Genomic DNA, 288,358 nt, shown 5'->3' with positions numbered 1-288,358 from the left:
TGGCTTGTCTGCAGGGTCTGGGTATTGGCGGCCATGTTTTAGACTGATTTAGATCGTAGATTACTGAGAGGAAACAATGAGCCTGTATTAATGAAACTTGTTCAAGACAGTTTCCTATACTCTTGGGAGTCCCACAGGGGTTAGCCTTATCGGCTTTATTATTCAACATCTACCTAGCCCCCATCTGTTCAATTTTAGCAGACCTGTGTGAGGGCTTCCAAATTTATGCAGATGAGTTATAATATTATGTGCCAGTGAATGGGACATGGGGAGAAATGCAGGCTAAGATTTTGTATATTTTGGCCATAATTTGCTCTTGGCTAACTTTAAATAGATCCTCTTTAAACCTATCAGAAACAGGGATTGTGTTTTCACATTATCATCCATCTGTTCCCTCTCCACTATCAATGTCCATTGATGAAAACATGATAAAGATTGTTTATTAGGCAAAAGGTCTAGGAGTTATTATTGACTCCAAATTGTCATTCATCCTGCAAACTAGAGCAGTAGTTAAAGCAGGCTTTTATAAATTAAAACTGCTGCAGCCTCTGAAGGTCCTGTTGCAATCTACGGATTTTCAATTAGTGGTTCAGGCGTTAATAACACCTTTGATTGACTACTGTATCAGTTAGGCCTCCCATCTTATGCCATAAGTCCTTGCAGCTTCTGCAGAATGCTGCTGCTGCCCTTATTTCTGGCCTTTCAGTTAAGGATCATATTATTCCTGTTCTGGTAAGCCTACACTGGCTTCCGGTTGCTTTTGGAATCACATTTAAGATGGCCTGTTTGGTCCACAATCTGAAAGCTCGTACAGCAACATCTTGGGTTCCCACCGTGATTAAGCTTTACTGTCCATCTAGATCTTTGTGTTCATCAGAAAGAGTGTTCCTTGATGTACCTTCTCTTAAGGAGGTTCATCTACATGAAATTCGAAAGATTGCATTTTCAGTTGCAGGTCCAGTTAGTGTAACTGGGTTTAAAAAAGGTTTGGTAAGTTCCTAGAGGAAAAATCCATAAACGGCTAGTAATTAATAAGCAATAGTAGCTTGAGATTTATTTAATGTTTGGGTACTTGCCAGGTACTTGTGACTTGGATTGGCCACTGTTGGAAACAGAATACAGGGCTTGATGGACATTTGGTCTGACCCAGTATGGCATATCTTATGTTCTTATATTCTTATGTAGACCTCTGGAATAGTTTACCAGACGGGGTGAAAGTGTTTAAGAAATTACTAAAAACCTTACTTTTTGAGCAAGACTACTGTTGATACGTTTTATTTTGCTCTGACTAGCCATGCCAGCGACTGTGGATATCTTTTTTCCTTTTATTGTGCTGCTTGGTTCTTACCTGTTGTCCAGATGTTGTTATGAGATGGGATTGATTTGATGTTAGTTTTATTGAGAGTTATCACCTTATGGCTAGTGATGCTTATTTTATGTTGTTTTATTAAATGTATTTACCTATGTTAGTGATGCTTATTTTATGTTGTATTTATTTACCTGTGTTTTATTGTGTATGTTTTGTTGTGAGCTGCCCCGGATAGGGGGGGGCATATAAATACATTTTAACCATAAACCATATCCATAATAAAAAAAAGTACAAAAATGTGCACAATGAAAATGAATGTGATAAAAAAAGATGGAGACCTAGGAATAAGAACAAAGGAAGAGGTAATGTTGATAAAAAAGAAGAACATTGATATTTTCAAGAACTTAGTTCTAGGCCAGGCAACTCCCTTTCTGAAGTGTCACATACAAGACTGGTTTTCAGGTTATTCACAATGAATATGTATGTGTTATTGTTTGTAAGGATTTGGGTGGACTCCTGGACTCTGTGGCTGCTGACCACACCCACGGGGGGAAGTCCCATGAAGGGCCACAGGTCAGGCTCAGCTTTAGGACACACACACAGTTAGATCTTTTATTAAACAGTATTGAGGAGCCAGCAGAGGTGGCGGTAGTGAGAAGGAATGTAGCCCGACTGGGCTTGTAGTCCTTCAGGCTCTGGAACAGCGATCCCACAATGGCTGTGCTGTAGGGGAGAGAAACTGAGATTGTGAGTACAAGCAATATATGCAGGGTTCAGGAACAGAGCCTCGTTGGTATAGTACTCACACAGCGGTCTCTCGGTATGGAACATAGGAGCTGAAGTAAAGACAGGCTCTCGAGGAGCGAGTACCTGGTTCCAGGGAACAGCTCTGAGAGAAGTAGATGGTAACTCACTGATGGTATAGGCAGCAGTGTCCTCCAGGCAAAAGAGAAGTCCAGGTTGCGAGTCCAGGAACATGGGTCCTCGAGGAGCGAGTACCGGTTCCAGAGAGCGACCTGAAAGAGAAGAGAGAGACCCCCGAGGAGCGGGTACCCCAAATAGAGTAGTCCAATAGTGGAGGCAGAGTAGCTAGGTACGGAGAGCGAATCCCATCCATTAGGAAACCTTTGCTAACTCGACGGCTAGCAATCGCATAGGCTATTTGTATCCGGGATGCGTGACGTCATCACAGGGGGACGCCCCTGAGGTTCGCGCCAAAGAAGGTACTTGAAGAAGCGCCGCGCGGCGTGCACGCCCTAAGGCAACTGGACAGCATGGCGGGAGGCAGCGCCCAAGCCGGACCGGGGATGCCGGAGAGGACGGCAGGCAGGCGCCGTGGCAGCCAAACATCCGTCAACCGTAGGAGTCGCCAAAGAGGTAAGGAGGGCGGAGTGGAGACGTCAGGCAGCGACAGTCGTAACAGTATGTGGTATATTTCCGTTCATTTTATGTGAACATATCCCATGCATATTTATTATGGATATCCTGAAAACCAGATTAGTTTGTGGCACTCCGGAACCAGAACTGCCTACCACTGACCTGGTTAGTACTGCTGGTTTAACAGTGTTTGCTCTTTTCTCCTCCCCACATGCTTGAACTAAAGAGTGGAGGAAAGGGGAAGGGGAAGTGACAGAGCATAACCTGTCCCATCTCATGACTGAGAGCCATCCTGCTTCCTAAACTAGAGGATGAAGGGAACAGCTGTGACCCAAAATACTTGAGAGCAACTCCAGAATCTCTTGGATCCTTCTGTGAAATGATGCAGTTTCTAAATACCATTGTCCACTGTTTCTTGCCCCTGTCCCGGAGGCACTTCTAACCAGTCGAGTTTGCGAGATATCCATTGTGGATAGGCATGAAAAATATTTGCATACTTTGGAGACCCAGTGTACGTAAATCTATCTCATGCATATTTATTCTGCATATCCTGGAAACCAGACTGATTAGGTGTACCTCCAGGACTGGGTTGGGAACACTGCCACAGTTGGGTACCATATGTCTGTTTTATTTATAATTACATGGAAAAGTACCATTCTGTGGCTCTTTTGTCTAATTTACCAGAAACTGATACTCTGCCACCTGTTCATTTTGGTTTAATTGCTGCATACTGGGTTACTTCTCCAGTTGCCTAGCATATAATGTGTTTTAAAAAAAAGTCACTAAGCAAGCACTCTTTTTTTTGGGCCAATGCAAAATATTTTAGAGTAGACTATCATCTGAAAAAAAGAATTATGTCAAGCTAGTCTGATGAAAAGACATTACCTGTAACTTGCTTGCCCACTTTTCTTTCTGTATTTTTGATGGAACTAATGTGGTTATCACATTTCTGTACTGCTGTGGTATCTATTAATGATGAGGCATGCACAGAAATAAGAACAGGTAAAACAACAAACGCAAATGTGCAAGTTTATTATTTCTATTGTTCTTTCCTTTGAACCAGTGTTTCTCGAGGGTCCTTGAGTACCACCCAGTCAGTCAGATTTTAAGGATACCCACAATGAATATGCATCAGATAATTCTTCATGCATTTTATTCATTGTATGCAAATATATCTGATGCATATTCATTATGGAGATCCTGAAAAAACAACTGGACGAGTCCAGGGCTGGCACATCCCAATAGGTGAACTAAGTGGTCGCCTAGGTGCCAGCCATTAGGGGTCGGCAAAGAGCAGCCTATCTCGCTCGTGGCTGAGAGAAGTAGAGACTCGGTGGGCCGCAAGCAGCCGAGATTCACCCACGAATGGTGCCTCTGTGTGTGTGTGTGTGTGAGAGAGAGGGTTTGTGTGTGTACGAGAGAGCAATGGTGTTAGTGAGAGAGAAGGAGGTAGCCTGTGTAAGAGTGCATGTGTGTGAATGAGACAAGGGACCTAAGTGTGTGTAAGAGAGGGAATCTGTCTGAGTGAATGAGTTTGAGGCCTGGACTGGTGGGGTGATGGAGGGTACAAAGCAGAAGGTTCGCTTAAGGCACCTAATACCCTTGCACCAGCCCTGGCCGAGTTCTTCTCAAGGACTGATTGAGAGCCACTGGACTAGATCAGTGGTTCTCAATCTGGTCCTTGAGTAATTCTAGCAAAACTAGTCTTTAGGATATCCATAATGAATATGCATGGGATATATTTACATGCACTGCCTCTACTGTATGTAAATCTATCTCATGCATGTTCATTGTGGTTATCCTGAAAAACAGCCTGCCTGGGAGGTCCAAGATGACTGAGTTGAAAAGCACTGCTCTCAACTAACTCCCATCCATCCAGGATACTTAAAGCCAGTCCTGTTTTTCAAAGTCTCATCTCTTAGCATTCTGGGACTTGTTCTCCTTCTTTGTCAATGCAAAAGGGCAAGACTGCAAATCCCAGAATGCTTAGCAGTGGCAGCTGCAAAAGAAAGACATCAATATAGCTCTCCTAAAATCAAGTTAATTAAGGGGTACGGTTTGAGCAAACTTTTTTTTATTCATAATCAGCATTCATGGATAAAACAGCATATCTGGCAGAAGAAAGAATGTAAGTTTTCATCAGCATTAGCAAGAAGATGACATAATTGATGACCTTTATCAATTTTCCCTATTTTGAAGGCACATAGCAGTAGTTTAGACATCAAGTAGAACCAACAGGCTTCTCTCTAAAGCACGAAGGTATCTGACAGATGAGCATGTGCAGAAATGTCAGGAGGATTGTATATGTTAAGAAGGGGAATAGAAAGGATAAAAATGATTATCATGCAGTGCACACTTGGAAAATTAATTATGGAAAGATTTTTTTTTAGATTAAATACAGCTGCAGGAAACTTAATGCTAGAAAAATCTTTTTATCTCAAAGCAAGAGCCCACACTGTCTGAGTGATAACAATATCATTGCCAAAGATATAAATGCCACAATCAGAAGGCCTCATTTTATGGGAAAGGATGAGAGGAAGCTGTCCAGAGAGAAAGAGATAGGAGAGCTATATTAATAAAAATGCACCGACTTAAGATCCACTTACCTCTATCTAGAAACCTTTGATTTCAGTGTTTATTTTGGTTTTCCCATGAATATAGCCATGCTTATTGCAACAAGAACAAAAATATTTACCCAGAAAAGTGACATAATTATTTTTCCTCTCATCTCATTTCTTCTGTTTTTGTTCTTGTTGTAATAAACACAGATAAGTTCCCAGGAAAAATAAAATAAACACTGAAAACTCTACTGAATCTGGCTGCTAGACACACAGCCCCTCGCCAGCAGGGGCCCTCACTGGGCCTCACGTGGACCCGCTCTAGCACCCGCTGTGAAGGGTGCATGACACAGCAAGGCCAGCCCTATATGAATCTCCCTCACAGGATACTCCCCACCTCGTTGTGGAGTCTCCTTTCTGCCTTTGGCCCCCTTGTCCTTGTTCTCCTGCCTGTGTAACCTTGTCCTTGCACTATGCCTAGCAACTTCTCTGTTTTGGCCCCCTCGGTGTCTTTTCTAGCCTGTCTGCCCTGACTTTGTCTTGCTTAGGTCTCCCAGTGGTCTAATCTTTGTGCTTGATTCTTGCCTGCACTCCTAGTCCTGTTCTTGTCTTGTTCTGTCTTGTTTCTGTTTGTTCCCTGTGGGCCTCCTAGTGGCCCTCCTGTTCCCCATAGGCCTCCCAGTGGCCCTCCTGTTCCCCATAGGCCTCCCAGTGGCCCTCCTGTTTCCTGTGGGCCTCCCAGTGGCCCTCCTGTGTCTTGTCCAGGCCTTTCAGTGGTCTATCTTGTCTGCATATATTCCTTATCTTGTCTTTGCTTTGGCCAGGCCTCCCAGTGCTTTATTCTGTTTGCATGTATTCCTTGCCCTGCCCTTGCCTTGTCCAGGCCTTCCCGTGGCCTATCCTGTCTCTGTGTTCCAGTTTTGCCCTTGTTTTACCATGTTCCTGCCTGTGTGTTTTCTGCCTTGTCTTTGTCCTGTCTAGTTTCCAGGCAAACATAGCTTGTCTATATTTTCCTTGACTTCTTCCCTGTTCCTTTCTTCCCTGGTTTCTGCCAATCTTGCCTGTAGCCTGCCTTGTATCTTCTTGTCCTCCCTGTCTTGCCAGTGTGCTCTCTATTCCAGTGAGTACCCTATTTCTGACCCAGTGCATCACCCTCCATAGACCTGCAGGAGAAGTCCTGTCGGCCACCAGAACCTGTGGGTCCAACCCAAGGGGGAGGTGGCCAGACCAGGCAGAAGGCCGCACATCTGACCTGCCTGCTCCCTGCCTCCTGCTTACCCCTGCCTCAGGTATATCACCAAAATGGCCAGCATAGCCGAGACGGAAAACAAAGGTCATAAGAACTTAAGAATTGCAATACTGGATTAGACCGGGGTCCATCAAGCCCAGTATCCTGTTTCCAACAGTGGACAATCCAAGTCACAAGATCCTGGCAGGTTCTCAAAGCCTCTACTTATCCCTGCTAATGCCTAGGGATAAATAGTGGCTTTCCACAAGGCTACCGCATAGCTCCCTGCTTCAACGGCAGGGGAGAAGATAAACAACCAATAAGGGCTGTATAACATAATCTGGGTAAAAACAAATAAGCATGGGTGTAGCTTGCTTATTGCGGCGGTTACTGCCCCTACTACCTCTAACTAATCAAGCTAGATATTTCACTTGGATGCAGCTCCATCACCGCTCTCTACATTAATGGCGGGGGAGAAAGGGAATTAGAACCAAGAGCTAAGAGAAACAGATAAGTATGGGAGAAGAAATGAGGGAAGCTTGCTGGGCAGACTGGATGGGCCATTTGGTCTTCTTCTGCTGTCATTTCTATGTTTCTATGGTTCATGGACTTTTCCTGTAAGAACTTGCTCAAACCTTTTTAAACCCAGCTATACTAACTGCCTTTACCACATTCTTTGGCAATGAATTCCAGAGCTTAATTCTGCATTGTGTGAAAAAATATTTTCTCTGATTTGTTGTAAACATGCTATTTACTAACTTTATGGAGTGTTCTAGAGTCTCTGTATTAATTGATTTGCATTTACCCTTTGTATTCCACTCATGATTTTATACACCTTTGTCATATCCCAATTCAGCTGTCTCTTCTCCAAACAGAACAGCCCTAACCTCTTTAGCCTTTCCTCAGAGGGGAACCGTTCCATCTCTTTTATCATTTTGGTTGCCCTTCTCTGTATCTTATCTAGTTCATCTGTATCTTTTTTGAGATGCTGTGACCAGAATGGTACACAGTACTCCAGGCACAGTATCTCTTATGTACAGTATCCACACATCCTGTCCATGAATAGCTCTCTCCATCCATATATATCCAAACTTGCACAGCTAGTGTTTCGCAGACACTGCTTCTTCAGGAGCCAAAATGTCAGTATTGAGAGACATACATACATACACATATATATATATATATATATATATATACACACACACACACACAAAACAATAAAAATATTTTCAAACAATTATCATTTTTTAAATGTTATTATTATTACTACTACAATAATTTAACTAAAAGGGTGACAAAAGCCAATTCATTACTTACTGAAAAGACAGCAAGCAAACTTGCAAGCTTGTGCTGGCAGGCTACAACAATTTTTAATCAGCACCCCACTAAAGTCTTGAAATTGTCTAATGACTTGTTGCCTAACTAAAGGTAGTCAATATCATGTTAGAGAGTTTAAGATCCAAAAGGTGTTGCTATAGTAAATCAGAACCTTAAAGAAAGTCCATAAACCTTTCCATGCAGAATACTTAAAATCTTGTATTATCATATCTTGTATCTGAAAGATATCTGAAATGAGACAAAGTGATCATATCCTCATAATACCCCAACTTGATGGCTTCTTCAGGGGGTTACCAATGTGACAGCCACATTCTGTAGTAAACGTAAACAAAACTGCATGTGGACATTTTATTTGGGTCATATCTTCTGTTGGTGTATTTAGCAAAAAAAAAGGCCCAACTCCTTTATTTGGAATCTTCTAAGTAGGCAATGTGTACTTGAACCAGCATCTAAAAAACTTTGTCAGCAATTCACAAAAACATATTCATAACTTTGTCTCTTATACTCGCTTATCAAATGTTCTTGGAGCCAACCTTCTGATGTTGCATATATTATATCTGCTCTGAAGCTGTTGCTGAGCGAACGAACAATAGCCTGCCATGTTTTATATTAGTAACATAATGTCAATGCATCAGAAGAGCATATAAGGAAATTTTCCTATTGACCAATCAAAAGTGCTGGATTTCAAAACTCTGCTGCAGCTATATATTATACTAGCAACTGTACCCGTTCTACGCCCGGGCGGAGAGCCTTTTTATTGGCAGATATGCTCTTGTATGGAAGCGTTAGCTGAAAAGGAAAAACTAAATTGTTTTCACCCAGGACATGGGAATTGGAGGCACATTTGCTAAAGCCAGGGATGGCAAAGTTTATTTACCAAGCTGTCTCTTGCACTCCCCCCACAGCTCCTCTCCTCTCTCACACACACACACATTCTCTGTCACCGGCATCCCCCTCCCCTCATATAGGCTTCCTCTCTCTGAAACCCACACTCAAGCATCCCCCCACCCACCCTCTCTTACCTCCCATGCTCTCTGTCACCCCCCCTCTCTCACACACACAGTCTCTCTCACCGGCATCCCCCCCCATGCTCTCTCTCACACCCTCCTGCTCTCACCCTTCCCTCCCCGACACACATTCTCTCTCACCGGCATGCCGCGGGACCCACGCCGTTCGTGGCGAAGATGAAGGCCCGGCGCGCCGTTCGTGGCACACGGGGGCCTTCCATTTTCGCCTTGAGCAGAAAATATCGGCAGAGACCCCGGCATGCCACGAACGGAGCGCGTCCCGCGGCACACGCTCCGTTCGCGGTGAAGATGAAGGCCCGGGTGTGCCAATCGCAGCACACGGGGGCCTTCCCTTTTCGCCACGAACGGCGTGCCGGACCTTCATCTTCGCCACGAATGGAGCGTGTGCCGTGGGATGCGCTCTGTTCGCGGCATGCCAGGGTCTCCTCTGCTATTTTCTGCCTGTCCCGCGATGGTCGCTGTCCTTCCGGTTTTGAATAGTCTTCCAGCGAGGGAGGAAATCGGCGAGGTGAGGGAGGTAATCTGCGGGAAGGAGGAATTCTGTGCAAAATCTGCATTCCGCAGTAGCACTGAATTCCCCCAGGAGTACCTCTTGTAGCTGGTGTTGTGACATGGCCGCTGTAGGGCGTGTTTGAGCCTCCAAAGCGGCCAGGGAGCTGCCTGCGCCATCTATCGGCGGGCTGGGGAACATGCGCGAGCACCGACGGACACACTACCAAGCCTGATATATTATGGATAGTTAGCCAGATAGATGGATATGTTAATATAATTATACTTTAAGTAAGAAAAATGAATATTCAGAGTTATTTAAAGGAAAGATTAAAGAAACCCTTTATGCAAAAAACTGACTTGTCAGAGGGCTTTCTTTTAAGGATCTGGGTGAGCACTTGTAAACTGGAAAAGCGTATTGGAGTTAACTGGTTTCCGATATAGGGAATTAGCTCCAATACGCTTTTACAGTTTACAAGTGCTCACCCACAATCCTTAAAAGAAAGCCTTCCGACAAGTCAGTTTTTGTGACTCCGTCAGCTGTATTCCTCTCTAACTGATTTTCAAGTCTAGGCACACCCCCATGCCAGATTCCTGGCATGGGTGTGTTCCTCTCTAACTGATTTTCAAGTCTAGGCACACCCCCATGCCAGATTCCTGGCATGGGGGTTACCCTAAGTCTTGTGTTTGCAAAGCTTTTCTGTGAGCTAAATTAATTTAGTCACCGGGAATGGCTCTTCCTTCCCCAGTCAAGAGACAATGTACCTTCGAGTACCTGTATGCTATCTTTTTCCCCAGAGGCACGTCAGATTCAAGGATTGATCCTAAAAAATTGGTGGGTCCTACAAATTCATGACATGTTTAAGGAGCCACCACAGATCACTTATATCCATGGGACCAACTTACGTGATCACCTCGTACACTCCGATTTTTATAATTGGGACTAATAATTCCCTCAATCAAGGTTCACATTGCTCATGTGGCAATTGCTCAGTTTGCCAAGTTTCTGTGGACATTTACACATCATTAACCACTCCATCTGATTTTAAGATTTTATTAAAATCTACCACATCTTGTACGTCAAAGATGGTTATTTACCTTATGAGTGCCCGTTTCATTTGTTATACATTGGGAAGACCATGAGAATGATCAAAACAAGGTCGATCAAACATCATTCTAACATTCTGCATTACCGTCAGAGCGCACCTTTAGTAACTCATTGTGTTAAGTCCAAACACTCTTTTGATGATTTACACTACTGCATGATTGATCAGTTTGCTGACAGCGGGCATGGTGGTGACCATAATCTGGATTTGCTAAGATTAGAGCAATACTGGATTTATGGACTTCATATTGTGACTCCAAATGGATTACATGCTGAACTCGACTTAGGTGTTTTTCTGAGATAATATGTATTTTTATTATATCTTGGATGATCTTACATTTTTTACTCTTTTTGTTTTCACAGCTGTAGTCCTCATGATGTCATGTCCGTTGATGTGATCTGACATTTCAAAAAGTTATAATGACTGTTGTTTATTTCAAATAATTTTTATTTGCATTAACAAATTTTTTCTAAAAAAAATGTTTTCAAGCAAGGTGAATGATTGATAACTCAACACAGACCGTGCGGACCTATGAGACTCACCAACTGGCTTGCTGACACCTTCTATATATTTTGATAAATTTTGGTGAATGCTAGCTTTGATTTAACATGTCCTAGTATCGTGTTCCCCTTTATTTTTGGAGGACTTAAAGCTGCCATGTGGTCAAATCTTCATGGCCCCTACATTAGAAGAAGTGGAGATCCTCTCTACAGCTAGAGCAATAGGCTGGGCTGGAATAAAAGGGCGAGTGACATCTGATTGGCTTTATCTGTTGGTTACAAGGAACTTGTTTGTCAAGTTTGTATAGCCTGTTCAGAATAATTTTGTGAATTCTACACCTCAGTAAGGAAATGCAAACATATAAAACTATTTCTAGCACATTCTAGTTCCAATGTGTATGTCCATCAGCTGCTCTTTGAGCCCCACCATGGTGCAATCAGAGAGCAGCTCACAAGAGAGAATGGGGGAGATAGAATTGTTACAAAGATCTTCCCCAAAAGGTGTGCAGTGCTAATTAGTTATTATTTCCAATGTGCTTTTCTAACCAAATATGTCCGTCCTCCCCTTGTTGATGATGATTTAAGAAACAAAAAAAGATCCTTCTACTGGTACCTTTTACTAGCTCCTCATTAAAACGTTTAATTGACCAGATCTTTATGAGCTGTGAAAATGAAGAGGTGAATAAAAGGCATATGCAGTGTTTAACTGTAAAATGAACAACAAAAAAAAGCAAAGAATGCCCTCTGAAGCTGTGCTAATTGACTTCTGGAGGTATTTCCCTTTTAATTTTCAATAAAGTACTCAACTGAGGGTAATTCCAGTGAAGCCCCACGTTACTGAGAGGTATCCAGGAGGTGCTGCCTAACAGTACTACAGAGACAATCATTTATTTAAAGCGCGAGCAGTGTTGTTGCTGTGCTAGTTCACTTGAATGCCAGGAAATAAAGGTGAACAAACCAAAAAAAAAAAATAATAATCATAAAATGATACTTTTTTATTGAACTAATTTAATAAATTTCAGGAACTACACTCCCTTCATCAGATCCGTTTTCAGAATGTAGCACCAGAAAGCTAGCCAAGATAGGTATTAAGTTAGTCCAGTAAAAAGGTATCACCTTTTTTTTTTTGGTTTGTAAACCTTTATTTCCATGTATAGAGAGAATTCATATAAGCTCAGTTTGGGAGCTACTGCTGATACTCAGTGGTACTGTCCTCGATATGAAGCCAGGAGGCTGGAGTTCAAAATCTACAATCCCTTTTAGGAAACAGGCTGTTATAGATTGACTCTTTGGGCAGTGGGGGGATGCCAGCCGGACCATGAATGGAGAGAAGATGGCTAAATTCAGAGGATGCGTTTCTCTTTTGAGTAGCAGGATATGTAATGGGATGCACTAACAGAAAAGAAATGAGCAATCAGATTAAGGCATATGCCTCAGGCAAACTCAGTGCAGCTTGCTGCTTTCAGTTGGAAAGCCCCAGTTTGGACCCAGAAGGGGGGCAAATTCAGCTCCTGCTCAGTCTCATCATTTCCCCGGAGCAGTGACATACGCTTGGATGTCAGGGCTGGTGCAAGTGTATTAGGGGCCCAAAGTGAACTTTTTGTCCCCGCAGCATAATTATCTCCATACTCTCCCCCCTCCCTCGCAACATAATTCTAACCATTCCTCTCCTCCATTAGGATAATTATCGCCACGTCTCTTCCACCCCTCCCTCCCCCCTCAGATTGCTTCTGGCTAGCAGGAAGAATCTCAGGAAGAGTAGTGTTTCTTACCTGCTGCTGCCTCCTTCTCCTCTGCCGGCTGCCACTTCCCTGTAAAACTCAGAACCACGCAGGGCCCCCTGTAGTCTCACCAGACCCACTGGCCCCGCACATTCTGACCAGACGAAAGTGGCAGCTGGCAGACTCATGGAGAGCAGCAGTAGGTATGAAAGTGCTGCTGGCCGACTCCTCCTGCCTGCTGGAGGGGATTGCACAGGGCGGAGAGGAGACGCTTTGCTGCAGGTGGCAGTGGTGGCGGTGGTTTACTCTCCCTGCTCTTTTCTCTGTTTCATCGGCTATTCTGGAAGACAGCTGCCCCTCTCCACATTCTGGCCACAGCCAACCAACTCTCTTCATCTTTCTTGCAGCAGTGGAGTGGGCTATGAGAGGCCTGGTCTTTTCATGCTTCTCCTTCTTGAGGTAGCTTTTCTACCATGGCTGTTGCCATCCAAATTCTGGTGCTCTAGGCCAGGGGCCAGGTGCGAGCAAACTTTTTGAGCCACCGTTCCTCTTCCATTCATGCAATATATATATATATACACACGCACACACACACACACACACACACACACACACACACACACACACACACACACATATGAAGTGTATTCACCAGGCAGTCATACTGCCAACCAGTGACTTAACCCCCCCCCCCTTTCCTTCTCTTCAGTTTCGAAAACGCGCGTCCAACCCCCCCCCCCCCCCCCCCCCCCCCCGAAACTAATAGCGCCCGCAACATGCAAATGCATGTTGATGGCCCTATTAGTTATTCCCGCGCGATTCAGAAAGTAAAATGTGCAGCCAAGCCGCACATTTTACTTTCAGAAATTAGCGCCTACCCAAAGGTAGGCGTTAATTTCTGCCGGCACTGGGAAAGTGCACAGAAAAGCAGTAATAACTGCTTTTCTGTACACCCTCTGACTTAATATCATGGCGATATTAAGTCGGAGGTCCCAAAAGTAAAAAAGGAATTAAAATTAAAAATCAGCCCGCAGCTCGCGGGTTGAAAACTGGATGCTCAATTTTGCCGGCGTCCGGTTTCCAAACCCGTGGCTGTCAGCGGGTCCGAGAACCGACGCCAGCAAAATTGAGCGTCGGCTGTCAAACCCGCTGACAGCCGCCGCTCCTATCAAAAAGGAGGCGCTAGGGCTGCGCTAGTGTCCCTGGCACCTCCTTTTACCGCGGGCCCTAATTAGCATAATTTTATTTACTGTATCACGCGCACAAGGAAACTGGCCTGGGCGCTCACCCGCTCTCCCGCGTTTCTTTCTGTATCGGCCTGCTAGACACAAAAACACCCTCAGACAGAAGAAAGACACAGACAGGCACAGAGAGAGGGATAGGCACAACACATCCAGACCAATACAGACAGACCAGATCACACACAGAGACATAGATCACACCCATAGATCACACCAGACAAACACATATACACACACACTATATCACATCCAGACACACATGCCGAATGCCACAATAGTAAAGGATGAAATTTTTTTTAAAAAGCTTAGATGCTAGCCAAAATATTTTAGGAACTGTGAAAAGCTCTATCCCACCCTGCCCAACTTTTTTTTTTTTTTGCTTTTTTCTCATTAACTTTTCCTAATTTTTTCTATTTTTGTATTTTTCTTAGTTTGCTCATCTTTTTTATTATATCATGCTTTGATTTGTTTAAGGTTTTTGTTTTTTTTAACACTTTTTGCCTTTATTTTCTCTTCCCATCTCCTCCATCTCTTCCCTCCACTTCCTCATTCTCTCTGGCCTTTTTTTTTTACCCATTCCCCTCCCGAACCTCACTGCTTCGTTTCCTCCAGCAAGCACCGACTGCAATCTCTCTCCCTGGGTAAGGACTTGGCAATAGCAGGAACGCCTCCCGGGTTGGGGCCTGAGGTGGTAACTCTTCCTGGGAAGTGGAACACCACAATGGCTGGTCCCATATCCAATTCTGCCATAGAGTAAGCAGCTCCCTCCCCACCTGGGCCCACCACAGCAGAAGTAGCTCCTCTCCCTGACCCATCAATAGAGACACAAGGCTGAGTTTGCAGTGCCTCCACAGTACTGAGACTCAACGGCATAGCCATATTTTTATTTCCTGATTGTGCAGCCAGTGTGTCCCCCTTCAGGATTGTTCAAGACCCTCCCTGGGGACCCACCTCCCAGTTTGCTCACCCCTGCTCTAAGCAGTTGTCTAGTTTACTTAGTGCTTGGGCCAACCCTATAAGGCATATAGTTGATCTCATATTAATGTAACAGAGAATACACAACAGAAAAAAACAATTGCAGTCTATTCATTTATCTTAATGCAAAGTACTTATGATACGTCTCATCTCATATGGCTTTTGATGCAGACCTAGCACCATTTTGCTTGTCTTTCTCTGCACCATTTCAAGCCTATCTCTATACCTTTTTTTTTTTAGATATGATCTCCAGAGCTGTACACAATACTCCTGGAGAGGCCTCACTAATGACCTGTACAGGGGCATTATTACCTCCTTTTTCCTGCTGGTTATGTCTCTCTCTCTCTCTATGCAGCTCAGCATCCCTTTATCCTTATTCACTGTCTTGTCACATTGCTTTGCTACCTACAGATCATCAGACACTATTATCCCATCACCCCCATCACATAGAACTCCTTTGGATTTCTGCGCCCCAAATACATGATTCTATACTTTTTGGCAAAGAATCTTTACTGCCAAGCATTCAAACACTCCTCAGGCTTTCAGAGATCATTTCTCATTCTCTACACTCCTTTAGGGGTGTCCACTCTTTTGCAGATCTTTGTGTCATCTACAAAAAGACAAATGTTTCCTTCTAACCCCTCTGCAATATTGCTGACAAAGATATTGAAAAGAAATGACCTCGGAAACAATCCCTGAGGCACTCCATTATCACCCTTTCTCTTCAGAGTGGATGCCATTCACCACCACCTTCTGTTGTCTATCAGTCAACCAGTTTCTAATCCATTCCATCAGCTTGGGACCCACTCCCAGGCTGCTCATTTTATTCATGAGCCTCCTATGTGGGACAGTAGCAAAAGGTTTACTGTAATCCAGATGAACCACATCCAGGGTGCGCCCTTGGTCTAATGCTCTGGTCAACCAATCAAAAAAAAACCTGATCCAATTTGTTTGACACAGTCTTCCTCTGGAAAGCCTTGCTTCCTCAGATCCTGCAACACACTGCAGGGGTGGTTCTATAATGAGGTAGGATGAGGCGGCTGAATTTTGAGGTGGTAAAAAATACCTCTTTTAGAACGCCACTATGGTGTCCACCTCACACTGCCTACCAATGTTCCCTCTAGCAGCGAGTGCGCAAAACTTTTCTGGAGGCTACGTACAACTTTTCTACCCCCACACGGTTAATACTGGCAGGGCCTTGGTCAGTGGCGGATTCCCGATGAAGACCGGCCCGGGGATTCGCTGTCCAGGCCGGCCCAGCATTTCCACGTGGTCTGCGAAGTGTGGCTCTGGCTGTGGTGGAACTCATCCCTCGAAGGCCCAAAGCACAGACAAGTCCCCCAAAGCTTTGGGTGCCCCGCAATATTAAAAACTGCGACTTTTTCTACGATGATCTTTTGCATTAAATTCCCCCATGAAAAGTTTGGGTGTTTTCTTGCATGCAACACAGTCATTCCAACCTCAAATTAAATCAATCATCAAAGCCGGTTTTTATAAACTACGTTTATTGGTCGGTTTATGTCACTTGTTACATAATCCTGATTTTCATACTATTGTACGTGCAATTATTTTCTAGAGATGTGAATCGTGTGCCAGATCGTCTTAACGATCAGATTCGGCTGGGGGGGGGGGGGGGGAATCTGATCGTTAAGATATGTGAATTGGAATCGTTTCCGATTCCAATTCACATCGCTAATTTTTTTTTTAGGGAGGTCCGCACCGCTAAAAAAAAACCAAACCACCCGACCCTTTAAATCGACCCCCCCTCCCGACCCCCCCAAAACCTTTTAAAATTACCTGGTGGTCCAGGGGGGCCTCGGGGGGGTCTCGGGGAGAGATCCAGGGGGGCCTCGGGGAGAGGAGAGATCCAGGGGGGCCTCGGGGAGAGATTTCCCATTCCCAGGCATCAGCTGTTCTAAAAAAAAAATGGCACTGATGCCCCTTTGCCCTTACCATGTGACAGGGTATCCGTGCCATTGGCCGGCCCCTGTCACATGGTAGGAGCACTGGATGGCCGGCGCCAACTTTAAAGATGGCGCCGGCCATCTTTACTCATCAGCCCCTATTATAGAGTATAGTATAATAGGGGCTGATGAGTAAAGATGGCCGGCGCCATCTTTAAAGATGGCACCGGCCATCCAGTGCTCCTACCATGTGACAGGGGCCGGCCAATGGCACGGATACCCTGTCACATGGTAAGGGCAAAGGGGCATCGGCGCCATTTTTTTTTTTAGAACAGCTGATGCCTGGGAACGGGAAATCTCTCCCCGAGACCCCCCGAGGCCCCCCTGGACCACCAGGTAATTTTAAAAGGTTTTGGGGGGGTCGATTTAAAGGGTCGGTTGGGTTGTTTTTTTTAGCGGCGCGGGCCTCCCTAAAAAAAAAGGGTCGGGAGGGTGGGGGAGGCTAAGGGGGGTCGATTTAAAGGGTCGGGTGGGGTTTTTTTTATCGTGCCATTGGCGCCATTTTAATTAGTGGCAGCCAAAATGGCGCCGATGGCCCGAGAGCGGGAGATCGCGCCGGGACCCCCCCCCCCACGGACCACCAGGTAACTTAACATTTTGGGAGGGTTCGGGAGGGTGGGGGAGGGTAAGGAATTGGTTTTAAAGGGTCGGGGTGGGTTTAGGGGTTGTTTTGGTGTGCCGGTTTTCCCGCTCTCCCCCAAATAATTCCCATGCCCTATTTAACGATACAATACAAATGCCCCTGACGATAAATCGAGGGCATTTGTATTGTATCGTGCACTCTAACGATTTAGGACGATTTTAAAATTATCTGACGATAATTTTAATTGTTCAAAAACGATTCACATCCCTAATTATTTTCCCCCATCTTGACTATTGCAATAGTCTATTGTTAGGTCTTCCTAACAGTTCTCTTCACCCTTTACATCTTCTTCTCAATTCTGCTGTAAGAATCATTTCCAGTTCTAGTTGATTTGATCACGTTACACCAATTCTGGCTAAAATGAAGTGGCTGCCGATTCGAGAGCGTATCTGGGTTAAAATCACAATGACTACCTTTAAACTATTAGGCACAGACTCTTGCTCTTGATTGAATGCCCTTTTAAGGATCTATAAGCCCTCTCGTGAATTAAGATCTTCACAACGTGGTTTACTAGATGTTCCTTCCATACGTCATGCCCGCCTTACCACGACCAGAGAAACAGCATTCTCCATAGCAGCGCCTACCTTGTGGAACTCACTGCCTTTAGATCTTCACCTCCAAGATAATGTAAAAAAAATTCAGACTCCTGTTGAAGTACTTTTTATTACAGCAGGCCTTTTGTTGATTTTTTTGTTGATTTTATGTTCTGATCGTCTAATTTATGTTTTTTTTATTGTTATTGCTGAGCCAATAATTTTTTATGTATGTTTTTTTATTGTAAATTGCTTAGGCCTTCATGTGTTAGGTGATTAATAAATAAAAAAAAAATACAAATACAAATGAATAAGTGCCTTCCTGCGGGTCTGTATGTGTGTGAGAATGGGTGCCTGCCTGGGGGTCTCTCAATCTATCTGTGTGTGTGAGAACAAATGGGTGGGGGTCTGTGGGAGCTTGTCTGGGTGTATGTGTGAGAGAATGAATGGGAGTTTGCCTGGATGTGTGTTTGTGTGTGTGAGGAAGCCAGTGAGAGTGAGAGCCTGCATATGTGAGACATGTGAGATTGAGAGCCTGTGTGTGAGAGAGTGAGACAGCAAGTGAGAGAACCGGTGTTATGTATATGAGAGAGAGATAGCATGTGAAAGTGAGAGCCATGTGTAAGCTACAGCTTGTGAGAGTGGGAGCCTGTTCGTATGAGAAAGCATTTGAGAGATACAGAGTCACAGCGTGTGAGAATGAGCGCCTGAGTGTATGCTTGAGGGAGGAAGGGAAGAAGACAGGTAGAGAGAGAAGAAAAGAGAGAAAAAAAAAAGATCCTTTAAAAGGAATTGGGAAAAGACCCAGAAAGGAAACGTGGAAAAAAAAAAGCTTGGGACCAACCGATTAGAGAAATAAGATTAGACAACAAAGGTAATAAAAAAAAAATATTTTGAATTTTTAGTGATTGGTATATGTTATCTTTGGAAATGTCCATTACATATTTATATTTTATTCTTTCAGTATTCCATTGTTCAGAGTCTGGCTTCTCGGGCTTTCCATTTTATTTTTGCCTGTCTTTTTCTGATTTGTAGTCCCTTATTCTGTATTGGGTAAGGTTCTATCTGTGTTCTGCATGTGTGACTGAGGTGCAGTATGGCTACTGGCATGTAGTTTTTCTGTGGGGCTTTGGAGCACTAGGTGGTGTATTAGGATTCTAGGGCATGGTATAATATTTGCATTGCTGCCATGTCATAGATAAGGCTGAGTCCTGAGATAGTGCTGGTATGGTATGGTATGACAAGATTCTAGGTTTCTTTTTTTTTTTTTTTTTTGCAGGGGTTTGTGTTACTTCTCAAAGTGTTTGGCAGTGAAGGGTTTGCAGTTACTGAGATGAGTGTGTGTGTGTGTGGAAGAGGAGGAGAACTGAGTGAGTGTGTGTGAGAGTCTGGGGAGTGAATGAGAGGCAAAAGAGTGAGTGTGCGTGTATTCATGAGAATGAGCGTGTATATGTGAGAGAGTTTGAGAGTGAATGTGCAAGTGAGCATATGTAAGAAAGTTTGTGTGCATAATTCTCCAATATTCTCTCTAAGGATTAGGTTGCTGTGAGCATAAAATTGATAGCACTTTTGGCAACACAGGAGAATGAAACAAAAAATGTTTTCTCACAAGCAAAGGTTTTTACACACAGCAATCCAATCCTTAGAGGGAATATTGCTGCCTGCCCCTGCCACGGCTGCCAATTGCCTCACACTCAGCTTCCCTCTGTGTTCACAAACTGGCACACATCTAATGATCTAAAAAAAGAAGAAAGGTGCGGTGTCCCACGTCACGTGGCGCAGGCTCAGCATTTTCTGCTGCCTCCCTTGTGCTTTGGTGCCTGCTTGAGCAAGGTCCTACTCTTCGGCGGTGCATATGCACAGCTCAGCTGCTTTGTCTTGTGGCATTTCGTTCCCCCTTGCCTTGACGCCTGTCTCCAAAATAAAGTATGTAAAAAAAAGAAAAATGGCGGCAATGCCAGCAAACAATACTGAGCCTCTATTCCTGTACCTGGGTCCCCTTTGCTGCTGCCTGCTTGGCCACTCGTCTCAGCGGTCCGCGGGAGGGGAAGCGGCCAGGCGGGGACTCATGCTGTGGGGGGAAAAAAAAAAGCTGAGCCTGCCGAGAGTCTGGGATGTCAGTGAGGGAGCCTCGAGGTAGAACGGGACAGCTGCAGCCTGCAGCAGAGACGATTTTAAGGCAGCAGCAGGGTGGCAGCTCACACACACTATGAAGTTTGACTGGGACAGGGCAGGGCGGCTGCTGGGGTGAGGAGCAGAGCAGAAGACCTAGAGGGCATTGCCTGCAGTGATATTCCTGCTGGAGCATACTGAATATGCAGCGGCTCCTCCCCCTCCTGGAGAGGAAGAGACACTGGTCTTGGGGTGGGTGGGGTAAGACCGTAAATGAAAGAGACCGGTCGTGGGGGGAGTTCATAGTGACTGCTGAGAGAGAGATTGCTTTAGGGGAAAGGGGTGACAGTGATTGGAGAGAGACAGAGACTGCTCTGGGGGCGACGTCTCATGAGAGAGAGACTGGTTTTGGCGGGGGATGACAGTGACAAGAGAGGTACTGGTCTGGGGGAGATGATAGTGATGAGAGAGACTGGTCTTGGGGAGGTATGACATTGATGAAAGAGACTGGTATGGGGGAGGGGTGACAGTTGCGAGACAAAGACTGGTCTGGGGAGAGAGGTAACAATGACTGGTGAGAGAAAATGAAGATTGAGCAGTGCTGGGTGGTCACCCTGGGCACCACCAGCATTACCTATCCTGTCGTGACCCAAAGAAAGACCTGATGGGGGTCACAGCAGACCACATGCCAATGTGGTCGGAAGAAACAGAGATGCCCTGAGAGTGTGAGTGTGTGCAAGAGAGTGTGAGCTTGTGTGTGTGTGTGTGTATATGCGTTCGAGAGAGTGAGTGAGCCTGTGTGTATGTGTGTGTGCTGGAGAATGAGACCTTGTATATATGTGTATGTGTGTACGAGAGAGTGAGAGGCAGTGTGTGTGCACAAGACAGCCTGTTGCATGTGTATGAGAGAGCATGTGCGTATCTGGGTGTGTGAGAGAGAGAGCTCATATGCATGTATACATGGTAGTGTGCCTGAGAGCCTGAGTGCATATGTGTGTTAACGCTCACCCTGCCAGGAGGGCAGAGATAGCAATCTGTTAAAGACCTGGTCCCCAGAGGGGAGGAGTTAGCAATCTGTTATAGATCTGCTCCCCCAGAGGGGAGGAGTTAGTAGTCTGTTATGAATCTAGCTGCTGGATACTCCCGTTGAAGGAGGAGTTAACAATCTGTTAGCGATCACCCCGCCAGGGGACGGCGTAGCTAAGATCTTGCTAAGAAGTAGCAATCTGTTAGTGCTCTGCTCTTCCAGAGGGAAGGAGTAGCAACTGTTATGCTTTGTTCCTGTAGAAAGATGAACCAGCAACCTGTATGATTCCCACAGGGAGATAGCTATCTGATATGGATCAGCTTCCGCAGAGAGAGGAGTAATGGTCTGATGTGGGTTGGCTCCCACAGAGTGGCAAATGATAATACCGCTCTTATTAGTGTAGGAAAAACACTTAGTAGAAATAGTGAATCCCTGGGCCGATGGCAGATGACAGCGCCCTCAAGTGGAGATCCTGAGAGGGACCACCGGCTAGGCTGGAGTACTGAGACAAACACAGACAGTTCTTTATTAGACTGGAAGTAGAACCACCAGATGTGGCAGTAGTGAGTTGATATGCCCGGCAGGGCTGAAGTCCCTCTGATACTGGAACTACGATCTCTGAGTTGCTGAGCTGTAAGGAGAGACCATAGGTAGTGAGTAGACAGGGTATGCTGGGCATAAATAGTGGTAGATGATACACTCACAATTGTAGATCTCTGTAGTGTCTTCTATATGCAACAGAGAGTCTTCAGTATTCAGGAACAGGAGCCGCAGGCGAGTACAGGTTTCTATAGACAGTCTGAAATAGAACTCACAATAACTGTGTATAGGATGGCTTCTGGAATAGAAGAGAGGCTAGAAGAGATTTAGGAACGTAGGCAGTCGTGGAGCGAGTACCGGTTCCTATCTGTTAATCTGTAATAGTAATCTGAGGAAGAAGAGAGTATGAGAAAGGAATTAGGAAAGGAATTAGGAACATAGGCCCTCGTGGAGAGAGTACCGATTGCAATCTGCAATGGTAACTCACGATCTCCTTACCTGCGATAACGTCTTAGACTGAAGAGAGCCTTAGCAATTAGGAACAATGGTCCTCGTGGAGTGAGTACCGGTTCCTGTCCGTAATAGGACTCACTGTGTTCACGTCTGCGATCGCCTCCAGGCAATAGGAGTCTTCTGAGTCTTCGGGAACGTAGGCCCTTGAGGAGCAAGTACCGGATCCCGTCGAACAATCTGAAATCAAGAATAGAGAGAGCGGAGACCCTGAGGAGCGGGTACTCCTGGTAAGTTTGAAAAGGCCGAGCAGTGGGGAAAAATTCCCCTTGCTGACTCAGAACGTGGTTGCAAGTAGCGTGGACTGCCGAAGCAAGTCCCGTTGGAGTTCCTTGCTAACTTGCTTGTAGTTAGCAAACAAAGACCTTTTAAATTGAAAATGGATGACGTCATTATGGGGGGATGCCCCCGAGGTTCGCGTCCTTGCTGGTACAAAGTCTGGAGCGCACACGCTCGCCCATACGTCATCAGTAACATGGCGGATCCATAGCGTCAAGCCAGCCCGGGGATCCCGGGACCAAGAGGCGGGGAGAAGCCGCGACTGCATCTGTCTGTCTGAGCCAAAGGGAGTCGCCACAAAGGTAGAGAGGGTTGAGCGAGGGCGAGAATAGGCACGAACGCAACAATGTGTGTGTGTGTGATGTGGTGTGCAAGAGAACCTGAATGCATGTGTGAGCATGGTGTGCGTGAGAACATGTGTATGTGAGAGGAGGGAGAGAAAGCCTCTGTATGTGAGTGGGCGTGTGTATGTTTATGTGGTTCCCCTCCCCCAATCCACAACAAATTTAGGATGACTGGAAATCAAAAGATATCAGGTATGGAGAGTGGGGAATTTTTTAAAAAATTCTTATTAGATTTAACTGATGAATGTTATTTGATGTGTCTGTTGTTTTGAAATATTTAATTGTTTTTTTTAAAACATTAAAAAAAATTTTGATGTCCTGTTCATCAGCCATCTTGAAATATTTATTCTGTTAGTATAGTTTTACTATTTTGATTAATGTTATATTTCTTGATTTTATTATTGTTTTATGAAGAATGCTGGTGTTTCTGTTTCTCCATTGTTGCACTGCATACAGGTCTGGCTTCATGCAGTTTCCAGTTCAGTTTTTGTCTGCACAGTTCTGTTTATATTTTATTCCATATTTGGTGTTGATCTATCTGGGTTCTACATGTGTGATCAAAGTGACATAGTCTGTTGGTATGTAGTTTCTGTGTAGAGATCTAGCAGCCTGGCTTATTCCTAATAGGAGGTGTATTGGTGTTTTAGAACCTGGTGTAATATTTATAGGGTTGTCTTTTCAAAGGTAGGGGTGTTACTGCTTGAATGCTGGCATTTAGTGCTGTTTTAGTATGGGAGGCTTATTTATTTAAAATATTTCTAGGCCGCTTATAGCAAATATATTACATAAGAACATAAGAAATTGCCATGCTGGGTCAGACCAAGGGTCCATCAAGCCCAGCATCCTGTTTCCAACAGAGGCCAAACCAGGCCACAAGAACCTGGCAATTTCCCAAACAAATTGTATTGTATTAAGCAGATTACAATACAATCATAAAATCCCTCATAATAGCCTTACTATATTATCATTGTTATTTAATTTTCTCATGGATTTCTGAGGGCCAAGCCCACATCAAATGTACTTTACAATAGGCCTAATACCAAATGTCTTTTTTTGCAGGGTTTTCTGGTTGGCACCAATGCAGTGCATATAAAAATAATATACATGTTGCTGTGGTATTTCTACCTCTGAAGGCTATGAATATCTTTTTTTCATGTACAATCTGTTATTATAAATGTACAGTTTTTAACTGTGTGTGGTGAGGTTAGTGTGTAAAGTTTGCCTAGTGCACCTGATATCCTTGCACCGACCTGGAGAGAGTGTGCCCTCCCCTACACATACACACCATGCACCCATTTTCCACTTCTCCAGGGGGCAAGTGCTGCGGAAATGTGGCAGGCAGGTTGTAGTGTTTCTGGGACTGTAGCAGGGTTGCCAGCTTCCGAGAAATATTATCGGTGATGCACTGTCTGCCACTTCTTTGGGAACAATTTCTGACCCTTGCTTCCCCCCTTCTGTTACATTTGAAATCACCGGAAGGGCCAGCCTCCAAGGGGACCCTCTGCCGCCCATGATCTCTTCTTGATGATTTGATGATTTGACCTGTGCTGTGCCTTTGAGGGGGTGGGGGAGGCATCATCTCATCCCTCGCCTCAGGCAGCAGATTGCCTTGAGCCGCCCCTGAGACACTGGACCGATACAGTGAGAAACGGAAGTGATATACCAGCGGCAGCCCACTTTTACATGCTCCCCAAACATCAGGATTGATGGAGAGAGTTGGTTCCTGCTAGGTTTAGGCCACAAGTTTTGACTGTCAGGGGGAGGGGAGAAAAATGTATTGCTTGGAGGAGAAAGGGCTATTTGTTTACAAGTGGAGTCCTGTGGAGACTCTGTCAATGAGAAGCCACAGGTCAACCACAGGTCAACGTGCTTCTTCCAGGGGTATCCAACTCACAGAGTGCGAAGACAGAAATAAAGAATAACAGCTTAATCTAACATTCTGTTCTTCGGTGCTACCCATGGTCCAGGGAAACTGCAAGGAAGCCTCTTAAAGAATTCCAGAAATAACAACTCGACTGTAATATGTATCACGAAAGGAAAACAGTACTATTTTGCCACATGCATGTTTGAAATATTGCACTATGCTTGGTTGGAGGTATATTTTTCTCTTAACAAAAGAGACACACCAAGTTTGCTTTCCTAGCAAGATTTTTCCCACCTGACAGAACCTGATCCGTGTACTACTTCAGTTTACAATTCCCTGGCTTCTCTCCTGCATATTTGTCTTGGTAAACTTGCTGCCAGAAGAAACTGGAACTGATTTCTTTGCTGCACCTTTCCTGGGAAGGGACAATGCCAATGTTTGGAGGCGGGCAGAACACGGGCGAGCGTTTTGCCTTTGGGCAAGTGTAACCCCCTTCTCACTTCTCACTTAAAGCTCTCCAGGTGCAAAGAGGTAGTTACAAGGAGGAGGGGAAAAAAACATGACATCAAACAGCAACCTTCTCACTTTTACCAGGGTTCTTCAAGATGGAATTTGACTGCAGATTTCTGCACTTTGAACAGGGAAATACAAATCCAGTCTATTTCCCATGTGCTTGCTATTTCTGAGCATGCAATAAATAGGGAAGCAGTAGCAATAAACAATTCAACACAGTAAAGTTATGGCAAAGGATGAGTTAGTACTGAGACAATCAGTAGCAATAAACAATTCAACACAGTAAAGTACTGAGACAATCAGATAAAAAACAGAAACCTTCACATACATTTGAATATGCATGAATGAACACAACTATTTTCACAAAATGTTAAGTAGAACACTCTGCTAGCATTAGATTATTTAAACTTGCAAGCCTAAAATGTTGCTGAGCTCAGTTCCTTTGCTCTATAGATGAATACCAGTTCAATTTGCTGTGTGTATATGTGCACAAGTTTTTTCAAATTCAGTCCTACTGTCTCCACTTGGAATTGTTTCCTGCAACCTTAAAACAGTGGGGGCAATGGGCACTTGCTCCTCTTGCAGCTTGCTTGCTTTTCAGCAACTCCAGGATACCCATTTTTTCAAGCAAATAAGATTAGGGTCCCTCCATGGTCTTTATTCAGAGCTTAGTTAACTATGGAAATGACTTCTAGTGCAGTCCTTTTGCTTGTCTGCTATGCAACTAACTCTCTAGACATTCAAGTTAAACTATTGCACCTTGTAATGTAACACTATGCATTTCAACCCATATTTTTCTTACAAAGAGCAATGCAAGGCAATATCAATAAAAATTTGACAAAGTTTCAAACTACAGTTTAACAATAGAGTAATATTACTTCAATGAAAACATAGCAATAGAAAGAAACTCTTTACCACTGGAACCTTGTCACAAAAAATGCATTTATGTCACTTGTTGAACAAGTACCATCAACTCTTTAATCTGAAATACAACGTAAAGATAAACTGCTCACATTTTTTCAAGCAAAAAATTATAAGGGGGCCAATGCAATAAGGTGCATGCAGCAGAGCGCATAGCTTTACCCACAGTTGTGCGCACGTTCGGCCAAATTTTCAAAGCGCCACGCACATAAAATCCGGGAGATATGTGCGTAACTGGGCCGTGAGCATGCCAAGAGCATTTTAGAAATGGACTGGCCACTTGCTTATTTCCCAGTACGCGCAGAAGTGCTGAGCCATCCAAAAGGGGTGGGCTGGGGGGGCAGGGTCTGGGCGGTGTGGGGGCCAACTGGGACAGCGGCCATTAGGCCCTGTCCCAGGGAAGCGCATGCCAGCACCCAGCTGGCGTGTGGAAGTTACTTCTGCTCAGAAGGAGCAGTAAGTTATAAAACAAAACATTTTGGCTAGCTAGGTAGGGGTTAGGGGTCGGGGAAGAGAGGAGAGGAGAGGGGAAATGGTAGGAAGGGTAGTTAGAGGGGTAGGGAAGTTCCCTCTCAGTCCGCTCCTTAATTGGAGCGGACTGGGAGGGAACTGGGAAAGGCCTACTCGCGTCGCTGCGCGTATTTTTAAAAAATCCTCCCGTTGCACACGTGACACGACACCCGCCCGCACTTGTGTGTTACGATATTAAAATCGGCTGCACATATGCACACAGGAATTGTATTTTATAACATGCGAGCTGCAACATGTGCATGTTATGAAATCGGTGCTTCCATGTGTGCGCGCTGGGAACCGCACGCATATGGACGCACGCGAGTGTTTTGAAAATCGACTTTGTTATTTTGTGAGCAAATGTTATTCCCGATGCAGCAAGGAGTTTTGGCACAAAAAATGTGCATGTAAAACTGTGTACCTTGCTTAGTGCCTTCACGTGGAAATACTATGCAAATTACAGCATTAACCATCACCCCCTAATTGCAGAGAGGTGCCCTGGCTTAACTCAGGTTTTCTTAGGGCTGGAAATGTTTCTCATGGTCAGAGGTGGAGTAAAGTTTGCAGGGCTAGTGCAGATATATAGCAAAAACTGAAATTCCAGCACTGGGACCTGTAATCAGGATTTCTGGCAGAAAACATGCTTTGCCCACACAAAGTATATTTTTCAAACATAAATATGCTTTGCGCATAAATCATATTTTATGTTTTGAGTTATCAGTTTTGTTTGCATAAATCACATCTTAGAGACTCTCCCATTCCCACGAGTTTAATATGTGAATTCATCCTGTGCTGAACACAAAGCTTGTTCTGAGTCCGTAGGAGGGAGCACTAAGGGGTGCTCCCGATTCCGGAGAGAAGTGTGCCCTTGGACCTCTGCGAACCAGGAGAGGAGTTCCAAGGAAGCGCCGAGGCAGGTGAGACGAAGTCCTGTCTGGGCTAGAACCGGAAGCCCAGGTCCCCACCGACCTGCACAGCCTCAGAGAGGCCAACCACGCAAGGTTGGTCTCTGAGTAGTCCTCTGACCACTCCAAGCCCTTTTGGACCTGCCACTGGGTAACGGCAGAGGTGGCAAGCCGGACAGGAGGCAGAGGTGGATGAGGACATCTGGCAAGCATGGACACTGGAGACAAGGGTGCTGGAGAAGACAAAGACTCTGGAGTTGATGAAGATGAAGGCTCTGGAGCTGACGAAGACGAGTTAAAACTCAGAGCAGAGGTATCTGGGCAAGGCTCAAAGCAGCACCACCTTGGACTGAGCTTCGGAGACCTAGCGTGATCGACGCACCTGACAGGTCATTCAAAGGAAGGCAAAACTTCTGACCTGGAGTGGAAGACGCACCTGAAGGTCATTCCGAAGTTGGTCTGAGGATGGCCCGCTCGGAGAACACATCTGGAACCAAGACATCTGAGGATGACGGAAGACAAGGAACTCTGGAGCAGACGAAGACAAAGACACAGGAAGCAATACAAGCTAAAACTCAGGATGGAGTGGAATCTGGATAGCAAGTTAACTCAGACAGCCAGAAAGGAGGCTTCAGTGGCCAGAACGGCCCTCAGGCTATCTACTGAAGCACAGTCCGCCAGAGGCTAGACGAAGCCGGAGTCCAAGGCATTAGAGGCCTCAAGCTGGACATTGCGAGGGTTAAAATGTCAGGCCTCCATGGTGAAGGCTCGGGACATCTTCTTCGGACTTCCAGGACACTCAATGAAGGGCAGCGAGGAAGGGCGAGACAAGGACATCGGCGGACTCTGGACCATGGAAGGACACTGACAAAGGATCATGGAGAGCCTCGGCCCCGACGGATGAAGATATCCCACCGAGCGCCCTACAACCCCAGCGGGGGTGGTCGCGGACCACTGGACCATTGCGCACCCTACACAACCCAGCCGGGCTGGTCACAGACCACGCAGGGAAGGGACAGCGTGGAGCTATGGCAGACGTCTGGACAACAGGAACATCAGGAACATGGACAAGACAGGAACATCTGGAAGAACTGGAACAGGAGAGACATCAGGAACATCTGGCGGATGCTGGGACAAGACGAAGGATATCCAGTGAAGAGCCCAGGAACAACAACGACAAGGGATCCCACAAAGAAAGGAAAGCCAAGCAGGAGCAGAGATGAGAAGTCATAGGGAGGACTAGCTCCTTGCAAAGGCAAGGAAGGAATGACGCCAGGACCTTTTTATAGGCAGGAGACGAGGTTCCAGCTATGAAGTCATCAGGTGGGGCCAGGGGGACCACTCCCTTGCTGGCCCTTTAAACGGCTGAAGGAGGCACGGCTCCACACCTAAGGAACAGGAAACAGGAAGAGGTGCAGGACCTTGGACAGTGGCATCCTCGCCACTGAGAAGAGAAGGAGCAGGAGCAGGCCGCGACCAGGCCCAATGTCGGAGCGGCGACGTCCGCGCTGTGAGGAAGAGCTGGGAGGGACTCCTGCCACGGAGGTGGGGCTTCAGAGCGGCCTCCAGGCCACATGGGACCGGCGACAGCGGTGGGCCCGCTGCGGACCACGGCGGAGGCTCCATGCAGCAAGGAAGGCTCGAGTCTGCGGCTTCCTGCTGCGATGAGGAGTCAGACTGCGGCTTCTAGCCAGCCGCGGGAGCGGCGAAGACGGCGGCCTCCGGACCACGAGGTAAGCGCCTACTTGCGGCTAGGCCCATGAGCAGGAGTGCAACATGTGGGACCATTAAGCAGACTAGGTGGCTACCTAGGACGCCAGAAATGGGTGGGGCACCATAGCGCGATGGCATTTTTGAAATGGTAGGAAGTGGGCACGGCAACATGAATGAGATCATGTGTAGAGCTAGAGTTGTGCAGGTGCATTGTGTGGTGATTCGTGGGGGTGGTGGTGGTGCTCAGGTCTGAGGAGAGAGAGAGATCATGTGACGTGGCAGTAACATCACTGTCTAGGGCGGCTGGATACTCTTCCATTGCCACTGGCTGAGCGCGCATTTTAACTTGGGTTTGTGTGCACATTTTCCAGTCAGCGCACTTTTAGAATTCCTGATGCATCAGCATACCATTAGCTTACTGCAGTGGGAGTTTAAAAACATTTTAACCTGTGCATTATGAAACTGTGCGCTGAATTTCAGCACACAATCTTAACCCACACATTATTGCATTGGCCCCAAGATTTGGGTCCTTCTACAGTCTTTATTCAGAGCTTAGTTAACTCTGGAAATGACTTCCACTGCTTGTCTGCTATGCATCTAATTCACGGGCAGACAAGAGAATCTTAGTGATGATTTGCAAGATTTGTGAAGGTCTTAAAGCAACTGTCTGAGTGTGGAATGCACAGTAACACAAATACCTTTATCAGTCCTGGTAAAGTAGAAAGGTGGCAGTTTTCACTTGCAGACTTTGCACCAGTTCTCAAAGGGAAAGTCCATGTGTACTTTTTTTTTTTAAATTGCCCAGGGTAAAGGTACTCACAGAGTTCTGCACTTCCTTCTACTACAGATACCTTTTCTTTGAAAAACAATGCACATACTTTTGAAATTGGAAAACTATGTGTGTTGAAGCCTTCCCTGACCTAACCACACCTCTGATCCTACCCAGTTTTCCTTGGGTACAACCATGTGCCTTGTTGATCCCTGTGCATACTTTTACCTGTATACCAGGTAAGCAATTCACAAGGGTAAATGACTTTTTAAAATTGACCGTATCAAATTCCTTTACCTATATCTGTATTTTGTGCACACACCTGATTCTCTGGGCCGTTAACCCCTTTATCCATCATCTCTAGCTGAAGCTACAGAATTGTTAAATGCAAAATGATTTTTAATTAGGCAGATGTAAACACAGCAACATCTTACAAGAGCCTGAATTAAAATAAGTGTTTACTTAGTTCCATATTTATTAAAAAAACAAAAGGGGTGGGGGGATATGTTGGGACACTCCAGTTACAGAACCTTTTCAGCTTGGTCCCTGTGTATACTGCTGCTAGGGTTACCACCTTGCCTCAGATTGATCAAATAGGCTGATTCAGTCCCAGTTTGACCCCATAGCATACATGGAGTTGTTCTGATATTTCCATTGATTTCCTTAAGAAAATCAGAGCTACAAATCCATGCATGTGGTTGGGCAAAACCAAGACTTGGATCACCCTGTTTGGCCAACCTAGGATGAGGTAGCAATTCTAAGGGAACTCCAATCTTCCCAAATGGCCTCTTGTAGATTTTCTCCCTCTCTGGTAGAGTACTTCTGTCACGGAGTGTGAGCCCTTGGCTATGGTGTGGTTGATGCAGCTTGGAAAGTGAACTTACTAGGCCCACACTGACAGCAGGTGGACACCCTGTACTGAGACAAAGACTGGCTTCACCTATACCAGCCCTGTTCCCTGCAGGTTGAGCCCTTGGGTTCCAGAGGCTGGTAAGGCTTAGGCGATGATCCCATAGATAAAGCAGTCAGGTGGAGACCATGAGTAGGCTGGGGTCTGGCCAGGATGATAGCAAGTGGTGTTGAGGTCCAGACAGTGGTTGGGGCAGGCAAATGGCAAACAAGCTTGAGGTCCAGGCTGTGGTCAGGTCAGGCGGTGGAGAAGAAGCGTAGTCAAGGGCAAGGTAGAGGTCAGAACTGGGAATCAGGCAGAGATGAAAAAGACAGTGATAGACAGGGGTGGAGAGACACGGACAGGGTCAAGGAAAGAACTGGAACAGGCAGGAACAGTAGCAACATGCACTGCACGGCAAGGCAAGGCAGGAGACCCATTGCTGAGGTATCCATTGCACTGTGAGGCAGGTTTAAGTAAGCTGATCCCGCTGACATCATCGGATGGTGCTACGGCCAGGTTCCCACCATGGAACCTTTAACTATTGGTGCGCTGTGCATGCATGTGTCTATGAGGGGTCCCAGGAAGGGGCACCATGGTGCCGAACTGGCTGCATTGAAGGCGTGTAATGGTGGCATTGGTGAATGTGGCTGGTCGCGGGGGTGTCCTAGAGCCAGCTAAACATTACAACCTCCAATCTGTCATATTGATTCTTGACCAGCCAACTTGACTTCTGGGGCAAGTTAGGGTCTTCCAGGTGGTCCATTCGTCTTCTGTCCCTGCAGAAAGTTGCTCAACCACGTTGATACCCATGTTAACTGCTGTGGCAAGATCTCCAAGTTGCATCTGCCAATTTCCTCGCATGCATTCTCAGATGTAGTGTTAATTAAATGGGACAAGAAAAAAGATGCTACAGTAAATGAGGTTTTGAGACCCGAAGAAGGCACTCAGATGATCTTGAAAACTTACATCTTGTAACATTTTGGGGGGTAAATAAAAGATGGTGCAACTTGCAAAGAATCTAGAATGCCCTCTTTAATTCTATGTAATGCAACCTTTGCAGCCTCACATAAGAATGTAACAGATAATGCCCATGTATGGAGATATATCTCCCTAATATCTTTTTCATGAAGCACATGATAAAGGTGTATATGTGAAGCCTACTTCAGAATTGGTTGTAGTGGACAGTGAAGGTGCAATACCTAATCTTCACTTAATAGTCCACCTGGCTTTTTATTTGGAAGTGATCCTTTTGGCCTTAGTGCTGCAGCTTTCTCATCATGTTTGAGGCTCTACCTGACTTTGTCTAACAGCAAAGCCACTTAATTAGACAATTAATCTAATTATCTAATTTTGTAAAATTGCTAACAGCAATTTCACTTAATTGGACATAGCTTGTTACCAAATCCAGTTAGGCAAGGTGACTTCTTCTTTGTTTAACCTTTCCCCTCTTCTCATAAATTAAGATGTAGATGGCTATAATTTATTTTTCTGTTATTTGAATACAAAAAACTCTGATAAATATTCTTGGCCATAGGTCCTATTGATTCTTAGATGCATTGTCTAGAACAAAAGGCCACTGGTTGAAGGCTACTGTAATACTAGAATAAGCATTATAGGTAATCAATTTATTGTGAACTACCCCTCCCTCCACACTTTTCTCCACCCCAGATGGCATGTCCAGTTAGCATTAGGAACCCTCACTGACCCCCAAAACCTGAAGGGTTGTCTCCTGCAAGATGATCCTTTGGTGTCACTCTCTGTGTGAAACAGGGGATGCCATAATAGTGGCAGCTGCCTTCCTGTCCTCTCTGGGGTTGAGTATTTATTTATTTATTTATTTGTTAAAATTTATATACCGGTATTTGGTGGGGACCGTCATATCGGTTTACAAAATTAAATAAAAATGTTTAAACTAAAAATAAAAAAATTTACAAATAATAAAACGACAATTCTAATAAGTTAAAACTTCATTCAATTTTCATAATAATGGGTGCTTCTGTGCTGTGCACAACCCCAGCCAAACTCAGACGCCAATCTGCTAAACCACAGTGCACAGCACTTTGACCTGAATTATTCAGCAGGCTCACAAATGGTAGTCTTTCAAAGTTCTACTCCAGTGCAAAGATTGTTGCAGTTTCACACCAGTAATTTTCCTACTGACAATACTGGGGTTGTTTTCACTGATAAATTTTAAGTGTATATTATTTTTAAAACATTTTTAGCCTGTTATATCAATAATTCATAATGGCTTACAAAATCTAAACATTCATAATTATACAAAACTTAAAAAGGAATTAAACATAGTCAAATAAAACATCTGCTTAAAACAAAACAGAGAAAATAAAAATAAAAGTAATAAGCATTAAGCAATGACTTACTGGATTTCTAAAACTGTTCACCTCCACAAGGCAGCTCTGTGAACAATCATAGTAACCAACCTAATGATCATTGTTATTACAATGTCTCTATAGCGTAGCCAATTGGCTCCAGATTTTCAGGACAGGTTGACCCAGTCCTGGTTTTACTCCATTGCAAGCTAGGACTTATTCTGATTTTCCTATTACATTCCCTAAGAAAAACAAGACTATAAGTAAGTACCTGCATGCAGGGGAGTCCTGCCCTGAAAATCTGGAACCAGCTGGCAATCCTATGTCTCTATCATATGCTTAAGACAGCCAGCACTGAACTTTCCACTACAGTTTTTGTACTGTCATCATACCATCATCTTAAAAGCCCCTGTAAATAAGAAGATTTTCAGTTGTTTCCTGAAAGCTTTTATGCAATTCAGTTTCCTAATTTCTTATGGCAATGTATTCCATATAACACTGGTGCCATTCTTGCCCAAAACAGACAAGGGTTAGGGATTTCAAGGAGGGCATTTATCAGTTGAGCGCAGTTTTCTAGAAGAAAGAGAAATCTTTAAAAGGGAGCCGATTGCCAGTGGAGCTTCATTGTGCAGAACCTTCAAGTTCATCATTAAAATCTTAAAATGGATCCTCCATGCTACTGGCAGCCAGTGTAAAGTGAATAAAATTGGTGTCATATGATCAAACTGCGACGTTCCGGATAGTACCCTGGCTGCGGAATTTTGAACTGCCTGAAGAGCTTTGATAAAGTAGCGGGATAGGCCTGGATAATTGGCATTGCAATAATCCATGCCTACCAAAACCGGGCGCTTGCAGGATAGTTCTAAATTCTCCTACATGAAGGTAAGGTTTTACTTTTATTAAAATGTGTAATTTAAAAAAAAATAATTTTTTTTTAGACCACAGCTTTAATATGTGGTTTGAATGACAAGTCAGTATCCCAAATCATGCCCAAATTTTTTACTTCATCACTAAATGGTATACAAATTCCATCAACTGAAACTGTTTGAGGGAAGTCCAGGGTAGTACGACGACTCAATCTAATAATCCCGGCTTTTGAAACATTCAATGACAGTTACAAAAAAGCCACATTTTGAATGTGGAAACATAAAGAGAGATTAAACCCAGAGTCATAACTTTTGGTCTGAAACAATTTTCAGAGCGAAGTACCTGGGAGCTCTCTCTGGGTATAGATTGTCCCCTCCATGCCACTGGAAGTACATCCGGGCTTTCACAATGTGCTTGCTTTGAGCTAGATTTTAAAATATCATTCCCAAGGGGCAGGTTTAGGTCAGGGGGACTAAACAGCACATCTCCATTTGGATTTTCAAAGGTATGGGTGCTGTCATATCCCAGATCCACCACCTGCACTAATAACAGGTGCAAATGTACTTGGCACTTTATACACATACACACAGACCTCATAGCCAATTTTTAAAGGGAAACTATGTACTACCAAGTATTTTCCCTTTGAAAAAATTAGAGACAGGAATGCCTGCACTAAGGGGTAGATTTTATAAAACAGCGCGAGCGCGTACTTTTGTTGGCGCACCAGGCGCAAACAAAAGTACGCTGGATTTTAGCAGATACGCAAGTAGCCGCGCGTATCTGCTAAAATCCTGGATCGGCGCGCGCAAGGCTGCCGATTTTGGGCAGCCGGCGCGCGCCGAGCCGCGCAGCCTGTCTCCGTTCCCTCCGAGGCCGCTCCGAAATCGGAGCGGCCTCGGAGGGAACTCCCTTTCGCCCTCCCCTCACCTTCCCCTCCCTTCCTCTACCTAACCCACCCCCCCGGCCCTATCTAAACCCCCCCCTACCTTTATCCCTGGATTTACGCCTCCCGGAGGGAGGCGTAAATCCACGCGCGCCAGCAGGCTGCTGGCGCGCGGAGACGCGATCCGGGGGCGGTTCCGGAGGGCGCGGCCATGCCCCCGGATCGCCCTGGCCCGAAACCACGCCCCCGGCCCGCCCCCAAAACGCCGCGCCCCGCCCCCAAAATGCCGCGCCAATCGACCCCACCCCCGACACGCCCCCTCGAAAAACCCAGGGACTTACGCAAGTCCTGGGGCTCTGTGCGCGCCGGCGGGCCTATGGAAAATAGGCCCGCCGGCGCGCAATCATCAAGCCCAGTATCCTGTTTCCAATAGTGGCCAATCCAAGTCACAAGTACCTGGCAACTACCCAAACATTATTTATGTATTTATTTATTTATTTTAACATGTTTTGTATACCATATATTCGGTTTTGCAATCATAAAGGTTTACATTAGGAAAATGACATTAGAGTTTTAATAAATACAATTTTAAGATAAAGTTGGGTAGCAATGGGGTAAAAGAGGGTTAGATTATATAGGGAAAAATTTTTAGATTTCTGTTATAGAGTTCTTGGATTGATTAGTCTGTCGTAAGTTGATAGGATGGTGTCTTTGTTTTCTTTGGAGTTGTCTGGTTGGGAGTTTGTTGGTGTTGATAGTTGAGATCTTCTGAAAAAGCTCCGGTAAAAAGCCAGGTTTTTAATTCTTTTTTGAAAGTTTTGGTGTCAACTTGGGTTCTTAGATTTAGGGGTAAGGCATTCCATAGCAATGGGCTGGCGATGGATATAGCTCTCTCTCGGGTTGATACTAGGTGCGTGATTTTAGCATGAGGAATTTTGAGGAGGCCTTTACTCATAGCTTTATTGTTTATCTTCTCTGTGTTTTGCTCTTTTTGGTACTACTGTATAAATGCAATTATTTATACTCCCCCCCCCCCCTGTTCATTGTATTTTCAATCTTTCAGTTGCAATGTAAACCGGCATGATGTTTGCACACTAATGCCGGTATATAAAAATTTTTAAATAAATAAATAAATGTGTTCAGTTAGCCAATGGTTTTGTTGTCCTGTGATTAATTTATGGAAGATTGATAAAACTTTGTGTTCTATTCTGTATTTAATTGGGAGCCAGTCAAGGATATGAGAGTAGGTGTAATGTGATCTTGTTTCTTGGTTCCTGATAGAATCCTGGCGGCTGCGTTCTGAAGAATTTGTAGTGGAGGAATGGTGGTAAAAAGGAGGCTGAGGAGTAGGGCGATGCAGTAGCCTAGGTTTGCACAGAGTAGTAGTTGCAGAACTGTTCTAAAGTCATTTTGAGTGAGAAAGGGTTTGAGATGTCTGAGTGTCAATAATTTGTGGTAACCTTCTTTGATTTTATTTGTTATATGGGTTTTGTAGGATAATTCATTGTCGATTGTAATTCCGAGGTTTCTGGCATGGTCAACAGGAGAGATTATTGTTTTGGGGGTTTCTATTTTGAGTGATTGTCTGGGTGAGTCATTGATTTTTTTGTCGAGAATGATTAATTCAGTTTTATCAATGTTGATTATGAGTTTTAGGTTGGAGAGAGGTTATTTTCTTGTAGGTTTCTTCTAGCGTATTTTGGATTGGGACTAATATTTGATGTCGTCAGCATAAAGGAAATGGGTCAAACCTAGACTGATCAGTGTGTGACAAATAGGTAGGAGATAGATGTTAAAAAGTGTTGCTGACAGTGCAGATCCTTGTGGTACTCCTGTATTTAGATTTACTTTATTTGATAGGTTGTTAAATATTACTTGAAAATTTCTTTGGGATAAATATGAGTTGAACCATTTTAAAATAGTGCCTGATATTCCTATTTCAGAAGGTCTGTCAAGTAAAATGGCATGGTTGACTGTGTCAAAGGCGGCTGACAAATCCAAGAGTATTAAAATATAACTTTGTCCTTTGTTGAATCCTCGAAGAACTGTGTCATTAAGAGAAAGCAGTAATGTTTCTGTGCTTAAGTTAAATAAATTAAATAAATCCCAAGCTACTATTCCTTATTGATGAATAGCAGTTTATGGACTTCTCCTCTAGGAACTTATCCAAACCTTTTTTAAACCCAGATACACTAACTTCCTTAACCACATCCTCCGGCAATGAATTCCAGAGCTTAATTGTGCATTCAGTGAACAAGAATTTTCTCCGATTTGTTTTAAAAATGCTACTTGCTAACTTTATGGTGTGCCCTGAAGTCCTTGTCTTATCAGAAAGAGTAAATAACTGATTCACATTTACCCGTTCAAGTCCTTTCATGATTTTGTAGACCTATATCATATTCCCTCTTAGCGGTCTCTTCTCCAAGCTGAACAGCCCTAACCTTTTTAGCCTTTCCTCATAGGAGAACCGTTCCATGCCCTTTATCATTTTTGTTGCCCTTTTTTGCTCTTTCTCCAGTGCAACTATTTCTTTTATTAGATGCGGCAACCAGAATTGCATATAGTATTCAAGGTGCGGTCATACCATGGAGCAATACAGAAGCATTATGAGATTCTCTGTTTTATTTGTCATTCTCTTCCTAATAATTCCTAACATTCTGTTTGCTTTTTTGATCGCCACAGCACACTGAGCTGAAGAAATCGGAGTGGCCTCGGAGGGAACTTTCCTTCCGCCTCCCCTCACCTTCCTCTCCCTTCCCCTAACTAACCACCCCCCCCCCCGGCCCTATCTAAACCCCCCCTACCTTTGTTGGCAGATTTACGCCTGCAGAAAGCAGGCGTAAATCTGCACGTGCCAGCGGGCTGCTGGCGCGCCATCACCCGACCCAGGGGCTGGTCCGGAGACCTTGACCACGCCCCGGGCTGGCGCCTCGCCCCCGGGCCCACCCCTGAAACGTCATGTCACTCGCGGCCCGCCCCCGAAACGCTGCGTCACTCGCAGCACGCCCCCCCGACACGCCCCTCCATGCAAGCCCCGGGACTTACGCGTGTCCCGGGGCTTGCGCGCGCCGCTGAGCCTATGCAAAATAGGCTCGGCGCGCGCAGGGGGGGTTTAGGGTAGGTTTTCGGGGGGTACGCGTGTATCGTACGCGCGTACCCCTTTGAAAATCTACCCCACCGTGAGTAGAGAGAGTACGCTATGTGAAGACAGTCTACTTTTGTGTATATGACTGAAGCTGTGAATAAAGATTAATTTTTATTAAATGATGGAGTCAGAATGAATTTCTGCCTCCAGGCTCGTGAGAATCACCGCTTGTTCCCACATATGGTGAAGAGAGCCTATGGTTCCAAACGTAGTACAGAACACAGGGGGCCTGTGGCTCTAAAACAAAGTTCAGAGCGCAGGGATGCACACAGGGATGTAGCTTGTGAGAAAGGGTGTGGCTCAGAAGCTGCATTGAAGAAAAAAAAACCCCCAAAGTTTAAAAGTTTCAGGTAGAGAGGAAACTGTGAGTGGGCCTGGTTGCAGGGACAGCCAGGAAGTGGTAGGTTTGTATCGGCTAACAGGAGAAGCCCAGCTGGAGGTAGATTAAAAGTGATTTAGTTAATGGTGTTTATGCAGGTTTGTTTGTTTTTTTTAACCTTTTTTTGCCTGGAAGAAGAAAAGAGGAAGGAACACTGGTGCAGCAAGGCTGTGTTGAACAGGGTATGGCCCTGGAAAAGCTGCCAGAGTGGGCTGTGACTGCGATGATTGGAAACAGGGAAGGGTCCTCTTCCAACAAGCAAGCTACTCTGCAGGGAAGGAGTGTAGCCATGTAGGTCTGGTTGGTAGGAGTTCCCAGTACTACAGAGTCAGAGGGAAGAGAAAACCTGAGGCTGGAGGCACGGGTGCTTGAGAGAAAAGCAGAGGCAGGGAAGCCAGAAAGCCCGCTTCCAGGTGCTCTGGCCGGGCAGGGAGAAGAATGGGTACAGACGGTAGCAGAGATAAAGATGATTATAGCAGAGATTGACCAGGTGCTCATTGAGCTCTTGCAATGTGCCCTAGGAGGAGAGGCTGCAGTGAGCCCAGAATGGGGCAGCATTGAGAAGCCAGAGGTTGGTGCTACAGGTGGTCCGGAGGAAGAGCCTGTAGGGTGCCCAAACACTGCTTGGAGCCAAGAGCAAACTCCTGCAAGAAGCCCAGAGAGAGAGGGCACGGAAAGGCAAGCAAGAGATGCCATGGAGAGCCCAGAGGGTGGTGCTGAGGAAATCCCAGTGAGAGAGGCTGCAGAGAAGTCAGCAACCAGTGTGGGCAAATGACCAGAAATGACCGATTTTGGAGCGGCCTCGGAGGGAACAGGCAGCGCGTGCTGGGCTCGGTGCGTGCAAGTTGCACAAATGTGCACCCCCTTGCGCACGCCGACCCCGGATTTTATAAGATACACGCGGCTACGCGCGTATCTTATAAAATCCAGCGTACTTTTGTTCGCGCCTGGTGCACGAACAAAAGTACGCCCGTGCGTACATTTATAAAATCTACCCCAGTGTTTGGACAGTGTTACTTTACAGGAGCAGCCTTCCTCCCAGAGACCTGGGCCTGGTCTGGTTATCCCCACCTGGATCCCAGCTCTTATTCCCCAGTCTCTGGTTATGCCCTCTGAGCCCCACCTGCCCCGCAGGATCCCACCCATAGATCATACTCCATTTAAGGCATTTAAGGTGGACCAGGCATCTAGCCAGGTCCAGCACGGGAAAATAAGGGAACAATAGGTGCACTACCTCACAGGAGCATTTGGGAATCACTGCATGTCTTTTCATTGAATAACATTTTACAGTTTTTGAGGATTCTTGCGATTTTACCATGTTGGACTTATCGGGCCAGTGTATCTGTTTCAAGCAATATTGCTGTTTTGAATTGTGACATTTCTAAGTGTTCAATTTTTAATTTTCATTGTGTGGACATTAGTTGCAATAGTAAAATATAAAAAAAAAAATTGGACTTTTTTAGGGTACCCAAGGCCTACTTATTCCAACAAGCTTATAAGTAGTTTTTAATTAGGCCACTCTACTGTTTTGGAGAGGAATAATGTATGACTTTGGAATTGTTGAAAGAGTTTTAATGGTCTTTGTAATGGTTTTCATAATAAAGAGAATATGATTTCTTCAGAAGCTAGGTGACATGCTTGTTGTTTTATTTCATTATTTCATTTGATTTTAATTGTATAATGTGGACTGTTAATTGTGGTTTCTTATTTTTATATTCCAATGATATGTGTTTTTTCCCCTTTATGTTAAGTTTTCAAGTGTACAAAGAATAAACTTTGTACAGAAACATGAGAATAGTGAAAATCAAGAAAACAAATTGTATAGGAAAACAGATTAACTCATTAGACCACAAATAAAAGAAGAAATAAGAAGCGTAGTGTTACATTTGGCAGTCCACGGTCTGCCCCTGCAAACCGCTGCATTCACCTCCCCAGCCAGGCACTTGCTGCTGGCTTCCAACGCAGTCAAGTGCTACTGGTTCTCCACATAGTGGAATACCACACTCCAAAATGGCAGGATGCTGTCAACTCCTCACGCAGCAGGATGCCGCCGGCCCAATCCTGCCACGCTCCTCCTTAATTGCACGCGCACCTGACCTTTCTTCATTTAAAGGGCCAGTGGCAGGTAAAGCTCTGCTGCACCTGTTGATGACATCACACATCACTATAAAAGACTGACTTTCTCCTTCCTTCACTGTTTCGGCAACAGGTCCAGCTACTTCCATGTAGTGTGTGTTTCTTCCCTGCATTCCAGTCTTCATTCTTCATCCAGCTTGTCTTCAGTCTTCATTCCAGTCTGTCCCATCCTAGCTGCCCGCTTGTTCTTGTCCTTGCCTTCTTGCCCTGCCTATCCATCCCTCTTCACTCCCTCAGATGAATACCTGGCTCTGACCTCAGCTCGGAGTTTGGATACGCCTGACCACCGCCTGCCTCTGGACCCTGGATACACCTAACTGCTGCTTGCCTCTGACCATTGCCTGAGCCTCAGATACGCCTAACTGCCACTTGCCTAGGACTCTAATTACTACGGATCTACTTTTCTGCTACCAGCAGAGACCCCCACCTAAATCCTGCTGGCCCTGGCACCCAAAGGCTCAACCCAAGGGGAACATGGGCTGATATGGGTGAAGGTCCCGACTGGTCTCTGCTTTGCCTTGGTCCGCCTGCCGACTGTAGGAACCTCAGATACAAGTTGCCAAGGCCATGGGCTTGGCGGACTTGACCACTTCAGGCCATCCCAGTATAGCCTGCAGGCTGCAAGACCAACAATGTGGTCTGGAGCTCCTGGCCACCACGATGGACTGGCTCTCTACTTGCCTGGACACACTAACCATGCATGCGGTGCCACCTCCACCCACACCAACACACTACTCCTGCCGCACCCAGTTGACCAGTTCCTCAGCTGCCAGATCCACCCCAGTATGCCGGGAACCCCAAGCAATGTCAGGGATTCCTGAACCAGTGCAAAATGCATTTCCAGTTACAAGCTCCTCTATTCCATGATGATCAGGCCCAAACCATGTATATCCTCTCCCTGTTCAATGGAACTCACAGCACTGGTCTGGGCTTCTCCCCTCTGGGAGCGAGGGAATTCCCCTCTTGCTCCATCTGCATCAGTTCATGGAGAATTCCGCATTGTCTTAGAGGAGCCAGATCATGAAGCAGTGATGTACTCTGAGCTGCTCCACCTCTGTCAAGGCTCCCAAACTTTAGCTGGAAATGCGGTGGAATTCCAGACATTGGCTTCCGAACTGAACTGGTGAGAGGATACTTTAGTTGTCAAATTCTTAGAAGGCCTCTCCAGAAAAATCAAAGATGAGCTCGCTGCCCGGGATCTTCCCATTTCGCTTGAGGCTCTCATTGCCCTAACTGGAAAAATAGATCATCGTTTGTAGCAAAGGGTTCAAGAGACTCATCCTGTACGAAGGAATGTCTTGCTGGTATCCCGATTTCAATATCCACTCTCACCCCCCGGCTGCCACACCCTTGACCTCTCCTCTTCCAGAAGAGGCAATGCAGTTGGGATGCTGTCACTTGGCTCCAGAAGAGAGGCTTCCAGTGCAGACAGCAGGGCCTCTGTCTGTACTGCGCCGCCCGAAACCATCTCTTGGCCCAATGTCCACAGAGGTCGGGAAACCTTGATGCCTAGGGTCTGTCAGGGAGATGACCCTAGGCCTTACCATTCCAGCTCCCCAACTTCACACAGATTGGGTTCCACTCGTTTCTCAACTCAGGGCTTTGTAGATTCTGGCTCCAGAGGAGAATTAGTCAACCAACTCCAGATTCCCACAGTCCAGATGACTTATCCTTTGGTGATCTCCTCTGTCTATGGAGACCCGTTTCCAGGCCAGGTTACTATGACCATGGTGCCTGTGGCCTTACTCAACAGCCTCCTGCATGTGGAAAAAATCAGCTTTCACATGATCTCCAAAGCTACCCATCCCATCATCCTAGGTCTGCCGTGGCTTTAGCAACATCAACCACACTTTGACCGATCTGCCTTACAGCTTGCCCAAAGGGGCCATGGGTGTACAGATTCCTGCTTGATACTAGTAGATCCTCCTCGTCTAGTGACTGTGGCTTTTTTACTTCTGGGACTTCTTCCTTAGTGTGCAAATTACAAGGATGTCTTCTCAAAAAAGAGTGCTGAAATTTTCCTCCTTATCACACATACAACTGCCACAATGAAATCATCCCAGGAGCCATGCCTCCATGTCGATGGGTTTACCCCGTCTCTCCCAGAGATTCAGGCCATATCCGCCTATAATCAGGAGTATCTAGAGTATGGATTTATCCATTCTTCCTCTTTCCCGGCAGGGACTGGTTTCTTCTTCATTACAAAGAAAGACAGATCTCTCAGACTGTGCATAGACCACCTTGACCTGAACACCATCACTAAGAAGGACCATTATCCATTAACTCTAATAGCAGAGCTTTTCAACTGTCTATAGAGTGCCAAGATATTCATAGATCTCAGGGGTGCATATAACCTCATCCGCATCAAGGCTGGTGATGAATGAAAAAACGCATTTAACACTCGCAACGGACATTATGAGTATTTGGTCATGCCCTTTGGACTTTTCAATTCCCCGGCAGCTTCCTATAAAATGGTCAATGAGATCTTTCGCGATCTGCGATACATCTGTGTGGTTGTATACTTGGACGACATATTGAGTTCCCACCGAACAGACATTCACATTGTCCTGCAAAACCTGTGAGAGAATTATCTCTATGCCAAACTGGAAAAATGTCTCTTGGAACAAGAAGAGCTCCCTTTCCTTGGGTACATAATCTCACGAGATGGATTCCAGATGGATCCTACCAAGATAAAAGCCACCTTGGACTGGCCCTGTGGGGCTCCGGGCCTTAATAAGATTCCTGGGGTTTGCTAATTATTACCGTCAGTTTATCCAGAATTACTTGTCCATGGCAGATCCCCTTACTGCCCTTACCCACAAGGGCGCCAACATCAAAGATTGGCCACCCAAGGCTATTGAAGCATTCCAAAAGTTAAATAATGCCCTTGCTGATGAGTCTTGCCTGTATCACCTGGATTCTACATGACCCTTCATCTTAGAGACAGATACCTCTAACTGAAGGTAGAAGCTGTCCTTAGCCAACACACTCCAGAAAGAGTATTTCATCCATGTTCCTTCTTTTCTAAGAAGTTCTCCCCAGCAGAATTCAATTACAGTATTGGAGATTGAGAGCTCGTACTCGAATGGCGCTATCTACTCGAAGGAACTCAACACCATGTTACAATATACATGGACCACAAGGACCTTTAACATCTACAACAAGCTCAGCAGCTTAATGCAGACAGGTTCATTGGTCTTTGTTCTGTACTTGCTTCGATTTTAAATTATGGTATCACCTAGAGTTCAAGAACCAATGGGCAGATGCTCCTTCCAGACCAAAGATATTCCAGAACCTCCCAGGCACATCATCAATCCTACTAAGATACTCCTGACCACTATGGTACCTGTTCCTCCAGGAAGATGGTTGTACCTTCCAGATTGCATTAGAAAGTATTGAAATGGGCCCATGATTCCCATGTCACAGGTCACCCTAGTTGGGTGCGAACCCTTGAATTGCTTCAATGACACTACTGGTATCTTCAAATGAAGCAAGATGTCAAGGCCTATGTTGACTTGTGCCCCACTTGTGCACAGCAAAAAGTGCTGCATGGCCAACCCTGGAGGCTGTTACAGCCATTGCCAGCTCTCAGAGAACCCTGGACCCACCTGTCCATGAACTTTATCGTGGACCTCCCTATCTCTAATGGCGCTACCATGGTTTGAGTGGTGATTGATCGATCTCGAAGGTGGCACACTTTGTCCCATTACCTAGCCTTCCTTCCACGTCTCTTCACTCTCCACATCTTCTTTCTACATGGCCTATCAAAGCATACACTATCAGATAGAGGAGTTCAGTTCACCATGAGGTACTGGAGCTCCCTTTGCAAAACATTTGGTATAACACTCGACTACACTACAGCTTACCACCTGCATAAGCATACCTTAAAACCTTCCTTTGCTTCTATGTCAATCAGCGTCAGCAAAACTGGGCTACCCTCTTACCATGGCCGAATTCTCCCATAATAATCACATCAATGCCGCCACCGGCTCTTCGTCCGTCCAGCTGATCTATGGAAAACAACCTCTGCTTCCTCTGCCACTGCCTGTGATAGGGCCCTCTCCAGCATCTCAATTCTCCCCCTAGGAATTGCACGAACTATGGGAATGGACCAATCAGTTGATTGAGAAAGCCGCCACCCAAGCCAAGAAGACAGCAGATGCCCAAAGAAGGCCAGCTTCTCAGTTCAAAGTGGGAGAAAAGGTTTGACTGAGTACTTGGCACTTACACCTACGACTTCCTTCTATGTGTCTGGCTCATGTTTTATTGGACCATACCCTGTGCTTCGAAAAGTGGGCCCTGTCATGTACCAGCTAAGGCTACCATCCACGCTAAAGGTCCATAACCTGTTCCACATTTCCTTGTTAAGCTAGTGATCTTTCCTGGCCCTCCAGAGTCCTGCCTGAACCTCAGGAAGCCGCTGCTGATGGAGACAATATATACAAAGTCCAAGAGATTCTGGACTCCTGCCAGAGGGAAAAAAATTTAGAGTATTTAATCTCCTGGAACAACTGTGGCCCAGAAGAAAACTCATGGGAGCCATCCGCCAACATATTGGACACCAGTCTCTTGAAGGGCTTTCACCAACAGTACCCCAGAAAACCCAGGGCCTCAGAGAGGGGGCTTAAGTGGGGAGTACTGTTATGTTTGGTGTTCCATGGGCTGCCGCCATAAACCTCTGCACTCACGTCCCTGGCTAGACCCTCGCTACTGGGCTCCTGATGTGGCCAAGTGTCACTGGTTCTCCGCGTGGCGGAACACTGCACTCCAACACAACAAGATGCCATCAGCTTCTCATGTGGCAGGACGTCACTGGCCCCATCTTATCACGCTCCTCCTTAGGTGTACATGTGCCCAACTTCTTTTCATTTTAAGGGCCTGCGATAGAAAAAGCACCACGGCACCTGCTGATGACATCACATTCCAAGCCCTATAAAGGGCTTACTCTCTCCTTCCGTTATTGCCTCGATAACAGGACCAGCTACTTCCTAGCAGTATGTGTTACATCCCTGAGTTTCAGTCTTCAGTCTTCATCCAGCTTGTATTCAGTCTTCATCCAGCTTGTCTTCAGTCTTTGTTCCAGTCTATCCCAGCCTCGCTGCTCGCTTGTTCTTGTTCTTGCCTTCTCGCTCTTCCTATCCGTCCCTCTTCACCTCCCTTGAATGAATACCTGGTTTTGACCTCAGCCTGGATCTTGGATATACCTGACCACTGCCTTCCTCTGAACATAGCCTGGACTCTGGATATGCCTGACCACTGCTTGCTTCTGACCATTGCCTGGACCTTAGATATGCCTGACTGCCGCCTCCATTCAACCCTAGTTACTACAGACCAACTCTTCTGCCATCAGCAAAGATCACACCTAAGTCTTTCCGGCCCCGACCCCCAAAGGCTCAACCCGAGGGGCATGTGGGCTGGTATAAGGTGAAGGTCCAGACTGGTCTCTGCTTTGCTTAGTCCATCTGCCAACAGTGGGAACATGCAAGGCTCCTCCCTACAGGTAGAGTCAATCCTGCCTCGGCCTAAGGGTCCACAGATACAACAAGCAGCAAGTAGAGGAGAAAACAGAGGAAATACAAATAAAAATAGGAACTGCTTTAACATGATATATCCTGCAGACTTACATTTAACTTCTAATTAGCTGACATTGGTAAGGGACTTGAAGTCATAGTAGCTTTCCTAGAATTAACAAACACTTGCAATTTTTCTGGAGCAAAAAAAATAAAACTCTCACCATACAGTTTAGCATAGCATTTACATGGGTATCTTAGTATAAAAATTGCTCCTATTGCCAAGATCTCCTGGTGTAATGTCAGAAAGCCCTTTCTTCTCTCTTGAGTAGCTTGAGAGAGATCAGGAAAAATCCTAACACTAGAACCCATAAACAGAACATTGTTATTTTTAAAGAAACTCTTCATGACAAAACTAAAACCAGATTCTGAGAAAAAATATATTAGTAAGGTAGCTCTTTCAGATACTTCATAATTAGAAGTTTGTAGGAAAGCTGAAAAGTCTAGAGACTCCACTTGAATCTGCCGATTCCTTGAAGGCAAGAAATAAACTTTATTCAAAGTAGGAACAGTTTCTGGAGCGATCTTTAATACCATAAGGAAGTATCTCCTTAAGGTAACTCTAGGAGGTTCACCAACCACCCTAGGAAAGATAAGAAATCTTAAATTGAGATAGCATAGTCTTTTCTCACAAATTCTACCCTTCTCTGATGAATGCCTCGCTCTTTGATGACCATTGTTTGAACAAATTTAATTGAAGAAATATCTTGTTCCAAAGGAATTGATTATGTTTGATTTTACGGGCAGAAATATGAGTTTCTAGATGATTTAAGACTGCATCTATTACGAGAGTGGATCCTTGGGCCGGCAGAGTAGGGAACCAATGGGGAGAAGCCCCAGAGGGCCCTTTCGACGGCAGGCGAGGTTATAAGAGACCCGAGACCCCTCGGGACCTTCACCACTACCAGCCCTTGTTCCCTGCAGGTTGAGCCCTTGGGTGCCAGGGCCGACTTGACTTACGTGGGGTCTCAGGCCAGTGGTAAACTAGAGTTTGCAGGCAAGGACGTAGGCAGAGGGCGTACCTCGTAGCGAAGCTGGCCGTGGTCCTGGCAGGCAGCAAATCTTGTAGTCAGGCAGGCAAGGGTCTTGGCAGGCAGAGTATCTCGTAGTCAGGCAGGCAAGGGTCTTGGCAGGCAGGGTATCTCGTAGTTGGGTAGGCAAGGGTCTAGGCAGGCAGAGTATCTCATAGTCAGGTAGACAAGGGTCTTGGCATAGAGAAGCAGAAGACAGGAAACAGGTAACAGATGACAGCAGATCCAAACAGGAACTGAAGCCAGGAGTAGTCAAGGCAAGGCCTGAGAAGCAGGCCCTGCCTTAAATACCTGCAGGTTAGGAAGGAGGAGTCCGGGCCCCTCCCGCAGTGACCCCTGAAAAGGGGTCAGGTGGCGTGCGCGCGCGCCTGGGAAGTCAGGGGTCAGGAGGGAGGCCAGAGCAGGAGCTGCTGGCGTGCTGTCCTGCACGCGGCGTCAGCATGGCGGTCTGGAGGGAGGGCTGTGGCGCAGCTCACCAGCTGCGACCGCCGGCTGAAGAGAGGTTCCCGGGTCCAAGGAGGCGGAGTCGGCTGAGCCGGTAGGTGGGGAAGTCTGGCTGTGGTCCCGTTTGGCCGACTTTCGCAACACATCAACTTTGGCCAAGCAATTAACACAAGCAAAGCTAATAGAGGCCACCGGAGGCACTTAACTTTTGCCTTCTGTGATGGTTTTGCAGACCCCAGGTTTGGAACCAATGCCCTAAAACCCATGCTTGCACTCAGATTCTTAGAGGGGTCTTTCATTAACAAAAAGTACTGACACTGTTAGATACCCAAAATAATACTATAGGTCAATATTCAAAAGCCATTTAGATGCATAACTCACAAGTTAACCATCTAAATGGCTAATGTAGCATATTCAGCCACCTATGTGGCTAAATTATAGCTGGATAAATAATTATCCGGCCATAATTTAGCCATATAGAAAAGGGGCATTCCAGGGATGGCTGAGATATCCAGCTAACCTAGCTGAATATTGGGTTAGCCGGATATACCTGATATTCAACTAGGTTAGCTGAATACCTTCAAAAGATATCCAGGTAAATAGCGCTGTGAATGTAAGATTTAAGAAGCCCCTTCCCTGAAGCAATCAAAAAAGAAAATGTTTTGCCTCTTGTCCCTCCCCTCTTCTCTCCCCGCCACTTGTAAGATATGGTTGCGTCATATCTAACCCTCCCCCAAGAACTTCCTTCCACCCCTTCCGAGAGAGAGCTAGGCATTTACCCACTCCCAATGCACTCCAGTGTAGCCTCTGTCAAAACTACGCTGGAAGCATAAACTACACACGTTTTATGCTTTCAGCACTAGAAGTGTGTAGTTTATGCTTCTAGTGTAGCTTTGACAGAGGCTATGCCGGAGTGCACTGGGAGCGGGTAAGTGCCTATCTTGTTCCCAGCAGGGATTTCCCTGTCTCATGGGGGTGGAAGGAGGTTCTGGGGAGGTTAGACATGATGCAGCCATATCTTATAAGTGGCAAGGAGAGAAGAGGATAGGGAGAAGAAGCAGCTGGAGGGGAAGGAGCTGGGGGGAGGGGGTACCACCCTCTGGATAACTTTAAGCAAGTATATTTAGTGGGACATTCCTCCCACTGAATATATGTGACAAGTTATCCAGCTAACCTTAGCTGGATAACTTGTCTACTAAGTGCCATACTGAATATGGACCTCCAAATTTTTAATGGTAAAATATGAAAACTACAGACTTCTTTTGCGTATCTCCCAATTCATAATGCTGTCAAAACAAGACAAAATCTAAATGTTAGAACTCAGGGTCATGACTCAGTGTGCAGGAGTTCAATCAGAACTCCTTGAATCTGATCTATCAAAGGCTTTCTCCCCATTCAATAGCTAATGGAATAAATCAGACACAGTAATAAACATGGTAGATGATGGAAAACAAAGACTAATTGGCCCATCCACTCTGCCTAAATAAATCCATTCCACTCTGTCAAAGAAATATCTTACCTACTAGCTATAGAAACTTGACTGCTTGTAGGATATCACTCCTTATCCATCAGTTTTTTTTCTTCCTCTTTGGTTCTCAACCATTCAAGGCAGATGAACATAAAATATTCTATACTTAATCGAATATCCAACCCCTTCCTCCCATGTCTTACCACCAAACTACTACAATTAGTGAGGCCGTTTCTTTTCCTTAGCTCCCAAAGAAGAGCCCTGAACCGATATGGACTTCATCCCATGATGGAGAAGAGGCCTGGGTTGCTGCGGACCCGATCCTGCAGTGGCAAAGCAAGAGGCCTGGGCTGCCGCAAACGCCATCCTGCGCCAGTGCAGAAGAGGTCTGGGCTGCTACTGACCCTATCCTACAGTGGCGAAGAAGAGGGCCTGAGAGAATGTGAATGCATTTGGCAGCCAGAGCCTGTGTGGGTTTTTGTATGTGTGAACCAGACCCTGTATATGTGTGTGTGTGTGTTTTTTGGGAATCAGAAACCTATATGTGTGTGTGTTTGTGTGTGTGTGAGCCACATCCTGTGTGCTTATGTGTGAGCCACAGCCTCTCTGTATGTATGCGTGTGTGTGGGAGTGTTTGTGTGTGAGCCACAGCCTAAGTGCTTGTTTGTGTGTGTGTGTATGTGTGGGTGGGAGCATTTGTGTGTGATCCACAACTTATATGCTTGTATGTGAGCCAGAGCCTGGGTGTGTGTGAGTGTATGTGTGAGTGTGTGTGTGTGTGTGATGAGGTGGGACGCCAGAGCTTGTGTAAGTGTGTGTGAGTGGGAGTCAGAGCCTGTGGTTGTGTGGGAGTGTTTGTGTGGAGCCTATAAAACTGAGTGCTTGAGTATTTGTGTGTGAGAGAGCCTGTGAATGGAAGAAAGCCTGTGGGTATGTGTTTCTGAGTGATTGAGGGAGGAGGGGAAGAAGAGAGAAGAAACAGAAAGAGAAGAGACCTAGAAAAAGGAATTAGAAAAAGACCAATAAGGAGAAAGTGGAAAAAAGAGACCAGGATCAACACATTAGAAAAATAAAAAGATCAAACAACAAAGATAAAAATAAAAATTAATTTGAGTTTTTAGCAATTGGAATATGCTATCTTTGGGAATGTGTGGCTTCTTTTTTAGAGTTCCAGTATTCAGAATCTGGTTTCTCAGGCTTTCCATTTCAGTTTTGTCTGCATGTTTCTGTTTCTGATTTGTAGTCCCATATTTCTGTATTAGGTAAGGGTCAGTCTGTGTTCTGCATGTTTGACAGAGGTACATAATGACTGCTAGCGTGTAGTTTCTTTGTAGGGATTTGTAGTAGTCCGGCATGTTCTCTTACCCCTGTAAGTGGTGTATTAGTGTTCTAGGGCCTGGAGTAATATTTTTATTGTTCCCTTTCATTGATAAGGTTGCTGCTGTTTGAGTCCTGAGAGTTAGTGCTGTTATTGTATGGTATAGCAATGTTCTAGGTCCCTCTCTTTTTTTTTTTTTTTTTTGCAGGGTTTGTGTTACTTCACAAAATGTTTGGCAGTGGAGGGAGTTTGTTTTGCTGTTACATAGGTGACATCAAAATTTTAATATATTTTTTTGCATATTGGGTTGTAATGTGAAATATTCTAGTTCTACTCTGCACCTGTTGCAAATCTTAAGTTCTTATGATTATTGCTATTTTATTGTAATTTTGATATTCTCTGCCTTTCTGGAAAAAAGGATTCATAAAAGAATACATTGATATTTGTTTTATTACATGATTGATTGGATCTGATGTTTTTGTTATGCATGCTTTGTTTGTTTTTTTACATGATATTCTTTTTGTGTATTTATAAACTGTGATAAATATAAAATAAATTAATATAGATTAATAAGGTATTTTTAATATTGTGTTTGAAATAATTGAGTTAAAATATTTAAATGTGTCCATCATTGTGCATGATGGCTGTTACATACTACTTAGACATCCATTTACTCTAAGGCATTATTTATTGAAAAGAGTATAACTAGTAAGGATCAGACCTGTATTCCTACTGCCCACACATGTAACCTTGTTGCCCCCCCCCCCCCCCAATTCAGTTCTGGCTATACCACTTGCCATGAGAGAGAGTATGCATAAGTGTGAGCATGAGAGAGTATGTGCATGTGTGTCAGTGAGCATTTGTAAGTGAGCATATGAGTATGTGCATAAGAGAGAGAGGAGAGGTTTGTACAAACAAAGGGGGTTATTTTTCAACTCATGTTATGGTGCTTTTCACACAACAATGAAATTTGTACAATGTTCTCTCAACCTAGCTTGATGGACTAACATTTTTGTGTGAGTTTCCTAACTCTGAAGGACATCAAATCTTCACAAGAGTGTACTGTTCTGTTTGTACGTCTCACTTTGCATGTCAAAGTGGCCCCTAACCCCTACACTACTACCTAAACCTCACCTCGAGTTACTAGGTGGGCCTCCTTTAATAGCATAAATAGCTGCTTACTATGGTGTCCCCCTAATCTCTCTCTCTCACATGTAATAGCACTGTCCCATTTGTTATCTTCCTTCTACCAGGACTCTGAGATGCCAATTAAGTCTATATCATCATTCACTACTATACATTCTGACTTCTATCATAAACAAACATCTCAAAGTATGTTTATATTTTCATTTTGCTTTTTAATTGGAATCTTTTAGATCAGGTGAGTTTTTAATTACAGGCATTTGGACTACTTTTCTTATTATTGGAACCTCACTGTTGGATGCCCTACTTCTAATGCGTCATTAATATCCTTGGAAGATACCTCCCTCCGAACTATTGAGCGACTGTAGGCTTTCCCCTTTGTTCTAGTTTAAAAGCTGCTCTATCTCCTTTTCAAAGGTTAGTGCCAGCAGCCTGGTTTCACCCTGGTTAAGATGGAGCCCATCCCTTCCCCAAAAGGTTCCCCAGTTCCTTACAAAACCAAATCCCTCTTCCTTGCACCATTGTCTCATCCACGCATTGAGACTCCGGAGCTCTGCCTCTGACTACAGATAAGTATCAATTGGCCTATTCAATTTGTCCAGTTTTCTGGTCTATATTGCATATGTCCCAGTTGCCAGTCACAGAAGGTTGACAGTTTGTAGGATATTGTTTCTTATCCAATAGAATTTTTGTTTGCTTCCTTTTTGGTTCTCTTTCATACAAGTTCCCATACTTAATCCAACAACCAGACTCTCCTGCTCTCATGTTTTACTATCAAACTTTGCAATAAATTATCTAAACATCTATCAACATTAATGAGGCTCTTGCCCAAAAACTAGTAAGGCTGCTTCCTTATTATCTGTCTGCTTTATCTCCTGGCTTGTTAGATGTTATCTGGCTAGCACCAATCTACCAGCATTAACGTGGCTGTTTCTGGCTTGTTGTAATCTTCTAGTTTCCACCCAACTACCCTATGAAGTAGTATCACAATCTTGTGTTTCTTTATTGGTGTCTTATTTTCTTCTTTTGAAGAAGTGAAGGGTGAGTTGTTTGCAATACCGCAGTCTCCTAACCTTCAGGCCGATGCAATAAAGTCTGCATAAAAAAGGTGCAACCAAACTGGTGCCCATTTTTTAACGTGCACATATCCATGTCTCCTGCGTGCCCGTTGCAATATGTAAATGAGCTTTCATTCTAAAATGGACGCGCTAGGGATAAATTGTGCATCCTTGGCATTGGGTGCCCAGGAGACATGGCTGTGTGCAGATTACCAAAATGGATGCTCATTTTTTGAGTGTCCATTTTATTGCATGGCAACAAATTTACCTGTACAATATACATGCACAATATACACAGCCTGGAGCATTTATATTGTGTGCCCAGAAATATTTTTTTCCCTCAAGCCTTTTTTCTTCAGGATGTTGATTTCTGTGGTTCCTCCTACTTGTATCGTGATGATCCTAGGTAGGAGGAACCACGGAAAAGCAGTATTCTATGTTTTTGAGTAGACCCCTTGATGCATATCAAGACTTTACACCTGCTCCGGGGCAGGCAGAAAATTTGAGAATTAAAGAGTGCTCCTTGGCTGCTCAGCGATTTTTGGCATCCTGGGGTAATAGCTAATAGCCTCATCTACATGGCATTTATATATGATGAATGCTATTAACTATGCCTTTGCTTGGATGCGTGTTTTGGAGGTGTTGATCCCCTTATTGTATCGGGGGTTATGGATGCATGTCCATAACGTGCGTCCAACCGCTTGTTAACCTGTGCGCTAGTCTGGGCACACTTTATTGCATTGACCTCGTGTCTTGTATATCTGTTCCAAGCTTTAATTCTGTCAGGTCTGTGGTTGTCACTACATCCCGTTACTTTTTCGAACTTATAGCCTTTCATTTCCTTTTCACTTCTTGGGGCTTCATGCAATTTACTGAACCTAAATCATTGGATTAGTTTGTCCCTTTCACTTTGCATCCTTAGCTTTTCTTCAATCCATCTTTTTCTTCACAATTGTCTTACTGTTCTCTTCTATCTCTCTCTCTCTCCCCCTCAACCCATTTCTCCCATTCCCTTTTCTTAGCTGTCACGGTTTAAGACTAACAACTCTCTAAAACTTGAGTTTATCATTCAGTTTTGTAATTGGCATAGGCAATCATTCTCCGGGCAGCAGCTTTTCCTTTTTCTGTGTGGTTTGCGCTCATCGTCATTCCCTTGCCCCCGGGCTCCTCTCCGGCTTTGCCTATTCCATGCCAGACTCCGTCTCCACATCCCTCATTAACTCAGAGCATGTTGTCTAGAGTAGACATACACACATGTAGCCATGCAGCTGGCACACACCTTTCTCTCCTCCTCCCATACCCTCTCCTTGTAATTTTCCCCGCCTCCCTCCTGTTTTCTTCCTTCATCACTTTCTTCCCTGTCCGAGACTTTTAAAGCCCCCGCGCGCCTCCATTGGCGGGTGCCAGGGGTGACGTGTCACGTGGCCCCGCCTCCTCGCTCGGAGCTTCGGTAGCTGGGGTTGAGTGGAGACAGTTAGTGGCGGCGACGTCGGCGCTGGGGTTGGAAGGAGCGGGGAGACGCGCGCGGAGGAACTGAGAAATAAGGATTTTCGGTGTTCTTTTTTTTTTTTTATTATTATTATTTTTTTTGGGGGGGGGTTTGTTTCCAGCCATCTCTCGTTTTTCAGTCGGTGCTGCGATCTACCTTTTTTGTGTATTTTTTTTTCCTTGTGGGAATTTTTAAAAAAATTGTTATTATTTTATTTTTTTTATTGTGTGTGTGTGTGCGCACTGTTGTGCGGTGAGGTGGTGGTGGATTAAATTCATGACCATGGGCGACAAGAAGAGCCCGACCAGGTACTGGCTGAGCGCGAGGCCTACATTTTTGCCATCGAGAGACAAGGTGGTGGGGTGGTGTGTGACCGCGTCCGGCGGTACGAACAGGAGGAAGAGGGGGGAGAGGACCCCAAGATGGAGATGTCTGAGCTGGGGAGGGCGGCTTTCTTCTCCTCTGTTTGTTTATTTATTTATTTTTTTGTTCTTCTTTCACACAGACTGTGTCTCCTCTCCCGTGTGCCAGGGCAGTGCAGCTATGGCGGCTCGGGCTTCTCTCCTCACATACACTCTCTCTCTTTCTCTCTAGTCACTTTCAGACAAAGGGAAAATTTACAAGGGGCACGCCTACACTGTTTAAAGTAAAAAGAAAAAGAAAAGAGAAAAGCTCATTGTACTTTATTATTTATTTCAGCGCGCGCCATGTACCAGGGAATAACGAGCCTTCTGCGGGGTTTGCGTTTAGGGGACGATTTGGCTGCTGGGGGAGGAGGTGTTAAAATGAAAAACAAAATCTGCACCTTTCCTTATGTTTCAGTGATGGTTTCCAGGAATTAGGTGGCCGTCGGATTAAAAAAACGGGAAGAAGAAACGCTCTTTTGAGGGACGTGGGGCATTGATTTTAATCGTTTATTTTTGCTTTTTTTTCCTTCCTCCTCCTGTCTCCCTCCCCCCCCCCCCTTTTTTCCTCAAGGCCAAAAAGGCAAGCTAAACCTGCCGCAGACGAAGGCTTTTGGGATTGTAGTGTCTGCACCTTTAGAAACAGCGCTGAAGCCTTCAAATGCAGCATCTGTGATGTGAGGAAAGGGACGTCTACAAGGTATATAGAATGTATATCTTAAAAATTAAGTGTTTAATCCTCGTTTCTGGATATGTGTGTATGTACGTGTCTGTGTGTATATGTATATATATAATGTACACATGTCGACTTGTTGATTGCAGCTGTCTGACTTTTTTTTTTTTGGAGGGGGGTGTTTGGTTTGCACAAGGCAGCAACAATATAATTTTTCTAAGTTAACTTGTTTTATCTTCTAGTAGCAGAGAATACTCTGGAAGGAATCATATTGTTGGCTTGGCAGTAATGATCTAGGTTTATTTTTTTTTTGTGTGTTCTATGAGCAGTAGCTTGGATCTGGATCTAGAATTCTTATTTTAGGCGGAGAACATGCTCTCTTATTATTCACTGATTGTTTACATTTCTGTCTTGGAGATGTCAAAAACTGTATGAAATTTTGATGGTATAGAAACAAGTTTTGCTGGTCTGAGAATGTGGGTAGCATTTCATTTTAGAAAGGCATCTGGTTTTGCATAGTATATACTGGAAGAATTTGGCATTTCTGATATTTTAACTGAGTTTTGTTAAAACTGTGCATAGCTATGATTATACAGGTTGCAAATGATCTAGATTCTTTACATTTGCAGAAGTAAATATTTGGCTTATTTTTTTTTATCGGAGTGGATTGGAGAGAGCCTGGACTATTGCTGTTGCCTTCTGTTCATTTACATAAATCATTTGAACTTGACTTTTTTTCAAATATGACAGTTTGGTTTTCATAGCATTCTTTTAACTTGTCTTGCATACCCTGTTGGGCATTTTTGAAATTTGAAGGAACATGTGAATGAAAAAAATCTTCCATGGAAAACTTATTCAGTGGAAAAGTAAGAATATATTTTCACCCCTTGACTTCATGCAGTGAGTGCTTGTCACCAAGAGATTATAAGGGCAACTTTGTAAGGCATATTCTGTTGGAGTCACTGGGCTGCCTGCTGACAGGACTACATTTGTGTATAGTATAGTATTCCACTAGGCCCTTAGTTTCCAAGCTTGAGTTTGTAACTCATGTTTGTTACAAAAATACAATTATGGTACCCGCCATTAATCAAAAACACTTTACATCAACAAAATACTATGTGCTGTTCTTATTTTGATTTACTTAATGGGGATTTTCTTTGACCCACTCACAAGGCTTCTACCACTACCACTTGGATCTTGATCCACTGCTGTTAAATGTAGGTCAATGTCAGAAAAGTCTACCAGTTCTGCTCACAATATTTTTTTCAATTCTTTGGTTAAGCCTTGACCTTGGATAAAGTGTATCATCTATTATTTGATTACTTCATTTGTTTTGTGCAGTACTGTACAACCTTCAATTTAACTATTTCACTGTAACATTATGAAATGTGTATCAACATTAGTGATGGTTAGTCTCATACAGCAGAGTGTATTGTAAAATTCTATTTAATGCCACAAAATCAGGGGCAGGAAGGGAATGGTCCTGGTATAGTTACTACTTATACCAAGTCAATGCACAAACTTTGCTATGAGCATATTGCTTGTGTGTATGTATATATAATATGGTAATCTGGTGCACTTTCTGCTGGTCATGTTTGTGTGTTTTTCCCTGGTTGCTGGTCCGTGTTTATGCATTTTTTTAATATTCAGCATCTTCCAGAAATATGTTTAGTATGGATTACAAGTTAAAAATATTCAGAATTGCAATAAAACACATGCACTAGAGGGCAATAGAATGCCCTGTGATTGAATAGCACATTCTTAAGTAGCAAATGTGCATGCTGTTTTCTTCCAGCGCAGCGAATAGCAGCTGCTGGAATATAGTGGGCCGGGGCTCAAATGGCACACTTGAATGCAGCAGCCGGTGGGGCAGGAGCAATTTGGTATCTCACCTGCCCTTGAAGACCCATGCTTGCCATGAGGTAAAGGGAGGGGTCGGGATGACTGGGAGTGGTGGGAAAAGGAACATAGGGGACCCGAGTTGTTTTAAAGTTTGAGGGGAAGAAGGTGGTTCCTGATGCAGGGAATGTGGTGGTTCTTTGTTTTTGTGGTGAGGGGGAAGTTGAAGATTGGGGGGGGGGGGGGAAAAGGGTTGTGTCAGGGGGAATAGGAGTCATGTCATTGTACCCTGTCATTTTATTTACATTTTCCTGATACTAAAATGGTGGTAAACAGTGATGGTCCATGGGACTACATTACTGTTTTGATATTTGGGTCATTTATGAGTAAATATGACAGAAAGCAGTAGTGATTGACTGACTGACTATTCAGTGAGTAATATACATACCTGAAATCTTTCAGAAGAGAGATTTTTTTTCTTTTATTGTGGTTTTGCTGATGACGTGCAACTTGATGACTGGGAAACTTTGTAAAGGCTGATTTTTCTTTCCACATCTGTGTCATAATCAAGGCAGTTTAAGTGGAATCATTTGTTTTTGACAAATAAGTATTCTCTGTATTATGTTATCCAGTAACAAACCTTGTAAAATTGAGTTTTGGTGATGTAAGATCTTGAGTTTTGATGTATTAAAGTTGTAAAGATATCTGAATTGATTTTTACCATTTGTGATTCATGTTTGAAACACAACTAAGTTCTTGATGTGTTTTCTATTAATAGGCAGAAAGGATTTTAGCATGTATGTATTTTACTAACATTTGAAATGCTAAATTGTATGCATGTCACATTTGTCAGTATCAGGTACTTGCCACACATTTAGTTTTAGGACTCATGCAGCAATTAAGAGCTGTAATTGTCAGGTGCTATTGCAAAAATCTAATTATCAGAGTTTTGTTTTTTTTTACATAAAATTTCAAGCACATCAAATAATTTAGTTTGTCATTTAATAATTATCAATTCATATCCATACCCTAATGATTACCAGCATTTCAGTTCCTAAAGAATTTTCCTCAGGGTTTCAGTATTTTTTCCCAGGGTGGATTCTTGTTCAGGAGAATCAAGTAATTTTGATTAACATAAACAATATCTTAGGTGCTGCACGCTAGAGGTGGAGCATGATTTCACTATGGCTTTCTTGCACACACAAAAAAATGTTCAATTTTTTTTTTTTTAATTGAGAGAAGAAGCAAAAACAGCATTCAACAAACAACTAAAAAAAATATAACGCTTGACAAGACAGTGCAAGGACATACCAAAATCTAATCATGATAAAGAAAATTTGAGTAGCGGTTCCCACATAGACTTAATTAACAAATCAGACCTGTAGCTTTTGGCAGCAATTTTTTCATATTTAGAGCAAAGGCATATGCCATTCCATTACTATTAACATCTAAAAATGTTATCTTTCCCGTGAATAATAATTAGCTTCAACACAATTGAAAGCAGAAAATCAGGAAGTTTTTCTTGTACTTTTGGTGGTGGCGATTTGTAAAACCTCCAGAATATAATTCTATAAGATAAGGTAGTATCAAACATACCTTGTCCTGCATGTCTCTTCAAAAAACATGCAAATTAGGGCAAATGCATAACACATGGGATAGGGTTCCCACAGTCATAGCATAGGACAAATATTTATTGTTCATAGTCTCACCTTATCTATCTTAGAGGGTGTCCAAACTGCTCTATGAGCAATAAAACTTGTAGATTGAGTAACTGAGGGTGATAATGGTACTCAAAGGGATTTCTCCAAAAAGTAAATCCAAGACGATTGGTCCAGAAAAAAAACTCGACTCCTCCATGTCCCCCTAACCCCCAATGCCCATTTACCTCCTCCCTCTATAGCCCAGATTGCTTACATTTAAGCCTCCCATCCTAAGTCCCCATTACTTACCAGTTCCTGTATCTTGGAATCATGGGTGCTTCCCTGGTGGATCGTGCTCATGCTGCAGGAAGTTCTTGTACTCTGACAATGTTATTGAAGCAATAGGAATAATATTGGGGTGCAGGTAGGAAGAATCAAGATAGGATCGAAGAGCTCTGAACTCACATCAGACATTTATTTATTTATTTATTTAGACATTTTATGTACTGTTGTTCCATGTATAGACATCCACCAGCAAGAGCAGTGGGATTTGTAGCTGTGTGGAGGCCAGAGTCCACTGTGAAACTCAGCAGAAAGCTGCAACAGGGCCATGACCCTGAGTTTGAAAACCACTGGTAGAGGTCCCAGTATAAGGAGTGCTCAATAGAGCACATATTTTCCTGCAATGGTGCGCACACTTTTTTGTGTGAAACTACTGATGCAGCAAATCTTCATATTGTTTTGTGCCTTTGCATAGAAATCCCATGCTAACGAAGGCACCCCTGTAAGTTATTTACCCTCAATACAGAGAAATTCACTCTCTTTACTCCATCTCTGTCCAGGAGTAAAATTTCCATCTCTGAGAAAACATGTTAAGTTTCTAGTGCTAATGTTAGTCTGTGGGCAGAAGCAGTTCTGGTGCTGGGACCAATTTTATGTGCATAAAATTCTCTCCTGCCAACAGAGTTAAAATGTGCGGTCAGTCTGTGTTGGATGCGTATTTTCAACTATTAATGCATTAGCATATTATTTCTTACCATTTTTAAAACCTGTGTTAACCTGTATACTGCATTTCAGTGCACAGTCTACTCTAGGGCATATTACACCTGCCTCTTGAGTTTTAAGATTAAATGTGTTTTAGATCATAGAAGTAACTGGCTAGTTGACTACAACTTAATCCTCGGTGGGTGTGTATCATTAACATAAATTAATTTTTTATAATTAATGTTTCTAATGTTTGCTTAGACGAAGCCTGGTACTAGAATAGCACAGTTACCATGGGTCAGCAATTTTAGTGCATTTGCTGATCTATGCATTGATAGTACTGTATACTTTCTTCTGATCATTGTCTTTAGTCTCTGTTAGCACACTAGTACATTGGTCCCTAACACTGGCCGAGAACATAGTATTTATCACATATATTAATGGCTGATAATGAGTTGGAAATGAGGCACATGTTAACGTAAACTGTAAAGTATGTTTATGCAGACATGCATGCTTATAGAAACGTAAAATGTACTCTTCACTGAGATACTTTTTCTTTGTTAATGCAACTGTGGTACATTTTGCTGCATTAATAAGTAGTGAGCAAATTTGCATAGTTATACATCTCATTACCTCATTAGCATAGATTTGTTAGCAATCACAAGCTGTTAACACACACATTTGTGATAATGCAAGCATTTATTTTATTTAAAATATTTTACCTGCCCTTAGGGCAGGGTACAAAATACATCCATATTAATTTAAACACAAAATATTACAAGACAAGTACAGGTTTCAGAGTGCCGCAAAAGAATCTTATAGAAGGATCAATTATTTGCACATCTATGCCTTCTGGAACAGATAGATAATTTGATATTGATCTTACTTCTGAGGAGGAGGGAATTCCAGAGCAGTGGTTCAGCCATTGAGAAGGGGCGTTCATGGATCTCAAGATGGACTAGCTTCAATGAGGGTACTTCCAGTAATCCCTGATTAGAGGATCTCAGGGAGCGGAAGAGAGTATCTAGTTTTAATGTCAGTGGTCCAAGGAGAAGAATCATTGTTGAGCAAATTATGGTTAGTGATTGCAAGCTTGTATTGGATGCAATATGTTATTGCAAGCCAGTGAAGGGATTGAAGAACTAGGGAAATATAATTATGTGCAGGAGTATCTGTGAGGAGGCTTGCTGCGGAATTTTGTATGATTTGTAATGGATGGATAATGTATGCAGGGAGACCAATAAACAGAGAGTTGCAGTAATCCAGTCCAGAATAAAGAGGACTGAAGTACAGTTCGAAAATCTGAGAAGTCTAACAGGTTTCAAATGTCTGAGTAGGAGTAGTTTAAAGAATGACGATTGAGTTAGAGCCCTAATGTGTGTGTGCATGGATAATGATGAGTCTATTATGATGCCAAGGTTGCGAACAGTGTCAGAGATGGTGATTTGTTGACCCTTAAACTATTTTGTCAGGAATGTTTGTGGTTGAGGTTGAAAGGATGATTTCAGTTTTGTTGACATTTAGGGCAAGTTTATTCTGCTTTAACTAGTTATGGATTGCAGAGAGGCATAGTAAGATGAACTTTTCAGTAAGCAAGCAAGATCATTTTAGGGGAAAGAAAAATTGTATGTCATCTGCATATAACTTGTACCCCAAGGCTAGCGAGCTACCGGCATAGATGTTAAAAAGGACAGCCGATAGTGTGAAGCCTTGGAGTGCACCATAGCAGAGTGTGATCCAAGAGGATACATCAGAGGAACCTAGTTGAGAGAGAATTGTGTAATCAATAGTATCAAAAGCCGAGGAAATATCTAGGAGAAGTGCTGATGTTGAACCTACATTGAATTGTATCAAAATTGGAAAGGGGAAGCATTTCATTGTTTATGAATCTGAACTGGTATCAGTCAAGGGTACAATATGAATTGAAGAAATCTATAAGCAGCTGTAAAGCTATACTTGGCTAAAAATGATAGAGATGATATGGTATGGTAATTTGTAAGCAGTCTCAGGTCGGCTGTGGATTTGTTTTCAATATTGGGTGGACAGATGCTCTTTTTAGGCTAGGAGGGAAGTCACGAGACAGATGAATTAACAAATCTGGTTATAAAAGGGGGCAATATCTGTTTGCAAAAATTTCATGAGGGTAGTAGAGCCAAGGGTTAAGAGAAGCCTCTCTAGACGACCCAGAATCCTGATCGGAGAGGAGCTCTACTTCTACTTCGGAGTTTGTACTTGGCCGTTTTGATGTGATAGAATGACCAGAGAGCTCTGAGTGTGTAGAAGGAGCTTTATGTATGTTTTGTCTTCTCTGTTTTCTTGAGGTAGTGTTTCTGCCCCTGAAGCAGTGACTGTGTCGCAAAAAGCATCGCATGCTTCAGGGTTTGCGGCTGGCACGCGGAATGCGCTGTGTGCTTTGTAGGCGTTGAGTGCTTCATGATGCCTGAGTAGGAAGAGCTGGGTTTGGAAACTGAACATGGGATCTCCCACATATACAGGGTGGCCCATGGAAAAGTAGCCTGCCTCCAATGCACTGTATTGGAGGTGGGCTACATTTCCATGGGCCACCCTGTAGTATATAGCAATACCGTAGGGCCATCTAGCCTACTCTAACATTGCGTTTTAGATTTAGAGAACATAAAAATACAAATTCCTCTCATCCCTTGTATCTCTTTTTAATTTTAGTCTATAGAGTCAGTGGTTTGTGGCAGAATTTATTTTGGCAGATTATTGTGATAATGTAGACTTGAGTTTGTTTTATAATTTCCCCCCCCCCCTCATTTAAATTGGGTACTGTTTCATTTTTGGGAAAAGTAAGTGTTACATTTTTACTGGAAAAGATTTAGAATATCTGTTTTATGTAATTTAAATTTTCTTTGTGGTATGTTGGGTTTGACCTTATTGGAACCTTATGGAGAAAGTCAGTTCTTTAAATATCATTTACAAAAGAGTGATTTATTATTTTAATATGGAGAAAACAAACTCCAGCCTGTAGTTTACTACCCAGTAGCCTCTACCTGATTAGATGTCATGGTTACCCAAAAATATTGACATGCAGTTTTCAGAAAAATGGTCATTAGTTCAAATTGTCATAATCGTAACCAAATTAAAAAGTACTTCTCATACTTAATTTTCTTTTGTTCTGTTTGTTTTTAGTTTAATTTGGGTGGTTTAGTTGGACATTTTTGAAAGAAATGTATGGCATCTGAACTAGGCTAGTCTGTCACTTTGATTTACACACACATGCATTTGTAGAACATGGTTTGCTTGAGGTAAAATTTAGCTTAATTTTTGCTGGAAACATGAGTCTAGTAGTTTAAAATGGCAGCACCTCTTATTTAATGCAGGGTGGAATTTTGCAGCGAGTTAAAAGGAAGGCTTACCAGGCTCGTGGATTTGGTTTTTTTTTTTTTAAGTTGTTTGGATATGAAATGGTCAGGGATACTACAACTTGCTACTTAAGACATTTTTTGAATTCCCAGACTGCTCTAAAATTTTGTGTGTGAAGTTTGGGTGCAGGCTTAACATACGAAACAATTTTTTCCATTGCTCTTTAAGTCTCCTATTCACTGTAAATTTCAATTTTGTAGTGAATAGGATGTGCATTGCTGCTTCCATGCACTTTAGATAAAGATAACTTATTGCACTAACAAATTAACCTGACATCTGTGGTTATGGCAAGGCAGTAAACATGATCTACAGTGAAGATTTTCTTAGCAACAAGACTTATTTTTCCTCTATTTTTCTTTATCTGAGCAACTTTTAATAGCAAAAAGGAGTTTGATCTTGATTTAAATGGCATTTCTTGTAAGTGGATTCTAAAAACTGTGTGTGTGTTTCTGACCTAAGGGGTTAATTCACTTATTTTTGAATTGGAAAGGAGACTGATGTGCATAAAAATATTTGCTATTCAAAGTTGAAGTAGAAGCTGCACAGGAGGCTGAATAAGAGTGACTAGGACAATGGTACATAATGAAGCATTTCTTTTGCACGTTCTCTGAGACATGGAATGCGCCATTTTCCTTCTTGGGAACCTAATTATCCCCTCTTAGACATAGTGTCATTTGAATGACATGGGTTCTCTATAGAAAAAGGCAGGAAAACCATATGGGGCATACTCAGACCTTGATGTCAGCACAGTCTTAAGAGCAAGAAGACACAAATTATCCCATATCTGGAGGCCAATGAGTGATGTTGATGATAATTTATTAATTTGACTTGATTAACATCCATTCAGTTTATAAACTATCATAGCACCATTTGCACTTCTTACCCCTTCTCAAGTCTATTCTTCAGAATCACCAAAGAGCATAGGATGTCTTTCAGCTGTAACTAGGCCAGTGCTTCCCAAACTTTTATTCAGTATGACACTTGAACATTTAATTGACCACAGATATTAGTTAAATTTATATTTGACTGCCTTGCTTGTACCAGAGTACAACCCAAAGTGGGTTACAAAGAAAAAAAGTACATAAACCTTTCAACACATTAACTTTTTAATACATCAGTAAAATACATCAATATATCAAACTGGAATGTAAGAAAACTTTACTAGTATAAGCAATACGCAAAGGAAATCTGAAGTAATCTGGGCTTATATGTATGGACATCTTAATTCTTGAGAAAACAGAGTGCAAAATTTACTATAACATAAGATAATCCCTTCAAGCCCAATATTCTGTTTCCAACAGTGGTCATAATTCATCACTTGCAGAACTGCAAATTACAAGGGTGAGCTGAAAGATGTTACTACTTTTAAGGATTCTTACAACAGAATTACTTCTTATTTCACTTGTTGACTCTCTTAAAAGGAATCTTGATAGAGGTGATCAGTTCTTGTTGGTGTCTCTCGATATTACTTCTGCATTTGACTCTCTTGACCATCAGATTTTGTTGTCTCGTTTGCAGGAATGTGGTATTTCTGGGACAGTACTTACTTGGTTTTAAAGTTATCTTTCAGATCGGTCTCAAACAGTTAGATTTAATTTTCAATCGTCATCCTCTCAATTGTTAAAAGCCGGGGTCCCACAAGGCTCTGCCTTGTCGGCTATGTTGTTTAATATCTATTTGGCCTCTATTGCAAAATTGTTGACCATTATTACTGATGGATTTAAAATTTATGCGGACGATATTCAGTTTTATATTAAGGTACAACAGTCATTGCAGGTTACTTCTGATACATTGCATTTGTGTATAGACTCCATTAAGCGTTGGTTAAAACAAAATAAACTTATGCTGAATACCAACAAGACTAATATCTTATTGATTCACCGTCCTCATTGTACACCTTCTCATGATTCAATTTGTATTGATGACATCTCATTTCCTATAGATAAACCCATTAGGAGTTTACTTGATTCTACTCTGTCTTTTCGTCCTCATATCAGATCTCTTATTAAAAATGGATTTTTCAAACTCCGCCTTATTGCAGGGTTAAGGCAATTACTGTATGATCGCGATTTCCTGTTTGTAACTCATGCTATCATTTTTCCACACGTAGACTATTGTAATAGTCTGTTCATTGGTCTTCCTAAAGTTACATTACAGTCGATACAATTATTACTCAATTCGGCTGCGCGTCTTGTATCCCACTATAAACGTCGTGATCATATCTCTCCAGTCCTGTGTAGTCTTAATTGGTTACCAGTAACTGAACGCATTATATATAAAATAGTCATGGTTGTCTTTAAGCTTTTAGCTTCAGATTCCTCTTACTGGCTAAATGCCCTTTTACGCATTTATAAACATGTAAGATGCTTAAGATTATCCCAATTGAATCTTTTAGAAATTCCATCTGTTCAACAAGCACACTTATATAGTACTCGGGAGACCTCCTTTTTCATTGCCGCACCTACACAATGGAATCTCATTCCATTTGAACTCAGGTCTTTGGATGATGTGAAAAAATTTAGACAGTTATTGAAAGAGTATTTACTCAGACGTGCATACAATATATTTTAGAGTGGGGTTAGCAGAATAAACCCTCTCAAAGATGTGAGTATAATGATATATATTTTGAGTGACTGATTATTCATTCCATTTATGATATTGAGCATTATTGTTTCTGTGAAACATATGAAAATTGTTATTGTTCATGTCAATTTCATGTTTTTATTATGTATGTTGATGATGTAAATCGCCTAGGCCTCCTTGTGGTAGGTGATTAATAAATTTTAATAAATGAAAATGAAGTGAAATAATGGTGAGCAAAATGAGCATTCGACATGGTAATTTTATTTCTTTTAATTGCTATTTATATAAAGAAGTCACCAGGGATTTCCTAGGTGAACACTTAAACATCTACAAATACTGAAAGGTGTGATAGGAGATGAAATCAGTTGAGTGGGGGAAGGACATAAGGAATTTGTTTCATACCTAAAACAGCCAGAAACAGATGACACTCAAAATAAAACACCTCTGAGTGGTGGCAATATATCATTAGATGGTACTGGTATATAGATGATATATTTATTATCTGGGTGGCCACATATTGAACCACAGGCATTTATACAATGGATTAACTCATTAGGCAGTAATTTACAATTCACCTTTCATTATAATAAAACATCTGTAGCATACTTGGACATGTTGGTTTGAGTACAAGGAGGACAGTTTTCCACCACTGTTCATCGGAAACCAAAGGATATGAATAATCTGTTGTGATTTCATAGCCATCATTTTAGATCTTTCAGATTAGGGCTACCGGCATCCATTGTATTTGTTCAAATTTGGATGAATTTTGAGTTGCAGGCTGCCATTCTCACAGCAAGATTTAGAGTAAGAGATTACCCCTATAAGGTGATAAGATGGGCATATAAGCAGCAAAATATTTGGAGCAGCAAGTGATGTTGCAGTATAAACCACATAAGGATAATACCAGATTGGTTTGTATACTTAAACACACTGCTGCGGCAACTATGATAGCTGCATCTGTTAGAAAACATTGGCTTATACTGGCTTTACATGACGTCGTTAAGGATCCACCCTTAATAGTTTGGTCATGAGGGTCCAATATACATGACTGAATTGTTCATTCTTAATTTATGGATACCACAACATAGAAGGTGAACATTGGAGATGTAATAAGTGCAGTTTTTGCATCAATACGATAGGCATTGATTGGGTAGATCTGGTCACTGGATATAGCGTTAAGAGAAGATCGGTGACCTATTGTGGATCAGCCAATGTAGTTTGTGTATATATGCCCTTGCCCTAAATTTTATATTGGCTGCATGACATGTTCGGTCAAATTGAAATTGATAGAACATTGCTTGAGTTTAAATACAGGCACGTTGAGTGCACCGATGGTGCAACACTGCATCGATCATTAACATGCTTTTGACCAGCTGCAATGAACAATAGAAAAAGTACAGTTGCTGTTGAAGGGAGGGGATTTAACAGCACGGTTGAACCGTAGGGAATATTGACTGTCGATAGGGCTGAATTAGCCATGCTGTCTGGGAGTGTGCACGCGACCAGAGTAGGCGGAGTTTTTCTTAGTGACAGTTTTAACTCTGTGTGGCTGCGTGGTCGTCTTCCCGTGTGATTCTGTCATTTTCTCCTCAGTCTCTCATTTTTTCCGTGAGCTGTTCGCATGCGGGATTTTTTTCTCTCCTCCTTGTCTCAACTTTTCAAAATTATTTTGGGCACCGCATTGGCTCCTAAACCATCAGGTTTCAAGTATTGCCAATGTGGCAAGATTATGTCCATCACAGTTGGACATAACTATTGTTACATTTGCCTGGGGCCGGACCACGACCAAGCCTCATGCCGAGACTGTGGTCATATGTCCCCCCGGGCCCAAAGGCAATGCGCAGAGAAAATGGTGCGTTTGAGGGCACCTTCCACTCAATCTTCGCCGGGACCGGCGAAGAAACCTAAGAAGACGCAGTGGAAGAGAGCATCTTCTTTGGAGCCGGGGGATCATCTTAGTGCAGATCCGGGCGCCACGGCCAGGTTTGACATACCGTCGGGGCTGGGGAAAAGAGTTGAGGCCTTGACTCCTCTTCCGCTAAGATCCCCACATGAGCCGGTCGGAACACAGGGACCTGTTCTCGTTCAACCGTGCTCCTCTGCGCCGAAGCCATCGGAACAGCCGAAACCATCGAAGCACGACGCATCCGGAGTGCCGGAAAATTACAGCGCATTTTTGCACGGCGCATCGTCAACGCACACGAAGCACTCGACGCCTGCAAAGCACACGTCAGCCACAAACCCTGACACACGCGACGCTTTTTTCGATGCAGTCGCTGCTTCAGGGGCAGAAACAACACCTGAAGAAAACAGAGAAGACAAAACATATACATAAAGCTCCTTCTACACACTCAGAGCTCTTTGGTTATTTTATCACATCAAAACGGCCAAGTACAAACTCCGATGTAGAAGTAGAACTCCTCTCTGATCAGGATTCTGGAGTCGTCTAGAGAGGCTTCTCTTAGTGGAGGTTCTATTTCGGGATGGTCATCAGCATCCCGTAGTAAAACGACATTTCCCTCAACTGCAGGCACCTCCTTCGTAAACGGCACAAACCATTGCAGACGCCTCAAGACCTTCTTTTGGCAGCACTTCCTCCCAGACCAATTCCATTACTAGGCATCATAGTGGATAATACTTTAAAATTGTCGACTCAGTGTGATGCAGCAGTCAAAAAAGCAAACAATTTTAGGAATTATTGGGAAGGGAATGGTTAATAAAACAGAAAATGTCATAATTCCTCTATATTGCTCCATGGTGAAACCACACCTTGAATACTGGGTATTATTCTGGTTGCCGCATCTCAAAGATATAGTTACGATGGAGAAGGTACAGAGAAGGGCAACTAAAATGATAAAGGGGATGGAACAGCTCCCCTGTGAGGAAAGGCTGAAGAGGTTAAGGCTGTTCAGCTTGGAGAAGAGACAGTTTAGGTGGGATATGATAGAGGTCTTTAAGATCATAAGAGGTCTTGAACAAGTAGATGTGAATCGGTTATTTACACTTTCGAATAATAGAAGCACTAGGGGGCATTCCATGAAGTTAGCAAGTAGCACATTTAAGACTAATCGGAGAAAATTCTTTTTCACTCAACGCACAATAAAGCTCTGGAATTTGTTGCCGGAGGATGTGGTTAGTGCAGTTGGTGTAGCTGGGTTCAAAAAAGGTTTGGATAAGTTCTTGGAGGAGAAGTCCATTAATGGCTATTAATCAAGTTTACTTATGGAATAGCCACTGCTATTAATTGCATCAGTAGCATGGGTTCTTCTTAGTGTTTGGGTAATTGCCAGGTTCTTGTTGCCTGGTTTGGCCTCTGTTGGAAACAGGATGCTGGGCTTGATGGACCCTTGGTCTGACCCAGCATGGCAATTTCTTATGTTCTTATGTATTGAGCTAGGCTTTCCCTGGACGTTTTATGTGAGGCTGCAGTGTTCTTTGAGATATTAGGATTATAGCCTTTGTGAAGATTGATTTATTTTTTTGAGTGTTTATCCTTGTCTTTTTAGGTCAGACATACGGTGAAAGCTGTGTATAATGGATTTGTCTGTGAAGCATGGAAACTATTTGTGAAGATAGCTGCATCTGTCCATTGGTGTTCTGTATGCAAATGTTTGTGAGTCTGTCTATTCTTTGAGATGGTAGTATCAAAAAATCACTTTCTGTGTAAGTAGTCTATTTTAAATTTGATTGAAGTATGGTATGTATATTAATCATCATATGTTTGTTTACATTTCTTTTTTCCTTTAGTTCAAAATATAAACATGTCAGTGTACTAGTAATATCTGAAAGATCTGTGGCATCTGTTCAGGATACCGTCGTCCAGTTCCGCCATAAAAATGTTGGTATTTAGTCTGCCCATTTGTTCTTGTAATTCAGCAGGCCTTATTTGATCTCTGGTTTTAATTTTTACTTCCTAAAAAACTAGGGTTCCGCTGTATTAGCCCTTTTTGTTTTCCTCAACCAAATAGGATGGTATGTATATGAAATAGCTTTCTCTGAATAAATAGTTCTTTACTACTTGGTCCTCCCCCCTTTGAGCTTCATATTATGACCATTTGTTCTGGAATTTCATTTCTACTGAAAAAAACTTGCCTCATGTGCGTTATTTATACCTTTTGGGGGTTGCTGTGTGGATTAGTGCTAGGCCCAGTCATTTTCAATGTATTTATAAGTAACATTGGGGAAGGGTTAAAAATGAAAGTCTGCACATGACATGAAAAACTGTAACAGAGTAGATATGCCAGAAAAGGCATGTAAGATGAAAGGTGATTTTAAAAACTTGGAAAGATGATCAAAGCTACTGTAACTATTATTTAATCCTTAAAATGGTGGCCAAACAGGATCCTTGGGTGCATAAGGAGAGAAATAGCCTACAGGAAAAAACAGCTGGTGATGTCTTTCTTATAAGTCTCTGAAACCTCATATGGAATATTGTGTACTATGCTGGACATCACACCTTCAAAATGATATAAACTGAGTAGAGTCGATCCAGAGAGAAGCTACTGAAAAGGTCAGAAACATATAGAGACAGATGTAAAGATGTGTACCTTAGAGGAAAGGAGGGAAAGGAAATATGAGATTTAAATATATCCAGTGAAAAGGAGGCTCTGAATCAAGAAGTCATGGGATGAGGGTGAATCAGTGAAGTAATTTAAGGAAATATTTCTTCACAGAAAGGGTGATGGACAAATGGAGGATCCTTTATGGAGGTGGAGAAGAGGACCATAACAAATTTTAAGAAAATATAGTGCAAGCACAAAGGACCTTTTAAGAGAGAGGAATGGACTATAAAGCTGACTAGATGTGGATGAACAAGCTGGATCTTTTATCTGACGTCATGTTCTATATTTGGGGTGGTTTTTTTTTTTTTTTGTTAATATTTACCAGTTGAGCATCTGGCAAGGGAGGGTGAGGTTTATTTGAAAGTTATGGATTGGGTTCAGTTTTAGTATAGTGGTTAGGATGTTAAGGAATGGTATGTTTAATATCTGATTAAACGCATTGGGGTTTGTGTTATGTATATGGGAAATGTTGTAAGGATGTACCTTGCGTTGATAGCTTTTGTTGAAACTGCAAGTAATTAAGTGTAGATAAATATATTTTTTAAAACCTTTAAGTTGTAGAGCAGGTCTCTTGTTACTACAATTATAGTTTTAAGTGTTACTTTTATTTTTGGTAGTTATTGGAATCTGTGGTTTATAAAAAAAAAAAAAAAAAAGACATTGACAAGGTAGAAGCAATTGGAAAAAAGCCACCAAAATGGCAACAAGGGGTGCAATACAACTTCAGATTTTTATTTTATTGTATATACTCATCCAGTACAGTCTCCAGGCAGGTTTACTAAAACACAAAATATACAGTTTACATCATTAAAACAACCAACAAACAAAACAGCATAAAATTACCAAATTCCTTGGCTATGTATAGAGAGACCAAAGGAGCTAAAGAGGTATTGTCTGAAAATTAAAAGAGAGATCATACAAATATTCAAGTATTCATACTTACCAGAGGTAGCATTTTCCATACAGTGAGAAGTTTGAGGGTAAGGTGTGGTCATATGACAGCAAAGGAAAGGAATCTCAAAAAGAGTGTGAGAACACTTTTTCACCGTGAAGGGCGGTGGACACCTGGTACAGACTTCCAGCAGAGATAATAGCCAAACAGTGGGAGAATTCATTAATGTATGGGACAGACAAAGAGACTTGATGGTGGGGTGAGGGAGAGAGAAGATCCCAGATTGGACTAGAGCTGTGATAAATAGCAGGAGGGCACAAATCGGCAGACTGAGTGCCACCAGTGGTCCTTTTTCTTCTGATATCTTTAATATTTCTATATAAATGCCTTATTTCTTTAAAAAAAGTTTATAAATTTCTGCTTAACTCCTCTGGAATATACATATGTAGGTCCTTCATAGAACTTATGATACAAACTTTGATTGGAATGAATTTCTAGCATCATGTTTAAAAAAAAAAAAAAGTGTGTGTATATAGATGTATATGTATGTGTGTGTATATATATGTATATAATTATCCCCTCTAAATCCAGGGACGACTGAGGGTAGCAATTCAGTCAGGTTCTCAGGATATCCCTAATGATGTAAAAGATAGAAGCACTCTATCTCCACTATATGTAAATTCTCTTATACATATTCACTAGTGAGATCCTCAAAATCAGACTCTTAAAGAATGTGATTCTCAATGATTGTGGTTGTACACCCCTGTTTTAATAAAATAAATTTAAAAAATTGGATTGTGCTCCTTACTACAGTAGTGTATTGCCATAGTCCTTTCAGAACATTCAGACAATGCCCTGCTAGTTTCAAACTTTTGTTATCACAGTTAGTCAGAAACACAGTTCACATGGTTTCTGTTCTATCTGTTGGCATTTTGCAAACCAAGAATACAGGTAAAAACAGATGGCTAAAATAAAATAATACTTTACCATAAAGGGTACTATATGATTGTATTGCAAAATGCTTACGATCATAGGATCCCCTTAAGTACAATATAACTATTAAGTAGTTTGAGATCAGAATTAACACTTGGTCACTAGCAAAGGGAGCGTTAGGGCTTGAATAGAAGGAGAGCTGTTAGGAGAAATTAGTAGGACATTTGAAATAGAAGCTACAATGAAACATGTGCCCCAAATGGAAAAATAATCCAATGTGGTGAAAGATTTGTCAATTATTTTTCTTGAACCAGACAGAGGAGTGAATTTCATAAAAATTTTTAAAGTTAAAAGTTAGTGTAAACCACCATTCAGAGAAATATCTCTGGTATTCAGATAGCTGTTATGTTCATCAGTTTTGACTACCAGTTTTAACACCACATTTGGTGTTTAATAGGTATTTTGTGGTAAGATTTTTAATCATCATGCAACTAACTATTTAAATCCCATGTAGTGACACATCTGAGCAATAAAAATTAATACAAAGATTTGTTACCAAGTAGATTGAATGTGTTTTAGGAGAGGAAATGGAAAAAGAAGGATGATGAATAAAAACAAGATCAGAGAGATGTGCCAGAGCAAGTCCATAAAGGAGTTTAATAAATGGGAGGGTGGTTTTGAAGCAATTGTAAGAGATGGGGAACCATTGATGTTCTGAGGGCCGGCCTGGTATGGTTATACTTTTATGGTTGGGTATGGGGGTGAGCAGAAACACTTCAGATATGCTAAAGAAAATAGTTAAAAGTAGTCAAGAAAGGAATATGGCAAAAACATGCTTATAGATGAAGAAAATGAGATGGTAAAGAGAGAGTATTTCCATGCTGCCTCTTCTGCCTATCTACCATTACTATGATTTGCATTTTCCATTAATAAGCAGGCTGAATTAGCCATTACATGTTGGTAACATTATCCAGTGGCACCGAACAAGCTTGAGCTCCACTGAGCATGTGTGGGAGTTGCTGTGCGACATTGCCTTGTGAGGCCCCCCAGTCATTTTTGTCCAAGCTAAAGCATGACTGTGTACATAATTTCTCCTAGGACAAGCAGGATGGTAGTCTTCATGTGGGTAACATCATCTGATGGAGGCTGGCATGGAAAACCTTTGTCAAAGTTCCTAGAAGCATTGACCAGCAGACTTGAGCATGCCCAGCCTGCTACTATCCGCACGCCCATGCGAGGTCCCCCTTCAGTCTCTTCTTTTCTGCAGTGCAGTTGCCTCATGGTCCATGGAGCTTTTCTTTTTCCACTTTTTTCCTATATATCCTTGAGCTTTTTTTAGGTCCTCATCAGGCCCCCCTTCATGGTCAGTGCCTCCTCACTATGGTTGGTCCTTTTTTGGCCATTTTTTCCAGCTTTGCGGTTAATTCCTGACTCTTTGCCTCACGCTGTCCATCAGTCATCAATCACACGCCGGGTGTTTTTTTCATAACGTTGACCGGTTTTCGTCGGTGACCCCAGTGCCTGCAGACCATGTCCATCACGGATCCGCACGAGGTTTGCATCTTCTGCCTGGGGACCTCGCACGACATTCGGGGGTGCCTTCTGTGCGACCAGATGACACCCAAAGGGCATCAGGTGCGCCTTGATAAAATGGAGAAACCTTTGGGTTCCTTTGATGCCTAAAGATCACAGGGAGCTGTACGACCCGCTTCCCCTCGTTGTCCTTCTAGCTAGTACCTCTGAGGATCGGGGGGAGAGGGATCGGTCCTCTATCTCCCTGCTCTCCCAGACATCTGGATCATCAACTTCATTGGCACCAGGGAAAGAATGGGCCGAGCACCGGAAATGATCCCGCAAGCATTGACGTTGGTCACTGTTGATGCGTGGCTCCGGTTCCGGAGTGTCATGGGCGGCTGCCGAGCCGCCATCAAATCGGCATCGGCCATCGGAGGCCTCTGGTGCTCTTGGTAGCCCGAGGCATTCCCCTCAGTCACCGGTGCAGGGCACCGTGCCACCTCAGAGACCCAAGGAAGAGCTGGTGATGCCTCATCCCCCTCTCAGTCCTGGCCACCCCAGACTTCCAGGAAGAGTTGGACTGCAGGGTGCAGTCAGTGATGCTCAAAGCGCTGCAAAGCATTGAGCTGCTGGTGCCACTGGCCCCATACTGGTGCCCGATCCTCTGCCATTGATGTTGGCACCACTGCTGGAGCGTCTGGACTTCCTTCTGGGTGCCCTACCGACGCAGTCTGTGCCCGAGGGGCTCTTGATGCCCTATTGGCCACCGATGCCCTCCACCAGAGCGATCCCGATTCTCAGGTCCTCTGAGGTGGAAGATACGGCCGGTACCATGTTCCCTCGCCCACAGTTCTCCCTCACCTTTGCCGGATCCCTCCGGCTACCGTGGCGTATGATCCTCTCCATGCCGGGGCAGCCATCGATGCCGCCGGTCCTCTCCATTGTTTGCCAGGGGTACCGTCTGCACTTCAGCCAGCTCCTAGGACCTCTCCCCCATGTCCATCATGGATTTAATCCGCCCATTTGGTCATCTTTCAATCAGAGCTCTCCGCCCTCCTTGCAGCAGGCATGGTGGAACCAGTCCCTCACCATCAGCAGGGCCAAGGGTTCTATTTGAGGTATTTCTTCATTCCGAAAAGGAATGGCGACTTGCGCCCCATTCTCGACCTCAGGGCGTTGAACAAGTTTCTCGTAAGAGAAAATTCAAGATGGTCTCTCTGGGCACGCTGATCCCGCTCCTCCGAAGAGGAGACTGGCTTTGCTCCCTCGATCTTAAGGAGGCATATGCACACATTGAGATTGTCCCCAACCACTGGAAGTACCTCCATTTCGTGGTGGGGAGTGCACGCTACCAATATAAAGTGCTGCCCTTTGGGCTGGCATTGGTCCCCCGAGTCTTTACCAAATGCTTAGCGGTGGTGGCTGCCTACCTCAGGCAGTGCTTGGTCCATGTGTTTCCATTCCTGGACGACTGGCTGGTCAGGAGCGACTCTCGCTCCGGAGCCCTGCAAGCTCTGGCCTTGACGGTGCAGACTCTGCAAACGGTGGTGTTTGTTATAAAGTTTCCCAAGTCGTACCTCTGTCCATCTCCTCAGCTGGGCTTCATCAGTGCAAGGCAAAGAGAAGCAGCAGGACCACGTGATGAGTGATACTGCTCCCATCCCCAACCCAGCCGGTCTAGCCCAGCACTGTTTTCAGGCCCTTAAATTGCAGACGCTCCCTGGGGCGTCGCACACCCTAAGGGGCCTGCCCCTTAGTGCGCCCCTTTGTGAGCCTTTGTGAGGATTCAGACGAAAGGCCCTCCTTTTGCTACACTACCCCACCTCAGCAGTGCTACTCGCAACCAACATACTTGTACTCCTCCCGCCTCGGCCTGCTTTTGTCCAGCTTACATCCTTCTACATCCTCTAACTCCCGGCTCTCCTTTTCGCCGCTCACCGCCTGGAAGCTCGCTTCGGGACCCCCAGCCTCACCCAGTCGGCGCTGCCCCGTCTTGGGATTCAAGCCCCGCCGACCACCGAACCAGATTCAGCGCTCCTCCGGCCCTCCTTTCGCCGCTCCCGACAATCGCCACCACGTGGGTACCAGCCGGCCTATCAGAAGCCAGATGCCAGAAACCCCAAACCATGCCAAATTTGAAAGTGCAGAATAAAGAAGTGATGACCAGCGAGGCAGAGGAAGCCAGGTGAGAGCCCTTTATATCTCAGGCTCTAACTCCCGGCGTCGCGCCTTTGTACGCCCCTTCATACAGCCCCTGAAGCAAGACACTGCTTACACTCAGACTCAACTATTACCGGAGACCCCTCTCCTTTACTCGCTGTCCGCAACCACAGTTCAACTATCTCACTCGGAGCGCCTGGAATCTCCACTGTCCAATTATCCCCGCACCTCAAATAGGCAGCTGCACAGGCATGCTCTTCTCGGCCATTCCAATCATCCACAACTACAGGAGAAACGCCGCCACTACACTTGGTCAAACACCTCGCCACCAGCAGCAACAACAACAAAAAAGACTCATTCCCATTATGCTTTCTCCTCTAAACCAACTACTGGGTCTCGCCCTATTCTCCTTAACCCTTTTGAATGCCCAATCACTCTAAAAAAAAAAAAAAAACAAAAAAACAAAAAACACACCTCTTATATGACTACCTCACTGATGAGCAGCCAGATCTGTGCGCCATCACAGAAACTTGGCTAAAACCAGAGGATACGGCTCTCCTGAATCAACTCCCCCATCAATCCTTCGACTTTTTCTCCATCCCTAGAGTGAAGAAAAGAGGAGGAGGATTGCTTCTTGCAGCTAAAAAGGTTTTTCGATTGTCGCTCCATGTGGCGACCTCACAACAGGCTCTTGAATTCTCAGTCTTCAAATCTCCCCATCTACAAATTGGACTTACTTACGCCCCCCCAGGACTCCTTGATTCTGACCCATCTCCTTTAATTGAAATGATAGCTAAACATATCAACACCGATTCGCCAGCCATTCTTCTAGGAGACTTTAACCTTCATGTAGATGCCAACCCTCTGTCCCCTAACTGCGAATCCTTCCTTAACACCCTCCTCTACATGGGCTTCAATCAACTCATTCATGAACCCACTCATAAAGCAGGACATACCCTGGATCTTATTTTCATCAACCAAGGCTTAACCCAATCTTCACACATTGTCTGCCAACCAATCCCTTGGTCGGACCACAAGCTAATCTCCACCACCTTACTATACTAAAACCTACTAAAACCGAACTGATTTGTAAACCCTTACAAGAATTTCGGTATATAAAACTGTTAAATAAATATACCAACATCCAAACCACTCAGCAACACAGAAAACCACAGTCCAATTCAGAAAACTCTGTAACCAGGAAACACTAATCTCCCAACTCCCACCGGAATTAAACCAACTTGACCTTACGGAAGCTAACTCAGCTTTAGCCTCTTGGATCAAAATCTCAAACATAGTGGCGGACAAGACCTGCCCCCTCACAACCAAAATTATCAACTCCAACAAAGCCAACAAAAAACCTTGGTTCACTCCTGAATTAAAAACCAAGAAGTTCGATCTTAGAAAAATGGAACTGACCTGGCGCAAAAATCCTTCGCCTTCAAACTTGCAAACCTTTAAATCTCTCATGCACCAATACAGAATTGTCATTCTGCAAGCTAAAAGAGACTTCTATTCTCAGAAAAATCACCATTTCATCTTTGACCCTAAAGGCCTTTTCTCCTTGGTATCATCCCTTACCAAACCACCGACATCAGAAATTCCAGATGACAAAGCATCTTACAAAGCCACGGAGCTGGCTACTTTTTTCATGAACAAAATACCTAACTTACTTGCCTCCCACATAGATAACAATGTTACAAGCCAACCACATCCGGTCTCCACCTCTCAGCCTCCCACACACAACTATCCGGTGTCCTACCTCCACGGGCAGACATCTTAGAGAATTTTGAATCCACATCAGCCTTAGAAATCAAATCCATATTAAAAAAACTAAAGCCATCCGCTCACCCACTGGACTCGATTCCAGTCAACCTACTGATAGCTTCTGCCAAAAACTTCGCTAAGCCCTTCGCCCAGATCATTAATGCCTCCTTATCCCAGGGTCACGTCCCTGACCCTCTCAAACTTGCCATCTTGAAACCTGTACTAAAAAAACCCAACCTCTCCACAGACAACTCAGCTAATTTTCGCCTCATTGCAAATCTCCCTATCATTGCGAAGATCCTCGAAAGAATAGTCAACAAACAGCTCTCAGAATTCCTTGAAATCAACAACATCCTCTCCCTAGCACAACTTGGTTTCCGTAAATCCCGAAACACAGAATCTCTTCTATTATCACTGTCAGACAACATCCTCATGAACCTTGAAAAAAAAACATCCCTGCCTGCTCATCCTTCTGGACTTAACCGCTGCATTCGACACAGTTAACCACGACTGTCTCATTGACAGATTAACCGACATCGGCATCAAAAACACAGCCTTAAACTGGTTTAAAACCTTCCTCCAGAAGATCAACAGCAAAGAATCTTTTCCATTCAGTTCCACCCTCTGAGTCCCTCAAGGCTCGTCGTTATCACCAACATTATTTAACATCTATCTACTCCCGCTTTGTAAACTCCTCTCCGAGCTCAAATTAACACATTACGTGTATGCATACGACGTCCAAATCCTCCTACCGATAATAGAATCTCTGGACAGTACTTTACGTCGTTGGAACACCTATCTATGCTCCATTAATAACCTCCTTTCAAATCTTAACCTGATTCTCAACACAAACAGACCGAATTCCTCTTAATCACACAGGATGGTAACTTTTCTCTAAACAACCTACCCCCTACAACGCTCCCAACCATCTCTCCCAAAGTCAGAAACCTAGGGGTAATCATGGACACTCAATTGAGCTTCACAGGCTTCATTAACAACACAATAAAGGAGTGCTACTTCAAACTTCAAGTATTAAAAAGACTAAGACCCCTCCTTCATTTTCAAGATTTCAGGTCTGTCTTACAAGCGATCATTTTTTCAAAAATCGATTACTGCAATGCTCTTCTTCAAGGCCTTCCAGACAACTCCATTAAACCTCTCCAGTTGCTTCAGAATGCAACTGCAAGGGTACTCACAAAGTCTAAGAAAAGGGACCACATAACACCGATCCTTAAGAAGCTCCATTCGCTTAGCCTCAGCAGGTCTGGGTCCCACTTCTACAGGACTTGTTGGTGTAGACGTCCATCCGGTTGGGGACAGCGCCCGTATATCGCAGAGTCGGGGCACCCTACGCCACCCGAACCTCCGGGCACTGGCCCTCACGGCTTGGATATTGAGCACGTAGTCCTCCAGACTTTACAGCTCTTGGACTGTTTCCCAGGTCCTGGTAGAGTCCTGGGAACCTTCGACCAGGAAGTCCTACAGCTCAAATTGGAAACGTTTTTCCATCTGGTACGGGGGTCATGGATTAGACCCTTTCTCATGCCCCCTCCCCCAGCTGCTGGACTACCTATGGCAACTGTCTGAGTCTGGGCTTCAGACCAGTTCTGTCAGGGTGCACCTCAGCACAGTCAGCGCCTATCATCGAAGTGTTCGTGGCACGCCCGTTTCAGTCTAACCCTTAGTGGACCGCTTAATGCGGGGTCTCCTCCAGCTGAAGCCCCCTCTTTGACCTCTGCCAAAGTGGTGGGATCTAAGGGTGTTGAATACTTGCTATGAAGTTTGCAATGGTTATTTACATATTTGTTCTGAAAAATGACAAAATGAGGGATGCGGTATGGGAAATGGTTTATAATTTTTGTATTTTATATAGATTTATTTATTTTTTATCTAAACATTTTTATAGACAGACATTCGTTGGGAACATCACATCAGTTTACATTGAACAAAATGCAGCAAACAGGCTTTACAGTAAACTAGAATCTGGAATTTAAATAACTTAGAACTATCAATTCAAAATATATAGCCATGTATAGTGATAAAAATTTTACAGTCAAAAGGATGTGGTGATGACGTATTTACAGTCAAAAGGATGTGGTGACAAAGTATTAACGTTCTAAAGGGGATAGATTAAGTGGAGCGGTGAGTTAATAGGGTAGGGGCTTTATGCAGGTCTGCAGGATTACAGGTGCGGCATGAAGATAGTGAGGAAGGGGTGATATGTCGGAAATAAAGGGTGGGGGGGAAGAAGAGAGAGGGTATATTGCTAGAGGAAGTTGGATCAGGTGGTTTAAGTGTAAGCCTGCTTGAATAGCCAGGTCTTTAGGTTCTGTTTAAAACTTAGCTGGATAAACCCTCTAGAATATGAACCGCTATGTTCTTGACAGAAACACACTAGAAGAGACTATTTCTGTTGCTTATGCCTTCAGTAGTTCAAGTAGAAATCCATAATATAATAGCAACTGGCCATTCTGGAATCCCTAAACTGGCTGTGTATGTCTTCCAAGTCTGATTTGGTACTTTAACTCTAGGCTTTGGGAGGATCCAGGTTTGGAAGATCAAGTTAACAAGGAAATTGTGGAATATTTTTAATTTAATGATTCATGTGTGCATAGCCTGTCAGGGAGGAGAGAGTTGATCTCTTATGGCAATACTTGGGTTCCACATTTACCAGGCTCTAGAGTGAGATGTAGTCTTGCCCTTTGCCCAGGATTGCTGTGATGGCTGAGCTAAACTGAAGGAGATTTAAAGATAGAGAGGGATGCCACAGGTGGTTGCACATAGGGCTTCATGATACTGTAGCCCAATAAAATAGGCCTTCCAGGGCCTGTCGTCTTCAGTCCATTCATTACCAGTCATGTTTTCAGCATAACCACAAGAATATTTGGCTGGGAAGTTTTTAGAATCAGGAGGCTGATGGTTTATGTGGTGGTCTTTGTTATATTAGTTGGATTGGATGGGTATATGTTAATTTTTCAGTTTGTTTCGGTAATACTATTTATTTAGTATCATTTTTATTTGTATCATCTTCTTTATACTTTATTAAATGTTCATAGTATATTACCCATAAAACATGATATAAAAAGGAACACTTGCATCCAGAAATAAAAAGTATAAACCCTTAAGTAAAGAAAAATTAAATGCAAGAAAAGAACTGACACAGAATGAAACCCACTACATACAGTTGCAAATCATACCCAATACCACTGGTTTCCTGCAGCAAACTTTTCAAGATTCTGCAGCAAGAGCGTTTAAAACATTATGGCAAATTTGCATAATTGCATATATTTGTATATTTGGTGTTCAGTTAATTTTGATTTTTTTAGGTGAAAGGGATAATAGAGATGGTACTGGGAAGGGAGGAAAGCAATAGAGAAAGGGGGATCTGGGGAATGGGAAGAGGGGATCTCAGAAGGACAGTATTGGTAGAATCTCAGGAAAGAAGGCTAGAAGGTGGAAGTGTAGAGGTGCAGGAGGAAGAGAGGATAGGGAGAATCAGGGAGGCAAGATGCAAAAGGGAGGGAGGAGAAATAGAGGATCCAAGATTAGGAGAGGGAGGGATGATTCACACAAGCCCCTCCTCAACACCGATTCTTCTTTCACACCCATTTCCTTCATTCACAGACTCTCTGATCACTCCTCACACCCTCTTCTGATCCTCTTATTCATACCCTGCAGCGCCGTTGATCTTTTCACTCACATTCCTCAGTACCTGCATACTCTTTAGCCTCCCCCTACCTCCCTCTCTGCCCCTTACATCCTCTGATTACCTCATTCACTCACTCTCCCTCCACAGCCTCTGATCCCCTCACTCCTGTCCCCTGCACCTTCTCTGATCTCCTCATTCTCTTTCCTCTTGCATCCTCTGATCTCCTAATTCAGGGGCAGCCAACTGGTCCTTAAGAGCAACAAACAGGCCAGATTTTCAGTTTAGCCACAATAAATATGCATATGAGAGATCTGCATACTTCCTCCATTGTATGCACTGTCCCTCCCCCACATTCCCTCTGATTCCCTTATTCACTTTTAACACCTACCACCCATCCCTTCATTTACTTCTGTTCAATCATTCCCCCATCCCGGCTGAGCAGGAAGAGGAGGATTGAAAGCTTTAAGTTGGGCCTGGGCGACAAGAGGAGAAAGCAGCCTTAATTGCTGCCACTGCTCTTTCTCTTCCTGCAGCCCAATCAGCACTTCTGGGGCTTAAACAAGTCAGAGTAAATTGGGTCTCCTAGGATGGCTGCAGGACAAATGGTGATGGAATTTTAGCTCCTGGCTAAATTCTATTACCTTGCATAAATAGAGAAATAGCCAGCAGGCAAAAGGAGGTGATACTGCCTCTCTAGAATTCGCTGGTGAGATCTTGTTTGAAGTACTATATATACCAGGCCCAGAAGTTGTTTATGTGCCTCATCTAGTTGCTGGCATTTTCCCATGGTCATGGTGTCCCGATTTATGACTTTATAGGTTACACAGTAATTTTTAAGGCCCTTGAGGGAAAGCATCTACTGCAAGCTGATCCTGCATCTCGAGGTCTATGCCAGGGTTCACTCTGGTGATTAGGTGGTGTACCGTGGCAAATTCTGCTGTAGTCTTGATGGGACTGACAGTAACTGGAGAGGACTCTGATGAAAGTGTCCAGGTTTCATTCTTCCTCTTAACCATAACGAAGGAGGAGTCAATCCAAGTTATGAGTACTCAAGGTCCTTATATCCATCTTATTCTCCTACAACTGTATCATCTCCATTGATTTAGCTGGCTTTTTCCCTAGTTGTGAGAATAGGGATAGGACCTAGCTGGGCAGTAGGAGTTTATTACTTTGTTTTATTTTTAATATACTATATTTTTATTGTATGAATTATATTTTTGAATCTTGTATTTATGAACTGTATTTTATGAAATGTATGTAAAATTTATTGTATGCTGTATTGGGAAACGTTTGGTTTGATAAGGTGGTCTATAAGTGTAAAGATGTGCAGTTTCACCTGTTTTTACTGTTGGGGAGCAATTATAAACTTTAGTGCTGAAAAGAATAAGCTAAGAAAGCAGAAACTGCACAATTTAGAAACACAAGTCTAATAGAGCCAACATATCAACAAAACATAACACTAATGTTGCAACTTCAGAAGTTAAAATCCAAATCAAGAAGTTGGCAAATCAGCTTATTTACAGAAAGCTAGGTATTACTCAGATAGTAATAAAAGTAGTTACTTATTAGCACAATATTTAAAAGGCAAGAAGAAATAAAACAATTCAAGCTATAGAAACCACATAAGTAATTATCTTGATTTAAAATTCTTGTGAATTCAATGAAAATTATATGAAAACGGCCTCAATTCTGAAAAACTCCTGAATCATGTAAATAACTCAGTATTTAGAAATATTTAAACCATGGTATTCTTCTCTTGCTGCAAATAGGATCTTTGGAATGGTTCAGTTCTGTCCTGTAGAGATGTACTCCTGAAAAAAACATTTTGGCACACTTCCAAATTTCTCAGAATAAAGGTCTTTGTGACCTGTGTGCAACTGTAGTTATACAGTTGCACAATGTCTGTGCTTAACTGCAAAGCTTTACCGTAGAAACTGTAGACAGTTGTGAAACTTAGGGAATGTTTTGATACTACGTATCAATTTTTTTTTTTAATGGCACAGTTGTAATGTAATTAAAAATGTTTCTTTCATAGTAACTACCAATACTATTAGTCATATTTCCAAAGTTCTCATGGTCTTAGTGGGTGGTACCCTACCACCACTAACCTGTTACAGTGATCCAGACTACACAAAAAGTTCAAACCTGCTAATTAAATCCAGCTATGTAAGTGCCTGCATTTTATGAAAGGCAGAATATAAATTAAATTAAAATTTTGCTAGGATTTCTAATTATTATTAAACCTGCAGCCTAGCAGACTTTTCCAACTACCAGTTAATTTGAGTCATCACAGCCTATCAGAAAGACCTGGCTGAAGGATTACCTGTGTTTTCAGCTATATCTAATATTTCAATATTACCCACTCTATCATTTAGTCTGGCAGCACTCATTGTTGAATGGTTTTAGTAGAAGAATGTTAAACGTGCAATTCATAGGTTGTGTTGCTTCTTTGTCTCTACTTTTTTTTTTTTTTTTTTGCAGTTGAGGATCCTCTGGGCTTACTCTCTGTCTTGTTGAAGTCTGTTATTGTTGCCTCCACCATACACTCCAGGAGGGTGTACAATGTGTTCATCTCTCTTTTGGTGGAAAATTATTTCCTGGTGTTGCATTTGTTTCTAATTTTAACTTTTATGAATGTATGTGCTTACTGAAATATAATCTTTTTTTAACTGAATGAGAACTAAATATCTACACACAAACTTTACCTGAAAATTCTATTTTAAGATGTAAGGAGAAATTTGGATTGCTGGGATATATTGTAGAGTTTCAATCCAAGAACCAATAGCCATGGGACTGAACACATTTACAGTTATAACCAAACTGGTTTACACAAAAAGCAACTTTGTTTACCATAAACTGTGTTCTCTGTAGACAGCAGTATGAATTAACCATGACACATGGGTAACATTATCCAACAGCACTAAATGGACCTTCCTGTCTAAGTCATAAAGCTTCTGCTCTAGTGAGCTTGTGTGAGAATTCCCATGCAGGCATTACCTTGTGAACCTCCTCAGGCAATATTAGAGCTAAGACTAGATAAGTAGTATACTTTCCAGGGAGGTGAGTGCTTATTTAGCCAGGCTCCAGGGGTGATCCGGGTAACTATAGACCAGTGAGCCTGACTTCAGTGCCGGGAAAATAGTAGAAACTATTCTCAAGATCAAAATCATAGAGCATATAGAAAGACATGGTTTAATGGAACACAGTCAACATGGATTTACCCAAAGGAAGTCCTGCCTAACATCTGCTTCATTTTTTTTAAAGGGGTTAATAAACGTGTGGATAAAGGTGAACCGGTAGATGTAGTGTATTTGGATTTTCAGAAGGCATTTCACAAAGTCCCTCATGAGAGGCTTCTAAGAAAACTAAAAAGTCATGGGATAGGAGGCGATGTCCTTTCGTGGATTACAAACTGGTTAAAGGACAGGAAACAGAGTAGGATTAAATGATCAGTTTTCTCAGTGGAAAAGGGTAAACAATGGAGTGCCTCAGGAATTTGTACTTGGACCGGTGCTTTTCAATATATATATATAAATGATCTGGAAAGGAATATGACAAGTGAGGTTATCAAATTTGTGGATGATGCAAAATTATTCAGAGTAGTTAAATCACAAGCGGATTGTGATACATTACAGGAGGACCCTGCAAGACTGGAAGATTGGGCATCCAAATGGCAGATGAAATTTAATGTGGACAAGTGCAAGGTGTTGCATATAGGAAAAAATAACCCTTGCTGTAGTTACACGATGTTAGGTTCCATATTAGGAGCTACCACCCAGGAAAAAGATCTAGGCATCATAGTGGATAATACTTTAAAATTGTCGGCTCAGTGTGATACAGCAGTCAAAAAAGCAAACAATGTTAGGAATTATTGGGAAGGGAATGGTTAATAAAACAGAAAATGTCATAATGACTCTATATCGCTCCATGGTGAGACCGCACCTTGAATACTGTGTATAATTCTGGTCGCCGCATCTCAAAAAAGATATAGTTGTGATGGAGAAGGTTCAGAGAAGGGCAACTAAAATGATAAAGGGGATGGAACAGCTCCCCTATGAGGAAAGGCTGAAGAGGTTAGGGCTGTTCAGCTTGGAGAAGAGACGGCTGAGGGGGGATATGATAGAGGTCTTTAAGATCATGAGAGGTCTTGAACAAGTAGATGTGAATCGGCTATTTACACTTTCGAATAATAGAAGGACTAGGGGGCATTCCATGAAGTTAGCAAGTAGCACATTTAAGACTAATCGGAGAAAATTCTTTTTCACTCAATGCACAATAAAGCTCTAGAATTTGTTGCCAGAGGATATGGTTAGTGTAGCTGGGCTAAAAAAAGGTTTGGATAAGTTCTTGGAGGAGATGTCCATTAATGGCCATTAATCAAGTTTACTTATGGAATAGCCACTGCTATTAATTGCATCAGTAGCATGGGATTTTCTTAGTGTTTGGGTAATTGCCTGGTTTGGCCTCTGTTGGAAACAGGATGCTGGGCTTGATGGACCCTTGGTCTGACCCAGCATGGCAATTTCTTATGTTCTTATCATGCTGTCTACGGAGAATACCATTTACAGCAAGCAAACTTGCTTCTCTGTCAACAAACTGGGCTGAATTAGCCTTAACACACGGGGACTCCCAAGTTAAGGGTTGCAGCAGAATGTTCACTGAATAATCGGTCTGGACCTCCTCATGGAGAGTGACCTACTGGGTGAACAGGCTATGCAAAATTGCTTGACACTTTTTGCTGTCACTTTTCGATAAATTGTCCAAACAATGGGATGTGAAGGTGTACACTGGTGACCATGTTTCAGCTTTTCAGATATATTCAATAGGTACTGCTCTCTGATGAGCCACTGATGCAGCAAATGGCTCTCACTTGGTGAACCTGGATAGTCTGATCTGAATGCTTGCTAAAGCATAAGTGTGCATTTCATAGCGTGTAGCAGATGAACTCAGGACCAGTGGGAGCAGTTGGAGATGGATCAGATTTCAATCTGACATCAGCCCCTAGTATATACTCCTGCAGGAAGTGTAGCTCTTCAGTATTTTCCGTCTCCATAGGAGTTAGGGACTATCTGCACGCTCTCACAGCGTTAGAACCAAATTCTAAGAAGAAACCCAAAATTTAAAGGAAAAACCTACCTGAAGACGAGCCCCGCTGTCCTGCGGTGATACCCTCGGGTCCCTCCCCCAGTTGAGATTCTCGAGGTGATTTCTGTGGTCCCTCGGAGGTGAGCCTCGGTCCGGCAGCCGAATCGCGGCGAGGACCTAGCCCCTGATCCTCTGGCACGGTTGAGAGGCAGCGGGTGCACCCTCGAGCGCAGCGGTGAAGGTATTTGCCCTCTTCCCCCCGCAGCTGGAGACCACCCGGGACGAAACCGGGAAGCGGTGAAGACAAGGTAAGGTAGAAATCTTCTGCTTGAATCTGGTCTCAGAGGATCGAGGAGGAGCACAGGTCACCGTCCGGGACCAGTGCCACCGAGTTGATCCGCCCTAGCTGGGCCAGACCCCGGCTATTTCCAAGGGTCTACCCACGTGGAGACCCTCCAAGGGCAGTCGCCATATTGCTCGCCGACGCCATCTTGGCCCTATTCGCTGCTCCGTTCGCCATTCGGCCGAGTGCACAAAACCTAGCTAGGCGCACAAAGCACATGTGCGCATAGACTTACACGCACATAGCTCTTGTTGCGCATAAGTTGCACGCACAAGGGCCGGGCGCACAAGGATATGCGCGCCCTGCACGCCTACCGAGCTGGGCGCATATCTACGGCAGTTGCTCGCACAACTCAAATGCACATCTTAGGCGCACCAGAGTGTATAAGAGTTTATGCGCCGACATCCATGGTACCACCAGAAACAGGCTTCTGCCCAGCATGCCACATCAGAGCCGCACAAAGTGAGGAGGCTGACGCCTTGTGCGCTCAGTGTGAGGAGGTCCTGGAAGATCCAGTTCAGGGCCAGTCCCACCCAGGACCCAGTACTAGCTCCTCAGGGGGCACCCCGGTCCTAGCAAATCCTAGTGGGACATCCCCACAGACGGGGACACCCAGGGACCCAGCACCCCTCAGCTTGGATCCAGCGTCTATCTCATGGGTGGAGTTCTTCAAAGGGGTTCACACCTTTGTTCAAATGCAAACTGAACTTCTGACTGATCAGCCACATGCTCCACCGGAGGACTCTTATGCCCCAGGCCCTTCAAGACCTAGGCATAAGCTTCCACTACCCAGAAGCCCCACCTATGGGGACACGGACATCTCTGAAGAGGAAACCGACCCCCTGGAAGTGGGGGAGCTCCCCCCGGGGACAGAGCCTCACTGAACCATGAGATGCTTCTTCACAAGGGACGAGCTCCCGGACCTGGTCAACCAATGCCTGAAGGAGCTTGCTATCCCAGGCCCAGGTACTTCGGGGGAACCTAAGCCCGAACCCCTTGCTGGAGGGCCTCCGCCAGACCTCCCGCCATTTCCCCCTGTTATAAGCTGCACAACAGCTAATTGACCTGGAATGGAGCGCTCCAGAGTTCACATTCAAAGGGGGACGCGCTTTGGCAGCCATGTACCCCCTGGACCCGGCAACCAAAGATCTTTTTGCATGCCTAAGAGTTGATGCCATGATCTGCGTGGTCTCTAAGTGCACCACTATCCCAGTGGAGGGAGGAGCAGCGCTCAAGGATGCGCATGACCGACGTCTGGAATCCATACTCAGTCATTTGACATAGCCACTATGTCTCTACAAATTGCGGCCTGCTGCACCGTGGTGACATGTGCCTGCTTATCTCAAACCAGGAACACCCCCCCAGGAGAAGTCATGGAACCAGCAGTATCATTCCTCGCGGACGCTGCCTCCCACCTAGTGCGCATAGCGGCCAGAGGAGTGTCATCGGCGGTTGCGGCCAGGAGGAAACTGGCTCCGAAGCTGGTTGGCCAACACGTCTTCCAAAATGCGCCTCACAAGGATGCCCTTCAAAGGATCCCTCCTGTTCGGCAGCGAACTAGAGAAACTGGCCGACAAATGGGGTGACTCCCCATTACCACGCCTGCCGGAGGATAAGACGAAGAGAAACCAGCGAACCTTGCACAGGTCCTCCAGGGGCAGAAGTTCACAGCGCTTCAATCCTTACAGGGGCAACTATCAAGCGCCCCGCCCTATGGGCAGGAACCAGTCCTTTCGGCACAAGCACACCAAGAGAGGAGCCAGCTCTGGTACAGGCCCCAGCCGCACCCCACAATGAGATTCAGCTGACCCATCCAAGGGAAGAAGCCATAGGGGGCAGACTAGCCCTTTTCTACCGCAGATGGGTCGAGAACTTCGGACAAGTGGGTCCTAGCCATCATTCAGGAGGGGTACTACCTGGACTTTCTACGAACCCCTCTGGACAAGTTTGTGGAGTCTCCCTGCCACGACCTCTCCAAGAGGGCGGCTGTGGAAGCTACACTGTCCAGACTACTGGCCCTCTAGGCCATAACTCCAGTACCTTAACAGGAAATAAATACTGGACATTATTCCATTTATTTTATCGTCCCCAAGAAAGAGGGAACATTCATGCCCATCCTGGACCTCGTCGGTCAACCGCCACCTGAGGATTCCCCACTTCCGCATGGAAACCCTACGATCCATAATAAGAATGTTACAACTGGGAGAGTTCCTCACATCCCTGGATCTTTCGGAGGCCTACCTACACATCCCAATTCATCAGGAAGACCAGCGCTACCTACGCTTCAAAGTCCTGGACCGTCACTACCAGTTCCAGGCACTACTCTTCGGGTTAGCCACCAAGGGTAGTTCACTAAGAACATAAGAAAATACCATACTGGGTCAGACCAAGGGTACATCAAGCCCAGCATCCTGTTTCCAACAGTGGCCAATCCAGGCCATAAGAACCTGGCAAGTACCCAAAAACTAAGTCTATTCCATGTTACCATTGCTAATGGCAGTGGCTATTCTCTAAGTGAACTTAATAGCAGGTAATGGACTTCTCCTCCAAGAACTTATCCAATCCTTTTTTAAACACAGCTATACTATACAAGGTAATAGTAGTGGTGGTGGCAACACTGAGGAAGGAAGGAATCCTCATACACCCTTACCTAGATGATTGGCTGATCAGGGCAAAGCAACCAGCAGAGTCATAACTCTACTGGAGAGCCTAGGATGAGTGGTCAACACAAACAAAAGTTTCCTATAGCCCTCACAGTCATTGGAATATCTAGGAGTCCGATTCAACACCAATGACAAGGTCAGCCTGACCCCCACAAGGAGATCAAAACTGTGGAACTGGTTGCAAACTTTACTGAACGACCCTCGTCCCACAGCATGGGATTACCTTCAAATCCTTGGGCTGATGGCGTCCACACTGGACGTGGTTCCATGGTGCAAGCCCACATGAGGCCCCTACAGCGCTCACTTCTATCACGGTGGAACCCACGGTCCCAGAACTATACCGTACATCTATCACTCCTGGGCAGAGTTCGGACCCAACTACGGTGGTGGCTGCAGGCCAGCCACATGAGTTGGGGATCAAGACTATCCTCCCCAACCTGGACCCTACTCACCACAGATGCCAGTCTACGAGGATGGGGAGCACACTGCAAGGAGGTAACCGCCCAAGGGCAGTGGAATGCAGAAGAGGCGGGATGGAACATCAATCACCTAGAAGCGTGGGCAGTCAGACTAGCCTGTCTGAGGTTCGCTCACAGACTTTGAGACAAAGCGGTCAGAGTAATGTCGGACAATGCCACAACAGTAGCTTACATCAACCGTCTCTGGAAATAGACACCCTAATGACGTGGGCGGAAGTAAACCTCCAAGAGATCTCTGCCGTCCACATCGCCGGGAAAGACAACATCACGGCGGACTACCTCAGCAGGGAAAGTCTAGACCCAGGAGAATGGAAGCTGTCATCCGCAGCGTTCCAAATGATAGTGAACTGGTGGTGGACACCAGACATGGACCTTCTGGCAAACCGGTCCAACGCCCAAGTACCCAGGTACTTCAGCCACAGGCGGGAACCTCCGCCACAGGCCATACAACTACGCACGGTTCCTTTTTTTTTTTTTTTTGTTATTTACATTTTTATTGAGTTTTGAAATAAACTTACAACATAATGCACAGAGTTATAACCACTTAAACAACAGTAGCAATCGTACATGAGTCATCTAATCCAGTTCAGGTGAACAAACAAAAACAATTAGCTTAACTCCACAAATAATAGCAGTATAAAACATAAGTAGATGTAAGTTTAAGAAATAAGTAGGTCCCCATCCCACCCCCCTCCTTCTCCCCTCTAGGATCCGACCTCTGCAGTGCTGATATTCTAGGCCTCGAGTATTTAAATTGTGATAACAAGTGTGTGCAGTCAAATCATAGTGTAAAACTCCACATATCAAGGAACAGGGTCGGCAAAAGGCCCGAGCCAGAATCCTGCTATTATCGTCCACGTATGTGGACGATAATAGCAGGAAAACATAACGTGCAGGCTGTGCGCTATGAAGGAATATTGTGCATATAGTGGGGGCGTATCACATGTGGAAAGGTAGTATTAAGAGATACTGAAACTCAGACCCAGGTTACGTAGAGGTGGTAGGACACCATAAGTCTGTGACCGTCAATCACTGAAGAAGAGGTGATTATAAGGACTCAACACCCCATTATGGATCCCAAGCCAAAAATGGTTGCCACACTTTATAAAATTTCGGCATTCTGTTGTATTTGAGTGCCGTTAAATGATCTAACCGCCTATATCCTTGGACTTTAGATAAGATTTCTAAAAGCTGTGGCAATTTAGTAGTTTTCCAATGTTGAGCAATAGAGGTACGAGTAGCTATTAACAAGAAGACACAGAGCTTCTGTTGGTATTGGTCTAGGCCATCGATAGGAGCGTTTAATAAAGTGTTTGCAGGGCCCCACTGTATGGTAAGATTTAACAATTTGCCCAACCACTGCGCTACAGAGGTCCACACAGGGGCAACCTTCGGGCACGTCCACCACACATGGAGATAGGAGCCTATTTCCCCACACTCCCGCCAACAATCCGGAGAGGTGGAAGGATATATCTTATGTAAGCATTCTGGATCAAAGTGCCAGCGGTATAACATTTTATAACTATGTTCTTGTAATCTAGCAGAGATGGCACAAGTGGTGGCCCTCTTAAAAATTGTACCCCAAACTTTTTCTGTTAGGGAACCCCCCAGTCCCCTTCCCATTTCCGAATATGGGCAGGGAGCAGTTGATCAGAGTCATTTAAGATTTGATATAGTTTTGAAATGCCCTTAGTTAAGCAATCAGCATGGAGATAATTCTCAAACAATGATCTATTCATTCTAAGTTTGCCGGCATTAAGAATCACCTTGAGGAAATGGTGGAGTTGGGCATAAGCCAGGAATTGGCTAGATGGTAAGCTATGTTTGGTTAATAATTGATCCCAAGTTAGTAGTTCACCTCCCTGAAAGAAGTGACCAATTGTACTGACACCCCCAGCCTGCCACAACTGAAAGTCTTTAGACTGATAGCCGGCTGCGAATTCCTTATTATAAAAAAGCGAGGTAGAATAATAGAAAGCATAATCCCCTACCAATTTGTGTTTCCATTGGTCCCAAATCTTTAAGGTTGTAACTAGTGTCCATGGAAAGCAGGCAGGAAATCTCCAAGTAGCACGTGGCTGCCAGAGGAGTGCTCCCAGGGGCATGGAGCCTAGCATAAACTGTTCAATACCAACCCATTGTTTAGGTGTACGCACCCTTGCGATGTCTAGAATAGCTCGTAGTTGCGATGCAACATAATAAGCAAGGAAGTTTGGGACTCCCAGACCGCCGTGTATTTTGTTCTGATATAAGGTTCGGTGTGCCACCCGAGGCGGCCGCCGCCTCCCAGATAAAATCAAAAATTTTTTTCTGAATTCTGCGCAACAAGTGTGATGAGAGAAAAAGTGGTAATGTGGAAAACAGATATAGGTACCGTGGAAGGACATTCATTTTTATAATTGCTATGCGTCCTAGCCACGTAAAACTCCCTCTATATCATTTATCTAGATCTCTGTCAACGCGCTGCATCAAAGGGACATAGTTTAGCGAGTATAAATCTGCAACCTCAGCATTGAGAAACTCCCAGGTATTTCAGGTATTTTTTGGCCCATCTAAATGGAAAGTGGGTGGAAATATGTTGAAGTTCTGTGGGGGCAGATTGATATTTAATAACTCCGACTTTTCAAAATTTACTTTGAACCCAGACACCTTGCTGAAAGACATCAATTCTTTTTCTACTCCCTGTAAAGATAAACTAGGCTCTGCCAGGGTGAACATGTCGTCGGCGAATAGAGAAAGTTTGTCCTGATTATTGCCCAACTGTATTCCTTTTACTGCTGGGGATGCACGAATACGAATCGCTAAGGGTTCAAGGAATAGGGCAAAAAGTAAGGGGGATAGCGGGCACCCCTGTCTTGTACCCCACCCTATGAGAAACGCCCCCCCCCATACTCTCCATTTACTTTTACCATGGCTTTAGGATCATTGTATAGTTGAGTGATCCATCTGAGAAAATAAGGGCCCCAAAGTGCATTCGGGACAAAGTTTGGAATAAATAAGGCCATTGCACTAAGTCAAATGCTTTCTCTGCATCTATTGCCAAAAGGACTGCGGGGATATTCTCTTTCTTTGACCACCATATGAGATCTTTAATTTTTCTCACATTATCTGCTGCCATTCTTTGAGGTACAAATCCTACTTGGTCAGAATGAATCATAGAGGGGAGAAACAAATTCAGTCGTATAGCAAGGATTCTGGCTAATAGCTTCAGATCCTGATTAATCAAAGAGATGGGACGATATGACCCACAGAGAGAGTTGGGTCTCTACCAGGCTTAGGCAAGACTGTTATTCCTGCAACATTAGACTGGGATGGGATAGTGCCCCCTTCCCGAATATAGTTGAAAAAGGCAATGAGTTGGGGTGCTAGAGTATCACTTAACGCTTTATAATATTCACCCGACAGACCATCCAGTCCTGGAGACTTGTTGGTTTTAAGGGATTTAATGACAGCTTTCACTTCCATCTCTGTAATGGGCCTGTCCAAAATAGTTTGTTTGTTCCTCAGTTAAGGAGGGAATATCCATAGTGTTCAAGTAATCTTCTATATCAGTCTGAAATGTCCTTTTGAGAGGTATAGAGGTCAGAGAGGTATAGAAGTCAGAGAAGCATTGCCTTATTGCCATTGGGTCGGTGACTAAAGAGCCATGGGTGGTTTTTATTTTAGTGATGCTGCTCTGGGAGACTCTAGCTTTTAATTGTTTAGCCAGAAATCTCCCAGCCTTATCACTTCCCTCATAGTATGCTTGTTTGTTCAATTCTAACTGATGAATGATTTGGCCATCATCAATCGCATTTAAACTTAGTCGGGCTTCATTTAGTTTTTTATAAATAGCTGGGGATTGGCACTGATAGTGCTGCTTAGCTAGTGCAGCGATCGTCTGCAGCAGTACCATTCTATTCTGCTCCCTTTCCCTCTTAATAGCGGAGGCTTTAGCAATGCAGTGACCACGCGCTACGGCCTTCGAGCATTCCCACAAAGAACTCAAGGATGCAGCAGAATGGGAGTTGATATCAAAGTACTCCTGCATAGTGCTCGATAAAGTTTGTACAAACTGGCGATCCTTGAGCAGAGAAGTATTTAAGCGCCAAAAGATCTGACCACCTTGAGACCTTTGAGTTGAAATATCTACATGAACTAATCCGTGATCAGACCATGTAATGGGTTCGATTTCAGTACTCCGAATTTTCAGTAACAAACTGCTATCTGCTAAGAAAAAACAATGCGCGAATAGGAATTGTGGAGAGCAGAATAAAAGGTGTAAGCTCTGGAGTTGGGATTGCAATGTCTCCAAACTTCAGTCAGATGCCAATCCCTCATGATGGAGATTAATACTGATTTTGACCTCTGGTTGAGCAAAGTCTGATTCTGAGATCCCTGATAAGAATTATCCAGAGTACGGTTCAATGTTAGGTTAAAGTCTCCCCCCCCCCCATAGCAACATCCCCTCGCCATGTTCATCCAGAAGGAGTTTGATCTTCTGAAAAAAAGGCACCTGGTTAGAGGTTGGAGCGTATATGGAGACAAGGGTGTAAAGTTGTTGGTCCATTTTAATTTTTAGAAAAACAAACCTACCCTCTGTATCCACCACGCTCATTACCAAATCAAAAAGAGTTCCAGAAGAAATGAAGATACCTGTACCCGCATATTTGGAATGTTTATGGGCTGCAGCATGAAAGACATGTGGGAAGTCACGATTGCAGAGTAATCCTTCATATCTTTTTTGGATATGTGTTTCCTGCACTAGTGCCACAGAAATTTTTAATTGTTGTAAATCTCTGTAGAGTAAGTAACGTTTCCTAAACATGTTGAGACCCTTTATTTATTTATTTATTTTATTTATTTATTTATTTAATGGTTTTTCTATACCGCCGCTCATCAAAGATATCACGTCGGTGTACAAGGAACAAAAATACGCAATTGCTTGTACATATAACAGGATAATAATAGATGAATTCTAAATTACATTAAGCAATATAAAACAGTAACAAGAACAAATTATTTAGCTAATAAAAAGATAATGTAAAACAATATAATATAGATAACTATAGCAGCATAACTAAATCTAAAATCAAAAAGTAATCTAAGGGGGAAAGTGGGGAGGGGAGATAAATGAAATGGGGAGGGAAAAGGAAGGGTCAGAAAAAAGGAGGGTCAGGAAGGAGTGGGTTATATACAAATATATAGAGGGCAAAATCAGAGGTTATAAACAGATAAACAGGTAAAAGGAATGCGTAGAGAGGGGCAAAGAAAGTAAGGGTTGAAGGTAAAAGATTAGTAAAAAGACAGAGTGATATATAAAGTAGAGAGGAATAATAGAATGCGGTAGAGAATATTTAAGGGAAGGGTATTAGTTGAGAGAGTAGATAGATAAGTTGACAGACTAAAATGGGAGGGGAAAGAGATAAAGGTTAAGAATGATCAGATGCGATAAAATGAGTTAGCAGGAAAAGAATCAAGTATAGGCTTTAGTAAAAAGCCATGTCTTAAGCTTATGTTTGAAAGTCTTAGCGGACAGTTCAAGGCGCAAGTCAGTGGGCATAGTGTTCCATAGCTTAGGGCCAGCTATGGAAATGGCACGAGCTTTGGTGGAAACATATTTAAATTGTTTAGGTGGGGGAGTTTGAAGAGTAGCAATATAGGGATTTCTAGTTGGCCTATTAGAATTGTTGAATTGAAAGGTATTGGCGGGCCAGTTCATTTCTGGATTGTGGAGGGATTTGTGAATGAGTGATAATATTTTGTATTGAATACGGTAGTGGACAGGAAGCCAATGTAATTTCTTAAGTATAGGGGTAATGTGTTCCCTTGTAGGTGTGTTAGTGAGAATGCGAGCTGCCGTATTTTGCAGAATTTGTAGTGGGTTTATGGAGTTTTTAGGTAGACCTAGTAGAAGCGCGTTACAATAGTCAATTTTTGAAAAGACCAAGGATTGTAACACAGTACGAAAATCAGTAAAATGAAGTAATGGTTTAAGTTTCTTCAGGGTATGGATCTTAAAGAAACACTCCTTAAGGGTTGCATTAATAAATTTTTTGAGGGACATTTGATCATCTAGTAGAACTCCAAGATCTCGGACTTGTTGAGAAAAGTGTGTGTGTGGCGGATTAATATTAGTTGAGGGAGTAGCATGTAGGGGGGTAGGAGGTGAAATAACCATAAGTTCTGTTTTTGTGGAGTTAAGGGCAAGCTGGATTGTATTAAGGAGGTTGTTAATTGAAATGAGTGTGGATTGCCAGATTTCAAGAGTTTTTGGAAGGGATTCAGTAATGGGAATAAGAATTTGTACATCATCGGCGTACAAAAAGTGAGGTAATTTAAGGTTTGAGAGAAGATGGCAGAGGGGTAGGAGGTAGACATTAAACAAGGTGGATGATAGTGAGGAGCCTTGTGGGACTCCCTGCGCAATGAGGATTTCTTTAGATTCATGGTTACCAACTTTGACTCTGTAATGTCTGTCGCTAAGATAGGACTTAAACCATTTGTGGGCATGTTCAGTTATACCAATATCTGAGAGGCGCTCGAGGAGGATCTGATGATTTACCGTATCAAATGCAGCAGAAATATCCAATAATATTAGGAGGTGGGATTGCCCTTTATCTAAGCTTTTGATTAGGTAATCAGAGAGAGAGAGGAGAAGGGTTTCTGTACTGTGTAATTTACGAAAACCATATTGTGACAGAGAAAGGATTTCTTGTTCATCTAGGTAGTTGGTAAGTTGGCAGTTAATAGTTTTTTCTAAAATTTTTGCAATGAACGGGAGATTAGAAATAGGACGGTAATTGGTGAGATCTGCTGGGTCAAGCTTGGGTTTTTTTAGTGTGGGCTTAAGGATGGCTTGTTTTAATGGGAAAGGTACTATGCCAGATTCAATAGATGCGTTGATGATCTTTGAAATAGAGGGGGCAATTATATCAGGTATGGTGAGTAAATGCTTTGTCGGGATGGTGTCAGAGGGATGAGAAGATGGTCGAGCTTTTTTGAGAATGGATTCTATTTCTTTGGTAGATGTATGCTCAAACATTGTAAGTTTGGTCGAGAGTTTGCTAAGTTGCACAGTGCAACTATTTTGCAGGGTACAGGGGGTGGAATGAAATCGCGACATGATTTTGTTAACTTTATCATGGAAGTATTCAGCCAATTGTTCACATTTATTTTTTGCTTCTTCATCTGGAATTAGATTAGAGGTGAGGTTGGTGAGTGAAGTGACGTAATTAAATAGGGCTTTTGGGTTGAATTGGTATTGGTGTATTTTAGAGGCATAGAAATTCTTTTTGGCTAAATTGATTTCATTATTGTAGTTGTATAAGGATGTCTTGTATCGCGCCAGTAGAGTAGGAGAGGGGTCTTTACGCCAGTTTTTTTCACTTTTTCTAAGGGCTTGTTTCCGTTCTTTTAGTATGGCATTGTACCATGGTTTTTTTGCATTTTTTTGAGAGGATAGTTGTTTAGTAATAAAGGGGCAGATATTGTCAGCGACTGATTGTGTATGCTCATTCCATGACGCAAGGGCTGTATCGGCATTACTATAATTAAGGTTGTTAAGGGCATAAGACAGTGCGGTCGTGAGCTCATCTTTGTTACATGATTTACAAATTTATAAATTTGTGGATATAATAGGTGAGGGAGGGGGCCTATTTAGTGTGTTAGTAGTTCTTATAATGTAATGGTCAGACCAGGGAATAGGTAAGCATGTAAGGGCTTCTGTGGATATATATTGGTTGGTGAAAATAAGGTCGAGAGAGTGACCCGCTTTGTGGGTAGGGGAATTTATAGTTTGCTTGAATCCTAGTGATTTCATGGCTTCAAGGTGGCAAACCGAATCATGGTTCCTTGGGTCTAATCTGCCCAGAGACCCCGCTTGACCGCTGGACCAATAGCCTCACTATCATGTATAGGGCACACATACATAATGTCCTTGAAATATCAGCTAGCCAACCCAAAAGGGAGTTGAATGCAAAGTAAGATCCCATATCAAAAAAGAAGTAGTCCCCCCCCCCCCCCCCCCGTATGATCCACCCAATAAACTTTGTGGATCTCCACCTTTGGACCCTGTTCACCCCCTCGGAAAAACACCCATCCATCCACCCCACCCCCACCTCTTTTTCATAGTAAACACAGACAGTCGAAGAGAACACAAGTAACCTCAAAACACAACCATCAAAAACAGCAGTCACAGTTATTGCAAACTAATATGTCCCAGATGTGCAGAAGACAATACTTAACGAGTCTGATCAGCCCTGATCAGAAAGGGTTTCTTGCTGCTGTTGCAAGCGCATGGCGGGGCGCCGCTTGTTTCACTCAACTCTGCACCATTTTAGGCCCAGGTCTCTTCTAGGCAAAGGATCCACTGAAGAAGATGGCGACGAAATGCGGATATCCAGTCCCGCTTGTTGAAAAACAGAATTAGCTTCGCCCAGTGTCTTAAGCCAGTAAGTAGTGCCCTCGCTTTGAAAGGAAAGTGCGAAGGGATAGTTCCAACGATACCTAATTCCAGCCCGGCACAGTTCCTCTGTTACAGGCCGAAGTTCGAATATTTTCTTAATTGTGCTAGCTGCCAAGTCTTGGTAGACTGCAATATTTTGATTGCGCCAGGACCATTGTTGCTTCTGCCGAGCCACCGCAAGGATTTTTTCTTTTTGGCGAAAACTAAGAAAGTTTACCAGGATATCTCTCGGTTTGCCTTCGCGGCGCTTCCCCAATGCTCGATGGGCCCGCTCGATCCGCACCTCACTGATTTCCAAATCGTGGTCGCGGTCTTGTTCAGGTGGTGCCTGTGCTAAGAGGAATGCACAGAAGTCGGCTGCTAGAGAAGTGCAATTGGCGAACTCGGCGGTTTCCAAGACTCCTCTAAGCCGAATGTTTTGCCTTCGCGATCTGTTCTCCATGTCCTCGATCTTGTCCAATAAAGAATTTATTTCTGATTGATGTGTTTTAGTCACTTGCGTTAGGTCGGTGATATCTATGGCATGTTGTTCCACCCTTATATCAATTTCATCCACTTTCTGGCCCAACGCTTGGAATTCTCCCCGGAGCTCAGCAAAGGAGTTTAAAAGCTTCTCTTTGTTATTCTTCATGTGAGCGCGAAGCTCTATAAACCACTCCCGCAGCATAGTCTTTGTCGGGAGATCAGACAGACTTAGTGGTGACTCAGTCGGAGCTTGCGGGGAAAGTATTGGGGCGTCAGTATTGGTTTCCTCCATGTCTCCAGCCACGCGGTCAGAGATGTCGGACCCAGTCTTCCGCAGATCTGCCGCCGCTTTGGTGAAGGAGAATTTCTGTAAATCGGGTGCCTCTTCTTTTCAGCGACATCAGCTTGACCACTTATGGCTGTGCTGGGAAATATTCACAAGCACGTATACGGTGTGATTCTCTCAAAAAATGGGTTTGCGAGGTGGAGGGTGTCAGGAGCTTTAGGCAAAGGCCGTCCATCTTGGAGCTCGGCGAACAGCGCCCCCCCCGCACGGTCCCTTTTGTTTCTTCCCAAGTGGTATCTCACTTCCACCTGAACCAAACCATCTCGCTACCACCACTGGATGACTTGAAAAATCCAGAAGAAGCTCGAAGTCTACATCATCTCAACATCGGCAGACTTCTATCCAGATACCTGGAATCTCGGAAACTGTACGAAAAACGGACCACCTTGTCATCCTGCACAGTGGGAAGAGACCAGGAGAAGTGGCCTTGCGGGCAACCATAGCCCGCTGGATCAAGGAAGTCATCAAGGTGGCCTACGTAGCAGCAGGAAAACCACAGCCTCTACAGGTTAAGGCCCATTCTACCAGAGCCCAGGCAGTATCCTGGGCAGAAACCAGAATGCTGTCACCCGCCGAGATTTGCAAGGCGGCGACATGGTCCTCCCTCCATACCTTTTCCAGATTTTACCGCCTAGATGTTCAGGCTCGGGAGGACACGGCATTTGCAAGGGCAATACTAAGTGGGTCACGGGCAGCCTCCCACCCGGTTCGGGAGTAGCTTTTATACATTGGTCCTGAGTCCATCTGCTACACGCTAGAAATGGAGGAATTACTTACCTGATAATTTCGTTTTCCTTAGTGTAGACAGATGGACTCAGCATCCCACCCTTGGCTGCAGTTACGCATGGAATTTCGAATGATTCAAGGGTAAGCCATGCTTTCATTCACCCAGGACACCCACCCTACCGGGGGTCGATGCTTTCCGGTTGAGGACACTAGCAGTCTCCAGCTATAGTCAATTTAACCAGATCAAGTTAATCAAGTTAATCAAGTTATAATGTTTAACCAAGTTATGAGGTTATTCAAGTTAATCCAATTAGTCACACACATATCCACAGTGTTTTTCGAGGAGAATACTGAAGAGCTGCACTTCCTGCAGGGGTATATGTACTAGGGGCTGACGTCCGATTGAAATCTGATCCGTCTCCAACTGCTAACAGGAGTACACTATACCCATTGGTCCTGAGTCCATCTGTCTACACTAAGGAAAACGAAATTATCAGGTAAGTAATTTCTCCAATATAATCTGTTAGCCAATTGGACAATATTCGTTTGGCTACTGCTATACCCTTTCAGTTAGGAGTGTAAGAGACAAAAAGCTGTGAGGCTTGACGTGGCTGGATTCTTTTCCAGTAGTAAGCCCAAGGGTATTTTACAATCTGAGGATTGAAGGGCCTTTTCACCTTCATGTGCATAGAGCTTTGGAAAGAAAGATGATGATATGATATGGCTTGATTAATATGAAAAGCCAATACTCCGGGTGCATGCAGAACAACCAACCAGTTGTGAAAGAATTGCATGTAAAGAGAGTAATGAACTGAAACCTGAAGATCACGGACTCTTCTGGCTGATGTGATTGTGTCTAAGAATAATACTTTCCATGTGAGAAATTTGAGAGAAACAGACTCCCATGGTTCAAACCAGAACCTCATTCAGGTCCCATGGAACTGGAAGTTTAGTGTGCCATTAAACCTTTCATGAACTTAGATACTAATGGATGAATTGAGAGAGCCTACCATTTTAAATTGAGGATAGGCCAATGGCATAGAAATGAACTTTCACTGATGAAGTACTGAGACCCAAGAAAGACAGAGTAAGTACTTCCATTTTTGTTCATATGTGAATGGGTCCAAGGAGGTCTGTAGACACTAAAATGAGATCCTTTCCATTTGAATTTGTAAGATTTTTCTATTAGCTTTCAGGCAGACATTTTACCATTGCCTCAGATGCAACTTAGATTGTACCTGCTTTAACAAGAGTTCAAATCCTACTGCCGCGCCTTGTAACCTTAGACAAGTCACTTTACCCTCAGTTGCCTCAGGTACAAACTTAGATTGTAAGCCCCTCTGGGGATATGGTGATACCTACAGTACCTGAATGTAATCTGCTTTAAAAAATAAACGACTATATCTTTAACTCATCTGGGTACAAAAAAGTGTGCAGTCAGTGAGTGCTCAACATCAATACTGTCAGGTTGAGGGAGAGAAACTTTGGATGATATAGATGGGGGTATACTACTGTCCACCTGGCCAAAATAAACAGACAGATGATGCAATGCTAACAGATTATGGAAGCTAACTTAGCAGTATATTAGTAATGGGAGCTTTCAATTACCTCAATATTGACAGGGTAAACGTCACATCAGGACCTGCTAGGGAGGTAAAGTTTCTAGATGAAATAAATGATTTCTTCATGGAGCAATTAGTCTGGGAACCAATGAGAAGGGGAGCAATTTTAGACCTAATTCTTAGTGGATCGTAGGATTTGGTGCAAGAATGTTAGTGGGGTGGTTCGGCAATAGTGATCATTGTGCAATCAAATATGACTTTAATGATTGGAGGGAGGACAATAAGTAAATCTACAGCTCTGGCATTAAACTTTCAAAGGGCAGTTTATGATATAATAAAAAAAACCCCCCAAAAACTAAAAGGTACATCTACAAAGGTTAAGAATTTATATCAGGCATGGTCATTATTTAAAAATACTATCTTGGAAGCTCAGGCAAAGATGTATGCCACATTAAAAGTGTAAGAACATAAGAAAATGCCATACTGGGTCAGACCAAGGGTCCATCAAGCCCAGCATCCTGCTTCCAACAGTGGCCAATCCAGGCCTCAAGAACCTGGCAAGTACCCAAAAAAAGGAAGGAAGGCCAAACAACTGCTGGCATGGTTAAAAGGTGAGGTGAAAGAGGCTATTTTAGTCAAAAGAACTTCTTTCAAAAATTGGAAAAAGGATCCATTTGAAGAAAATAGAAAAAAGCATAAGTATTGGAAAGTTATATGTAAAACATTGATAAGGCGGGCTAAAAAAGAATTTGAAAAGGTGGCCATATAGGCAAAAACTCATATTAAAAAAACCTTTTAAAATATTTATTTATTTTGGACTTTTATATACCGACATTCATGTAGAAAAGTTACATATGATATTGGTTTACAGTGAAAACACAAAAGTTGCAAATAGCATTACATAGAACAGGGTGACATGGAACTGGGAATAAGGGATCAAAAACAAAGGTAAATAATGACAACTGAAAGTGTGAGCCACGTGAAGATTAGAATGACTCTTAAACAATATCAAATCAAGAGAAAACATATGATAATAAAGGCGCAATGATAAAAAGCCTATAAGATAAACAAATAGATCAAATTATATACTAAAGCAATGAGAATAAATATACGATGATAATAAGGCATTAAGGAAGTCAGAAAGTATGTTCAGTCTAGACCAAGCCAGATGGCAGAGTCCATTCCGGGCGAGAATGGAGCACGAATGACCTAGAAGAGAGGGAGCACGTACTTCCTTGTGAGTGTGAAGCAGTATCAATTAGTGTTCCGGGATAGATCTTCCTGATTTCCGGGGGGGGGGGAATCATCTGGATGAGGAAAGGCTTGTTTGAAAAGCCAAGTTTTAAGTTGGTTGGTTTTTTTTTTTTTTTTTTTTTTTAAAGTTAGTGGGCATGATTCTATCCGGAGGAAGAGTGTTCCATTGAGAGGGACCAGCAGTGGATAGGGCACGTTTCCTTAGGGTGGTCTTAATTGGTGGGGCATAGAGAGAGCCTTTGTAGGCAGATCTTACAGGTCTGGAGGATTTGTGGAAATGAAGAGGTAAGATAAGATCAAGAAGTATTAGATTGTGCGTGGCTTTGTGAATTATCATAAGGACTTTGTAAGGAATTCTAAATTTAATTGGTAGCCAATGTAAGTCGCGAAGTATGGGCGTGATGTGCTATCTTCTGTTGGTGATGGTCAGGATCCCCGCGGTGGAGTTCTGTACCATCTGCAGAGGTCTGATTGTATTTGCTGGGAGACCTAGGAGGAGAGAGTTACAGTAGTCGAGTTTTGAAAAAATATATCTGAAGGTTGCTGGTTGGACCTGTTAGAAGGCATGGAGATTACTACCTTTAACCAATATGCCTTGATGCTTTTAATGCAACTGCAACATTGCTCCCTACTTTGCTGGCAGGGGGAAAAGGGGAATTGGATTCAGACAGCAACCAAGAGGGTTCCAACTTCTGTGGTTTGGGGTATTGATACGCAGACATAAGGGAAACAGGACCGCTTCAGTGGCCAAGTCCATAAGCAAGGTATGTCATGCAACACACTGAATTCTCAAGAAAGCTCATCACCCAGTAAAAAATATTGCCAACTGCAATTTTTATGGGTTATCGTAAGGCTTGGGAATAACTGCATGAAGCAGCAGTTATGACTCTTAAGAGAAATATGGGAATAACCTGCACAGATTGAGCTACTACCTTGAGCTTTTTGGGCAGACTAGATGAACCATTTAATCCTTTTCTGCCTTCATTTGTATGTTTCTATGTTAGATGATCGAGATGGTAAAGGGGCAATTAGGGAAAATAAGGCCATAGCAGAAAGCCTAAATAAATGATTTGCTTTGGTGTTTACTGAAGAGTATGTTGGGGAGATACCCATGTTGGACACTGTATTCAGTGGTGATAATTCATTTGAACTGAAACCATCACTGTGAACCTGGATGATGTAATAGGGCAGATTGACAAACTAAAGTATAGGAAAGTGCCTGGATCAGATGGTAACATCCCAGAGTTCTGAAAGAAGTAAAAAATGAAATTGCAGCTCTAATATTAGTAATTTGTAACCTATCACTAAAATTGTCCATTGTACCTGAAGATGCAGTTACTACCTTAAGCTTGCTGGGCAGACTGGATGGACCATTTGGTCCTTGTCTGCCATTTCTATGTTTATATTAGAGAGTGAGCAATGCAACCCCAATCTTTATAAAGGGCTCCTGGGGTGATCTGGGAAACTATAGATTGGTGAGTCAGACTTCAGGGCTGGGAAAAATCTTGAAAACTATCCTAAAGAACAAAAGCACATAACATATAGAAAGATATGGTTAAATGGGACACAGCTAGCATGAATTTACACATAGGAAATCTTACCTCACCAATCTGTCACATTTTTCTTTGAAGGGGATAATACATATGGATAATGGTGAACTGGTGGATGTCATGTATATGAATTTTCAGAAGGCATTTGACAAAGTGCCCATGAGAGACTACAGAGAAAATTAAAGTCATGGGACAGGAGGCCATGTCTTATTGTAGACTGCAAACTGGTTAAAAGATAGGAAATGGAGAATCGGACTTAATGGTCAGTTTTTTCAGTGGAGAAGGGTAAATGGTGAAGTGCCTCAGGGATCTGTACTGGGACTGGTGCTTTTTAATATTTATAAATGATATGAAAGGGGACAGACAAGTGAGGTAATCAAATTTGCAAATGACAGTTATTCTGAGGAGTTAAACACAAGTACATTGTGAAAAATTGCAGGCGTACCATGTGAGTCTGGAAGATTAGGCATTCAAAACGTAGATGAAATTTAATATGGATAAGTGCAAAGTGAGGCACATGGGAAAAAAATCCCACATTGTAGTTACATGATGTTATATTCCATATTAGGAGTCACCATCCAGGAAAAGCATCTGGGTGTCATAGTAGACAATATTTAAAATCCTTGGCTCAGTGTGCGGCGGCTTTCGAAGAAGCAAACAAAATATTATGAATTATTAGGAAAGGAATGGAGAATGTCATAATGCCTCAACCTTGCTACATGGTGAGGCTGCATCTGGAGTACTGTGTGTAGATCTGGTCACCATATTTCAAAAAAGATATAATTGCATTGCAAAAGGTTCAGCAAAGGGTGACCAAAATGATAAAGGGGATAGAATGGCTCCTGTATGAGGAAAGGCCAAAAATGGTAGGACTTTTCATCCTGGTGAAGAGATGACTGAGAGGGATATAATAGAAGTTATAAAATCATGAGTGGAATAGAACAGGTAAATGTAAATCAGTTATTTACTTTTTCAAAATATACGAAAACTAGGGGGAGCTCCATGAAGTTAGCAAGTAGTACAATTAAAACAAATTGAAGAACATTTTTTTTCACTCTGTGCACAATTAAGCTCTGGAATTCATTGCTGGAGGATGTGGTTAAGACAGCGTAGCTGGGTTTTAAAAAGGTTTTGACAAGTTCTTTGAGGAGAAATCCATAAATTATTAACCATGTAGACTTAGGGATAGATTTTCAAACTTGGGCGAGTGCGTCCATGTGTGCATGCTATCCGGTGCTCACACATGGACACGATTTTACAACATGCGCGCGAATGTTATAAAATCGGGGATCGGCGCGCGCAAAGGAGTGCACAATTGTGCCCCTTGCGTGCGCCGAGCCCATGCTGAGCCGCGCTGCCTTCCCTCATTCCCTACCTCCCCCGCCCTTCCCCCCCTACCTTTTTCTTTGTTTTTCTTCTGTTTTAAAAGTTACTTCAGCCCGGGGCACCTCTTTTTGCAAGCCTGGGACTTACATGCATCTCGGGGGCTTTACGTGCATCGCCGGGCCTTTTGAAAATAGGCCCGGCGTGCGTAACCTTTTGAAAATCTGCCCTTTAGGGAATAGCTGCTACTTGTGTGCAGTATCAGCATGGGATCGATTTACTATTTGGGAACTTGTAATGGATTTATGACCTGGATTGCCATTGTTGGAAATAGATACTGGGCTTGATGGACCCTCTGTCTGACTCAGTATGGCAATTCTTATTTTAGTTTGGGACTGGCAATAGCAAAGAAAACGATATCTAATCAATTAGCAGACTATATTGCACTCTGGCTTACAGATTAACCTTTGTCAAGGCTCATCAGGTGACAGCCATGACTGCTTCAGTGGCACACCTTAGGGCTGCTTCCATTGTGGACATTTGAAAAACCTGTCTCTATACACTCTTCCATATCCCACTACTGTCTGGATAGCATATCAAGAAGTGACAGTAGCTTTGGGTAAGCAGTTTTATGCATTCTGTTCTCCCAGTAGTCCACTCTTTGCTGGTGGAGCTGGATTGCCTTTTTCAGTAACTAGTTGTGCATCTCTCAGGTTGGGATGCTTCCTTGTTGACAGAGAAAGCAAGTTTGTTTACTTGTAAACAAGATTTACTGTGGACAACCAGATGAATTTGTCATGCTTATTACTTGTCCGCTTTCCTGCAGAGTGGAATACCTTGCTAAAGCCTAAACTCTGTAAAAGACTGAGGGAATCTCAAAATAGTTCATGTATGGGAACTCCTGCACATGCTGAATAGTTGTTTTTTTTTTGAAATATATACTGAGCTATGAGAGATGTTTATTCAGTGCCGTCAGATCACGTTATTCACTATACATGGCTAACTTATTCTGCTGCCTTCAGAGAACCCTGCTTACAGGTAAGCAAATTTGCTTTTGTCTTGGTTCCTGACAGATTCTCACTGTATCTGTCAGTAATTTTGACTGCCTCCTTTTCTTATGTATGTAAAATACTGAGCCTCCATAATGGTTAGCCCTCATTAAGTTTGTCAGTGCACATTTTCTCAGACTCCTGATAATGCAAAAATATACTGCATAGACTCTTTAAATTTTATTGTTCTTATAGCTTCTAAAAAACAATACAAAAAATATATATCCATTTGGGTTTATAGGTCTTTAATAGCATATTAACATAAGTGTATTAACATTTTACATACAACTGCTATTTAACTTAATACATACTATCGCATTTTTTATTTTTATTTGTTTATACAGACATTTGATATGACACTTTTTGCCAGGTTTGGTCTCAAAGTGAGTTACAGAATGAAGTGGATGAGGAAAAGAAAGCTACAGTTTATGTGGGGGGGAGGGGAAGTATCAATTGGAATATATATATGTATATGAGTCTGTCAACATTTTTCTCTTATGTAAAACAGTGGGTCCAGTTTACGAAAGTGCATTAGTTATAAATGTGCATTGATGGCTGACTTCTACACAAGCATTGTTGGGGGATTTAACACTAGTTGAATGGGCATAAAGTTCTTTAGTAAATTGGGGGAAAACAGCATGTTTTACCACAGAGAGGAATGCATCTGCATAATTACTGCCTGGAATATATCTGTGATGTTGACCATGGTAATGTCTGTTCCAATGGGAGCTCCATCTCCTCCCTCCCCTGAGATGCCAAAGAAGTGTCCCCACAATCTGATTCTTTTCATATACAGGGCAGAGGAGTGCATCCAGCTCTATTTTGCCCATTGGAACAGTGGAGCATGAGGGAGTCCTCTCTTAAACCCCATCTTTGTTTGAAGATCGTCCACTGGAGTATAGGCATTTAGGAGAGGGGGGTGGCCAGTACTTGGAGGGAGGAGATGGGGGATGATTGACTTACAGAGACCTTAGGTTCATCACTTAGTTCTGAATTGGCTAATGGGGGCTCTATATGGTCACTTGAGGTTGCGGAGGTAAATCCGTCTGCAGGAGCCCTTCTCTTTGATCTTGGGTGGGAGGGGTGGGGCAGCCATCTTGGCATGTTTGCTAGTCTACTCAAGTGACCCAAAAAATCTAACTACATTTCCCAAGGTACAGTTAAGATTTGGCACTCTGGATGGGTTAATGCAATTTGCACTAACCTTATATGAACCGTAATGAGATGTTTCTGTATTTGCAGGCTGTGCAGCTCTTTAATTTTCTTTGTGTTATGCCATGAATTTTTGCATTAACGGTAACAAATCTGTTAATGCAAACACTAACACAAAAGCAGTGTTAATCATCTGCACTACTTAACAAAGGCATTTAATTAGGCTGATTGCAATATGGGCGCACATAAAACAGGTTCTCGTGATTGAGCGCCCGCTCTCCTTATGCTCGCCGATCCATCTTTCTCGGGCGCCTGATTTAATATTTAAATAGCCTACTCTGGTAAAAAGGAGATGCTAGGGGAAATTGTGCATCCCTAGCACCTTCTTGGCATCAGGCGCTAGGAGGGTTAGGAAATGGACGCTGGTTAATTGAGCATCTGTTTTCCTAACCTGATTGCTGGTGACTTTAAAAAAAAAAAAAAAAATGTTCCCGTTCTCCCTTTTTCAGTTCCTCCGACTTAATATCACCACTTTAGGGGCTCCTCAAGAATTAATGCCTGCTCCAGGGCAGGCGTTAATTTTTGAGAGTAAAAGTGTGCGCGTCAGGCACACTTTTTTTTTTTATTTTTAGGATCGGGAATAATAGCTAATAGCCTCATCAACATGAATTTACATGGGATAAGCGCTATTAACTGCATGCTGGTTTGGTCCATGTTTTGGATATGCTAATCCCCTTATCACATGAGTTTTGGACGTGTCCAAAATGCATGTCCAAGCATGTGTAAAGCTGTGTGCTCGGCCGAACATACTATATTGCATTGGCCTGTACATGCACTAATGCACTTCTGTGAATATCCTTAGTGGGCTTGATGTATTGAGAAGGAAGTAAAAAATGTCACTTTTTTCCAACTCACATTTTATTAACGCACTCACTAAAGTTAACTCCTGATGCAGTAAGCTCATAGTATGCAGATGCAATGGGAGTTTAAAGAAAGAAAAAAGCATAAACCTAAAATGTGTGCAAAAAAAAAAATAGCGTGCATAAATAGTTTATTGCACACAAACCATAGTTTATGCTTATAAAACAGTCTGTGTACAAATGGTTTTACATGCATATATCATGGTTAATACTTACAAAACATGCTTTATGAACTGTGTGCAGAAATATGATTTGTGCACACAGGTTTTGTGCACAACCCATGAGTTAAGAGCACAACTTTTATGTTCCTAGATCAGTGTTTCTCATAGGACAAGCAGGATGGTAGTTCTCACATCTGGTATGACAGGATGGAGCCCAATCATGGAACACTTTTGTCAAAGTTTCCAGAACTTTGACTGGCCCCTACTGGGCATGCCCAGCATGGCACTAACCCTGCAGCCAGTAGGGGTCCCCCTTCAGTCTTCTTTTTTTCCGTGCAGCAGTAGCCATGTGGTTAAGGAGCTCTGCAGAGATCCCTGACAGGAATTTTCTTCACAGAATTACTAAAAATTAATTTACCCCACAGGGGTCCTTCCTTCAACTTTTTCAAGCTGCGGTACTCCGGCAAGTTTTTTTACCCGTTTCCGTCGATTACCATCGAGTTTGGTCCTCGCGGCCTACTGGCCATCGGCCGTACTCCGGCTCAATTTTTTCATGGCCATGGCGTCGGGGTTCTGCCAGTGCCCGGACTGTAATCGCACCATGTCCATCACAGACCCTCACAAACTCTGTGTAATGTGTCTCGGAAGTGAGCACGATGTCCTAACTTGTACCAAATGTGTCCTTATGACACCAAAAGGTTGCAAGGCTAGAAGGGAGAAGATGGAGCTTCTCTTCCGTGCTCAAACCCCGACGCCATCCATTGCATCGACGTCATCAGAACTAGCACTGTCAACTTCGCGCCAGCATCGACCTCCGGCCGGTGACCGTCCGGCATCGACGACTTCTAGGCCTTTGTCACCCTCTAGTCCCACTCAGGACCGAGGGGATCGTAGAGATAAACATCGCCACCGGCATCGAAAGTCTCGGACCATCAAGATAGCAAAATCATCGACCTCTCCATCCGGGCTGCCGTTGAAGAAACCCCGCCCAGAAAAGGCACTGACCTTTTCGGCGACCGGGTCACTGAGGTAACCCTCACCCAACAGGGTATTGGGAGCCGCGACTCCGCCTTTAACGGTGATCTCTCCGGCTATGCCTCTGCCTCCTTCTTCTGTTCCGGAGCCAGGGCTGCTTGCTCCAGGTCTCCGAGAAGAACTGGACTGGATGGTTCAGGAGGCCATCGACAAGGCGATGCATCGACTCCAGGTTCCTCCGGCATCGACACCGGTACCAATTGCGGAACCGACCACTGACCCGATTCCAGCAGTGTTGGCACCGCTGCTCTCGAGGATGGAAGCACTTATGGCCGCTTTTCCACCGATGGACCCCGGGTCACCGATGGCTCCAGTGCCCTCCCCGCTTGTGTTTTCATCGGGAGGAGAAACACAGTTCCGCATCCCTCCTTCGGGAGTTCTGCCGATGCCTCAGCCGTCTATGCTGATAAGTCCGGTGCCACCGATCCACCCATCTGTGCCGACGCGTCCATCGGCACCACCGAGCCATTCATCAATGCCTTCATCGGTGCCTCCAGTTATTCCTTCCAGTCCTTCAGAGCCTCGATCAGGACCTTCAGGGATCCCACAGCCCCGTCTTCCTTTAGTCCCTAGAGGAGCAGGTGCTGATCCCTACGACAACTGGACTGATGATTCTTCACCAGACACCGATGATTTGCCTTCACCACCTTCATCTACTGAAAGTAGAAAGCGTTCTCCTCCAGAGGACCTTTCCTTCATAAATTTTGTGAAGGAGATGTCTGAATTGGTACTCTTCCAATTGCAGACCGAGCAAGATGACAGGCATCAAATGATGGAGCTGTTACAATTCCTGGATGCTCCCAAGGAAGTAACCTCCATCTCTATCCACCAGGTTCTTCTAGATCTCCTCAAAAAGAACTGGGAACATCCTGGCTCTGTGGCTCCAGTCCACAGGAAAGCTGACACAACCTATCTCGTTCAGTCAGCTCCAGGGTTTTGCAAATCTCAACTGGATCACCAATCTGTGGTTGTCGAATCTGCCCAGAAAAGAGCAAGGAGAGGAAAAACCTCGCACTTCCTTTCCCTCAGGCAAGGAACAGAAATTTCTAGATGCCATTGGTCGCCGTGGCAGATACCACCGCGGTATACCGCAGCACCGGGAGGTACAGCTCCCCCGATTGATAACATCACAGTAACGGAGGGACTGGGCAGTCGGAGGATGTGCAAGTCCGGAAAAGCTGACAACCCAGCAGTCGGGCCTCTGCGAAGGCGAACGGCAGTACCAAACCGGCGCAGGAGATGGAGACCTGTAAAGAGGATGTAATCACGGAGGAGGTCAGCGAAACGGGAACATCCGGAGGTTCAGCCGGGGTAGTGGCCGGGCCAGCGGCGGCAGCAGGAACGAGTGGAAGCGAGCAGAGAACAGATGGAGAGACAAAAGCAAGGTCGCTAAAAGGACAAGGAAGTCAAGTGAATCCACCGATGACTCGTCAGAGGAAGACTCGGACGGGAGCGAGGCAACCGGGGGGACCTCGCTGCAGCCCGAGAGGAGAACAGGGAGTGCGACGGTGGCAGCAGCACTGCCCACCTTGGTGGATTTATGGGAGAGTGTTCCGAGGGCATTGTGTTGCAAAATAAGGAACATAAGAACATAAGAAAATGCCATACTGGGTCAGACCAAGGGTCCATCAAGCCCAGCATCCTGTTTCCAACAGTGGCCAATCCAGGCCATAAGAACCTGGCAAGTACCCAAAAACTAAGTCTATTCCATGTAACCATTGCTAATGGCAGTGGCTATTCTCTAAGTGAACTTAATAGCAGGTAATGGACTTCTCCTCCAAGAACTTATCCAATCCTTTTTTAAACACAGCTATACTAACTGCACGAACCACATTCTCTGGCAACAAATTCCAGAGTTTAATTGTGCGTTGAGTAAAAAAGAACTTTCTCCGATTAGTTTTAAATGTGCCCCATGCTAACTTCATGGAGTGTCCCCTAGTCTTTCTACTATCCGAAAGAGTAAATAACAGATTCACATCTACCCGTTCTAGACCTCTCATGATTTTTTTTTTTTTTCAGAATAATTTTTTTATTGGCAAAACACAACCAACCAGCCAAGGAAAAACATAAAGTAGTAACAATCAACCCCTCACAAGGAGGGAAATACAGCAAAGAGGCAAGACAAACCTTAATAACAGTAGCCGTCCAGGCCAGTAGATGCGCTCTGCCCTTTTCTTAGGTCTAAATATACCACCTCCCCCTTCCACCCACCCACGTACCCCCCACCCACCCCATTCACACTACAGTCATACCGGGCCACCCCTCCCCCTTCCCAACCCCGTCCCCCCAGAGACCATAGTATCAATCCAATCATTAGTATACCCACTCTCCCGCAGGCCAACCTGGACTGAGGTCGGCAACAATGAAACACACTGAGTCCAACAAGCCCCATACAGTTTATCAGTCTTACGGTGGCCTTTCAAAAAATCCAAACATTCCATCTGCAAAACCAAGGCCATGCGCTGAAACCACTCTGCTGAAGTGGGGGCCATCACAGGTGTCGCCCATCCAGACAATATGGTGCGGCATGCCAGCATAGCCGCAATACGTCCAAAGCGGTCCTTGGATCGGCTGACGACAGCAGTACAGGCTTGAGGACTGGAAAGAAGAAACTTCCCCGTTATGGGCGGCGGTGCTCCAGTGCACTGGGAAATCACGCTCATCACCGTGGCCCAGAAAGAGTGAAGAGTGGGACAAGAATACAGTCTATGCACCAAAGTGCCCTCCTCTTGGCCACATTTAATACAGAGAGGAGAGTCAGTACTCCCCATCCTAAAGCGTCGCACATCGTCACAGTAGATCCGCTGAAGGATGCGAAACTGCACGTCCCGCATTCCAATGTCAGGTAGCTGGCGATGCACCGCTTCAAAACATTTCGCCAAGTATTGCGCAGTAATGGGTTCTCCAAAAGTAGCAGTCCATTTGTCCGCCAACACAGCAAGGCGTGGGTTTGAGCGCCACGATCTGCCAAGCGTAGCCCACTTCGCGATAGTATTGGTTAGGTAGGCCGTATCAAAGACCTTGTTAGCATAGGAGCACTCTAGGCCCACCCTGTCCGACGTCCAGTGAAAAGAGGTTAAATAGTGCCTGGTTTGCAGATACGCAAAAAACTGATGAGTCTGTAATCGATAAGTGCGAGCCAAGGTAGCAAAGTCCAGCAGTGTATGAGTGTCAGTGTCATAAAAGTGAAAGGCAAACATCGCCCCTTTAGACGCCCACTTATGAAACAGAGCCCCACAGTCCCGTCCCGGCAAAAAGCCCACATTACCAGTCAGGGGCACTAGGAGGGAAACCACCCCATCTAATCCCCGCTGCCCCCGTAACCATCGCCAAGCCGCAATGCACGGAGATAGCAGAACCCTAGGGTATGCAAGCCCACGCCGCTCCCCAGCACTAGATTGGATAAGACTCAGGGGTGACCAAGGGGCAGCCATGCCGGAGATCAGCCCCCGCACGCAGAATTTATAGTCCCCCGTAAGCCACTCCCCTATGAAGCGCAGCTGGCATGCCACGTTGTACAAGCGGAAGTCAGGCAGGCCACATCCCCCCCTGATCCCGAGAGTAAGTCATAGTCTGGTAACTAAGACGGGCTTTCCGTCCCCGCCATATAAAGTGCTGGAGGGCCGCGTACAACCTTTTTAAGTCCCTATCCCGTAGCCAACAAGGAACCATGGACAAGACATACAAGATCTTGGGAGCAATGATCATTTTGATAAGAGCGCAGCGACCAAAATGGGACAAGGGAAGCGAGGCCCAAGCCTCCAGCTGTGAGCGGATCCGCTCCAATAGGCTAGTAACATTCAATTCATATAAGAGCCGTAGAACCCTCGGAATCCAAATACCTAAGTATTTCAGCTTAGCTGGCGCCCATCTAAGTGGAAAAGTGCCCACCCATGAAGATTGCAGCTGAGGATTCAAGGCCAACGCCTCCGACTTCCCAAAGTTAATACATAGACCCGCCACCTCCCTAAATTGGTCAAAAAGATTAATAATAACGGGAACGCTTGCTTGCGGTTTGCCAACAAAAAGCAAAATATCGTCCGCAAAAAGAGCAGTACAAAGGGACTGTTGGCCCACCCGCAATCCCCATATCTGTGGCTCCTCCCTCAACCGAATAGCCAGTGGTTCCAGCGCTAAAACAAAAAGTAAGGGAGAAAGGGGGCAACCCTGACGGACTCCACAATGTAAGTCAAACGGCGGGGTCACTGTCCCATTCAATAAAATACTAGCACTAGGGTTGCTATATAGAACCTCCGCCCACTTCACAAAAGCCCCCTCAAAGCCATATTGCCGTAACACCCAAAAGAGAAAATCCCAAGACAATGAGTCGAAGGCCTTCTCTGCGTCAAGACTCAGAACAGCCGCGTCCCGCACCAGCAGAATAACTAAGAGAGGCCATCAGGCGGCGCACATTCCGAACCCCATGTCTGCCCCGTACAAAACCAGTTTGATCGTCGTGAACGAGTGTGGGAAGAAGACCACTAAGTCTAGCAGCCAAAATAGCCGCGAATAACTTAACATCAACATTTATCAGGGAGATAGGTCTGTAAGCCCCCACCTCCTCCGGGTCCTTTCCCGGCTTGGGAAGAACCACAATAACCGAGTGATTAAGCGCAGGGGAGAGGCCCCCCCTCCACCAACAATGTATTATAGAAAGCCACAAGTGGGGAAAGCAAATGAAATTTTAAAATTTTATAGAACTCGGAGCCGAGTCCGTCCGACCCCGCAGCCTTGCCCAACTGGAGAGCATGAATAGCCCGATGCACCTCCTGATCAGTAATGGGAGTGTTAAGAGCTGCCAACTGAGCTGGAGTCACCCTCGGCCATTCAGTCGATTGGAATAAAGCCTCCCGAACCAGCGGATCACTACGACGTTCCGCATACAGTTGGCGATAATATTCAAGAAACCTAGCCTCAATATCTCCAGGGGACGTTCGACGTTCGCCCCGACTGTCTTTAATACTAACTATGACCTGCCTCGGACCCCGAGGGCGAACCAAGTGGGCCAAGAGTCGACCGGCCCGATTACCATATTTATAAAGTTGGTATTGAAAATATTTGAGTGATTTGGATGCCCGTTGATGGAGCAAAGAATTCAGCGTAGCTCGCGCCTGGTCAACCTGTCCCTTAACCTCCGGGGTCATATCAACCACTTGTCTCTGTTGGGCACTTTTAAGGACCTGCGTAAGGCGGATTATTTCTGCATTCCGTTGACGGTTCGTCTTAACCACATACGCAATGATTTCCCCGCGCATCACCGCTTTCCCGGCCTCCCACAAGGTCGCCGCGGAAATATCTGGGGTAGAATTATGCTTGACATACTCCTTCCAGCACCTTTGTAAGTACTCACGAAACTGCTCATCGTGGTACAAGTCCGGGCGCATACGCCACGAAAACGGGGACCGCTCTCCCATACCACTCCGCAACAAGACGGACACCGGGGCATGATCGGAGACCGATCAGACGCCTCCTCCACCCTGGCAAACCACTTCTCAGACACCAGCAGGTAGTCCAAACGGGAGTAGACCTGATGGGGATGAGAATAGAATGTAAAATCAAGTTCACCAGGGTGAAGAACCCTCCACACATCTAACAGTTGAAGTTCATCACATAAAAAGTGAACTCCCAAAGAACGGCCCCGGGCAGCGTCTGGCCTGGGCGGTTTTCGATCCAGAAGGTTATCCGCTACTACATTGAGGTCTCCCCCCAACCACCAACACATAATCCAGAAACTCTGTGAGCAAGCCCGCCAGGGACGAAAAAAAGTCCTGAGAAAAAACATATCGGCCCGTAAACATTACAAAAAGCTATCTTTTGGTGACCTAGGACCCCAGCTGCAATCACATACCGACCCTCTATATCATGACAAGTTCTAATGAGGCGGAAGGGCAGGTTTTTATGAAAGAGGATAGCCACTCCCCTCTTGCGAGAGGTGTAAGAAGAATATATGCATTGACCCACCCACTCCCGCTTAAGTTTACGATGTTCCGCATCGTTCAAGTGTGTCTCCTGGAGAAAAACAACTTGGGAATGCATGCGACTAAACATAGTTAAAAGTTTTTTCCGCTTAACTGGGGAGTGTATCCCATCTACATTCATGGTAGTTACTCTAACCTTCGCCATGGCGCATGGTGCCCCGCACAAAATGTATGGGAGCCCAACCAGTGGGCTCTAGGAGCGTACGCACCTCCCCCCATGGCCCCCCAGCCTAGACCACAAGGAGATATGAAAAACAGGAGAGTTATAGCACCACGGTCCCTGGACCCAACCCCCCCATCTCCCAACTGTCCCAGCCCTCCCAGCCTTCCCCCCACACAATGCCTCCCCCTGGCCCCACAAGCCACACCCACACACACACCCCCACACATACCCAAAACCGCTCAAGGAGGTACAGAGGCATCTCACCCACCGATCGTTCCAGTAGGACAAGCATACCCCCCTCCGTCCCGCTCCCACCCCGCGAACCCCCAGCCAACATAGTTAGTGAAACATGGTCAGTGCAACAGAACACACACCCTAACATCAAATCAATGTAACCAAATACAAGAATCAAATAACATCCATGGGCACTCAGGCCTTATTAGCAAAAAGAAAGGGAGAAAAATAAGGTTGCTTTAAGTCCTTCGTAAGAAAACACCAGACTGTCAGCCGGCAAAGTAGAGCCAATGATAAAAGTCACACCATCTTGAAGAAGCAACCAAAGAATCTTCAACCCCCCCCCCCCCCTCCATGGAGAGGGGTCGGCCAGCTCACAAAACCACAGCGGTGGGAAAAAAAAAGGAGGAGGCGAGAATCCTATGGGCGCCCTAGCTTGTTCAATCCCCGGCTGCCCCAGGTAGACTAGCAAGGAATCCATCAGCTTCCTCCTTAGTATTAAAAAAGAGGACTTTGTTATTATGATACACACGGAGTTTAGCAGGGTACAGCAAACCAAATTTGATATCCCTCCTGTAGAGCTCCGAGCAAGCTGGCGTCATCAGTTTCCTTTTTGCAGCAGTAGAGGCGGAAAAATCATTAAATAATAAAATCTTGTGATTGTTGTATTCCACAAGATCCTTTTGCTTAAAGGCTGTGGCTCGCAAGAGTTTAGTCTTGTGCTCCCAATTCAAGATCCGCGCCATCACCGGTCGGGGTCTGGGCGCCCCGTCTCGCACGGGCCCAACCCGGTGGACCCTCTCACATTTTAGCTCCCCGGGGGTAAGGCCAAACCTAGGTGGGCAGGGAGCCAATTCTCAATCCAGTCCAGAAGCTCAGTGTCTTTTACTGCCTCAGGAAGCCCCACTATCTTGAGATTATTTCGGCGCCCACGATCCTCCAGATCTTCTACCTTGTCTAACAGCTCTTTTTGCTGTGATTGCAGCTCAGCCACGTGGCGCTCGGCCGCCGCCATCCGATCCCCATGATCGGAGATAACTTGTTCCGCCTCATCTAGGCGCTTAGACTGGCCCTCCACATCCGCCTTAAGATCCTCCATCGTAGATTGTATGCGGATAAGCCGGGCATCCAGAGCCGCAGTCACACTCTGGGAAATCTGCAACAGCGCGTCCTCCGACACCGCTTCCAAAACTTTCGCGCCCGCTGGGGAAGATGGGGCCGCCGCCATCTTGGAGCAGCAAGGTCATCGCACCGCAGTCTTGCGAAGATTCCTCTGCCGCATCCCCCACACCTCCCACGCAGATCGAAACCGCTGTAGCCCGTCCCCAGAAAGTTGGCAAGTAAATTTGGGAGCGTTTCGCCGAGATTTTATGGGGTTTTTCCGCAGAGGCAGGCAGGGAGCGGGACTCCGGAGCTCAAAAGCCGTGCTGCCGGCGCCTCTACGTCATCGCCGGAAGCCCGACCTCTCATGATTTTAAACACCTCTATCATATCCCCCCTCATTCGTCTCTTCTCCAAGCTGAAAAGTCCTAACCTCTTTAGTCTTTCCTCATAGGGAGTTGTTCCATTCCCCTTATCATCTTGGTAGCCCTTCTCTGTACCTTCTCCATCGCAATTATATCTTTTTTGAGATGCGGCGACCAGAATTGTACACAGTATTCAAGGTGCGGTCTCACCATGGAGCGATACAGAGGCATTATGACATTTTCCGTTTTATTCATCATTCCTTTTCTAATAATTCCCAACATTCTGTTTGCTTTTTTGACTGCCGCAGCACACTGAACCGACAATTTCAATGTGTTATCCACTATGACACCTAGATCTCTTTCTTGGGTTGTAGCACCTAATATGGAACCCAACATTGTGTAATTATAGCATGGGTTATTTTTCCCTATATGCATCACCTTGCACTTATCCACATTAAATTTCATCTGCCATTTGGATGCCCAATTTTCCAGTCTCACAAGGTCTTCCTGCAATTTATCACAATCTGCTTGTGATTTAACTACTCTGAACAATTTTGTGTCATCTGCAAATTTGATTATCTCACTCGTCGTATTTCTTTCCAGATCATTTATAAATATATTGAACAGTAAGGGTCCCAATACAGATCCCTGAGGCACTCCACTGTCCACTCCCTTCCACTGAGAAAATTGCCCATTTAATCCTACTCTCTGTTTCCTGTCTTTTAGCCAGTTTGCAATCCACGAAAGGACATCACCACCTATCCCATGACTTTTTACTTTTCCTAGAAGCCTCTCATGAGGAACTTTGTCAAACGCCTTCTGAAAATCCAAGTATACTATATCTACCGGTTCACCTTTATCCACATGTTTATTAACTCCTTCAAAAAAGTGAAGCAGATTTGTGAGGCAAGACTTGCCCTGGGTAAAGCCATGCTGACTTTGTTCCATTAAACCATGTCTTTCTATATGTTCTGTGATTTTGATGTTTAGAACACTTTCCACTATTTTTCCTGGCACTGAAGTCTTAGAAGGCAGGAAAGGTGCAACAGAGAAAAAGAGGAAAGGAAAAAAGGAAGAGCAACAAGGGGGGGGAAGTAAAGATGCCCAAAACTATCATTAACTGGACCAGGTCCTTTTTAAGAATGATCAGTGTTATAGGAAAGGAAGACCCGTCCCAGTATGCACCTATGCTTAGCTATGCCGACACGATATTAGAAGCATATAAAGAATATCAAGGATAGTGCTGGCTAAACTACGATGAGAAGTTTAGAGATAAGATGGAGGAAAACAAAAACATGTCATGGGGGATGCAGGATGTGGGCTTATGGTTGCGGCAGATGACCAGTAAGGCCATGGAAATAGGCGTGACACACAGAACAGGGAAGGATGGTAATGGGCAGTCAGCACCGGGGAGTAGTCAGCGGGGTGAGAGCGGTAACAATAAGGTGTGCTGGAGATTCAACAAGGCCGGTTGCACTTTCCAGGAGTGCAAATTCAAACATATTTGTTCCGTGTGTGCCGCAGCCCACCTGGCGAGTAAGTGTACAAGGAAAGGCACGGGGCCCACCGGGAATTTTGGCGGAAGAGAAAAGCAGTAGTGCTAAGCCACCGTCACCGGTGCAATTGGCAAATATCTCCAAATGGCTGGCAGAATACCCTAGACGAGCCGATGCTGCCAAGCTTAGGGAGGGTTTCCAAAATGGTTTCATCATACCTTTCCAGGGTAAAATTAAGAACCCAAGCTTAGGAAATTCCTTTTCCGTAGTTAGGCACGCGGATGTAGTTTGGCAGAAGGTCAATAAAGAAATCGAGATGGGTAGAATGGTGGGTCCTTTCGTGGACCCACCGTTTCGCGACATGATGCTGTCACCATTAGCGGTAGTGCCAAAGAAGGAACAAGGGGAGTTTAGCTTGATACAAAACCTGTCGTACCAACCGGGAGAGTCTGTGAATGACCACCTGCCGGAGGAGGCACGTACGGTACAATACGCGTCCTTTGCGGCGATCGCCCTGGTACGGAAATGTGGGAAGGGGGCATTAATGGCGAAGGCTGACACAAAGTCCGCCTTCCGACTGCTACTAGTGCATCCCAACAGTTTCCCCCTGCTAGGTTTTCAATTCGAAGGTAGATACTACTTTGACAAATGTATGCCAATGGGATGTTCCGTATCGTGTGCATACTTCGAAATGTTTAGCACATTCTTACATTGGGCACTCCAAAAACGCACGGGGCACGGCAACATGGTCCATTACCTAGATGATTTTCTGTTCGTGGGACCGGCCAATAGGAATACATGTGCGCTAATGCTATCGGCATTTCAGGAGATGGCGGAGGAGTTTGGAGTTCCCTTAGTGCAGGAGAAGATGGAGGGTCCCGCGACAGTCTTGTCATTTTTGGGGATAGAATTAGACACGCAGGCCATGACGTCCAGGCTGCCGATCGAGAAAGTGCTCAAGTTACGGAACATCCTCAGGCAGATGTTAGTGTCAACAAAGGTCACTTTAGGGACATTCCACATCAAGTGGACCAGTTTTTAAAATCGTCCCCACTCGACCATCTCCGATTTTGCTGAAAATTTATAAGGATGTACATGTATGTTTGAAACTAGGTTCTGTAAAGTTTTAGCTCCAGATCTTAAATACCTGTGGCACTGTTGCCCTTTCACTGGAGGTCCCACCAAGCCCGCGGCTTCAGCTACGAGGATTTTGCAAACTTTGGCACATAGCCATTATAGAAATATAGTGGCTATGATGCTGAAATTGGACATACTAGCTCAACTTTTGCTGGTGAACACGAAAAAATTAGTACCAGCAATCACAAAACAACATGTCGGTCTTAATTTAGTGTCAAAGTGGCTTAAAAATCACGCGACATGACATTTAAGCCATACTTTGACCAAGTATAACTCAAAACCAAACACCACTAGTAACTGGTGCTTTACCCTGTATACCAAACAGCTACATGACTTTGCATTGCTGCAATATCACGGTCAAAGCATATGTATTTGTGGAGATATTCACACCCACATATGATGAAAAACGTTTAATGATCAAATCTGACCTATTTTTAAGATCAATTATCTCAAAAAGGGTACCCCTCAAATCTATTTATTTTGATATCAGTGGAAAGAGCAAATTTTTCTCTACAAGGATCATCATTTTCTTTTTTGGAGTCTCTCAGTTTAAGAAAAGAAAAATGCCACTGAACATGGCGTTTTTTAATCATATGCAATGAATGGTAACTGCACTATTTAAACCCTTGCGTTGGTCCATGGTGGTTATACCACTACCAATTCCCTAAGAATTGGTATTATAATCCTATTAAGAATTGTAATAATGCCAAGTCTTTTGAGAATTGGCAGCCCCATCGCCTAGGGGCCCGATAGCCGTGCAAGGCCAGCCACGGGCGGTCTCTTTATCGCAGGTTCCGAAGCCTGAGGGTGGGTGTCTTAGCCTAGGATCCCAAGCCTAATATTGGGTATCTTTTGTTGGTTCACAAGCCATAAAGTTCAGTCTAAGTGGTCTGGAATTCTTCGGAAATTAATTTCCAAATTCCTGTCAGGAACGTGGTTAGAGAGCTCCTTTCACCGCGTGGCAACTGCTGCGCGGAAAAAAGAAAACTGAAGGGAGACCCCTGCTGGCTGCAGGGTCAGTGCCTTGCTGGGCATGCCCAGTAGGGGCCAGTCAAAGTTCTGTTAAACTTTGACAGAAGTTTTCCGTGGTGGGCTCCATCCTCGATGTCACCCATTTGTGAGGACAACCATCCTGCTTGTCCTGTGAGAAACCCAATATTAGGCTTGGGATCCTAGGCTAAGACACCCACCCTCAGGCTTCGGAACCTGCGATAAAGAGACCGCCCGTGGCTGGCCTTGCACGGCTATCGGGCGTGGCCCCTAGGCGATGGGGCTGCCAATTCTCAAAAGACTTGGCATTATTACAATTCTTAATAGGATTATAATACCAATTCTTAGGGAATTGGTAGTGGTATAACCACCATGGACCAACGCAAGGGTTTAAATAGTGCAGTTACCATTCATTGCATATGATTAAAAAACGCCATGTTCAGTGGCATTTTTCTTTTCTTAAACTGAGAGACTCCAAAAAAGAAAATGATGATCCTTGTAGAGAAAAATTTGCTCTTTCCACTGATATCAAAATAAATAGATTTGAGGGGTACCCTTTTTGGGATAATTGATCTTAAAAATAGGTCAGATTTGATCATTAAACGTTTTTCATCATATGTGGGTGTGAATATCTCCACAAATACATATGCTTTGACCGTGATATTGCAGCAATGCAAAGTCATGTAGCTGTTTGGTATACAGGGTAAAGCACCAGTTACTAGTGGTGTTTGGTTTTGAGTTATACTTGGTCAAAGTATGGCTTAAATGTCATGTCGCGTGATTTTTAAGCCACTTTGACACTAAATTAAGACCGACATGTTGTTTTGTGATTGCTGGTACTAATTTTTTCGTGTTCACCAGCAAAAGTTGAGCTAGTATGTCCAATTTCAGCATCATAGCCATTATAGAAATATAGTGGCTATGTGCCAAAGTTTGCAAAATCCTCGTAGCTGAAGCCGCGTGCTTGGTGGGACCTCCAGTGAAAGGGCAACAGTGCCCCAAGTATTTGATATCTGGCCCTAAAACTTTACAGAACCTCGTTTCAAACATACATGTACATCCTTATAAATTTTCAGCAAAATCAGAGATGGTCGAGTGGGGACCACTGGTCCACTTGACATGGAATGACCCTTTAGTTAAGATGCAATCAGTAATAGGAAGCTTGAATTTCGCGTGCCGGGTAATCCCCATGGGAAGGGCATTCATGAGGCGGTTAGCGGACGCGACAAGGGGAGCGAGACGCCCTCACCACCATATCAAAATATCACGACCAATAAGGGCAGACATATATTTATGTGGTTAGAGTTTTTGGACAGCTTTAATGGCATTTCAATGTGGCAGGAGGAGACCGTTTCAAACAGGGACTTGGTCATATATACAGACGCGTCAGGAGGTTTGGGGTTTGGGGCGTATTGTCAGGGCGCCTGGTGCGCGGGCCCCATGGCCTAAGGAATGGAGGGTCAGGGGATTGGTGAAGAATATCACATTCCTTGAACTGTTCCCTATACTGGTGGCAATCACAGTGTGGGCCCATAGGTTGCGCAACAAACGGATAGTGTTTTGGTGCGACAACCTGGCGGTAGTGACGGTGTTAAACAGGCGACCCGTTGCTCGCAGGTGGCGGAATTGTTGCGGGAAGTGGTGATACAAAGTCTGTGTTTGAACATGACCTTAAGGGCTAAGCACGTACCTGGCATCCATAATCAAGTGGCTGATTCCCTTTCTAGAGCTAAGTGGGATCTTTTTCGCCAACAGGTACCAGAGGCGGAGCAGGAAGGAGTACCAATACCGGACCATTTATGGCGGATTGGAACGAGACCGAACAGGGATTGTTGAGGGCGTCCGTGGCCCCCGCGACATGGAAAGTCTACTGTAGGGGCAAGGAGGAGCGCGGGGGGTGATAGAAGCTAAACAGCCCGGTTTATATCATGGGCAAAGGAATCAGGCATGTCTAGGGGTGCCACGGTAAACCAGTTAGCGGGCGAGAGAGGTGGCTTGGGGGGGGTGATAAGAGAAGGCCAATAATGCACGAGGTATTGGTGAGGCTATGGTACGCAATACCGCGAGTATGTACGGGACCATTTGAGGCAGTGTTGTTCAGGGCGGCATTCTGCATTGCATTTTTCGTGGCCCTAAGGGTGAGCGAGTTAGTGGCGCCATCCAAAAAGGATAGCGGGGTTAACGGATTACTATATAGCAATGTGCAAGTACAGGACCAGAACATCAGCCTACGGGTCCACAAATCCAAGACAGCTCGGAGCGCAAAAGGGGTAGAGATTCGATTAGCAAGGGTGGGGTCTCAGGTAACCTGCCCGGTGCAGAACATAAAGAACTATCTGCAAGTAAGGCCTAAGGGTGGGGCTCACCTGCTGGTACATAAGGATGGAGTCCCGTTGACGAAGTTTCAATTCGCAGCAGTCTTGCGCAGGGTATTAGACAGCATAGGTCTGGACCCTAATGAGTATGGTACGCATTCGTTCAGAATCGGAGCCTTGACAAGTGCAGCACAGGCGGGATTGCCCATGGAAGCCATCTGTAAGATTGGCAGATGGCAATCAGCAGTGGCCAAGCGGTATGTGAGGCCGGAGTTTACGCAATCGGGTAACTAATTCGCTTCGTTTCACCCGCAGGTCCATGGAGGCAAAGGAGGATAGCATGGTTAATGGGACATTCCTTCGTTCGCTGGGCGGCCAGGAGTGCCCAGGAGAGACCTTATGGCGTGCATTTGGGCCTGGTGCCAAGGGGTGTCAGCTTGAAATGGATGGGAAGGTCAGGAATGAAATGGGAGCAACTGCTAGCGGACCTGCGGAACCGATTTAAGTACATTGCAACGACCAGACGCGATAGTTATCCACCTAGGGGGCAATGATCTAGGGGTATATTCGGCCAAACTGCTGATAGAAATGGTTAAAAGGGACCTGGCGACCATAAGGGAGATGTTCCCGGGAACAGCGATAATCTGGTCAGACATCATACCCAGGATTAAATGGCAGGGTAGCAAACTATGGGGCAGGGGAAGGAAAAAGATAAATCGGCAGGTTGGTTTATGGGCCCAGAAGATGGGCATGCACCAAATACGTCACGAATGGGCGGATGAGCCATGTGTAGGCCTATATCGGCCGGATCAGATACACCTATCCTCGGTGGGTTATGATTTGTTCAATAACTCCATACAGGAAGCGCTAGAGCGAGTATTTAGTGAGGTGGGGCCTCAGTAGTGGTGGGGGGCCTGGGACAAGTGAGGCACTGTCCCAGGCTGGTGGCGGGGGTACCAGAGTTGGTAGGTAAATGGGGACCTTGAGGACACGGTGAGGGCAAACCGGAAGTCCTCGGGGAAGGAAAAGTGCGTATAGTTGGACGTGGGCTGCCCGGAGGAATGGCCCCTTGGCTCTGACACGGCTGGGGGCCGGAAAGATGGTGGTGGACTGGCTTAACACAGTGGACGCCTGCATTGAAGCTCAGATTGCAATGTGGTTGAATGCACCAACGACTCTGGTACCGGTAATGTATTTACGTTATTGTTAATAAATGCTGTGGCCTTGTTTTCACCAAAGATTGGAGTCTGAGTGGTATATTAGGGATATGTGAAGGGGGGACCGAGAGTCGGCAGGGGCGGACGCGATAGTGCGTGCTGCCAATGTTAAGACCCATTTATAAAAAAAAAATGGAGGCATCCTTAGTTTCATCCTGTAGTCAGTCACTCCCTTTATGTTGCATGTATGATATTCTCCCCTCCGAGGAGGCAGTAAAGTAGCAGTATTGCTTCAGGAACAAATTGAAGTAATCTTATTAGTAAAATATGGCCTAAAATGCAGGGTATCTGTGCACATTGTTTGGCTGTCCAGTGTTATATCATTCAGATTCAGGAAACTTTGACATGACAATTTGCTCATGTCTTATATATAGCCAAAGTAATACATAAGTAGGATATTTTAAAAGCTATTTCCATGGATATAGGCTTCTATAAAATTGTCCACCTTATATGCATGTAAAAGGTATGCACATAAGCTCTCTATGCAAGTACATTTACTTGCAGTATGAAGAGGTGTCCTTGTAGTTCGGAATTACAAAATGTGTGCATAATTTTTTCCAAAAAAAAATTTGCAGCCACATTAGCAGGAGTAAATAAAATCAGTAAGTTCTGCTGGTAAAAAGTACTTTCAGTCTTTACACCATTGCAATCTGTTAGAAAATTATTCCCAAAGTAGTTAAAAAGAAAGGAGAAAAAAATCACACTAGTAATGATAAAATGAAATTACAAAAAGCACAATAAGGTCAATTCCAAGACCCGTTCAGCACTGCACTTTAGTGACCACTTTTATTCCTGTGAACCTGTTTCAAACAAAATACTCTTAATATGTGAGAAAATGTTCTCCATTAAATGATCTAATATATTTTTTATTGTAAGGAACATAAGAACTGCCATATTGAATCAGATCAAGGTCCATTAAACTCTGTGTCCAGTTTCCAACAGTAGCAATCTGAAGTACCTGGCAGGATCTCTGGTAGATTGATTCCATGTTGCTTATGCCCAGGGATAAGCAATGGTTTCTCCAAGTCTACTTGATGGCAACTGTTTATGGACTTTTCCTTTAGGAGCTTGTCCAAATCTTTTTTTAAACCCAGCTACACTAACTGCCTTTACCATATCCTTGTGCATGGAGTAAATGATATTTTCTCTAATTTGTTTTAAATGTGCTTAGTAACTTCATGGAGTGTCCCCCTTATTTTTTTTCCTGAAAGAGTAAACAATCTATGTGCATTTACTTGTTCTACTCCACTCATTCTTGTCATATATCCCTTTCAGCTGTCTCTTCTCCAAGCCCTAACCTCTTGAGCTGTTCCATCCCCATAGGAATAGCATGGCTGGATTAATTCTGTTCAAATGTTTTGTGGTTCTATAAAAGGGATTTTCTTTTGTTCCCTAATGCTGTTTAAACTTGTACCTATAGGATTTTTAACATTGAAGCTATTGACAATTCATATACTTCATCATGCAGTTTTAAGATGGAAAAATTTGAGGTAAGTTTTAGAATGGATCCTTGATTTTGCTTGCTTGATAGAGATAGCAAAGTAAGCATAGGCAGGTGTTGAAATCTTTTTAAACCTGTGAATATCAAAGCATTCAGTAAGGGAGGAGGAATAGCCTAGTGGTTAGAGCAGTGGACTATGAACCAGGAGACCAAGGTTCAAGTCCCGCTGTTGCTCCTTGTGACCTTGGGCAAGTCACTTTACCCTACATTGCCTCAGGTACAAAAACTTAGATTGTAAGCCCTCTGGGGATAGGGAAATACCTACAGTACCTGAATGTAAACCGGTGTGATATCCCAATTGAGATGAATGTCGGTATATAAAAATAATAAATAAATAAAATAAATAAATAAGTACAAGTTTGAATTTGTCAGCAGCAGCACTAGTCATCAAGATCTCAACCTTAGCTACTGACCATTTGCCAGAATTGGAAGCTTTAAGAATTGGTATTGATGTTCACAAGTTAAAAATGTTAATGCATCCTTTTGCATGTGTTATATAAGTGCCATGCTGGATCAGACATATGGTCCACTGAGCTTAGCATCTTGTCAACTTTAATCAATCTGGATCACTTGGAAGTACCCAGAAAATCCCTTTGCTTTTGCTCATTCTGAAGCATAGGAGGTGGTGATCCTAGTGAATGCCTACCTAGCTAATAAGTGTTAATGGACCTGGCCTCCAGAAAGTTGTCCAAATCTTTTCTTTTTTTTTTTTTTCTTTTTTTTTTTTAAACTCAGCTAACTTATTAATTTTGACCATATCTCTAGGAACAAATTCCACAGTTTAATTCTGCATTGATTAAAAATGGACTTTATTAAATTTGTTTTAAATTTGCTACCAGTTTCATGGAATTATCTCCTCCTTGTATTTCAAAGTGGGGAAAAAACTGTTTCCTATTACCCTAATCCATGTCACTCATGATTTTATAATTCTGTGTCACAGGGGTGGCCAACTCCTGCCATTGAGAGCCACAAACAGGCCAGGTTTTCAGGATATCCTCAATGAATATGCATGAGATAGATTTGTATGCACTGCTTCCATTGTATACAAGTTTATTCTGCATATTCATTGTGGATATCCAGAAAATGTAGCCTATTTGTGGCTCTTGAAGATCGGAGTTAGCCACCCCTGCTCTCATATCCCTTCTGTTATCTCTTCTCAAAGCTGTTTAGTTTTTCTTTATATGGGAGCCGTTCCATTCTCGTTAATATTTTTGTTGCCTTTCTCTATACCTTTTCTAGTTCTGGTATATCTTTTTGAGATGGAGCAACCAGGATTGCACACAGTAGTCAAGGTGCTGTTGAACCATAGATCTGTACATAGGTATTATGATATTTTCAATTCTACTTTCTAATTTTCCATATAATTCCTGACGTATTTGCTGTTTTGACTGCTGTGGCACACTGAGCCGAGGATTTCAATGTATAGACCATAGTGACTCCAAAATCCTGTTCTTGGAACCAACATTGTGTACAAATAGGATTATTTTTCCTATGTGCATCGCTTTGCACCTTTCCACATTAAATTTCTTCTTCCATTTAGATGCTCAGTGTCCTAGTCTGGCAAAGTCCCTCTGCAATTCCTCAGTTTGCTTGTGTTTAACTTCTTTGAATAATTTTGTGCCATCTGCAAATCTGATCACCTCACTCATTGCTTCCTTTTCCAGATCATTAGTTAAATGCTGGTCCCAGTACAGATGACTATTTTCTTAGTTCTAATGGGAGAACTGACCATTGTTTCCTATCTCATGAGGGATTATCAAATTCCTTCTAAATTCCAAATTTTAGTATATTTATTGTGTATTATTTATTGTTGTGAACTGTTATGCTGGAACCCAAGTGACGGTTTACAAAAACCAATAAATAAATACAATAAATAAATAAGCTACATGGACCAGCTCACCCTTATCCACATGTGCCCAATACAATTATATGCATTTTTCTTTTAAACTAGTCAAACATCTTTCCATATACAGTATATAATTTGGGGTAGCGTCTCCAAATATATTGTGCACATAACACAACAGGAGTGAACCTCACTTGAAAGCCAGTGCATGTTGGATATACTCTTAGCCTTTCAGATTTATTGCTAATGTTCTTAATACTTGCATTGTGCCAAAGAGCTTCCTTCTGGGGGTCATAGAATGGCACCCAATACAAATTGAGGTCATATTTTTGGTGGCAGTCACCTCAACGCACAGGGTCAGTGAGCTCCAGGCCTTAGTGACTTATCCACCTTACACTAAGTTTTTTCATGACAGGGTGGTCTTGAGTACACACCCTAAGTTTCTGCCTAAGGTGGTGACTGTTTTCCATCTTAACCAGTCAGTTGTCCTGCCAACATTCTTTCTCAGGCCCCATTTGCACCAGGCGAACGAGCACTACACAATTTGGACTGCAACAGAGCCTTAGTCTATCTGGAGCGGACTGAAGCCCATAGATAGTCCACCCCACTTTTTATTTCTTTTAGTAGGAATAGGTTGGGAGTTGCCGTTGCCAAACATACATTATCTAATTGGCTAGCAGATTGCATCTTCTTCTGTTATGCCCAGGCGGAACTGCATCTTAGTGGTCATGTCTAGGCTCATTCTGTCGGAGCCATGGCCACGTCGGTGGCCCACTTGCGAGCAGTTCCTGTGGAAGAGATCTGCAAGGCTGCAACATGATGTTCTCTCCACATATTCGCATCACATTACCGTCTGGACAAGGATGGCTGACGTGACAGAAGGTTAGACCATTCTGTCCTCGGGAATCTCTTTGAGGTGTAGAACCCAACTCTCCCAGTCTAGGGCTCATTGTTTGGGTTTAGGCTGTCTCCCCCTTTGTTACCAACAGCACTATGGCTACTGTGCCTGTTGGCTCCTGGTTGGTGTCTGTTGGTCCCCTTTTGTGTTGGGGAGCAGCCTGTAGCTAGGGATTCACTCATGTGCGAGGACTACATCCTGCACATGGATGAATCCTTAGCTCCTAGGACAGCAGGATGGTAGTCCTTACGAAACCCGCCCGCCACCCTGCCGAGTTGAATTTCTCCTTATACTTTCATTTTTATATAATTCTATGTCATAAGACTGAAGAGAGACTCTGTGTGGATGTGTGGTGTAGAACATGCTGGCCATGCTCAGTGTGCCTAGTCAAATTTCCAGAAACATTGACATAAGTTTTCCATGCTGAGCTCCACCCATTGATGTCCTCCATGTGTGAGGACTGTCCTAGGGAACACCTGTTACAGGTAAGCAACTCTGCTTATTGTCAGCTCTTTTTGAGCAGAGCATGTAGGGACATAAGCCTAGGAGTCCTGCTGTTGAGGTTAAGGGCATGGCAAGAGGCATAGCTGGCACCATTCAGGAAATGTCAAGGCAACCTGCATGGAGTACCTCAGAGCTGGCCCTGTTATGGCAGACACTAGAGTTCTTCCATAGCTGTACAGACTACCCTTATTGATGATGATCTGATGAGGGTTTCTGAAAAGGATGTCCATCCTCCAATTCCTGCTGCTCGAGGGTCTCCCAGCCTGTAGGAGTCCAGCTGCCATAGCTAGTGAATTTCTTTTCCTCCTTAAACCCTGGAGATAAGAGTGGGAGATTAGAACCTTTGCTGTCCATGATGGAGAAATTTTTTCCCACAATGAGGTCCCCCACCACAGTGTGCCTCTCCACAATAATTTCTAAGAGTTAGGAGTAAGTCCTCACTATTAAGTAGTTGATTCTCCTCATCCAGGGGAGTCCCCTAATGAGTCAGAAAGGAATGAAGCACTCTACCCATTCTGAGTTCTTAACAGATATCTCTCCCTCAGAGAAGCAGAAGCCACCATGGTCACCCTTATTCTCTCTGGAGTCATGGCTTAATGCTTCCCTTTGGACAGGAGAGGAGGAAGATTTCTATGGGGATTCCTTCAGATCCCCTACCTGACTTGTCTCAGCATACTTCTCCTGTGAAGTATCTCTGCTATTCCAAATTCCTGGATAAGTTGGCAAAGATCTCAGTGTCAGGAAAGAAAAGAACCCATGTTTTTGGGCTTCTTCAGTTTCTTCAACTTCCAGCAGATTCTGTATTTATGCTGCTGCCAATTCTTTCCTTTTTTTTTTTTTGCAAATCTTCTTTTGCCATGTGTGCTGGTAGATTCTCACTCTTTCTTCTACTCATTGAAACTGTTAGTATATTGGTCACTGTGTTACGCTCCAAAAACATATATGCACTACTTTTTTGGTCTATTTTTAATCCTATTTTTTTTTAAGGTCTACTCTAAGCTCATCTTAGCAATCTTAATTGAACACACAATACAATAAAAATATTCAAGGGGCATACATAAGGGAACTTTCTGTGCTTTCACTTGAGTATTCAGATGTTTTTGCATGTAAACCAGGCTTCTGAACATTGCCTGACCTCTGTGCATGTAAAAGTACGTGCGCTCTGTAGCAGTGTGTGCATGTTACACTGCAGAGAAAAGAGATGTTCCTTGGGAAAACTAGCAACTGTATTCATGAAAATAACTACCTTTGTCATTTTTGATGGCTTCTTAGTTTATTTCAAAAGTTTATATCCCACACAAATTCAGTGTTCAAGGTGAGGTACAATATATGTATAAAACAAAAAAATAAATGTAATCACAAAATGGCTAATTTACTAGTACAAGCCGTTGTGCCGGTTAAAACGGGTGAGATGTTTGTTCCAAATGCCAGCTCAGCGTTGTGTAAAGAAGTCATTACTTTTCTGTTGGTCTTAAACCTGCCACCTGATCATTTCAGCAGGTTTTGCAGAATCTGTGTATTATGAGGCACAGCGAACAACTACTTTCACCAGGTTTTATCTACCTCTGTCATATCTCCCCATCAGTTGTTGGACTGCAGATCCTTTCAAGTGAAGCTGCAGGAAATCTGGCAATACTGCTGAATGTGCAGCACGTCGAACAGAGGTCTCCCGACTGCGCATGCGTGGCACGGCACGTCGGTCAGAGCTCTCTGGGCCACGCATCCACGGCATGTCGGTTAGAGCTGCTCTCGTCTGCACATTTGCGGCACGTCGGTCAGAGCCCATTTATCTATATTGATGTATAAATCACCTGGTCCATGTCAAAGGATAAGGAACAATAATATCGATCCAAATTCCTCTGACCTGTAATATTTTGTATGTAGTCTTAAAATTTGTTTATAAAAACTGCAAATATGTGAATGTTTGGGACCATTCATACTCTTGAGCTTATCTTGCCTTTTCAGCCAGCAGGGAATTCTGCTTCAGGGGTTTTCTTCTTTCATTCTCAACATAAAACACCAGGCTTTCTTGCAAGGCTCATATATAAACATAAAAAGAATGGGACTGATGATTAATAATATAGGCTAAGTGAATGATAAGAGAAAAATTCTCTGTTGGCCGATAAGGTATGATGATAAGCCCAAGAGTATGAAAGGTCCCAATAAACATTCAAATATATGCAGATTTGATAATTTCTAAGCCATGTTATATACAAATATTGCAGGTCAAAGGAGTTTGGATTGTTATAATAGTATGATATGAGAGACCCCTGATTCAAGAAATAGAGATAAGGCAAAACCCTGAAAACATAAGAACACTGAAATATATCAGAAAATGAATATAGTTCTCAGATTCCTCCTAAATGTTCTATTTCACTGGATACTCAAAAGTATAATAGGAACTTTCTGACAAATATAAAAAGGTATAGGCACTGGATATTATACCTGGAAAGTCGTAATTACCCTATTCAAACTAAAAGCCTGCTGAAATAGGAATAACTTTAGTAATTTTTTAAAGGAGATGATACAATCAAACATACACAGTTTCTCTGGAAGAATGTTCTAGAACAGTGGTTCTCAACCTTTTTCCCATTGTGACAAATCTGACAGACCACGCTCACATGTGCGACACACTGCTCATTACAATTTACGGCGGAAATTTAAAAAAAAAAATAAAGGTCCAGTATTTTTATTGTTAAGAATGACACAAGGAAAAGATACATATTCTGTCTGAACAGAAATTGCATAAACAGTAAACATCCCACACCAAAACAGCACCAATTTCCAGCACTTAACAGTAACCACCTTACCTAAGAAAAGGCAACTCTGAAAATATTACACCAGGCCTTAAGACACCAATACATCTCCTATTAGGAAAACGGACCAAGTCGGGCTGCTATAGAGCCCTACTCAGAAACTACACGCCAGCAGAAAACCTCACCTGAATCACATGTGCTGACCCTCACCTAACAAAGAATAAAGAGACCAAAAAGCATAACAAGAAGCATGCAGACAAAAACTGAATTGGAAACCTCAACAAGCCAGAGTCTCTGTATGCAGTGCAACAAAGGAAAAAAAGAAACATCACCCATCCTTATAAAACAAATCAAGAAATATAAAATCAGTAGCAGCAAAACCATACAAAAAGAACAGATTATTTCAAAACAGCAGATGAATGGAATATCCAATAATTAAAAACTCATATCAAAAATTTCTAGATACCAATAAAATATTTCAAAATAGCAGACACAAAGACCCAGCAATGAAAAATAAGGATAAAAATTTTTTTTTGCTCTGCATACCTGGGAACGTTTGATATCCAGGTGCCCTGAGATTGTTTTGAATTAGGAGCAGGAGGAGGATGGTTTGCTTGCAACTTTTTGCTCTCTCATGTTACTTTTAATTTTGGCTGGCATCTGGAAAGTGTACAGAAAAGCAGAAAAAAAAGCTTTTCTGTACACCCTCCAACTAAATATCGCTATTATCCCAGGATAAGCAGGATGCTAGTCCTCACATATGGGTGACATCAGTAATGGAGCCCTATGTACGGAAAAACTTCTTTCAAAGTTTCTATGAAACTTTTGACTGGCACCAGAGTGCCTACTGAGCATGCCCAGCATGCCATGATATTCCCTGCCACAGGGGTCTCCCTTCAGTCTTCTTTGTTCCGCGGAGCCGTTAGCCTCGCGGTTACTAGGAGTCCTGTGGAGAATTCTCCACAACTTTAAACTTTAAAAAAGTTTGGAAAAACTTCAGCCGTAAGGGTCTCCCTTTTAGTATACCATCGTGGTAAGTTTTTTCCTTAATTCGCGGTTCCGTGCCGTTCTTTTTGACCGCTTTTTTCCTGGTCATCGGTCGTCGACGGCTGTCCGACCTCAGAATGGCTTCAGGATTCAAAAAGTGCCCTAAGTGCACCAGAAATATGTCTATTACAGACCCCCACCAAGACTGTGTTCTTTGCCTTGGTGAGAACCACGATGTTAGGGCCTGCCCCCTTATGTGCTGCCATGACATCGAAGGGACGTAGACTCCGGATGGAGAAGATGGAACAGCTGTTCAAAATTCAGCTTTTACCTGCAGCATCATTCTCAACGCAATTGTCTCCGGCTGGATCGTTTCGTAAGGTGGTGTTAAAGAAGCGAGTCCCAGGTGAGTCGGGAGATGCTTTTCTTTCCTCCCCCTCTCCATCGTCAAGGGCATCGACATCAGGAAGCGAGAAGGCAAAAGAAAAGCATCGGCATCGAAGGCCGCACACGTCGACCGCCAACCCGATACCCGTGGTGCCATCGGAGACGGAATCGACTGCTAAGAAACCTCGGTTGGACGTACAGGCTCCGGAGCCATCGATACCAAGGCGATCCCCGCCGATACTGGTGCAGGGAACCGTACCTTCTCAGGGCTCTGAGGAGGTACCGGCATCGCCACTACCGCCTCCCCCCATGGCTTCTCTGATCTCACCAGCCATGCAGGCGGAACTTGATGTTTACATACATCAAGCGGTACGGGACGCATTCCTCGAAGTGATACTGAGGCCACAACCTTCGACACCAGCGATGCCATCGACGCTGATTCCGGTACCGATGGATATTCCGTCCTCGATACCGATGTCACCGGCCGTTCCGGCACCGATGCAGTCGATGCCTATTCCGGTTCCGACACCGATACCCTCGATGCCGATTCCACCGCCAGCACCGATGAAACCATTGATGCCGATTCCAGAGGTCTCTATTCTTCAGCCTCTGATGGAGAAGTTGGACACCCTAATCCAAGCTGTAGCCAAGAAGCCACAAGATATGGATGAGGGCTCCATGCCAGAACCAATACCAGGTCCTTCTGGCATTGTACCACCTCGGAGACCACAATCTCCAGGATTTCCTTCCATTCCATCGATGCCTTTTAGACCATCAGGTTATCCAAGAGACACTGCAACTGATTCTGACTCAGAAGTCTCTACAGACGAGGACATCTTATCTCAGCCTTCACCTCCAGAAGATAGGAGAAAGTCACCTCCGGAAGATCTTTCTTTCTCCAATTTTGTAAAAGATATGTCGGAGACTATACCTTTTCAGCTTCTCTCTGAGATTGACTCTAGACAGAAGACATTAGAGGTGCTACAGTTTGTAGATCCACCCAAGGAAATACTGGCTATACCAGTACATGAGGTGCTGCAAGAGCTCATGTACAGATTGTGGGAGCACCCTGGATCAGTAGCATCAGTCAGTAAGCGAGCAGATGCTACATACTTAGTCCAGCCAATTCCTGGCTTTCAAAAATCTCAACTACCACACCAGTCGGTGGTAGTTGAGTCAGCCCAGAAAAAGGCTAAAAGGCTCAAAACACATGCTTCCACACCACCAGGAAAAGAAAGTCGATTCCTGGATAGTCTAGGCAGAAAGGTCTTTCAAGGTGCTATGTTGGTCTCAAGAATAAATTCATACCAGTTATTCATGAACCAATATCAATGCAACCTCTGGAAGCAGGTAGAAAGCCTTACCGAAGATCTTCCAGAGCAATTCCAAGAACTTTTCTCACAACTCGTGCATAAGGGCCTAGAAGCAGGCAAGCACGAAGTCAGAGCTACATACGACAACTTTGAGACCGCTTGATTGTCAGCCTCAGGAATCACGGCTTGTAGATGGGCTTGGCTGAAAGCTTCTGAGTTACGTCCAGAAGTTCAAGAGAGATTAGCCGACCTTCCTTGTTTAGGTGAGAACCTATTTGGTGACAAGGTCAAGGAAGCAGTGGCCACCATAAAGGACCACACGGAAACTCTCAAGCAATTATCACTGATTCCTCAAGAGTCACAACCACCTTCTAGAAGACTTCCTAGAAGAGATGTCAGAAGGCCTTACTACCGCCAACGACGCTACTACCCACCAACAAGCCGGACAAGACAAGCTCGTCCAACTCAGTGTCCTCAGGCTCGACAAAGGCCTACTAGGCCTCAACCACCTGCTCAGACTGCGTCAACATCAGGCTTTTGAAATTCAACCAGAGAGCAGAAGCCCCTTTCACAATCCACTTCCAGAATTACCAGTGGGAGGTCGCATAACCTATTACCATCATACATGGACCTCCATAACAACAGACCAATGGGTACTTTCAATTACAGCTCAAGGGTACCGATTGGATTTTCTCACTGTACCAAAAGAAACTCCATCAATCAAATCTTGGACAGTGAACCACCATTCCAAAATCCTAAGAACAGAATTATCCACCCTTCAGAGAGCCAGGGCCATAGAACCATTTCCCAGGCCTCAGCAGGGCAGAGGATTCTACTCCCGCTATTTCCTCATTCCAAAGAAAACCGGAGGCCTACGTCCAATCCTGGATCTCAGAAATCTCAACAAATTTCTCAAAAAAGAAAAATTCAGGATGGTATTGTTAGGCACCATGCTACCTCTTCTTCAAAAAGGAGATTTACTCTGGCTCTCTGGATCTTCAAGATGCCTACGCTCACATTCCCATCTTTCCTCCTCATCGACAGTACCTGCGATTTCTGATCGAGGGACAACATTTTCAATACAGAGTGCTTCCATTCGGCCTAGCCTCAGCACCTTGAGTGTTCACAAAGTGTCTGGCAGTAGCGGTGGCACATCTTCACAAACAAAGGGTGCATATATTCCCTTACTTGGATGACTGGCTCATCAGGAGTCAGACACAAGAAGGAGCTCTCAATTCCCTCAAGCTCACTGTCAACTTGCTTCACTCCTTGGGGTTTCTCATCAATTACCAGAAATCCCATTTCACACCATCTCACCTATTACAATTCATAGGTGCAGACCTAAACACCATCACAGCAAAAGTTTTTCTTCCAAGAGACCGTGCTCAAACACTCGCTCTCCTGGCACACTCTTTCCGAACTCAATCTCAAGTTACAGCTCATCAGTGCCTCACCCTACTCGGACACATGGCCTCCACAGTTCACGTCACTCTCATGGCCAGACTGACCATGCGACCAATGCAATGGACACTCAAATCTCAGTGGATTCAAGCCATTCAACCATTGTCCACTCCCATTCAGATAACACAGGAACTACGCTCCTCCCTCCTCTGGTGGACATCAATGAACAACTTGCTAAAAGGCCTACCTTTTCAGCAACCAGTTCCCTAAGTGACTTTAACTACAGATGCGTCCACCTTGGGCTGGGGAGCACACATTGGTCATCTAAAGACACAGGGAAAGTGGACAAAACTCGAAGCCTCTTTTCAAATAAACTTCCTAGAGCTTCGAGCTATACGTTATGCGCTACATGCGTTCAAGGACTGCCTTTCACACAAGACTGTTCTGATCCAAACGGACAACACAGTAGCCATGTGGTACATCAACAAACAAGGGGGAACAGGTTCCTACCTCCTTTGCCAGGAAGCAGCACAGATTTGGGATTGGGCCCTAGCACATTCAATCCTTCTACGGGCCACTTGTCTAGCAGGCATCCACAACATCCACAACATAGTAGCCGATCGCCTACGTCGTCAGTTCCAACCACACGAGTGGTCCTTGGATCCAATGATAGCAACCGAGATCTTTCAACACTGGGGTCAACCAACAATCGATCTCTTTGCATCCCATCTGAACTACAAAGTGAACAATTACTGCTCCCTGTTACAACAGGAGAACAGCCTACCAAGGGACGCCTTTGCTCGCCATTGGAACTCAGGCCTGTTATATGCGTATCCACCGATACCACTCATAACCAAAACTCTAGTGAAGCTGCAACAGGACAAAGGGACAATGATACTCATAGCCCCATACTGGCCTCGACAAGTATGGTTTCCCACACTGCTAGACCTCTCGGTCAGGGATCCCATTCGTCTGGGAGTAGCTCCCACTCTCATAACTCAGGATCAGGGTCGGTTGCGCCATCCCAACCTTCAATCCCTGTCCCTGACGGCATGGATGTTGAAAGCTTGATCTTACAACCACTCAACCTTCCAACCACTATATCTCAAGTGCTGATAGCTTCACGTAAACCTTCCACCAGAAAGAATTATTCCTATAAATGGAAACGGTTTACTTTGTGGTGCACTCAGAAATCTTTAGATCCCTTCACTTGCCCCACTACCTCACTACTAGATTACCTATACCATCTTTCAGACTCTGGTCTTCGGACTTCATCTGTAAGAGTACATTTGAGTGCAATCTCAGCTTACCATAACAGGCTGGGAGATGCACCTATCTCTACACAGCCTCTCGTCAGTAAATTTATGAAAGGCTTAACTCACCTTAAACCTCCACTTCATTCCCCAAGCATACAATGGGACCTGAACGTAGTATTAACCAGGCTCATGTGTTCCCCATTCGAACCCATAGATACCTGTGACCTTAAATATCTTACATGGGAAAACTGTATTCCTCATAGCCATTACATCAGCTAGAAGAGTCAGTGAACTACAAGCTCTTGTCACATACGAACCTTTTACAAAGTTCCTACATGACAGGGTGGTCCTCCGTACTCATCCTAAATTCCTTCCAAAAGTAGTCACGGAATTCCACCTCAATCAATCTATAGTTTTACCAACATTCTTTCCAAGGCCTCACTCTCACCAGGGAGAAAGAGCCTTACATACCTTGGACTGTAAACGTGCGCTATCCTTCTACTTAAACCGCACTACAGTCCAAAGAAAATCCAGTCAGCTATTTGTATCTTATGATCCAAACAAACCAGGTAAAGCAGTGGGTAAACATACTTTGTCAAACTGGCTAGCAGATTGCATACAATTTTGTTATGAGAAAGCAGGCCTTACTTTTCAAGGGCGAGTAAAAGCACATTCAGTCAGAGCGATGTCAACCTCAGTAGCGCACCTTCGCTCTGTACCTATTCTGGACATTTGTAAAGCAGCAACATGGAGTTCTCTTCACACTTTTGCAGCTCACTACTGTTTAGACAAAGAAGGAAGACAAGATTCAGCCTATGGACAATCTGTCTTAAAGAATTTGTTTCCAGTGTAATCCCAACTCCTTCTGCATCCAACCTGCTGTGATCTTCGGCTGATTCATTTCCACAACAATACTTCACTGTTGCCTCAATCCCAAATGAATCAGCCTCTAGCTTGCTAATCACCCATATGTAAGGACTAGCATCCTGCTTGTCCTGGGATAAAGCAAAATTGCTTACCTTGTAATAGGTGTTTGCCCAGGACAGCAGGATGTAGTCCTCACGAAACCCACCCGCCACCCCGCGGAGTTGGGTCCGATACGTTTTATTTTATTTTTTGGCTAACGCTAATTGCTACAAAACAGACTGAAGGGAGACCCCTGTGGCAGGGAATATCATGGCATGCTGGGCATGCTCAGTAGGCACTCTGGTGCCAGTCAAAAGTTTCATAGAAACTTTGAAAGAAGTTTTTCCGTACATAGGGCTCCATTACTGATGTCACCCATATGTGAGGACTACATCCTGCTGTCCTGGGATAACACCTATTACAAGATAAGCAATTTTGCTTGATATTAATTATATTACACATATAGCGATATTAAGTTGGAGGCCCCAAAAATAAAAAAAATTAAAAATCTGCCTGCGGCCCACGGGTTGAAAGACGCACGCTCAATTTTGCCAGCGTCCGTTTTCTGACCCCGTGGCTGTCAGCGGGTTCGAGAACCGACACCAGTAAAATTGAGTGTCGGCTGTCAAACCCGCTGACAGCCGCCGCTTCTGTCAAAAAGGAGGTGCTAGGGATGCACTAGTGTCCCTAGTGCCTCCTTTTACCACAGGCCCTAATTTGTATATCTTTCTTTACTGAATCTCGCGCCCAGAGGAGTAGTGGCCTGGGCACGCGTCGGGAGAGTGGGCGCTCACTGGCTCTCCTGCGCATCTTACTGTATCGGACTGTTATATAGGCTCTTAATTACACATTTGCACACATGCTATCTTTTCAGGCTTGCACACACAGGCTTTCAATCACACACATACATGCTGTCTTTTTCTCTCACACACACTCATTCACATACTTACAAACATGCTCTCTTTCTCTCATTTACACACAGGCTCTCAGTCACATACTCACATGCTCCCTCACCTAAACCAGCTCTCAATCACCCACACGCTCTTTCACATGTACAGGCTTTCAATCATTCACATACATGCTAACACACACACACAATCTCACACGCTTGCTCATTCACTCACTCTCCCCCCCCTCCCCAGAACTAGCGGCAGCAGCAGCTAGTTCGGGGGAGGCTTCCACTTCTAACCCTAAAGGCAGCAGCAACCTCCTTCATTTTCAGCCCTCGCAAAGAAAGGAATCCCATCGGCCGCGGGGGTTAACGCGTTCTTTGTTTTTCTCCGAGCCGCGCTGCTCATTTCTCAGGTTGCGCCTCTCTTCTCTTCTTCGGGCAGATGCCTGCATTAGCATGGTCTCTTCTTCCCATGCACGCACCTGCTGCTCACCACTTCCTCTACTGGGCTGCAGGGGGGCGGGAAGAAGAAAGAATGCTCGTGCCGCTGACTCCAGCTGTCCTGCCGCGTTCCGCCCGGGCTATCAGCATTTTAAGTCCGGGCGGAGGACCTGTTTCGCTGGGTAGGGGGAGCAGCTGGGTTAGCAGGGGACCGGGAAGTGTGGCAACATACCTGCGTGTTCTTGGTGACACACCGGTTGAGAACCACTGTTCTAGAATAAGGGGACGACAGAAAAGGCTCTTTTTCATGTCTGCTAGGTGAGCAGATCATTTGGAAGTTACCTTCAGAAGGGCATACCAAGCAGATATAAGCAGATGAGTAAGTTTGGCCCAGGCAAATGAATTAATACTTCATCTCTATTTTATATTTAACCTCCATTGGAGCAGCAGCCAGTGGAGGGATCAGAGTACAGGGGGTAATATGTTCTCAGGTAAAAGTTCCTGTCAAAATACATGTAACTCAGTTTTGCACAATTTGAAGAGTGCAAAGGGTGTTTGCTGGTAGGCTGGTGAGAACAGAATTACAGTGATGTAAACCGGTAAGATTGAGAGCCTGAAGCACAGTGCAAAAGTCAATAGGATTAACAAGCTGTTTTATAATCTATGGAGCATATGTAATTTTTAAAAAGTCAGCCCAGATCACAGACAATATGTGGGTGAATAGATAAGTTGGAATCCAAGTTGGGGCCCAGATTTTGAACATGTTGCAAACGAGATAGCATGACCCTTGAAAACGAAAACAGAGGAAGCAACTCAAAATGATTCTCAGTTTTTGCCACGTTTTAAGTGTGAGCTTTTTGAAAAACCAGTGTTTAACAGTACCTGAATGTAATCTGCTTTGAATTGTTTGAAAGGTGGAATATAAATTGAATAAATTAAAATTAGACAAACTGGATGTCGTCATCCTATAAAAGCAAGTTTGCTTACCGTAAACGATGTTTCCGTAAATAGCAGGATGAATTAGCCATGCTGTTATGGGATCTGTCAATCAGGCCTGGGAGGCGGAGCTTGTCAAAGCAGAGAACAGAGCTTTGCTCTCTGCGGCTGCATGTGTGTTCCCACGCAGGAAAGTAACGGAAACTCCTCAGTCTGTGATTAAGCTGTATTGTAGTCGAAGACTTGGTGACTGCCAGGGAGGAGGGTGGGTCAGTAACGGAAACTCCTCAGTCTGTGATTAAGCTGTATTGTAGTCGAAGACTTGGTGACTGCCAGGGAGGAGGGTGGGTCAGCAATGGCTAATTCATCCTGCTATCTACGGAAACATCGTTTACGGTAAGCAAACTTGCTTTTTCCCGTCGATAGCAGGGCTGAATTAGCCATGCTGTTATGGGAGTCCCAAGCTGTTGATCACGTCAGTAGTGATATAAGTGTTGGACGTGATCTTTGACATTGTGGCAGTTACCGTTTGTTGGAGGATAGAGATTGCAGTATTGCTTGCCCTATCTTCGCATCAGTGGCTGCTTGCTGGTCAAGGCAGTAATGAGATGTGAAGGTATGCAGTGATGACCATGTAGCTGCCTTGCAAATGTCTATGGGTTGCACCTCGTTCAAGTGTGCTAAGGAGGTTGCTACTGCTCTAACTTGGTGAGCTTTAGGAGTAGACTGTAAATGTAAATTTTGTTTGTCATAGCAGAATTTTATGCACTGCGCTACCCAACTGGAGATGGTGCGTTTTGCCACTGGTAGTCCAGGTGCCTTCGGGTCAAAGGAGACAAAGAGTTGAGAAACACGGGAGTCCGAGTTCGTTCTTTCTTTGTAGTGTGTTAAAGCTCTCTTACAATCCAGTGTGTGCAGTAGCTTTTCCCTATCGTTTGCATGCGGTTTAGGGAAAAAAGTTGGTAATTCCATTGTCTGATTGAGATGGAATGGGGTAACTACTTTGGGTAGGAAGGATGGGTGAGTCCGTAGAACTACCTTCTGTTGATGAAATTGCAAGTATGGAGGATAATGGACCAAAGCTTGTAACTCACTAACTCTTCGTGCTGATGTTACTGCAACCAGGAATACCACCTTCCAGGTGAGGTATTTAATGTGTGCCGAGTCCATGGGTTCAAAGGGATACAGCATGAGCTGTTCCAGAACTATGTTGAGGTTCCATGGAACTGGAGGAGGTTTGGATACCGGAGGACGAATGTGTGTTAACCCTTTCATGAAACGAGTCAGCAATGGGTGATTGGATATAGGAATGTCATTGATTGGTCTATGATAGACGCCTATTGCGCTGAGGTGAACTCTGATGGATGATGTTGCTAGACCAGCTACATATAGTGTATGAAGATAATCAATGAGCAATTCTGGGGAGCAGTCCAATGGTGGTAGACCGTTGGAAGTGCACCAGGCAGAGTAGCGTTTCCATTTATAGCTATAATTTTTCCTGGTTAAGAGTTTCCTCGATTGTAACAAAATGAATTGTGCTGAAGTGGAAACTCCTTGTTCTGTCAGAAGGAGCCTTTCAATCTCCAAGCTGTCAAGTGTAGAGATGAATGTAGCGGGTGTAGTAGTGTTCCTTGATCTTGGCTGAGAAGATCTTGACGATTCGGTAATAGAATTGGATCCTTGATGGATAGTCTAAGTAGGAAACTGTACCATGGTTGCCTCGGCCATGCCGGGGCTATGAGTATCAGTTGAGCCTTGTCCGCTATGCACTTCTGAATTGTTCTTGTTATGAGAGGTATGGGAGGAAAGGCATACAGAAGGCCTGTCGTCCACGGAATGAGGAAGGCATCTTGAGCTATCCTGACTTGGCTTGGTCGTATCGAGCAGAATTTGGGAACTTGAGAATTGATCTCTGTTGCAAAGAGATCTATGGAAGGTGTCCCCCACTGCAGAAATATGTCCTGGACTACTTCTGTATTGAGTGTCCATTCGTGGGATGAAAGATGCGGCTTAGTCTGTCTGCTCTTGTGTTGGCAACTCCCGGTAGGTAAGTTGCTTGTAGATGTATGCAATGCTTGTGAGCGTGTTTGAAAATTGTCAGGGTCTCCTTGCAGAGGGACCATGAACCGGACCCTCCTTGTTTGTTGATGTAAAACATCGCTACTTGGTTGTCTGTGTAGATCATGACCCTGCGTCCCTTCAGGTGGTCTTGGTAGACTCGCAATGCATTGCGAATCGCTCTGAGTTCCAATAGATTTATTTGTAGATTCTGTTCTGAGGGTTTCCATAACCCTTGGGTTTCGTAAATCTCGAGGTGAGCACCCCATCCCTTGCGAGACGCATCTGTGGTTAGGACTGCATTGTGAGATGGGGGGCTGAATAACGCTCCTTTGGATAGGGTGGAATCTAGGAGCCACCATGCTATATCCTTTTTCATTTCTGCGGTCAGCGATACCCTCTGCGTCAATGGTTGTGAATGCTGTTTCCATTGGCATTTTAGACCCCATTGTAGGCGTCTCATGTGTAACCTGGTGTTGGGAACCGTGAAGTTCGCCGCTGCCATGTGGCCCAGAATTACCAAGACTTGTCTTGCTGACGGCCTCTGAGTATGTTTCAAGGTGTGTAGAAGTTGACGGAAATGTGATATTCATTTTTTTTTTAAATTTATTTATTGAATTTTAAATTTACCATACAAGAACTTCTTGTCCGAAAACAGTAAGGCTTATTTATATGATACAATCAAGAAAAAAAAAAAAAAGAATAAGAAATCATATAAGCTTTACATCTTTAGTCCTCAATATTGAGAGAATCCAATACACTACTTTAGGAAAATTCCAAACTTTAAACATAAAATATGGCAATTGACAGCTAGGTGCAGTAGCATTTTATACAATAAAGGATCCTTTTTCTTATCAAGTTATTTCAGTTGAAGGAATTTCCACTGAGTTGGGCAACGGGATTTTCCCTACAAGAAACTGGGACAGCTGAGGGGGATCGAAAAAAATATAGGAAACATTTTGGTACTTTACCAGGCATTTACATGGGAATTTCAAAATAAATAGCCCCCCAATCTGCTGTACTCAAGATCGCAATAACAGGAACTGTTTACGCCTCTTCTGTGTCTGGCGTGCTACGTCTGGAAACATATTGATTTTACATCGCATAAAGAGTTCCATTCAGTGCCTGAAAAATAATTTCAACAGCCAGTCTCTATCAGGTTCCAAGACCAGGGTTACAATCAAAGTAGCTGGAACTGCAATATCCGTGTCTGTCTGAAGATTCAATAATTTATTTATTTATTTAACACTTTTTTTATACCGACCTTCATAGTAAATAAACCATATCGCTAATAGCATATAAATAACATATAAATATAAATATAAATAGCATATAAATAACATATAAATAATAGCTGTTAAGTCCAATACAGGAGTTTCAATAGGCTGTATAATATCCATTCCTTCTCTCTGCATATCTCTCGCCCTCCTGTAGGGTGGCAGATAGAATGCTTTAGAGATTGGCGGTATAGCATTCTCTGGTATCTTTAGTATCTCCATTAAATACCTTTTAAACATTTCCTTTGGAGGAACTAATGGAACTTTGGGAAAGTTAATAATTCTCAAGTTCTTATTTCTAGAAACATTCTCCAAAGCTTCCAATTTTAAAGCTAAATTTTCATTGTCCTTAATCAGTAATTGCTGAGACTGCTGGATGGAATTTACTTGTACCCGCAGATTTGATACTTGCTGGTTAATATCTGTTGAAAAACTTTCCATCACAGCAACTTTTTGACCCAGTTCGTTATACCTCATAACTATTGGTGTTAACTGCTGTGTAATAGAATTCCGAAACTCTGCAATTGCGTCCCATATAGAATTTAGGGAAACTTCACTCGGTCGTTGCACTGTAGGGAGCACTGGAATTAATAATTCAGGCCATGTTGGTTCCCGTGCCGCTCCCTCTGTGTTTCTTCCTTCACCAACTTGCATACTCCTCCCATCCGTGCCTCTCAAGATGTCTGCCGGGCTATGTGCTGTCTCTTCCACCCCACTGCTCCCCAACAGATTCACCGACGTACCTTCCGGAGTTCTTGGCGTCTCCGCAGCTTCTGGGGGGGTCCTTTCAGCAGCCAGATTAATGGGAGGCGATCCTGTTACCGGGCTTAATGGTGACATGGAGCCAAGAATGGAGGGGAGCTCTGCTTCTCCTCCCCCTCCAGCCAGCGGCTGTCTCCCCGGTATCGGGCTGCTGCGAGCAATGTGGGCGTCCATGGGTCCGATAGTTTGTGCCGAGGGAGTCGCGGGGAAGGGCGCCCTAGGTTTTCTTTTCCTACCCATGCAAGAAAATTCAGGTAAGCGCTTTCAGAATTTTAAAGTCTGAAAACGACACAGCAAGACGGACGACCCACATCAGCGTCCTAGCTGTCGGCCATCTTGGATCCTCCCGGAAATGTGATATTCGGTCGACTGGAAGGTATGCTCTGTTGCACGTAGTATCCAGGCATGCGCCTATGAACTGCAACTGTTGAGTTGGTTGTAGGTGTGATTTCTGAAAGTTGATCACTAACCCTAGTTCTTGCAAACAGTGTATCACCCGATGGAGGTGATCCAGTAAGACGTTTGGAGTTGAGGCTATTATGAGCCAATTGTCCAGATATGGAAAAATGGTTATACCTTGTTTCCTGAGATGAGCCACCACCACTATCATGCATTTGGTGAATACCCTGGGTGCAGCAGATAGCCCAAAGGGAAGAACTTTGTACTGGTAGTGTTGATGTCTGTAGCGAAAGCACAGGTAACGCCACGAGGATGGATGGATTGGGATGTGTGTGTAAGCATCTTTCAGGTCGATGGAGCACATACAATCGTTGGTTTGAATGAGTGGAAGAATTGACTTCAACGATACCATTTTGAATTTCTCCTTGGTGAGAAATTTGTTCAACTCCCTTAGGTCTAGTATGGGTCGAAGGCTCCCCGATTTCTTGGGTATGAGGAAGTACGGAGAATAAAATGCTGCTAATTTGTAATGTGGGTGGATTTGTTGAATTGCTTGTTTGCGAAGTAAAGCAATTTCCTCCCCCAGTTGTGGATGGGAATTGTAAATCTTGAGTGTGGAAAGATGAGGCAATATGGGTTTTGTTACAAATTGGAGTTGGTAGCCTTGACGTACTATCTCTAGAACCCATTGATCCGATGTAATTCTTTCCCAGGCTTTCAGGCAAGCACGAATTTTGCCTGGAGGAGCTTGATGTTGTGGTGGTGGCTGAGTAACTAAAAAGATGACGTCGCTTTTGCTGCAGTAGTCGGCTGTTGTGCCTGCTGCCTCTGGTTACGTGGTTTACCTCTTCGTTGATTTGAGGTATTGTTTAGTGGAGCAGGATGCTGGTAGGCAGGGTATGACTGCGTACGAAAAGATTGATAAGATCTATAGGGTCTTCTGGCATATGGTTGCCTACGAGTAGATCCCACATAACGACGTGTAGTCGAGTAAATAGGATTTGATGTTAGCGATTGCACTGCTAGAGCTTCATCTTTTAATTTACTTACTGCGTCCTGGAATTTCTCTCCGAACAGGTTATCTCCTGTACATGAGAGGTTTGTTAGTTTCACGTGCAAGTCTTCACGTATCGAACTTGAACGTAACCATGCTAGTCTGCGGGCTGGAATGGCTGTTGCAGATGCCCTGGATGATGTTTCATGTGCTTCGTAGATTGACCTCAAGAGGTGTCGAGAACACTCTTCCATGTCATGAAGAGGCTGAGGTATATGTTCCGCAACGGAGGAATGTATACCTTTCATAGCTTGCATGCACTCATAGAGGTATTGTACCATGTAGAACTGATGTTGCATAATTCGTGCAGTTAACATCGAGTTATGGTATATTTTCCTGCCAAACTCACCTAAATATTTGTTGTCTTTCCCTGGTGGGAAAGTGGTATGCAACTTTGTTTTCTTGAACTTTTGCATCACCGATTCTACTACAATTGATTCGTGAGGCAATTGTGGTAGAGTGTATAGTGACATTTTCTTCATACGAAATTTTATGACTGTTTTCCTGGAAACTGCCGCTATTGTATAAGGGGCCTCCCAGGATTTTTGTAAGACTGAATGCAGGATATCTTGTGGTGGAAGAGAAGTTGGTTCCACCTGAGTATCAAAAATCTTTAGAAGACCGAGGGTTTCTGCCCTAGGGTCTGTTTCTTTTTGGACTTCTAGATGTAGAATGGTACCCATTTTTTCTAGGAATTTTGGGTATGTAAGGTCTTCAGGAGGGGAATACGGCTCCTGTATGTGGTCCTGCAGATCTGAGAGACATCCCACGGATGATGATGGGGATGTTTGTATTGAAGGAGAATCTAAAGATGTCTCATGGATATGAGTTGGCGAGGCTGGTTGGTTTATCATGGGAGATGTCGGTTCTGCCGATTGTTCTTCATTAGACTGTGCTTTGTTTTGCAGCATTGTCATCAGCAATATTAGTCATTTTGAATGATGATTGAAGCGTCTCGTAAAACCCTGCTAAAGATTGAGACAATTGAAAAAATGCTTCTCTTGTATGAGAGGGCATTACCATACGACTGTCTTGTTGTTGTTTGATACTTGTTTGAGGTGAAGTTGTAGGCACTTCTCTATCTTTTTGTAGTGTAGCGACTGTAGTCTTCCTTAACTCTTCCGAATCTGAAGAAGTGTTAGAGGAAAATATTTGTACTATTTTTCTTTTTGAGCAGGTAGTAGGTTTACGAGATGATTTAGAAGTCGAAGGACTTATCTCCCATGTAGCACTCCTCTTTGGTAATTCAATACGGTGGGAGTGACTTGAATACTTGTGATAGTCATCAGATGATGTATCAGTATCCGTGGTTTCAGTGTCTGGAGCAGAGCTGTGTGAAGGGTATCGTTTCCGCTTCAAGCTCGTTGTTAATTTTCTGCTTGAATAATTATGGTTTTCACGCGCAGATTTTGATCTATGCGCTGAGTTAGAGTTATGTACGGATATATGCTTACGCGCAGATGTAGAGGTATGCGCGTATGAGCGACTGTCGACTTATGCGCACTTGTATATCTGTGCGCGGAAGTAGATTTATGCGCAGTTGTAGTTTTATGCGCATATGTTTTTGATGCAGCGCGCACATGGGTTCTTGGCGCCGATATGTATGGCGCCGTGCGCATAAGTTGCTTAGTAGTCGGCGCCGTACGCGCAGGTTTCTCCGGTGCCATACGCACAGGTTTCTCTGGCGCTGTGCGCGTAACTGTTCCGTGTGGTGGTTTCTTCTGCGCCATGCGCGCCGGAAGCTGTAGTTTGCGCGCAGACTCCGTTCTCGGCGCCGGTATGTTAGTGTGCGCAGACGACGCCATAGGCGCAGAAGTCTTCGGCGCCAAGGGTTCCTCCTCCGATGAGGTATGTTGCGGCTCTATAGGCACTGGGGATTTTTGAGAACCCACTGGCCTTTGATTTTTTGCTTTTCCCTTACCTCCTAGAGTGGAGGACTTAGGATTAGATGGCAAAGTTTTCTTTCTCGATGGAGCCGATGAAGTTAGCGGGCCAGGCGACGAATGAGCCTCCGGATCTCGTGAGGCAAAAAGTTCCTGAAGCCTATAGGCCCTTTGTTTTAATGCTCTAGGTGACATCTTAGAGCAAAACTCACAATTCTCTGTACTGTGATGTGGTCCGAGACATTGATAACATCAGTCATGTCCATCCGTGACCGACATTCTTTTCCCACGGTGACAGGGTTTGAACCCCGGTTTTGACATTTTAATTCTGTTTTTAAACTGAGGAGAAAATCAGCTCCGCGTGCGATCCCGCTCGCGGAAAAAACAGACTGAGGAGTTTCCGTTACTTTCCTGCGCGGGAACACACGCGCAGCCGCAGAGAGCAAAGCTCTGTTCTCTGCTTTGACAAGCTCCGCCTCCCGGGCCTGATTGACAGATCCCATAACAGCATGGCTAATTCAGCCCTGCTATCGACGGGAAACTTATTTGCACCCAGTCCAATAGAACCTTGCACAAGGGAATGAGAAATACATGTTAATGTAGCTGAAAACACTGACCCTTAAGACACCTTGAAAATAATTGGGTATCAAGATGAGACTGCTTAACTAGTCTGGATCTGTTCTTGCCTGGATAGATATGAGCTGAACCAATCTAAAACAAAGAGAGGTACCACTGCTTTTAAGTCAAGGAAATCTGATGGTTCAGTGTCATATGCAAGTGATGTCAAGAAGGTCCATCATACAGCTGGTCCCCTGGTGAAAACCATGCTGTATGATATTCAGTGTCAAAATCAACAGGGTTTCTGTGCTACGCTGCTTGTGGAACTTGAACTGCTGTTTATCTTGAATCAAATGATCTTCTAAAAATCATTCAATTTTCTTAATACTATCACTTCTGCAACTTTTTCTAGAAATGGTAGAGATAAGGACAGGTAATTGGTCATAATCTCATCACGGAAAGATTGTTTTTTTTTTTGTTTTTTTTTAATAGGCCTAACAGAGGCTAGTTTTAGGGTGGAAGATACAACATCAGTTAATGATAGGTTGACTGTTTTTGAAACATAGCCACTGATGTCATTATGTAAGACTTTTAGCAAAACAGTGCTAAAAGCTAGTTGTGTAATAAAACTGTTGTAATTGTTGCTACCTCTCCTGGGTGCATAACTGAATTCTTAATTCAGGGGTCGAGCTAAAAAGAAGGCGCTGGGGACAGATGTGTGCCCCCAGCGTCTCCTTGGCAGTGGGCGCCCAGGAGAGAGGTGGCTGTCAGTGGATTAGGTAAACGGAAATGCATTAATTGAGAATCCCTTTTCCTAACCTGACTGCTGGCACACTTTTTTTTTTAATTTTTTTTTTTTTAAACATTCTAGTCCTTTTGGTTCCTCCAACTTAATATCACTACGATATTAGGTTGGAGGAAGTACAGAGAAGCAGTATTTTCTGCTTTTCTGTACACTTTTTGGGCTGCTCAGAAATTTAACGCCTGCTCTGGACAGGCATTCAAATGTGCATGTCGGGCACACATTTTTTTTTAAAATTTGGGTAGAATAGCTAAGAGCCTCATCAACATGCATTTTCATGTGATGAGCGCTATGAGCTTTGCCGAGGGGGTTGGACGCGTGTTTTGGACGTGCTAATCCCCTTATAGAATAAGGGATTGTGGATGTGCGTCCAAAACGCACGCCCAACAATGGATTAAACAGTATGCTCAGCTGAGCATACTCAAACTGATGTGACAGTTTGCTCCTTGTGAGCTTAGTGATCCAGATTTATTTTTAAAATGTAAAATAAGATTGGATTTTAAAATCATGGAAGAGGAAACAGAGCCAGAAATTCATCATGAAAAAATCTAAATTTATTTTAATGCCGTCTGAATTTTAAACAGCTGGAATACCAAAACTAAAATGCACTGAAAGGAAGACCACCAACTACTTTTCAGTTATTTACTGTACCATAGTGTTTGCTTTGCAGTGAGAAAATACTGATTAGGTATGTTCCTGGGAAGCCTGGCAAGAGAGGTAAGAGGTCAGCTAAGCACCTGGAAGTAATTCCTGTAAATTGGGGTCAAAATCCTTATTTTTAAGTCCTTTTTTTTTTCCCCTCCTCTGGGATAGAGTACCATGCTTAAAGCCAGCTTTGAGTCACCCCACCTACTAGGTGGATGCAGCCTACTGAATGCATTTCATTATGATTATATATTTTTTAAATTTTTTTTTAGGAATTCTTGTACCAAGTATAGAAAGAATGCCTAATGGATACTTTTGTGTGTCTGTTTGACTTGGTTATTATCAGCGCTTAAAACTAGAAGTCCTGACTTGTGATTTTGAGTATGCTGGCTGTTTTCTGCTCTAGTTTAAATTTTTGTGGTTTGCAGGATGGCTGCAGTTGTAAAAGATGACCAGGAGAAGAAAACCTGGATAGCTGGAGAGAGGTTGGTAGCTAGGTTGCAGCATATTAGAACCACCTCCAGTATGTTTTCGTGCCAGTACAAATTTAAAGACTTGCTGAATCAATGTACATGATCACAGCGGCTTGAACTTCTGTGAATTTGTAGATTTTATTTTGTTTTATGAATTTTGATGTCTGAAAATTTTAATCTCCCTACCCTCTTCAGTGTTTGCTCTATAAGTGGAACGCCTTAGAACTGCTGAGCGGCACGTTTTTGTGCCAGTGAATGTCTCTCCCCCCCCCGCTTGTCATAATTTGTGTGTAAAAGTCTCAGAAATCAAAGGTCATATGTAATCTTATTCTTAGTGATGACAGGCAAGGTCCTGAGTTCACTTTCCCAGTGGGCACAGTAGACAGTGTGCACAGTAGAGAGAATAAATGAAGGCAGATGTTTGTATATTTCATGTGAGATGAGCAACATGTTAGGAGAAGAAGGGGAAAGATGTGATCAGTGAGAGGTCTGTAAAGGTATGAAATGTTTTTTCTGTATCTATGGTCTTGCTTGCTGATACTCTTGATGGTTTTAGCCTTTGTTGACAAAAGCTGTAAATAAGTAATTCATTATCTTTGTGTTAAGATGATTGCATCAGTCTTCAGTGTGACTGATATTCAAGTCAGTGTGACTGATATTTGCTCCATGTTTTATCAAAGAAGAGAACTTCTTTCTTGTGCAATAATTTACAGAAGCATGTGTTCAAACCTGATTACATTGTTGGGTATATGTGTACTGTATATCATGCTATACATTTAGGCCCAACTTGAATAGCATTGTGGATATGTACAATACTGACAGTCATAAATGACAAATTCACAGCATGTCAACCCACTGTGATCATGTACACAAATTGTGCGAACGCTTACACTTCTCAATTGAATAAAAATGTGCCTGCGGTAGTTCTAGCAAAACTGCATTTTATTTATTTAAATATTTATTATCCACCTAGAACATAATAGTGCTAAGTGTACAAACACTCAATAGAATTTTAAAATAAATCTTATAACAAAAAATACAATCAAAACTAAAACTTAAAAAACAAATTAAAACAAATTAATTAAAAGCTTTTTAGAAAGCAGCTCAAAACTTCTCTTCCAAACTTTACTATATCATCAATCTCTCATCTTAGCGGGCAAGAAATTCCAACAATGGGCGCAAAGACATAAAAAGCTTGAAGGAACCAACAAAATATTTTTCTCACTAGAGCAATAGTGACTCACTGGAAGTATAAGGAATCAATAAATCCTTCAGATATGTGGGCTTGTTATGTTTCAGAACTTTAAAAAGTAGAAGGACCTTAAATGTAATTCTTTGAAAGATTGGCAACCAGTGAAGGGTGCTTCAAAACAAGGGTGATGTGTTCATTCTGATGCCTGTTAGTAATGAGACGGGCTGTGGAATTTTATAAATTCTGCAGTGCTTTTAGACTTGTTAGGTAATCCATTCTATAACAAACTATTATGATCAATGCATGTTAAAATATAAGCCTGCAAAATGGTTTGAAAATCTTCTGGATCAAGAATAAATTTAATATGCCTAATAATCTCAATTTATAATACCCCCCTCTAAGAAGCTGTTGTAACTGAGCCTTAAAAGATAAAGTGCCATCAAAAAGTATTCCTAAATTTCAAACAGTTTCTTTAAATGGAATGAGATTTCCAAGAACTGAAAATGTGGAAAGATTATGATCAATCAAATGTCCTAGAATGTGAGAAACAAAGAACTTCGCTATTATTAGGGTTCAGCTTTAACTGATTACTATGTATCCAGAGATTAATCTTTGTAAAAATCTCTTCAGCAAATGCAAATATGGTAGTAAAATTTTTGGTAATCGTGAAAAAATAACTATATCGACGTACATACTAAATTTATTTATTAGTCTCCAATAAAAAAACATAATGGACGCATGTAAATATTAAAAAGTACAGTAGAGAAAACTGAACCTTGGGGAACCCCAGAAGGCATTACGAACCAATCAGACATACCATTAATACAAACTCACTGAAAATAAGGATCTAAATAGGATGAAAATAAAGATAACACTTTGCCTTGGATACCTGATTCTTGCAAACAATGCAAAAGAGTTGCATGAGAAATGGTATTGAATGCCGAAGTCACATCTGGAAGACACCAAGAGCAGCATTTCCAAAATCAAATTGCTGCGGCAAATAATTAGTAACAGAGAAATAGTCTCCATACTATGTAATTTATGAAACCCACCCTGAAAACAGTGGAACACATGATTATAGTCTAGGAATTCTGCCAATTGCTGATATACTATCTTCTCTAATAATTTGCTGAAAATAAACAAATTAGAAATAGACCATAAACTAGAAGGGTCCTGCAGAGATAACTGACCATTCTTATAAACTGGACGCACATCTACAATTTTTTTTGTTTGTTTTTTTAAGGAGGAAACCTTTATTTCTCTTATTAACATTCCCCTCTTTGAAGCAATTACCTTTAAAAAGATAGCACGCAAAACAAAAGTGAGAATGGGCAAGGATCTAGTATACAATGAGAGTTTAACTCACTGAAAGACATCTTCAAATACTTGTAAAAACAGTTACAAAAAATTCTATTTCATATTTTATTGTAAGTAATTCTTACGTTTTCTTTCAAATATAGGGCCTAACACAAAAGTGTATATTGTTGTGCTGGCAGCTATTGTAGGGTGTTAGCCACTCCTGGGTGGCTGTCACAGACAATCTATAAAATCATGAAAGGGCTTGAAGGGGAGCATTCATGAAGTTAGCAAGTAGCACAATTAAAACAAAAGAATTATTTTTGAGTGAACCTACAGTTTCCTAGTGTATAGACAGATGGACTCAGGACCAGTGGGTTTATGTTCCCTCTACCAGCAGATGGAGATGGAGCAAGCTGACGTCACAGTATGTATAGCCCTGCAGTGACCCCAGCCTGCCTGTATTCTCAGTCTCCAGCAGATGGTGGATGTGCATCTCCCTCTGAGGATTGCTTCAAGTTTTTGGAAGGAGAAATTTGAAATTCGAGAAAAGAAATCCTTGCTCTCCTGTGGTGATACCTAAAGGTCCCTCCCCAGTTGAGAATTCATGAGGTGATTTCCGTGGTCCCTTACAGGTGTGCTTTGGTCCGGTAGCTGGGTTTTCCGGCGTGGACATAGCTGCTAGTTCAGCTGAAAGGCAGCGGGTGCAGGAGGCCGAGCGTAGCGGTGACAGCAGATGCCCTCTCCCTCCGCAGTTGGAGACCCTCTCTGTATTCAGCTGGTAAGCGCTGAGCTCAGGTAAGTTTAAAAAAGAAAAAAAAAGGTTTTAACCTGAATCAGAGGCAGTTAGAGGGCTTTCAGGACTTCCACTGGTCTCTGTTCTCGGCACACCATACTGACTTTCGTTCCTGCTCCTGTTGGGGTTGGGGAACTGAGCAGCTGGGTGGGTTGAGCAGTTCCTGGTAGGCTAGGCCCTGCACTGAGGCTTTGTTCTTGAGCGCCGTGTGGTAGGCCATGGTGGCCGTTTTCACATGCTTTTGTGCATGCACTACTGCCCTCTATAGGCCGTCGGTGTGTGCAATGTGTCAACTCTGCGCTCGCGTTGTGCGCTTAGTTTTTGGGTGTGCTTGTTACATGCACAAACATTTTTACATGCATAACTTGGCGCACAGGTTGTGTGTATGCCATGCTGTGCCTTCTCGGTGCTTATTTGGATACCGCTGCGATGGTGCCGGTAAACAAGAAGCCTAATTGTCTTCCTATTTGTGTTGCTTGTCATATTAGGGCTTCTCAGCCTGACCTGGCTTCTAACCTGTGTCAGTGCTGCTCCAGATGCTCAAGGAGAGTTGTCTTCCTCGGATTTTGCTAAGCCTGGCTCTTCCCTTTTGGATGATAGGTTGGTCACAGCTTTGACTGGGGGAAATGCCAGATCTTGGTTCTCCCTTGATGGGCTCCTCTGCTGGTGAGAACAGTTCTGTGGGACTAGCTCCAGTTCCTTGTGAACCTGGCTGCTTTTTCTTGGGTGGAATTTTTTCAAGGCTTACAATCTTTCCAGGTGCAGTCCTCCGCTTCCCCCATTTCTGTCTGGTTGGACACTCATCCGGTGGCTCCTCCCTCTTCCTGTCCTATGTTTAAGCACTGGGGCTCACCTCTGTTCCCTGTGGGTGTTCCCAACAGGAATCCAGATGGCACTGATGATGAGGTTGATTCTGATTCCCTGGAAGATGGGGAAATTCCTCCAGGGCTGGAACCGTATTGAACCATTTTGTGGTTCGTTCATAGAGATGAACTGCCGGCCCTAATTTCCCAGACCTTGAAAACAGCTGGGTGTCCCTGGTTTGGATGCTATGTCAGAGCCAAAGAAGAATCCCATTTTTGTTTCCTTACATAAAGCCTCTTGGCTTTTTTCCCTGTGATGGATGCCATTCAGGAATTGATCAATATGGAATGGGATGCCCCAGAGGCCAATTTTAAAGGGGGTTGGACATTGGAAGGCCTGTACCCCCAGATCCGACTTTGAGAAAGTGTTTGCGTTTTCTCAAAGTGGATGCTCTGGTATGTGCTGTTTTCTAAGCAGACGACTATCCCTGTAGAGGGAGAAGCGGCTTTGAAGGATGTACATTATAGACGAATTGAGGCTATTCTTAAGCAAACCTTTGAGGTGGTGGCGATGAATTTACAGATTGCCTCCTGTTGTGGTCTAGTGGTGAGATCTTCTCTGCTTCTCTCTCAGGAGGTTGAGTCTGGAGGGAATTCCAGAGTGGTTATGGAGCCTGCTGCCGCCTTTTTAGCAAATGCAGGCTGTGATTTGGTTGGACGTCAGCCAGAGGAGTGGCTTTGGTGATAGCAGCCCGGCATCAACTCTGGTTATGAAATTGGTCAGCTGATGCAGCCTCCAAAGCCAATGTTACCAAGATGCATTTAAAGGCTCGCTCTTGTTTGGGAGCGAGTTGGAGGAACTAGCCAGTAAGGTGGGGCAAGTCTCCGGTTCCTCAGTTGCCTGGATGATAAGAAGTAGATACAGTGCCCCTTTGATCTGAGGAGTCGTCTCCGGGATTCCAGGTATTTGTGTCCCTACAGAGGGACAGCCTTTTGGTAGGTGTCGGTCCTTTCGTCCCGGACAGCCAGAGAGAGGAGTGGGCTCAGGTGGTGGATCCTCTTGAGCAGCCCAATGAAGGTTTATCAGCCCACCTTCTGGAACAAGAAATAGGGGGATATCTTTCTCTCTTTTATCGGAGGGGTCGAAATCACGTCAGACCAGTGGGTCCTGAAGGTGATACGAGAAGGATATGCGCTGGAATTTCGCAGTATTCCTTTGGACGTATTCATGATGTCGTCAGAACATAAGAAAATGCCATACTGGGTCAGACCAAGGGTCCATCAAGCCCAGCATCCTGTTTCCAACAGTGGCCAATCCAGGCCATAAGAACCTGGCAAGTACCCAAAAACTAAATCTATTCCATGTTACCATTGCTAATGGCAGTGGCTATTCTCTAAGGGGTAGATTTTCAGACGAGCGCGAATAGCCTACTTTTGTTTGCGCTCCAGGCGCAAACAAAAGTACGCTGGATTTTAGTAGATACGCGCGTAGTCGCGCGTATCGGCTAAAATCCTGGATCGGCGCACGCAAGGCTATCGATTTCGTATAGCCTGCGCGCGCCGAGCCGCGCAGCCTACCCCCGTTCCCTCCTAGGCCGCTCCGAAATCGGAGCGGCCTAGAAGGGAACTTTCCTTTGCCCTCCCCTCACCTTCCCCTCCCTTCCCCTACCTAACCCACCCGCCCGGCCCTGTCTAAACCCCCATCCTACCTTTGTCGGGGGATTTACGCCTCCCGGAGGGAGGCGTAAATCCCCGCGCGCGAGCGGGACTCCTGCGCGCCGGGCCGCGACCTGGGGGCGGGTACGGAGGGCGCGGCCACGCCCCCGGGCCGTAGCCACGCCCCCGTACCCGCCCCCAAAACGCTGCCGACACGCCCCCGAAACGCCGCGACGACCGGGCCCGCCCCCGACACGCCCCCGACACGCCCCCCTCCGAGAACCCCGGGACTTACGCGAGTCCCGGGGCTCTGCGCGCGCCGGGAGGCCTATGTAAAATAGGCTTCCCGGCGCGCAGGGCCCTGCTCGCGTAAATCCGCCCGGTTTTGGGCGGATTTACGCGAGCAGGGCTCTGAAAATCCGCCCCCTGTGTGAACTTAATAGCAGGTAATGGACTTCTCCTCCAAGAACTTATCCAATCCTTTTTTAAACACAGCTATACTAACTGCACTAACCACATCCTCTGGCAACAAATTCCAGAGTTTAATAGTGCGTTGAGTAAAAAAGAACTTTCTCCGATTAGTTTTAAATGTGCCCCATGATAACTTCATGGAGTGCCCCCTAGTCTTTCTATTATCCAAAAGAGTAAATAACCGATATACATCTACCCATTCTAGACCTCTCATAATTTTAAACATCTCTATCATATCCCCCCTCAGCCGTCTCTTCTCCAAGCTGAAAAGTCCTAACCTCTTTAGTCTTTCCTCATAGGGGAGCTGTTCCATTCCCCTTATCATTTTGGTAGCCCTTCTCTGTACCTTCTTCATCGCAATTATATCTTTTTTGAGATGCGGCGACCAGAATTGTACACAGTATTCAAGGTGCGGTCTCACCATGGAGCGATACAGAAGCATTATGACATTTTCCGTTTTATTCACCATTCCCTTTCTAATAATTCCCAACATTCTGTTTGCTTTTTTGACTGCCGCAGCACACTGAACCGACGATTTCAATGTGTTATCCACTATGACGCCTAGATCTCTTTCTTGGGTTGTAGCACCTAATATGGAACCCAACATTGTGTAATTATAGCATGGGTTATTTTTCCCTATATGCATCACCTTGCACTTATCCCCATTAAATTTCATCTGCCATTTGGATGCCCAATTTTCCAGTCTCACAAGGTCTTCCTGCAATTTATCACAATCTGCTTGTGATTTAACTACTCTGAACAATTTTGTGTCATCTGCAAATTTGATTCTCACTCTTCGTATTTCTTTCCAGATCATTTATAAATATATTGAAAAGTAAGGGTCCCAATACAGATCCCTGAGGCACTCCACTGCCCACTCCCTTCCACTGAGAAAATTGTCCATTTAATCCTACTCTGTTTCCTGTCTTTTAGCCAGTTTGCAATCCACGAAAGGACGTCGCCACCTATCCCATGACTTTTTACTTTTCCTAGAAGCCTCTCATGAGGAACTTTGTCAAACGCCTTCTGAAAATCCAAGTATACTACATCTATCGGTTCACCTTTATCCACATGTTTATTAACTCCCTCAAAAAAAAAATGAAGCAGATTTGTGAGGCAAGACTTGCCCTGGGTAAAGCCAAACTGACTTTGTTCCATTAAACCATGTCTTTCTATATGTTCTGTGATTTTGATGTTTAGAACACTTTCCACTATTTTTCCTGGCACTGAAGTCAGGCTAACCGGTCTGTAGTTTCCCGTATCGCCCCTGGAGCCCTTTTTAAATATTGGGGTTACATTTGCTATCCTCCAGTCTTCAGGTACAATTGATGATTTTAATGATAGGTTACAAATTTTTACTAATAGGTCTGAAATTTCATTTTTTAGTTCCTTCAGAACTCTGGGGTGTATACCCATCCGGTCCAGGTGATTTACTACTCTTCAGTTTGTCAATCAGGCCTACCACACCTTCTAGGTTCACCGTGATTTGATTCAGTCCATCTGAATCATTACCCATGAAAACCTTCTCTATTATGGGTACCTCCCCAACATCCTCTTCAGTAAACACCGAAGCAAAGAAATCATTTAATCTTTCCGCGATGGCCTTATCTTCTCTAAGTGCCCCTTTAACTCCTCGATCATCTAGCGGTCCAACTGACTCCCTCACAGGCTTTCTGCTTCGGATATATTTTTAAAAGTTTTTACTGTGAGTTTTTGCCTCTACAGCCAACTTCTTTTCAAATTCTCTCTTAGCCTGTCTTATCAATGTCTTACATTTAACTTGCCAACGTTTATGCTTTATTCTATTTTCTTCTGTTGGTTCCTTCTTCCAATTTTTGAATGAAAATCTTTTGGCTAAAATAGCTTCTTTCACCTCCGCTTTTAACCATGCCGGTAATCGTTTTGCCTTCTTTCCACCTTTCTTAATGTGTGGAATACATCTAGACTGTGCTTCTAGAATGGTATTTTTTAACAATGACCACGCCTCTTGGACATTTTTTACTTTTGTAGCTGCTCCTTTCAGTTTTTTTCTAACAATTTTTCTCATTTTATCAAAGTTTCCCTTTTGAAAGTTTAGCACGAGAGCCTTGGATTTGCACACTGTTCCTCTTCCAGTCATTAAATCAAATTTGATCATATGATCACTATTGCCAAGCGGCCCCACCACCGTTAGCTCTCTCACCAAGTCCTGTGCTCCACTGAGAAATAGATCTAAAATTTCTCCCTCTCTCGTCAGTTCCTGAACCAATTGCTCAATAAAGCTATCATTTATTCCATCTAGGAACGTTATCTCTCTAGCGTGTCCCGATGATATATTTACCCAGTCAATATTGGGGTAATTGAAGTCTCCCATTATTACTGCACTACCAGTTTGGTTAGCTTCTCTAATTTCTTACCATTTCACTGTCCGTCTCACCATCTTGACCAGATGGACGGTAGTATACCCCTATCACTATAGTCTTCCCCGCCACACAAGGGATTTCTACCCATAAAGATTCAATTTTGTATTTAGTCTCATGCAAGATGTTTATCCTGTTGGACTCTATGCCATCCCGGACATAAAGCGCCACACTACCTCCTGGGTGCTCATCTCTGTCATTGCGATATAATTTGTACCCCAGTATAGCACTGTCCCATTGGTTATCCTCTTTCCACCATGTCTCTGAGATGCCAATTAAGTCTTAGCTCAGGTGAGTTTTTAGTTACAGGCACTTGGACTATTTATCTAATTATTGGAACCTCACTGTCGGAATGCCCTAATTCTAATGCATCATTAGTATCCTTTGAAGATACCTCTCTCCGAACCATGCGCTGCTGAGCGACTGTCGGCTTTCCCCTTAGAGCAGCTTTTAAATTAGAACAATCTCCTTTTTAAAGGTTAGTGCCAGCAGTCTGGTTCCACCCTGGTTAAGGTGATGCCCATCCCTTCAGAAGAGACTCCCCCCCCCCCCCCCCCCCCCCTTCCCCAAAAGGTTCCCCAGTTCCTAACAAAACTGAATCCCTGTTCCTTGCACCATCGTCTCATCCACGCATTGAGACTCCGGAGCTCTGCCTGCCTCTGGTGACCTGCGTGTGGAACAGGGAGCATTTCAGAGAATGCTACCCTGGAGGTTCTGGATTTAAGCTTTCTACCTAAGAGCCTAAATTTGGCTTCCAGAACCTCCCTCTCCCACATTTTCCTATGTCGTTGGTGCCCACATGTACCATGACAGCCGGCTCCTCCCCAGCACTGTCTAAAATCCTATCTAGGTGACGAGTGAGGTCTGCCACCTTCGCACCAGGTAGGCATGTTACCAGGCGATCCTCACGCCCACCAGCCACCCAGCCATCTACATTCCTAATAATCGAATCACCAACTATGACAGCCGACCTAACCCTTCCCTCCTGGGCAGTAGGCCTTGGGAAGATATCCTCAGTGCGAAAGGACAATGCATCACATGGAGAGCAGGATCTTGCTACAGGATCCTTTCCTGCTGCACCTGGTTGGTGCTCTCCCATCATGAGACCACCTTCCTCCAAGGCAGCACCAGGGCTGCCAGTCTGAAGTTGGGACTTGACTGCTATGTCCCTGAAGGTCTCATCTATATACCTCTGTCTGCCTCAGCTTCTCCAGGTCTGCCAGTCTAGCCTCCAGAGATCAGACTCGTTCTCTGAGAGTCAGGAGCTCTTTGCATCGCATGCACATGTACAACTTCTCACCGGTGGGTAAAAAATCATACATTTATTTATTTTATTTAGAACTTTTATATACCGGCATTAGTATGCAAACATCATGCCATCATGTGACACTCTATGCAAAAGACTGGGAAGCCCCCCTCTTGCTGCTGGACTGCTGCCTTCATCTCAATTTTGATCAGTTCCTAGTTAAGTTTTAGGTTGCTATGGGAGTAGGGAATGTGTCTAACGTCCTTTAAATGTATTAGTGAATTCACTATGTGTCTGGTAGTGGCCTACTGGGGTCTGATCGAATTCTCAATAAAGTGTTTTGTTTTTTTTGTGAAAGTGGCACCGCCTATAAATTAAGGGATGAGCTAGGGGTGGGTGGGCAAGGGGTGGGAGGTTTGGGAAATACAAACACGCCCTGAAGAAGAAGCAGGCAGTGGAGTTCATGCTTCAAAAGCTCCTCAGGAATATAGGGTGATATTCCATTTATTTTGTTGTGTCCAAGAAGGAGGGTTCCTTTCGTCCCTTCCTGGATCTCAGGAGGGTCAACAGTCACTTGAAGGTGACTCATTTTCACATGGAAACCTTATGCTCTGCGATATTGGTGCAGTCAGGGGAAATTCTGACCTCCTTGGATCTGTCAGAGGCTTACCTTCATGTTTCCATCCCATTGTAACACCAATGCTTTCTACTCTTTGCAGTGCTGGGGCGCCATTATCAGTTTTGGGTGCTGCTTTTTGGTGTAGCCACTGCTCCCAGAACATTTTCCAAGTTTATGTTGGTAGAAGCGGCGGCCTTGTGAAAAGAAGGAATCCTGATGCCACCTGTATTTGGATGACTGGCTAATTAGAGCCATGTCTCAGGAAGAGAGTCACCTGATGACACACAAGGTGATCTCTTTATTGCAGGAGCTCAGTTGGGTGGTGAACCTGTCAAAGAGCAATCTTCAGCCATCCCAGTTGGAGTATCTGGGGTCCGGTTCAACATGGGACAGGACAGAGTTTTTCTACCAGAAGTTTGGATCCAGAAATTGATGTCTAAATGTGTCAGTTGATGAACACCATACGCCTGACAGTGTGGTCCTACCTACAGGTGCTCTGCTTGATGGCGGCTACACTGGAAGTGGTACCATGGGCAAGATAGCAACGCTGTCTGCTATCTTGTTGGAACCCGCAGTCTCAGGAGGATTATCTAAGAAAGGGATTTCCCTGTCCTCTCCGACCTGGTTGGTACTCATAATGGATGTGAGTCTCCATGGTTCAGGGGCTCACTGTCTGGAGTTAAGGACCCAGGGGCGTTGGAATGCCAAAGAGTTCCATTTGGAACATCAATCGCCTGGAGGCCTGGGCGGTACAGCTGGCATACTTGCAGTTCAGCCACAGACTGTGGGATCAAATGGTTTGCGTGATGTCAGACAATGTGACGACAGTGGCCTATATCAATTGCCAGGGAGGAACCAAGAGCCAGTAAGTGTTGCAGGAAATAGACCAGCTGATGGAATGGGCAGAAGGTCATCTGCAGATGATCTCTGCCTCACATTGCAGGAAAAGACAATGTAAGAGCAGTATCTCTCAGCAGGGAGAGTCTGGACCCAGGAGAGTGGGTGTTGTCAGCTGAGGCGTTTCAGCTGATTGTGGATTGCTGGGGCCTTCCGTTCCTAGACCTGCTGGTGACTTTTCGAAAAGCAAAGGTTCCTCGATTCTACAGCCGCAGGAGAGATCAGTGGTCCCTGGAAATAAACTTTCAAACAGGTCTGGCTGGAAGACAGATTGCTTTATGCCTTTCCTCCGTGGTCCTTGCTGGGCAGGGCAAATCACAAAATTGAAGGCCACAGGGGGCTAGTACTCCTGGTGGTGCTGGACTCGTCCAGGTGTCAGTGGTATGTGGATTTGCGACTACTCCTGGTGGAGGCCCCCTTTCGTCTTCCTCCGCATATGGATCTGTTACAGCAGGGTTCGGTTCTTCATGAGGATACAACTCTATTCTGTCTTATGGTTTGGCCCTTGAGAGGGCTCGCCTGTTAGTGTTGTTATTCCTCTGTGGTGATTGCCAGTTTACTCCACGCTTGCAAGTTCTCCACTTCCTTGGTTTGTGTGGGTTTGGAGACTTTTTGAGGCCTGGTGTGAGGAGCAGGCTGTTCTTCCTTGTTCAGTTAAGATCCTTCTCATTCTGGATTTTTTGCAGGATGGATTGGATAAAGGATTGGCCCTTAATTCCTTGAAGGTACAGGTTGCAGCTCTTGCCTGTTTCAGAGGCTTGGTGAATGGTGTTTCCTTGTCCCATCTTGATGTAGCCCGTTTTTTGAAGGGAGGTGAAGCATCTTAGGCCTCCCTTGAGGTTACTATTTCCATTGTTGAGTCTTAATTTGGTGTTGGACTTCTTGGTGGGCTCTACATTCCAACCACTCTGCAGTCTTTCCTTATGGTTGTTGACCTTGAAGACTGTGTTCCTGGTGGCTATATGTTCCGCACATCGAATTTCTGAGCTGTAGACCTCGTCTTGCCGGGAGCCGTTCCTTTGGGTGACTCCGGGGGCTTTACAGCTATGTACTGTTCTATCCTTCTTGCCCAAGGTAGTCTCGGACTTTCATTTGAATCAGTCCATCTCCTTGCCATCCCTGGATAAAGTCAGGGATGTGGAGGAGTTTCGCCTCTTGGACTCCTTGGATGTCAAGTGACTTGTGCGGTATATGGAAGCCTTGAGTCTTTTCGAAAGATGGATCACCTGTTTGTACTTTATGGCAGGAGTAAGCAGGGCACTCTGTCTTCGTGGGCTGCCAAAGCTTGGATTAAGGAGGTAGTCACAGCTGCATATGTGGATACTGGAAAGCCATTGATTACTCGGGTTAGGGCTCATTCTATTAGAGCTCAGGCAGTGTCATTTGCAGAGGTTAGTCTGTTTTCTCCCGTCAATAGCTGCCGAGCTGCGACGTGGTGGTCCTGAGTCCATCTGTCTACACGCTAGGAAATGGAGAAATTACTTACCTGATAATTTTGTTTTCCTTAGTGTGGACAGATGGGCTCAGCTTCCTGCCCTCGGCTGCCGCATGAGTGTGTCAATTATCCTGTGGGGCTCTGGGTTCCAGGGGATTACTGGTAAGTGTTCATCCAGTCCCTAGCTTGGGATACCTAGAATTTTACTTGAGTTCAGTGTTTATGGTTGGTTGATTACAGTTCTGGTTACCTGTTTTTAATCGTTTTTTGCTAGTCTGTCTACATTTGCTTTGGAAGAGAATACTTGTAGACTGGGGTCACTGCAGGGCTATATATACTGTGACGTTAGCTTGCTCAGTAACCATCTGCTGGCAGGGGAGCATAAACCCCACTGTACCTGAGTCCATTTGTCTACACTAAGGAAAATGAAATTATCAGGTAAATAATTTCTCCATTAAGCTATGGAATTCATTACCAGAGGATGCGGTTAGGACAGATAGTGTAGCTGGGTTAAAAAAGGATTTGGATAAGTTCCTTGAGGAAAAGTCCATAAACTGCTGTTAATCAAGTTGACTTGGGGAATAGCCGCAGCTTATTACCGGCTTTTGTAACATGAGATCTATTTAATGTTTGGGTACTTGCCAGGTACTTGTGACCTGGATTGGCCACTATTGGAAACGGGATGCTGGGCTTGATGGACTCTGACCCAGTATGGCAACTTCTTATGTTATGTTCTTATGTACCACCAAAGCTTTGAAATAGACAAAATGCAGAATAATTGTCCATACTTAATATAGAGTATCGATTTGTGCAACAAGAACATTTTGTTTTCTTTCTATTATGGAGCCTAAAACATAGTGGCATAAAAGGTGCTGTCGGCGGGTCTAAATTTCATTGGTTCTAGTGGCGACCCACTGCTGGAGGGAAAGCAAGGGAGGCATATGATTGAAGGTACAGTGACCTTTGTAGAAGAAACTTGCTCTTTCATATGTACTCTGTCAGGCCTATGCAATATCATTTCATCATAATCCCAGGATGCTCTTTTCAATAGTTCAATACCTCACAAAGACTACTCATAAACCTACTTGTACTTCCTACAGTAGTGATGATTTTGCTGATTTCTTTAATAAAATTTTAAACCTTATTCAATCCAACTTCATCAATAACACCCAATCTATATGTCTGAACACAAAAATAAAATCAAAATGGACCCATTTTGACAACACCTCCAACATCCAGATTCAGTCTATCATCAAGAAAATGAATCCTGCCAACCACCCTCTAGATAGCATACACATTACAAGCCTCAAGTCAATTGAACCTATTATAACAAATTTAATCACCAAGATCGTCAATCTATCACTTACCGAAGGAAATTATCCTAATTGTCTCAAATCTGCAATTATCAAACCCATATTAAAAAAGAATAACCTCAATCCGAATAACCTATCAAATTATCAGCCTATTTCAAATCTACCCTTTATTGCCAAAATCATAGAAAAAGTTGTTCACTCTCAACTCGATGATTACCTGGAAACTAACAACCTCCTATCTCCAAACCAATATGGTTTCAGAAAAAACCTAAATACTGAGACTCTCCTTCTCTCTCTAAATGATACTATTTTAAGAGGATTTGATAATGGAAATCAATATCTACTAGTACTCCTTGACCTCTCTGCAGCTTTTGACACAGTTAATCATCAAATTCTTCTAGAACGACTATCTGAAATTGGTTTAGCTGAGACTACATTACAATGGTTTTCATCTTATCTCTCCAACAGAACTTATCAAGTTTCATTTAATAACATCTCTAAAAAAAAAAAAATAAAAAAAAATTACACTCAATACTGGAGTTCCTCAAGGTTCAGCGTTATCTGCGACTTTATTTAACATATACCTCTTACCAATTTGCCAGCTATTAAATGATCTGCAAATCACCTACTACCTTTATGCTGATGACATACAACTTTTAATTCCCATAAGAAACTCCATTGATGATACTTATAAAGACACATCTTTATTACTTGAATCAATCAAGCAACTCCTTACAAAATTAAAACTCATAATCAACATTGATAAAACCGAAATACTTATAATGAACAAAAAACCCATTGTATTACCACCACCATTATTCACAACTAACAATCAAATTAAGCCAATATCCCCTGTCAATCACGCCAGAAACCTTGGAGTAATAATTGACAATAACCTATCTTATAATAACCACATTACCACCAAAATCAAAGAAGGTTATCACAAACTCCTAATTCTACGGCGGATAAAACCTTTTCTAAATTTAGTAGATTTCAGAACAGTGTTACAACTAATTATCTTCTCAACCATTGACTACTGTAATTCCCTTATGATTGGCCTTCCATATATCAACATCAAGCCTTTACAGATTCTTCAAAACGCTGCAGCAAGAATTTTAACTGGAAAAAAAAAGAATGATCACATTACCCCTATATTATCTTCACTACACTGGCTCCCTATTAAATCACGAATTGATTATAAGATTTTAATAATTATACACAAATTAATTCATTCCGATCACCACAAACAAACAAGCTTAAAAATCACGTTACAGAACAGGAATCTTCAATCAAATAATACCTGTCGTCTAATAATTCCACCCATCAAAGATGCTCATCTTTCAACAACAAGAAATAGAGCTTTCTCCATAGCCTGTCCTAAAAAATGGAACTCCTTACCACCTTATCTAAGAACTCAAATGAATATCAAAACTTTCAAAAAAGATCTAAAGACTTTTCTTTTTCATAAAGTCTGCGTTAATGATTATTTATTTCAACAATCTAATTTTAACCAAGACTACCAACCATACTCATACAAAAGAGATAATGAAATATCGTCTGGCAACGACCATCATAATAGCAATATGAACTTATAATTAACAACACTAGAAGACCATCCTGAATGTTTAAATACCAATACTGTTACCACTATCCTTTTCCCTTCTTTTCCTTATGCTCCTTTTTTCACCACCAACCTCTCCCCGATCCCTTCTTCTTTTCCCCTATTAATTTATGCATCAATGTTTTTAATGGTTTATTCTCTGTTTGATTTTTGTAAACAGTTATGATGGCTGAACCGAATGACGGTATATAAAACTAAACAAATAAATATCAGTGCGTAAAAAATATGCATCTAGACTGGGCGCACATTTTTTTGAACACATGCACGCACATCCACCTGTCCTGGGTACTCATTGCAATTGGCAAATGAGCTGCTCACTAAAAGGGACTCACAGTGGATAATTTGTGCGTCCCTAGTGCTCTGCATTGGGCGCCCAGGAGAAGTTGGCTGTGTGCATAGAATAGCCTGTCCAGAGCTCCCTCCTGATTGGTCCTTTTCACTGACACGTGATGGTGAAAGGACAAATCGGCAGGAAGTGAAGGAGTGAATAAATTAATATCGGGTGCCTGACACTTTAATATTAATGTATCCACTCCGTCACTCACTGCCTGCAGGGGTTCCGAGTGGGCCAGACCTTGGGGATGCTACTTTAAGTTCCCCCTATGAGGAACCGCAGAAAACAGGAGTTTTATTTTTTTTTCTTCCCATCGGCCCTTGAGCGCGCATGCTTTGCCTGTTCCCAGGCCTTATTAGCTACGTGCTGGTTTGGACACACATTTTAGACGCATTAATCTCCTTATTGCATGAGAGGTTTTGGGCGTGGCGTCCGAGCATATGTAAAGCTGAGTGCACTATATTGCATCGGCCTGATTGGGAGTACACTTTAAACCAGGGGTGGGCAATTAATTTTCCCATGGGGCCGCATGAGAAATTGGGATGGTTTTAGAGGGCCGGACTAATATAATTAACTCAGTTCTCAATAGCCCTACTTATGAAAAGACAGCAGTTTACCACCAATGCATGTCCTCTGAGAAAACACAACAAATAAGACCGATACAAACGCTTACATGCTAGCAAAATATCTCATCTCGGTAACAGACACAGAACCGACCTAACATACTCCCAGGATCTGTAGTAATGCACATAAACTAATCCGCACACAGTTACACCTGTATTATGGAATACACTCAAACAGGAGCAACCCTATCTATGAAAAGGCAACACTACAAATATTAAATCAGGTCCTAAAAACCAATACACCTCTTATTAGGAAAACAGAACTAGCAAGCACTATAGATCCCCACACAGAAATAATTGTAAAACTATACTAATAAGCAGAATAAATGTTTCAAAACAGCTATGAACAGAATAACATCCAACAATTTAAAAACTCATAAAAACTATTAAACATTCTCCAAACACCAATAAAATATTTCAAAAAAGCAGACATCACACAATTAAAATGGCAGTCAAGAAAAATAAACTTAAAGCCACCTTTACTTACCCCCTCCAGCAGCTCTCCTACTCCCCTTCCCTGCAGGCCGTGGCACACACCAGAAGCAGCAGTAGAAGCTAAGCTCTATACTTATGGTCCTCTTCCTTAGTGCCCATGTCTCTCACACACACACACCATACCAGTCATGCCCCCATGACCAGTTTCTGTCTCTCACACACCAATCATCTCCCAAACAGTCTTTGGCACACACACACCAGTCACCTTCCTGAACAGTTTCTCTCATGCCATACACACACACAGGCTTCCCACTCCCGTGTTCTACTTACATATATGGTCTTCTCACTCTCATAACCACTTTCTCTGTCTCTCTCTCACACACACACTCACCAGTCTCTCACTCCCATGCTTGTTCTCTCCACATGCACAGGCTTCTCATTCCCAAAATCACTTTCTTTCTCTCTCTCTCACACACACACACACACACCAGTCTCTCACTCCCATGTTCTCTTTCAGATATACAGGCTTCTCCCTCCCATGCTGTGTCTCACACACACCCAGGTTTCTCACTCTCATGCTCACTCTCTTCACATGCACAGGCTTCTCATTCCCATAATCACTTTCTCTGTTACACACGCACCAGTCTCTCTAATTTCCATGCTCACTCTCCACATGCACAGGCTTCTCATTCCCTGAATCACATTCTCTCACATTCACACACACCAGTCTTTTTCTCTCACACACACAGTCTCCTTACCAAGCAGTCTCTCTCTCTCATGCATGCACACTCACCCAGGTTTCTCACTCCCACAACTCCAGGCTTCTTACGCTTATGCTTTCCCACATACCCAGACTTCTCACTTCCATGCTTTTTCTCTCACACACACACACACACACATCAGTCACCTCCCTTACTAATGTCTCACATACACATCAGTCATCTCCCTGAGCAATCACTTTCACTGTCTCTCACATACACACACACATCAGCTCTCTGACCAGTTTCTCTCACTCACACACATGCTCTCAATCACACGCAGGCTGGCTGCTTCTCACTCTCTCTTACTCACTTCCTCTCTCCCCCCCCCCCCCCCCCCCCCCCGAAGCACAAATTGGAGCTGCAGCAGCCCCCGCAGGCCAAGAAAGAAGAATCCCATCGGCCGCGGGAGGCTCCTGCTGCTGTCTCCTTTCTCGATTACCGGCTGCTTTAATTGCTCGGGGACAGACGCTGCAGCCGATGCGGCACGGCTCTTTCTCCTTCCCGCGCACCGCTCCGAGTATCACTTCCTGTTCCGGGTCACGGGAGGGGGGTGCAGGCGCGGGAAGAAGAAAAGGCCAGCCGCGGGTGCCACACTTCTAACACCGCTGCCGTTACCACTGGGCTTGAACGTGCTGACAGCCCAGCGGCAATGGCAGCGGAAGAGACCGGGAGACCGCGGACCGGCAAAAAACTCCCGCGGACCGGTGGTTGGGGACCCCTGAAAAAAGACCACGAAAGGCGGAACTGTGACATACCGGTATGTAGGAAAGAAACTCGAGCGAAGGCACGCTGCCCGATTGGCCGGTGCTGGGCAAGCCTTGCCCAGCACCGGCCAATCGGACAGCGTGCCTTCGCTCGAGTCACTCCCTCCCCCCACCGGACGCTGTAAAAGAAAAAAAAACAGTTCATTCTCCGCTCCCTCGCTCCCCGATTGGCCGGCAGCTCCCTCGCTCCCCGATTGGCCGGCAGCAGTTCATTCTCCGCTTCCTCTCTCCCCGATTGGCCGGCCAATCGGGGAGCGAGGGAGCGGAGAATGAACTGCTGCCTTCCCTCTGCAAGGGAAGGCAGCGTGCCTCATTCCCCGTCTGCTCTCAGCAGTGGGCGGGCCGGATTCAGACCGTAGGCGGGCCGGATTCAGCCCGCGGGCTGCCCCTTGCCCAGGTCTGCTTTAAACAATGGCAGAATGAGAGACTTGAAGCTAAAAACAAGTTTTCTGGAAGAAATTCGGCTTGCCAAGATTAGAAAGGTCAGTTTCTAGGGGACTTCCTGATTTTGATGAAATGAAGTGCGGATTATTTAACTTGTTCAAACCAGTTTAACACAGGGAAGAAAAAGGTTATGCATTCTGTCACTTTTGTTATTGTTTAAACATTTTATAACACTGCTTTTTAGTAGTACAATTTCTCTTAGCCTAAAAAGATTCATTTAGACCAAATGGATTGCTATTTTAAAATTAATTTCATTATTTTTGTTGTTTTTGGAGCAGGGAGGGATGAGTTGATTTTGCAAGCTTGTTTCTACCATGGGTTTGTTATACAATGAACTGTTGGCTCAGTTATTTCTTGCACTAGTGAGTACCTTGATTCTTTAAAGTGATAGATACTTTAGGAAATGCTTTAAAAGCCTCTTTTTTTTTTTTAATTCAAATTTTTCTTTTCTCAGCTGTCTCACTTGACATTGTTGGCATAGTCTTTCCTGGTACAGTACGCAATATTTCTCTGTACTTTGAAAAGTTGAGAGAAATCCGTGGCATGAGATTTGCACATGCAGGCCGATGCTTAACACACAATTTCTTAGTGTTCAGATAGAGATAATCAGAACCAGTAGGTTATGTACCTCTACATGGAGATGGAGCAAAGCTGATATCACAGTATGATGAATGCCTTGGGTCCGGTAGCTGGTTTTTTTTCAGCTGGTGTGGACTTAGCTGTGAAACAGCTGAAAAGCAGTGGGTGCAGGAAGCCGAGCATGGGCGGTGACGGTATATGCCTTCTCCTCCTGCAGCCAGAGACCATCTCTGTACTCAGCTGGGATGGGCTGAGTTCAGGTAAAGATTTAAAAAAAAAAAACAAAACAAAAAAAAAATAAACAGAGAAGGAGGGTTTTTTTTGTAGGTCTTCCTCCTTCCTCTGCTCCCCCTGCTTGGTGCACTGATCCATCGTTCATTCCCGCCCCCAAGGGAGATGAAGGGGATGTGGGCAGTCTGGCAGGTTAAGCAGCTCTTTTGTGCTAGGCCCCATTCTTAGGCTTTTCTTTGTGCGCCACGTGGTAGGCCGTGGTGGCCATTTTCACGTGTTTTTCCTGCACGGTAGGCAGCCTTCGTCAGTACCGTTGATTCATGCAAGTGCATCCAAATTGTGTGCCCAGTTTTTGGATGCTTAGTTGGATGCCTGCTTGGGCATCCAGTTGGTAGCGGTGTTTGTTTTCAGTGCAAGCTTGCCTGTATGCACGATCTGGGCTAGGGTGCTCACCACGCACAGGGTTGTGTGCTTAAATTTTGGCACACCTAACTTTGGGGTGCCTACATTTTGGAAGCATATATTTTACAGCGCGAATTAAACTGGATGCACATCTTTCTTTCACCTTTAAGTGTACTAACAGGCACCTATAGCTAAGAAACCTAAGCGCCTCTCACTCTGTACTACCTGTCATATTCGTGCATCTCAGCCTGACGTTCCTCTAACTTGTGCCAGCACTACTTAGAGGCTCAGGGAGAATTATCTTCGTCTGATTTTACTAAGCCCGGTTCTTCCCAGCCTCATGAGGGCCTGGGTAAAGACATGTCAGATGGGGTGCCTGACCTCGGAACTCCCTTAACTGGTTTGTCAGCGAGGGAAGTTAGCTCAGTGGACAACTGGACAGGTGCCTTCTTGTTTTGGCATGGATCCTGCTGCCTTTTCTTGGGTGGAATTTTTTCAAGGTCTGCAATCCTTTATTCAGGTTCAGTTGTCTGGCTCCGACCAATCTTGCGAGGTCACAGTTGCAGGTGATGACATCCCACTCACCCGGTACTGCTGTTAAATGCCGAAGTACACCTAGATCAGTGGCCAGTCTTCCCGATAGGGATCCAGATGGCATGCATCATGAAGGCGATCCTTACTCTCTGAAGGATGGGGAAATTCCTCCGGGGCTGGAACTGTATAGGACTATCCTACTGTTCTTTCATAGAGATGAGTTACTAACTCTGATTTCCCAGACATTAAAGATGCTGGGAGTACCTTGGGATAATTCCATGTCTGAGCCAAAGAAGAATCCCATTTTGGTTTCTTTGCGTAAAGCCTCTTGTTTTTTTTGCCTGTTATGGAGGCCATTCAAGAACTGATCTTAAGTGGGGCACCCCAGAGGCTAATTTCAAAGGGGGATCAAGGCTTGGAAGGTCTGTATGCTCCTGGATCCAGTGGCGAGAGAGCGGTTGCATTTTCCGAAAGTGGACGTGCTTGTGTGTGCAGTCTCCAAGCAGATGATTATTCCCGAGGAGGGAGGAGCAGCCTTGAAGGATGCGCACATAGAAGGATTGAGGCCATACTTGAGCAAGCATTTGAAGGCGTGGCAGTGACCTTGCAGATAGCTGCTTGTTCTTCCTGGTGTCTTGCTCGTGTTTATTTCTCTCTCAGGAGGTCGAATCTGGAGTGAATTCCAGGGCAGTTATGGAGCCAGCAGCAGCCTTTTTGGTAGATGCGGGCTGCGATTTGGTCTGCACATCAGCCAGAAGGGTGGCTTTGGTAATAGCAGCCAGGCATCAGTTATGACTGAGAAACTGGTCAGCCAATGTTAACTCCAAGGCTACCTATAGTACCTGAATGTAATCTGCTTTTATGTATGCTTTGAAGTGCCGAAAAACGGAATACAAAAAATCTAAATAACCTTACAAAATTGCCCTTTAAAGGCTCATTCTTGTTTGGGAGCAAGTTGGAGAAAATGGCCAATAAGTGGGGTGAGTCCCCAGTTCCTCATTTGCCGGAGAATAAGAAGCAGTCGCCACGGTCCTTTGGCATGAGAGGTCGTGCTAGGGGATCTAAGTGTTTTCAACCCTATAGAGGAACGAGCTTTCAGAGAGCTTGACCTTTCGGAAGGTTTCAGACCTTTCATCCAAACAGCCCAGATGAGGCAAAGGCTTGGATAGCAGAACCTCCCAAGCCTACCAGTGAAGGTGTGCTGACCCACTCCTGAGAACAGGAGATAGGGGGTCACCTTTCTTATCAGAGGTGGGTCAAAATCATGTCAGACCAGTGGGTCTTGGAGGTGATACGAGATGGATATGCCCTGGAGTTTTGCAGGACATATTCATAGTATCTCCTTGCCACTCCCTACAGAAGAGGCAAGTGGTGGAGTGTACATTGTCAAGGATCCTCAGTCTGAGGGCTGTGGTTCCAGTGCCCACGTCTTAAGTAAATATGGGCCGATATTCCATTTATTTCTTTGTTCCCAAGAAGGAGGGCTCTTTTCTTTCTATCCTGGATCTCCTTAGGGTTCAGCCGTCATTTGCGGGTGGCTCATTTTCACATGGAGACATTGCGCACAGTGATAATGGCCATGCATTTGGGGGAATTTCTGACCACCTTGGATCTGTCCAAGGCATATCTGTAAATTCCCATCCAGCTAGAACACATTTTCAGCAATTCGCGGTTTTGGGTTGTCAGTTTCGAGTGCTGCCTCCGCACTAGGACTTTTTCCAATGTTATGGTTGTGGTGGTGGTGGCGACAGAGTTGAGAGAGGATGGGATCCTGATACACCTGTACTTGGACAACTGGCTGATTCGAGCCAAGTCTCTGGAAGAGAGCCTCCTGGTGACGCGCAGGGTGATCTCCTTGTTACAAGCGCTTGGTTGGGTGGTGAACCTGGCCAAGAGTAGTCTTCAGCTATCTGTCGCTAGAGTTATCTTGGTGTTCAGCTCGACATGAAGCAGGGCAGGGTTTTCCTGCCGGAGGGTCATATTCAGAAGTTGGCGCATGGACGTCTGTTGTTGAATACAATATGCCTGACAGTGTGGTCATATCTACAGTTTCTCGATTTGATGGCGGCAAGCCTGGAAGTGGTGCCATGAGCAAGGGCAAGTATGCATTTTCTTCAGCGCTCCCTGCTGTCAAATTGGAGCCCACAGTTTCAGGACTATTCAATTCAGCTCCACCTGCTGATGGTCTGCTTTCAACTGCAGTGGTGGTTACAAATGGATCATTTAAGAAAGGGGGTTTCCCTAAAATCACTAGTCTAGCTAATGCTCACGACAGATAGGAGTCTCCAGGGTTGGGGATTTCACTGTTGGGAACTGAAAGCACAAGGGTGCTGGAGTGCAGAAGAATGTCTGAACATCAATCAGCTGGAAGCCCGGGTGGACCAGTTGGCATGCTTACAGTTCGGCGACAGGTTGCAGGGTTGAGCGGTCCGGATAATATTGGACAATTCAACAACAGTGGCTTGTATCAATTGGCAGGATGGAACCAAGAGCCAGCAAATGTTGCAGGAAATAGACCAACTTATGGAATGGGCGGAAATGCACCTTCAGGAGATCTCAACCTCACACATTGCAGGAAAAGACAATGTAAGAGCAGACTTTTGTAGCAGGCAGTCTGGACCCAAGATAATGGGTATTGTCAGACGAGGCATTTCAGCAAATAGTGGATCGCTGGGGCCTTCTGTTCCTGGACCCGCTGGTGATTTCTCGTAATGCGAATGTTCCTCGATTCTTCAGTCGCAGGAGAGATCCGAAGTCAATGGGCATTGATGCTCTTGTGCAGGAATGGCCAGAGGTCAAGTTGCTGTATGCCTTTTCCTTTTCTCATATTGGGCAGAATGATTTTGAGGATTGAGTCAGAGGGATGGTGCTTTTGGTGGCACCATATTGGCCCAGGAGACCATGATATGCAGATCTGTGAAGGCTCCTGGTAGATAAACACCCCCCCCCCCAGGTTTCTGGCGCACAGGGATCTGTTGCGGCAGGCGTCTGTTCTTCAAGAAGATCAGACTCTAATTTTTCTTATGGTATGGCCCTTGAGAGGGCTTACTTGCTGAAGCGTGGATATTCTGCTGCGATTATTGCCACCTTGCTACAAACAAGAAGGCTCTCCACTTCCTTAGCCTTTGTGCGGGTTTGGCGAGACTTTGAGGCTTGGTGCGAAGACTGAGAGGTTAAAATCCTGCTCATTTTGGAATTTTTGCAGGCTGGATTGCATAAAGGGTTCACCCTTATTTCCTTGAAGGTACCGGTAGCTGCTCTTGATTGTTTCAGGGGTCAGGTGAATGGTGGTCCCTTGTCAGTTCATCCAAATGTGGCCCATTTCTTGAAAGGAGCGAAACATCATCCTCCCTTCCTTTCGGTTACTGGTGCCCTTGTAGAGTCTTAATCTGGTTTTGGATTTCTTAGCGGGCCCTATATTTCAACCGATGCGTAACCTTTCCTTGTGGTTGCTGTCATTGGAAAAAGGTGTTTCTTGTGGCAAATTGTTCTGCACATAGAATATCGAAGATTCAGACCTTGTCTTTCTGGGAGCCGTTCCTTCGAGTGGCTTCAGGGGCGATACAGCTGCATACTGTTCCTTCCTTCCTGAATCAGTCCATTTCCCTCACGTCTTGGATAGGGAAAGAGATGCGGAGGAATATTGCCTGTTGTGACCCTTGGATGTCAGGAGACATATCGTGAAGTATCTGGAGGTTTCTAAACCTTTCTGGAAGGTGGGTCACCTGTTTGTCCTCCACGGTGGAGGTAAACAGAGTGAGCCGGCTTTGCAGGGTACAATAGCTTGCTGGATTAAGGAGGTAGTCATGGTTGCATATATGGATGCTGAAAAGCTGTTACCTAGTCAGGTTAGGGCTCATTCCACTAGGGCTCAGGCAGTGTCATGGGCGGAAGTTAGATGGTCTCCTGTCAACATTTGCAGAGCTGCGACGTGGTCCTCCTTATACACCTTTTCCAGTTATTATTGTCTGGATGTGTAGGCCTGGGAGGACGCAGCCTTTGCATGTGCACTTTTGACTGGACCACGGGCAGCCTCCTGCCCAATTTGGGAGTAGCTTGGATACATCCCACTGGTTTTGAATTCATCTGTCCGGACTCTAAGAAATGAGAAATTGCTACTTACCTTTTTTTTTAGACCAGACAGTTGAATTCAGCTTCCTGCCCTTGGGTGCCAAATGATTGTGCTATGGTCCTCCTGCATGGCTACATGTTTCAGGGGTTACTGGTAAATGTTAGTCCAGTCTCTAGACTAGGGTTGATACATTCTTTGTCGGAGTTCAGTATTTCCTGTTGGCTAATTACTGAATTGTTTATCTGTTGTTAATCTAGTTTTTGCTAGTCTGTCCACAGTAGGCTTTTGAAGAGAATACTAGCAGGCTGATGTCACTGCAGGAGTATATATACTACATCAGCTTTGCTCCATTTCCATCTTCTGGTAGAGGTGCATAACCCACTGGGTTCTGAATTCATCTTCTGGTCTAAAAGAAAAGGAAATTCTGGTAAGTAGTAATTTCTCATTGGGCGCAAGTCCATAACCCCTGATACAATATGAGGATTAGCACGTTCAATACGCATGTCCAATTGAGCGCAGGACTAATAGCACTCATCACATGTAAATCCCATGTAGATGACTGTTAACTAATCTCCGCGATTCAAAAAATGTTTCGTGCGGCCAATGCACCCATGCAACACGGCAAATTTTGCACCAACCCGGGGCTGGTATAAAAGATATGCCGCACTCAAAGGCTCACTGGAAAAAGAATTCCTGCTTTGTTATTCCTTTACTTACTTTCGTTATGATACTAAGTAGGAGGAACCACAGAAAGTAGATTGAAGTGTGTAAAAAAAAAAAATCCTGGGCGCGCAATATAGATGTAGGCAATAGACTGTCAAGATGTATCTTGCACTGGTTGCAGGGGTAAACGGACACTAGTATTGAGCGTCCATTTTCCCAGCCCTCTCTGACAGCTACCTCTCCTGTGTGCCCGATGGTGAGTTGGTGCTAGTCACACAATTTTCCCTAACGCTTCCTTTTTAGCATGATCCCTCATTTAAATAATGCATCGCACCCTCAGGAGAGGTGGCTGGGCATGTGTTAGGAGAGCAGATGCTCAATCATGAGCGCCTGTTTTACATGAATTGATATTGCAACGGCCTGTTAATGACTGCATTCAAGAGAAGGCAAATTCCAGGATTCTACATGGATCAACATAATAGTTCCATTTCCTATTTGAAATTATCTGTTTTAGCAAAGGCTAGTCAAATGTAAGCAGAATCTTTAAATACACACACCTGTGAATGTTTTCCTTTATTATAACTTTAATTTTAATTTAATGCAATTTTAATGCAATTTTCCCCTTGTTCACACCCTCATTTATTCATTTGTTAACTTGTTTTATTTGTTCAATGTAAAGTGCCATGCTTGGCGTTTGTTTGTGTTACACTGTAAACCGATGTGATATCCTGGATGAATGTCCGTATATAAAAATTTTAAATAAATAAATAAATAAAATAACTTATGTCTGTTCATCACAATATAAAGATCAAATGTGTCTATCTCCTTCACCAGTGCGGTTGAAACTTGAATAGCCTGAAATTTTGAAAATTGTAGACTGTTGCTAAGCAAGCAGCATTTACTTGTGCTTGAGTTTGAAAATTTGCAGATGATATATTATGATATGCTGACAATTCCACCCATGCTGAGGGTCAGGCATACTGCCAAGCATCAGTACTAAGCCAGCAAGGGGAAAAAAAGCATTAGGAATCTCAGAAATCCACATCATATTCTCTATTTCTTAGACATCAGAGATTGAGCAAGTGAGTGGTAGAGATTGTCGTTATTAAATGGGATGGGTAATGAAAGGATAGTCTGGCTTTGTGAGACTCTTTACATGGAAAATGACTTTAAATAATGGTGCCAGGATGATTGGCGTTATTTACATTTGCCATAAATTCACAGTTTAACTCAGGGGTGGGCAATTAATTTTCCCATGGGGCCGCATGAGAAATTGGGATGGTTTTAGAGGGCCGGACTAATATAATTAACTCCGTTCTCAATAGCCCTACTTATGAAAAGACAGCAGTTTACCACCATGTCCTCTGAGAAAACACAACAAATAAGACCGATACAAACGCTTACATGCTAGCAAAATATCTCATCTCGGTAACAGACACAGAACCGACCTAACATACTCCCAGGATCTGTAGTAATGCACATAAACTAATCCCCACACAGTTACACCTGTATTATGGAATACACTCAAACAGGAGCAACTCTATCTATGAAAAGGCAACACTACAAATATTAAATCAGGTCCTAAAAACCAATACACCTCTTATTAGGAAAACAGAACTAGCAAGCACTATAGATCCCCACACAGAAATAATTGTAAAACTATACTAATAAGCAGAATAAATGTTTCAAAACAGCTATGAACAGAATAACATCCAACAATTTAAAAACTCATAAAAACTATTAAACATTCTCCAAACACCAATAAAATATTTCAAAAAAGCAGACATCACACAATTAAAATGGCAGTCAAGAAAAATAAACTTAAAGCCACCTTTACTTACCCCCTCCAGCAGCTCTCCTACTCCCCTTCCCTGCAGGCCGTGGCACACACCAGAAGCAGCAGTAGAAGCTAAGCTCTATACTTATGGTCCTCTTCCTTAGTGCCCATGTCTCTCACACACACACACCATACCAGTCATGCCCCCATGACCAGTTTCTGTCTCTCACACACCAATCATCTCCCAAACAGTCTTTGGCACACACACACACCAGTCACCTTCCTGAACAGTTTCTCTCATGCCATACACACACACAGGCTTCCCACTCCCGTGTTCTACTTACATATATGGTCTTCTCACTCTCATAATCACTTTCTCTGTCTCTCTCTCTCTCACACACACTCACCAGTCTCTCACTCCCATGCTTGTTCTCTCCACATGCACAGGCTTCTCATTCCCAAAATCACTTTCTTTCTCTCTCACACACACACACACACACACACCAGTCTCTCACTCCCATGTTCTCTTTCAGATATACAGGCTTCTCCCTCCCATGATGTGTCTCACACACACCCGGGTTTCTCACTCCCATGCTCACTCTTCACATGCACAGGCTTCTCATTCCCATAATCACTTTTTCTCTCTCTCTCTCACTCACACACACACACCAGTCACCTGATCTCACTCATGCATACACACACACACAGGCTTCCCACTCCCAAGTTCTCTTTCAGATATACATGCTTCTCCCTCCCATGCTGTGTCTCACACACACCCAGGTTTCTCACTCTCATGCTCACTCTCTTCACATGCACAGGCTTCTCATTCCCATAATCACTTTCTCTGTTACACACACACCAGTCTCTCTAATTTCCATGCTCACTCTCCACGTGCACAGGCTTCTCATTCCCTGAATCACATTCTCTCACATTCACACACACCAGTCTTTTTCTCTCACACACACAGTCTCCTTACCAAGCAGTCTCTCTCTCTCATGCATGCACACTCACCCAGGTTTCTCACTCCCACAACTCCAGGCTTCTTACGCTCATGCTTTCCCACATACCCAGACTTCTCACTTCCATGCTTTTTCTCTCACACACACACACACACACATCAGTCACCTCCCTGACTGTCTCACACTCTCACATACACATCAGTCATCTCCCTGAGCAATCACTTTCATTGTCTCTCACATATACACACACACCAGCTCTCTGACCAGTTTCTCTCACTCACACACATGCTCTCAATCACACGCAGGCTGGCTGCTTCTCACTCTCTCTTACTCACTTCCTCTTCCCCCCCCCCCCCCCCCCCCCCGAGCACAAATGGGAGCTGCAGCAGCCCCCGCAGGCCAAGAAAGAAGAATCCCATCGGCCGCGGGAGGCTCCTGCTGCTGTCTCCTTTCTCGATTACTGGCTGCTTTAATTGCTCGGGGACCGACGCTGCAGCCGATGTGGCACGGCTCTTTCTCCTTCCCGCGCACCGCTCCGAGTATCACTTCCTGTTCCGGGTCACGGGAGGGGGGTGCAGGCGCGGGAAGAAGAAAAGGCCAGCCGCGGGTGCCACACTTCTAACACCGCTGCCGTTACCACTGGGCTTGAACGTGCTGACAGCCCAGCGGCAACGGCAGCGGAAGAGACCGGGAGACCGCGGACCGGCAAAAAACTCCCGCGGACCGGTGGTTGGGGATCCCTGAAAAAAGACCACGAAAGGCGGAACTGTGACATACCGGTATGTAGGAAAGAAACTCGAGTGAAGGCACGCTGCCCGATTGGCCGGTGCTGGGCAAGGCTTGCCCAGCACCGGCCAATCGGACAGCGTGCCTTCGCTCGAGTCACTCCCTCCCCCCACCGGACGCTGTAAAAAAAAAAAACAGTTCATTCTCCGCTCCCTCGCTCCCCGATTGGCCGGCAGCTCCCTCGCTCCCCGATTGGCCGGCAGCAGTTCATTCTCCGCTCCCTCGCTCCCCGATTGGCCGGCAGCAGTTCATTCTCTGCTCCCTCGCTCCCCGATTGGCCGGCAGCAGTTCATTCTCCGCTCCCTCGCTCCCCGATTGTCCGGCCAATCGGGGAGCGAGGGAGCGGAGAATGAACTGCTGCCTTCCCTCTGCAAGGGAAGGCAGCGTGCCTCATTTCCCGTCTGCTCTCAGCAGTGGGCAGGCCGGATTCAGACCGTAGGCGGGCCGGATTCAGCCCGCGGGCCGCCCCTTGCCCAGGTCTGGTTTAACTGATAGTTCTTTATAGCAGCCATCATTTTTTTTTTTTTTTTTTTTACTCCAGTACTATATTGTGGTAGGGAAATTTTTTTTTTTTGTCACCCATTCAATAAATGTTTCAACCAAAGGCTTTTTTTTTTTAAATTATTTTGTCTGCCTGTTTACTAAAATAGAGGTTAGGACACACACATACCACCATACAGATTTATTCATGAAAGAATTTTTCATTTTACTTTAATATATCTGTAAAAGATAACAGGTCTGCCTTGTGAATGAATTATTTTGTCTTCCAGGAGAAGAGAGCAAGATAATTTAAAATGATGGAATTTACTTTGAGTGGTCATTTTATAGCAAGGCATGTAGTTGCTACTATTATTTCTATAAAATTGTTGTAAATAGTACATTTATTTATATTCTGCTTTTTGGCACGTCAAAGTATACATCAAAGCAGATTACATTTAGGTACTATAGATATTTCCCTTTGCCCACAAGGCTTACAATCTAATTTTGTACCTGAGGGTAAAGTGACTCGCCCAAGGTCATAAGGAGTAATAATGGGATTTGAACCCTGGCTTCCCTGGATTGTAGCCACTGCTCTAACCACTAGGCTCTACTACATCTGATATAGGAAGAGGCATTATAAAACAGAGGAATTGTGACATTGAATAACAAATGTAAAGGTGCTGCCTTTTATGTTTTCACTAAACATTTAGTGTTCTGTAAGGCTACCATACTCGTGATGAATTTGCAGTCCTAATTCTGTACAACTCAACCTTTTTTGCCACTCTGTAAGTCAAGTATTCGTCTCATTCTACCATTCTCTTCTACCATTCTAACATTAACCATAACATGTAAGCCTTCTTTTCACACTTCTTTGAATTGTTAGAACACTATGATCTGAGAGCCAAATTTATAGCCCTGAACAGTCTCTGTGGCCCTTGAATCACTGATTATGTAATGAAGTACTTCCTCTGTAAAAAAAAATTCCTTTCTAATTGGATGCAACATGGAATTACAGTACATACTAATGTATTAAAAACATTATGCACCTGTTAAATGCGGAAAGATAGGAATTTGATAAATCTAGAATGCCAAAATATAAGATCTGACTTTCTACCAACTGCTCTAAATGGAAGATTCCACCGGCTGTTACTATATATAATAGAATAGAATATTAGAAATGTAAAACAGGTGTAAAAGTGAGTAGAATACTTTTAATTTTTAGCATTTGTATATCTGGGTTGAAGAAGAGCAAGAAATGGTATAGGCCAGGGGTAGGCAAACGTTTTGTGCTGGGGGCCATATTACAAGTTATCGAGTGCTATGAGGGCTGGAGGGTGGTGTGGGGCGTGGTGGGTCCTCGACACACAAATCAAATCTTCCACCCCTTGCTGCAGGTATTTCAATATCCAGCAGGCCTAAGTGCCATCTGTTTTAATACCCATGGAGCCCCCTTCAATCATTGATCACCAGTCTCTACCAAAACCAGAAAAACCTCCATTCTAACAGATACAAGACATTCGATAAGCAGGATGAATTAGCCATTGCTGTCTTGGATGATGTCGTCAGATGGCGCACGATGCAGAGCTCTCTCTATTATTTTTAATTTTTTTTTTTTTATATACAGACATTCGATCTGAGATATCACATCGGTTTACATTCAGGTACTGTAGGTATTTCCCTATCCCCAGAGGGCTTACAATCTGTTTGTACCTGAGGCAATGGAGGGTAAAGTGACTTGCCCAAGGAGTGACAGCGGGACATGAACCCTGCTCTACTGGTTCGTAGCCCACTGCTCTAACCACTAGGCTATTCCTCCTCCCTCTCTAAGTGGCAGAGCTTTGCTGCTCTGCTCATGCCCGGCAGTTCCTGTGCAGTTGTCCAAAGTTGAGCCGCCTCAGTTTTTTTTGTTGTTTTTTTTTCCCATGCCATTGCACAGACAGGAGTCATTTCTCTCTTATCTCCTTAGATATATAGCAAAAATGTGATCAGGAGTATTTGCCAGATGATTCTGAATGACAGCACGGCTCAGGAGGAAATCAGAGCTGAGACTGAGGTACTGATAGAGCTCACAGAGCTCTTGGCACCCGATGCTAAATTTTCCTAAGGACACAGTTACCTGTTTCCATGATTTCACGGTCAAGGAGAAAATATTTACAGCAGCGAGAAAGTGGAGAATTCTGGTCCTAGGAAGGCCATAATATAGTGATCTATGCAGATTTGTCACCATTAACTTTGTGCAAGAGATTTGAATCTAAGAAGATTACTGCATTACTTCACTGAGAGGGGATTCGATACAGATGGCTATTCCCTAATGGGCTGGCATTTGCTGTCAATGGCACAACCTCTTGTATAAAAAGTGCATCAGATGCGGTGACCATCTTGAAAGACTCAGGCATGCCAGTTACCACAGCGGCAATGAAAGCCCCTACCACATCAGATCTAAAAGATCTTCCTAGATGGCAAAGGTGGCAGAAGACTCAAGAGACTCATCCTCTTTGAAAGATGCTGGCAGCTGAGGACCTTTGGGGGTTCTCTGGTTTAGCTTTTGTACCTCAGACAAACTACTTGGCATGTTTCTTTCTGGTAACATTCTTATGAGTTTTTGATGCACACTGAAAATGCTTACATGGTGGTTCTCCCAATCATATTTAGGATAACATTTCATGTTGTGATTGTGGGAGGGGGGACAGGGGGATTTGATATTAGTTATTAGACAAGCTTTAAATAATTCTTGGGTGGGGTGAAGCTCAGTGTGGGGCAGTTGGCAGTGATACAGGCTGATAGTTTCCCCCCTTGGTCAGGAGGAGGGTCTGCCTTGGAAGGCTGGCAGAGCATTGTGTGTGGGACCAGGGGACAGGGAGTGGGCATTATTAAAGTTTTGCTTTTTGGAGAGGACTGGATGGAAACTCTAGCGATTTGCAAGACTGAGGAGTTATACTGTTTATGCCACAGTGTGAGGTTATGGGGAATAAGATGGGATTATTCTACTGTTTACTTTCTTTGTGATTAACCCTTTGAATGTCAAAGGGTTAAATAACTTTTATAAGGGACGTAAGAGTTTGGCTTTTTTTTTTACTACTACTATTTTTCTACAGGAAACTCAATTAAAAAAAAAAAAAAAAAAAAAGGTATGAGGGATTGTTGAGATTGAAGAATTACCCAAACTTTTTTTTTTTCAGCTGCTTGGGAAATATGGTGGTGTTGGGATTCTTATTGCTAAGGATTTTATTTTAGATCCTGAGGGTATATTCCTTATAGTACAACTGGAGGTGGAGGAGGTACTTTATACTTTGATCAACATCTATGCTCTGAATTCAAATCAGGGGGCCTTTTTTCAGTCCCTGGAGAAAAACCTTGCTACTTTAACAGTGGGTCATTTAATTGTTTGAGATTTTAATTTTTAGAGTACATTCTCTTGATTCAGCAGGTCAGCCTCTAGACGTAGCAAAAAGCGGCTTAACTCTTATTACTCACTGAGACTTGGTTATCAATGCCTCGTGGGGCACCATTGCTCCCTTGTCCCAATGCCATCCTCATTCATGGCTCCTCGGAGGAGGAAGGTCCTTTGAGGATGGCAGCGCTGCTGTGCCTTCCCACTCCTCTGCTGGCCCTGCCATGTTTACCTGCGGGGGTTCATTGGGGCCGTCTGTGCCTGCGATGCCTAGCCCCTCGGCCTAGGCCTTCGTCTCCGAATCAGTTTAGTGAGGACAATGCCCCTTATGATACATAGGGTGATGACACCTCCGATTCCTCTTTGGAGGATTCTGAGGGCCTTCCCTCAGATCCGTATCCCCTTGAGGAATGGCGAAGGTCTCCGCCTAAGGACTTAATCTTTGCAGGGTTCGTCTGGGCATGGCAGAAGCCATTCCATTCCAGCTGATGACTGAGGAAGACGCTCGACACAAGATGCTAGTGGTCCTCCAGTGTGTGGATGCCCCAAAGGAAATGGTGGCTGTTCCAATCCGTGATATCTTCAAGGAGCTGCTCCTCAGGAATTGGGAGCACCCCCTCATGGTTCCGCCTGTAAAGTGGAAGGCAGATGAGGTGTAGCTCATCCAGAATGCCAATGGGTTTGAGAAGCAAAGGCTCCCCCACCAATCAGTGATGGTTGAGTCCACACTGAAAAAATCCAAGTGCTCCCGGACCCATGCTTTGGCTCCCCCGGGGAGAGAATACAGGGTGCTGGATGTGCTGGGTAGGAAGGTCTTTCAGGGCACCATGCTAATATCTCGAATAGCCTCTTATCAGTTATATATGACTCAGTACTCCCGTAACCTTTGGAAACAGGTTCAGGAGGTTGCCAACTGTCTGTCTCAGTAGCAGCAGGATGCTCTATTGGCGGTCATGCATCAGGGTTTTGAATGTGGGAAGTATGAGGTACGCTCCACATACAATGTTTGAGACGGTGGCAAAGGTTGCAGCTGCTGGAATTGTCGCCCATAGGATGGCTTGGCTCCAGACCTAGGACATTCAACAGGAGGTGCAGGACAGGCTCGCCAACTTGCCATGTACTGACGAAAACCTCTGACGATAAAGTGAGGGATGCGGTGGGCCAGTTGCGCGAACACCACGAGACCCTTCAGTATATTTCTGTTTTCGGCCAGGAGGTCAACGCGACAAGGGCTGCAACGATGATTTTTGTCATTATTGGAAGCATTACCCACCTGCGTCTTGCACCCGCCCGCGGAGGGTGAGCTCTCGGGGCCGTTCCAGGTAGCAGCGAGCACCCAAGCTACAGCCAGCTCCCTAGCTGAGCCCCCACAAAGAGGTTTTGACTGGTGGGGAGGGAGCAAGAGCCAGCTGCTCCCCCCCCCCCCCCCCCCCCGGTCAGAGGTCGGCAATGATTCTTCGTGCATTGATGGCCAGGGATCACCTCAGACAAGTGGGTCCTGTCCATAGTGCGGCAGGGATACTGGATGTCCCACCAGATTGTCCACCAAGCCCTTTTTGGGGCCATCAGTGTATCAGGAGACCCTCTTGCAGGAGCTCTCAAGTCTAGTAACAGCCAGGGCAGTCAAGCCTGTCTCACCAGGTCAGTTGGGATAAGGTTTTTATTCCTGATAATTTCTGAATCAAAAGAAAAATGGGGGCCTCCGTTCCATCCTGGATCTGCAGGCATTGAACCGATTTCTAAAAAAAAAAAAGAAAGGTTCAAGATGGTCTCTCTGGTCACCCTGATTCCCCTCTTGTAAAAAGGGGACTGGCTGTGCTCCCTCGACTTGAGATGCCTATACCAACATTGAGATCTTCTTGAAGCCACAGGAAGTATCTCCATTTTTTGGTGGGCGACCGCCATTTTCCATACAGGATGTTACCATTTGGCCTGGCCTTCGCGCCACAAGTCTTTACCAAGTGTCTGGCCATGGCTGGGGTATACCTGCACAGGTTGGGAGTTCAGGTTTTCCCCTGGGAGTTCAGGTTTTCCCCCTGGACAACTGGCTAGTTAAAAGCACGATCGGGGGGTGTTCCCTGTGCTTGACCATGCGGGTGCCGGAGTCTTTGGAGTTTATTATTAATTTTCCCCAAGTCTCACCTGAGCCTGTCGACGCAGCTGGACTTCATTGGAGCCCTGCTGGACATGACACGAGCGAAGGCCTTTCTGCCCCATGGCAGGGCACTGTCTCTGGCATCCCTGGTGAGAGTGGTGCAGAGGAGCCAGGGAGCCTCTGCTAAGCAGATGTTGAGGCTGCTTGGGCACATGGCTGCTGCCGTCCATGTTACTCCCCTTGCTTACTTGCATATGCGCAGGTCCCAATGGCTTCTGAGGTTTCAGTGGCGTCGGGCCACTCAGGACTTTGGGGTCTGCATCCAGGTTACGCAGTCTCTTTGGGACTCTATCCTGGTGGGGAACCCTCTCCAAGCTGGAGCATGGAGTGTGATTTCAGTCTCCTCCTGTGCAGATGGTACTCACCACGGATGATCCTGGTGGCCCCACATTGGCCAAGGCAGGTCCTGTGGGATCTTTCCCTCTGGGACCCAATCAGCCTGGGGACGGCACTGGATCTCATCACTCAGGATCAGGGCAGGCTGCAGCATCTCAGCCTCCAGGCCCTGACCCTCACGGCCTGGATGTTGAGAGACTGATTCTGCAGCCCCTTGACCTCTCGGATGAAGTTTCTCAGATCCTACTAGGGGGGAAGCCTTATGGGCTGAAGTGGAAGAGGTTATTGGTGTGATGTGAGCATCATGGCCTAGACCCCTTTTCTTTTTCTTTTTCCACTCACAAGCTGTTTGATTATCTCTTCTACCTCTCGGAAGCTGGTTTAAAAACCAACTCCATTAGAGTGCACTTGAGCGCAATTGGTGCTTACCATCAGGGGGTGTGCAGCATGCTCATCTCTATTCAACCTTTGGTTAATCGCTTCATGCGAGGCCTGCTTCAATTGAAACCTCCCATGAAGCCTCCTGTGTTTTGTGACCTCAACGTAGTGTTGGCTCAACTGATGAAGGCTCCTTTTGAACTGCTGAGCTCCTGTGACCTGAAACCCCTGACCTGGAAGGTCATCTTTCTAGTGGAAGCACTTCCATGCGCAGTGTCACTGAGCTTCAGGGGCTGGTGAAGTTTTTTCATGATTAGGTGGTTCTCCAGATGCACCCCAAGTTCCTACCCAAGGTGGTGACGGAAATCTGTCTTAACTAGTCATTGGTTCTGCCAACCTTTTTCCCCAAGCCTCACTCGCGTCAAGGTGAGCAGGACTTGCAGAGCCTGGATTGCAAGAGGGCTTTAGCCTTCTTTCTGGAGCGGACAGAAGGTCATAGGAAATCCATGCAATTCTGTCTCTTTTGACAAAAATAGATTGGGAGTTGCGGTTGGTAAGCAGACACTGTCTAGCTGGTTAGTGGACTGCATCTTGTTCTGTTATACGCAGGCAGGACTGCAGCTTGGAGGTCATGTCAAGGCTCATTCTATCAGAGCCATGGCACATTTAAGGGCTGTGTCTGTGGAGGAGATCTGCACGGCTGTGACATGGAGTTCCCCGCCACAACGTTCGCCTCACTATTGCCTGGATAGGGATGGCCGATGTAACAGTAGGTTCGGCCAGTTTGTCCTCCAGAATCTTTCAACTTTAAACCCAACTGTTCCTGCCTAGAGCCCTTTTTTTGGGTTCAGGCTGTCTCTTTCAGTTACCAACAGCCCCTCTATTGTGCCCATTGGCATGTGGTTAGGTGTCTGGTTGTTTTGCCTTTGGGGATAGATCTGTAGCTAGGGATTCACCCATGTGTGAGAACTACCACCCTGCTTGTCCTAGGAGAAAGCAGAGTTGCTTACCTTAACAGGAGTTCTCCTAGGACAGCAGGATGTTAGTGCTCATGAAACCCATCCACCACCCTGCGGAGTTGGGTTTTGTGTGTGTTTATTTTTTCATAATTCTGTGTTACAAGACTGAAGAGCGACCCCCATGTGGATTAGAGCATGCTCAGTGTGCCAGTCAAAGTTCTAGAAAGTTTTCTGTGCCGGGCTCCATCTGATGATGTCCTCCATATGTGAGAACTAACATCCTTTTCTCCTAGGAGAACACCTGTTACAGGTAAGCAACTCTGCTATCCATTGGTCCCTAGCAACACGTTTTACTCTAACCCCCACAGTTCATATTCACATATTGATCTCTTTTTAGTGGAAAAGATATTGGTAAATCAGGTTATGAACTCGGATATTGGAATGATCAAATGGTCAGACCATGTTCCAGTCTAGATCGATTTGACTGTTACTAATGTAGATTCTGGAAAGAAATTTTGGAAACTTAACGATTAATTAACTGAGGAGCCCTTCTGTTTCTAGCTTTCCAAGGAGATCATAAACTACTTAAAGGACATTAATTCTGAGAGTATGTCTCCTTCTCTATTATGTTTGAAAGCGGTGGTTCGATTTAGACTCATTTCCAGAGCTGGTTTTGTGTATAAAGAAAGAGGTGGAGAGTTTCTATAAATGCTAAATTGGCCGCTTTTTAAATTACACACAAAAGAACTTCCTCTAACGGCCTTTACTCTAAAGCTTAGGGAAGAAATTCGAAAGCTGGATTTTGACCACATTTCTTTTCAGTTAATGCTGGGAAATTAAGCAAGAAAATTTTGAATGAGGCCATAAAGCAGGAAGGTTGGCACGAAAGCTGTAAAAGATGGCTTCGCAAGCACAAATTTCTAAAATTAAGGATCATATGGGTATAGTAACGTCTTCATCACAGATATAATCCTAGTTTCTGCAATTTTATAAAGATCTTTGTAGTGAGGGTATAACTATTGAGGTCCCAGAGATTGTGAACTTCCTCCAAGGCGTTGAGAATTCCCTCACTGTCAGACGAAGATAAGACAATGCTGGATCAATAAATTACAGGCTTCTCCAAGTTATCAAAGATATTAATGTCAACAAGGCCCAGGGCTTAGATGGATTTACAGGGTGATTTTATAAGCGATGTTTTACAGTTTTGGTGTCCCCTTTAGTTTATTTAATTCTCCTGGAGTTAGGTGGTTCCTTTTTTGCAGGAGCTAATATAGCAGAAATATCCATCCTTGCTAAATCTGGTAGAGACCCTGCTACATACGGACAACAACCTGATTTATGTGCCATAATAGAGACATGGCTCAAAGAAACTGACACAGTCCTTCTGAATCAACTCCCTTTGAACGCATACGACACATTCCCTATACCAAGATCCAAAAAAAAAGGAGGTCTCCTACTTGCTGCAAAAAAGAATCTCAAACTGAAACCTCAAGCCATTAGATCTACTCCCAAATTCGAAATTGGGCTTTTCAAATCCCCACAATTACAAATATGCTTAGTATATACCCCTCCAGGTCTCCTAGACACAAACTCCTCCCCCCTCATTGAGTGCATAGCCGAAAACATATCAATGAATACTCCAGCCACCATCCTTGGGGATTTCAATTTACATGTTGACACCACCCCCCCCGCATATGATGCCTTCTTGACCTCACTCCAGGCAATGGGTGTCAACCAAATGATAAACGGTCCTACACACAGAGCAGAGCACACCCTCGATCTCATCTTCACAAATCTCATACATGCAGACACTCACTCCTGCACACCAGTACCCTGGTCTGACCACTCACTCATCAAAGCAAACTTTACTATAAATAAAACCGCAAGCCCTGACACAAACACTAAATACAACACTATACTCTTTAGGAAGCCCTGTTCCAGAGAACACCTGATTTCAGCCCTCACCAATGACCTCGACAATCTAGACCTAAACGATGCAAATTCTGCTCTTTCATCATGGTACCACCTCACCAACAATATTGCAGATAAACTCTGCCCATTACAATATAAAAAAAAAAATCAACCCTTCTTTGAACACCAAAAAACCCTGGTACACTCCAGAATTAAAGACACTAAAACGTAACCTTAGAAAACAAGAGAGGAATTGGCGCAAAGACCCCTCCCCTACTCAACTCGCCAAATACAAACACACCCTACATATATACCGTGTGAACATCCTTAAGACCAAGCGAGACTTCCACGCACAATGCATCCATAACTTTCATTTCAACCCCAAAGCCCTATTCGACTACATCCCAGACCTTACCAAAACCTCCCCCACACCCATGCCTGACGAAGAAGCCTCTAACTAAATGTCAGGACCTAGCCCAATTCTTCCACGATAAAATCGAAAAAATCATGACTCGTTTTCCCATAGCCCCTTCTCCCTCCAAGGCCCTCACAAAACACCCACAAGCCACACTAAACTCATTTGCGTCTACTGCTCCCTCCGAAATAGAATCTCTTCTAAAGAAAATAAAAACCTCATCTCACCCATCTGTCACTATCCCCACCAAGCACCTCCTCTCCATCCCTATCACTATTTTACAACCCTTAACTCGCATCATAAATCGATCAATTATCCTGGGACATGTCCCCACCTCACTAAAACAAGCTTTGGTCAAACCTAATCTAAAGAAACCGAAGCTTGACCTAACTGAACTGACCAACTATCGCCCAACTTCCAACCCACCTTTCATATCAAAAGTTATGGAAAAAGTAGTCAACATACAACTAACTGACTATTTAGAAAGTAGTAATATCCTCTTCCCTTCACAATTTGGTTTCCATAAGTACTTCAACACAGAAATCCTCCTCTCATTCACAGACTACCTACTCAAAGGAATGGACAAAGGTCACTCATACATTCTAGCACTTTTAGACATATCCTCGGCCTTTGATATATCATAAGCCATGTTATCCTACTTGATCGTCTCTCTGAAATTGGCATTTCAGGAACATCACTCCACTGGTTCACATCCTATCTTATAGACAGACAATATAAAGTAGAATAGGTAACCATGACTCCAAAGCAGTTAACCTTCCACAAGGAGTTCCCCCAAGGCTCCTCACTATCCTCTACCCTATTCGACATTTATCTTCTGCCTCTCTGTCACCTCCTCTCTGAACTCAGTCTTTATTTTATTTATTTATTTAAGGTTTTTATATACCGGCAATCATGGCAACATATCTTGCTGGTTATGTACGTCATCCGCATACATTTCATATACGCGGATGACGTACAAATCGTCATCCCTATCACTGACTCCCTACCTAATGCAATTAAAACCTGGGAAACTTCCCTCTCCGCTATAAACAACCTTCTCACCAGCCTTAACCTCGCACTCAACACCTCCAAAATGGAATTCATGATAATTACACCCCAGCACAATACCTCTACCACCACCCAATTCAATTCCCTCCCAACCTCAATCCCCACCACACATCATGTAAGAAATCTAGATGTCATCATTGATGACCAACTCAACCTTAAAAATTCATTAGCACCACCATGAAAGAATGTTACTTTAAGCTGCAAACCCTAAAAAAAACCTAAAACCCCTCCTTCACTTCAACGATTTCAGGACAGTGCTCCAATCAGCCCTTTTTTCAAAAGTTGACTACTGCAACACACTGCTCCTAGGCCTTCCCAAAATCACTACCATCCCCCTCCAAATGCTCCAGAACGCAGTCGCTCGCTTCCTCACTAACATTCGCAGGAATGAGCACATTACCCCCATTCTCAAAGAACTACATTGGCTGCCTATCCAACAACGCATCCAATACAAAACCCTCACCATCATACACAAAACCTTACACAACCATAATATGCACTGGCTCAATAACTCCCTCACCTTCCGCAACATCCACAGACCCACCCAATCCCGCTATTTAGCAACCCTACACACTCCTTCACCCAAGCTTTCCCACCACAACTCCACTAAAGAGTGCATACTTTCCATTGCAGGTCCTACCCTATGGAACACCCTGCCCACTGACCTCCGCCAAGAACACTGCCTGCAATAATTCAGACAAAAACTAAAAACCTGGCTCCTCATAGAAGCATACCCATGACCCATACATGTTCTCAATTCTCTCCACTCTACTCACCCCCCAACTGCACTGCTCCTTCCACCCCTCTCTCAGTCCCCCATGCCTTCAAAGCCCCAGACAACCTTCTCTAACCACTTCACCTCTCATAGCAACTTCCTTGACTTGCTAATATGTATAAATGTGTAAATATGTTGTAATCAATATAACACGTTATCTTAAATATCCTCAACAAGTAAAATTCCTAACCAGTTCCCCTGTAATTTTTGCTCCCCCCCCCCCCCCCCCATTGGTTCCATTGTAAAGCAATTTCCGCTGCTGTTATGTTTAAATGTAAACAGATGTGTCTCCAATGAATGTCTGTCTAGAAAATCCATAAATAAATAAATACAGGCCTGTTTCCCTATTGAGCATTGAATTAAAAATCTTGGCTTAGATACTGGCAAACAGCTTAAATAGGGTAATCTCGGAGCGATTTCATTCTGATCAAGCGAGATTTATTCCAGGCCAAATGGCTGCTGACAGTGTGTGAAAAATAATAGATGTATGGTGGGCCAAGAAGGAACATATCCCGGCACTACTATTTGCAGATGTTGAAAAGGCCTTCGATATGGTCCATTGGTTCTTTTTGTTCCAGGTTTTGGAGAAAATGAATTTTGGGACCTTTTTTTGTTAATTGGATACAACAATTGTATAACAATCCTCAGGTGTGTGTCAAAGTTAATGGAAGGTACTCTGAAATGTTTAGTGTTTTTCGAGGTACTAGACAAGGGTGCCCCCTTCCCCCTACTGTTTGCTATGTTCTTGGAATCCTTGGCTATCCAGATTCGTGCCAATAGAAGTATTCAAGGAGCCTGGATTGGAGTGTTAAACTACAAACTATCTTTGTTTGCCAATGACATTTTATTTACTTTAATAAATCTCCACAGTTCTTTGTTAAATGCCATCAGTGAGTTGTCCTAATTTGGTAGAGTTTCTGGGTTTAAGCTAAACCTTGATAAGTCCGAAATATTAAATCTAACAATGAATGGGTGATAGGCTAAATGTTTCGAAAACAGCTTTTCCTTTTAAGTGGGCTAAAAAGAAAATTAAATATTTAGGGATACAGTTAGGTCATTCGCTTGAGGAATTACTAATTCTAAACTATACTCCACTTTTCAGTAAGATAGTACATGACGTAGAGCAGTAGGATAACCTCTCCCTCTCCTGGCTGGGACAGCTAGCCATGATTAAACTGAACATTCTACAATGATTGGACTATCTTTTTCAAACTCTTCTGATTTTTCTTTCAAACAACCTTCTTAAATTGTGGCAAAACATATTTTTGACTTTATCTGGAGGAAAAGACCACCTGGAGTTACCAGAAAAGTTCTGTTCCAGCCTAAGGATAGGGGAGGGCTGGGGGTGCCAAATCTTAGATGCTATTATGTGACAGCTCAAATGAGAGCTATTATAGATTGGACTAGAACAAGTGAGCATAAGCAATGGGCATTGCTGGTAACAGTTGCTTTTGGGGTTTTATGCCCATTTGGCCCTGATTTGGCAACCTAAGACGACATAGTGGCCTATTTTAAATATGGCCCCAACTACAGCTCTCACTTTAAAAATATGGGCTCAGTGGTATACATATTTGGTGGGATAGAGAAGCTATTTTTACAGTACTTCTTTATATCATTCATTAGATTTTCAGTCTGTCTGTAATGTGAGGATATTTCGGCAATGGTTGGATATGGGTTTGTCGTATGGCTCATTTTTGGAACTCGAGAGATGTTTTTTCCTTGGAACTGATGGAGGGGAAGTACCATTTCGAGAGAATGGATTACTTTCTGTACGCTCAGGTTATTAATTTCCTACGACTACCTGCTGTTAGAAGAGCCCTCCCACTGGAGGGTGGCTAATGTAACCCCAGTATTTAAAAAGGGCTCCAGGGGCGATCCGGGAAACTACAGACCAGTTAGCCTGACTTCAATGCCAGGAAAAATAGTGGAAAGTGTTCTAAATATCAAAATCACAGAACATATAGGAAGATATGATTTAATGGAACAAAGTCAGCATGGTTTTACCCAAGGCAAGTCTTGCCTCACAAATCTTTTTTGAAGGGGTTAATAAACATGTAGATATAGGTGAACCGGTGAATGGTAGTGTATTTGGATTTTCAGAAGGCGTTTGACAAAGTTCCTCATGAGAGGCTTCTGGGAAAAGTAGAGAGTCATGGGATAGGTGGCGATGTCCTTTTGTGGATTACAGACTGGCTAAAAGACAAGAAATGGAGAGTAGGATTAAATGAACAATTTTCTCAGTGGAAGGGAGTGGGCAGTGGAGTGCCTCAGGGATGTGTATTGGGATCCATACTTTTCAATATATTTATAAATGATCTAGAAAGAAATATGAGTGAAGTAATCAAATTTGCAGATGGTACAAAATTGTTCAGAGTAGTTAAATCACAAGCAGATTGTAATGAATTGCAGGAAGATCTTCTGAGACTGGAAAATTGGGCATCCAAATGGCAGATGAAATTTAATGTGGATAAGTGCAAGGTGATGCATATAGGGAAAAATAACCCATGCTATAGTTACACAATGTTGGGTTCCATATTAGGAAATACCACCCAAGAAAGATCTGGGCATCATAGTGGATAATACATGGTACTCATCGGTACAGTGTGCTGCGGCAGTCAAGAAAGCAAACAGAATGTTGGGAATTATTAGAAAAGGAATGGTGAGTAAAACGGAAAATGTTATAATGCCTCTATATCGCTCCATGGTGAGACCGCACCTCGAATACTGTGTACAATTCTGGTCGCTGCATCGCAAAAAAGATCTAGTTGCGATGGGGAAGGTGCAGCGAAGAGTGACCAAGATGATAAGGGGAATGGAACAGCTCCCCTATGAGGAAAGACTAAAGAGGTTAGGACTTTTCAGCTTGGAGAAGAGACGGCTGAGGGGGGATATGATAGAGGTGTTTAAAATCATGAAAGGTCTAGAACGGGTAGATGTGAATCAGTTATTTACTCTTTCAGATAATAGACTAGGGGGCACTCCATGAAGTTAGCATGTGGCACATTTAAAACTAATCGGAGAAAGTTCTTTTTCACTCAGCGCACAATTAAACACTGGAATTTGTTGCCAGAGGATGTGGTTAGTTCAGTTAGTGTAGCTGTATTTACAAAAGGATTGGATAAGTTCTTGGAGGAGAAGTCCATTACCTGCTATTAATTAAGTTGACTTAAAAAAAATAGCCACTGCTATTACTAGCAACAATAGCATGGAATAGTCTTAGTTTTTGGGTACTTGCCAGGTTCTTTTGGCCTGGATTGGCCACTGTTGGAAACAGGATGCTGGGCTTGATGGACCTTTGGTCTGACCCAGTATGATATGTTCTTATGTAAGAGAGTTCTTTGTGGGAAACGTTTATTTTGAGAGTTTGTGATAACGCTGACAGACTGAAAGGGGTTATTTCTAAACTATACAGTATCTTAAATAAAAAGCATCATGGCCAGATGGGCTATATGACAGCCTGGGAAAAGGATTTGGGGGTTGAGATAGCGGAGGCTTAGTGGGACACAGCTGTTCTATTTACAAGGAAAAGCTCGATCTCAGCTAATATAACAGAAAATGGCTATAAAGTTCTGAGGTGGTACCTGACCCCTGAATGGATTCATAAAGCCTATCCTAACATTCTCAATAATTGCTGGAAGGGTTGTGAATCCTTAGGATCTTATTTCCATTTATGGTGGAATTGTCCAATTGTTTCTAGCTTTTGGAAGGAGCTATTTCCTTTTCTCAATGAAGTTCCAAATTTGGATCTCCAAATATCTCCTAAAAGTGCTTTATTGAATATACCTGAGACACATCAAGACCGGATTCTGGTTACTAGCTTATCAGATACTATTTGCTGCCAGATGTGAGCTGGTTGTGCCATTGGTAGTTGACTACTGTTCCTAGTTTGGCTAACATTCTTTCTTGTATATATGCTATTTATAGTCTATGTAAATTAGCTGTGAAAAAGAAGCACCCTATTAAAATGTAAAAGGGTGTAGACCCATTTCGTGGCTTGGAAAGCTAAGTAGGATAGAATAAGGAATTGCTTCACTAGTAGCTTCTGTTAATATTTCTATATAGATTGTGTTTTCCATTTATTTCTCTTTAGCTCCTCCTTTTTATGTTTATTTGCTAGCCATCCAAAGACTTTGTTTAAATTGTGGGTTTAGGGTTGGAGTTATGGCAAAGGGGGGGGGGGGAGGGGAGGATTTGATTTTAATTTTATCTTGATGTGATATATATTGCTTTCTTTTTCCTTTTGCTTACTGTCCAGAGAGGTCAATATTTGTAATTGAGTTAGTTTGCTATTAATGTTATAGTGTTATAAACTTTATTATATAGTACTGTTTTGAAATGGTTGTATGAATGCTTTGTATATCCTTTATTTAGTGAATATCTAATGGTTATTTACATCCTGAAACTATAATAAAAAGTAACTTCCAAAAAAAGAAAATGTAACACTTTAAAAGTTAAACATAGAATCTTAAACTGAATATGGGAAGAAATAGGGAGCCAATAAAGTTCCTGTAATGGGAGGAGGGGTCACATGGTCATATGTTTATCAAAGATGAGTTTAGATGCAATGTTTTGCACTAATAGAAAATAGTGAATTGAATGGAAAATGAGATCATGAAAAAGAGCATTACAGTAGTCGGTTCAGCTGAGAACAAGTTAGTCTTTAGATCAGACGGATCTAAGAAGGAAGAAACTGGCGTATAAAATGTAAAAACATAAAAGGAACACTGCATTAAATAAGAGATAAGGAGAGAAACTCAGGAGGGCGTCCATGCTGAAAGACATAATTACTTCTTTCAATTTGATTACTGAACCAGCCATAACCAGAGAAGGATAACCCTTCAGGGTCTTTGAGTCTATAAAACCACATGGCCTCCAATTTATTGGGATTGCATTTAAATCTGTGAAAAAAAACCCAACTGGAGACCTTGGACAAACAAGCTATTAAAACTGACAAAGATTTTGGTTTCTTAGAATCAAGAGGTTACAATCTGAATATTGTCTGCATAAAAATAGCATCCAGAGCCAAGGCTTTGGATTAAAGAAGCTAGTGGAGGAATGAAAACATTAAAAAGAATGGGGGATAAAATATCCCCTTGTAGAACACCATAGGTCAGTCCGTGAACTGAAGATGATTTAGAATCCTAGACAACATGAAAAGTTCTGTCAGTAAGAAGAGAAACCAGTTCAATGCTGCATCTTTGATACCAATTTCAGCTAAGCGTTGAAGCAAAAGATGATGGATGGTGTCAAATGCTGAAGGCATGTCAAGAAAACCAACTAGAACATCTATTTATCCAGGTTTAAACTAATCACATTTACAAAAGCATTAAGTGCTAGTTCAGTGCCAAAACCTTTACTAACGTTTACTAGAACTTGATTGTTTGAGATAAAAATCAATGGTCTTGTTGAGATAATCATTTAATTGAGATAGGACAACCTTTTCAATAATTTTAGAGAGACTAGGTAGATTGGAGGTAGGTCTATAATTATCTAAAACATAATGTAAATTAGTCCTTTTTTAAGATGAGCCTAACCTTAGCGGGTTTAAATAGGAGAAAGTGACCCAGAAATTAGACTGTTTATAATGGATGTTAAATATGGGAACAAACCTAAATTAGGATTGTTCCAAAACTTGAAAGGTCAAGGATCTTGGGGGGGGGGGGGGGGGGGGGGGGGGGTACGGGGGTGTCAAGCTGTGTGTGGCTTCAGGGCTAATAGAGGCTGCATATCCTCTCTCTGATACACATTCACCTTTACACATTCACACACAAATATTCATTATCACATGCACACAGGGTTATTCACTCATGTGCGCATGAAAACACACACACTCACACTCAGGGCCTCCCTCTGTCTTTGGGCTGCAGTGATGGGCCTCCTTTCGTACTGATAACATCGTCCGACTGCTGAAGGATGCCACTTGACTGCAGCAGCAGTTGGATGATGTCATTGGAGCACCTTCACAGTTAAAACAAAAAAATCCAGTTTCCCCATTGGGGTGTTTTATTGGGGTTTCTTGGCTATAATTGAAAATCAGATAGTATAAGAGCATTAAACCTAAAAGTCAGAGACAAATGACAAAGTTGAGGATGCCATTTTTAATCTTGCATGCCCATAGAAATCCCATTTGCAATGAAAGCACATTCAGTTTGGGCTTTATTTGTCTAAATGTTTTTACTTCAGATCTGAGAAAGGGAGTGTCAACTCTCAAAAGTTAGCCGAATAATCAGGCTGATACAGTACAGTGCGCTCCGGAGCGCACTGTTAACCTGCCCTTGGACGCGCGTTTCCCCTTACCCCTTATTCAGTAAGGGGCGGAAAACGCGCGTCCAACCCATGGCACCTAATAGCACCCTCAACATGCAAATGCATGTTGATGGCCCTATTAGGTATGCCCGCGCGATACAGAAAGTAAAATGTGCAGCCAAGCCACACATTTTACTTTCAGAAATTAGCACCTACCCAAAGGTAGGCGCTAGTTTCTGCCGGCACCGGGAAAGTGCACAGAAAAGCAGTAAAAACTGCTTTTCTGTGCACCCTCTGACTTAATATCATGCGATATTAAGTCGGAGTCCCGAAGAGTAAAAAAAAAGTATATAAAAAAAAAAAATTAAAAATGGGCCAGCGACTGTCGGGCCGAAAACTGGACTCTCAATTTTGCCAGAGTCTGGTTTCCGAGCCCGTGGCTGTCAGCGGGCTCGAGAACAGATGCCGGCAAAATTGAGCGTCGGCTGTCAAACCCGCTGACAGCCGCCACTCCGGGTCAAAAGGAGGCGCTAGGGACGCGCTAGTGTCCCTAGCACCTCCTTTTGCCCGTTTCTACCACACCACCTAATTTAAATATAGAATCGCGTGCACAGGCGAGTGGCTTGTGCGCGCACCGGGAGAGCAGGCGTTCGCTCTCCCGCGGACTTTACTGAATCGGCCCGAATGTTAGTTCAATAAAAGGTATTTCCTTATATTAGTTTTTGTTTGTTAGACATTGTTTCTGTGCACTCAGGAAGGAAAATAGTGGATAAAACTCAGGTAGAAAGTGTTGCAAAAGCAAATATTTGGGAGAAGTTTTGAATAAAAAAAAATTAATTTCTTAGCGTCTAGACAGATGAATCCAGAACCAGTGGATTATGCTCCTCTACCAGCAGATGGAGACAGAGCAAAGCTGACATTACAGAACATATACTTCTGCAGTGATATCAGCCTGCCAGTATTTCCGTCTCTAGCAGGTAGTGCACGTGCATCTCCCTTCTGGGGATAGCTTCAAGATTTAGAAGGATAAAGAAGGAAATATAATTCACCTTGCTTTCCTGCAGTGATACCAAACGGTCCCTGCCCCAGTTGAGAATTCCTGAGGTAATTTCTGTGGTCCCTCATATTAAGTGTCTTGGTCCGGTAGCTACTTTTTCAGCCAGTGTGGAAGTAGCTGTTAAAACCACTGAAAGGCAGTGGGTGCAGGAAGCCAAGCGCAGTGGTGATGTTATATGCCATCTCCCCCGCAGCCAGAGACAGTCTCTGTACTCAGCTCAGGTAAAGCTTAAAAAAACCCCCAAAAAACCAAAAACAGAACAGAGGAGGATTTTTTGTAGTGCTTCCTCTGGTCACAGTGTTCGGCGCACCGATCCGACATTCGTTCCTGCCCTCGAGGGAAGTTAAGGGACGTGGGCAGCCTGGTGGGTTGAGCAGCCTTTTTGGGTTGGCATTGCTCTTAGGCTTTTCTCTGTGCACCATGTGGTAGGTGTTGTGGTGTTTTCGCAAGTTTTTCCTGCTCTTTAGGCTGCCCTCTTCAAGATAGTCTGTTCATACGAGGGCATCCGGCTGTGCATCCAATTTTGCATTCAGTTTTTGGACGCTTAATTGGGCGCCTGCTTGAATGGGTGGTAGTGGCATCTGTGTTAGGCATGTGCTTACCTGTACGCACAATTTGAGCTGCATTGAGGGCACTCAGTTTTTGGGGTGCTCATCAAGCATGGGGTTTGTGCGCCTAAATTTTGGATGCATATATTTTACAGTGTGAATTCAGCTGGGTGCACACCTTTTAGTTGCCTAAGTGTACTGACAGACTGATGGTGCCTATAGCTAAGAAATCCAAGCTCCTTTTCCTCTGTGCTGCCTGTCATATTCGGGCATCTCAGCCTGGTGTTCCCTCTAATTTGTGCTAGCGCTGCTTAGAGGCTCAGGGAGAATAACTTTAGTCTGATTTTTATTAAGCCCGGTTCTTCCCAGCCTGATGAGGGCCTGTGTAAAAACATGTCAGAAGGGGGCACTTGACCTTGGAACTCCCTTAACTGGTTCAACAGCAGGAAAGGTAGCTCAGTGGGCACAACACAGGTGCCTTGTGATTTTGGCATGGATCCTTCTGCCTTTATTGGGTGGAGTGGTTGGGTTTTTTTGTTTTGTTTTTTTTAAAGATTACAATCCTTTAAGGAAGGTGTTAAGGAAGATGGAAGAGTGGTCGAAGATATGGCAGCTGAGATTCAATGCCAAGAAGTGCAGAGTCATGCATATGGGGAGTGGAAATCCGAATGAACTGTATTCGATGGGGGGAGAAAGGCTGATGTGCACGGAGCAGGAGAGAGACCTTGGGGTGATGGTGTCTAATGATCTGAAGTTGGCGAAACAATGTGACAAGGCGATAGCTAAAGCCAGAAGAATGCTGGGCTGCATAGAGAGAGGAATATCAAGTAAGAAAAGGGAAGTGATTATCCCCTTGTACAGGTCCTTGGTGAGACCTCACCTGGAGTATTGTGTTCAGTTCTGGAGACCGTATCTCCGAAGAGACAGAGACAAGATGGAGGCGGTCCAGAGAAGGGTGACCAAAAAGGTGGAAGGTCTTCATCAAATGACTTATGAGGAGAGATTGAAGAATCTAAATAGGTACACCCTGGAGGAAAGGAGGAGCAGAGGTGATATGATACAGACTTTCAGATACTTGAAAGGTTTTAATGATCCAAAGACGACGACAAACCTTTTCTGTAGGAAAAAAATCAGCAGAACCAGGGGTCACGCTTTGAAGCTCCAGGGAGGAAGATTCAGAACCAATGTCAGGAAGTATTTCTTCACTGAGAGGGTGGTGGATGCCTGGAATGCCCTTCCGGAGGAAGTAGTGAAGACCAGAACTGTGAAGGACTTCAAAGGGGCGTGGGATAAACACTGTGGATCCATAGAGTCAAGAGGCCGTCAATGAAGAGTGGGTGGCTCGCCAGAATGACGGCTACTGCCTGGAGATAATACCCTTATTCAATAAACATACACATGGTTACTGTGACTCCAACATCGCTCTAAGCTTCAACAGCAAGAGGAAATGTGGAAAAAAGGATTTGCACTCACAAAGCGGGGAGTAGCTGGCTTGTTACGGCGGTTACTACCCCAAACCAAATAAGCCTGATACTTCACTTTCAATGTATATCCAGCATAGCTCTCTGCTTCAACGGCAGGGGAGAAGAAAAACTGATACTTCACGCATATCCAGCATAGCTCTCTGCTTCAACGGCAGGGGAGAAGAAAAACTGATACTTCACGCATATCCAGCATAGCTCTCTGCTTCAACGGCAGGAGAGAAGAAAAACAACCAATAAGGGCTGAATAACATAGTCTGGGTAAAACAAATAAGCATGGGTGTAGCTTGCTTATTGCGGCGGTTACTACCCCTACTACCCCTAACTAATCAAGCTTGATATTTCACTTGGATGCAGCTTCATCACTGCTCTCTACATTAATGGTGGGGGTGGAAGGGAAATAGAACCAAAGAGCTAAGAGAAACAGTTAAGTATGAGAAAAAAATGTGTGAAGCTTGCTGGGCAGACTGGATGGGCCGTTTGGTCTTCTTCTGCCGTCATTTCTATGTTTCTATGTTTCTTCATGTGCAGTCCTTGGCCCCGACCAATCTTGCCAGGTCAGAGTCACAGGTGGTGACCTCCCACACACCTGGTACTGCTGTTAATCGCCGAAGTACACCTAGATCAGCAGCCTGTTTTTCCCTATAGGGATCCGGATGGCACGGATGATGAGGGTGATGATTACTGTCTGGAGGATGGGGAAATTCCTCCAGGATTGGAACTGTATAGGACTCTGAGATTTTTTCATAGAGACGAGTTACCAGCTCTGATTTCTGAGACAATAAGGATGCTGGGGGTACCTGGGGCTGATTCCATGTCTGAGCCAAAGAAAAATCCCATTTTGGTTTCTTTGCGTAAAGCCTCTTGTTTTTTCCCTGTTATGGAGGCCATTTAAGAATTGATCTTGAGTCGGGTGCCTCAGAGGTTAATTTCAAACGGATCGAGTCTTGGAATGCCTGTACCTCCTGGATCCAGTGGTGAGAAAGTGGTTGCATTTTCTGTCGCTTGTGTGTGCTGTCTCCAGGCAGACGAATCCTGTGGAGGGAGGAGCAGCTTGAAGGATGTGCACAATAGGATTGAGACTATCCTTAAGCAAGCATTTGAAGCAGTGGCAATGACCTTGCATATAGCTTCTTGTTGTTCCCTGGTGTCTCACTCCTGTTTACTTCTGTCTCAGGTCGATGCATCTGGAGCGAATTCCAGGGCAATTATGGAACCAGCAACTGACTTTGGCAAATGTGGGTTGCGATTACCTTAGGTAATAGTGGCCAGGCGTCAGTTATGGCTGAGAAATTGCTCAGCCGATGTGACCTCCAAGGCTAACCTTACAAAATTGCCCTTTAACCTATCCCTTAAAGAAGGAATAATGCCAGACATTCTAAAAGACGCAATAATCAAACCACTATTGAAGAAAAAGAAAGGCGACCCAAATATCTTAAATAACTACAGACCAGTCTCAAACCAACCCCTCCTTGCTAAAGTAATAGAAAAAACGGTACAGAAACTACTAGCTGAACACCTAGAAAACAATAACATACTTTATCCCTCTCAACATGGCTTTAGAAAACACTACAGCACTGAGACTCTACTAATCGTGCTCACGGATAATGTCCTACAAGGATTTGATAGTGGGAAACACTACATAATGATACTATTGGATTTGTCAGCAGCATTTGACACAGTAAATCACACCATACTTTTAAAAAGGCTAGAAGAAATAGGTCTGCAAAACAAAACACTGGACTGGTTCAGATCATACCTAAACAGATTTTTTCAAGTACAGATAAAAAATATGACATCAAACAAAATCAAACTAAAAACAGGAGTATCTCAGGGTTCAGCATTCTCAGCAACACTGTTTACATCTATATACCCCATGCCACCTCCTAGCAGGACTTGGTATCACACACTACATATACGCAGACGACATTCAACTAATTTTACCCATAGACGAAGCAATTGATAAAACGCTAAACCTAGCAATGATGTACTTTGATATAATCAAACAATTACTAAGCCAAATGGAGCTAGTAATAAACATCGAAAAAATTGAGTTTATACACCTAGAACGGAAAAACATGGAACTGATTCAAAACCCCATCAAACTTAAAAATGATCAGAAAGTGGATCTAGCTGAGAAAGCTTGAAACCTAGGAGTAATAATTGACATGGAACTTAGCCTTAAACAACACATATCACTTAAAATTAGAAAAGGCTACGCCAAACTTGTGGTCCTCAGGAGGCTAAAACCGCTACTAACCAAAAAACACTTTAGGACAGTTCTTCAAGCACTGATTTTCACTAGTACAGACTACTGTAACACACTATTTCTAGGATTACCGTACTCAATAATAAGACCTCTACAAGTCCTGCAGAACTCTGCTGCCAGAATACTTACTGGCAAGAGCAAAAGAGATCACTGGCAAGAGCAAAAGAGATCTCAACACTGGCCGAGCTACACTGGTTACCAATAGAGCAGAGAGTACAATATAAAACATTATGCATAATTCACAAACTAATCAATGAAGAAAAAGCCGACTGGTTAAACACAGCGCTTCGCTTGCATGTACCCCAGAGAAATCTGAGATCAGCCAATAAAGCTCTACTAACCATCCCCTCGGTAAAGACAGCAAAACTAACACAAGTTAGAGAGCGAGCATTATCCTTGGCTGGTCCAACATTATGGAACACATTGCCACTAGAAACAAGATTACAGAGTGATCCAAAGCTCTTAAAAAAAAAAAAAAAGCTTAAAAACATGGCTATTCAGAAAAGCATTTTACAATGAGAACGGAGAATAAGAAACACAGAACAAGGTTACCGAGATGCGTGGTCGCACATTCTATTCTTTTCTTTTATCTTTTTATAAACTCAAATGATAATGTTAGAGAACTTCAGTTTAAGCACATTCTTGTATGATTTCCCTATTAATCATATAAATGGACTAGATCCATGTTGTCGTGCTTCACGGCCGCCCGCGACCACGACCCCCTACCTGACCCACGGTGTCAGGTCCGCCGCGGCAGCGTCGGGGAACCCAGCCCATTCGCCCCCACACCTCTGTGCAGGTCCCCGCGGTGGTCGCCTGTGGGGGAGGCGCCCCAGACCTTCCTTCGCGGCATCGGGCTGTTCCGCACCGCTTCCAGGTCCAAGATGGCCGCCCTGCACTTAGGCGTGAGGCCGCATCTCCTCTGTAGATTTAAAGGGGCCTTGCACTCCAAATTGCCTGCACCTGCTCCTGATGGGCTAGGCACAGGGGAAGTATAAAAGGAGACTTCCTCCGCTCACTCCTTGACTTGGCAACGAGTCTGCTTGCTTCGGTGAGTCTCCTGGTGCCTCGGGTTCCTGGTCCCTGCTTCTTCTCGGACGATTCCTCGGCGTGTGACCTCGGACTGGCAAGCGACGACCCTCTGGTACTCAACCTCGGATTTCTTCCGGACCATCAGTCTTCAAGGGCCCAACTAAGTCCCAGCGGCCCGGGTCCCTATGGGCTCCTCCCGGGGGGGCCGCGGGCTTCCAGTGGCGAAGATCCAGTTGGCCCTTGCACTGACCTCATGCCTCTTCGACCTCTCAAAGGTCCACCTAAGTTCCAGTAGTCCGGGTCCCTACGGGCTCCTCCCGGGGGTGCCGCGGACTTCCAGTGGCGAAGATCGAGTTGACCCTTGCTCCGCCTCCACACCTCTTTGCCCTCTCGGGGGCCCATCTGAGTCTCCACCAGCGAAGATCCAGCCAGCCCCAACTTCTCTTCCGCTTCGCCACCCGACGGGGGAACCTCAGGAGCCATCTCCTAAAGGTCATACCAACCTAAGAACATAAGAAAATGCCATACTGGGTCAGACCAAGGGTCCATCAAGCCCAGCATCCTGTTTCCAACAGTGGCCAATCCAGGCCATAAGAACCTGGCAAGTACCCAAAAACTAAGTCTATCCATGTTACCATTGCTAATGGCAGTGGCTATTCTCTAAGTGAACTTAATAGCAGGTAATGGACTTCTCCTCCAATCCTTATCCAATCCTTTTTTAAACACAGGTATACTAACTGCACTAACCACATCCTCTGGCAACAAATTCCAGAGTTTAATTGTGCGTTGAGTAAAAAAGAACTTTCTCAGATTAGTTTTAAATGTGCCCCATGCTAACTTCATGGAGTGCCCCCTAGTCTTTCTACTATCAGAAAGAGTAAATAACCGATTCACATCTACCCGTTCTAGACCTCCCGTCGGTCTAAGGGTTCACGACCCTCCTGGGCACAACACGTCACTTATCTTATAACTTATATTATATAAGCATGTACCGACACTGTAATGGCACTTTCATAGTTACATTTTTTTTTAACCAAACTTAAATATATGTGCCTCTATGTAAACTGTTGTGATGGTACATTACTAAATGACGGTATAGAAAAGATTTTAAATAAATAAAATAAATATGATTGCTCTTGTTTGGGAGAGAGTTGCAGAAACTGGCCAGTAAGTGGGGTGAATCCCCAGTTCCTTGGTTGTGAGCATAAGAAGCAGATGTGGTGCTCCTTTGGCGTGAGAGGGCGTGCTAAGGGATCCAAGTGTTTTCAACCTTACAGAGGAGCGACCTTTCAGAAGACTCAACCTTTTGTTAGGTCTCAGTCCTTTCATCCAAGACAGCCCAGACGGAGTGCAGGTTTGGGTAGCTATACCTCCCGAGCCTCCCAATGAAGGTGTGCTGACCCACCCCCAGCAACAGGAAATAGGGGGTCACCTCTCTCTTTTTTTTTTTATCAGAGATGGGTCAAAATCAAGTCAGACCAGTGGGTCTTGGAGGTGATACGAAATGGATATGCGCTGGAGTTTCGCAGTATTCCTCAGGATGTGTTCTGTGGGGAGTAACAAGGAGACACCATGAAGAGGTAGGCTGTGGAGTGTATATTGTCAAGGCTCCTCAGTCTAAGGGCTATGGTTCCAATGCCTGTGTCTCAAGAAAATATGGGCTATTTCATTTATTCCGTTGTGCACAAGGAGGGCTCTTTTCATCCCATCCTGGATCTCAAGGGATCAGCTTTCATTTGCGAGTGACACATTTTTGTATGGACACATTGCGCTCAGTGATAATGACTGTGCAGTTGGAATTTCTGACCACCTTGGATCTGTCCGAGGTGTACCTGCATAGTCCCATCCAGATAGAGCACCAGCATTTTCTGCTATTTATGGTTTTGGGATGTCATCATCAGTTTCAGGTGCTGCCTTTTGTTCCTGCCACCGTGCCCAGAACCTTTTTTCCAAGGTTATGTTGGCAAAGTTGAGAGAGGATGGGATCCTGGTACACCTGTACTTGGATGAATGGCTAATTTGGGCCAAGCCTCTGGGAGAGAGTCTCCTGTTGATTTGCAAGGTGATCTTGTTGCAGGAGCTTGGTTGGGTGGTGAACCTGACCAAAAGCAGTCTTCAACCATTCAGTCGGTAGACTATCTTGGTGTTCAGTTCCACAGATTCCAGATGTATTCCACACATTAGGAAAGGTGGAAGGAAGGCAAAACGGTTACCGGCATGGTTAAAAGGTAAGGTGAAAGAGGCTATTTTAGCCAAAAGATCTTCATTAAAAAAAATTGGAAGAAGGATCCAACATAAGAAAATAGGATAAAGCATAAGTGCTGGCAAGTTAAATGTAAGACATTGATAAGACAGGCTAAGAGAGAATTTGAAAAGAAGTTGGCCGTAGAGGCAAAAACTCACAGTAAAAACTTTTTAAAATATATCCGAAGCAGAAAGCCTGCGAGGGAGTCATTTGGACCATTAGAGAAGATAAGGCCATCGTGGAAAGATTAAAACATTTCTTTGCTTTGGTGTTTACTCAAGAGGATGTTGGGGAGATACCCATTCCGGAGTCGGTTTTCATGGGTAATGATTCAGATGGACTGAACCAAATCACGGTGAACCTAGAAGATTTGGTAGGCCTGATTAACAAACTGAAGAGCAGTAAATCACCTTGTCCGGATGGTATACATTCCAGGGTTCTGAAGGAACTTAAAAATGAAATTTCAGATCTATTAGTTAAAATTTGTAACCTATCATTAAAATCATCCATTGTACCTGAAGACTGGAGGGTGGCTAATGTAACCCCAATATTTAAAAAGGGCTGCGGGGGCGATCCAGGAAACTACAGACTAGTTAGCCTGACTTCAGTGCCAGGAAAAATAGTGGAAAGTGTTCTAAAGATCAAAATCACAGAGCATATAGAAAGACATGGTTTAATGGAACAAAGTCAGCATGGTTTTACCCAAGGCAAGTCTTGCCTCACAAATCTTCACTTTTTTGAAGGGGTTAATAAACATGTAGATATAGGTGAACCAATGAATGGTAGTGTATTTGGATTTTCAGAAGGTATTTGACAAAGTTCCTCATGAGAGGCTTCTAAGAAAAGTAAAAAGTCAAGGGATAGATGGTGATGTCCTTTCGTGGATTAGAAACTGGTTAAAAGACAGGAAACGGAGAGTTGTATTAAATGGACAATTTTCTCAGTGGAAAAGGGTATACAGTGGAGTGTCTCAAGTATCTGTACTTGGACCTGTGCTTTTCATATATTTTATAAATGATCTGGAAAGGAATATGAGTGAGGTAATCAAATTTGCAGATGATACAAAATTATTCAGAGTAGTTAAATCACAAGTATTATTTATTTAAGGATTTTTATATACCGCGGCTCGTTAGCAAACATCACCTCGGAAAGTAGATTGTGATAAATTGCAGGAGGTCCTTGTGAGACTGGAAAATTGGGCATCCAAATGGCAGATGAAATTTAATGTGGATAAGTGCAAGGTGATGCATATAGGGAAAGATAAACCATGCTGTAGTTACACAATGTTAGGTTCCATATTAGGAGCTACCGCCCAGGAAAGAGATCTAGGTGTTATAGTGGATAATACTTTGAAATCATTGGCTCAGTGTGCTGTGGCAGTCAAAAAAGCAAATAATGTTAGGAATTATTAGGGAGGAAATGGTGAATAAAACAGAGGAATGTCATAAATCCTCTGTATCTCTCCATGGTGAAGACCGCACCTTGAATACTGTGTACAATTCTAGTTGCCGCATCTCAAGAAAGATATAGTTGTGATGGAGAAGGTACAGAGAAGGGCGACCAAAATGATAAAGGGGATGGAACTGCTCCCCTATGAAGAAAGACTAAAGAGGTTAGGGCTTTTCAGCTTGGAGAAGAGACTGCTCAGGGGAGATATGATAGAGGTGTTTAAAATCATGAGAGGTCTAGAACGGGTAGATGTGAATCGGTTATTTACTCTTTCGGATAATAGAAGGACTAGGGGGCACTCCATGAAGTTAGCATGTAGTTCATTTCAAACTAATCTGAGAAAATCCCTTTTCACTCAACGCACAATTAAACTCTAGAATTTGTTGCCAGAGGATGTGGTTAGTGCAGTTAGTGTAGCTGTGTTTAAAAAAGGTTTGGAGAAGTCAATTACCTGCTATTAATCAAGTTGACTTAGAAAAAGTCACTGCTATTACTAGCATCAGTAGCTTAGGATATACTTACTTTTTGGGTACTTGTCAGGTACTTGTAGCCTGTATTGGCCACTGTTGGAAACAGGATGCTGGAGTTGATGGACCCTTGGTCTGACCCAGTATGGCAATTTCTTATGTTCTTATGACACGAAACAAGTCAGGGTTTTCCTGCTGGATGGTCTTATTCAGAAGCTGTTGGTGCAGGTGAATCTGTTGATGAACACAATACTCCCAACAGAGTGGGTCTGTCTATAGGTGCTTGGTTTGATGGCGGTGACCCTGGAAGTGGTGTCATGAGCGAGGGCGCATATGTGTCCTCTTCTGTGCTCCCTGCTATTTCGTTGGAGACCACAGTCTCAGGACTATTTGATTCGGCTCCACCTGCCATTGAAGGTCTGCTCTCAACTGCAGTGGTGGTTACAAGCAATCATCTAAGAAAGGGGGGTTTCCCTAAAATCACAGGACTGGCTAGTACTCATGACAGATGTGAGCCTCCAGGGTTGGGGAGCATACTGTCAGGAACTGACAGCGCAAGGGTGCTGGAGTGCAGTAGTGTCTCTCTGTAATATCAATCGACTGGAAGATCAGGCGGTCTGGTTGGCATGCTCACAGTTTGGCAAAGGATTGCAGGGTCGAGCAATCTGGGTAAAGTTGGACAATGCGATGACAGTGGCTAACATCAGTTGGCAGGGAGGAACCAAGAGCCAGCAAATGTCACAGGAAATAGACTAACTTATGGAATGGGCGAAATGCATTTTCAGAAGATTTCAGCCTTGCACGTTGCAGGAAAGACTGTCATATGAGACATATCAGCTGATACTGGATCGCTGGGGCCTTCAGTTTCTGAACCTGCTGGTGACTTCTTGCAATGCGAAAGTTCCTTGATTCTTCAGTCGCAGGAGAGATCTGAAGTCATTGGGCATCAATGCTCTCATGTAGGAATGGCCAGAGGACAAGTTACTGTATGCCCTTCCCCTGTGACCCATGTTGGGCAGAATGGCTCAGAGGATAGAGAGTCACAGAGGGATGGTACTTCGGATGGCACCAGATTGGCCCAGGAGACCATGGTATGTGGCTCTATGGAGGCTCTTGGTAGATTCTCCCCTTCGGTTTTTAGCGCACAGGAATATGTTGCAGCAGACCCTGTTCTTCATGAAGATCTGACTCTATTTTGTCTTACAGTATGACCCTTGAGGGCTTGCTTGCTGAAGCTTGGATATTCTGCTGCGGTGATTGGCACCTTGGTATGAACAAGAAGGTTCTTCACTTCCTTAGCCTGTGTGAGGGTTTGGTGAGTGAGTGAGGCTTGGTGTGAAGATCGAGGGGTGTTTCCTCATTCAGTTGTGATCCCACTCATTTTGGAATTTTCACAGGATGGATTGAATAAAGGGTTGGTCCTTAATTCCTTAAAAGTACAGGTAGTGGCTCTTGCTTGTTTCAGGGGTCATGTGAATGGTGGACCCTTGCCAGCTCATCCAGATGTGGCCCTTTTCTTGAAAGAAGTGAAACATCTTTGTCCTCCCTTGCGGTTACCAGTGCCATTGTGGAGTCTTACGGGCTGATACAGTACAGTTAGCCGGCATTTGGACGTGCGTTTTGGACGCGCTAGCTTTACCCCTTATTCAGCATGTTGTGGGCGCTATTAGGTTCGGGGGGGGGGGGGGTTGGATGCAGTTTTGGATGCGCTAGCTTTACCCCTTATTCAGTAAGGGGTAATAGCGTGTCCAAAACACACGTCCAACCCCCCCCCCCCCCCCCCTTGAACCTAATAGCACCCACAACATGCAAATGTATGTTGTTGGCCCTATTAGGTATTCCCGCGCGATTCAGATAGCAAAATGTGCAGCCAAGCCGCACATTTTACTTTCAGAAATTAGCGTCAAAGGTAGGCGCTAATTTCTCTGGGCACTGGGAAAGTGCACAGAAAAGCAGTAAAAACTGCTTTTCTGTGCACCCTCCGACTTAATATCATGGCGATATTAAGAACATAAGAAATTGCCATGCTGGTCAGACCAAGGGTCCATCAAGCCCAGCATCCTGTTTCCAACAGAGGCCAAAACCAGGCCACAAGAACCTGGCAATTACCCAAACATTAAGAACCCATGCTACTGATGCAATTAATAGCAGTGGCTATTCCCTAAGTATAATTGATTAATAGCCATTAATGGACTTCTCCTCCAAGAACTTATCCAAACCTTTTTTGAACCCAGCTACACTAACTTCACTAACCACCTCCTCTGGCAACAAATTCCAGAGCTTTATTGTGCGTTGAGTGAAAAAGAATTTTCTCTGATTAGTCTTAAATGTGTTACTTGCTAACTTCATATTAAGTTGGAGGTCCCAAAAGTTTAAAAAAGTAAAAAAATTTAAAAAAAAAATTTAAAATTTTAAAATAAGCCGCGGCTGGCGGGTCGAAAACCAGACGCTCAATTTTACCAGCGTCCAGTTTCCGAACCCGTGGCTGTCAGCAGGCTCGAGAACCAACGCCGGCAGAATTGAGCGTCTGCTGTCAAACCCGCTGACAGCCGCCGCTTCTATAAAAAAAAAAAGGCGCTAGGGACGCGGTATTGTCCCTAGATCCTCTTTTTACCGCCGGGCCTAATTTAAATAAATTAAAATACTGTATCACGCACACAGGAGAGTGGGTGCTCGCCCGCTCTCCCGCGATTTTACTGTATCGGCCCATTAATTTGGTTTTGGATTTCTTAACGAGTCGTATGTTTTGATTGTTGCGTAACCTTTCCTTGCGGTTGCTGACATTGAAAATGGTGTTTCTTGTGGCGATTTTTTTTTCTGCGCATAGGATATCAGAGATGCAGACCTTTTCTTGCCGGAAGCTTTTCCTTCAAGTGACTCCAGGGGTGATACAGCTGTATACTGTTACTTCCTTTTAGCCAACAGATTTTCACTTGAATTAGTCCATTGCTCTTCTGTCTCTGGATAGAGAAAGAGATACGGAGGAATATAGCCTGTTGCTGCCCTTGGATGTCTAGAGAGATCTTGAGGTATCTGGAGCTTTCTAAACCTTTTCTGAAGACTGATCACCTATTTGACCTCCACAGTGATAGTAAACATGGTGAGCCGGCTTTGCAGGCTACAATAGATTCCTGGATTAAGGAGGTAGTCACAGCTGCATATGTGGATGCTGAAAAGCCATTACCTAGTCAGGTTAGGGCTCATTCCATTAGGGCTTCAAACATTGACAAGGGCAGAAGTTAGATTGTTCTCTCCCGTCGACATTTGCCGAGCTGCGAAGTGGTCGTCCTTATACACCTTTTCCAGATATTTATTGTCTGGATGTGCAGACCTGGGAGGATGCAGCCTTTGCACTTGTGGTTTTTGTTGGACTGTAGGTAGCCTCCCGCCCAATTCAGGAGTAGCTTGATACATCCCACTGGTTCTGGATTTATCTGTCTAGATGCTAAGAAATGAAAAGTTATTATTTACCTGATAATTTCCTTTTCTTTAGGATAGACATATGAATCCAACCTCCCGCCTTTGGCTGCTGAATAATTGTGCTATGGTGGTCCTAAGTGGCTACATAGTATAAGGGTTACTGGTAAGTGTTAATCCAGTCCCTAGAATAGTGTTAATACATTCTTTGTCTTGAGCTCAGTGTTTCCTGTTGGCTGAGTATTGAAATGGTTATTAATCAAGTTTTTCTAGTTTGTCCACAGTTGGCTTTTGAAGAGAATACTGGCAGGCTGATGTCACTGCAGGAGTATATATACTGTGACGTGAGCTTTGCTCCGTCTCATCTGCTGGCAGAGGTGCATAAACCCACTGTTTCTGGATTCATCTGTCTGTCCTAAAGAAAAGGAAATTATCAGGTAAGTAATTTCTCATTAGAGCTTAAAAAAGGATATTTGGAGTGTGGAGGAGTAGTCACTTGATAGATTCCATTGACATTCTTCATTTTGCTTACAGATGTGAACACAAACATCAACTTACCCAAATACATGCTCACCTTGTATTTGCCACTAGTGACTCTGACATAAGTACTATTTACTGCTGCCCCAGACAGGCATACTGTAAATCCAGGTGAAACACTGCTGAAGCTATTATTTCCCATGGGAGCAATTCTAATGATGCTTAATCTTATTCTATTGGTTAATTTCTGTAAAATGTATTTATTTATTTATTTATTTATTGTTTTTGTTATACCGAGTTTCATGACTGGCATCACATCAACCCGGTTTACAATTAACAATGTGTGAAAAGCATAAGGTAACGTGATAACAATATTCCCAATAGAACTGTGAACTTTAAATACAGAGAATCAATTGAAGGGTGTGAGAAAGTTACAATAAAACAGGGAAAAATAACTTGGAGCTGGAAGAGGGGAGAGATTGAACAATGCAATATTTACATTTCAGCCAATTAGTGTAGTAGTATAGCAGAGTGAATAAATAAGCCTATGTGAATAAATGAGACGGTACATAAATATGAAACGGTAAAATAAGTAACCAAGAGAATAAATATGACACAGTAGAGAATGATAATGATAAGATAAAACACAGCAGGTAATGATGTGCGTAAGTTTATGGTAGTTGGATTCTTATTTAGATCCAGTTATTGCATGCGAGTTTGTGTTGAAGAGTGGAGTTTTTATTCAAGGCTTGGAAATGCTTTTTTGAAAAGCCAAGTTTTTAGTCTTTTTCTAAATGTTAGAGAGCATGGTTCCTGTCTCAAATCCGGTGGGATAGAGTTCCAAAGAAATGGACCTGCTGAAGAGAAGGCTCTGAGACTCAAGGATTTATGTTGGAAGCTTTTGGAATTTGGAGTGACTCTTTGTAGTATTCCCTGATGGGTCTGGCGGAAGTGTATTTTTTAAGTGGTATTTGTAGATCGAGTTGTGTGTGTTAGTTAATGGTCTTGTATATGGTATTGATGGATTTGTACATGATTCTATAGTGGATCGGTAACCAATGGAGGTTTTTGAGGATAGGGGAGATGTGGTCAATTTTCCTGGAATTTGTAAGCACTCTGGCTGCAGAGTTCTGAACCATTTGAAGGGGTTTGGTATAAGAAGCTGGGAGGCCTAGTAGTAATGAGTTGCAATAATCTAGTTTAGAAAAGATTATTGCTTGCAAGATTGTTCTAAAGTCTTGAGCGTGGAAAAGTGGTTTAATTCTTTTCAGAATATGTAATTTGTAGAAGCAATCTTTGGTGGTTTGGTTAATGAATGTTTTGAGGTTGAGACGATTGTCTAAGATAGCTCCTAGATCTCTTACGTGGGTTGTTTGAAGGAGTGTGGGTGGTTTTGGAAGTGAGTTATTGTTTTCCGGTGATATGAGCAGGAATTCCGTTTTCGAGGCATTGAGTACGAGGTTTAGGCTGGTGAGGAGAAGTTTAATTTCTAATAAGCAACTGTCCCAGAATTCCATTGTTTTTGAGATTGTTTCTTTTATGGGAATCACGATCTGTACATCATCTGCGAACAGGAAGTGTTTCAGGCTTAATTTTGTAAGAAGTTGACATAGTGGTAACAGGTAGACATTAAAGAGCGTGGGTGAAAGTGATGAACCTTGCGGCACTCCTCTGTTAGAAGGGTGGTATTGGGATTCTTTATTATGGATTTTGACTCTATATCCTCTGTTTTCTAGGAATGTTTTGAACCAGTTTAGTGTAGCACCTGTCAATCCAATGTTTGCCAGTTGTTTTAGAAGGAGGGCGTGATTGACGGTGTCGAAGGCCGCCGAGAAGTCAAGGAGGATTAGTAAAAATGTTTGGCCTTTATCAATTCCAGAAATGATGTAGTCCGTGAGAGAGAGTAGTAGTGTTTCAGTGCTTGCAGCTTTGCGAAAACCATATTGGTTTGGGGACAGAATACTGTGGTCCTCTAGGCAGTTGGATAGTTGGGTGTTTACCAATTTTTCCATGATTTTAGCTATGAATGGGAGGTTGGAAATAGGGCAGAAGTTGTTGGGATCACATGCGTTTAGATTTGGTTTTTTTAGCAGAGGTTTGATTGAGGCAGTTTTTAAGTCATCTGGGTAGATACCGTGTGATAGGGAGCACTGGTGCGAGCTTGGGAGCCTGCTGCTTCCCCACCTGCGCAGGGACCGAAGGACGGCAGCAGAGCCACCTGGCAGGCAGAAGACCCTGACAGCCCTGCCATCTGCACGCAGAGGAGATCCCGGGCAGCACCGCGGCGGGTGTCGTTGTAATGTAAATGTAATGATCTTCCCCAGTATTTAAAAACTTGCTAAAATGTTTCCATGCAAAATCTACTTTTTTAGAGGTCTAATGCTGGTTTCTCTGCAGAGGTTCATGTGGATTGCCTTTTAATGTTAGCTTATTCTAACCTCCTACATTACATATTGCATCATTCACTTTATTTCTCTTATCCTAGACTAAGGATTTTTGGTTTTTGTTTCCTCTTTCCTCGTCTACCTTTGACCTTAAAGTCAAGTTACTCTGAAAAGTGAAAACTATAATTATTTACCTTTAAATATGGCCAACATTATATTTCCTCAGTGTGAATCATGTTTTGAGATGTGCGGCTGAACTGAAAAAAACAAATTGAAACAAATTCCAAATTTCAGGGTAACTGCATTGTGAATCTTTGATGATAAATCCCCAAGATTGTAGTTTTACGACTGATTTTCTGATTTATCCCATGTACAGTGCAGTGTGGATGAAAATAGAACTTTGAACCAATGAGAAGGAATTCAGTTGTGTAGGTGTATTTGCTGTGAGCAAACTTGGCGTGCAGTGTCTTCATTTACACAGAACATTTTTTTTTTAAAGCTGCTTTGAGGGTAAAACAGTATGTACATTCATGGGCTGTTTGACACAAGATCACTTGTAAATTATACTTGCACGGATTCTAATATAAAAGCAATTTTGAAACCAAGAACTAAATTAGTTAATCCGAATAAGGCTTTTTTTCGGTGTTTTTCTCTGCTGTAGGAATTCCTAATCATTTGTTTTCACAGCCTCATTGCATGCCTCTTATTTTATTTAAAACTTTTAGTTTTTAAGATAAGAATAGCATGTCTTGAGATTTTTGTGTTTTCTCTTTGTAGGAATAAAAAAAGAGCTATTCTGGTACACAATGTATATAGGGTTCCTTATTTGGCCAGTCATGTAATCTTGTAAAATTAGAATTTGGTGAGTTTGATCATTTGAGGGCTTGACAAGGTTTTCTTTCCATTCTGTGTCTATTGGCAAAAGCTTAGTGAAACAGGCCCTGAGTGTGCATGAATGAAAAACAGCATAATATTGGTTACAATAAGAACTTACCAAGAAAGCCTGCACTGTTACAGTCTAAGGATAAAACCACAAACTTTGTCTAGTGTTCTTGTCACTTTCCTTCTGGTACAAACTTTCACTCAGAAGATTAATTGAGATGATGAATGCCATTGGCATAATCACAGAAGCCACGGGAATGGTAAATTAGTTCTGAGGAAATGAGGTTTGATTTTTGCATAATCCACTCATGAAAATATTTATACAGGCACCAAAGTATTCTGAGGCTTAACCCTTTCAAAGTATTTCAGTGGATTTGAGTTTTTATAGTCTTTGTAAAGAAAGTTGTTAGACTACATTTTTGTGTGTGGGAGGAGATCATCTTTCTTAAACTAAACAGAATAATAAAAATGTGTTTACAGAATGCCAAATTAAATGTCAGTTTTTGAAAATTAAGAAGATAGACATTTTTGGCCAATTAGTCACCTAGCATGTATTTGCCAGTTCTTATTTTACTATGTAGTCTGTGGTCCCCCAAGTCAATATTGCAAACAAACCATCAGCATTTGCCCTGCAACATTTGTCTGCTATAAGAGACATCTAGACATTACTAAGCTTTTGCCAATAGACAGGAAAGAGAACCTTACCAACCCCTGCTGGCAGAAGAGTAGAAGACCTGTGTGATGGAGAATAATGCAGTTTTAATGGGCAGGGATGATGCTAGACTTTTTTGCTGACATGTACAAACAATTAATGTGCTGCCGCCTCATTGTTTATACTGAAAAAACTACAATACAAATGCAATATTTCATTTTATATTTTCTTCCCCAACCCATCCTTTTTTTTTTTTATTTTCCATACAGCAAAAACTAATAAAAACCATTACTCCCTTATCACCATCTCATTCCACTCTTCCATGCCAACCTTGAATGTTCAGTCATGAACTCATTGGGAACATCTTATCTCGTTTTCAGTGAGAGTTGTTGGAGGTAAAGATCCCATAATCCATAGAAAGTTTTTCTGAAAGGGATGGGGGGGGGGGGGGGGGGGGAGAAATTGCCTGTTACTTGACTTTCCATAATCTAGCACTATGTAGTACATTCCTCCAGTGCCAATATGATGGAGGATTGATATCTCGCCATGCTTTGAATATTAATTTTTTCCCCAATAAAAATACCTTTCTAACTAATAATCTTCTTTGCCTTTAATCAATAACCTTGAAACATCATCAAAGAATCGCTTTATCCTGAAGCTGGACTTTGGGTTTTTTTTTAATCAGCCATTGTTTGGATTTTTTTGACGCTTAATTTTGTACTGCTTTTCCAATAACCAGCACACGCTAGGAACAGTTTGTCTCTCGCTCTGTCTTGGCCTCTGTTGTGGGCCCCCTTTCCTAGCTGGAAAAAACTCAGCTTCGTGTGGCGAGCAATCCAAAAACTGATTTCCCCCCTCCCCCCCCAGCTTTTTAATTTCCATTCACCCTGAGATTGTCAAGGATTAGTATGGGGATGGGAGTGCACAAACTTTATATTCTTCTAGGGCAAGCAGGATGTTAGTCCTCACACATGGGTGATATCATCGATGGAGCCTAGCACGGAAAAACTTCTGTCAAAGTTTCTAGAAACTTTGGCTTGCACACTGAGCATGCCCAGCATCCCACTGTCCCTGTGTCCATGCGGGGTCTCTCTTCAGTCCTTTCTTTTCCACGGAGCTGTCGTCTTGCAGAGATGGATTTCGTGCTTTTTTTTCTGAAAAAGTGAGTTTTTTTTTCTTCACGATTTTCGTGTATTTTTTCCATCCTGCACTGGGTCTCTCTCCGGATCCCATCTGGTTCTTCTCAGTCATTGAGTTTTTTTGCTTCTCTCGTGTTCCCCGGTCATCATGCTCTTGCGATCCCTGGGGCACTTCATGGCTGCCTCGGGCTTTTGTCAATGCCCCTAGTACCCCCGAAATATGTCCCTAATGGATCCACATGAAGTGTGTATCCTCTGCCTGGGGGGCATTGTATGATGTCTGTGCCTGCAAATTGTATGCTCAGATGAGCCCAAAAGGCTGCTGGGCCAGGCTGGACAAAATGGAGAAGGTGTTTGGCTCGGGCAAGGGCAAGTCCAAGCCCTCTACTTCGGTGTCTGCACTGTCGATTGCCCTTGATCCCTCGGTCACCACCCCTCCCGTGAAGCCCTCAGGGCAGGGGGGGTTCCGGGGATCGGCTGGTCTCTGTCTCCTTGAAGTCATGGACTTCCTCATCCTCTGTGCTAAGGAAAGACCGGGGAGAGCACTGTGGGAGATCTCGCAAACATCGGCACTGGTCCCCATTTGCACATGGGACTGGGCATGTGTGGACCCTGGTGCTTGTAACCCTGCCACCTAAGCGGCCTCGACACTAGGAGGCCCCATTCTCCCTCGATGGTGGTCCGGGGCAGTCCACACAGATTCTGGTGCTGGACATCGGTCCTTCTTGGGGCTCTGAGGAGGAGTTGGGCCCAACCCTCCCCTATCAGCTTGCCCTCTCGTCAAATGCATTCAAGGTGGTGTTGGAATGTCGGGTGCGCTTGGTGGTGGATCGTGCTCTGCACTATCGGGAGCCGATGCCCCCACCATCGGTACTGGCACCTTCCCCGATTCTGGTGCCCTCGCTGACTCCTTCGAGGCCAGCACCCGCAGCAATGCTGGCGCCTGCACCGATGCAGACTGCAGTAACCAGGCTGGAACTGTTGCTGACAGAGAGAGGACTTGTATGGTCAAAAGAAGAACTAGGGAAGCACTGAAAGTCTCACCACACACGGTCCCATATTTTAAAACCGAGGAAGATAAGGGTCAGAAACATACCAGTTCTCTTACATTTGTTTGTAGAGAGAAGGGAGAAGTCAGTGTGATATGAGCAGCTGGCTTGATTAGTAACTTTGGCTGCTGCATGTAGCTGCAAAGCTTCTCCACTGCTGCTGCTCCCAACGCTCAGAATAATTTGCATCCATTGTTCATGCATGGTCTCCCTGTTTCACTCAACCTGGGAATAAGACAGAGGCTGGAAAGATTCAAATGAGAGAGCTCAGGAGGGAGTAAATAAGGTGGGCACAAAACAAAGTGGGCCCTGGCCATCCATGCACTGCATGCTGTCCATTAGCACATTCCAGGGCTCATGCTATAAGCTGAGTAGAAGAGGCATGCATGGTAACATGTTCTCAAAACGGAGCTCCTACATGATTTGTTGCTGTGAGGTGCTGAGAGCAGAGCCCAGATGCTGGCCTGGATCTGAGCATCAGACATTGGTGACTTTTCCATGGCATACCTGATCACGTCTGAAGGCATATGTGTGCCAGTGCACACTGGATGGGAAATGCTGCCATACAGTATATGTAGAGTAAAACAAACGCAGCATATCACAGTACTAACACCATCCCTATAGTAAAACATGGTGGTGTCAGCATTTTATTGTGGAGATGGGGAGTTTCTCTGTTAAATACATTTTTTAAAGACTGGTTTTGTTGTTTCCTTCATGACAGTCTTACATATTGAAGTCTTAAGCTGAGATAATATGTTCTTAAGTTTAACAGCTGCTGATAATGCACTTTTGTACATTGGCTGAAAGTGACTTGCCCAAGGTCAGGAAAAATGTTAATGGAAGAAGCACAGTTTGACACTAGGACCCGAGTCCTAATCCATTATTTTAACTACTGGGCCACACACACTCCCATTGGCATATTTTTATAAAGTATTCTCTTTAATATAAAGCAACAGAGCATGTGCTGATTGTGTGGAACAATCTCCCAGTTGAAGTGGTGGAAACAAAAACAGTATCTGAATTCAAGAAAGAATGGGATAAATATAGAGGGTCAATATGTCCTTCAGAACTTGTTTGAGATTTAGAACACAACTCTGTTCCCTCATAGGGCCCATTATTTCTGTTCAGTCTTCCTCCATCCTGTTACCAACAAAACGTTGTTCTTGTGCCCATTGGCATTTTTGTTGATCCCCTTTTTTGTTTGGTCAGCCACCTGTAGCTAAGGTTTAAACCCAAGTGTGAGGACTGCCATTCTGCTTGTCTGAAGACAGAATTGCTTATCTGTAACAGGTATTCTCCAAGGACAGCAGGATGTCCGTCCATGAAACCCACCTGCCACCCCGCGGAGTTGGGTTTCTACTTCATGGGTTTTTTCTATTTTATTTAATTATTTTAATCCTCAATTTTATGTTAGAAGACTGAGAGAACTCCATGGATGCGAAGTATAATGCATGGTTGAGCAAGCTCAGAGAGGCTCAGTCAAAGTCCTAGAAACTTTGACATAAGTTTTCTGTGCCGACTCCATCAGATATTGTCACCCATGCGTGAAGACTGATGTCTTGCTGTCCTCGGAGAACACCTGCTACAGATAAGCAACTCTGCTTTCTGTAGGTAAAGCACCATTTTGCATGTGGGATTCTCTTTGAAAATTCTTTGTGTTCTAAAGTTTGTTTTGGTTTTTTTTTTTCCATTTTGTGTTTGTGAAAAATGCTTACCGTATTTTTCGCTCCATAAGACGCACCTGATCATAAGACGCACCTAGGATTCAGAGGGGGAAAATTTAAAAAAAAAAAAAAATTGTGCTAAACCGGCTCTGCGTCTGGGCGTCTTATGGAGCAAATTAGGGGAGTGCATAGCTTTTTTTTTTTCTCCCCATTTTGTTTTCGGGTCTGGGGAGGGCCATTTCGGTCCACTCCCCAGATCAGAAAACTTTTCTTTCTCTGGGAACCCCCAAACCCCCCCCATCCCAACCCTTTAAATTAACAACCTCCACCCCCCTGACTCCCCAAGACCTGCTGAATTAATTTCCTGCAACCCCCCACCCTCCTGACCCCCCCAAGACCTGCCAAACGTCCCTGGTGGTCCAGCGGGGGTCCAGGAGCGGTCCGGGAACGATCTCCTAGGCGTGAGCCGTCGGCTGCCAGTAAACAAAATGGCGCCGACGGCCCTATGCCCTCACTATGTCACTGAGACCGACCGCGCCGACGGCCCTATGCCCTCATTATGTCACTGAGACCGACCGCTGCTATTGGTCGGTCTCAGTGACATAGTGAGGGCATAGGGCCGTCGGCTGCCAGTAAACAAAATGGCGCCGACGGCCCTATACCCTCACTATGTCACTGAGACCGACCAATAGCAGCGGTCGGTCTCAGTGACATAGTGAGGGCATAGGGCCGTCGGCGCCATTTTGTTTACTGGCAGCCGACGGCCCACACCCAGATCATTCCCGGACCCCCGCTGGACCACCAGGGACGTTTGGCAGGTCTTGGGGGGGTCAGGAGGGTGGGGGGTTGCAGGAAATTAATTTGTCAGGTCTTGGGGGGGGGGGGTCAGGAGGGTGGAGGGTTGTAGGAAATTAAGTCGGCAGGTCTTGGGGGAGTCGTGGGGGTTTGTTAGATTTTTGTTTGGTTTTTTTTTTTATATTCGCTCCATAAGACGCACATACATTTTCACCCCACCTTTGGGGGAAAAAAAGTGCGTCTTATGGAGCAAAAAATACGGTAGTTCATAGGGTCCTCTTTAAAGTAATGAATCTTACTGCTTCTATTTATCACTTCTATAGAGCTACTCGACATACTCAGTGCTGTACAGATATACCCAAGAGACAGTCCCTTCTCCATAGAGCTTACAATCTAATCAACAGACATACAGGACAAAAGAAACATTGGGAATTTCAGATATTAAGAAAATGGTTAAAACCAAGAAGGCTTGTGAGCAGGAGAATTGGGGATTAAGATTTAAAAGCAGCTTCAAAAAATGCTGGATTTGAATAAGGCCAGAGGAAACGTGACACCCTAACTCAGGAAGTCTATTCCAAGCATACAGTGCAGCAGAAAGGAAATATAGAGTAGGGATTTGGCAATGGAGGGTAAGGGATTATCTAATAAGCAGAGTTTATGAAAGAATTTAGGGAGAGAGTGAGGAGCTGCAGAGTAAAAGGCTCTTGTAGGTGAGTAAGAAGAGTTTTAACTGTAGAAACAAGGAGCTAGTATAGGGACTTGATGAGAGATGGGTATATTAGGTGTAGCGACACCAAGGAAAAATAAGTTATGCAGCTGAAGTTTGAGGAGATTGTAGTGGGAGACCTATGAGGAGCACAAAACATTTTGGCAGTGTTTAGGATAGGAGAGAGGATTTGAAGATGACCCCAAAGTTGTGAGTTGAGGGGAGAGAGAATGATTGTTATCCAGAGAAATAGAGGAAGAGGGGAAGTGAGTTTTGGGAGGAAAAATAAGGACCTCTGTCTTGGCCACATTGAGTTGAAGTTGGCAGTAGGACATCCAGATAATGTCCGGTAACCAGACTAAACTTTTGGATTGTATTTCTGATAAAACTTTCTGGTGTAGAGGTAGATCGGGGAGGAGTCAGCATTAGATGGTACTGAATGCCGTGGGTGTTTAATCAGAACACCAAGAGAAGTTTCTGTGGAATGTAGAGAACAAAAACCAGGCTGGAGTGGATCAAAAATGACTTGATATGTAAGAAAGTCAAGAGAGCAGAGGTGAACAGTATATTTGAATAATTAGGATGTGAAAGGGAGGAAGGAAATAGGACAGTAATTAGCTGGGCAGGTAGGGTCCAGTGAGGATTTTTGAGGAGTGGTGAGATTTCAACATGTTTGAAGGCAGCAAGAACAGTTGTGGTGGAAAGTAATAGATTGACATATGACAGATTGAAGGGATGGCTGCAGGGGAAATAAGAGAAGAGGAGCTGGTAGGAATGGAGTCAGAATCTTAAGAGTTAGAACTGTAGTCATTTAGGGCCTGATATAGACTCCAGAGTGCCTTGTAACTGTAATTTGTTTGCTCACACCAAACACGTTAGTAGGCCTAATAGCATACATACATTATACAATGCAAATAATCAAATACATCATCATAAACATGTACATAGAAAATATATCAAAATTAAAAAAAAACCCTACTACAATCTGACCCTCCCTCTCTCCACTCTCACTAGAAGATAAAACTGTGTAACAAAACTAAAATATCAAGATCGCATGTCTTAAAACCTACAATTTGATGAAATAAACACAATATAAATCCCAAACAATCACCATCCTAATCTCACAACTAATCATCCCTATTATCTCCCGACCAGCCATCCGCATCCTAATAACATCTTTAATAACCTGTGTCCCCTAACTACCACAAACATGCCCTATGCTGTCCATGGTGATATTCCCAAAGGGGGGGGTGATCCTTTCATTTTCACTTATTTGGGAGTGACCCGCCCTTGCCACATGGAATGGCCTAAAAGAATCCACCAGTTGATGACAATAGAGAAAGGGGCAAGGCAGAATGGGAAAGCTTCAGCAGGGGCAGCTGGGACTGGAGGAAATAATCAACCGCTGGTAGGCTCAGTCCTGGGGCTTAGCACAAGCAGTGTGAGAACAGCTTCCTTTTCCCCTCCTTCCTGCCAGTGGGAATGGGGGCTAAAATGCCAGGTAACAGCTTGGTGTATTGAAAAGCTTCAAATTAGTTAATTTTGTATATATATTTTAATTGGAAGAAAATGATCAAACTTGTTTTAATCTTAAGGAAGCATTTCAAATGACTCTTCAATAATCGGGTTTTGTGCTAAACAATTTAAGGGAAATAGATGGTGTTACTCTTTCATTCCTAGCTAGAAGGATGTTGGACAGATAGTTTTCTATTGCACTTTATGTAATATTGGATAATTCAGAGGATTTTGCACTTGATCCTGAAGTACATTATTGGGTCCATTCACTGAAACAGTAAGCTGCTGCAGTCTATTCTCTGCTAACATAATGCCTTCAGGCTGTGTAGCTTGCTGTCTATGTATCACAATGGATCTCAGACAACCAAACTCCACTGTTCTTAATTATTCAAGAAAACAAATTTTACCTTAGTTTTTGTAGCTTGCACATGCATTTGACCAATTATGACTAAGTTACTTTAAATGAAAATGTATTTCTAGAATGTATTTACCATTCAGAGAAACTATGTCTGAAATCCTGATCTTCATGAAAAGTCAATTTATTGTTTTAATGTTCACTCTGTTCCCTCTATCTACACTTTCTTTTGAATGTTTGTTTATTTGTAATAGAATAAAACTAAGCATTTACAGTGCATTCATAAAGTATTCAGACTCCATCACTTTCTTCACATTGTTACAGCTTTATTCTAAAATGGATCATCATTTTTTCCCTCCTCAATCTCCAAACAATACTCATAATCGCAAAGCAAAATCAGGTTTGTAGAAATTTGTGCAAATTAATTTAACCACCCCCCCCTGAAATATTACATTTATATAAGTATTCAGACCCTTTACTCAGTACTTTGTTGAGACACCTTTTGCAGTGATTACAGTCTCAAGTCGTCTTGGGTATGATGCTACAATCTTTGTACACCTGGATTTGGGGATTCTCTCCCATTCTTCTCTGCAGATCCTCTCAAGTTCTGTCAGGTTGAATGGGGCACATCGATGCACAGATATTTTCAGGTTTCTCCAGAGACGTTAGATTGCGTTCAAGTGTGAGCTCTGGCTAGGCCACTCCAAGGATATTCACAGACTTCTGCCAAAGCCTCTCCTGCATTGTTTTGGCTGTGTGCTTAGGGTTATTGTTTTGTTGGAAGGTGAATCATCGCCCCAGTCTGAGGTCCAGAGCAGGTTTTCTCTCTGTATTTTGCTCCATTCATCTTTCTATCGATCCTGACTGGTGTCCCAGTTCCTGCAACTGAAAAACATTCCTACAGCCATTGGTGCGGACCTTTTGCGCCAAAACAGTGTTTAAAGTCCCGATGACTAGACAGCTCGTGTGCACTCCTTTGCAAAATTATGCTGTTTTTGACACAGGTATGTTTTCAATAAGTATTTACATTAGAATAGTCGATGTGCACAATAAGCTGTAGTTTGTCTGCCGTCATTTCCCATGTTTCCTGGTTGTCATTCGTTTTTGTATATTACAGATTGCAGGGGACTTGCTGCAAGATACTGTGTTTAAATTGAGGAGTTGCCTGAATAAAAATACAATTGTTTCTGCTGAAATCCTGACCAGGAATTGAATTTATTCTTGCACTTGTTGTGGACGTTGGATATATTTTGATTGCAAATGGTGCTCCAGTATTTTTCTGGATTTTTCTACAAATGAAGGAACATGAGGCAGTCCAGTCCCTCTCCACAGAATTGGAGCAATAGTCTTCTGTAGGGTGTACTTTATTATGCTTTTAAAAGACCGTATTTCCAGAGATGCCTCTTCCATTAATTCCAGTGTTAGTGGGTTTCGCCTTTACTTCCACAACAGCAACAACTTCTGGCATGCACTCGATAATGAATGCCAACAACCAAAAGCAACATAACAGATCCAATCCAAACCTGGACCAAGTTTTTATAAACCTATCATCCATCTTTTCTGGTGGTGAGGGGGGTGAAGAATCTAGCACTACCTGGAAGGAGTGGTACAAGATCACCAAAGATTGCTAGGTTCTCAAGATTGTGCCCTCTGGATACCACTTGTGTTTCTTCCTGCTTACCATGCTTCCTCATTGCTCAGCTTTCAATCTGGATCTGTCTCGCTCAATGCACCTTCATCTGGATGTGGAATTGCTGCTTAATTATTGGGTGACTAGCGGTCCATTTCCTTCCCCCTCATTCTCCCTTCCACCTCCACCTCCCCCTCATTCTTCTCTCCCCCTCCCCCCCTCATTCTCCTCTCCCCCTCATTCTCTCTTCCACCTCATTCTCCCTTCCACCTCCCCCTCCCCTCCCCCATTCTCCCTCCCACTCCTTCTCACCTCACTCTCTCCTCCCTCCCCCTCCCCTCAGTCACTCCCCTCTCTCAAGCCCCTCCTCTCCCAGCTCATTCACAACCCCTTCGGATGGCGCGCGCGCCGCCGCTACTGGTCCTTGCCGCCGCCGCCGCTGCTACGGGTCCTCGCCGCCGCTACGGGTCGTCCCAGCGCCATTTTTGTCAACAGGCAAACTCTGGCCAACGTGCTCGCATGCGCGGTAGAGCTGCTCTCTACTGCGCATTTGCAGGCCGTTGGTCAGAGCCCATTTATAAGGTAGATAGAACCTGTTCAGAGGTTCTTTACTCGCTACTTCATCCCCAAGAAAACCAGGCAGTTGAGATCCATTCTGGATTTTAAAAACCTGAACAAGCATATACTCCAGGAAAAATTCAAAATGAATTATCTCCATGATTCCCTCCTTCATCCAGATGAGAAAGTGGAAATGTGTTCTAGATTTAAAGGGCACCTATTTATTTGTACATCTTAAATTTGGTGATTTCATAGCTCGGTCAGTGCAGATTACAATAAAACATACATATAAAAATATATGAATTAAAATCATAATAAAACACCTAAAAGCTAAATATAATGCATTTCATAACCTTCTTATGCTGTGACTAAACTTACATCCCACTCAAACCTGAACAAACAGAACTGCCTTAACCTTCTTGCAAAACTTTAAATTATCTCACAATGAACTTCAAAAGGCAAAGTGTTCCACTAGATTGGAGCAGCTAGTGAAAACATTAAGGTAAGTTGCTTACCTTAAACTGTGTTCTCCGCAGGATGAGTTAGCAGTGTGCTATACAGTGTGCTAGCCAGTTAAAACAAAGTATGTTTGGCTACTACTGAACAATTATTTGTCTCTTACAATCCTAACAGGGAATAGTAGTCAACTGAAGGAATCCTTAAACATTTCTAAGACAAGAAGCGAATTGCACAAGTTGGCATTTACCAATTTTATCAGCTAAACAATGGGCATCTGCATATATAGCCTTATGTAATAGTAAGTACTTTAAATTATACTTACTGAACAGTGGGTAACCAATGAAGATCTTTCATGTATGGACAAATATTCACTGGCCTAGGCCGACCAAAAATAATATGACTGGCTGCATTCTGTACCAACTGTAAAACTTATTGCAGATATTTAGGTAAACCTAAATATACAAAATTACAATAATCAAGATGGCTAAGCATAATAACCTGAACAATGAAACAAAATTCTTCAATAGGTAAAATGTTTTTAAGAGGATGAACTAATCATAATTTATAAATAGTAATTCTTGCCATCTTTCTAACCTGAGATTTCAGTGAGCATTTTTTGAATCAATAAGTAACCCTAAATTACGAGTCTCATCCTTTCTTTACAATAAGATTACCTATGTTTACACCTGCAAAAGTGGTAGACAGAGCATCATTTCCAATCCATAAAATACATTTTGTTTAACAATTTAGTACCAATCTGTTTAAAAAAAAAACCTAACCATTCCTGAATTTTCTTAAAGTTCTGAACAAATGGATCAGTTGGCAAATAACCAGAAATCTCACTGGGAATAAAAAAAAAATGGTGCATAATCATCATAAAACTTGTAAATCAACCCTAATGAGGCTAAAATGGCTGAACATAAACATTAAAAGGTGCCATGGAAAGTTCCAAACCTCAGGGTACTTTCATAATATTTATATACCAATTAAAACAATCAGCTATTTGACTTACTTTCTGCATTCTCTTGTCTAAAAATGATTCAAACTAATGTAGACCCATACCACTAATTCCAATATTTTTCAACCTAATTATAACTTTTTCTTATGACTGTTTCAGAGGTGTAAGAAATATCAAGATGTATCAGAAGTCCCAATTTCCTATGATCTAAAATACAGTGATCTCATCTAAAAGAGACAATAATAGTTTGAATGCTGTAATGCTTTCTAAACATGTACTGTTCTTTATCATATATCTTTTCTACTATAAAATCATCCAATTGAGCCAATACCCTCTTTTTCAAGATGTTACTCAGACATAGTTTTGATATTGGACAATAATTGGATAGCCAGTGTAATAAAATCTCTTCTGCTTTGATTTATTTTTTCTCTCTGTAATTAATATTTAACAAAACAAAATTGTGAGAGGAAAAGTATTCAGCACTGGAAGGAAGTTGACCTGCTGTCCTTGGAGAACAACAGTTACAGGTAAGCAACTCTGCTATTTATAGAGAAACAATTTCCAATCAACCTTCTAGAACTGTGAGCAATCAGATATGCTCTAATAACTTTCATGTGCCTCCTCCAAGGAAAGAGCATCTTCATTCAAACTGACACCTTAAGGTATCGTCAAAATTCCTTGGGTCTGTTTACATGTGAACCCAAAGATATACTAAAGTATCTGCTCTCTTTCTTCAGGTCATAATAACTTATCAGTGAGCATTCATCTCCATGCAGTTGCAGCTTACATACCCAAATTGAAAATAAGCCAATATAGACTCATCAGTTGGTATCCAAGTTCATGAAATGCTTATGGCATACTAAACTTCCAGTTGTAAAACTACCTGTTCCATTGGACCTAAACATGGTTCTGGAACAACTGATAAAGCTGCGGTTTGAGTTATTGGAACAGACTTCTCTCAAGATTTTAACATGGAACATTATATCAGCCAGAAGTCAGCAAGCTTCAGGCTTTGGTTCATTATACCCCTTATATGCAATTCTTCCACAATATGGTGGTGCTCCCCACTCACCCAAAGTTTCTACCAAAAGTAGTATCTTTGCTATCAGTCCATGTTACCTACATTCTTCTCAAGGCCAGATGAAAGTGTGAGAGCCCTTCATACCATGGACTGTAAAAGAGCCTTAGCTTACTATAAAAAAAAAAACAAAACAAAAAAAAACTCCACCTCCTCATCAGGACTCACAATTATTTGTCTCTTACAATCCTAACAGGGAATAATAGTAGCCAAACATACTTTGTTTTTAACTGGCTAGCACACTATATAGCACACTGCTATGAGTTAGCAGACCTACAAAGTAGACACCATCAAAGCTCACAAATTAGAGCCATGGCTGTACTTCTTGAAGTCATCTGCAAAGCTGCAGCTTGGTAGTCACTACACGCGTTTACATCCCATTACTGTCTGGTCAATGTTTCAAAGAGTGACAGTAAATTTAGACAAGAAGTTTTGCGTAGTCTATTCACAGGGGGTCCAGGTTGCTTATTCAGTAAAATCTCCACTGTGACACTTTGCATGGGACTCTCCATATATAATGACTAATTTAGCCCTGCTTATCAACAAAGAAAGCAAGTTTGCTTACCTTAAACTGTGTTCTCGCAGGATGAGTTAGCAATGCTAAATAATTGTCCGCCTCCCTGAGGAGTCAATTACCTAGGTAGAATTAACTCTAAAATTAACTACAGGGGCTTGCAAGGCAATGCCAGCGTGGAAATTCCCGCATATGCTCAGTACAGCAAAAGCTCTACGAGCTTAGAGAAAAAAGGGTCCATTCGATGTCACTGGATAATGTCACCCATAAGTCGTGGCTATTTCATCCTGCTATCTAAAGCAAATTTGCTTTTCAAAGCCATTTTCATGGGTGAAACAGTGCTTTACCTGAGGAAATGAACTTTTAAAATATTGCCCTCCCTATATATGGTTAAACTTGTGTGCACAGTATAACTACATGTGTAATTTTACTCGCAATGTGAAGAGGTGTTCCTGGGGTTGAGGGGAGGACCTTGTAGTTAAGCACATACTTCTGTTTTAAAAAAAAAAAATGCACCTAAATTTACATGGGAAATTTTCAAAAGTATATATACGTTTTTTCTTGGAAGTGCAGGATATGTGTGTCGGTTGTTTCCCTTGGATAATTTTCAAAAGTAAAAAGTACCCATGGACTTTCCACCAGTGCAGGCAGTTTAAAAAAAATTCACTTATTGTCTGCTTAATTTTTTTGTTGTAAATGATTTGGGTTTTAGATTTAATTACCAAATCTGAGGTCAAGGCAAATTACATTCAGCTACAGTAGTTTTTTCCTCACTCAGAGGGCTTACAAATGCAAGTTTTGTACCTGAGGCAATGGAGAGTGAAGTTGTTCATCCATATTTTAAGTTTTTAACTGCAGTCTGTTAAATATCCTCATGTTTTCTTCTGTGAACTTGTTGCTTTTGTAGTTTGACTTGGATAATGGTACTTGAAATAAAACTGATTAAAAAACTGCAGGGGGAGGCTCATTAGTTTTGCAGTAGCAAAACATGTCATGCTAATGGTCTGAATTTATTTCTCTTCTTGGGGTACCTATTCTTTTGAATAGCCGGGATTCTGAACCTTACCATGTAAAGGTCGGAGAGAGGTTTCTTCAAATATTTCTCAGTGACATCTCTGTAGGGAGATGTAGCCTGCATATCTGACAAACAGCTGGTAGCAAAAGTTGTTTGAGTATTTTGTCATGGTGAGGTAAAATACCAATATCCATCAGTAATAGTTTCATAATGTCCTGAATCCTTACTCTGTGGTAACCAGCTACTGTGGACAATGCAAAGAGAATAATCATCAGAAAGTGGACTACCCTGGTAGAGGATTGATCAGATAGACTAGAGTGAGAAGTTTTTATTGGGTCTGGATAACTACAGCTGTGATTAAGGTTCCTGAAGGAAAATGTACATAAAAATGCATGGGAGGGCAAGGACAAGTAAGACATCATGCAAATATATACACAAAAGTGTGTTGCGCTATTGCTGAGCTATTGGGTTTCCCTGTTCGTTTTTTATTTGGTTTTATTTCAAGCAATATTTCATGCAGAAGAAATCTTCAGGCTTAGCTAGATTTTCCACAATTATAAAATATATAGAGATGGTAGCAAGTAAAGAGAAAATGTTAAGGAATATTTGGTAAAGTGGAAGTTGCCTACTGGTTAAAGCAGCAGGCTGAGAACCATGGAAGCCAGGGCTCAAATCTTGCTGATATTCCTTGAGAAAGTCACTTCACCCTCTATTGGTTCAGGTACAAACAATGCTTTAGGTTTGCAGGCTTCAGAGTGATTCCAGTAGTCGACTTCAGAACCTGCTTGGAGCTAGAGAGATCCTCTGCTCCAGACTGCTCTAGGAACCCCTGCTCTGACTCTGGAGCAGCTCCAAACTCTTGCACCAAAGCCATAGTGGAAAAAATGAAAAATAAAAAAATAATATGGTACTGTATTAAGCTTATTAACATTTAACATAACCGATGTTACTGATAACATACTTTTATGTGTGTTTTTAATATTGTTCCCCACTTTGAACATTGGATATGCATGGTCTATAAATCATTCAAAATAAATAAATATTCCAAGATAATTATGCATTTGAGTGAAAAAAAGATAATACTTAAAAGCTAAGTCAACAACTATGGCATGAGTAGGGTTGGAAAAGTGATATGTTGCGCTTTTAAAAAATTAACTGGTACAGAATCTACATATTTACTACAATTGAATATTAAATACTAAAATTTACTAAACAGATTTGTTTCCATTTTTCCCATCCCTCATTCCCCCCCCCCCCCCCCCCCCCATATCCCCCCTCATTGCATACTGTAGAGTAGGTTATGGTTTATCAAAATGATTTTCTCAAAATTTGAAGAACTTATCTTGTTCTGCAATTAGTGATTAGGTCTCCTACTTCAGAGAAGTTTTTCACGTTCTACAGATGTTGCTGGCACACACAAGAAACTAGTCTGTTGTGCTTTACCCTGATATAAACTTTCAAAAGAACTAGTAACATCTGTATAACTTTCTTCATTTCACTTTTGCTGTTCCTGACCTCAGCCATAATAATCAGACTAGAGATTACTGGTTTAAGCCCATCAAGCAATGTCTACTCTACACGTAAAATTAACCTTTTGCCTTTGGTGCTATTTTTTCCCTCACACATCCTGTCAGCTGACATCCTTCCCAGTCTGCACACAAGTTTAGGAATTCAAATAAGCTGAAATTATATAATCAACTATATAACCAACAAGAGGAAGGCATCAAAAAGATTATATTAATAAAAATGTTATTTCTCAAATGGTTGGAATGAGGTTTGATTTGTTTAATTCTTATGCAATTATATACTGCATTTTGTTACTTTCAGTTATCACTATTTTTTGTTAAATCATTTTTTTTATTGAAATGGAAAGATATCAACAAGAATAAATAGCATTTTTTTGTTGACATATACAGTGTTGGCGCTTTTCAAAGAATAAACACATAGAAGGAAAAAACTGGTCTCCTATATTCAATTTGTACGTTACACATATCAACTATTGCTGCCAGAAGGGATTCTGCATCCGACAGGGCATCTGACAATTGAGAGGCTATTCAATTGAAGAAATATTGCTCTATACTGAACCCCCCACTCCCCCATAACTGGTGATCCTGATATAGCAAAAAATTGTGATGAGGGCCACACTATCTACAAGGCAACAACATAAAAGTAATGAGAGAGGTTACACAATGGATAAGTCATTGAGAAGCAAACTGCGAGCTAGTGGCGAGAGAGATTGGAGGTATACATCCCAGCATTTGACAAAATCTCTCTTCTTCTTGAACCATTCAATTTTGTCTACATACTTATCCAGAACACGTCTGATGAATCAAATTGTGAAATTGTATTAATGTGGGTGGGTCTGGAGAGATCCATTTTTACAAAATACATTTCTTAGCAAGCAATATCAGTGATCTACACCACCATTTTGCATACTTATTAGGGAAAACAATACCCCTGGTGTCATCCCAAAGAAAAAGGTTCACTGTAAACACAAAAGATATGTTAGTCATGCGAAGTAGGTGCTGATAAACACGCTGCCAAAATGAGTGAATGGCTGGGCAAGTCCAAAATTGGTGTCCAAGTGTGCTGCAATCATCACCACACTTGGGCAACAACCACTGCCTAAGTTCCTAAATTTATAAGCTTGTGTGCGGGCTATATACGATCTGTGTAAAAATTTAAATTGTAATTCCTGGAGGGGGATATGCACTAATAGGGTCTGTGCACACCTAAAACAGCCTTTATAGTATGCTGAGGTCAATTTAATTCCTAGTTCTTTGTTCTAGCTATTTGCCAGGGCATCCCAACAGGGGAAGGGGCTTGATGTTTCACTAGCAACTTGTACCAAAAAGACAACCTATGGCGAGTGGGATCGTGTACATCCAGAAAATATGAAAGAAGTTCCCAAGCATGGTTATGAGGATCTGGCAGGTTCAGGGACCTCACATAATGATGAATTTGCAGGTGTACATAAAAATACTGCACTGGGAGGTTGTAATTCTCTGAGAGAGTTTGAAAAGAACGTACAGTATTGAAATTGCCCACGATGTGGACAATGGCCCGCAGTCCTTTGTCCTGCCAGATCCTGAAAACTTTGTTTTGCATACCAGGCGGGAAATCTCTGTTCCCCAAAATCGGCAAAAAATGAGTATGCTGACGAAATCAGAGCTGCTGACAGAACCAAAGCCATGCTGCAGTAGTAGACCTTATCACATTATAACGAAGATGAATGGGGAGTATCTGATGAGTTCTATGTAGAACATACAAAAGGTGTAGGGGTTTAACATAAAGTTGTTCAACTACCAAGGGTGTAGAGAAGTTAGTACCCATAATCCAATCAGCTGCATGATGTATTTGACATGCTACATTGTAGGATTTTATATTCGCCATGCCTCTTCTGCCCATTTTTCTTAGGTAACTAAGTTTAGTCAAGGCTATTCGGGGGTTTTTTGTCTTTCCATAAAAACTGCCGCACTTGGGTGTCTATACAATGCAACTCCTGTTTTGACCAATATATTGGTGGCAGTTACATAGCATACAGCCAATGAGGGAGGAGAATCATTTGAGATGGGGCCATGCGACCTGCAACGGAGAGTGGTAAATCTTGCCAGAGCTGAAGTTGGGCATTAGTCTTCTTCCATGTTTTTGTATAGTTTAGTGACTTCACTGAAGCTGGGATTCGGGGGATTAGAACACCAAGATAAACTATAGAGTCTGTAACTCGAGGAATAGGGAAGTCATCTGGTATCCATGTATGGGCATCTAGTATCATAAGTAAAGCCATGGATTTTCCCAAATTAAGCTTCAAGCCCGCCACTCATTCATAATGGGTAAATTCTTGCATTAAGGCCTCCCAGGAGCGCTGCGGGGTACTAATGTGGACAAGGAGATCATTGGCAAAAGGAGTTGGCACTTCGGAACACAGGGAGGTGCCCCTAATACTCTCATTATTCCTGATATTGTTTAATAAAGATTCTAGAGTTAAAATAAAAAGTAATGGAAACAATGGGCATCCTTGTCTGGTTCCCCAATAGAGCTCAAACAAAGTCAGCATGGCTTTACCCAAGGAAGTCTTGCCTCCCAAATCTGCTTCATTTTTTTGAAGGAATTTAATAAACTTGGATAAAGGTGAACCAGTAGATGTAGTATACTTGGATTTTCAGAAGGCGTTTGACAAAGTTCCTCATGAGAGGTTTCTAGAAAAAGTAAAAAGTCATGGGATAGGTGGCGATGTCCTTTCATGGATTACAAACTGGCTAAAAGACAGGAAACAGAGAGTAGGATAAAATGGACAATTTTCTCAGTGGAAGGGAGTGGGCAGTGTATTTTCACAACCAAGGACCTGGGACTCTGGTTTGGGGTTTTTTCAAAGCTTTGCTTAGCTTCTTTGAGCCAGGCCTCCAGGTGCCGAATTTGGCGCAATAGAGCCTTTTTCTGAGTTGCTACTTAAGCCATGTCCCCTCACAAAACAGCCTTCGCCGTTTCCCAAAATAAGAGGTGATGGGACTTGTGGTTCTCGTTAGTAGCCAAGTAGGACTCCCACTTCTGAACTAGATAAGTTTGGAATCTCGCCTCTCCATATAAGTAGCTTGGAAATCTCCATATACGGGTTTCATTAGGCGCTCTGTCTAATAAAAAAAAAAAAAAAAAAAAAATCTACAGAAACTGGAGCATGATCTGTGATCTCAAGAGACCCCAGCTCCACCCGAAGTACCCACGCAAAATCAACATCTCAGACCAATATGTAATCTATACCTTGGCCAATGAAGATCATACAGGGCTGATTATTCTAGTGGCCCCAGATTGGGTGAGGTGCTCGTGTGTGGATCTCATCTGAATCTGGACATCAGAACCTCTCAGATTCGCTGAAAAAGGGCTACTGCATCAGGGACCAGTGCCATGGAAGACTCTGTGCAATTTTGTTTTACAGCATGGCTTTTGAGAGGGAGACTCATTAGAAAGGGATATTTAAGCCAGGTAATATCAACCCTTCTGAAAGCAAGGAAGATTTCCAACTTATTGATTTACAGCAGAATCTGGAAAATCTTCGAGGAAAGGTAGAAGAGAAAATTGATGCCAAGGAAAGTGCAAATCATGTCCATTCTACAGTTCCTTCAGGAAGGATTGGACAAAGGACTAGCAGTAAACTTGTTAAGAATTCATATAGCCACGTAACATGTTATGGGGGAGAGGGGATTCCCTTAGCATCTCCCTGAGATATAGTTTGCTTCTTCAAAGGAGCAAGTCGTGTGTCTGCCAATGGGATCAATAATTCCACCGTGGAACCTGAGGCTTGTCATGAAAGCACTAGCTAAGGCACTATTCAGACCCTTCAAGGGAGCCTTTATAAAGGGGTTTAATCTAAAGACTGTACTGTTGATAACAATTTACTCAGCCAGACATAAGGTCACAATTAGACCAGTCCCATCTTTCTTACCAAAAGTGGTGGCATATTTTCACATGAATTGTAGTTGTTCTACTCAGCTTTAGAAAAGGAGTGATGGGATAGCAAGAGAGCTTAAATTCCTAGATGTAAGGTCAACCTAGAGGTCACAAATGAATTTAGAAGGTCAGACAAGTTGTTTTTTCCGTCCTGTTTGTAGGACCAGACAAAGGCGAAGTGGCCTACAAAACTTCAGTTCGTAGATGGATTAAAAGAGCAATTGAGGCGGCTTGCATACTAAAGGGGAAGCCAGTACCAGCAGGCTTGAAAGCCCATTTCACAAGTGTGTTACTATATTCTAGTTTACAGACTTTGTATGTGGGCTTCATAGAAAATTAAAAACAAGCACACATGAAAACTTCCTGACTTTATTAGTAAGTTATTCCATACTTAAATGATCACAGGTGGTTGTGAATAAATCACTGAATAAACCACTGAACATAAGATTTGACTGAAAAAAGCTCATACGTTAACATTTTAATACAACTATAGCTGTATGACATTTTTTAGAAGAGTAACTGTAGTCTGTAATCAAGTGTATTTATAATTATGAATTCTCAGTTGGCTACACTGTTGAGTTGAAGATCAAAAGTTTTTTGTTTGAAGTGAGATTGTATGGCTCATTGAAATGGAATTGGTATGTCACCTCTAGGGGAACAAAGAACTTGATTCACCAAGTGTTTTTCCCATAGACGTAGAATGGGGAAAAAAGCCTTAGTAAATCAGGCCCAAAGTTTGTTACTTCAGATATGTGAAATAGATTACAATCAGTCAGCAGTTAGCGTCACAGCTGATGTTCCATATTACGCTACACAGTAATTTATAAACCATATGTACTCCTATAGGCACAAAGTTTTGAGATAAATTGGCAAGACATATTTGATTGTCTGCATATTAATACAAAAATGGCTGGGAGTCCTTGTATAAAATTAGTGGTATAATATAAAAGTATGCAAAAATATAACTGTACATTATATAAACATTAATTAGGTTTTTTTATAGGAATAAATTTTTGAGGTTTCATAGGACTTCCACCATCTCGTAACCTTGATTAAAAATGTTTGATGTTGCACCTAATGTTTAAATCACTGACAACAGATCTTTTTTTACTCTTGTAGAAAACCTAGAATAAACTCTCAGTTGGTCGCACAACAAGTCGCACAGCAATATGCCACACCACCACCTCCTAAAAAGGAAAAGAAAGAGAAGGTTGAAAAACCTGAAAAAGAAAAACAAGACAAAGAAAAACTTGACAAAGAGAAGCCCGAGAGAGAGAAAACTGAGAAAGAGAAGCCCGAGAGAGAGAGAACGGACAAAGAGAAGCCCGAGAGAGAGAGAACGGACAAAGAGAAGCCCGAGAGAGAGAGAACAGACAAAGAGAAGCCAGAGAGAGAGAGAACGGACAAGGAGAAGCCTGAGAGAGAGAAACTTGAAAAGGAGAAGCCTGAGAGAGAGAAATTTGAAAAAGAGAAGCCTGAGAGAGAGAAACTTGAAAAGGAGAAATTGGACAAAGAAATTAGCACAACTGTTGTAAAGAAAATCACCAACAAAAAGACTAGGTGAGCTTTTAGCGTGTGCTTGCCAAGAGATGTGTGTGGGGGTGGGGGGTTCGTAGTTCTAATTTTCAGTGGTCAAGACAAATATACTCAGGTAATGTAAAATAAGAGAGTACTGCTAGAAAACTATAATAGTAATCCACTAGTCCCCTTCACTGGTTTCCATGTGGTTGCCAAGCAGGACCTGTTTCCACTCACAAAATAATCCATTCTACTAGTCAAATCTTTAATGGTGAGACTCCAGTTTTCTGCTTATTTATTTATTCTTATTTATATTCTGCTTTATCAGTTATTCAAAGCAGATTACATATTTTCATACATAATAACATGACAACATTGTTAATAAAATACAAGTAAATATAAAAATTAAAAAAAACAAATTTTCAGAAAACTGTGCCCGACATACCACCTGGTAGGAGATTGGGTGCTTCTGATGGTGCTGGAAGATGTGACGCGCAAACCTTCATGACATCTTTATATGAGTGTCTTAACATGTTTGTTTATAATCAGTCATTAGTTTAAGAGCCCAGTCTGAAGTCTCTAACAATAATAAATCCCTCTCTATCATAGCATTTATGTTGTGGATAAAGGTACGTCACCTGTCTTTGTTCTGATAATTTTATTTATTTATAATTGTTTAATAAGTGATGTACTCTGCTTGTCTTTATTACTTAATTTTGTTGCAAAAGCATGTTTTATATTGATCAACCTTTAAACTTTGCTCTTTTCTTTTTAGACCAAAGTCAGACATTATGAAAGATGCTCCAAGTGAAGTAAACAGTATACAGTCGGGGAACACTACAGCAAAGATCAACAGCTTAAATCATACTTCAAGGTAAGCTTTGCTATAGTGCTTGATATTAGGGTGGCCTCTCAATTGTCAGATTTAGTTTAAATATTTATTAAAGCCTATGGAGATGGCAACTGGAAAACATACTAAACTGACAATGTTTTTTCCCAAGTTAAATTGAGTTAAAATAACATTACAAGCCAATTTAAGATTGCAGGGTCTCCTGCAAAATAAATTTGCCATATGTAGGAGGAAAGTTGGCACTAAGGTAAAGAGCAGCTGCTTTTTACTAAAGTTGTTTCACTTTCGAAAAATGTGAAAACAGAGAAAATGGTTTGCAAGATCTGTCACCTTCCTTTTGCCCTGCCCTCAGTTACTAGTTGAGTGCTTGTGACATGTCACTGAATTGGCAATAAAGGACCTGACTAAGAGACAGAGGAGAAGAAAAACCAAGACCCTGAAGACTGTTTTTTATTCACAGTTTTTAACTTAAAAATCATGATTGGATTTGGCCCAGTGGTTCGGTGGCATGTGGAGAATTCAGGTTTGATTCCCAGCTCAGATCTTCCTACTCCTCAGGCTGGGAAATTTGTGAAGAAAATGTTTGACAGCCCTCAGTGTGGAGGTCGTCATAGTTATTGTGCGATGGCAATTTAGTAATGAGCATAGGATTCTGGAAGGAGCTCTGATGAATGGTCTCTAGCTGAGGGCTGTCCCCGATGCCGAGCAGCAGCTCGGTATCGGGGACTCAGCCATTGGAGAGAGGGGGAGGGGAATTTGAGCTCCCCTCTCTCCCATGCTTTTTGTCACCTCTCAGCCCCGTTGAGGGAACTCCACTGGGTAATCCAGCTGCTGCTAGAGGTGCCCTAAAGTCGGGGGAGACACTGCCAGACCAGAGTGCCGGTGAGCCGAGCCCAGCAGGGAGCGACAGGGCAGCAGCAGCAGCGGAGAGTTCAGATTTCCATCGAGAACAGCCTGGATTAGGAAGAGATGTATTGCTGGGAGGTATTGGGGGCAACGCTACTGAGTCCATCCCTTTGAGATTACCTATTTTGATGCCTGCTGTTCAAAGACCTACAGTTTTCCCTTGAGACTATCTGGGAAGCTATCATAGATCTGAGAAGTTCAATTTTACAACAATTATCACCAGTCATAGTAAAATGCATCAAGATGGAAGAAAAAGTTCTGGCTTTTTCCAGCACAACTGAAATGGACCAACAAATTTCTTCTATAAGAGATCAAGTAAGTGGTATACAGCAAGCACGATCAGTTTTGATTAAAGAAAGGGGTAATATAGCCCTGAAAATTGAACATTTGGAAAATGCTATTAAGAACAGAATTTAAGATTTATAAACTTTCCTCAAGTACCCCTAACTCCTCCTAGGGAGATGTTCAGGAGGTATTTAATGGAGATCCTCCAGATCCCTGAAAATGTGATTCCACCAGTGTCCAAGATTTTTTGTTTGCTGAAGTTTAGAAGATTGGAAGTACAAGGAGAGGGAGCAGTGCCGTTAATTCCTGTTGGAGAATCAAGTGTGAATATTTCAACTGTGTTGGAGACGGATTCAGAGTTAGCTGTTCCAGCTACACTTATTGTGACTTTAGTGCTTGAACCGGAGAAAGATTGGTTAATGAGACTCTGTTTTCGACATAGGACAGTCTTTTCTTCAGTGTAAATTTAGTCTTTCCTGTCGTCTCGAGGGAAACTCGAAAAAGGAGAAAATCCTTTCTCCTGTTGCGACCACAGGTTCTGCAAATTGGGGGTGTTTTCTTTTTAAATTTTCCATGCAAGTGCATGATAAAGTATCAAAATAATTCATATATATTCTACGATCCCCCACAGTTAACTAAATTTCTTATAGGGAAAACTCCTGTGTTGCCAACAACTCCCAGCTCTAATACATTGTAGTTCACTATAGATAAAGAATGGCTGCTGTTTGTCCATTGATATTTTTCTTTGATGTATTACTTTGGGTTGGGGAACGATCCGCTCCCATAACGAGGACTTATATTAAGAAAAAGGAAATGTCTATTTTCTTGATGTATATTTCCATTATTTGCTTTAACCCTGTTGTAATATTTCTGATCAAGATTTAATCTTGTTTATTCCGGAAAATGCATAAAAAAAAGTGTTACAACTACCGATTTCAAGAAATCAGCTCTGAGTCCCACCTGAAAAATCAAATTCATTGAAGCATGGATAGAATCTGTACAAGAGAGAGCTTTCATCTGATCTGATAGGAAGAATATTCTCAGATCTTTTGTGTATGGCTTTTGACTGATCTGTAGTCAACAGTTTAAAGAAATTCTAGTAGTACTGGGCCACATGACGGCAGCGGTTCGCGTAGTTTCACTAACCCGCCTTCACATATAATTCCTGCAGTGATATCTGCTCCGAGTGGGATCTGCTCACTCAATCCCTGTTAACCAGACTGACAGTTTCACAGCAAATGGCAAAGGATCTCGACTGGTGGCTAGATCCCTACATCTTTCAGAAGGGATCTCCACCCCGTTTACTTCCATACCAAGTCACGTTAGTGACTGATACTTCCACAAAAAGTTGGATGCTCCACACAGGCCCTTTCAAACTCAAAAAAACATGGTTATTCATAGAAAGACAGTTTCAAATCAGCCTCCTAGAACTAAGAGTGATCAAATATGTTCTAACAGTGTTTACTCTCTTCCTTCAGGGGAAGAGAATTCTCATTCAAATCGATAACCAAGTAACCTTGTTCTGTGTAAACAAACAAGGAGGCACTGGGACTCTGCCACAAAACAAAAATATGGGAATGGGCATGCAAACATCAAGCTGTTTTGCAAGTGACCTACCTTCTAAGTATCTCCTACATGTTGGCAGATTGCCTTAGAGTTTTTCAACCACACAAATGGTTTCTACAACAGGTCAACAGCCGACAGACTGTTCAGTCTATGGGGTCTAACAGAAATCGACCTATTTATATCAGAACAGAGCAGGAAACTGGAAATATTTGTTCTATTCTTCCAAGCAAACTCAGATCAACTCAGGATGCTTTTCTACTTGATTGGAATGCAGATCTCATGAACACTTTTCCACAGATTCCTCTAATAGCCAGAACAGTGCAAAAAGTGCTCAAAGGCTGGGCTCTTTTGATCCTTATAGCTCCAGCATGGCCGAGGCAAGTTTGCTTTGCTTATCTAGTACAGCTACCTAGCAGTCCTCTGATTCCACTCTGGTCCATCCTTGTTAAGTCAAGAAGAGGAAAGCTTATTTCATTTAAACCTTCCCCTCCATCAGCTTGATAACTTGGATGTTGAACACTCAATATTGACCAAATTCTTTGCTCAAGGAAGTTGAGAACATTCTAGTGTTGACCACAAAACCATCAATTAGAAGAGCCTGCGGTTTTAAATGGAAAAGCTTATCCATATGGTGTTAACACAATACACTGGATTCCTTGACATGCAGATCCTTAGTTATTGAATTATTTGCTCATTCTTTCTGCTTCAGTTCTCAGCACCTTATCAGTGAGAGTACATATCCATGCTATAGCAGCTTACTGTCCTGAAATTGGCCTTTCTCACAGGACAAGCAGGATGGTTGTCCTCACAAATGGGTGACATCGAGGATGGAGCCCACCACGGAAAACTTCTGTCAAAGTTTAAACAGAACTTTGACTGGCCCCTACTGGGCATGCCCAGCAAGGCACTGACCCTGCAGCCAGCAGGGGTCTCCCTTCAGTCTTCTTTTTTCCGCGCAGCAGGTGCCACGCGGTGAAAGGAGCTCTTTTACCACGTTCCTGACAGGAATTCGGTATTTTTCTTTCCGAAGAAAATTTGCCCCTCAGGGGTCTCCCTTCGACAAATTTTTGTCACCTCCGCGGAAACCGGTAAGTTTTTTGCCTTTTCTCTTCGACTACCGTCGAATTTGGCCCTTGAGGCCTGTTGGCAATTACCGAGCCCGCGACTAAATTTGGCCTTAAGCCATGGCGACGGGGTTCCGTCGATGCCCGGATTGTACCCGGACTATGTCAATCACAGACCCCCATAGGGTTTGTGTTTTGTGTTTGGGTAGTGAGCATGATGTCCTGACTTGCACCAAATGTGCCCTAATGACACCTAAGGGTCGCAAAGCCAGGATGGAGAAGATGGGGCTCCTCTTCCATGCACCCACCCCAACGCCATCGATAGCATCGACGTCATCGGAACCGGCACCGTCGAAGTTGCACCACCATCGTCAACCCTCCGGTGACCGTCCACCATCGATGACTTCTCGGCCGTCGACTCCTGTCCCCTCCCCGGATGAGCGAGGAGACCGGAAGGACAAGCATCGCCATCGACGGCACAAGTCTCGGCCTGTCGAGGATCCACAGTCATCGACCTCTGAACAAGCCGAGCCACCGACTAAGAGGCCTCGTTCAGACTTGGCACCGTCCACGTCTCGTTCACAGGCATCGAGGAAACCCTCACCCTCTCGGGGTGTGGGAGCCGTGATCCCACCGGTTACGGTGGTCCCTCCGGCTCTGCCTCAGCCTCCCTCTCCCGTCGAGCCGGGTATTGTTACCCCTGGTCTCCGGGCAGAACTGGACCGGCTGGTCCAGGAGGCCATCGAGAAAGCGATGCAAAGATTCCAACCTCCATTGGCACCGTCTCCGGCACCGATTCCGGCACCGCCACCGGCATCGACCCCGGCACCGACTCCGCCACCGAGGAAGGAACCGACCACCGAACCTTTGGTGGAAGCGCTGGCACCGCTACTACAACGTATGGAGGCACTTGTACATGCCCTCCCATCGATAATTCCAGTAGCACCGACAGCGCCATCGTCTCCAACTGGATTTTCATCGGCGGGAGAAACACCGTTCCTGATTCCCCCTTCCGGGGTGGTCCCATCGGTGCCTTCTCGAATATCTCCACCGATTTATCCTTTGGCTCCATCGGTTCCAAGACCGGCACCGACTCCATCGGCAGCACCGAAACCCTCGATGCCGTTCCCAGTACCGATTGTACCACCGGTTCCTCCAAGGTTTCCTTCGATGCCTTCGGATCCTCAACCAGGTCCATCGGGGCTTCAACCCCCAAGTGATCCCTATGATACCTGGGGTGATGATACATCTTCTGACACAGATTTACCATCACCGCCTTCTCCTACAGAGAGTAGAAAAAGATCTCCTCCAGAGGATCTCTCCTTTATTAATTTTGTAAAGGAGATGTCCGAAATTGTACCTTTTCAGCTGCAATCTGAGACCGATGACAGACACCAGATGATGGAACTGCTTCAATTTTTAGACGCTCCAAAAATCATCGCTTCCATCCCCATTCACCAGGTGTTTCTCGATCTCTTAAAGAAAAACTGGGAATCTCCTTCATCTGTATCACCAGTTAACAAGAAGGCTGACTCCACATACCTCGTCCAGTCAGCACCAGGCTTTCAAAAGCCTCAACTGGATCATCGCTCTGTTGTGGTGGAGTCCGCACAAAGAAAAGCCAAGCGTCTCAAGCCACACTCCTCCACTCCGCCGGTCAAGGACAATAAATTCCTAGACAGTGTGGGACGGAAAGTGTACCATGGAGCTATGCTGATTTCTCGCATAGCCTCATATCAACTCTACATGACGCAATATAACAGAGCCATCCTTAAACAGATGCAAGATTTTGCTGACACATTACCTGACCAATACCAGCCACAGCTTCAGGCCCTTCTTAATAAAGGATTTGAAGCGGGGAAGCACGAGATCAGAACGGCTTATGACATCTTCGATGCCTCCACAAGGTTTCAGCTACTGCCATCTCGGCCAGACGTTGGGCTTGGTTAAAATCATCCAACCTTCGCCCAGAGGTCCAGGATCGTTTAGCGGATTTACCCTGCTTAGGGGACAATTTGTTTGGAGAACAAATTCAGCAAATAGTAGCTGAATTGAAAGATCACCACGAGACGTTGAAACAACTTTCTTCTGTTCCGTCTGAGGTTTCCTCCAAACAACCACTTAAGAAGGACTCTAAGAAGTCGTTCTTTCGGCCACGTCGTTACTACCCTCCATCGGCCAGGCCTCGTCCAGCTCGATCCTCTACTAGGCCTCAGCCGCGTCAGCCTAGGAAACAAAGGCCTACTGTAGCCCCTCCTCCTGGGCCTGCGGTTGGCCTTTGACTCCCCTGTAGAGAACACATGCCAAACCCCTCTTCCAGACATTCCTGTAGGAGGTCGACTGTACCATTTTCTACAACCTTGGTTGCAGATCACCTCAGATCAGTGGGTACTAACAATTATCGCACAGGGTTACCACCTCAACTTCATAACTCTTCCGGCAGACTCCCCGCCTCTTCAAGCGTGGAGTCTATCCACCCATTTGGCTCAATTACAACAGGAAGTGTCTCTTCTTCTGCAATCAAATGCTATAGAACCCGTTCCTCCCTCTCAACGAGGCAAGGGATTCTATTCCAGATACTTCCTAATACCAAAGAAATCAGGGGGACTACGTCCCATTTTGGACCTTCGAGCCCTCAACAAATACCTTCAAAAAGAGAAGTTCAAAATGGTAACCCTAGGCGCGCTGCTCCCTCTGCTACAAAGAGGGGATTGGCTGTGCTCTCTCGACCTCAAGGACGCTTATACCCACATTGCGATCACACAATCCCATCGCAAATATCTGCGGTTTCTCGTAGGCCACGACCATTATCAATACCGTGTCCTACCTTTCGGTCTGGCTTCTGCCCCACGAGTCTTTACCAAATGTCTCGTAGTGGTAGCAGCATTCTTAAGGAAGGAAGGTGTCCACGTCTACCCCTACCTGGACGATTGGCTAATCAGGGCCTCCACCCAACAGATAGCTCAATCCTCCCTAAAATTGACAATTCAAACACTCCTTTCCTTAGGGTTTCTTGTCAATTACGAGAAATCTTGCTTAGTCCCATCTCAAACCTTATTCTTCATTGGAGCAGACTTGGACACCTTACAGGCAAAGGCTTACCTTCCTCTTCAGAGGGTCCACACCCTAATGTCCCTGGCTCGCCAGCTCCAGTCTCAGAACACTGCCACGGCTCGCCAGTTCCTCATTCTCCTAGGACACATGGCATCCTCGGTTCAAGTCACTCCCATGACCCGACTAGCCATGAGAGTAACACAATGGACTCTACGACACCAATGGATTCAAGCTTTTCAGCCTCTGTCCTCCATAGTCACAGTCACACAAGCGCTGCGCCTATCCTTAAACTGGTGGACGACTCAGGTCAACCTCCTTCAGGGCTTACCTTTTCTTCCACCGGATCCGCAAGTAATCCTAACCACCGACGCTTCTCACATCGGTTGGGGAGCCCATGTGGACGACTTTCAAACCCAAGGGTTATGGTCCAAAGAGGAAGCCGAACACCAGATAAATTTCCTGGAACTTCGAGCAATCCGCTATGCGCTCCGCACTTTCAAAGATCATCTCTTTCATCAGATAATCTTAATCCAGACGGACAACCAAGTGGCCATGTGGTACATAAACAAGCAGGGAGGCACAGGCTCCTTCCTTCTGTGTCAGGAAGCTGCGCAGATCTGGGCGGAAGCCCTCTCCCACTCCATGTACCTCAGGGCCACTTACCTGCCGGGAGTAGACAATGTGTTGGCAGACCAGCTGAGCCGTGTCTTCCACCCACACGAGTGGTCACTCGATCCTCTGGTAGCGACCTCTCTGTTTCACAAGTGGGGTTCTCCCCGCATAGACCTCTTTGCGTCCCCTCAGAACCACAAAGTGGACGATTACTGCTCTCTCATTCGGAGCCAGCACTCTCGGCCGAGGGATGCATTCTCCCTCAAGTGGACAACCGGTCTGCTCTATGCATTCCCTCCACTCCCTCTTGTGTCAAAGACTCTCGTGAAGCTACGCCAGGACGGAGGAACCATGATCCTGATAGCACCTTACTGGCCACGCCAAGTATGGTTTCCAATACTCCAGGATCTCTCCATCCGCAGGCACATTCCTCTGGGAAAGGACCCGCATCTGCTCACTCAAAACGACGGATGCCTCCTCCATCCCAACCTCCAAGCCTTGTCCCTGACGGCATGGATGTTGAAAGGTTAGTCCTTCAACCATTTAACCTTTCAGATTCCGTTTCTCGAGTCCTGATAGCTTCACGAAAGCCTTCCACAGGAAAGTCTTACTCATACAAATGGAAAAGGTACACATCATGGTGCACTTCTCAGTCCCTTGATCCCCTTTCCTGTCCAATCTCCAAATTCTTGGACTATTTATGGCATCTCTCTGAATCAGGTCTTAAAACCTCTTCTATCAGAATTCATGTCAGTGCGGTAGCCGCCTTCCATAAGGGTATTGGGGGTAATCCTATTTCAGTGCAACCCCTAGTAACACGCTTTCTTAAGGGCTTACTCCATCTAAAGCCACCCTTGCGTCCTCCGGCCCCATCCTGGGACCTTAACCTGGTTCTTGGTCGTCTAATGAAACCTCCTTTCGAACCTCTGCACTCCTGTGACTTGAAATATCTCACTTGGAAAGTGTTATTCCTTTTGGCTGTTACTTCAGCTCGCAGGGTTAGTGAATTACAGGCCCTAGTTACCTATCCGCCTTACACTAAGCTCCTGCAGGACCGGGCGGTACTCCGCACTCACCCTAAATTTTTACCTAAGGTAGTTTCGGAGTTTCATATCAATCAATCTATCGTACTACCTATCTTTTTTCCCAGGCCCCACTCCAACTCTGGAGAGCAGACCCTGCATACCCTAGACTGTAAACGGGCTCTAGCTTTTTACCTAGACCGTACAGTTTCCCACAGGAAGAGCACTCAATTATTCGTCTCTTTCCATCCTAATAAGTTGGGACAACCTGTGGGTAAGCAGGCTCTTTCTTCCTGGTTGGCGGACTGCATTTCTTTTTGCTATGAGCAAGCTGGCATTCCTTTTCAAGACCGTGTTAAAGCACACTCTGTGAGGGCCATGGCGACGTCAGTGGCACACCTTCGTTCGGTGCCGCTTCCTGACATCTGCAAAGCTGCAACCTGGAGTTCTCTCCATACCTTTGCAGCCCACTATTGTTTGGACAGAGCTGGAAGACAGGACTCCATCTTCGGCCAATCTGTCTTGCGTAACCTTTTTCCAACTTGATGTACCAACACCCTTCCACCTTCCCGGTAGGGTGCGGATGCCCTTTCCCAAATTTTTCCTCAGTTGTTGTGCCTGCTGCCACACCGTTGGGTACATTTGGTGCAAGTCGGGACATCCTCAGCTCGGTACTCACCCATTTGTGAGGACAACCATCCTGCTTGTCCTGTGAGAAAGCAAATGTTGCTTACCTGATGTAACAGGTGTTCTCACAGGACAGCAGGATGTTAGTCCTCACGAAACCCGCCCGCCTCCCCGCGGTGTTGGGTTCGTTTTATTTTTACTTTCTAGGCACTGCCTGTAGCTTTGAAAATCAGACTGAAGGGAGACCCCTGCTGGCTGCAGGGTCAGTGCCTTGCTGGGCATGCCCAGTAGGGGCCAGTCAAAGTTCTGTTTAAACTTTGACAGAAGTTTTCCGTGGTGGGCTCCATCCTCGATGTCACCCATTTGTGAGGACTAACATCCTGCTGTCCTGTGAGAACACCTGTTACATCAGGTAAGCAACATTTGCTATCTCAACTCATCAGTTTGTATTCAAATTCATGAAAGGCTTATGGCATACTAAAACTCCCAGTTGTAAAACCATCTGTTCCTGGGATCTAAACATGGCTCTGGCACAAGTGATAAAGCCATCATATGAATCATTGGAGTTGGCATCTCTCAAGTTTCTAATTTAGAATGTAATATTCCTAATAGCAGTAACATCAGCCAGAACAGTCAACGAACTTCAAGCTTTAGTTAATTATCAGCTCTATACATAATTCTTCCACAATAGGTTGGTGATTCTCACCCACCCAGTTTCTACGAAAGGTGGTGTCAGCTTTTCATATTAATCAAGCCATCACGTTACCTATATTCTTCCCGAGGCCACAAGCACATGAAGGTGTGAGAGCCCTTTATGCCTTAGACCAGTGGTTCTCAACTGGTGTGTCGCCAAGAACACACAGGTGTCTCACCACACTTCCCGTTCCCCCGCTGACCCAGCTGCTCCCCCTCCCGAGCAAAATAGGTCCTCCGCCCAGGCTTAAAATGCTGATAAGCCCAGGCGGAATGTGGCAGGACAGCTGGCGTCAGCGGCACCGGCATGCTCTCTTCTTCCCGCCCCCCCCCCCCCCGCGGCCCGGAAGAGGAAGTGGTGAGCAGCAGATGCGTGCACAGGAAGAAGAGACCATGCTAAGTGCAGGCAGTGTCAGCCCGAAGAAAAGGAGAGAGGCGCAGCCTGAGGAATGAGCTGCGTGAATCGGAGAAAAACAAAGAATGTCAACCCCCACGGCCGATGGGACTCCTTTGCGAGGGCTGAAAATGAAGTAGGTTGCTGCTGCCTTTAGGGTTAGAAGTGGAGGAGGCTGCTGCTGCCGCTAGTTCAGGGGAGGGGGGAGAGTGAGTGAATGAGCAAGCATGTGTTTGAGATCCTGTATGTGTGTGAGTGAGAGAGCCTGTACATGTGAAAGAGAGTATGTGTGTGATTGAGAGCTGGTTTAGGTGAGGGAGCATGTGAGTATGTGATTGAGAGCCTGTGTGTAAATGAGAGAGAGAGCATATTTGTAAGCATGTGAATGAGAGTCTGTGTGTGAGAGAAAAAGACAGCATGAATGTGTGTGATTGAAAGCCTGTATGTGTAAGCCTGAAAAGATACAGCATGTGTGTAAATGTGTAATTAAGAGCCTATATAAGAGAGAGAGAAAAAGCACGTGCATATGTGAGTGATTGAGAGCTAGAGAGAGGAGAAAGTTGCAAGCAAACCATCCCCCCTCCTGCTAATTCAAAACAATCTCGGGGCACCTGGGTATCAAACGTTCCCAGGTATGCAGAGCAAAAAATTATTTATATGCTTATTATTTATTTTTCATTACTGGGTCTTTGTTTCTGCTATTTTGAAATATTTTATTGGTATCTAGAAATTTTTTATGAGTTTTTAATTATTGGATATTCCATTCATCCACTGTTTTGAAATAATCTGCACTCAAACAGTAACCACCTTACCTAAGAAAAGGCAACACTGAAAATATTACACCAGGCCTTAAGACACCAAAGCACCTCCTATTAGGAAAACGGACCAAGCCAGACCGCTATAGAGCCCTACAAAGAAACTACACACCAGCAGAATACCTCACCTCAGACACAAGTGCAGATCCTCGCCTAACAAAGAATAAAGAGACCATAAAGCATAAATAGAAACATGCAAGCCAAAACTGAACTGGAAACAGCAATAAGCTGGAGACTCTATGCAGCGCAACAAAGGAAAAAGAGAAACATACCAGTCCTCAAAACAAATCAAGAAATATAAAATCAATAGCAGTAAAACCATACTAACAAAAAGAACAGATTATTTCAAATCAGCTGATGAATGGAATATCCAATAATTAAAAACTCATATCAGAAATTTCTAGATACTAATAAAACATTTTTTTATTTAGATATTTTTATATACTGTTGTTTGGTACTGGCCTTCAACGGTTTACAGGTATAACAACAATACATATAAAGTTTTACATGTGTAACGATAGAACATATAAAGGATTACAAGGTCAATACAGAATATTTCAAAATAGTAGACACACAGACCCAATAATGAAAAATAAGGATTAAAAAAAATGCTTTGCTCTGTATACCTGGGAACGTTTGATATCCAGGTGCCCTAAGATTGTTTTGAATTCGCAGGAGGAGGGATGGTTTGCTTGTAACTTTCTCTCTTTCACACACAGCTGTCTCTCTCACTCGGGCTCTGTCACACACACATACACATGCTCTCTCTCTTACTTACATAGGCTCTCAATCACGAACATTTACACGTGCTTTTTCACTCATTTATATAGGCTCTTAATCACACATTTACACACATGCTGTCTGTCTTTTCACACTTACACACAGGCTTTCAATCGCATACATGTTCTCTTTCTCTTACCTACCCTGGCTCTCAATCACACAGACATGTGCTCTCTCTTACTTATACACACACTCTTAATCACATACATATGATCTCTCTCAATTACACATACGGGTTCTCAATCATACACTTATATTCATGCTGTCGCTCTCACACACAGGCTGTCAATCACTCAAGGCTCTCAATCACACACACATACTCTTTCATACAAACAGGTTTTCAATCACACACTTACACATACAGGCTCTCTCATACCTGCTGTCACACATACACACACAGAATGTTAAACACACATGCTTGCTTGCTCACTCTCCCCCCACTGAACTAGCAGCAGCAGTAGCCTCCTCCACTTCCAGCCCTCGCGGTCTCAAGAAAGAACTCCAATCTGCTGCGGGGACTGATGTTGCTCCTCTTTTTGCTCTGAGCTGCTCATTCTTCAGGCGGCGCCTCTTTTTCGGGCCGCGTCGCTTGCACTAGCATGGTCTCTTCTTCCCTAATGTGCAGCTGCTGCATACCATTTCCTCTTCTGGGCCGCGGGGGGTGGGGTGCATGAAGAAGAGACCATGCTGGTGCCGCCTGCCATGTTCCGCCCGGGCTATCAGCATTTTAAGCCTGGGGAGAGGATGAGTTCCTATTTCACTGGGGCAGGGGGGAGCAGCTAGGTCAGCAGGGGACCGTGAAGTGTGGTGACACACTTGCGTGTGTTTGGCGACACACTGGTTGAGAACCACCACCTTAGACTGTAAATAAGTGTTCTTACTACAAGAGAAGAACTCTGCCACATCAAGCTTCTCAACTGATTGTCTTACTATCCCAACAAGCTGGACTTAGCAACAACCAAACATACATTATCCAACTGGCTAACAAACTGTATTTTGCAGTGCTATAGGCTAGCAGGCCTACAGATCCATGGCTGCATCTGTGACTCATCTGTGAGCTATACCACTTAAAGACATCTGCAAAGCTGCAACATAGTCATCAGTACACACTTTTGCATTCCATTACCATCAGTACACACTTGCATTCCATTACCATCAGGATAATTTCTCTGAAAGGAACAGTAAATTTGGACAAGTAGCTTTTTGTAACCTGTTTACCCAGTAGTCTATTCCCCATGGTGGGGTCTACATTGCTTATTCAGTAAATGCTCTGCTGCACCCCTCAGCTTGGGACTTGCCACATGTTATGACTAAGTCAGCCCTGCTTATCGATGGAAAAAAGTAAATTTGCTGACTGTAAATGGTGTTTTCTCTAGAACACAGGATGAATTAGCCATACTAAATGCTTGCCCCCCTCCCTGGAGAGTTGACTACCTAGCTAAAATTAGCTCTAAAATGAAATGAGAGGGCTCATAAAACAAGTAGAGCAGGAATTTCTGCACATGCTCAGTAGAGCAAAAGCTTTACTAGGTAACAGAAGTCACCAGGTATCACCCTCATGCCATGGCTAATTCATCCTGCTATCTATGGAATACACATTTACAGTAAACAAACTTGCTTTATCCTTGAATGTAATGCCCTGATTCTTAGGCAATTGCAAATAGTTTGGTGTCTTTCAAGATACAATAAGTTAATCAAAAAAGTCAGTGTGCATCTGGTCTCCTTGCCTATTAAAATTTAAAGAATAAAGGGCCAGTTTTCTGTAAGCTGACTAACTTTAAGGTATATACTTCTGTATCTGCATAATTTGCAGTGAATGTTCAGATACTGTATGGCTATTTTCTCTTTGAAAATTTGCTTGGCATTTACATAGGTAAAGTGCCTGTGTACTTTACACAGGCTATGTGTGTAGAACAATAGGGACAGAACACCACATTCATTTGAAAATACAATATTACACTTTTATTTTACACTCCCAACCTAAACCAGAAATGCCTTTCTTTAATGTGGCTAAAAATATGTACATATTTTTAGCTGCTTTGAGGTATGCAGTTTTCACACCCAGAGATCTTGCCACCTAATTCAATTGTTACCCTGCTAGATCCATTTGAAAAATTACCTCTTAGCATCAAAGTGGAGAAAAATTGAAATTTCTGTGTGTAACCTTTCTACATTCAGCTTAAATTGAAAAGTACATAGGCATTAATTTAAGCTCAAAAGTGGGTTGCTAGAGCAAAGTATGTGGGAATCTTAAATTATCTTAATCTAATTTCTTCTACTTTCAATTGTCCTGTATTACTCTCCCTGTTCATTGTAACTTTCATTCTTATAATTTATGGTTTTCCCCTGGTTTTGATGTAAACCGGTACGATAAGACATGGTCTTGAGCATCGGTATATTAAAAGAATTTAAATAAATAAATAAAATATCTTCAATCCAGGCTGGTAGAGTACAAAAAAGGAAGACAGACTCCTTGATAAGGTGAAATCTTGCAGGTGGTTACGCTCTGGGGCTGGTAGCTGGGTACAGAAAAACTGGGCAGACTGGAAGGGCTACATCGTCGTTTTCTGCTGTCATTTGTTATATAAATGTATATGATGGATCAAAAAGTGGGTATAAATTTAATTAAAAATAAATACTAAGAGTGACCAATCTTTATGTTTAAGATAATGTTAAGCAATAAAAACACAAACCACGATGATAGGCACATTAGCATCTTATTTTGTTCTTTCACATAAAAAAATTAATGCTGCATAATCAAGTGAGTTATTAACAGCATCTAAGCATAAAATTCCCATTGTTAACTGTCCATGGAAACATTCTTGAATTCATGTTACTGGAATTGTTGACTTGTCTGTTTTTGCCATGAATGGGGAGTTACGTGAGGGAAACTACTACTTCAAGCTGTTGCTTTGTTTATTTGAAGCCATGTGATCCAAGCTAAAGTTTGGTGGACATATCTTCTGTGCACCAAAAGTGGTTATATCAGTGTAATGTAGACATTAAGGTCAGCCACATACATTAATCGCACATCTAAAAGTAAAGGACATAAGAAATTGGCAAAGGTAAATGTATTTCAGCACATTATCTAGGTCAGAGGTTCCCAAACCTGTCCTGGGAGGTACTCCCCCCCCCCCCCCCCCCCCCCCACCCGTCAAGTTTTCAGGATATCCACAGTGAATATGCATGAGGAAAAAATGTGCATGCTATGGAGGCAGTGCATTCAAATTTACCTCATGCATATTCATTGTGGATATCTTGAAAATTCAACTGGCTGGGGGTCTTCCTGAACAGATTTTGGGAACCACTGATCTAGGTGAAGAGCAATGGAACACCATTTTAGTTTTTGGGGAGTGGGGGTCCCAAGCCAACCAAACTCCACCCCCTTCTGCATCCCCATGCCCCATGTGGGTCTCTCTGTCTCCTTCCCCATTCCCTCCCTCTCTCCCGAGCTCTACCACCTCCCCCCACCCCGCTTTGTCCGTCCTTCCCTCATGCTGATCAGGAGGGGAGAGCAGTGGTGCCTCAGGCCATGTCCTCATCCTACTTCTCTTCCTCTACTGCCTAGCCCAACCACTAGGTGGCAGAGGAAGTGCTACAGAATACAGAGTCTAGTGCTTCAAAGCAGCAGTCACACTGAGCTGCAGAGGTGGAGGATGTGCTTGATGTACTGCTGCTCTTGCCACCAAACTACTGCTTGCCAGGCCTAGCCCTGGCTCTCCTGCAGTAATTCTGTGGGAAGGCCAGATTTTTGTGGGGCCTTGGGCCCTTTTGTCCTCTCGTTTCTAATGCCTGTGATCTTAGATCACTGCATGTGGAAATGCAATGTATCAACTTTGTTTTCAAACTACAGAACTTTTGACAGTGGGAATCCCAGGATATGCCCATTACACTAACACCCTAGTCCAGGGGTAGCCAGCTTTGGTTCTCAAGAGCCACAAATGGTTCCACAATGAATATGCATGAGAGAGATTTGCATGCATCTCCTCCATTGAATGCAAATCTATCTCATACATATTCATCATGGATATCCTGAAAACCAGGCCGATTTGTGGCTCTTGAGGACCAGAGTTGGCCAATCCTATCCTAGTCCATGAGATAGATTTGCATACAATGGAGGCAATGCATGCAAATCTACTTCATGCATATTCATTGTGTATATTCAGAAAAACTGGCCTAAATGTGGCTCTCAAAGGCCAGAGTTGGCCACCCCTGCCCTAGTCAATATTTGTTTTCTTGTGATCATCTAAAGGCTATTGGCAATGCAGAAGAATACAAACAGTCTTTTAAAAAGTCTGGAATTGAACTAATTTCTGCTGACCAGGTCATTAACTGCTTGTTAATGCTTATGCTTTATTCAGGACATTAGACAAATAGTTATCCTCCCTAATGCTCTAACTGCATATTCAATAGTGTCACAAAATTCCAGTCTATGTTCAAGAAAGTTTCAGTAATAAACTAAGAATTAGCTATGATAATTTGGACTAAGGGCTCAGGAGTGGCACTTCAACTAAGCATGAGATCAAATTTTGATTTTCAAACCCAAGTGTTGCTCCTTTGCCAGAGCTCTGTTTTGTTCACTGCATGAAAGGGAGGGAGGCCTCTTGTTTCACTCTAGTGACACCTGCTAGACAGAGTACATGAGCTACATTCTTCCTTATCCTTTTTCCTTGCTTTATACTTTAGCATTTTTGTATAAAATTAATTTTACACTTATTGCAGATTTTATTTATTTGGTACTTGAAGCACTGGAGTTGGTGATGTGATCTTGGGCAAGTCGTTTCCCCCTCCATTACCTCAGGTATTAATTTAGATTGTAAGCCCTCTAGGGCTTGAATGTAACTCACTTTAAGCTACCAATGAAAAGGCATTAGCTATATCCAATTAAGTAAAATTTGAACCAAGTCAAAATTAATTTTATATTAGAATGCTAAAGAGCAGGATAAGTGAACAATTTTGGGCAAATGCACTTGGTGCAGTTATTCATATAAAGTACCCCCATCTAACAGCAATGTAGAATTATGTATTCTCCTAAGACAAGCAGCATGGTAGTCCTCACAAGTGGGTGACATCATCCGATGGAGCCCAGCACGAAAAACGTTTGTCAAAGTTTCTAGAAGCTTTGACTAGCACACTGAGCAAGCCACTATCCGCGCATCCATGCGAGGTCCCCATTCAGTCTCTTCTTTTCCGTAGTGCAGTTGCCTCGCGGTTCGTGGAGCTCCACTCTTTTCTTGGTGTTTTGCTGAAAAGTGTCATCTTTTCCCATTTCCATCGTCTGGTCCCCCTTCGTGGTCTGTTCCACCTCGGCGTGGTAGGTTAAAGTTGCCATTTTTTGCTTCTTTGCGGTCGATTCCTGACATTTTGCCTATCTGTGACCGCCGGTCATGGACCGCACACCACGTTTTCATCGGTGCCTCCATCATGGATCCGCATTAGGTTTGTATCCTCTGCCTGGGAGCCTCACATGACTTCCGGGGGTGTCGCCTGTGTGATCAGATGACCCCCAAAGGCCATTTTGCATGTCTTGATAAGATGGAGAAACTTTTCGGTTCTTCCAATTCTGCTCCATCCACACCTGTGTCAGTCATCAACATCGAGAGGTCGCAGGGTACCCCTTGATATGCTCCCTCTCCTCTCTCCACTTCTTCGAAGGATTGTGGGGATGGTGACCGATGCTCCATGATCTCATTGATGTCCCGAACATCGGGATCCTCCGCCTCCTCGGTGCTGGCAAAAGACCGGGCCAAGCAACATGGGAGATCCCGCAAGGATAGACACCAGTCGTCAACGCATGGCTCCAGTTCTGGTGCGGTACTGGTGACAGCCGTACTGCCACTGAAGCGGCCCTGGCCATTGGAGGCCCCATCCAACTATGTCCACGGGAGTCCCAGGCATTCTCCACCGATATCGGTGTCTGGCACCGTGCCACCTTGGAGACCCGAGAGAGCCGGTGACACCTCATCCCCCTCCCTTAGTACTGGCTTCACTGGACTTTCATGAGGAGCTGGACCCTGCAGGGTTTAGACCAGTGGTTCTCAACCTTTTTTCTATTGGGACCTACCTGATAGATAGATCTCACATGCATGACACACTGAGCACATGACTGTCACAAGGCTAAATGTAAATGTACACTTTGCATCCACAGGAACCCCCCCCCCCCCCCCCCCGACCCTCAGCAATGGGTACACAGCAGAACTAGAACATTCCCCGTACAACTCACCATAGAAAAAATATATTCTGGTGTTATCTCAATAACAGCAACATAAACTCCCTCTACTACCAGGCGCAATAACCCTACTTATAAAAAGACAGCAGTTCACCACCTATTGAGAAAACACAACATATAAGGTAAGGTATTTTTCTAGCCTACGTGCTAATTAAATACCTCATCTTGGTCACACATACAAAATCGACCTTCTCCAAGTACAGAAAGACCACAAATTATAAATATGGAGACAGAAACTGGAATGGAAACCCAAAAAAGCTACTCTGCATGCAGTGCAAAACTGGAGAAATGGAAACAGAAATAGCACCTAACATACGGGCCGATACAGTAAGGACGCGTAAGAAAGAGTGTGGCAGTGCCGGGCGCACCCTCGTTTGCCGCGCGCATATTTTGGTTCACATACCGCTCAATTCAGTATTCAAATTGGACGCAAATCCAAGTGGCGTCCAAAATGCGTCAATGATGGATTCAGCCTACGCGTGCTGAATCCATCTTACTGTATACAGCGGTATACAGCGCCTATACAGTATCCAGGGTGCGCTGGTACCTGTCATTTGAAATGTCATTCCACCAGGTAAGTGGATGGTTCTTTCCTACAGACCCCGCTGCCTTGAGCGCCCGGCTGGACGTCCAAGCCGGACGTCCAAGGTTGCGGCTTGGACGTCCAGCCGGGCGCTCAAGGCAGCGGGAAGGTCTATGAACGTTTGTCCGCACTGAAGCAAGTACCACACACTAGTTACTCACCGAAATTCTCTTTCTTCATGTGCAGCTTTAGCTCCTTCTCCAGTTCCATGGTTAAGGCTTCCAACCTCCTCTCCCCTGGCTGGGTCCGCTCTCCCTGCACAGAGTCACCTGGTAGGGGAGCTGAAACTTGTGCAGTGTGGCCGATCCTCGGTCGGGATGGGGGGCAGTGATGGCTGCACAGGCCAGGGTGGCGACTTGTGCCAGCACGCGTCCCCGAAGTCGGGCGGGACAGGCTCCGGGTTGCCGGAGGAGCCCGTTCCAGAAGACCCCCATGGACAGGCTGGGGGAGGGAGTCCTTAATCCAGGCGCCGGCGGGAAGCTCAGCAGAGGGGCTTCATTCCAGGGCGAAGTTAGTTCAGAGCCGCGATCCTCTGCCCGTCGCGGCCCCCTTCCCTTCCCCTGCCAGAAGCGATCGCACTGTGGCTCGCTCTCTCCCGCCAGAGACTCTCCTACCGTGCTGGGCTGGCGCAACACAGCAGCATGGTCAGGCCGAGGGGCCGGCAGGCTGGCCCGCTCCCCAGCCCCTCAGAACGAGCATTGCATCTCCAAAAAAAAAAGCCCGAGATTGTGTGTGTGTGTGTGTATATATATATATATATATATTTTTTTTTACAGTCCAGGTCCCGAGCCTCCCCCTCCTGCCACCAACTCAGATCCACCAGCGACCTCTGGTTCAGCCGGGCGCTCAGGTCATGGCCGTCCGTTCATGGACCTTCCCGCTGCCTCAGGCGCCCGGCTGGACATCTAAGCTGTGACCTCGGACGTCCGGTTTGGACATGCAGCCGGGCGCTCAAGGCAGCGGGAAGGTCCATGAACGGACGCTGCAACCTCGGATGTCCAGCTGGGTGCTCAACCCCCACCCCCCCGCCCCCCCTTCTCCCCTTCTCCCACTCTGCCCCCGGTGCTAGTGGCCGCCGTTCGCTTCTGCTCGTTTATTTGCTGCATTCCTGCTCTGTTCTTCCCCCCGCCCCCCCTCCTCTGCTTTTCCTTCACCATGTCGGTGAATATGGAGGAGCTGCGGCACCAAGTCATGATCAACCAGTTCGTGCTGGCAACGGGGTGCGCGGTGGATCAAGCCAAGCAGCTGCTGCAGGCGGCACACTTGCAGTTCGAGGTTGGTGTCCTGAAGTCTGGTTCCGATTGGGGGAGGGAATGCGATCCGTCCATCGCTCCTTGCCTGTTACCCCTCCCCGCCAAGCAGTCTGGGATCTGAAGCCCTAAATAACAAAAGAGGAGCGTGGCCCGGCGGCCTCTGCTGCTGAATGGGGAGCATAAACAGTAATTACCACACTAACGCCAGGGTCAGGGTAGGTGGTAAATATGCAGGTTAAAGACGTGGCAAATAAGCTGGTTAAAAAGGCCATGATCTGGGCGCATGTTACTGTATCGGAGGGAATAGCTAAATCGATCATTAACATATACATGTGGCGGGCGGAGTCGGATACGCGTCCATTTCAGCAAGCGGTAAGGACGCGTAAAACTGGATACTGAATCGCGGGTTCGCTTTACGCGTCCAAAGCGGGTTAGAAACAGGGTAACCGTGGCCGCGCTTTACTGTATCGGCCTGATAGTCCCAGGATCTGCAATAATGCACACAAATTAATCCGCACAAAGTTACACCTGCATTATGGCATGCACTCAAATGGAACACTATCTATAAAAAGACAATACAACAAATATTAAACCAGGCCCTAAACACCTATACACCTCCAATTAGGGAAACAGAAAAAGCCAAGCTGCTTATAGATCCCCACATTGTTTTATAGTGTAAAACGATATGAATAAATGTTTCAAAAGAGCTGATGAACAGAACATCTAACAATTAAAAACTCAATTCTCCAAACATCAATAAAATATTTCAAAACTGCAGACACATCACATAATACCCAGTAATTAAAATGACAGTGAAAGCCACCTTTACTTACCCTTTCCAGCAGTTCTCCTACTCTTTTCCCTGGCAGGCCATACCAGAAGCAGCAGTAGCTGCTGAAACTGCCCTCATGGTCCTCTTCCTTAGGGACCACAACCAGTTTCTGTCTCACTCTCACACACACCAGTCACACCCTCGGGACCAGTTTTTGTGTATCTCACACACCAGTCACCTCCCTGATCAGTCATTCTCACGCATACACACCTCACCTCTCTGACCAGTCTGTCTCTTACTTACACACAGGCTTTCAAACACACACACATTATTTATTTCCAAATTTTTCTATGCCGGTGTACGGACCAAGCCTTCACATCTGTTTACAATCTCATAGCATATACAATATCAGCAATAAAATAACAATGGATGCATACTATCATTGTTCAAATAGCATAATAAATACAACATTAAATAAACTCTAAAAAGATATTACAACTAAAATACCTAAAAATTCCTTAAAAACTATATACTGCCTTCATCATTTGCATTTTGCATCACCCTGAGCCTTGCATAGATCAGTTGTTCTCTCTCACTTACACACAGGCTTTCAATCATGGACATGCTCTCTCACTTACACACAGGCTTTCAATCACGCACATGCTCTCTCACTTACACACAGGCTTTCAATCACACACATGCTCTCTCACTTACCCACACACACAAGCAGCATCCCCATTTCAAATACACACCACACAGACACAAACTGGCCCCCCCTGGCCTGGTCTTTGGTGGTGGCGGCAGCAGCAGCACTCCAATCTTCAGGCCCTGCCGACCTGGTCTCCGGAGGTGGCAGCAGCACTCTGATCTTCGCCCCACTGGCTGCGGGTAGCATGCAACACACCTGCCAGTGGTTGGCAACACACTGGTTGAGAATCGCTGGTTTATACTGTGGTGCCCAAGCCTCCGCCATCTATTCTCACACCCCTGCTTGAGCGTCTGGATGTACTTTTAGGCACCCTACTGATGCAACTGGTGCCTGAGGGGCCTTTGATTCCCCCCCCCCCCCAACGACCACCGATGCCCCCCACTGCAGCGATCCCGAGGAAGAGCCGGTGACGCCTCATCCCCCTCCCTCAGTCCTGGCCTCACCGGACTTTCAGGAGGAGCTGGGCTGCAGGGTTCAGATCGCAGTGCTCAGAGCTCTCCAGAGTGTCGAGCCGCCTGTGCCACTGGCCCCCATATCTGGGCCCGAGCCTCCGCCGTCTATCCTCTCATCCCTGCTTGAGCGTCTGGATATCCTTTTAGGCACTCTACTGACGCAATGGGTGCCTGAGGGGCCTTTGATCCCCCAACGACCACTGATGCCCCCCACTGGAGCGATCCCGATTCTCAGGACCTCAGAGGAGGAAAATGCGACTGGTGCCGAGTTCCTGAGGCCTTGGTTCCCCGAACCTTTACCAGGTCCTTCCAGCCTCCTGTGGCCCCTGGTCCCCTTGATTCCAGGGGAATCGTCAATTCCCGTGGTGCTCTCAAGGCCTATGAAGCCATCAGGACTGATACCCCCCACAGGCCTCGCCTGCGTCGTACTGGCCCTAGTGAGGAGGAATGGCCTTATGACCCATGGGGGATGATTCCACGGAGTCTTCCTCTGATTACTTGGATGACCCCCTCTCAGAGCCTTCCCCGCCGGAGGAAAGGCGTCTGTCTCTCTCCCTGAAGATCTGTCCATCACGTGGTTTATCAGGGCCATGGCAGAGGCTTTCCCCTTCCAACTGCTCACGAAGGAGGATGCATGATGCAAGATGCTGGAAGTACTCCAGTTTGTCGACGCTCCTAAGGAGATCGAGGTGGTTCCCATTACGACATCTTCAAGGAACTCCTTCTTCGGATGTGGGAGCACCCGATCTCTATCTCTCCTATCAATAGGAAGGCGGATGCCACCTATTTGGTGCAGCAAGCTGTGGGGTTCAAAAAAGTCACTTCCCCCACCAGTCGGTGGTTGTAGAGTCTGCCCTCAAGAAAGCCAGGCGCTCCCTTACTCAAGTCTCTGCTCCTCTGGGGAGAGAGCATAGGGAGCTCAATGCCTTCGGCCACAAGGTCTTCCAGAGTGCCATGCTTATCGCCTGGATTGACACCTACCAGATATACATGACTCAGTACAACTGGAACCTCTGGAAGTGAGTCCAGGACCTCACAGAGGGTCTGCCTAAGCAGTAACAAGAGATGCTCTCGGCTATTGTCCTGCTGGGTTTAGAGGCCTGCAAGCATGAGGTGCAATCCACCTATGATGTCTTTGAAATGGTGGCCCGCATAGCTGCGGTGGGCATTGGCACCCATAGGATGGCCTGGCTCAGAGCTTCTGACCTCCGCCCAGAGGTACAGGAGAAGCTAGCTGACCTTCCCCGCACAGGTGACAACCTTTTTGGGGATAAGGTCCAGGATATGGTAGCACAATTGAAGGACCACCATGACGCCCTTAAACAGTTTTCCACTGGTGCTTCCGATGCCCCTTCCTCGGCCAGGAAATCTTCCAGGTCAGGATCCCGTAAGTCCTTCTACAGGCAGAGGAAGTGTTATCCTCTGGCCTCCCGGGCTCGCACACCACACGCTAGCCCCAGAGGCTGCCCCTGCCAAGAGCAAGCACCGAAGCCCCAGCCAGTGCCCTAGCAAGCACTGACTACGGGCTTTTAACTGGCAGCGAGGGAGGACGAGTCACTTGAGCACACCCCTGACGCCGGATTCCCTAATGAGAGGCAGGCTCATTGGCTTTGCTCATAGCTGGGGGAATGTCATCTCGGGCCGATGGGTCCTTACCACAATCCGTCAGGGGTACTGTCTCAACCTCTGACAGCTCCCAGGGACCTCTCCCCCATGTCCATCGTGGGTTTTGTCTGCCCAGCAGGTCATACTCCAAACAGAACTCTCTGCCCTTCTCTCAGTAGGTGTGGTAGTCAGTCCCTTTCCCCAGCAGGGCTGAGGGTGCTATTCGATTTCCTAATTGCGAAAAGGAATGGCGGCTTGCACCCCATCCTCGACCTCAAGGCGTTGAACAAGTTTCTCTCAAGAGAAAAGTTCAAAATGGTTTCTTTGGGTACGCTGATTCTCCTCCTCCGAAGAGGAGACTAACTCTGCTCCCTCGATCTCAAGGAAGCTTACGCCCACATAGCCATTTCCCCCAGCCACAGGAAATACCTCCATTTCGTGGTAGGGAAGGCTCACTATCAGTACAAGCCAGCCTTTTGGGTTGGCCTCAGCCCCTCGCATTTTCACCAAATGTCTGGCAGTGGTGGCTGCGTATCTTAGGCATTGTGCGGTGCATGTTTTCCCTTACTAGACTGGTTAATCAAGAGTGACTCCCACGCAGGAGTGCCAAGTGCTTTAGCCCTGACAGTGGGGGTTCTTCAAGTCTTGGGGATTGTGATCAACTACCAAAAGTCTCACCTCTGCCCATCTCCTTAGCTGGACTTCATAGGTGCCAGACTAGACATGGTGCAGGCAAAGGCGTTTTTGCCACGTGATCGGGGCCTTGCTGACGGCCTCCGTCCACAGCAGCCGGCAGGTGACTGTTCCTCAGTCTGCTCCATTTGCTGGGCCACATGGCAGCTTCTGTCCATGTCACCCCTCTCGCCTTCTCACAGTGGTGACAGGCCTCTCAGGATCTCGAGAGTAGCATTGCAATCATGGAACCTTTGCGGACATCCCTGTCCTGGTGGGAACACCTTCCCAATTTGGAGAGGGGGATTCCCTTCCAAACTGCTCCGCCTCAAGTGATCCTCACTATCGATACCTCTCCTCAGGGCTGGGAAGCCCATGTGGACTGCCTCCACACGCAGGGTCTCTGGACCGCTCACGAAGCCTGCTGTCAAACTTTCTGGAGCTTCGGGCAATCTGTTATTGCCTATAGGCGTTCAGAGACCAGTTGTCACACAAAGCAGTCCTGATCCAGATGGACAACCAGGTGGCAATGTGGTATATCAACAAACAGGGAGGTATGAGCTCATTCCTCCTATGTCACGAGGCGGTGCAGGAATGGGCCTGGGCCCTTTCGCAGGGGATGTTGTTGCATTCGATGTACCTGCCTGGGACTCTGAATGTGCTGGCGGACCGGCTGAGTTGCTCCTTTCAGTCACACGAATAGTCCCTCAACCCGGAGGTAGTGGCCAAATTGTTTTGTTGGTGGGGGACACCAGTTGTGGACCTCTTCGCCTCTCCACTCAATCACAAGGTGAGCAGGTTCTGCTTCTTGTCGGGGGGGCGGTGGGCATCTCGCCTGTGATGCCTTCTCCCTCCACTGGGGGAGAGATCTGCTGCGATGCCTTCTCCCTCCTCTCCTGTTCCTCCTGAAGACCCTTCTGAAGCTTCAACAGGACAGGACAACCATGATCCTAGTGGCACATTTTTGGCCCCAATAGGCCTGGTTCCCTCTCCTACGGGACCTGTCTATCAGCCCCCCCCCCACCCCCCCCAATCCGACTGGGGACTGCGTCCGATCTATTCATGCAGAATCAGGGCACCCTGCGCCATCTGAACCTCCGAGCGTTAGCCCTGATGGCTTGGATGTTGAGCACCTAGTCCTTCAACCCTTGGCCCTCTCGGACAGGGTCTCCCAGATGTTGGTGGCTTCTAGGAAACCTTCCACTCGAAAGTCCTACAGCTTGAAATGGAGAAGATTCTCTATCTGTTGTGCAGGGCAGAGCTTGGATTCATTCACATGCCCCCCTTCCCTAGCTGTTGGACTACTTGTGACACCTTTCCGAGTCTGGGCTTCAAACCAGCTCAGTCGGGGTCCATCTCAGTGCTGTGAATGCGTACAATCAAGGTGTCACTGGTACGCCCGTGTCGGTGTAGACTTTAGTAGTTCGCTTCATGAGGGGCCTGCTCCAGCTGAAGCCCCCTCTTTGGCCTCCTGTTGTGTCTTGGGATCTCAACATTGTCCTGGCGTGGCTCATGCATCCTCCCTTTCAGCTGTTGCGTTCCTGCGACATGAAGTTCCTCACCTGAAAAGTTATATTCCTGGTGGCGATTACTTCGGCTCTTAGGGTCAGTGAGCTTCTGGCCTTGGTTACATACCCACCATACACGAGGTTTTTTTCATGATTGTGTGGTCTTGCATACACACCCTAAGATTCTGCCTAAGGTTGTGACTGATTTCCACCTTAATCAGTCCATCATTTTACCCACCTTCTTTCCTAGGCCTCATTCCTACCCAGGGGAATGGCCTCTTCATAATCTGGACTGCAAGAGGGCCTTGACTTTCTATTTAGATCGCACAGCCAGTCACAAGGCAGTCCACTCAGCTCTTTGTGTCGTTTGATACAAACAGGTTGGGCGTGATGGTGGGTAAACAGACCTTATCCAACTTGCTGGCGGATTGCATCGCCTTCTGCTATGCGCAAGCTGGCTTTCCGCTGGCCAGCAGAGTTAAAGCGCACTCATGCAGGCCATGGCAAATCTGTGGCTCATCTACAAGCAGTCCCCATCATCGAAATTTGCGGCTCACTACTGGCCAGCAGAGTTAAAGCTCACTTATGCGGGCCATGGCAAATCTGTGGCTCATCTACAAGCAGTCCCCATCATAAGTTTGCGGCTCACTACTGCTTGGACAAGGATGGGTGTCAGGACAGTGCCTTTGGTAAATCTGTCCTGCACAATCTGTTCCAGTCCTGAACCCAACTCTTCCAGCCTATTACCCAGTGGGAGCCAGGCAGTCTCCTGCCAATCAACAGCACCGCAGTTGTGCCCATTGGCATCTTGTTCGATACCTGTTGGTTTTATCCTGCTAATGTGGACAGCCTGGAGCTTGGTTCTCACCCACTTGTGAGGACTACCATCCTGCTTGATCTAGGAGAAAGTGCAGTTGCTTACCTGTAACAGGTGTTCTCCTAGTCAGCAGGATGTTAATCCTCAGGAATCCCGCCCACCTCCCCACGGAATTGGGTTCTCCTTCCGGTTTGTTGTTTTATTTTTTCGCTTGTATTTTTCTCTATATTACGAGACTGAAGGGAGACCTCTTGTGGACATGAGGATAGTGACATGCTGGGCATGCTTAGTGAGCTAGTCAAAGCTTCTAGAAACTTTGACAAAAGTTTTCCATGCCAGGCTCCATCGGAGTATTAACATCCTGCTGTTCTATGAGAACACCTGTTACAGGTAAGCAAATGCGCTCTGCTTAGTATAAAAGTGAAGTATTTTTGTGCTAAATGAGGCCAATATTCAAAAAGTTGGAAAACTGATAACCGTATATTTTTTGAATATCGCCAGTTAGGTCTAAAGTTATCCGGCTATGGTTAGATGGATAACTTTAAGCCTTAACCAGCTATATTTAAAAGAATATAGCCTGTTAAGTGGCAAAGTGCTGGGTTAAAAAAAAAAAAAAAAGACTGCAAGCCTACAGGCCCTAACGCAGCCCCTCTCCTCCCTCCCACCCAAGCTCCAAAGACTCGATCCTGCCAGGTCAAACCTATATCCTCTTCTCCAAACCCCTTCCATATCATAGTTAAAAAATAAAACTGCTTGGACCAGTGCTGATCTCTTCCCAGCACCTATCTGTTTTGTAAAAATTAGTACTCTCCAGGGACCCTCCCACTCTCCTGATTCCTTTTTTTCAAGTTAGTCCAATCATAGTAGCAGCCTACTGTGACCCAGACCTGGAGTTTCTGCCATTGCTAGGCAGAGAACGCTGGAAGCATAGGCTTCTAACATAGATGGTCTAGGGAGCTATGCTGTCATGTGCAAATTTGGTTACCTCGCTCATTGATCCTTTCTCCACATCATTTATGAATATTCTAAATAGCACAGGTCCTAATACAGACAAATACTAACAACCTTTCTCTATTTGGAAAACTCACCATTATTTCTACCCTCTGTTTCCTGTCTCTTATCCAGTTATCAGTCCACCATAGGAACTGCCTCCAGTCCAATGACCTCCCAATTTCCTGAGGAGTCTCTCAGGAGGGACTTTGTCAAATGCCTTCTGAAATCCAAATACAATATATCAACTGGCTCACCTTTGCCTGTTTTACACCTGAAAATAATCTAGTAAATTGGTAAGGCAAGACTTCCCTTTGCAAAACCCATATTGACTCCTCCCCCCTCCCCCCCATTAAACCATGTCTGTCTATGTGGTCAGTAATTTTGTTTTAAAGAATATCTTCATCCATTTTGCCCTGCACGGATATCAGGTTCTCCTAGGACAAGCAGGATGGCAGTCTTCACACGTGTGACATCATCAGATGGAACATGGCATGGAAAACGTCTGTCAAAGTTTCTAGAAACTTTGGCTGGCACACTGAGCATGCCAGCATGCCACTATTCCTGTGTCCACACGGGGTGTCTCTCCAGTCCTTTCTTTTCCACGGAGGGGGCGCTTGTGCTTTTTTCCAGAAAAAGTGAGTGTTTCTTCGTGATTTTTAGTGTTCTTTTTTTCCTGTGTTGGGTCTGTCTCTGGTTCCCATCAGGTTCTTCTCGGTCGGTGAGTTTTTCGCTTCTCCCTTGTCCACCGGTCGTTGTGCCCTTACGATCTCTGTGCACCTCAAGATTGCCTCTGGCTTTTGCCAGTGCCCCCGGACTATGTCCCTAACGGATCCACACGAAGTGTGTATCCTCTGCCTGTGGGCGTCGCACAATGTCCATGGCTGCGAATTTTGTGCTCAGATGACCCCGAAGGGCCGTCGGGCTAGGCTGGACAAAATGGAGAAAGTGCTTGGTTCAGACAAGTCCGAGCCTTTACTCCAGCATCGGCACTGTCGACGCCCAAGGACAGAGGGGAACCGATCGCCCTCGATCCTTCGGTTACCACCCCTTCCCTGAAGCTCTCAAGGAAGGGGTCTCCGGGGATCAGACTGTCTTGATCTCCTCAAAGTCCTGGACTTCAAGATGGTTTTCCTCATCCTCAGTGCCGGGGAAAGACCGGGCCAAGCACCATGGGAGATTCCACAAACATTGGCACCGGTTCCCGTCTGCGCGTGGGACTGGGCATATGAGGACCATGGCGCTTGTCGCCCTTCCGCCTAAGCCTCGACACGAGAAGGCCCCATCCTCCCTGGATGTTAGTGGTCCAGGGCCGTCCGCACCAGTTCCGGTTCCAGACACCAGAACTGGTGCGGACGAGGAGGAGCTGGGCTCCAAGGAGGAGTTGGGCCCAACCCTCCTCTCTCAGCCTGCCCTCTCGTCGGAGGCATTCAAGGTAGAGCTGGAACGTCAGGTGCACCTGGCTGTGGATTTTGCTCTGCATGATCGGGAACTGGTACCCTCGCTGACTCCTTCGAGGCTGGCACTCGCACCAATGCCGGCACCTACACTGAGGCCAACTGCAGTGACCAGGCTGGAACTGTTCTTGGATTGCCTCGACGTCCACCTCTGTGTCCTCCCAACACAGTTGATGCCAGCACCTTGTGATCCCTCAGTGACCCGCCAGGCACTGAAATGCAAGGCGTCAGTTAGTCCTTGTGGGGGATTCCCAGGGAGATGATGGCCCATTGGTGCCTTCAGCACCTCGAGGTCCCTCTGCACCACATCCGGTGCTCCCTGAGCCAGGGCCTAGCCCTTTGGGGCCTGCGGTCCCCCCAGCCTCCCAGTGCCTACACCCAGGGATATGCCCAGGGCTCCACGACCCTCCTCGCCGGGTGGTCTCGAAGAGCCTGAGGGCCCTTACGACCCCTAGGGTCAGGATCTCTCCGATGCTTTGTCGGTGGAATCTGATGACCTTTCGTCAGATCCTTCCCCTTTGGAAGTGTGCCGGCATTCTCCACCGGAGGACTTGACCTTAATTGGGTTTGTCTGCGCGATGGCCGAGGCTATTCCCTTCCAGAAGAGGATGCCTGCCATAAAATGCTTGAGATCCTGCAGTTCGTCGATGTCCTGAAGGAGGTTGTGGTGGTGTCAGTGCATGAGATTTTCTGGAAACTGCTCCTCCAGTTCTGGGAACACCCCTTCTCAGTTGCCCTGGTTAACCAGAAGGCCGATGGGGTGTACCTCGTGCAACAGGCTGTGTCTTTGAAACGTGCCAGCTTCCCCACCGGTTGGTGGTGGTTGAGTCGGAGCTCAAGAAGGTGAAACTATCAAAAACCCATGCATCAACCCTCCGGGAAAGGACAACCAAGCATGGGATGCCATGGGTAGGAGGGTGTATCAATGCTCCATGTGGAGGCCCATATTGCCTCCTACCTCCTATACATGACCCAGTATACCTGCAACCTCTGGAAACAAGTCCAGGTGGCAGCGGATGGCCTGGTGTAGCAGCCTCAGGAGGCCCTTATTGTGCATGTCCAGCAGGGCCTTGAATGTAGTAAGCACAAGGTGCATGCTACCTGTGACGTCTTTGAGACGGCAGGCATGTAGCAGTGGCTGGTATTTCTGCCCACCATCTGGCCTGGCTTCGGGCCTTGGACCTTCGCCGTGAGGTACAAGACAGGCTGGCTGACTTGCCTTGCACTGGCGATAATCGAGGTCAAGGAGGTGGTCATGCAGCTGAAGGATCACCATGAAATGCTTCAGCACTTGTCTGCCGGAGCCCCAGCCTCACTGTCCTCTTCCAAAAGGTCATCCCAGACAGGGCTGAAGAGGCCTTTCTATAGGCTAAGGAACTATTTCCTGCCGGCCCCCTGCTCCAGACTGCATCAGGTGAGCACCAGGAATAGATCCCGACAACAGCAGGGCCCCCGCCCACAAACAGCCCCCCAGGCCAGCCCCGCAATGGGTTTTGACTGGCAGCGAGGAGAAGTATACCAGTCACCTCTTCTGGTGCCCAGGGGACCTGCCAGTCGGGGGCCAGCTCCACTTCTTTGCGAACCGGTGGCAGGGCGTGACCATACATGTCACTCCTTTTGCCCATCTACATATGCGCCGAGCCCAGTGGACCCTGTGCTCCCAGTGGCAACAGGCCACCCAGGGCCTTCAGATCCGCATTCAGGTGTCCCCTCATTCAGGACTTCCCTGACTTGGTGGACATCTCCACTCAACCTGGAGCGGGGTATTCCCTTCCGAGCACCCTCACCTCAGGTTGTGCTTACCACGGATGCATCACACTTGGGGTGGGGAGCTTACGTCTATGGCCTCCGCACCCAGGGCTTCTGGACCGCCCAGGAGACGCAGTTTCAGATAAACCTTTTAGAAATGAGGGCGATCCGGTATGCCCTGTGGGCCTTTTGGGATCGCTTGGCCATTTAATTACATTTATGTTCACTGTTGCCAAGTGCCTCCACCACCTTTATCTCTTGCACCAAGTCCTATGCTCCACTGACAATTAGGTAATTCCCCTTCTCATTTGTTCCACTACCAATTGCTACATGAAGAATTGATGGCATCTGGAACAGGGCTTCCCAAACCTGTCCTGGGGACCCCACAGCCAGTCAGGTTTTCAGGATATCCACAATGGATATGCATGAGAGAGGTTTGCATATTATGGAGATAATGTATGTAAATTTCTCATGCATAGTCATTGTGGATATCCTGAAACCCTGACTGACTATGTTTGAGAAGCCCTGATCTAGGAACTTTACTTCCTTTGCATGTCCTGATGTGACATTTACCCAATCATTACAGAGGAAATTCAAGTCTCCTGGTATGTTGCTTATTTTACTAGCCAGTCTAATCTCAGTGCATCATCATCTCATTAGAGTTGGGACTGCTTTACTATGTCTCTGAAGGTCGTCTCTATATACCTCTGTCTGCCTCAGCTCCTCCAGGTCTGCAACTCTGGCCTCCAGAGATTGGACTTGTTCTCTAAGAGCCAGGAGCTTCTTGTATCGGGTGCACGCATACGACCTCTCACTAACAGGTAGATATTCATACATATAGCAGTCGAGGCAAAAGACTGGATAGCCCCCATCTTGTTGCTGAGCTTCTATGTGCATCTTAATTTGTTGACTTGATAGTCTTAAAGACTGATTAAGGAGAAAGTATGTCTCAATTTAAGGGTTGCTAAATGTGATTAGGGTTTTTAGATTTTTTAGGAGTTTTTTAAAATCTCTGTTTAACATTAGGGAATGAACAGCAGCAGGACTAAAATCAGTTAATCATTAAAATCAGAGTTAACTTAATGTTTTAAGTGACTAACTTATTTTGAAACCTCTCCTCTTAGTGAGGGTAATCATCTATATATCAAAAAATGAGATGAGGAGGGTGGGACTCAAACTGGTAACTAGTTGCACAGGAACTAGTACTCTCACCTCCTCAGATCAAGTGACTTTTACATACTTACAATTCAGACATTGGCAAACAAATATTTTTTATTAGCTCCGAGAACCCTGGGCAACAATGAAAGTGTTACTGACCTAAAAAGGTCATTCTCTGTAGTATCTTGATGTGCTGAACACTAATATGACCATGAAAAGTTTTTATTGGCTCTTGTTTTGAAGATATTTAATATAGTTCACTTTCTATGTTTAGTCATGTAAATTTATCCAGTAGGACTGTAAATAAGCCTAGAACGATGTAATATTGCATATTACCATCATGCACACATCATCCAGAGTTTATTACATCATTTTCTGATGCAATGCAGTTCTACTGCCATGCTGCTGCTGAGTAAGCTGACGTCAGCAGTGTACTATATGAAGCCCAGTCAGAAAGGGTGAGCATTTGAAATATTCATGCTGGCTGACTACTGCTGGACACTCCGCAGAGATGCTCCCGAACAGGTGTACAAGAGACGAGCAAAGAAATCTAAGACGTAGTCTATGACTTCATTTTTCAAACGGTATTAATCATAGGTCTCCTACTATTGGCATACAATTCAAGATGTAATTATATTATTGCATATTACAAAAAAACTAGAGCCAATTTTGCATTTTCACAGTCACTTTCATGTTTAGCACATGGAAATGTATAAGAATTGACTAATTTCATTTCCGTAACATGACTTTTGTGAAAATTTGTTGCCCAGTGGAATCAGTCTATTTTCTCAGTATACAAATAATTCTAACATTATGCTTTACTCGTATGCTTTGTCTATATTCCCACCAACAGAAACCGTTAACACTGGCAAACAAATACTAACCTTAAAACTAGCAAACAATATAAACAGCCAGTAATAGTTTAGCCCTCCCAAGAATTATTTAAAATTTTGTCCCAAGATTTAAGCACTTCTTCCCAGCAAGTCCAGACTTACCACCTGCAGATAAAGGTTCTGTTGTCAGCACTCCTTCTGGACCTGGCTAATAATGGTTTATTGACTTTCCTTCCAGGAACTATGCCAAACTCCTTTTAAACCCATCTATGCTGGATGCCTTGACCATGTCATCCAACAACATTCCACACAGCTTGATTGTGTGTTGAGTGAAAAAAAATCTTTCTCCAATTTTTTTTAAATTTCTACCTATTCGTTTTATTCAGTATTTCCAAGTCTTAGTACTGTTTGAAAGGATAAATGACCATCCCCTATTTACCTGTTCCACCCCACTCATGATTTTATAAATCCTTATATCCCCTCTGTCACCTCTTCTCCAAGCTTAAAAAGCTCTAACCTGTTTAATCTTTCATCATAAGGGAACTGTTCCATCCCCTTATCATTTTTGTTGCCCTTCTCTCTACCTTTTCTAGTTCCCCTATATCTTTTTTGAGCTGGAGTGACCAGAACTGCACACATAGTGTGGTTGCACCATGGATCGATAGAGGCATTATATTTTCTTTCATTTTCCATTCTCTTCTGAATGATGTGGTAATATTCTATTTGCTTTTTTGACCACCTCCACATACTGAATTGAGTCTTGCAAGGTCCTCCTGCAGTTCCTCACAATACATTCATGTTTTAACAACTTTGAATAATTTTGGTTTCAAAATTAACATTCATAAATGATCTAGAAAAGGAAGCAATGAGTGAGGTGATAAACCTTGATCCCAGTACAGCTCTGTGGTGCATTCCTCAAATGGGGAAACAATTTAGTCCTACCCTATGTTTTCTATCTTTTTTAACCAGTTACCAATCAACAGTAGAATACTGCCTCCTATAGCAAAACTTTTTAATTTACTGAGAAGCCTCCCATGAGGAATTCTTTCAAATGCCTTCTGAAAATCCAGATAGACTATATCAATTGGCTCACCCTTATACACATTTATTAACACCTTAAAAAAAATCTAATATAGTAGATTGGTAAAGCAAGACTTCCTTTTGCTATTAGATTATATCAATCCATATGGCCAGTAATTTTGCTTTTAAGAATAGCTTCTACCATTTTGCCTGGCACCTATATCAGGCTTACCATTGTATAGTTTTATGGATCACCTCTGGAACCCCTTTTTAAAAAATAGTGTTACGTTGGTCACCTCCAGTCTTGTGGTTTCAAACACGTCAGCTACATTTTTATATCTTGAGAATATTTTTTTAAATAGTAATTAAAAAATTACTATCATATACAGTAGGTGTAGGTAAATGACCTTTCTAAATGTATCTAATGGCATGCAGTGGTTTGAATAGTGGTCCCACAGTGGCATCTGCATTATTTGTCCTGTGCCATAGAAGATATCATAGTTCATCTGACTTGTGTTTTAGCATGCTCCTGCTCTGTGTCAGAGCACTACACTGTTAAAAACAGGACACATGCAGTATCCTTGCACATGTTTGGTTTTTCTGTCAGTAGTTATACACAGAATAAAGAATTTCAAGTAGTGCTATGCAAGAACAATTGACTCTCTAAGTTGCAGAAACTCAAAACTGTGGTGAAGAATGAAAGTTTACACAGATTACATAAGCTTTTTGCAGCTGTTAAATTGTGTTCATGTGAATTTGTATTTCAAAATACTTTTCATGTTTCTTAGAATATCATTATGCATAGTAACACTTTACTGTTTAATTGTACCTTGCCATAATAGTAAATGTGGGTGACTGATCTCATTTAATATTCACATTTGAGAGCTGCTTCCCAGTTTTGGCTCCTATTCCTTTGACTTACCAGAGATGGAAGTACTGTCAGCCCCTAGGGGAAAAAGAAAACCAAGAACCCTTTTTATGGTGTCTGAAAACTTGGCTCTGGAAGAGGCTACACCCTGATCTCAGTTTTAGTAGGTCACTAAAACATTTGGTCCAGATATGGATGAAAATAAAGCCAATACCATAGGCCATGCATGATTGCACTGGATGAGCCAGAGAGAATTTGAATAGTAAGATAAATGTTGTACTTAATCTCACCTCATATTTATGCTGATTTTTTTTTAGGCCTAGACTGAAAAATGTGGACAGAAGCACTGCACAACAGCTGGCAGTAACAGTGGGGAATGTCACAGTAATCATCACAGACTTTAAGGAAAAGACTCGTTCCTCTTCTACATCGTCTTCTACAGTGACCTCCAGTGCAGGTTCAGAACAGCAGAATCAGAGTAGCTCTGGATCAGAGTGCACAGACAAGGGCTCATCCCGTTCCTCAACGCCAAAGGGCGACATGTCAGCAGTAAATGATGAATCCTTCTGAAAATTGCACATGGAATTGTGGAAACTATGAATCGGGGTCTGAAATTTCAAACACCCCACCTGCCCATGCTGCTTGTCCTACTAGAGATTTTTCTGTGCCCAAAAAACACATTCTCTTGGACATCAACTTCTTACTGATGCTACCCAGGACCATTCTGCTTGTCATGGGCATCTGGCTACTAAGGAATTTCGCACCCCGAATATTACTCTTGACACTTTTATGTATTCCATTGTTTTATATGATTTTCCTAACAATCATTTATAATTGGATGTTCGCCTGAATCTACTTTTTATACAAATTTGCTGTGCACAATTTTCCATGTACATTATAACTATTTTGTTACTTTTGAATTTTATTTATTGCATTCACAAACACAGTCTTATTTCAGCATATCTTTTTTTCTAATTTTAACTTTTCTCCCTTTTGCAATTATACTATATGCTATCAATTTTTATATATCTGTATAAATATATAGAGAGGGTTATTTGAAACCAATACATAAGAAACACTGGTGCTTGATACACTGTGAAGTGAAACCTTCATTCAACATATACCTAACTGGGACAGTCCCTTATATGGCAGTACTGAAACAGTCTTGTCTGAAATATGCGCTTCAGACAAAGATGTACATGGTGCCCTTTATTTTCTTAAATCTCCTTTGGCTAATATCCTAGAGAAAATTATAGCTCAAAACAATCTGAAATTACAAGATTTCTCCAGAGCAGTCTCCATTGCTTAATACACTTATATTAGAGCTACTCAGTCTGATTTAGAGCAATTATAAATGGGAAAGAATGTGTTTGGTATTTCATAAGCAACTGAAATAGCTTTGGAATGGCAAAAATTGGCTAGTAGCATGATTACATGTTTGATATTGATAAGTTTGTATGAAATTTATCACAAAACATTCTTTTGAATGAAGCCATTTTCCAGAGCTGCATCCAAGACAGACACTTTTCTCTGCAGCAATTTTTCATGCTTCAGAACTTGCTGCAACAGAAGAAAATAAAATTGAGCCTCAAAGCTACCTTGTGAGCCATTACTTGTTCCAAAGTGATTTTATATAGTTTATTCTTCCCTGTTTCTTTGTTTAGTTTTGGAGGATACAGCTTGATCACTGAGGAAGTCCCATCCCCTTTTTTGTTTTTGTGATTGACTTCTAAGAATTTTTTATAATGGTAGCCATCATAATTGTGATACCTAATTACTAGCCATAATATTACATCCTGGCATTTAGTTTCTTGCAGCCAGGCCTGGATTTGCCTAGGGTAGCAAAGTTGAGGTGATGACAAATTGCATGCCCCATAGACTGCAAATTCCTCCTCCACCCCCACAGCAAACTTAGTTTCCTTTCTACAGCCTTTTGCTTCCTCTTTCCTTCCCCACCACTCCCTACAAACATTGGGGATCCAGTAGGGCTTTGAGAGAAGATAGCATGAGTTCTGATGAGTCAGCTTGTGCTCACAGACCCCACTTCGCATTGGTGAGGCCAATGTGTCATCTATGAGCAGGGGCTGATTCAGTCTCCATGTTCACTGCCTTCTGTTAATAGCATTGTCAGAGGCCTGAGGGCTGCAGTGGGGAGTTAGAGAAAAGTGGTGTTTGGGTGAGATTGTGTAAAGGGGATTGAAGGTCTATGGGGGAGACAGTGGAAATCAGATTGGCGAAGTGGGGGAGGGAAGTGAATGTGTTTGGAAGTCCGCGGGTGGGGTGGGGACTAGGATTAGAAATGGTGCAGGTGAGGAGGGACAAGGGTAATATGATATGGCACTAACAGCACCTAGGGGCAGTTAAAACAAAAATCTTTCACAGTCTGCAGCCAGTCAATAGAATACTGCATCTAGATTTCTCTAGCTACTTACTTTTAACAGTATTGCAACCTAGAAGATCTATGCTCACTATATTAAACTGTTTCCTCCCTCGTCTTTAGTTTTACAAAGCTACCCAATACTGTTGTACACAGTTTAGGGAATCCTTTGATAAAACACAAGGGACACAATCTGTGTTTGAGAGAACTTCGTCAGGTTGACAACTGATTTGGAACACAGGAAATAAATTTATTAATGGGTTACACAAAGGTAAAGCTAAGCTATTTTAGATTTATAGATTGTGGTATGCTGGAATTGTGCAGAGTCTTTTTGTGGATAACTGGTCCATTGGCATTCACTTTCTTTGAAGTCTGTCTCTAGAATATGCCATTGTATTAATTTTCCTAGAGCTGTGTTTTTCAATTCTTCATGCTTATATTTGCATTGAGGTACTATTCCAGGTTATGCCATAAAGAATGCAGATAGCTGTCATTGCATGACCTACTTCCATATGCTTAGGAGCATGTTCCAGATGACATTGCTGGGGCATTTCTGGATAACTGCTATTTGCCTGGGAATTTTTGCTGTAAGAGTAGAAGGTGTGAATAGCCTAATAGTGGCAAGTGATCAATGAATGAAGCTCTCTTTAGTGACCAGTTTGTCTGACTAGTCTTTTCCTTTTAAATTTAGTTGTTTTGAAGACCCTTTCAATGGGTTTGTTTCATTTTTTTTGTTTTCTTGTTAAACTTATATCCATTTTCCCTGGTGCTTATTTGATAGGTGGTAACCAATGTGTGTTTTAGTTTAGAAACCTAGAAACATGATGACAGAAAAAGGCCGTATGGCCTATTTCAGGAGAGCCACAAACGGGCATGCAAATCTCTCATATCCATATTCATTTAGTTTATTCTGAAAACCTAGCCTGTTTATGGTTGCCAAGAACTGGAGTTGGCCACCCTTGGCCTATTTAGTTTGCCCATCCACATCAACTCTGAGATCCCCTCTACTTGTCCATACTTTCTTGAATTCAGATAGTGTCCGTGTCCACTTGGAGGCCGTATATCTAGCACTCTTTCTGTAAAGAAATATTTCGTTAGATTATTCCTGAGTCTGCCCATTTTATCCTTGCCTTATGACCACCTGTTCCAGAGCCTTCTTTCCTTTTAAAAGAGGCCTGATACCTGTGCATTGATACCTTGGAGTTATTTAAATGTCTTTCATATCACCCCTAGCCCACCATTCCTCTAGGGATATACACTGTTTAGATCTTCAAGCCTGTTCCCATATGCTTTATAATGACCACTAACCATTTTAGTAGCCACCCTCACTCAGGACAGATTCCATGTGGTGCATATCCTTTTGAAGGTGCAATCTGCATAATTGTACACAGTATTTCAAGAGACTTATAGATGGGCAGTATCACCTCCTCTTTATTTTTTGCTGACCATTTGCATCCCTATGTAACCCAAGCATGTGTCTGGCTTTTGCTGTTGCCTTATCCACTTGTTTGGTTACCTTGAGATCATCAAATACAATCACCCCAATATCACTCTCTTGTTTTGTGCATAGAATAATTTCACCCCCTATATATAGTTTAAAGTTTGGTTTTGCTTTTATTTTATTTGACATCCTTTCATTCTTTCCTTAAGTGAATCAGAGCATTCTTCTGTCATCATGTACTCAGCATATACTTTAATGGCAGTACATTGCCTTAAAAACTATTTTGGGATTTCCATGTAGGTTAAATGTTATATGCCTTTAATTTGGCAAGTAGGTCTCTCTTGGTTTAGACAGACAATAGACTAAATATTACCGGTTGACTTTTCAGTATTTTACTTAAACTATTCAGTTAGTACAGATAACTTGAAGGAATGTTCTTTAAAGTATACAGGGCACAGAAAATGCTAAAGTGTTTGCTTTTGTGACCAACGATAATCTTAATGTCAAGAATGCATGGAAAGTACTTCCTCATACGTTTTATTGAGCTTCTTTCAGGGTTATAATATGTACTTTATGTTGTAGATTTACCAGCTTTATCATTGCAACTTTATGAATACATATTTCAAATATTATTTGGATGGTGCAAATGCAAAAACATTCTTGTGTGAATATAACTGTTTCTTTGGTTAACGGTGTCCAGAGGGTAAACTGGTCATATATACTTATTCATTTATATTGCAGGGAGAGAGGTTCAGAAAAGCCACATAGAGGATATGTATTTTGCTCCTCATATAAAATCAAGTTTGATTTGCAAGTGATTTGTACACAAAAGTAATGTGTTCTTTACAAGTAATATCCAGTAAAGTGAATAGACCCTTAATGAGTTAATTTCTTGTTTATACAGTAACAATTATTAAAGTTAATCCTGCCAGTTAAAACTCAATAGATTTGGAGATGTTTCCTTGATAAGCAAAGCAGGTAGAAAGCCACACCCTAATCAACCCAAATTAAAGATGAGGTGCTCCAAATAAATGCAATGGAAAAGTTCAAGCACCCTCAATTTTAGTTATTTTTAATTGTGTGTTTTTACTGGTTTTTTGGGTCCAAAATAGTTTTCCTTACACTTAGCATTACAAAGATATACAGCCTTATATACCATCCAAACTCTTCAGAACTCTGTAGTGACATCTTCATGTTACATAGTAAAATCTCCACCCACTGTGAAAGACAAAATGTAGGAACTGAATATTAAAGTGATGAAAAACTCAAACTTTTTCAGGTAACATGAATTCTTAAAATCACTTTGTATGGTTTTTTTGTTGTTTCAGTGTTATGGGGTGTTTGTGTCATGTGACCTTTAGCCATCAGCATGGCAATTTCTAGTTGGTTTGAATGGTATATAAGGATGTACACTTACAGGGAAATTTTAAAACCCATGCGCAGTTCCCGGTACGAGTACACGGACGCTCCAATTTTATAACATGTGTGCCCCAACACACAGGTGTGTGTGAATGCCTACTTGTGAGCGTAAGGGGGGGATTTCAGTAGACACAATAGGCCTTTCCCCAGTTCCCTCCCAGTCCGCTCCAGTAAAGGAGCAGACTGAGAGGGAACTTCCTAAATCCCCTAGCTAACCTGCCTCCCTTTTCCCCTATCCATCCCGACCCCTAAAACCCCACTATCTTATCTAATTTTTTTTGTTTCATTACTTATCTGTTCTCTGGAGCAAGCAGCTGGTCGGCTCCTGGTGCGCACTTCAGCAGGACTGTGCCTAATGGCACTGTCTCGGCCCGGTCCATCCCTTTTTCTTCAAGCTATTCTTTGGCACGACCAGGAGATTTGCGTGTGGCTGCGGGTGTTTGAAAATGCGCGAGGCACAGCCACATGCATATCTCCTGGTATGGACAGGCGTAAGCCTTTTAAAATTAGGCCATTATAGAGCAAGCCTGAAGAAATTTTTAGTCTGGAATGGAAATGTTTGTTGTAATATATGTTTGAAAAAGAAAGGTACACACATGCATGATTGAGGGTGCTTAATCTTTTCCACTTGATAAAGTATTGACTTTGTATATCTGAAAAGTGCATTAAGTCTTTCACATTGTCACTGCTGTATTTTAGCTCAGCATTAAATACACTGAAAAAGTACTTTAAAGTAGTGATTACTCTGTTACACAATTGATTTCTGTCCTCCTTTCTCAGAACAACAGTCCAGATTTAAATGTTAAAGTATCACATTGTAGTATGCTAATTTTCCATTGTCTCCTTAATCTTAATTTCTGCTTCAATATATATTTTTTTACCTTACAAATTGACCAGATACCTACTATCTAGTACATTCAGTGATATAGTTAATTTGGTGATTCCTATCAGGTCAATCCAGTAACGAGTGGTAGGAAGAGCTGCGTTAGTGCCCGGCACACCCGCAGTTGCCGCACGCACAGCCACCTACCGCTCGATCCTGTATGTAAATAGTTTGCAAATGCAAGCTGCGTCTAAGAAGCGTCCGTGAAGCATTAGGCCCGCGCAACCCATTTTACTGTATAGAGCGCTATACAGCGCCTATACAGTAACCTGCGTGCGCGGGCGTAACGTTTCACGGACACGCTGGTATCTGTCATTTCAAATGTTATTTCAAATGACAGGTACCAGGAAGTGGATGGTTCTCCGCTCGGGATTGTCAGCCCTCTCTCCCCTCTTCCCGAAGCAAGGCGCGAAAAGCAGCCTTGCTCCGGGAGGAGGGGAGAGAGGACTGGCAGTGTAAAGCGACAAAGCGACTTACTTTTTTTGCAGCCCCCCTCCGGAGACGGACATCGGCGAGGACGACCGCAGCTCCCCTGCCTCCAGCTGCCCGCGAAGATGGACGCCTGCACGGGCGAAAGCGGCCCCTGTTCGTGCAATTGGGCCGCTCAAGACGTGACGTCACATGCCATGACGCCAAACGTCGTGTCGTCACGCCTGGAGGCAGGGGAGCAGCGGTCGTCCTCGCCGATGTCCGTCTCCGGAGGGGGGCTGCAAAAAAAGTAAGTCGCTTCGTCGCTTTACACTGCCAGTCCTCTCTCCCCTCCTCCCGGAGCAAGGCTGCTTTTCGCGCCTTGCTTCGGGAGGAAGGGAGAGAGGACTGGCAATCCCGAGCATAGGATTGCCCGTCCTCTCCCCTCTCTCTCTTGCAACTTTTTTTTTCGCTTTTTCGCTTTTGTTGCTTCTGGAGGAGGGGAGAGGACTGGGGCTGCCCCGGAGACCAGCACCCATGGACGCGGCCAGGGCAGGTGAGCGGGGGCTGGGGGAAAGTTTGCCGCCTACCCTTACCCCTACCTCTAACGCAAGGGTAAGGGTAGGCGGTAAGTTAGCAGGTTAAACGCGCGGCAAAACGGCAGGGTAAAAAAGCGATAGTCGGGGCGCGCGTTACTGGATGGTAGGGAATAGTTAATTTGATCGTTTACATGTAATATACATGCCGCGTGCGAAAGGGGTTACCCGGGGATTTAAGAACGCGGTAAGAGTAGGTTAAAGGGGATTGTGGATCGCAGGAAGGGCTAACGCGGCCGGAAAGTGAGTAGAAAGCGGGTTAGGAGCAGGGTAAACGCGGCCGCACTTTACTGGATTGACCTGTATGTTTGGGTTAACTTTCATAAAATGCCCTCTTCATGATATTCTGTCCTGCCAATACTTGGATGATTATTTTTTAAATATTTAACTTTTTTTTAGGTGTGTTAGGAAGTTATAGGCAATAAGCATACCTAATTAAGAAAATTCAGTGACCAACATGAAGTCAGTTTACTTAGAAGATCCAACTGTAGCATTCAGTCAAAACTGAAAGGAAAGTTGTCATTTCAGCTTTGAAGCTGATTACTTAGCCATGGTTTCATCTTCTTGTGTTTTGGGTTCTCTGTATTTTTAATTTTCCTTATTGATCACACTCATCAGGCAGGTATTCTAGAAACAGAATTTCTTTTAAGGATTTACTTTTTTCATGTTGCCCTTCTGCCATTAGGCAATGTGTGAAAAGACAAGATAGTACATAGAAATATATATATATATATATATATATATATACATATATAAAAAAGGGATGTAAAATACTTGTTTAGTGGCACAGAATGCAGGTATGATAAGCACAGTGTTATATTTTCTAGTTTTTATTTTTTTATTTTATTTTTACAGTCATACATGCCTTGCTTGACTTGGGCAAGTTAGGCTAGTCAGGCTAGGGAAAGCATATAATACATGACATTTTCTTTTATTTTAATTAAAACAGTAATGCAAAGGTCTGGCACAGATTGTTCCAAATTTGGCAGTAGCTTCCATGAGTGTATCTCCACTGAGACTTTTCACCTGCCTTATCAAGACGATTCTCCATCTACTTTTTTAAGCTATTGTATCTTAAATTATTGAAAAATTAATAATTGCTGACTATATAATAGCCTTTGCTTGTATGTATCTGAGGATGGTTAAGAGCCAACATTTAGAGTATGACAATGGAGCTGAACAGTTTTTAATGCGCAAGCAGTTCTGTTCTTGTGTATGACTTGTAACCTTAATTTACTGTGTAAAGATGGTTACATTATTTCCTTAGCTTTGTTTGTTGGAGACACAGATATAGAACGCTTGTTCGAGTATGTTGAAGCATTATCTTATCTTGTGAATTTTTTTAAGTTAATGTATTATACGAGCGATATATTTTTCATTTGCCCAGAAAGACAGCTTGTATAACGCTTTTGAAAGTTTCTGCTCTGTAAAGTCTTTAGAGCTTAAAGTCTGTTAGAATTTTTTTTCTTCATGCTAAAGTGTCAATGGTGGTTTTGTGAACTGGTCAAAAATTCACAGGTCTTAAATGTTTTCGGGAAATTTTATTGAACACCTGCTCTTTGTCTAGCAAAATAAAAGATGTTAATATATTCCTGTTACTGGCATGTGCATGACTATGTTATTAGAAGCCATGTTATAATTTCCTTGCTTTAAATAGAAATGCCTATTTATGGATTCTGCTTGTAGTTTTTTCACAAATAAAATAGTAAAATTTAATTCAGTTTGAAAGTTTTTTTTAATAGTTTGCTCAGAAAGCATAAGGATCTAACAGTTTGTAACATTTGCTGTTTTACAGAAAAGAAAAAAATATATATATACTAATTCATCCAACTTTTGCTTAAATTATTCCTGTTGTGTGCAGAGGTGGCTTTCTCTTTGACAATCAAGAAATCTTGAAGCTTTCTAGGACTAGTTGGACATCTTTTTGGTATAGAAACATAGGGGCTGAGTATTTGTAGTATCAGATTCATCTATTGCCGCACTAAAGTTCATGTTTGATCTTAGATTTTAAAAAAAAAAAAAATTTACCCCTTTTCTGTAGATTACCATTCCATTTAAGTTCTTCAGATCCATCATTACAATATTTTTTTTAAAACAGGTTAAATATAAATAGGGTTGTTTTTTTTTTCAAGATTTGTATTAAACTTGAGGTATTTCATGTGTAAAAAAAAAAAGTAGATAAATGCAGAAGGCACTGATTGTACCTTTAAAATATGAATTCATATGCTTGATATTCTCCTGGTTACCTTGACTGTGGAATATAGATTATGAAGTTCATGCCTTTTAATAAGATTGCTTCATTGTGGTTCCATATTGCGGTTTTAAATATCCTCTTAAGGTGCTAGTAAAACTGCACCATTAGTATGGAATTCATTTTCAATCCTGGATCACAAGAAATGTGGAAACTGAAAAATATGCAACAGAATGAATGCAGGGGGTGGAACAATATTGTGAAAGATGAAGGAAACTTGGAATTTTTAATTTGCTCAAGGAGATGATTAAAGTGGAGTTGAGGGTCAGATACCATAGAGTATAAACATTTGAAAGGGCAGATATTTGCAGGTAGTGATTTCTAGGCTCTTCCAGTACTCGTAAGGCTACTAGAACTCTAATGCAAATCTGTTCAAGTGAAAATCCTTATTCTTTTGCTTTCTGCTACACTAGTGCAAAGTGATGGTTAGTCCGCTTCCAGTTGATGGAGCTAGAGAATATTATTGTTTTTCCTGTGATATCACTACTACATAGGTGTGGTGCAGTGTCAGTTTGTATTCTCTGCCCATGGTTGATTGAGCAACAGTATTATATCTTATTGGTCTTGCCTATAATTTGAATTGGAAGGAAACAGAAAAAAGACCATTTTATCTGAGACGTTCAAATTGATTGGACCATGCATCTGTAACTTTTACAAAGTAGTGAGCCAGAATTTGGCTATGCCTCCATTCTCAAAGGATTTTTGATTGCGCCAATATATATATATTTGAAAAGACAAAGAAGATACTCTAAGAAAATTTTAAATCTTCACTTCTTTTCATTTCTCCATGGTAAGAGGAACAAAGAGCTCCCTTGAATGCAGAAAGGTAAGGCTAAAGGGCATTCAACGAGCAAAGTTTCAAGCTGCTTAAAATAATTTTGGCTTTCATCTTAGAGTTCATAGGGCCATTTTTAAGCCCTCCATAGGCCAGTACTTTATCAATGTTATACTTCCTGCATCAGCAATAGATCAGCTGTGGTAGACAGAATAGCCAGCACTGAAACGGAAAAGTCTGCACTGCATTAAATTGTGGCGAATAAAGTATGGAATATGTAAAAATAAGGTATTTAGGGCCTTGACCTAACTCTAAAGTAATAAAACAATCAGTGATATGGTTACCCTGTTACAATCAACAGCTTCATCTGTTTGTAGAATGGAGGCATTTTTGCAAATGGCTCACACACTGCAGTGCACAACAACAGATAAGCAAAACTCGCTTCCTGTCTGATTTTGAAACTTGAACTTTTTGTAAAATGGGATCAGTCTTATAATATAGCATCCGGATTCCTTTCCACTAGTATTTGCTCAAAGAAGTTTTCATATTTAATAAGCTTTCTGTGCTTTGTAAGCAGGATGAAAGATTAGGTGCTTTATCTCCTGCAATAAAGAATCCTCTGGAGCATTTAGCATGGTATCTATGTCTCTTAGGTGCTATATAGTCTCAAATGGGAAATTATTTTTAAAATAAATCTGCTATTTATGTGATAGATCTTTCTATTGCAGACATAAGGAGAAATATAACAGTTTTGTGTCCTTGGTAGAAATGGGAAATTTTTTGAGGAAAGATTTTTCTGTAATGGATAAAGTGCTTATGGCATACTTCCTTAAGGGTGGAAGAATATAAATTAGTAGCCCTGAATGTGGGTATAAAAGCATCTATAGGTTTGATACTTAAGTTTAGAGCTCTCTTCTGTCACACAGGAACGTTTGTTCTCAAAATCAGCAGTATTCTAACCCTTACTTTTCCTTTGAAGACAAAACTGTTGTAATCATGTTAGATCCCAGACAATGGATTTTAGTAACAACTGATGTAGACCTGTCAGGCTGGGAAGCTCTCTGTGAAGGTCACTTTGTGTAAGTTCAATGATCGCACATAAAAGCATCATGTTCAGTTATCAGAATTAAGAATACAGCAGGTTTTATTGTTGCATAACTTTTTTCTGCATCTGAAGAGTAAAGTGAAAAGATTTCTGTATGACAGTTACTGCAAAGCCATGTATAATCAAGCAAGGTGGAAACACAATAGTTCATTACTGGTAGCAGCATATAAGCCACAAGATATCCAATGTCGCAAAACATTTCCTGCATGTCATAGTGAGTTTAGATTTTTCAAGTTGATTTCCAAAGCCAAAATCTCTATAAAGGTGAGAAGGAGCTACTTTAGGACATTAGTCCTAATCCCTGGCCGATACAGTAAAAATCGCGGGAGAGCAGGCGAGCACAGGACACTCTCCTGTGCGCACAATACAGTAATTTATCCCAGGACAAGCAGGATGCTAGTCCTCACATATGGGTGACGTCATCCACGGAGCCCTTAAGCGGGAAAAACTTCTGGCAAGTTTCTAGAAGTTTTAACTGGCTGCCTGAGGCTACTGAGCATGCCCGGCATGCCATGATATTCCCTGCCACAGGGGTCTCACTCCAGTCTTCTTTTTTCCGCGCTGCTAGCTGCATCGCGGTTTCCAGGAGCCCCGTGAGTTACCTCACAACGACTAACTTTAATTCTCAACTTTTTACCCTTTACGGGTCTCGCTCGGTTTGTCACCGGCTGGTGACAAACTTCATACTCTTTTTTGACAAAAAAGAATCCGAATTCATCGACGGATGTCGACGGAGAAAACCTCCGGATTCAAAAAATGTCCGGCCTGCAACCGGACTATGTCCATCACCGACCCGCACGTGGAGTGCGTCCGTTGTTTGGGAGGAGACCACGACATCGCTTCTTGTGCCCAATGTCAAGAAATGACGGCGAAAGGTAGGAAGCTTCGCCATGAAAGAATGGCTCAGATTTTTCAAATCAGAGCACCGACATCGCCGTCGACCTCGACTAGATCTTCCCCGATAGGCGTATCGAAGAAGATACTTCTAAAGAAAGTCCAACAAGGTTCGGGAGATGCTTCCTCGCCAACCCCGTCATCGTCCAGATCCGTTTCTGAGATCCGTCCCAAACATAAACACCGGAGACATCATGCGATTCCTCCGTTGCCATCGCCGGAAGAACCAAAGGCTAAACAGCGGAAGTTGTCATCGACCTCGGTAATCCCTTCAGAGGAATCGACACCGTCGACGTCCGTGGCGGACTTAACAACCTTGATTAAGAAGCTTGTCGCCGATGCCATGAAAGAAGCCATCCCGGCTGCATCTCCAATACCGGCCCTGGTAGGACCGATGCCGACTCCCCAGTCGATGCCGGCCATCGGGCCGATGCCGATAACTCCATCGATGCCGGCCATCGGGCCGATGCCGATGTCTCCATCGATGCCGACTACCGAGTCGATGCCGGTACCATCGTCCACATCGATGCCAGTGCCGATGCCAACGTCATCGTTCATACCGATGCCAATCTCGGTGCCGATGACTGCTGCAGCTCTATCTATTCCGATGGACGTGCCTATCTGCGCTCCAACGATGCCTGCTGCTCCATCGATGTCAACAGCCTCATCTTCGATGCAAATTGCACATCCTTCGATGGAATCGACGAGTGTACATTCTACAATGTCCACAAGTGCTTCCAGACCAATCTCCTCATTGATTCCCATCTCCATGTTTTCCTTTCTCACTACATCACTTTCTACGGCGGCACAACCACCTCCACATTACACTGTAGCTCCTTCTGCAGCTTCAAGCCGGGGAAAAAAGGCAACAGGAAAGTCCAAACATCCAGAGATTCCCTCTGAGAAAAGATTACATGCTATCCTCACCAAAAGATATCATGATCTTTTATCTTCCTTGCCTTCATACCCGGCGGAAAACAGTGATACCAGTGATGGGGCACCGGACATCCAGGATCCTTTACCAGGACCCTCGGGGGTTCCTCCATCTACAATTCCAAGCCATCCTTCATATCCTCAACCAGAGGATACATGGTCTGACACACAATCGGAGTATTCTTCAGAAGAATTTTTATCAGAAGGTACTCCGCCACAAACCAAGAAGCAATCCCCTCCTGAGGATTTATCCTTTGCTTCTTTCGTTCAAGAGATGTCGGAATCCATCCCTTTTCAACTTCAGGCAGAGAAAGATGACAGACAGCAAACACTGGAGATTCTACAATTTGTAGATCCTCCAAAACATAACCTAGCAATTCCAGTTCATGAAGTACTACTCCAACTTCAGCAACGGATTTGGGAGCACCCATGTACAACACCGGGAGTTAATCGTAGAATTGATTCTACATATTTAGTCCAAGCGGCCCCAGGCTTTGAGAAGCCACAACTACCACACAGTTCATTAGTTGTGGAATCTGCGCAAAAGAAATCAAGAAGGTCAAGAACTCACGCTTCTATCCCTCCTGGGAAAGATAACAGATTCCTAGACCTTATGGGGCGTAAGATTTACCAGGGAGCGATGCTAAATGCGAAAATTGCTGCGTACCAACTGTATATAACACAGCATCAAAGAAACCTGTGGAAGCAGATTGAGGAATTTCTTCCCTCTCTCCCTCAACAGCAGCAGGAGGCAGCACAACACATTGTGCAGAAAGGTCTAGATGCGGGCAAGCATGAGGTGCGAGCGGCGTACGACGCATTTGAGACTTCTTCCAGAACGGCAGCTTCAGGCATCAGTGCTCGAAGATGGGCCTGGTTGAAGGCGTCTGACCTACGTCCAGAGGTCCAGGATAAACTAGTGGACTTGCCTTGCCTGGGCGACAACTTGTTCGGAACAAAAGTACAAGATGCCGTAACGCAGCTTAGAGAGCACTCTGAAACATTAAAACAGCTCTCTACGTTGTCCCACGATGCTCCTACTCACCCTGCCCGCAGACCGCCACGGCGAGACACCAGACGGCCTTTCTTTAGACCAAGAAGGTATTACCCCCAAACCTCAAGGCCACGCTCTACAAGGCCTCCACAGCGCCCTCAGCAGAGACAGCAGAGAGCTGCAAGGCCACAGCCTCCGCCCCAAACTGCTTCCACCTCTGGCTTTTGAAAGCAGTCCCGGAGAACAGAGCCAACCCAACCCCTTTCCGAATTTGCCAGTGGGGGGAAGGATTTCCCACTTTTACAACGATTGGGAAAATATCACCACAGATCAATGGGTCTTATCCATAGTTCATCAGGGTTACCACCTAGACTTCACAGCTCCCCCGCCGGAGTGTCCACCACAAAACTCCTATCTCGATCACATACCTCAATTACAAATGGAATTATCTACTCTTCTGAAAGCAAGAGCGGTGGAACACGTACCACGCTCACAGAAGGGAAGAGGATTCTATTCCCGGTATTTCCTCATTCCAAAGAAAACCGGAGGACTGCGTCCAATTCTAGATCTCAGAAATCTCAACAAATTTCTAAGAAAAGAAAAATTCAGAATGGTATCCTTGGGCACCATTCTTCCTCTCATACAAAAGGGGGATTGGCTTTGTTCTCTGGATCTCCAAGACGCTTATACTCACATACCTATTTTCCCACCTCATCGCAAGTACCTAAGATTCAAGGTGGGACGCCAGCATTTCCAATACAGAGTCCTACCATTCGGCCTAGCCTCAGCTCCCAGAGTATTCACAAAATGCCTAGCAGTAATAGCAGGACATTTGCACAAACAAGGTGTTCATGTCTTCCCTTATCTAGACGATTGGCTTATAAAAAGTCAATCTCAACAAGGGGCGCTTACTTCTCTACATTACACAATAAAGGTACTGCACACACTGGGATTTCTCATCAATTATCAAAAATCCCACCTACAACCATCTCATCTACTCCAATACATAGGAGCAGAATTAGACACAAACCTCGCACAAGCTTTTCTTCCAGAAGACCGTGCACATACACTGTCCCAGTTAGCGTACGCCATGTCCACACAACTGCAAGTGACAGCTCATCAGTTCCTAATCTTACTGGGCCACATGGCATCAACGGTTCATGTCACTCCGATGGCACGACTTGCCATGCGACTTACGCAATGGACTCTCCGGTCGCAATGGATCCAAGCCATTCAACCGCTTCATTCTCCCATCCAAGTAACCCACCAACTTCGCTCATCGCTAAACTGGTGGACAATCAAAGACAATTTACGCAAGGGCCTGCCTTTCCAAAAGCCGATCCCTCAAATAACGTTAACTACAGATGCATCCACCTTGGGATGGGGAGCTCATGTACACTCTCTTCAAACTCAAGGAACTTGGACAAAACTCGAAGCCACATATCAAATCAATTTTCTGGAACTTCGAGCTATACGCTATGCGCTGCATGCGTTCAAGGACTGCCTTTCACACAAGACTGTGTTAATCCAAACGGACAATACGGTGGCCATGTGGTACATCAACAAACAGGGAGGTACGGGCTCGTATCTCCTTTGTCAAGAAGCTGCGCAAATTTGGGACTGGGCCTTGAATCACTCAATGTTACTACAGGCCACTTATCTAGCAGGAATTCAAAATGTACTAGCAGACCGACTCAGTCGGCAATTCCAACCACACGAGTGGTCTCTGAATCCCTCGATAGCGACCAAAATATTCCAATGTTGGGGACAGCCAACAACAGACCTCTTTGCGTCGCACCTCAACCACAAGGTGACCAACTTCTGTTCCCTGCACCAACAGAAGCACCAACCAGCCAAGGACGCCTTTGCTCGCCCTTGGAACTCAGGCCTCCTATATGCATATCCTCCAATACCGCTTATCACCAAGACACTGGTGAAGCTACAACAGGACAAGGGGTCCATGATTCTCATAGCCCCATATTGGCCTCGACAAGTATGGTTTCCCACACTGCTAGACCTGTCAGTCAAGGATCCAATTCGCCTGGGAGTAGCTCCCAATCTCATCACTCAGGATCAGGGCCGGTTGCGCCATCCCAACCTTCAATCCCTATCCTTGACAGCATGGATGTTGAAAGCTTGATCTTACAATCACTTAACCTCTCAACTAATGTATCTCAAGTGCTTATAGCTTCCCGCAAACCTTCCACAAGAAAGAATTATTCTTTCAAGTGGAAACGATTCACTTCCTGGTGCAAGCAAAACAATACAGATCCTTTCACTTGCCCCACAACTACTCTGCTAGATTATCTGTGCTATC

General features: G+C 44.0%; 1 protein-coding gene across 1 annotated transcript; it reads left to right on the top strand.

Annotated features, from left to right (window-relative positions):
- Positions 1-54,248: 54,248 nt before the first annotated feature.
- RYBP (RING1 and YY1 binding protein) lies at positions 54,249-275,280 on the top strand. The gene is made up of 5 exons (XM_029601090.1): positions 54,249-54,475; positions 55,146-55,271; positions 236,224-236,664; positions 237,398-237,496; positions 272,283-275,280. Exons 1-5 carry the CDS (start codon positions 54,444-54,446, stop codon positions 272,533-272,535), a joined length of 951 nt encoding a protein of 316 aa, XP_029456950.1. The 5' UTR covers positions 54,249-54,443; the 3' UTR covers positions 272,536-275,280.
- Positions 275,281-288,358: the final 13,078 nt, after the last annotated feature.

Source organism: Rhinatrema bivittatum, chromosome 4 (genome assembly GCF_901001135.1).
Source record: "Rhinatrema bivittatum chromosome 4, aRhiBiv1.1, whole genome shotgun sequence".
Lineage (NCBI taxonomy): Eukaryota > Metazoa > Chordata > Amphibia > Gymnophiona > Rhinatrematidae > Rhinatrema > Rhinatrema bivittatum.
This window is presented reverse-complemented; position numbering and strand designations above follow the sequence as displayed.

Bases quoted from the DNA above. Each gene is read 5' to 3' on its own strand.
- RYBP (XM_029601090.1), top strand. From the start codon at position 54,444: ATGACCATGGGCGACAAGAAGAGCCCGACCAG. The intron at 236,665-237,397 runs GTGAGCTTTTAG...TTTTCTTTTTAG, and splicing joins ATCACCAACAAAAAGACTAG to ACCAAAGTCAGACATTATGA. The intron at 237,497-272,282 runs GTAAGCTTTGCT...ATTTTTTTTTAG, and splicing joins AGCTTAAATCATACTTCAAG to GCCTAGACTGAAAAATGTGG.